Source organism: Canis aureus, chromosome 25 (assembly GCF_053574225.1).
Source record: "Canis aureus isolate CA01 chromosome 25, VMU_Caureus_v.1.0, whole genome shotgun sequence".
NCBI lineage: Eukaryota > Metazoa > Chordata > Mammalia > Carnivora > Canidae > Canis > Canis aureus.
In genome coordinates this window covers 24,538,706-24,782,498 of record NC_135635.1, presented here as the reverse complement: position 1 = coordinate 24,782,498, position 243,793 = coordinate 24,538,706, and the positions used below count along the sequence as shown (strand labels likewise).

Here is a 243,793-nt window from a genome sequence, read left to right as displayed (position 1 = left end):
AGGCACTGTGCTTTACCTGCATTAATTCATTGAATTCTCATATCAACCCTGTGAAGTATCATTTTTATTCCCATTTTACAGATGAGGAAATTAAGCAACTTACCCAGCATTACTCAGTGAGTGATGAGCTGGGATTTGGACTTTGGTATGTTGGCTCCAGAACACACTCTTAGCTACAACTCTAACTACTTCTCATGTAACAGGTTCCTTGTCACAATTCCAAAAATATAGAAAACTCCAAAGGAAGGCAGTAACATTAACTGACAATCCCACCATACAAAGTATCATTTTTATTTTGATATACACATTTCCAGACCTTTTCCAGAAAAAGTTTTCCAGAAAAATTTGCTGCTTGCTTCCTTCAGAAAATATTAGAACTATCTTCAGATGTATATATACAGATATATATTGATATATATATTGCAGAGTTTTTAGAGACTGCATTACATCTTAGTATTTTTAGTTATCCTCTTTACTGAAACAGTTTGTTTCCCATTATAAACAATGACACAATGTACAATGTGGTGGAGAAACCTTTGTTCACATACTTATTTTTCTTTAGGAAAAATTCCAGAAGTAGAATTACTGGGTCGATGAGAATGAATAGTTTTAAGGCTTCTTATACCTACTGCCAAATTTCCTTCCAGAAATGCTGTTTTATTGGTTTGTACTCCCACCATCAGCATATGAGATGTCAGCTTTCCTGTACCCTGAGCAGCCTGGGGTCTAGCATTCTCTTCTGTTCTTTTTTAGTACTTACCCACTTTGAATCTGGGCCTTTTTTTGTGTAAGTAGATTACCCTTCAGTTATATTTATCTTGCCCACTTTACCTCTCTATGCTTCAGGTTTCTCTCTGTGAAAATGACATAATAACAGGAACTACCTCAGGGTTGTGGTGGGAATAAAAGTTTTTCACATATATACTGCATAGAAAAGGGGAAAAGCTAAGACTGCTTAGTCTATAGAAGGAGAGCTAAGGGGGCACCAGAGTAGTGTCCAAATATCTGGAGCACTGTTCTGTAGATGGAACAATAAGCTTCTGTAGGACAGAAGTGTGTTCAGCGAGGGCTCCAGGAAATACTGTTTTGCCTGAACCTATTCTTGTAGGTTTGAAAATAAGCCAACTCTGATGTTTGTGAATTCCTTATCATTGGTGTGTTCAAACAGAGGCTTGACAAATGGTTAATGGAAATACAGCAGAGGGCATTCATGTGGGAGAAAAATGGACTATATGGTTGAAAGGATTTGTTTGGTCTCAAGATTTGTACTTTGGGCTCGGGACACAGGTATGCTGGTCCTCACTTGCTAGCCTAGAGTTATTGGAGAGAATAAGAAAGTCAAAACTGAGACTAGAACCTGGGCACTAGGACAAAACTAAAGGACGAAAACAGGTCCTAAAATCTTAATGTCTTGGTTTTAGTCTCAGGCTCGAGGCAACCCACATCACTCTAGAAGCAATATGGGCCTCAGCCTTTGTGACTAGGTCTCCAGATCCCAAATTTTATCAGAGTTTGAGTTTAAAGACTTTTCAAAACTTTATTAAGTTTCTTAAAATTTTAATTCCAGTGTTAACATACAGTGTTCTATTAGTTTCAGGTGTATAACACAGTGAGTCAACAATTCTATACATCACTTAGTGCTCATCATGGTAAATGTGCTCTTAATCTCCTTCACCTATTTCACCCATCCTCCCACCCCCGCTCCCCTCTGGTGATCATCGGTTTGTTCTCTAGAGTTAAGAGTCTCTTTCTTGATTTACCTCTCTCTCTCCCTTTCCTCTCTGTTCATTTGTTTTGTTTCTTAAATTCCCCATAGGAGTTAAATTGTACAGTGTTTGTCTTTCTCTGACTGACTTATTTCACTTAGCATTATATTCTCTAGCTCCATCCATGATGTTGCAAATGTCAAGATTTCATTCCTTTTTATGGCTGAATAATATTCCTATATATATGCAAATATATATCACATCTTTTTTATCCATTCATTTATCCATGGACACTTGAGTAATGGTTTGTGACAGATTTTGTGCCCTTTTGCCCCACTGGTAACTCCTCTGGACCCCATCCAGTTTGGTAATGGATTTTTGATGTATGCCTTGAAGCATAATAGGATTCCCAGAGATGATGGGACCAAGAGCAGAGAAGATGTAGCCAACTGCTTCCATTGTTCTAGGTTTCATAGTTCTGCTAATGTCTAAGAGCATGTTAGGATTTTTCTTCAGCTACATTGCACTGTTGATTTAAAATGAGCTTTTAGGGCAGCCTGGTGGCTCAGCGGTTTAGCACCACCTTCGGCCCAGGGCATGATCCTGGAGACCCAGGGTCAAGTCCCACGTCGGGCTCCCTGCTTGGAGCCTGCTTCTCCCGCTGCCTGTGTCTCTACCTCTCTCTCTGTTTCTCATGAATAAATAAATAAAATCTTAAAAGAACAAACAATATTTGTAAAAAAAAAAAGAGCTTTTAACTAAAATCTGAAGGTTTTTTTGTTTTCCCATATACACAGCTATTAACTTTCTCCTCCCTCAATCTAGATCCATTTTACACTTGTACCTTTTCCCTGTACCATTTGTTAGGAATTTGTATTTATTAGTCAACTTCATCATGTTAGAATCAGCTTATGGTTGCATCAATTGAAATTGTTTGGATTTTGATTCTGTAAGGTGACATGTTGGTTATCTCTTCCTATTCAGTAGCATCCATAGTTTTGACCAGTGCCACCCATATTTCAAACAAATCAATAATGATGATGTTTAGGACAGCACTGAGGACACAGCCTTGTATCATTCCACTGGAGACATCTCTTCTAATCAGTGCTTTGTTCATGGGTATGACTGATCTGATAATAATCAGGATACTTTCTAAATGTGAATTTTATTTAATATATATTTCTTGTCTCTATAAAGCAGTTCCCAAATTTTGCTTCAAGAAGATGCTAACAGAGGTACCTAAACAAGATTGAATGCCATATTTTAAAAAGTTTGGGAGACACTGCACACTACATTCTCTTCTTGGAGAGCCACAGTGCACATTATCATATACATTACTCTTCAAAATTTATATTTTGCTTAACTCATGTTTTCCAAATGCACTTGTATATGAACCCTGCTCCCTGCATACCTATGAATATCCTGTGTAAGTCTGTTCTTTGCAGACACCAATTTGAAAAGCATTCCCTACAAAGGTAAAATGAGAGAGCCTGTCAGATGCCCTGCTGAAGTCCAGACACATATGTCCACAGTATTTCCCTTGTCTCTCGGTCTAGTAATTTTATCAAAAGAGAAAATGGGCTGGGTCTGGCTTGCATTGTTCATCATAAATCTGTGTTGGCTCCATACTGAGCCTGTTTGATTTTCTCAATTTCTGCCTTGCCTAGAATCAACACAGAATTTAAGAGTTCAATTAATGAAACTCACTTCCCCCCACTCCTCCTCTTTAAGTATACTAAGTCAATATTAGCTCATCTCTATCTGCTGGTGCCTTTTCCTTTCTCCAAGTTTCCTCAGTGCAAATTCCAATGAGGTTCAGCCACTTTATTTGGTGTGATTTCTTTTCAGAATCCTGAGATGGAGTTCACCTGCTCAGAAGCACTTAGCTCATCTCATAAAACCGCCTGGCATTTTGAACATGGTTTTGCCCAGTCTTGGTCTTTTAATTCCACTGTCTGAGGTTCCTTCTTGGCTATCTGGGCTTACTATGGCCTTGGAGAGAAGACACACATAGGACAGGAACTGATTTCCTGGACTTTCTGTCATTTCCTCACTTTCAGTGGCCTTACACACCTTCTCTCTTTTAGTTTCTTCATCTGCTTTGAAGGGGAAAAAAAAACCCCTCTTTTTGTTGATTGTTAGCATTTTTGAAAGGCTTTTCCCATTCTTAGCTTTTAGCCTGCCTCACACTGTTCTTTGAGGTCTGTGACACTTGTCTGTGGCTCACCTACTTTTGATTGCCATGTCTTCTCTGTTCTCCTTCCCAGAGGGATTATGCGATGCTCTCTTGTCAGAATTTTATGTTTGTGAATCTTCCTTCCCTCTGGAGCCATTTCTCTTCTCAGTTTCTGTCTAAGAAACCCTACCCAATACTCGTCCTGCATGTGTTTTCTTAGAGCTCTGGTCTTCCCGTCACTGGCTGTAACATACCCTTTGATGAAATGATTGCATTCTTCCAGGGTTCCTCCATTCTCCATCCGGCGTCACTAAGACACAGTTAAGTCTGTGTGTCTCCTTCACTATGTCTTCCTTCTGAGAGCAGAAATGATTGGCTCAGCAAGTCAAGAAGCCATTTTACAACCAGAAAAAGGCTGCCAGTGTTTATTTTGGTAGAGGATATTCCTTAGTAATTGTCCAGCAAGAATTTGTTCTTGGCAGATAGACATATTTTGTCTTACCCTAAAGTGTTAACAAGGTATGAGTCCTGTAAGGGAAATGCAATTAAGAGAGCCACATAAATAAATAAAATTAATTAAAACAGGTTTGTTGTGATAATTAGTTTGTTTTACAATAGGGTCTTTGGTTGTTAACAGGCTTTAGAATGCTTCAGGGCAATATCTTTTATTTCTAAGTATAGCTCTTGAGGTATTCTGTGAATGGATTACAGTGAATGAGTTTTACTAATTGATTTTTTGTTATAAATTATGCAGTTCTGGAAAACACACAAATGCATTCAATTTATACAACACATTCATTCTTTTGGCTCTTTTTTCTTTTTCTTTTCTTTTATTTTTTTTCTTCTTTTTTCTTTTTAAAGATTTTATTTATTTATTCATGAGAGACACAAAGAGAGGCAGAGACACAGGCAGAGGGAGAAGCAGGCTCCCTGCAGGGAGCCTGATGCGGGACTCGATCCCAGGACTCTGGGATCATGATCTGAGCAGAAGGCAGACGCTCAACCGCTGAGCCACCCAGGTGTCCCTAATTCTTTCTGATCATCCATTGAGCAGTGGTGGTTGACTTAGCCACCAAGAGGCACAGAAGGTGTCTGATGCCACTAAAAACAGAAAAAGGGGCTCAGCCACGATATCACAGGCTGAACCTCCCCTCAGCAATGAGTGATGTAGGCACTTGGGAGGACTGCTGAGAAAGTGTTATGGTTTAATAAAATTTTCACTACTGGGTAAGTAAGATAGGCTAATGTCTTCCAGAATTTGTACCATCCTCCCGCAATAATAGGCTTTAGTTTTTCACTCACAGATTTATTTTGAAACCTTGTCTTTGATGTTGTTGTTGAAATTACTTGTTTTCCCATTACTTTTAGTGATATGTACATATAGTGAGAACCACTCCAAAGTTCTGACCAGCATGAGGTAACTGACAATGGCTCACTTAGTTGATACATTTCTCACCAGAAATAAATTTGATGTTTTATTAAGCTTTTCAGCCTTTTCTTAAGTAAACTCATCATAAAACTATCAAGATTTATACATTTTTAGAACTAAGCCATGGGCTCTCAAGGACCCTAATCTAGAAGGAATATAATTTTTGTTGGTCATTGGGCACTTAGATTCTTGTCATGAAGCAGAGTATGTCCATAACCAGAGATTTTTAATGGTTTTAGCCAAGACAAGACAATGTAAGAAGAATTTGGAAAACTGAAAGTAGATAATAAAGGAACCTTAACTTAGCAAATAGTTTCAACCTCTTTCCAAGGAGTTTTGACTATTTAGTATTTTCCTCATGTATGTTTTGCAGATACTCATCTCCATGATGGAAGTACTAAAAAGGGAACACACAAAGCATATATGGCAAGAGGAAGAGCAAAAGGAAGGCAGAGGAAGCAAGGGGCTAAGGAAGCCAGTGTCACCAGAGGCATGCAGAGTGAGGGACTGTTCATCTGTCTTTGAAGACAGGCTCAAGATGACTGTGAGTCTTTCAGCAGTGATCAAGCCAAGTTAATAACTGTATATTTTTAAGTATATATGGCAGGAAAACCTATTTTTCTGAAAAACAAAACTATTTTATTCCACGCTTTCATTATTAAGCCAGATTTTTAGTATATTTTATTGGTGTGTAATTACCCAAGTTGTTAATAATTTAATTTCCGGAAGTAATTGAGCTAAGAATAATGCAGTAATATCTACCATTTATAAAGTATCCATTATGTGCAAGGCATGTCACAGACATTTTTCTGGTCACAGTGCAAGGCAGTTTTGTGTGCACCTAAACATCAGAAAACTAATTTCAGAAGTTTCAGCAATTTGCCTAAATGTCAGATAGCTTGAAATTGAGAGTTTAAAATCAACTTCAGTTCTATTTGCTTCAAAGCCCATCTTCTCTGCCCTTTAGTATTTTCTTTCTGACATGGACAGCTGTGTAGCTCTGGCTCTTGTTAAGGCTTTCAATTACACACGGGTGTGGCTTTTTTTTTGGATATAGTCCTTTCACATCCCCGGGAATGGTTTGCATTCTTAGGGTTTTGAAGACCCCAGGTCTAGGTATCTCTAGCACTATGAATTTTGATCATAGAATTAAAATGCTTTTGGGTATGCAGCAGAGAGGAACCTCACAGGACTTAACTTTGACTTGAAAAAGACAAACTAGTAGTAAAAAGAGCTTTGAAAAAGATTCTTACAGGAGAGCATCACAGTATCAGGGGATTCCTGATACAACTCTGGAGGTTGTTTGGAAGGGGTAAGCTAGTCTTTTTCTCAATCATGCCTGATATTTTTACTGGACAGATTGTGAGCCTTTGAAGGATGGAGACATGTCTTCATCTCCGAATACTCAGGGCCTGGCATAGTGACTCAAACAAGTTTGAATGAATGCATTAAACATGTAATAGATGCTTCTCAAGTGATCAGTTCAAAGGTCAGTTGTCTTTTTTGTTTTTGTTTTTGTTTTTAGGTCAGTTGTCTTTAAAATTAGGGGCCACAAAACTTTAAGATTACTCTTTGCATGAAGTGAAACAGGCTTTGGTTGCTAGAACCTGTGGCCATGCAAGTTATGGGCTAGTCCCTCAGTTTATTTAAAGTGATAGAAAATTTCAGATTTGGGATGTGTAATTTATGGGTATAATACCTAACCCAATTCTTCAATCACAAACACCTCGATAACACGTCCCTCCCTCCTCCACATACACAGATACACCTGAGCTTCTGTTGAACCTTCATGAGTTGGTCGGTTCCTTTTTTCTCTACCACACTCCTCTGCTCAGCAAAGTGGCATAAAACTCTAAGGAAGATCTCTTGGCCACATATTTGATCATGATCAGAGAGGCGGAATAAAACACATTTCCTAAACAGGAGTGCTGTGCATTTCAGATAACTTTTCTAACATTTTGTCTTGTTTGATTTTTATTTTAATTAATTAATTAGTTAGTTGATAATTAAGTCAGCCAGAAGTTAGGCAGAACTAAGACCATGTAAATGAATTGGCCAAAGGCCAAGGTGAGGGGAAGAGCTGTGGCTGCTTAATGAATACACTGGAGAAGCTGGCTATTTGCTTAGCCCAGTTCTTTTTTTTTTTTTTACATGTATTATGCACCATATTCTTACAATAATACCTAAAGTTTTACAAATTTTTTCAGTATTTCTAGGCTACACAGTTTGTCAGTTTTTTTCAAAGTGCCACAAATCTCCAAAAATTTTCTCATATATGTGTGTGTCTGTGTGTATGTATATGTGTATATATATATATATATATATATATATATATATATATATATTTAAAAATTCACTTAACCAACTTATAGTACTATAAGCCCAGTTCTTCAACAGCTCAGAGCTGAGATATGCCTGCTCACCGGCTGAGACCAGTGCTCACAATAGCATGTCTGTGGGAAGTCTGCAGTGGCCAAGTACCAAATTGAAGACTGAAGAGCAAATTAATTGGAGAATAAGACAAAAGAACTCTTAATAGTTTTTTCTTTTTAAAAAGATTTTTATTTATTTATTTAAGAGAGAGAGAGAGATAAAGAGTGCTTGCATGTCCCGGTCAGGTGGGGGTCGCAGGGTGGGTGGCAGTTGGCAGCTAGGGTCAGAAGGGGAGAGAAAGGGACAGGTGGACATGGTGCTGAGTGCAGAGCCCCCTGAAAGGTTGGATCCCATGATCCTGAGATCTTGACCTGAGCCTAAATCAAGGTTTGGATACTAAACTGACTCATCCCAGTTCTTTCTCTTTTTTCTTCTCCTCTTCTCTCTCCTCTCCTCTCCTCTCCTCTCCTCTCCTCTCCTCTCTCTCTCTCTCTCTCTCTCTCTCTCTCTCTCTCTCTCCTCTCTCTCCTCTTTCTCTCCTTTCCCCCAATGTGGGACTCGATCCCGGGTCTCCAGGATCAGGCCCTGAGCTGAAAGCAGGCGCTCAACTGCTGAGCCACCCGGGGATCCCCCATCATGACTCTTTTTGCATCTCCTGTCGCTTTCTGGTGAGGTACCCTTCACAGTCTAGCTTTTTTCTGCCTGTCTCCCTCACCTGTCTTCTGTGCCTCAAAGAATCCTGCACCTTTTCCCTTAAAGAAGGGTGAGGTGGGGCAGCCCCAGTGGCTCAGCGGTTTAGCACCGCCTTCAGCCCCGGGTGTGGTCCTGGAGACCAGGGATTGAGTCCCGAGTTGGGCTCCCTGCATGGAGCCTGCTTCTCCCTCTGCCTGTGTCTCTGCCTCTCTCTTTCTCTTGTGTCTCTCATGAATAAATAAATAAAATCTTAAAAAAAAAAAAAAAGAAGGATGAGGTGGGGAGTAGCATTCAGATCTATCATCACATTTATTTCTTGCACTTGTATTCCATATTGACCAAAGATGAATTAATAACTTTCTTTTGTTTTGAAACTATATCAAATATGGTATTAATGCAATGTCTTAAAATACAATTCTCCTGATTTCAGATATAAATTAATTTATGTATGTCATTCAGAAAATATTCAGTGGATTCATTATTAGTTAATATAATTTGTCATAACTAGGTAAATTTCAAAAAGCTAGATAGGCAAATATCCAAAAGGGAAGAGGCAGAGGTGTGTTTTTTCCAAAGTAACTGCTCATAGCTTCTTTCTGTAAGCCTCTTGAAACCCAAACAATACAACCTTATCCAATCAATGAGTATTAAATGCCATATAATACATGATAGATAATTGAGAATTTGAAGTTAAAAGAAAATATTAGGTAGACATAAGGCTTACTCTCAGGTAGCCAGGAGAACCTATTAAAGTAATGCCAAGAAGAATACCATCTAGGATATATGTTTAGGAACCATAAATATTGTCATTAAATGTTTTAAATATTCTTTGATATGTAATAGATAATTATCCATCATGATATAAGGTTTTAGATTTATTCTTCTTTGAACTGTTCTGTCCTCTTGGGGCTTCTTTAGCTGACATGTATTCAGAATACAGTCCAGAATCTGATTATGTGCATTTGCCACCTTCCCTGGAAAAACCTCAGTGGATGCCAAATGGAAGGGGAAAGAATGAAGGAATCATGAGCTAAATCAGGAGATACAAAGGGCTGGGTCTCTCCTTTGTGAAAAATTGGAAATATCTATTGTGTCTTAATCTCTGTGCTTATAGTTTTAGAGAGCCATAGCAGAGAGGAAAAAGAAATTCACCTTTCTTGGGGAAACTTGATTCAAAAAGATTTTGTATGTCCCATATTCAAGTGACATTTCAAATCCTACTAAAGACAAGTAGGTTAATTGTTGTAGTAAATAGTTGTTTATATATTTTTGCCTGCTTAACATCTTTTTTTCAACATCTGGGAATTTCCCCTTTATGAAGCAGATACTTCTTCTCACTATAAAGTTGGGCATGTCATATAGTCACCTTCCTGATGTTTCTTGCAGGTTGGGGATGGGCACATGACCTCAAAGTTTCACCAATATATATCTCTTCCCAGATTTGTGTGGGAGGCTGGTGAAGAGAATAATTTCAGAATCCATCTGGTGAAAAGATGACAGGGATGACAATTGCATCCAGTTCCTGAAGGCAGTCGGGGGCAATAATTAATGTGGTATCCTGGTCTAGAGCCTTATGTTGGTGTTACCTGACAGAGGTGCTATCTACAGGGTCCAAGCCATTGGGGGTGGCAGGGATGACTTCATGATTTTGGGAACTGTTTCTGACTACTAGGCCCTCAGGCTTGAATCTCCAGTTTTCTTACTCTGTGAATGCCCAACATTCTTCTGAAAATCTCTTTTCTGCTTAAGTGAGTCAGGGTTAGTTTTTGATGCATGGAAATAGGAGGCTTGACCAATACTAGGCAACTCTCCTTGGAATAATGATCAGAACTCACATCTCTGGTTTTACTAGGTAATCCTCAGAAAATAGTTTCTCAAATTTAAAATCTTGGAGAAAATTTTTAGTAGTAAATTTATACTTTGTTGACCAACATAATCTTTCCAAAATACAAATGTTTCCATTTATACTATAAGACTGGCATAAAAATGATTTCCTATTCTAATTAACACACAGGAAATAGAGCAAGAGCTAGACTAGGCAACCTGCACAGTTGCCTGCTGGCTCCTTTAGAGACTCAGAGAGAAGATGTTTTAGACTGAGAGTTAGGCTTTCAGGCTGGAAATTTCAGTCCTAGAGTTTTAATGGGCTCATCATTCTTAATTTACTTAGTTGCAGAGAGCCTGAGAGAACACTGCCTTCTGGAGTCCATGCATAAGTGACACTATAGGATTTGGTGGTCCTGAACATGCTCCTGGTGAGCACTGTATGTAACACAGGAGAGATGTGTCATAAAAGCATCTGTATGAGGGGTCAAAACATCAGATGGGTAGCTCTTTGAGTGCCTGGCTTCATAAGGATAAAATCTGGAATGTTTTGAGAAGTAAGTAGATGGATCATCCTTTGGGGATGCCAATGAAAATATCATCATTAAAAAATAAGTTATGATAAAGAGTTTGAGGTAACTTTCTGAGAAATACCTTGGAATCAGTTGTTCTTTTCTGATGATCATTAAGTAACTAGAGGGAGGCAGGTTTGACATATTCTGGGTAAAGAAAGAAACCTGACCAAGTCCCATGCCTGACAAGATGGCCATATCATCTCAGGAAGAAGAGGTCATGGAGGATATGGAATCAGGGCCAATGAAGGGGCAGTGCCATCCAGACCACAGCTTTATTCCCTGGAGGGTGAGTTGTTAGGGCATTAGCTTCCTTGGTTGTCTTCATAGAGAATGGTGGTTGGCTCTTATTACCTGTGCTAATGATAAAGGAGATGAAGAGAGTGGTAAATCCAAAATAACAGATGTCCCCAAACAGTTTAGGCTTAGTTTTGAATATCTTTCTAAGAAATAAAACAATAGAAATCTCAAAGGCCTTACCTCCTTTCTTTATATTTGGACAAAAAGCATCTTATTTAGGAACTGAATATAGTAATAATTTCTCCCACTTGTTGAGTTTCTACGGTACTCCAGGAAGTGGGCTGGGTGCTTTTTGTATGTTATCTCATTTAGTTCTCATGAAAAATCCATGAGGAAGGTATCATTATTATTCTCACATATAATTTTGTAGATTTAGTGTGAAGACCTTGACCAAGAACCTATCATGCAGTGTTCCTAGTCATACCAATGAATCAAATAGGAAAAACAAAGATGTCACAAAAATTAAAATAAAACTTACTTCCAATTACTTACTAATCAATAAACAAGTTTATCTGTCACCATTAACACTGCTAATAATCAGCTCGTAGATAGTTTTAGATTCTTCTTACTGAATATTTTCATAGGAAATTTCATGATAACCAAAGAGGAGAAAAAAAATCAAAGCAAACATTTCAAGGAGTATTACCTTTGTTGCATTCAGCTGTGCAGAAACAAAATCATAACCCGATATACTTGCGCATTCATTTTTTGTTTCTTAACCACATCAGGCCTCAGCTGGGAGTGTTTGCTGCCTTATCTTTTATGTTCTGTAGTGTGTCTGGGTATCACCTTGATGTGTTAATCCCAAGTTTTAAGCCAGTGGTGATCAAACTTTTACATGCATAAAAATCAGTCAGAGTGCTTGTTAGAAAGGTACATGTGTTGGCTTCACCCCAGAGTTTGTGATTCATCAGCTCTGGGGTGGGGTGCAGCAATTTCCATTTTTAACAGGCAGCACAGCTGTTTCTGATGCAAGTAGTTCTGGACACTTTTTGAGAAACTCTACCCATGTGAGAAATGACAGTGGTGATGACCAGGGCAGCATCCATGGGCCAGGTAATGGTGGGATATTCATAAGGCACCTTGTTTACTTGAAACCTTTTCCCTGCCTACTTGTTCCTCCCACATTTCTTGTTCTCCTTGTCTTCAATCCAAGTCCCAATGGATTCCTCTCCTGCCACCATCAGATCTGTTTAGAATAAATACCAAGAAGCAATGTCTTGCTGATTGATTGTCTAGGCTTAGCCTATCAGTGAGGTGGGAACCTGTGTTCTGGTATTTCACTTACAACTTGGTCCCAAAAACTGGAAATCTTACTCTAAATGAAGAAATTCATTTAGAGGTAATAAACTACCGTCAAGTCTTTCAACAAGTGTGGGTTCTATTCTGTGGGCAAAGCCTTGCTGTGAAGAGCATGAAACCCTGAATTGGGGCTTGGTCACTTATAAATTGCACAGTTCTGAGCCTGTAGTCATTTATACTCTTAGAAAAATAGCTGTGTCATATGCAAAAAAGAAAATGATAATCCCAACATTGACTAGTTGCTCAGATGACTCAATGTTGTCATTCATTAATTTAACAAATATTTGTTGTGCATTATGAGCCAGGTGCTAGTGGAGTCAAGTAATAGTCATTAATTTTGAACTCACCCAATCCTTGTTTCCTGTTCACATTTTTCTCTTTTGTGTATGTTCAGCATCCTTATCTTTTAATTATCTAATTTCCTGCCAAACATAGACCATATGAAATTAACATTTGTAAAACTTTTGAGTAATATGTATATTCCTTATTTACAGCTAAAAGAAACACATGCATTATTTTATTTAATTATCTAATATTTATCAATTACCTAGTAATCATTAATTACCTAATATTTACCAATTACCTTTATTAGTTACCTAATATTTTAAAATTATCTATTATTTATTAAGTACCTATGATGATAGGTGACAGCCAACCAGGGAAGATGAATATTCAACAACTAATTTCACAATTATTGGAACACAGTAAATTCTGCAAAAATTTAAAAGTGATCTATAAACTAGAACAGGAATATTTGGCCTAGTTGGTGGGATGGTGTGGGCAAAAAATACTTCCTTGAGGAAACAAAATGTAAGCAAAGTTTTAAAAGGAGAATGTGAATTAACCAGGCTCAAGTAAAGGAGAGTGGGCTGGCCAGGGGAAGGTTTCAGGGAGAAGGTTCGTGTATTTCTTCCCAAGCAAGAAGGAGCATGACACTTCTAAGGAACTTGAGAAAACATGTCCTTAGAAAGGTTAGTCTCCTTGCTGGTGGGGAATGGACTGGAAGAGGCAAGTCAAGGAAAACTGGGAGCTTGGACCAGAGAGGTCGTAGAAAATGTGGACTAACGTGGCCGGGTAGAGAGATTATGTAGGAGCTGAAACAGAAAAGTCTTATCACTTGATGGGAGATGGCATGCAGAGGGCAGAGAGGTGTGGAGCAGCCCATGTTCTTGGCTCCCCAAGTACAGTTGGAGACAGAGACCATTCATCACAATGTAGCTGATATTTCTAATGTTGTCCTGTTGCTATGAGGCAGTAGGAGTAATAACTCCTGTCACTATGTTGTGCTTAGCATAGTGTCACTAGAAGAGCAGTGGTTGGAAGTCAAAGAAATCCATGTTGTGATGCCAATTCTGTCACTAGTTTGGGGAAATCTCTTAACCACTTGCTGTAGATTGGGTTTTATCATTTGTAAAATTTTGGATTCTAAACTGTCTAAAATTTCAGTTCTGACTTTTTATAGTGCTTTATGTTGAGCTAATGATGTTAAGTCAATTAAAATGTAGTTCAACAGTGTTTTTCTTTTTTTTTTCTTTTTTTTAGCATTTTACGAAGTCCTTGTAACCTCATTCAACTAGAAGTCTAAGCATTATCCTTGAATCCTTTCCCACAAATGCCACATCTAACCTAGCATCAAGTCTTGTCAGTTCTACCCATAAAACAGATCTTGAACCTGCCTATGTCTTCATTACTGCTATTACCTCCCTAGTCCAAGTCACTATTCATTCCTTCCTGGATACTGTGATGGTATCCTAACTAGTTTCCTTCTTTCTACTCCTGCCTTCCCACAACCCACTCTCCATGCAGTATCCATTTCATTTAAAAAATGTAAATCAGATCATGTGACTAATGACCAAAACTTTTTGCTGATTTCCTATCATACTTAGAATAAAATATGAGCTCCTTCCTTTTTCTCATGAAGTCCTTCTTCATTTGTACCCTCACTGCCTCCTCTTCCTCTTTGTTTGGCACTCCTCAGTCTCAGGCTCTTAGCTGCAGTATGGTTTTTTTTTTTTTTTTTTTTTAACAGGCCAACCTCCTTTGTGCCTTAGCAAACCATTCCTTTTGACTAGAAGATACTTTCTTGGCTCTTTGCATGCCTGGTTTCTCTTCCTCATTCAGTTCCCATCCTAGATGTTTCCTCTTTAGACAGATCTCTCTTTAACTACCCAATCTGGTAGCCTCCTGGTCACTCTCAAGCACTTTGCGTTATTTCAGTTCTCTGAAGAGAATTTATCATCATCTGAGATGTGAATTGCATGTTGATTAGTTGTCTTCTCCCAGAATATAAGCTCTATGAGAGAAGGAATTTTATCTTTCTCATTGTTATCATGTTTCCAGTGCAAAATAGTCTTTCATGTATTAGTTACATGGGAAATATTTGATAAATAAATGAGTGAACGGGGACATATCAAGGAGCAAGACAGTTCTTATGGATTTTATAATCTTACAAAGTGCATAATTTGTTATACTTGCAGGGTTTATGGGCAGTCAAGTAGTTAACATTTCTTAAATTCAATCTCAAAGTTCTTTACCACGGTCTTTGCAGCCTCTGTTTAGTTGCTGCCACATCAAGCACACGTCCCATTTTTTTTTTCTGAGAAGGTTAGATCATCCTATAAAAAAGAAATAGCTCTTAAACTAAAACATTGATGAAAATATGACTAGACTCTATTTTATCCAGACGAATAATTTGTGTTCCCAAACTGTTAGTATTGCTGTTATTATATTTTTTTAGTGCATGACAATTTTGGTAGGATGTCAAATATATTTTCCAGTGTTAATGAAATATTAAAGCAAAAGGAGCTAAAAGATCCTGTAAGGGATTCTGACCTGTTTTGCCTCTAAGCTATTCTATGACCTCTGAACAACTTTGTCCCTTATTTTCCTGACCTGTAAAGACTAAATAATGTAATAGAAATCTTTCATTTTCAGGTTACATAGAAGGAAAAAGTCAGATTCTTCCAGTCTCACAGCCACTCCCTAGAGATCATTGAGTATCCTTGAAAAAAAAAAAAAAAGAATCTATTGGCTCAGCTAGTGAGAGTCATTTACTGCCCCCCTCCCCCACTGTTTTGAGGGTTGACTGCCAGCCTGGGATCATGCAAGGGCATTGTAAGGTCTTACTTTTCTTAATGTTATTTTTTCATCTGTCTTCCAGAGTGTCTGAAATGTCTACCACAAGAATAGCTCCTTCTGGTTAAGAGGTTATCTCCAGGGAGACATGTTTAAAATGAGCTCCTTGTGTAGATAACACATGAGCACCATTTAGCACATCTGTACTGATTGGATTATTAGAATAGAAGTTGCCTTCCAGAAGAAAACTTGAGCTAAGGGAATGGAATATGTCATTTTCTGTTCCTTCTTTCTTTGCATCCATCCCTCTTTAGAAGTAATACTTCTAAGGTCAAAACTACTGTGAGGCCATAGGTAGAATTAAAAAAAAAAAAAAAGGAACAGCCTCTCTCAAGGAACTTTCAGTGTAGTGGAGCTGATAATAATATAAAATTTAACTAGAGTATACAGGCAAAATGAAATAAACATTATTAAATTATAAGGACAGGAGTAGTTCATGTTAGCATGGAATATTGGGACCAGCTTTGTGGAGGAGATAGAATTTCATCTGAGCTTGAATTGGGCTTTGAAGAGCAAGGAGGATTTCAATAAACAGAGGTGGAATGATAAGGGGTAAAAATAGGAAAGGAGAGCACTTTCTCTCTGAGAGAACAGCATAAACAAAGGCAAAGTAAATTTTGAGGAAAATTAGAATTTGCAAATATCTGGGAAGTGAATTGTTTTCATTTGCTTTATTGAGGCATAATTCACCTACAATAAACTATACACATTAAAGTGTGTAATTTGATAAACATGTATACACCTGTGAAATAATCACCATAGCCCATATGGTGAACATTATCCACCCCCCACAAAGTTTCCTCATGCCCCTTGACAATTCCTCCCTCTGGCCCCTTTAGACAGCCAAATGACCTGCTTTTTGTCATTATATAAATGGAATTGTACAGTTAATTCTTTTTTTTTCTTGTTAGGGTTTCTTTCACTTAGCATAAATATTTTGAGGTTCGTTTATGCTATTGTCTATCAATAGTTCATTCCTTTGTATTGCTGAATTGTATTTTATTGTATAAGTATACCACAATTTGTTTATCTATTCACTTGTTAATGGAATTTGGGATCATTTCCAGTTTGTGGTTATTACAAATAAAGCTGTGTGAACATTCTTGCCAAGATCTTTACATGAACGTATGCTATCATTCCTCTCGGGAAAATATCTAGAGGTGGAATAGCTGGATTGTATGGTAGGTGTATGCTGAACCCTTTAAGAAACTGCCAAACTCTTCCAAAGTGGATTGCCATTTTACATTCACCGTAGCAATGTGAGTTTCAGTTTTTCCATACCTTTGTCAACACTTGGTACAGTCAGACTTTGAATTTTAGCCTTTGTAATCAAAGTGTGGTGGTACCTAATTGTGGATTTAGTTTTCATTTTTTCTAAAGACTAATGATATTGAGCATTTTTTTCATGTACTTATTTGCCATTAGGATATTTGCTTTGGTGAAGTGTGTTTAAATCTTTTGTTTATTGATTAATTTTTTAAAATTGAGTTTTGAGAGTGCTTTGGATATAAGTCCTTTGCTGGCTATGAGACTTAAAAATATTTTCTTTCTGTTCATAGCTTGTCTTTTCATCCTCTTAACAGTGCTTTTGAGGAGCAGACATTCTTGATTTTGGTAAATTCCAATTCATTAACTTTTCTTTTTTTTTTTTTTTTAATTTTTATTTATTTATGATAGGCACACAGTGAGAGAGAGAGAGAGGCAGAGACACAGGCAGAGGGAGAAGCAGGCTCCATGCACCGGGAGCCTGACGTGGGATTCGATCCTGGGTCTCCAGGATCACGCCCTGGGCCAAAGGCAGGCGCTAAACCGCTGCGCCACCCAGGGATCCCCATTAACTTTTCTTTTTATGGATAGTCATGTTCACATTTTTTTCATAATTTCTAAGAAATCTTTGCCTATCTCAAGGTCACAAAGAGTTACAATTTGTTTTAGAATTTTATAATTTTTGATTTTAAATTCAGATCTATGATCTATTTTGAGTTTATTTTTATATATGGTATGAGATATGGCCTGAAGTTAATTTCTTTTAATGATTCATTTGTTGAAAATGTTATACCATTTATTGAAAAGATTATCCTTTCTACATTGACTTGCCTTTGCATCTTTCTAAAAAATTTGTTCTCCATATATGGCTAGGAATATTTATATTATCTTGTTCTGTTCCACTGTTCTATTTGAGCATCTTTAGTAAATAAAGATAATTCTGAATTTTTATACTAAATCTTGAAATCAGATAGAGTTAATTTGTCAATTTGTTCTTCCTTTTCAAGTTATTTTGGTCATTCTAGGCTGTTTGCATTTCCAGAATCAGTTTTCTAATTTTTACAGAAAATCCTGCTGAGATTTTGACTGGGATTGAATTGAATCTGCAGATTAGTTTGGGTGGAGTTGGAGTTAGCCTAACAATGTTGAGATTTCTGATCAATTAAAAGGTATATGTTCCTATTTATTTAGGTCTTTTAAATTTTTCCTCTGCAGTTTTTTTGTTTGTTTTCATTGTACAGATTTTCCACATATGTTTTTTGAGATTTATCCATATTTCATGTTTTTTGATGCTATTTTAAATGGAATTTTTAAAAGATTTAAAAATTTATGTATTTGAGGGGCGACCACAAGCAGAGGGAGAGGCAGACAGAGAGGGAGAAGTAGACTCCCCACTAAGCACAGGGGTTCAACCCCCGGATCCCAAGATTATGACCTGAGCCAAAGGTCATAATCTTAACCCAATGCTTAACCCAATGAGCCACCCAGGTGCCCTGTAAATGGTATTTTTTAAGTTTCATTTTTTGATTGTTTATTGGCAGTACATAGAAATTCATCTGGATTTTATATCTTGACCCTATAACTTAAAATTTAGCTATTTTATTGGTTCTAATAGCTATTTTATAGATATTGTATTTTCTATATCAATGACTATGTTATCTGTGAGCAAAGACAGTTTTATTTCTTCCCTTTTTACCTGGATACCTTTTATTTCTTTTCCTTGGCTTACTGAAATGACTAGGATCTCCAGTACAATATCGAATAGAGTTGGGAGAGTAGACATCCTTGCCTTGTCTTGATCTTAGGGGAGCATTGTTATCTGGCTGAATTGTATTCTCCCAAAATTCATGTATTAAAGTCCTAACCTGTGTTACTTCAGACTGTAGCTGTATTTGGAGACAGGGCCTTTAAAGAGGCAATTAAGTTAAAATGAGTTTATGTGGGTGGACCTTAATCCAATGTGATTATTGTCTCTGGAAGAAGAGGACATTGATACCCACAAGTAGTAGTGAGGAAAGATCATGTGAAGACAGAAAGATTCCTATCTAGGAGTCAATGGGGAAGGCCTCTGAATGAAACAAATCTTGCCAATACCTTGACCTTCTAGCATCTAGCCTAACTTCCAGACCTGTGAGAAAATAAATTTCTGTTGTTGAAGCTACCCAGTTGGCAGTGTTTTGTTTTGGCAGGATTACCAGGCCAATACAACCATTAGGTATGGTGTTAGCTGTAGGTTTTTTGTAGATACCTTCTACCAGGTTTTGGAAATTCTATTATAAGTTTGTAGAGAGTTTTAATCAGGAATGTAAGATTTGTCAAAGCTTTTCTGAATCTATTGAGAAGATCTGATATTTTTATTTTTTAGCTTGTTAATAGGGTGACTCAAATGAATTGCAGTAGTGATTTAATATGCCATAGAAATTCCTATGAGTGGGAAATAATGATATTTTTCAGGTCTTTCTGTGCTATCAATGAAACAAAAATGTACTTAGCAAAAAATCAGCCTATACTGGTTGGTAAAATTCTCTGTGGGATTTCATAACTAGAAAAGAAGCAGTGATAGTGGATAATAAATAGTAATACCTAAAACTGATTGTAATCTGAATCTTGAACTAACTGAAAAACTTCTATGGTTGACTTTATAATAGAGAGAGGTATTAGGAAAATGGAGAATGTAGCAACTGACAAAACCCAAATATTTAAAATATAGTCTGGGATTTGGTCTCCTTTTGGTTAGATTTTGTCCATACATCTTTGTTCACAATGGAGGTATGAAAAATGGGTAGTTTGTGTAGGTGATATTTAAAGACTTTGAGGAAGGTGTCCTCCTCCTCTGCAAAAGCAGCTGCTCTGTTTTATTAGCAGTTCATTTCTTTGGGTGAGCATGGACTCTTGTAAAATTAGATTTCATTTGGAGAACCAGTACTTTGGGCTGTTTACTGTCGATAACCAGTTTCAGGTGGTTTGCTTTCCTACAGGCCATTTTGCTAAGATCAGAGCACTAAGAAGCTAAGAATCTTATTAAATGAGTTTAGGATTAAAAAAAATGAGTTAAGGATAATTGTGAAGTATGAAATCATCACATTACAGGACACTGCCTGGTTAGAAGTTTGGTGGTGGGCAACATGAAGGCATAAGAGCTCAAGGCAGGTCTGGGGCTGGCAGGGAAAAGAAAGTGACACATTCCAGGAGGCAAAGTGGGGTGCACAAAGGGGAAGTAGGAGATTATTGAGTGTTATCTAATAAAACAAATACATATGAGGACTTTCATGTGCTGGAGTCCAGTCTGGACATAAGGATGAACAAGTTAGTACTTTTATTTTATTATTTTTAAAAAGATTTTATTTACTTATTTATGAGAGACACAGAGAGAGGCAGAGGGGGAAGCAAGCTCCCCGCCAGAAGCCTGATGCAGGACTTGATCCCAGGACTCCAGGATCATGTCCTGAGCCAAAGGCAGATGCTCAATCACTGAGCCACCCAGGCATCCCAAGTTAGTACCTTTAAATGAGAGTAGGGATGGGAGTGAGGTGAGAAATGGCTTGAGGGAGGAGCAGGGAGATGGATGGGAAACAAGGGGGTAATTTGATATGCCAACAGCTGTCACAAAAGTGCTCACAATTGGGCTGGAGCAAGGCAGAGGCAATCTTGAGAGAGTAGCTAGAGAAGGGAGTCGGTTAGTAAAGCCCTAGACAGGAGAAGACCAATAAAGAGTTCTATTATGGTTTTGATGATACCTGCATATTCCCATAGGATATTTAGTTTTAAAGGAAGATTGCATTGTTTTCCATATTCTGTGTTTGCTAGGGCAAGATGCTAAGAAAAAGAAAAATAGCTTATAAGAAGAATAGAAGAGTCACGTAACACTTGGGGAACCAAAAAGTCTGTTGGCTCTCATCTCTGAGCATTTGGTTAATTAAAAATTTCTTGATATGGGATAAACTTTAACCCATTAATGATGTTTACTGCTAAACATGTGTACAACGAGATAGCATAATAAAGTAGGTAAGAGCAAGGGCACTGAGCCGTGTCACCCAGGTTCCAATTCTGGTCCCACTCTTTATTGCTTATATTATTTTTGAGCAAATTAACCTTTCTTTACTTCAGTTTCCCCATCTGGAAAGTGGAATTAATAGAAGATTTTTTAATGAGGCCAGTCGAGCTAAATGTGCAAGTTGCTTAACAATGCCTAGCACATATGAGATAGAGAATGAATATTATTTTAATTATAGAATATGAGTTTGGAAGAAGGGGAGATCTGAATTTCAATCCTGGCTCTGCTATGTACCTACTGGCCTCAGTTTTTTAAATCATACAATGGATGTAGTAAGTTTTGTATGGTCACTATATGAATTAAATGACATAAAATACATAATGCCTAATCAATTATCTGATTATTCATTGACACTTCATAGCTATTGTCTATTATTATTACATAATTTTTAATGGTCATCTCTGACCATAGTTTTTTCAGAGTGACCTTTAACAAGCTATTGCCTAGGAGGATTAAAAAAAGTATTCCTATGAATTTAGTGATTTCCTTTATACATCATAGACTGGGTGAAAATCAAGTCTTTTTTAGAATTAAGCTGTTCATTTCTAGCTCTGTTTCAAGGAAGAGAGAACTGAAAATATGATATGTGGCAATATGGTTAGAGTACTTAGCTAAAAGCTAGCAATGTATTGACTAAATCTTACAAATATATTTATGTATTTTTTAAAAAATTTATGTGGCATCTCTAATCAGTGGGGAGAAGATGAGATAAATTTCATTAAATGATATTGGTATTGTGATAATTAAATAGTCTATTGGGAAAAATAAAGTTAATCCGTAGCTTAACTATATTCCATAAAGCCCAAAGATATTACATATAAAATATGAAATCATAAAAATCATAAAAGAAAAAACTGCAGATGCATTATTTTTTTACCTTTGGAATGGAGAAGGGTTTTTGTCGCTAAGAATTCAGAAGTCTTAAGAGGCAGATACGTTTGACCACAATAGACAAATATATATTTACACAGCAAAACTATCATAACCAAATCAAAAGATGAATTGGGGAAAATGATCTGTAATTCTTATGCATAAATGAGTAATGTTCTTAATATATACAGAACTTCTAGAGGTTGGTAAGAAAAAGACTAGATGTATCTTTTAAAGTGGACGAATAATATAAATAGACACTTCACAGGAAAGGAAATACAGCCGGACCTTTAAAAATGTGAAATATGTTCAAAGTCATTCATAATAAGATAGATAAATGCTAATTAAACCTATACCAAAAAAGTATTTTTTCACCTATCATTTTGCAATGGTACCTTCCCTATAAAGTGCAATTTGGCATTATCTATCAAAATTATAAATGCATTTTCCTTGGACCTAGAAATTTTACTTCTGGAATTCATCCTTCAGATAAAATTGCACACAAAAGAATGGCTTATATACAAGCTTATTTGTTCTAACCTGGTTTTTAATAGCAAACATTGCAAGTAACCTATGTGTCCACCAATAGGGGACTAATTTAAAAAATTTTTGGTCCATTCCCTAGAACGCAATACAAAGCAGCTCTAAAAAAGAAAAATAAGTTTTCTATGTTCTGAAATAGAAAATTCCTCCAGATGTATTGATTTGCAAAAACAAAAAGATCTAGAACAATGTATATAATATTCTATATTTTGTATAAAACAGTGGGAAGAAAATGAATATAAATTTGCATGCGATTATAATTGCATAAAGCAACTCTGGAGAGATACATAAGAAGCTACTAAAATTGATTACCTTTGGGGTGGCAGGGGGCAAACAGGGCAGAGAGAAACAGGAATGGGAGTGAGATCTTTAACTACATTGTTTTTTAATATCGTTTTAATTTATAACTCGGTACATTTATTACCTGCTCAAAAATGAAATAAGTTAAAATAAAATTCTTCTGTCTCTTGAATCAACAGTTACAATCTTCCCAGGATCTTGGGAATCTACAGATAATGTTATTTTTCTTGAAATAATTTTGTCTTTTCATTTTCCATTTTATCTTATTAGTCTCCCATAAAGCCTCACAGAACATAATGAACCTAGAGCCCAATAGGAGATGATGTAGTGCTGTGGTCAGCCACCAGCAAAGTTGGACCAATTAAGATATTTTCCTCCTGATATCTTAATAATTTCCATTTCTTTTGTTAATCTGTTTCCCTAAAAAACAAATAACTCAGATGGTGCTAAGTTAGCATCAGTTGTAGATATGCACACTGGACGGGCAGTTGTGTTAGAACAAGTTCTATTATAAGCCATCTTATGACAAGCTAGATAATTTCTTACATGATTATTCATTTATGATTGGAAATAGTGCTCCATGTCATATATGAAGTTCAAGAACTGGCAAAGGCAAAAAAGATTTTCACTATAAGATATTTTACTGGAAAAGGCCAAGTGTTTGATATTTTTGGCCTATGAAGCTGATTAGCTCTGAAGAGCCAAACAACAGATTTAATTTTATCAAATTAACCAATGTTAAATGTACAGAGTTAAAAATGATTTTTTTCTGTTTATTAATGCCTTCAATGTTACCCCTTGTGCTTTAAAATAAAATGCAAGGTTCAACCTTATGATTGAAAGATTAGACGAGGCTTGAACCAGTAAAAATAGATTTTTTTAAAGGAAAAGTTATTTTGAGTGGAGTGCTAGCTGTACTAGACAAATTCAGTCGGGCCTCCTCTTCAGTCTTGTCAAAGCTTAGCACAGTCCAGAAGGCACTAGTGTGTATGCCAAAAAATCAGAGCAGCAGCAGTTAAAAAAAATAAGTGCACTAAGAAATATTAAATGGAAAGCCAATGCCTATAAATAAAAAGGCAAGTGAGCACTAATCAATCATAAGTAACTCTGAACAGAAAATAGGAGTTGGAAGGGTGAGAGAGATTTCACATACAACATATGAGACTAGATACAAATGATTTAATTAAACTGCATTCCTTCTACATAAGACTCAAAATCTCTAAATGTTAAGAAAAACTGGAGTATAGAAATGCAACGTCTTGCTTTGCAATCTATAGCGGATGAGTAGCAAGGCATATGCCAACAGCAGAAATAGAAGCAGTTGATGAATCCTGGGTGAGTGGAAGTGTTTCATTATCTGTATCTGTTTCTTGCTATTCATCTCAGCTTTACGGCTCTTACTAAAGGACCAAATTCTTTCCACTCTGAACAATAGCAACCTCTACAACCTTGGAATTTGGGTAAAAATCACTAAACAGAATACAAAACTAATTCCAATGAATATTGAATACATTTGATTAAAAGTTAAAATAGTAATCCAATAAATTAAGTAAATGTTAGAGGGACCAGAGAGAAGGTAAGGAAAGAGAGAGGCAGAAGGTTGGTAATTTATAAGAGTGAGAAAGGGGAAATGTATACATGACTGCCTGCTGGCCAGCCACAAAAAAAGAGGAAGTTAACTCTGGACATTGTCTAGTTGACCTTGGAGACCAATATTGTCTTAGGGAATTATTTATACTGCTCAGTGGAATTGGACCATATGTCTTTCTTTTTAGAAAAGAACTTGAATCTTTTTAAATAAGTGGTCTACTTAAACATTTGGATTTTAAGAAATAGGTTTAGATTGATAAAAACACTCTACAGGCTTCTGGATATCCATGATTTTATGTTTTGAATGAATTGTAGATAAGTCAGAAAAAAATATTTCTTCTTATATACATTTAAGTTTTAAAATGAAGAGTATTTGGAATTTGGGAATTATAATTTGAGAGATTTTCCAAACTCTGCCTGCCTATCTATCTATCTATCTATCTATCTATCTATCATCTATCTTTATGTTTATACAAAAAAAAATCTCAATACTATTGTTTGTTCTCAATTCTATGAAACTTGAAAATGTAATGATAGACCAGAGACCATAATGAGTTTGTCTCTTATCATAAACATTAGAAGGCATAAATCTAAATCCATATATCAAAAGCAAAAATAATTTTTCCAACCTAATAAATGACAGCCAGGATTCTGAAGGAAAAAAAGTTATTTTTAAAATCAAAGATAATTTCGATGGTAGCTCTGGTAGTGGGTAGCAAAAATGGCTCATGGGAAAGGCACACATACTGCTAATAGATTGCCTGAAAAGAAAAACATTATTATTGGTGTTTTTTTTTTCCCCCTACCAGATCCAGTGATATCACTACTGCAATCTGTTATTTATGTAGAAAGGCAGTAAACAGTGGAAAGGAGAGTATCTGTTCGGGAACATCTTCTCTGAGAAGTTGCTTGAAAATTAAGCATGTGATGAACATGTGAGAAGCATTTACACAGTTGGCAGCATATAAATTCTCAGAACAGTAGGGAATAAAAATGGGTTAGATAAAGAAAACCAAGGATTAGATCCACATAAACAGTTGGATGTTTGTAACATATTTATTTGACAAAAAATGGGAATATAAGTATTCACCTTAAGTGAAATTTAATCTGAAATGAAAATGAAAAGAAAAGATTTAGACAAAGTTTTAAGACTCTAAAATTTTACATTAGCTCATGCTACAATCTACAACTCACAGGAGGATATGACTCTATTTTGTCTCTATGCTTTAAGATAATTGAACGCACCCTGTCTGTGAAGACCAGTTTATATCAGGTTTTTTTCAACCTCGGCACTACTGACATTTCGTAGCCGATAATGCTTTGCTGTGAAAGGCTGACCCGTTCATTGCTGGATGTTTGGCAGCATCTTGGCCTCTACCCACTAGATGCCAATAGTATCAGACAACTGACACTGTCTCCAGCTATTGCCAAATGTCCCCTAAGTAGCAAAGTCGCCTTAGTGGAGAATCATTCATCTACACCTCTTACTAGAAAATCACGCAAATACTTGACGGGATGAGCACTGGGTGTTATTCTGTATGTTGGCAAATTGAACACCAATAAACAATAAATTTATTATAAAGAAAAAGAAAATCACGCAAATCTAAAAGTTCTAAAATGGCCTCTCAGATGGCATATGCACTTAATTAAAAAGAAAAGTCACTAATTTAGGTCTATGATGAATTTGTAAGAACTGTGCCATGATAAAACAAATTCAAATATGGTTGAGAAAAATTTTCTTTAGCAAAAAAAACAACCACAACACAACAAAACCCAAACCGAGAAAACTCAGATGGAATCTTCCATGCTAAATGCAGTCACTCAGAACCTATCTTCATTTTCAGTTGTTCCCTTTCCCTATTGATTTATACAGGCTAAATTCTCTCTTCCTGATCTCCAGGCAGAGCAAAGTGACTTCCAAGTGAGAAAGTCTTTGAGTGCTTATTATTTTTCCCCACGGGAAGCTAGATTTTCACCTTCCCCTCTCACTTCCCTCTCAGGCTGATTGATGTATGTTGACAGTCCTGGGGGCAGGGGGATGTCATCAGAAAACCTACCCTATTCCTTTTCCTTATTGCCTGGCCAACCTCCTCTTTTCGAAGAGTCTGAGACTTTCTTTCTGGTCACTCTGGTCACAATAATGGTTGCTCTGATTACTGTATTTTCAGTTTAGTAATTAAGTTGCTCAGCCCAGTGAAATAATCAGAATGTACCATTTCATTGAAAGTTTCTGCTCTACCCCAGCTTGTGTCTGAGCGCTGACTGCCTGTAGTTAGAAGAGCATGGCCAGCTTCTTTTCCATTTCCTGCCTAGACTTTTTATTTGTCCACTACCTATCCCCCATGAGGCTAATTTCTTGGAGCCTTTTGGAATTGCAGCAGGAAAAGGAGGAACCAAAGGGAGAAGAAAAGTTTTACCTGACTGGTACTGTGGTTGTGTCGTGTGAGGCCTCTCTGGGCTTCTTTCTCTTAGGGCGCTTTTTACGAGTCTTTGGAGATCCACTCCCCATCCCCCAAACCCTTGACTCTGGCTGGTTCATCGTTAACTCTTTTCTTGGCTCCTAGATATATGGTGGGGGGCCTGGGGCTCTCTTCAACTGGATCAAGGCAATTCCAGCCTAGCTCCTTCTTGCATAGCCCACATCTGAAAAGCAGAAAATACTTCAGCCTTCTTTGCCCTGACAAACCCTGGATGGGTAGGGCATCCCAGTGCTGCCAGTCTCTTCACTCCAATGTGAGTCAAACGTCAGCTCACTGTATCCCTTGTGCTGCAGAAGACACACATCAAGCACTCTCATGGTCCCTAATGAAGCCCATTCCCTAGGCTTGAGGGGAGGAGCAGGCTTATGTTCCTTTATCCAGGGAAGTGTGTGGTGTACTCATAAGCTAACTTTCTTCAAAGGCATGTTCTCCAGGTTCCCATTCTACTCTTTCATATCCGTCAAAGTGAACTTTTCAAAAAATTAAGCATAATGCTCATACAAATACGCCATGAGCACATGCCAAAGATTTATATGACTCATGAATGAGTGCTGAAGATGAAGGATGGGTCAGTTGAAGACAGGAGATTCTGAAGTATGTGAGTATAATACGGTGGTGAAAGAAAGAAGGCTGAAATAAGATACAAAAGTTAGATGCAAAACTGGCTAAAATTGGTCCTGTAGACCAGTGAAACATTACCCTTTGGGTTTATTATTATTATGATTATTATTATGATTATTATTATTATTTACCAGGACACTATTTCATCTCTTTGGGCAAAAATAATTTGTAGCTTATCACTCTTCTACAAATTAATGTCTCATTTCACAGTTCTGGGTCCCAAGCTATGGTAATGAGGAAAAGTTACCTTTCCCTAGAGCAGAGGCAGGCCAACTGTAGCCTGCAGGTCCATGAAGCCACACCTGTTTTTGTACATAAAGTTTTATTGGGCACTTGACGGGATGAGCACTGGGTGTTATTCTGTATGTTGACAAATTGAACACCAATAAAAAATAAACTTATTTATTTATTTATTTTTAATTTTTATTTATTTATGATAGTCACACAGAGAGAGAGAGAGAGAGAAAGAAAGAGACACAGGCAGAGGGAGAAGCAGGCTCCATGCACCGGGAGCCCGACGTGGGATTCAATCCCGGGTCTCCAGGATCGTGCCCTGGGCCAAAGGCAGCCGCCAAACCGCTGAGCCACCCAGGGATCCCCAAAAATAAATTTATTAAAAAAAATAAAGTTTTATTGGAATATAGCCACTTCCATTCTCTTAAGTATTGCCTATGGTTGTGTTCACCCTGCAATAGCAGAACTGAGTAGATGAGATGGAGACCACATATGGCTCACAAAACCCCAGATATATGCTGCATGGCCTTTTACAGAAAAAAAAAAAATGCCGACTTCTACTGTAGGGTGTCAGATAACCTCTGGACAGGCTTGGTAGACCATGCCTTTCTATGACTTTGAAAAGGCACACAGTCATCTTTTTACTCTAATTCCAAATTTTGGATAATTTTTCTTAATATAAACTTGATATGGGTGTAGGACTAAGTGTTTTTGGCCATCTTTATTTTGTGCTGTTCTTATCCCTTATTTTGGAATTTAGGAATAGTTGAGGTTCTCAGCTGAAACTGATACTGAAATAGTTCCATAAAGACATTGTGTTAAAATATTGTTCTAAATGACTTACCTGGTTTTGGAGATCATACTTTTGTGCTTTGTTCAGGTGAAAATTCTCATAACTTAAAAAAAAATCCTCCTTTTTTCTTGGCTTGGCCATTGGTGGAGATTACAGGTGGCAGTAAGAGTGTCCAATTCAAAATAATTATTGAAAAGAATTTAGCTTTAAAAAATAATTTGGCTTTGGGACTTCTGGGTGGCTCAGCGGTTGAGGGTCTGTGTTTGACTCTGGGCATGATCCCGGGGTCTGGGATCGAGTCCCACATCCAGTTCTTTGTGGGGAGCCTGCTTCTTCCTCTGCCGATGTCTCTGCCTCTCTCTCTCTCTCTGTGTCTCTCATGAATAAATAAATAAAATCTTTTAAAAAATTTAGCTTTAATTTTTGTGTCATTTTAGTCTTATCTTTCACTGGGAAAACTTATGATTTGGCATTAATTACATTTAATTTGACTGAATCTTTTAGACAGTTTTGTCAGGTGCCTGTGATGTTCATCGGCGAGTAGCTGAACACCATTTTGAAGTGAGTATTTTTCTGGAGATATGATACATTTCTTCTTAAGTCATGATGTAATCTCTAATGATTCATTTAAATTGTGTTCCTCTTCTTAGGAAGTAGTGTGATGGTGAGGGAATTTGGTGATGGAAGGTCTTAGCGACAATTGTGTTTCCCTGGTCAGCTCTTTTAACTGATCTACTCTCTTTTCATAAGTATTCAATAAGGATAAGAGTAAGAGATGTGGTTTCACTGAACTTACAAGGCATTTGAGAGAATGATGGATGAGGCAGTGCTTTGTGAATTATAAGGTTCTGAGCCAGTGTTATTTATGTCATTATTGGTGACAGCAAAAATCCGAGAACTGTTGCAACTACATTTCACAAAATTTAGACTTATCCATGTTTCCCAGGCTCTGTAGAGCTCAGTTATTTTCTCTGATGCACCTTCTCACATCTCTGAGGATGAGGTTCAGAGTTGGGATCTGTGCTGACCTTTACCTTACCTTGGGTCCCTTTTTGGGTTCTCTAATAGATTGTCAACTCCTTAAGGATAAAGTTTTACCTTTTATCAATATATGGAATTTATGTATACTATTGATCCATGGGATAATAATTTGTATTAGAAAGAAATATAGAGAGGCAGGCCACGCGGATTAGGGAAAAAGATGTCCAAATGCAAAGCAAAGACACTTGGACTTAAAAGAACTACTCCCCCACACAAACCAAAACGGACCAGAAACTGTTCTGTTTGTATCTAAACTGTTATTGTTGGACAAACACATAAAAGTCACCATGGCAGAAAAATGCTGTTAAAGTACTTACCAGAATTAAATGGAATTGAGGGTGGAGGTGATGGGGTGGGGTGTGGGCAAAGAGGAAGTAGACATAGCATGAAATAACATACAAGGCTCTTGTTTACTGCCTTAATAGTCATGCCAAGACTTCTGTTTCTCTTGGTATCCTTTCATCTAATACTATTATGAACAAGTTTATGCTACAAGGAGACTATGAGTAGAGGCTTTTATCATGGGGCCTAGCACATACCATAGTTCTAGTTGTCGCTTAGGAAGCTGGGAGATTACAATTTAAATCAAGAACTGTGTTCCTTCTGGAGTCTCTAGGGGAGAATTTGTTCCTTGTCATTTCCAGCTTCTTGAGGCTGCTTGCTTTCCTTGGCTCATGGCTTCCTCACTTGGATGTTTGCTTCCATCATCGTATCTCTTTTTCTGACTCTCCCCCTTGTGCCTCCCTCTTAAAAGGATCCTGGTGATTACACTGGGCCTACTCAGACAAGATAATTTCATCTCAAGATACTCAACTTAATCACATCTGCAAAATCTCTTTTGCCATGTAAAGTAAGATATTCTAAAGTTTCCGGGAGTGTGTGTTTCTTTTGGGTGTGTGAGGTGGGGGAGGGCATTATTCTATCCATCAGAAATATTTAGAGTGTACACATTTCTGTAATTTTACTGCTCCCAGAAAAACACTGTTAGAATATTGGGCATACCTTTTCAGGATTTTAAAAATATCTATTTATATATTACATATGCCTTTTAAAAATGAGATTATATTTTAGTACAGTTTTAAGTTTTACTTAATACCATGTTATAAATTTTTTCTCATGTTACATACCTCATATAGCATCATTTTAAGGGCAAATTTCGAGTATTCCCCTGTATACATTGAAGATAATTTAATTAATTTGCTATTGATAGATATTTACTATGTTCCTAGATATTCATTATCCAAAACCCCTCTAATTATATTGAATACTATGTTTTAGTGACTTTAAGAGGCCTTAGCAACCTGGAGAAGGTGTCCAAATACAACTAGAGTCTGGAGCCAATATATAGTTGCTGAATGAATGGATGGATGAGCATACATCAGGTGTTGCTGGCAACCCAAGAGGACCAAAGAACTAATTTTCATAGTTATGTGGGCTAGTTCTTGTCACTAGGCTCCATTTCCCGTCTCCTCTGAAAACCAGTATAGACAGGTGGCTTTCAGAATCAGCAGCCAAAGCCTACTCTTCTTTTCCCTTCTTTCCCATTACACTGTGCTCTGCACACACTTTTACCTTTCCCACCTCTACTATTGGCCTTGGGAACCAAAACCCCTTAGGTATGCTGATAGGTGACACAGCTTCACAACTCCTTGCTGTTTATGGGGAGTTGCTTCCAATTGCCTGCAAATTCCCTGCAAATATGTTAAAATGAATAGAATCAAAACCTGCACGAAATCTTTCTAAATTCTACAATTCCTGGCTTAGAAATATAGCTGACTGGGTTCACGGAGAGTTATAGGAGGCAAAACTCTTTGTTATTTTTCTATAGAATATTGTTATTATATTATGATCTTACTTTTACAGCTAAAACAGGACAGAACGTATCCTTTAGATTTTATTACAGACTTTCAAAATTTTGAGATATACATAATAATGGAAATCCCTGATGTTCCTCTTCATTGTGGTTAGTAAGAACAAAAATGAAATGTTCTTCCATTTCCTGATGTGGTCAAGTACTGAGGGGCAGAGAGACCACAGATAGAGAACATCTGGGAATTTCCAAAACCAACTTTTGATCAATGTTTTACTTTGTGGTGGTGGTTGTCATTTTCTCTACCAAACTTTTCCTATGAACTACCAATTACTACCCAAATTGTTTGGTTGGAAGTTTATGTCTATTTCCATGTCTCTTTTGCCCTTTAATATAAAACTCAGAGTGATTGTCATGACTAATAAGGAGGAGAAGCCAAGGGTCTAGGTAAATGGACTAAACTACCTTTGAATGATCAAGAGTTGGCTTATTTTTTATATATCAGTTTTTTTTCAATTTAATTTTTTTTTTTGTTTCAGCATAGTTGACATACAACGTTATGTTAGTTTCAGGTGTACAAGATAGTGATTCAAACCAAGAGTTAGTTTAAGACATTATGTTGATGGATGGATGGAGAATGATCTGTGAAATTTAAAGAATCATGGTACTTTTCTTTAATAACCACAAAATCTGCATTGCAATGTATAAATACTGAGTTTCATATGGTCTACCTTTAAATGGTATTCGAAACAGCATGGCCTTGTTACTTAAACTGAATCAACACAGCTGTCTTCTTGTTGCTTCCTTTGCATTTTTAGGAAAAGATACTTTTCTGAGTCAGAAGTTTCAGTCCTTGAAGGTTGTCTGACCAGACTTTAGGTATTTACTGTGAAAATTTCATCATTCTATCTAATTGAACTTCTCAGACATTTGCAGAAGTTGGTAACTAGTTTCTTAGTGTTACATAATGAATCAGGATCGGCCTAATTAGTTAGTCCAGGTTTGTTGCAGGACCTTTCATTTTGCACTCAAGTCATCATCTATTTATACAAAGCACACTAAGCATGTAGCACTTGGCTACCTATTGCAAGGATAAAAAGAAGGATAATACGCCTGGCAGACGAATGCTGGATCCTGGTCACTGGAGGGGTTTCCATATCCAAAATGTACTCTTCAACCTTGTAGGAGGGACTGGGAGGCAATGTATTAAAGGAGCAAAGTGGACTTATTTGTCAGAAGGATCTAGGTTCATATCCTGACTTTGTCATTTATAAAGTATAGGTAATACCTACATTATGGTGGGGCTATTAGAATGATATAAAATATTGAAAGCAAATTTTGCAAAGCAAAACTGTTATGGAGGTAGTAAAAAAAAATCAGGGATTTCTGGGGCTTGGGAGGCAGGGGAATAGCTGGAACAGAGAGGATATTTAGGACAATGAAAATACCCCATATGATACCATAAGGATGCATATATGTCATTATATATTTGTCCAAACCGATGGAGTGTATGCCAAGAATGAACTGCAGTGTAAACTGTGGATTTTGGGTGATCATAATGTGTTGGTTCCTCAGTTGTAACAAATGTACTACTCTGCTGCAGGATGTTGATAATGGAGGAGGTGAGCTTCTGTTTGGGAAATCTCTGAACCTTCCCCTCAATCTGGCTGTGAACCTAAAACTGCTCTAAAAACATAAAGTCTTAATATAAAGAAACACCTCTCCTGGTTTAGTGTCTGGCAATGAATCAAATCTTAAAGGTGAAAGTTAAAATTATCAGGCTAGGAAGACCTCAGTTGTTTCCAGAATATCCCTGGGAAGCATGGACCATACTTAGAAAAAAGTTTGGGTAAGACAGCTTTTTTTTCTGAATTATTTTACTTACCTAGTTCTGACTCTGGGCACCACCTTCTTTTCATTATTTATTTTATAACAATCTTTGTGCCGGAATTAGGGGAAGCTGGATAATTGGGAGAATTTTGAAGATAATAAAAATGATTTCTTGAGAATGACTAAAAATGAATTCTGTAAAGCTTATTAGAAATGGTATTTAGCAAATTACCTGTTATAGTGGGTTTTTATTATCAATCTCTTATTCCCTTTTACTGAATAAATTTTGAAAACCCTCAGTCTCATATTCCTAAGACTCAGGTCTCCATTCAGGATGGAGCTAAGTCCCTCTCATCTTATACTGTCCAAGTTCTACTAATTTTTTTCGCCAAGCACTTTGTTTTACTCTCATTCTGAGCTGATCTACCCTGAAATGTCAATTACTTCTTTTTTTAGTCTCTAGTGAGCTGAATGGAGTCCTTCCCAAAAAGGTGGAAGGCTCCTCTATCAGGAACCTCACAGTATGACCTTATTTGGAATAAGGGCTTTTGCAATGTAATTGAAGCAAAGATCTTGAGAGGAGATCATCCTGTTTAGGGTGGGTTTTTATAAGAGACAGACAAGAAGACACAGAAGGACACAGGGAAGAAAGGTATGTGAAGATGGAGCCAGAGACTGGGGGATGTGGCTGCGGGGTAAGGAACATAGAAATCACCAGAGATTTAGGAGAGGGGCTTAGAATGGAATCTCCCTTAGGGTCTCCAAAAGGATCCAGACCCGTCAACAACATCTTGAGTTTGGACTTCTGGCCTCCCAAACTTTTTTGAGAACAACTTATCTGTTGTCAAGCCCCACAGTTTGTGCTAATTTGTTATGGTAGCCCAAGTGAAGTAATCTGGGGTCCTGAAGTTCATTTAGAATTTTAGAAAACATTGACTTTTGAGTGGGTTTTTCTCCCTCCCAGGTAGTCTCCTAATACTATTTGCATATTGTCCTGATTGAGCAGTCTGCTCCTTATTTTTATTATTATTTAAAAGACTTATTGACTTATTTGACAGAGAATGAGAGAGAGAGAGCACAAGAAGGCAGAGCAGCAGGCAGAGGGAGAGGGAAAAGCAGACTCCCCACTGAGCAGGGCGTGCTTGTGGGCCTCCATCCCAGGACCCTGGAATCATGACCTGAGCTGAAGGCAGATGCTTAACTGACTGAGCCACCCAGGTGTCCCTTCTGCTCCCTATTAAATCACGAGCTTGCCCCCACTCCCTTCAGTGCCTGCTGACCTGCTTGTGTGTTCTTTTATGCTTCAATTGCAGCAGCTGGCCAAATTCCATTTTTGGGGGATGGAGATGGGGGAGAGAATATAGCTTCCTATTGGGAGATTGAGCAGAAAAGAATCAGCACAGAGGGGAGATATACAGATTCCCAGAGAATGCTCACATAACACGGTTAAATAACCATCTTGGATCTCACAGCTAAGGATCTCAATTTCAAATGGCTTTTTTTCTTGCCCACCTTCTTTTGAGCTATGCTTGCTCTATGTTCATTCAATTCTGGTTAAATATGGCTATTCTGCAGAGGGAACCATTTGACTAGTCAAGGGCCATGTAATCCCAAGGGGTTAGCTAAGGTGCTTCCCCAGAGCCAGAGCATCAGTGATGACCTAGGTGGGGGAGCCAGTGAATGGAAGGAGAACAGAGGAAGGTGAATAAATTTAGGTGGTGATAGGAGAATAAACGGAGGTTAGTGACAGACAAAGATCTGAGACATATGTACCTATAATTAACACATAAATATTTTCAGGAACAGTCAGGCAAAGGGTGCCTGGTTCAGCTGGTTAAGCATCTGCCTTCAGCTCAGGTCATGTATGGTTGCAGGGTCCTGGAATCAAGCCCCGTGCTGGCTCCCTGCTCAGTGGGGAATCTGCTTCTGCCATTCCCCTCCTGCTCGTGCTCTCTCTCTCTCTCTCTCATAAATAAATAAATAAATAAATAAATAAATAAATAAATAAAATCTTTAAAAAAAAGAACAATAAAGCAAAAGACCTTCCCACTCAGATTCAAAGGCTGTCTTTTTTACTTAATTTTTCCTTTGAGGCAGGAATATTTATTTAACAAAACATATAGTACTGACTAGCACAATTCTGAGTGTGCCATAGAAGTTCACTCATTTAATTGTCAAACAGACCTGTAAGTTAGATCCTATTATCCTCTTCATTGTACTAATAAGGAGACACAGAGGCATTAAATAGCTCACCCAAATTCACATAGCTAACATGTGACTGAGATGGAAAAGGTAGGATTGCCAGATTAAATACAGGACACCCAATTAAATTTGAGTTCAGATTTGGCTGGATGTCCTATATTATTATTGCTAAATCTGGCAACCCTACGCCCAGGGATGGTTTGCTGTTAACCACTACCCTAGGTTGTATCCTAATCAGAAAAAAAAAAAAATCTTGGGGAAGGAGGAAGAAATATTATCCAGCATGATTCGCCTTAGTTCTGAGGTTCCAATGAATGTTCCTGGTTACAAAATTCGGGATAGTTTGTACAGTATACAATATGCATGTTTACCTCTTGGCTCAAACAAGACTATTATTGTATATTATCATGCAAGTGGGCTTGTGCTGATTTCAAATAATCTTCTTCCCCTCAATTTATTCATAAGAGATCAAATATACAATTACATATGCAACCGCACTTCTTTAGAGCTTGCCACAGAAGCACTCTGGGTTTCTATATCTAGCCTTTAATGTCAGTTTGACTTTAGGTAATACTAAATAATCACTCCTTATTCTTTCTTAAAGCCCAAATTAATTAAAATGTATGTTTCTACAATGAGTATTGTTTCTAGATTGTTTTTTTCAAATTCCCAATATAAATAGCTTTTTATGTAGATAATTAAAACCATCTGCTTCCTGGTAGCTCAGTTATGTTTACAGCAGCCCCTTTTTATTTGGGGAATTAAACTGCCATAAGTTTTTACTTTAGTGGATGAAATATCATAAAAAATGCTCATGGCAATATTACTCAAAAGAAATGGAGACTATTAAATATTATTGGAAAAAATTGCTTTGAGTTAACTCAGAAGGCCTTAGAGTTCTGCATTTTTTAAGGCAAATATATTTGAGTTTGTTCCATCAGAAAATCTAAATGCATAAATAAAGGTTTTAATAAAATTTAGCATTCAGATAATGAAAGCTCTCAAATCACTTTATAACTATTACTCTAGTAAAATTTCTCGGAGTCAGTTAAGGTAAAGTATCTCTAGTAACACAGAAATTTGGTGATTTCACAAGATATTATACCATTACCAAATGAATTGAATAAATTGGTCAAAGTTACACACAAAAAAGCCAAAAGTGAGGTAATGATGAAAGTTAAATGTTCTCAATCTATGATTCTGATCAATCCCTTATCTCCCTCTTTTGTGGCTTAGAAAGTATATCTTTACTCAGTAATATTTTTAGAATATTTAAGTTCTTTGGGAGTTCCATATTTTCAAATTGAAAAACTGCCTGAAAAACCCCAGTCACATAATTTGCCATCACAACGGTGTCTCTAAATGCTGATAACATTTGTTAGAAAAAAAGAGAACTCCTATCAAAACGGGTGCTGAAGTTTGGTAATTCAGTTTTTCCACTCAACTGTTATTTTTGTTCTTTTGTTCATTTCAGTAAATTCTGTATCACAATGGTTAAGCTACTTGATCCTCTTATTAGTTGGACACTTTAAAGAAATTTTTTTTGAATAGAGAAATGATACTTGTTTCATAGCAAAGTCTGTAATATGCCTTCTTGAAAATTGATCAAGAAAGCAGGGTGAAATTATGTCCCAGGGATCGCTAGCAAAATTTGTTATCTGCATCATTACCAAATTTTGACTGACTTTTGGGCCTTTATAGTCTGGGTGTGGGATGGGAAATGTTTTTTTTTTTTTTTTGAATTAAGCTTTTTTTTTTTTAAGTTTTATTTATTTACTCATGAGAGACACAGAGAGAGAGGCAGAGACACAGGCAGAGGGAGAAGCAGGGAGCCCGATGCGGGACCCCATCCCAAGATGCCAGAATCATGACCTGAGCCAAAGGCAGATGCTCAACCACTGAGTCTCCCAGGTGTTCTATTTGAATTAAATCTTGAGGAATATACTGTATCTATGAAATTAAATTCTAGATCTCTTGCTCTAGTCTGTGTAGGGATTGGATAAGCTTAGTGGGGCCTTACCTGTTAGCTATTTTAGGGCCTGATCCTATTTAAGTATCTTTTTTCTTTTCTTCTTGACTCATTCTGCCAAGAGCTGCTAGAACTTGCGGTTAGATCTGTACAACTCTTATGTCCCACCTGTTAACCAGTCTCCAGGTCCTCAAACAGGCCTGCTTACACCCTATGCTGTCTGCCTTTTCACATTTCAGTCTTTGCCTTCCCCTCTGCTTCTACTTCATGGCCACTTAACCACTTGCCAAGCAACCCTTGTATTTGAATAGGGGCCTTCAGTCTCTTATGTTAAAATGGGCAAGGGTACTAACATGGATTGAGTGTCTCTGTGGTGAGGGGCATTGTGTTGTAAATGTTCAGCTCTGTTTGTTTACTTATTTATTTAATTTTCAAAAGTAATCTCTACACACAGTGTGGGGGCTCAGACTTAGGACCCCAAGATCAAGAGTCCCTACCAACTGAGCTTTACCACCTAAACCAGCTGTGGTTTAAATCTCACCATGACTTGGTAAAGTACAGGTTACTAATCTTACTGTACGAATGAGGAACTAGAGGCCACCAAGTTTACATAAATTATCAATGGATCAGCAAATAATTCTGAATATTATTTCATAAATAAGTCCATAATTTCTTGGGTACACCATGAATCTAAGGCATTGGTAAAAGACCAAGAGGTGAATTTATTTCGGCACACTTCACACTATGTAGAGGGTTTTCTGCATTGTGAAGGAGTCTTGTCTGCTTCATCTTATTATGATATTGTCAAATATAGATAGCTGTTCAGGAAATTTTCAAGAAGATGTTAGTTTTTAGCAGACATTTTAAAAAAGTAGTCTCTACACTCAATGTGGATAGAATCCAATGTGGGGCTTGAACTCAGGACCCAGAGATCAAGACCTGAGCTGATATCAAGAGTCCGATGCTTAACTGACTGAGCCATCCAGGTGCTCCTTTACCAAACATTTTATTGATTAGATACACAAATCTATGGCTGGGGCAGCCCATCCTTGACCTGCAGGTCCTTGATATGCCAGAAGTGACTGGATTGTTCAGACAGAACATTCTTCTTCAGAAAAAAGATAGTCCTCAGTGTGTCCAGTAAAAAATAGATCTTGATATTAATTTGAATTTCATTTTTAAGGACAATTTTTAATGAAATGGGGAAAAAATTTTAAAGTTAGCTCTACCTACCACACAGATGTATGTTAACTTGGCAACTAAAAGACATTGGTTGGAAATTTTAGAATTGGAATTGTATTTTTCTTTTTATTCATGGAGAAGAATTTGTTATCATAGAAAGAGTCATAATCTAGGCACAGGTGATTTATTAACCTGCTCCTTTTTTCAAGACTGATCACTATCAATTAACAATATTGTCAGTGATATTAATGACATTTCCTTTGGGACACCTGTGTGGCTCAGTCCTCTTAGTGTCAGACTCTTGATTTTGGCTCAGGTCAGGATCTCAGGGTTGTGAGATTAAGCTCCATGGGGGCTCTGTACTGGGCATAGAGCCTGCTTGGAATTCTCTCTTCTCTCTCTTTCTCCCTCTCTACTCCTCTCCTCTCCAACCTCTCTCCCTCCCTCTATAAAAAATATAAAGAAGAAAAATAATGTTGCTGTTATTGAAATTAGAACACTTAATGGGGACGCCTGCGTGGCTCAGTCAGTTGAGCGTCTGCCTTTGGCTCAGATCATGATTCTGGGGTCCTGGGATGGAGTCCCATGTCAGGTTCCCTGCTCAGTGGGGAGTCTTCTTGTCCCTGTCCCTCTGCCCCCTACAACTTGTGTGCTCTCTCTTTCTCAAATAAATAAAAAACGAAATCTTAAAAAAAAAAAAAAACACTGAATGAAAAGATTTGACTATGGGATTTTGGATAAGATTTGATTATTTATTATGTGCCTCAGAACCCCATTTCTTTATTTGATGGGATTTCCCACATTAAGAATCTTGGTGAAAGGAGTATCCCACCTCCTACTATGGAGTAAAAATTGCCACTTGCTGCTTTCTCAGTTTCCTTTGCTGCTAAGGTATAAGAGAATTGACATTTGGATGCACTTACTTTGAACATTGAATTGGTAGAAGCTGATGAAGTGAAGCAGGGGTCACAGATAATTCATTTTGATGGTGGTGGCTGAAGATGCAGTGATGCCAAGGTCCAGGGGCACGGTGGCAAAGCCTCAGTGGCAGCATCAGTGTCAAGTCTGGGGGTGGTGGCAGGACAAGCTGTGGTGACTTGTGTGGAGTTGTGCGTCTATGTCTTCACCAGGCTGGTTTTGTGATATCACTCTGGCTATATTCCTGGAAATCTCATTTCTTTCCCTCTTCCAGAATTTCTCCTTCATGGCAATTGTGTGAGCTACTCAGGATCTTTAAAAAAAAATCCCTCATCGAGAATGTGCTTGTAACTGAGATCACAATACACTTTGTTTACACGATATGAGAATTTCAGTAACAACAGTAAGAGTGTCATAATTATCAATGTCATTAAAAAGTACTTATATAGTTTGATGATTGTACTAAGAAGGTAGAAAAGACTGATCATTAAATCAGACACACGTTCAAACTGTCATGTGTTATTTGGCCCCTCAGAAAAAATATACACAATGAAATAACCATTAATTGTATCTTGAAAACACAGTCCTATACTATGTCTTTGGCAACATCCTGGGTAACCCTGTCACAATTACATGAATATCGTTTGGAAAACAGCAATGCAACAATTGCTATTAGTCTAGGTTTGAGTTTTCAAAGTTTTATAATACAAAGAGAGAGTAAAGTTATTTCCTAGGTGCTTGGAAATGAATTAGTTTTGAAGCAGTGGGTAAAATATTATGCCTTTTGGTTATGTTTTTTCATATCTATGGCACAAATGAGTTGGACTGAAAAATATGAAGAGTCAGTTCAACCCTAAAAATAATCTTCAGGGGCACCTGGGTGGCTCAGTGGTTGAGCGTCTGCCTTTGGCTCAGGTCATGATCCTGGGGTCCTGGGATTGAGTCCTGCATCGGGCTCCTTGGGAGGAGCCTGCTTCTCCCTCTGCCTGTGTCTCTGCCTCTCTCTGTGTCTCTCATGAATAAATAGATAAAATCTTAAAAAAATTAAAAACTCTATGATTCTGACATATATGCATGTGTGTGTTTACAATCATTTATTCAAAATGGATTTTGAAGATGAAAGAGAATTGATACTCTGAAAAGGACGCAGGAAAAGAGATTTCTCACTTTTGAAAGGACAATAGAGAAGCAGTATGAGGAAATAAGCCAGATTTTTAAGAGCTGTTTAGTGGAGAGCCGACCTATCAGGGTCCCTATGTAGTTTAGTTTAGTTGGTTTAGTTGGCTCAGGTGGTTAAATGGGTGAAGTTGTGAGTGATCACAATGTATTGCAAATAGTTTTACTTATTTTCTAAGGATACTTATAACTTTTACTAGTTGAATCTACAAAAAAGAATATTAATTTTTAATCTAGTTTTACAAGAAGCTTTGTTTTCCTCAAGGAGAATGAAACTCAGACAATTAGATTTCCCTTTTCTGGCCACCCAGATTTCAGAGACAAATCTGAGCCTCCATTATAGACACTGTAGAATTCAATATCTATAAATTATCCTAACCAATACACACCAGCTCAACACATATTGACACTTTGTTATATTTGTTTTTGTTGATCCTGTATTTTTATTTATGAATTATTATTTTATATTATATATTAAAAAATAAACTATCATATACTTTATGACATTAGGGAAGACCTTGAGGAGTGCAGGCTTAATTTTCTTTAGCAATGAAATTGGCAAATTATTAGTTTAAGTTCTTTATCAGCTTTTCAAAATGGGGATAATACAGATAATTCAGTAGGTAATGAAGGCAATGACCTATTCTTAGAACTATATCTATCTGAGTGAAGTCATGCACCATAGAAGAAAAAGCACTGGAATGGGATCAGGATACGATTTTCTCTTGATTCTTCCACTGGCTTACTCTGGAAACTGATGGCCCTTTGTTTTTCTACATTTATAAAGTAAAGGGGTTAGGCTTAATATCTTTCACAATTCATGCTGGCTGGAAATCACCCACTGTGCAGTGGAACTGAGTTGCTTCCTTGGCCTCTGCACCTCACCTGAGTGAGACGGGGTTGGGGGGGGGAATCTTGGCAAGTCCATCCTGATGGTTGAGGGAATCTGTAGTTTCAGTTGATTTGGAAGTCATTTTTTTTTAAAGTGCTAAGAGGGTATTTTGTGAACCCCAAATTTATTTCCTTTTTCCTCTCTCTTTAACAAAAGTAATTTAAGTTCACAAGAATGAAGATGGTGACAGCAGCCTGGGCTTTAACTTTTGAACACTTTCCAGTTTTATGTCTTATTAAGCAATATTGTAAGTAATATGCACATATTTCAATAAAATACATGAAAAACTTTGCACATTGTTAAGACATTTTTCACAGTGTGTTTTGTCAATTCTGAAAGTCTGTGAGAATCTGGCAAACTTCCAGGAAGTGGGGGTAATATAGGAGGACACTAAAAATGAAGAATATCTGATTAGGTGATGGTAGTGATAGGAAGGTTTAGGGAGCATGTTAAAATAAAATTTCAAGAACACCAGCCTCCATTTCATTTAAAACATATGTCTTGGGATCCTTGAGACTGCTTTTTTTATTTTAAAGAAACAGGGATGTATATGAAACATATTGATATTCATTGCAAATGACATCTTATTGCAGAATACTGAGATTAAAAATGTTCTTTAAACACAACATTGAGGTATAGTTTAAAGATGTGTCAAAAATTCCTATTATAAGATATAAAATTACTTACAACTTGTTCTATGACATATTATAAAAATCTCACTGTCATATACACAGTGAAATATATCTTTTATGATGAAAATTGTCATATAACTTTCACTGAAGCAAACTGTCTTCTTCAATGTTAAGGTGATTGGAGAGTCTTACAAAAAATATGTATGGGTCAGTATTATGGGAGAAATGTTCCTGGTGTTTATGGGAGAGAGACACGGTTCACAGTTATGCGCATCCTTCCAGGTCATGCAAATTCGATGTTATATTTAATTGAGGGATATTTAAGAAAAGTGTGTCTTAGGCATCCTATCTAAGCTTTGCTTTCCAAAACTGTAAAATGGAGTAAAATGGAGTGGTCACTCATTATATGAGTATTATATACTCATAATAGCATAGAAACAATAGGTAAGTTAAAAATAAAATGCACTTATTATAGGACTTTGGCTCAAAGAAAACTCCGATGGATGCTAGCCACTTGTATTCTCATTAAAGTAGAAAATAGATGAATACAAATTTTGGTTTAGTCAGAATACAGTTGTTTTAAGGTTTGACTGTATCAATTTCATACTTGTAAATCAATGCTGTCATTCTTCAAAGGAAAGGATTTCTGCTGACATTCAAAGGATGGATCAAAGTGTTAGTATTTAGAAATAATAATGACGCTGAAGCCACACCATGATGATTGTCTGTCCATGTTGCCAGCTGTGTGTTTGCAAGCTAATGATCATCTTTTCTACAAAGCCTGTACATTAAGCAACAGCTTTGATGGCTAGATGATCAGAGGAGCCAAAGATGGATAATGCCTGTTTATTTGTCTATATTTAATTATTTCTGAAGAAATTCCATGAATATACTTTGACCTCAAAGAATGCAAATGTGCAGATTTATGTAAAGACTGATCATCCATAGTTAGGTTTTGGAACAATAGCATTTTTTTGGCATTACCTGATTCTTCCCTGGATATAAACTTCCATACAGATTTATAAATTTAGTACTTCCTCTTCACATAATTGTTAAACTATTAAAAAAACAATAAAACAATATCATCATATTAATAGAAAAAGCTGGAAGGAAATACATTTCTTATCTCTTGATGGAGAAGTTTCCAAATTAAAAGAAATGGCAGTAATTAAAAGAGAACACCTGATGGTTTTGTTTCTTGAAAAATTTTAAACTTCTAAGAGTTCTAGGTGTAAGGTAGCTTATATATATATGTATATATATATGTATACATGTATATATATAATTGATGAAACTAAAGGAATATTAGATATCATAAATCATTCAACTGAATAATATGTATTCAGTAATCATATGTATGTATATAGTAATTATAATATATACATAATTATATGTATGTAGTAATCATATCTATATATATAATATAATTTATACATAAATAGAAATCTTCCTAGATTTCGACTGTAATGTCTAAAAGAAAAGACAAATATCAAAACATGGTTTTAATGCTGGAAATACTGGAAAGGTGAAAACCACATTCCATGAATTTGAGCAAAGTTTGTAAGAGAAGGATGGAACTGGGGCAAAGAAAGAAGGAGGGTGAGTTGTGACCCACTGCATGTAAAGGAATGAGTGGCAAAAATGTTGCTGAATCCCATCAGAATTCCTAACCCTATGGGGTGGGTGAGATAAGGAAGGATAAGGGCACTTGTTCAGGTGGGTGGGTGGGTAAACTGAGCACTGGCTTGTCTCTATGTTTTTCTGTGTAACTAGTTTATAAGCCATGGTATATACTTGGCTTATATTATATAAAATTTCTCTGGCCATCTCCTCCATTTCTCTATGGAAACAGCTTTCATTAAGTCATTAAGGGCTTTCCTTCAATGTACCCAAAGATACATTTTCAGTACTCATCTTCCTTGTCTTTTGATCATCTTCTTGAAATATTCTTTTTTCTTGTATTATGAGACCACACTTTCAAATTTTCTGCCTCTGTGACCAGATTCTTTCTTGGGGTCCTTTCTGTCTCTGTATCATCCTTGATATTAAATATTAGACATTTAATTAAAATTCCATAAAAGGGAAACCAAGGCCACTGGAAAAGTGAACAGAGACTTAGGAACATCTCATACATGTAGGACAATGAAGGGCTCAGATCCCTTAGGGATGATGATTGCCTCACCTCATCAGGCAAAACACCCAGCCTGCTGAGATGCTGGCTAAGAGCTATGGAAACATGGAATGAGTAATAGATGAAAGTTTGGGTAACATGTATTCTTTACCGCTTCCTCCCTCATACTCTTTGTTCCTAGATTTTGAATTCAGATATGTGACTTGCTTTTGCCAATAAAATGAGGTAAAGGTGGTGATGTGTCACTTCTAAGACTGAATCTTGAGATATTTTATAAGTTACCACTTGTGCTCTTGCACCTTAGTCATAGACATGAAGAGAACATGTTTGGGTCTCTTGCTAGCCACAGGAGTCCTTGCACACGGAGCATTGCCACCCCCACATTTTGGCATTTTGCCACAAATGTGTGAATGATTTCAATTGAGAGCAGAAGAACTACCCAGTTGAGATCAGCCTAGACCAGCGGACCTTAGTGACCAGCAGACTCATGAAACAAATACATGCTGCTGAAATTTTGTGATTGCTTTTATACATGATTACTGTAAACATAGTCAACTGATACAGATTTTATAAATACCGACATAGACTTGTAAAGAGAAATTAGAAGTAGTGTCTGCCCATATTTTCTTTGCTGTCTCACATACATATTTTGACTAATTTTTTCATTGCTGATTCCCATGTATTTATATAGTATATTTAGGTGGCAGGAAATTATTGTAGCAATTCAGCCCATAATTTATGAAACATCAAGTTAGAGTTGAGATAAAACTAAAGGAATATTAGATATCATTCAAAGTACCTGAATTTGTTGGTAGGTGCAGAAACTGATAATTCGTTCAGTTGGCCCTATTTTGGGACAAAAAGTGAAAAAATTTTCTTACATGAGGATAGTTGTTTAACATTAGTTGATAGCATTTTACTGTTGTAGTAGGTGCTGTTAAATTTAAGCATGGAAGAAGGATATAATTGTTGAGAATTCAAAGAATAGGTGGTGGTAGAAATTTATCAGGACCTTCTGACTGGCAAGCCACTTTCAGAAAACCCTTCTGATATTTGGGGAATATTTTTTTCTTACAACTTTTGTTTTTCCAAGTTTTAAGCTTTCTTTCTAAGTCTCCTTTGTAATTGGGGCATTGTCATATGACCACATAATATAGGCCATATTAGTTAATGCCTCCTGAGCTAGCCATCATGAAACTGGATATTTATGACCCACCAACCCATAAGGTGCACAGTAGATCTCCATTACCAAATGGAAGTGGTATGTACAGTTGTACTTGAAGGAGGCATTGAAGGCACTAGTAAGTGCTCAAATCCTATTTTCTTCTTTTTTGTTACATTTTTGAGGTTCCATATCTGTGGCTTCATGAAGAATTTTCTATAACCGAGTGACTGAGGAAGAAAAAACTCAGGCCTGTTTTATAATGGTTCTGTATAACATGCAGGCATCATCTGAAAGTGGACAGATGCAGCACTACCACCCCACTCTGGTGGGGTGTCCTGCAGGACAGTGGTAAAGGAAAATCCTCCCAGTGGGCAGAATTTTGAGCAATGTACTTTGTTGCTCATTTTACTTGGAAGGAGAAATGGCCAAGATGTGTGATTGTATACCAGTTCATGAACTGTAGCCTATTGCTTGGATGGTCAGGGACTTTGAAGGAATATGATTAGAAAACTGATGACAAGGAGGTCTGGGATGAGATATATAGATAGATCTCTCTGGATGGACACAGAGTGTGAAGGTATTTATGTCCCTTATAAATGCTTATTAATGGGTAACCTTACCAGAGAAACATTTTAATAATAACATACATATAGGATGGTTAGTTCTGTGGATCCCTGTTAGCCTTTTTCCCTAGCCATTTTTGTCCATTTCCTCAATAGACTCATGAACAAAGTGGCCATGGTGGCAAGAAGGGGGCTATGTGTGTTTTCAATGATATAAATTGTCATTCACTAAGGTTGACCTGGAATAGCCACTGCTAAGTACCCAATCTGCCAGTGCAGAAATTGACACTTTGCCCATATCAAGGGCAATGGCACCATTCTGTGAGATGATTAGCCAGTTACTTGGTGGCATATTGATTAAATTGGACCATTTCTATCATGAAAAGAGCAGTGCTTTGCTCTTACCAGAATAAAGATTTATTCTGGATGTTGATTTTTCTTCTCTGACCATAATGCTTCTACTACCCTACCATTCATGGATTCCCAGAATGTCTTATCCACTGTCATGGTATTGTTTCTGACATCACTTCTGATCAAAACCTCATTTTCATAGTAAACAGTGTGATAGTGGATTTATGTTCATAAAACTCACTAGTCTTAGTATATTCACCATCATTCTGAAGCAGCTGACTTGATATAATAGTGGAATGGACTTTTCCAGACTCAGTTGTAGAGCTAGCTGGGTGACAATACTTTGCAGTGCTGGACTATGTTCTCCAGAATGTGGCATTTGCACTAAATCATTGTCCAATATACGATGCTGTTTCTTTCCATAGTCAGGATTCACATGTCCAGGGATTAAGGAGTGGAAATGGGAGCAGCTCTTCTTTTTGCTCTTACCCATGGTGATCTACTGTAACATTTTGCTTTTTGTCCCCATGACCATATTCCACTTAGAAGTCTTAGTTTCAAAGGGAAGAATGCTTCCAACTGGGGTGCAATGATGATTTCTCTGAGCTGGAATTTAAAACTACCACCGGGCCACTTTGATCTCCTCATGCCTCTAAAACAACAGGCAAAGAAGGGGATCACTGTGTTGGTTGAGGTGACTGGTCCTGACTGCCAGGTAGACATTAGGTTGCTATTACACATTAGGATGAGGAGGGCTGTGTATGAAACTTGGGGGATTCCCCTAGATTTCTTTTTGTACTCCAGTGTCTTTGATTAGGTTAATGGAATACTACACAACCCAATTCAGACAGGACTGTTAGTGGCCCAGACTTACCAGGCAGGCTGAGATGCCTGCTGAAGGCAGAAGGAATATGGAATGGGTGGAGGAAGACTGTAGTCATAAACACCAGCTATAAATAACTATGTAACATTGCAGAAAGGGAGACTGTAGTATTTATGATAATTTCTTCCTTTTTTTATTATTATGTTTATACCAAATTTTTTCTTTCTTATTTCCTTATAATATAACATAAAATGGGTAAATAATAATTTCAAAACTATCTACGGGATGGCTGGGTGGCTCAATGATTGAGCATCTGCCTTTGCTTGGATTGTGAACCCAGATTCCTAGGATTAAGTACTGCATCAGGCTCCCTGCAGGAAGCCTGCTTCTCTCTCTGCCTATGTGTCTGCCTCTCTCTGGTCTCTCATGAATAAATAAATAAATAAATAAATAAATAAATAAATAAATAAAATCTTTACGAAACAAAGCAAAACAGCATCTATTATGCTACTGTGGGATGTAACATTCTATAAATGTCAGTCATGTCAGTCTGATCGGCAGAAGGTTGTTCAAATGATCTACACGGTTTGCTAACTTTCTGTCACTTATTGATTGAGATTTATTGAAATTTTTAACTGCAACTAGATTTGCCTCTTTCTCCTTAAAGGTTCTATCAGCTTTTGATTTATGTATTTTATAGCCCTATGTCATATACATAAATATTTTAGGATTGTTATGTCTTCTTAATGAACTAACCTTTTTTTTTCTGAACTAACCTTTTAATCATTATAAAATGACCTTGTTTATCCTTTATAATATTATTTTTCCAAAATATACTTTATCTGATATTAATACCCAGTTATTTTACAGTTAATTTATCTTTCTCTATTATTTTTAATCTGTTTGGGTCTTTTATATTTTAAGTACAATTCTTATAGGTAGGATATAGTTACATCTTGCTTTTTCATTTTTTAAAGATTCATTCATTTATTTTAAGAGAGAGAACAGCGGGGAGGGCAGAGGGAGAGAGAGACTCTCAAGCAGACCCTACATGTTGAGTGTGGAGCCCAGTGGGATGCTCAATCCCATGACCCTAAGATCACAACCAGAGCTGAAATCAAGAGTCTTTGCCACCCAGGTGCTCCCATCTTGGTTTTTTAAATCCAGTCCAACAAACTCTGCCTTTAATTGGGGTGTGTAGACCATTTACATTTAATGGGATTAATGCTAATGTTGGGTTTAAATCTACTGACTTGCTATTTTTTTTCCTACTTATCCTATCTGTTCTTTGCTCATTTCCCCCCTTAATTTTTCTGCCTTTTTTATTTTTAAAATTTCCTTTGTTGACTTACTAGTTATAATACTTTGTTGTGTTATTTTAGTGATTGTTTAGGTTTTGTAGTACATCTGTAACTTATCATTGACTTATTGTTATCTACTTTTAAGTAATAATATACTACTTCAATGTAAAGTGTAAGAAAAGCATACAGAGCTCTTCCATTTTTTCACCTCTTGCCTTTTGTCCTATTGTTATCACACAATTTACTTCTACATATGTCATAAATACTGTACCGTGCTGTTTTATTTTGTTTTACATAGTCAATGATTTTTAGAAGAGCATTGAGTAGAAAATTATTTTCTGCTTATCCAGATATTTGCTATTTCTGATGCCCTTAGTTCCTATGTTTAGATTCAGATTTCCATGTGGTATCATTTTCTGTCTGAAGAAATTCTTTTTTTTTTTTTTTTTTCTGCCTCAGGTTTATTTACAAATTACACAGGAGAACATCAGTCTCATGCAGACGCTAGCCCAGGGGTCACACCTTTCTTTGCTCCTCCTATTGGCAGACAGAGGCCTCTTCTCTGGAAGCTACATGGGACCTAAGCATCTTTGGGAACTTGAGCTGGAGCTGGAACCCTAGCTTTGTCTTTGGTTTGCAACTTGATTTTGGCCTTTGGCTGGCAGAACCTGAGATCCTTGGTGATGTGGGCATGAGCATGCTATTGAAGCTTGGAGTGAGTAATGTAGAAAAGTCAGTTGCACTTGCAGTTCTTTGGGATCTTGAGCTTGACCTCTGTGGGCTTTCTCAGGGCCTTGATAGCCTCTGCATATGTGCTAATGGCCTTGGCATTGTTGGGCAACATCTTCTTTAGGCCCTTGTGATTCTTGGCAAAGCATATGCTCCTCAGGAACTTGGGATCCACTCCCTTAAGAGATTTATATCTTTGTGCTCAGAATTTCTTGATGCCATTTCTATGCCATTTTCTGGACTATGTGAAGTGTGGTTCTTGGAACTGGCCACATCTGCACTGGAGCCTGCAGCTCCCGAAGCAGCTAGGACCAGAAGAAGAAAGGCAAGAAATTCTTTTAAAATTTATTTTAGTGCAAGTCTGCTGCTGATGAATTCTTTTATCTTTTGTTTGTCTAAAAAAAATCTTTGTTTTGCCTTCTTTTTGAAAGATACTTTACTGGGTCAAGCTTTCCAGTATGACAGTTTTTTTCTTTCTTTCTTCTGTCCTTTAAAGATGTTGCTCCCCTCTCTTCTGGCTTGCATTATTTTCAGCAAGTAAACTGCTGTCATTATTATTCTGTACATAATGTGACTTTTTTGCATTGGCTTCTTTTTATATTTTCTTTTTACCACTTTGTAAGTAACCTGATTATACTGTGTCTTCAAGCATATTCCTTCATTTTCCTTGTCCTTGGAGTTCGTTTAACACTTTGGATCTGTGTTTTAGATTTTTCATAAAATTTGGAAAACAGTCAGCCATTATTCCTTCAAATGGTTTTTTATTATTCCCTTTGAAGACTCCAATTACATATATATTAGGCTGCTTGAAGTTGTTCCACAGCTGATGAATGATTTGTTCATTTAAAAAAGTATTTCTCTCTGAGTTTCATTTTAGATAGTTTTTATTCCTATGCCTTCAAGTTCACTACCTTTTTTTCTGCAATGCCTAAATAGCATCTCACCCCAAACAGTGTCTTTTTCATTTCATATTTTATAGCTTTCATTCTCTTTTAAAAAAATTTTAATTTAAATTCATGGTTTTAAATAAAAAAAGCTTGTTTGTGTGTGTGTGTGTGTGTGTGTGTGTGTGTGTGTGTGTGGCTTGGTGGTTGAGCATCTGCCTTTGGCTCAGGTCATGATCCCAGGGTCCTGGGATTGAATCTGCATTCGGCTTCCTGCAGGGAGCCTGCTTCTCCCTCTGCCTATGTCTCTGCCTCTCTCTGTGTGTTTCTCATGAATAAATAAATAAAATCTTAGAAAACTTTGTTTTAATTTAAATTCTATTAATTAACATATTGTAGTTTTCATTTAATAAGCTTGATTTGGTCTTTCTTTCTTTCATTCTTTTCTTTCTGTCTTTTTTTGTATGTCTTCTACGTCTTTGCTTAACATTTTCAGTCTTTCTCCTAGCTTCCTAAACATGTGGATACTGGTATCTTAAATATTTTAATAGCTTTACTTACAATTTTCTTATTGTGTCATTCTAGGTTTGTTTTAATTCATTGATTTTAACCTTATTGAGAGATATATAGATGCACGTGTGTGCATGTGCACACACACACACTGTACATATCTATATTTGCTTCTTTACATGTCTGGTAATTTCTATTTGGCTGTTAGACATTGAAAATTTTATTTTCATAATTTTGGTATTATTTTTGTATTTCTACAACATTCTTGTGTTTTGTTCTGGGATGCCCTTAAGTTATTGAAAACAGTTTGATCTTTTTTTTGGTATTGCTGTTGAGTTTTTCTAGGTGGGAATGAAGATGCATTTAATCTAGAGCTAATTTCAACCCATTACTGCAGCAAAATATTTCTGAGACCTCTATCTAATACCTTTGAATTATAAGATTCTTCACTCTGGCCAGTAGGGACTAATTTCAGTTCTCAGTTCCTAAGATTGTCCCCTTCAGTTCTTTCTGGGAGTTCTTTTCTCAGACCCAGGTTGTTACCCTGTGCACATTTTGATTGTCATTCAGCTGGTCATAAGGAGAATTCTCCGCAAACATGCTAAATCCTCTTCTTTCCAGCACTCTGACCAGAGAATGCTAGCTGTCTTGGCCTCTCAACTCTCAGCAATGTCTCCTCAACTTGGTCAAATACCAAGCTTTCCTTGAATTCTTTTTCTCTGTGTCATGTCCTGGAAACTCTCTTAAGAAAATATACTGACAGGTGCCTGGGTGGCTCCACTGGTTAAGTGTCTGACTCAATTTCAACTCAGGTCATGATCTCAGGGTTGTGAGAATAAGCCCTGCATTAGTTCTGTGCTCACTGGGGAGTCTACTTGAGATTCTCTTTCTCCTTCTCCCACTGTCCCTTTCCACCCTCATATGCTCTCTCTCTCTTTCCAAATAGATAAATAAAATTTAAAACAATAAATAAAAAAAAGAAACTATACTGAAAGAACTCTAAGTTTCACTTCATTTGTTTCTCATCTTTTAGGGTTCTCTGTCCTTTGTTAATAACATCCAATTTTATTAAAACCATTGCTGCATATATTTTGACCATTTTTAAAGTAGTATCTATCAAGAAGGTAAAACTAATTTCTGTTCCTCCATCTTGGACTGAAATAGAAAGTTCTCTCACTTGTTTTTGAAAAGAAAAAAAAAAAAACTATTCCTGGGGTACCTGGGTGGCTCAGTTGTTTAAGAATCTGCCTTCAGCCCAGGTCATGATCTTAGGGTCCTGAGAGAGAGCCCTGCATCAGGTACCCCCCTGCTCAGCGGGCAGTCTGCTTCCCTCTCTCCCACTGCTGCACACTTGCGTGTGCTCTCTCTCTCTCTCTCACGCTTTCTCTGTTAAATAAATAAATAAAAATCATTAAAAAAAAAAAAACTATTCCTTTTAAACATTTTCCCCCTCTCTCTTCAATTACATTAAATACATTCTGGGCTACTAGGAGAGTGGTATGATCATTTTGTGGTGGGCATAAATGTACTGCTTTCAGCAATATATTTTTAAAATTCCTTTTCCCTATGTAATACTAAGATTAAAGATGAAGTAGGGACTAATGGTTTGGTTTGAGGGACTAGATTTTATCCAGGTACCTAAGTACCTAACTTTAGAGGGTTTTAGGATAAGAATTGGACAGTCTTTTTTCCCTTTGAGGTACAATCTTCTATTATATTTGTATGGATGGGGTTTTCTCTTTCTGAGATTTCGAGGATTAACATTTCTTTATTTTAAATCAATATTTTAAAACAGATTAGTCCCTTTGGTAGTTGCTTTGTGGTTTGGAGACATCATAGGAGACTTTTCTACTTAATTTTATGGAATTTTAAAAACTCATTTTGAATATACACTTCAAAATGTTTTCTTCCTTTTTTTAAAAATCAAAGTATGTTCTCCCTTGTTGGAGGGCATACCACTATAGTTTGAATTCTCAATCAGTAATTAAGGTCAGAAATAATGGAAATAATTATTGTTGTTATGGTTATTATACTGATATTCTAATATTTATTAGCACTCTACATTAAATTTTTTTTACATTTAAAAATTAAAAAAAAATACATCATTTAAAAAAAATTTCTACACCAATCCTGGTGGTGTGCATTGCTATTCATGTCAATGAACCAGGAAGCCAAAAATGAGAGATTAGGTGACTGGCCTAAGGTTAAACAACTATTATATTGGGGAATCCAGAAGAAGGGCAGAGCCCAGTTATTTTGATTTAAAATTTATCACTCTTTTTTCTTGCTAGTGTCTAGTAATTTTAACTTGAAAATGGAAGTCATGTTGAAAATCAAGATAGATATATCAAATCAGTCATATTTGGAGGCCAGTCCTTTTCAAGAGGCTCATTTAAACAGATCCAGGGGCAGCCTGGGTGGCTCAGTGGTTTAGTGCCGCCTTCAGCCCAGGGTGTGATCCTGGAGACCCAGGATCGAGTCCCACATCAGGCTCCCTGCATGGAGCCTGCTTCTCCCTCTGCCTGCGTCTCTGCCTCTCTCTCTCTCTCTCTCTCCTCTATGTCTCTCATGAATAAATAAAAAAAACAAAAAACAAAAAACAGATCCAGTGTTTCATTAATTCAATTTTAAATGAATATCAGTTAAAAGACTGAAAAATTGCTTACTATGGATAGGTTAAAGTAAATACTTATCTCTGTTCTCCCAGTACACATTGATTCACAGAATAGTTAAAGTGATCACCTCTGGAAACCCATTAAAGTTCTGCATACCAAATATTACTTCACTGAAATTCTTCTGTTTTATTAGTCTTTGGGCTTGTTGGTAATTAATGAATATTGTACTACTAACTGGTATGGGAAGAGATATCAGAATCACAATATATTCACCTTGGAATTAATAAATTCAGCCAATCAGTAAATGATCAGGGGTATTTCCTTTAAGTCCTTTTCAGAGAGTCTGTGCATAAATAACTGGCTTGAATTCCTCCTTCACATTTAGTGCTAAATATATGTGTTTGTTTATTTGTGGAGCACCTATTGTGTAAGGTGCTAGGAATATGGTAGTAAATAAAACACAGTTTTTGTCCTTGTTAAACTTATATGCTAGTTAAGGAGACAGATGATGAAAACAAGAAATTAGATACTGAGTTTTGTGGCTGATAATGATAAGTGCTATGAAAGGAAATAATGTAGGGTAAGGGATGTAGAATAAGGGAAGGGGGCACTTAAGAAAAAACAAAGTTATGGAATCAGGATGTGAAATTTAGAGAAGGATCCCAGGTAGGGGAAATTTGCAAGCCTAAAGGCTCTGGTGTAGGCATTTGAGGAGGATGTTTGGTATGTGGGACTAATAACCAAGACTGGTATGGCCGAACAAAGTGAGGTGAAATATTAGGAGATGAGTATTAGGTTTATAAACACTATACACTTAAATATATTTGAATAAATTATGACTTCATTGTTGAAACATGTTAAAATCTTAAAACATGTAAAATACCAGTCCTGCTAGAAAATGAACCTTTTTTAAATTATTTTTTTTTATTTGAGTGTAGTTAACACACAATGTCACATTAGTTTCAGGTATGCTACATAGTGATTTGACAAATATATGCATTATGCCATACTTAACCACAAATTTAGCTACCATCTGTCACCATATAATACTAATAGTTAAAATATTATTAAGTATTTTCCTTTTGCTGTGCCTTTTATTCCTATGACTTATTCATTTCTCTCTCTTTTTTTTTAAGATTTTATTTATTTATTCATGAGAAACACAAATCGGAGAGAGAGAGAGAGAGAGAGAGAGAGAGAGAGGCAGAGACACAGGCAGAGGGAGAAGCAGGCTCCATGCAGGGAGCCCACATGGGACACAATCCCGGGTCTCCAGGCTCACACCCTGGGCTGAAGGCAGCACTAAACCACTGAGCCACTCGGGCTGCCCTGACTTTTCATTTTTTAACTGGAAAGCCTTTATTTGCCAACTCCTCATCCTCACTCTTTTCCCCTCTGACAGCCATCAGTTCATTCTCTGTATTTACAGGTCTGATTTTGCTTTTTGTTTCTTGGTTTGTTCTTTCTCTCTCTCTCTCCCTCTCCTTTTTTTCTTTTTCTTTTTAGATTCTTCATGAGTGAAAAAATATGGGATTTGTCTTTTTCAGTCTAAATTATTTTACTTTGCATAATACCCTCTAGGTCCATCCATATTGTTACAAATGGCATGATCTCATCCTTTTATTATGGCTTCATGATATTCCTCTGTGTGTGTGTATGTGTGTGTGTGTGTGCATACATACATCACATTTCTTTATCCATTCATTTATTGATGGATACTTAGCTGGCTTCTGTATCTTGGCTATTGTAAATAATGCTGCAATAAACATACAGATGCATGTATCTTTCGAATTAGTGTTTTCATTTTATTTGGGAAGATACCCAGTAGTGAATTCTTGGATCATATAATATTTCTATTTTTAATTTTTTGAGAAGCTTCCATACTGTTTTCCATAGTGGCTGTACCAAGTTACATTCCCATCGACAGTGTATAAGGATTCCTTTCCACATCCTCCCCAACACTAGTTATCTCTTGTCCCTTTGATTTTAGCCATTCTGTCTGGTGTCAGGTGATATCTCATTGTGGTATTGATTTGCATTTTCCTGATGACTAGTGATGTTGAGCATCTTTTTATGTGTCTGTTGGTCTGTTGGCCTTTTTATGTGTCTGTAGGTCTTTGGAAAAATATGTATTCAAATTCTCTGCTCATTTTTAAATCAGATTGTTTGCTTTTTTGGTGTTGAGTTATTTAAGTTCTTTATATATCTTGGATATTAATCCCTTATTGGATGTATCATTTGCAAACATCTTCTCCCTTTTGGTAGGTTGTCAATGCCTTTTTGTTTAGTTGATGGTTTTCTTTGCTGTGCAAAACCTTTTTATTTTGATATAGTCATAATAGTTTATTTTTGCTTCTCTTTCCCTTGCCTTAGGAGACATATCTAGAAAAATATTGTTATGGGAAATGAGAAATTACTGCCTGTCTTCTTTTCTAGGATTTGTATGGTTTCAGATCTCACTTTTAAGTCTTTAATCTGAAAATAGGCTCTTTGAAAGTTGATAACTGTTTTACCACCTATTATTATTCAAGAAATGAAAATAAACATGTAATTTTTGCCTATATAAATATTAAAGTTTAAAATAAAGAAGATATGAGAAAAGGGCTCATTCACTGATAATAAACACAATGTTTTTGGAGTAGTTGGACAATAGTTGGCAAAATTTTAATTTTTTTTTTACTTATTCTCTGACTCTGTAAATCTGCTTCTAGAGACGTATTTTAGGGAAATAATTTTTTGGCTGAAAAAGTTTGGCTATAAGGATGGCAATAGCAGTCTTGTTTTAGTAGTAAAAAAAAACTGGAATCTGCCAAGATGTTCCCCAACTAGGAAATTAGCTAAAAAACATTTCTACGATGGCATACTATGCAACCATTAAAAATGATTTTATAAAGATTGTATAACAACATTGAAGGATGTAAATGGTATATTGCCAAAAGAAGAGACTAGGTTATAAAATGTGCTTACTGTTTCTATATTTAATAATCAACAGCATTCTTATGAATGTATATGTTCACAGAAAGTATAGGAAGGACAAACACCAAAAATGTTAACAATGACTACCTCAAAGAGTTGATATTATGGGTAATTGTATTTTATTCTTTTTACTTATCAATATTTCTAAATTTTCTTCAATGAATATATAGAATTTGCAATAAGAAAAAAGTATTATGTGTTATTAAAATTTAAAACTAAACATATGTTAAATACTTCCTTACAACATATTATTATTAAGCAACATATTATTATTATTTTTTTCTTCTATGGAACGTAAGTACCTCTTAAGGACCTGACAGTTTGATTTAAACACACTAAAATGATAATAATTCAGTGCTTTTGGGGACAGGTGTTTTATAAATATAAAATGTTATAATTAAAACCTCTTGTCAGTTATCCAAAATGGATTTGTCCAAATTATAGACTTAATCTGTCCTCTCTTCTCAAATTTTCTGGAGTCTTTCTCCTTAAATCTAGAAATAAGAAAGAGAAAAATAGAAATAAGTATATATTAACTGATGTGATGCATTCCCCTCCTCCATCACACCCTCCCAGTAGCAACACTGACCCCACCATTCCTTTACCAGGGGGGCCTTTTTGTATATTATTTTCCTGATAACCTCTACTGGCTCTTTCCTTGAACAGTCAATGTATTTCAAATCCTTGATGTCTTTAGACTTTTCTCGTTTCTCTGTGGATGCATGCATTATGTGAATGACCATTAACCTGCCATAACTTATTGTGAGAGTTCATGTATTCATCTCTCCTACTAAACTGTGGGTTCTTCATTTAGGCCACCAACATGTGCCACAGTGTCCAATTTGGTAGGGCTCAGTAAATGTTACATAATTTAGGATCTGAAGTAGATGACTTCATTTACAGTTTTTACAACCAGTGGATTGTTCATTTTCATTTAGTCCTGTGATAGCCAGTTTTATGTGTTAACTTGACTAGGCTATAGTACCCAGTCTATTCAATCAAATATGAATCTAAGTATTTTGTAGGTGTGATTAAACTGTGAAGGAGATTATGCTAGATAATCTGGGTGGGCTTGATTCAATCACATAAATGGCCTTAAGAACAGAACTGAGGTTTCCCTAAGGAAGAAGAAATTCTGCTGTGGACCATCTGAGAATTTGAGCCTGCTCTTCCTGCCTTACAGATGTCAGACTTGCCTCTCATAATCATATGAGCCAACTCCTTGCAATCAATTTCTTTGTATATATGTACACAAACCTCTCTCTCTCTCTCTCTTTCTCTCTCATCTACCTCTCATCTCTGTCTTTAGCTCTAGCTCTATCATCTCTATCTTTCAGTCAGGGTACACCAAAGAAACAGAACCAGTAGGAGATGTATATGTAATGTTACTATTTTAGGGAAAAGAAGATAGATATTCCTGTACTCTGGAAATTTTTAATCTAGTAGGGAAGATATAATATAGACAGTTTTTCATATAGGGCAGATTGTGGTAAATGCATAATTTATTAGCGATAAATATAAATAAGATACAGCAAGGAAATAGGGCAAACACAGTATCTTAATTCTGATATGTCCTAAGGCTTAGACCTTGGTCTTTCATTCTTTATCACTTCCTTGGTGGTCGCCTCCAGTCCCATACCTCTAAATATCACCATAAGCTAAATACTGACATATTTATATTTATGTTCCCTCCCCTGAAATCTATCTACTATAACCAATGGCTCACTTAACATTTCAACTTGGATGCTTAATAGATGTCTCAAACTTGATATGTCCAAAATTGAACTCCTCACCCTCTCTCACATCCCTAACACTACAGACCTGTAGCACCTATCTCTGGAAGTGGCACCTCAGTAATTTGAACTACTCAATCCAAAAATCTTGGAGTCATTCTTGAGTACTCTTATTTTTATCACATTTTACATCAAATCACTCAGTTCTATTGGGTCTCACTTTAAGTCAAATTGGACCTCTTTTCACCACTGCTACTGCCTTTGTCCAAGCCCTATTAACACCATCATCTCTTGCCTGGATCATTTCAATAGCCTCCTAGCTTGTCTACCTATTTCTTCTCTTACTCCTTGACACTGTATAGCATAGCAACCAGAATAGTCCTTTGAAAACTATACATTAAATCATGTCATTCTTTTGCTCAAAATCTTGTAATAGCCCCCAATTTTAATCAGAATGAAAGCCAATGTCCTTAAAGTGCCTATATGATCTTCTCATCTCCTCCTACTCTTCTAGTGGTTTGTGCTGCTCAAGTTTTTTCAGGTCCTTGAAGAAGGAAAATATACTCTGACTTTAGAGTCTCTCCACTGGCTATTCTTTCTACTTGGACTTCTCATTCTCCAAATATCTTCATTTATCCCTTCCTCATCTCCATGATGTCTTTGTTCCAACACCATTTTCTCAAAGAACCTTTCCCTGAACTCCCTATCTAAAGTATAACTGTTCTGCTTTCCCCACTATTAATCTCCCTTGTTCCCGTCTAATCTTTACATCATATGTATCATCCTCAATGTATAATATAATTTACTTGATTATTGTGCTGGCTGTTTTTCATCTATCTCCTCCACCTTACATGTTACCCCCAACTGGAATGTAAACTGTCTGAGGTCATAGGTTCTTATGAATATATTTATTTTTCTCTTATTATCCCAGATGCCAAAATCAGTGCCAGCCATTAAGGAAAGAAGGCATGAAGAGAAAATCTCCCTGACTGTAATGATCTGGAAAGGCCACATGGAGAAATAAAAAGTTCACTACCATTATCCTTGAAGATCATGGTGGTAAAAGCTCATAGGGGTCAAATTTGGGATATGTGGTATATTATCAGCTAGGCCTGCCATAACAAATTACTATAGACTAAGTGACTTGAAAAACAGTATTTTTTTACTCACAATTTTGAAGGTTAGAAGTCTGAGATCAAGGTGTTAGTAGAGTTGGTTCTAAGGCATCTCTCCTTGACTTATAGATGGCCTTCTTCTCTCTGTGTATTGCATAGACTTCCCTCTATGTATCGGTGTCATAGTCTCCTCTTCTTATAAGGACATCAGTCATATTGGGTTAAGGCCCATCTCTTGGCCCCTTTCAACTTAATTATCTCTTTGAAGACACTCTTTCCAAATATAGTCACATTATGAAGTATCATACGTATTAATGTATGAATTTTAGGGGTGAGTACACAGTTCAGCCTGAATCAGCTACTCTTCTTACTTAGGGATTTTTTTTCTTAATGCGAACACTTCGATATAATGAGTTGACTTTCCCTAAGAAACACAACAAAACAAAAACTATGAAACTTTGAACTTTTAACATGTTATCAAGCAACAACCCAAACGTCCATCAACAGATGAATGGATGAACAAAATGTAGTATATAAACACAAAGCAGGGGATCCCTGGGTGGCTCAGCAGTTTGGCGCCTGCTTTTAGCTTAGGGCGTGATCCTGAGTCCTCGGATCGAGTCCCACATCAGGCTTCCTGCATGGAGCCTGCTTCTCCTCTGTCTGTGTCTCTGCCTCTCTCTCTCTGTCTCTCTCTCTCGGTCTCTCTCATGAATAAGTAAATAACATCTTTAAAAAATTAATTAACCACAAACAATAAAAAAATAAAAAAGAAATAAACACAAAGCAATATTATTCAGTCATAAAAAGGGATGAAATTCTGATAATGCTATACCATGGAAGAACCTTGAAAACATTATGCTAAGCACAATAAATAAGATACAAAAGGACAAATATTATATAGTTTCATTTGTATGAGGAATAGGTAAATTCAGAGACATAGACACGGTAAATTTATAAAGGCAGAAAGTAGAATGGTGGTTGCTAGGAGCTGGGGGAGGGGGTTTAGGGAATTATTATTTAATGGGTATAGAGTGTCTTTAAAATAAAAAAAATTTAAATGTCTTTATAGCTTTTTTTGAGATATAATTGATGAATAGAAATTGTATATATTTAATTCTACATCACATGTACAACATGGTGATTTATGTACATATACATTGTGAGGCGGCCTGGTTTCCGTAGGGTAGTGGTTATCACGTTTGCCTCACATATACATTGTGAAATGATTATCACAATTGAGTTAATTAACATACAGTCATCACCTCATATAATTACCTTTTTGTGTGTGTGTGTGTGTGATGATCACATGTACGATCTCCTGTCTTCACAGATATAAAGTCCACAATATAGTACTATTACTATAGTAAACATACTGTACATTAGACCCCCAGAACTTACTCTTCTTATAACTGAAAGTTTGCACTTTTTGACTGAATCTCCCTGTTTCTTTCACCCCCAATTTCTAACCATTGCTCTGTTCTGTTTCTGTGAGTTCAACTTTTTAAAATTTCAAATATAATATGGTATTTGCCTTTTCTGCATGGTTTATTACACTTAGCATAATGTCTTCCAGGTTTACCCACATTGTTGCAAATGACAGGATTTCCTTCTTTTTTATGGCTGAGTAGTATTCCATTGTATACTTATACAACATCTTCTCCATCCATTCATTCATTGATGGACAGTTGAATTCTTTCAAGATCTTCACTATTGTGAATAATGCTGCAAGTGTAGAGATTTTCTGTTTGAAATGATGAAAAATTCTGGAAATAGATGACGGCAGTAGTCACATAATATTCTGAATGTACTTAATGTCACTGAATTATACCCTTATAAAAATGGTTAAAATTGTTAAAAAGTTGTCAAATAACATGTAAAGAGATACCTTCATTTCAAGTCTTTCTATGAAGTGTAAAGTAGGGGTAGAGTGAAGATGAGTCTCAGGAGCAAGGAATGTGGTAAGGAGCAGGCCATGGCTTCAGCATCATAAGGCATTCAAAGTACACATAACGTATGAACATTTCAGGAAGGGTCAACAGTCCCTATAAAGCCAGTGGTTGACAGTTTCAGAGGATTCACTTGTGTCTTAAGTGGTCTGTCTTTCAAATTCTCAGACAAATCCTCTGAGGATATGTGTTGTATTGCGTTGCTGTGTCTACAGCAGTATTGTGTGTCTACAACAGTACTGCAACAGTCTGCTGTATCTAGAGCAGTGTTGCAACAGTATTGTGTTGCTGTATCTACAGCAGATGCTGAAGATAGAATCTTTGAGCCATAGTGTGATCACTTTTCCTCAGTTTCTGACTATACAGGAAAGTCTTTTTTTAAGTTTCCAACACTTTTTTTTAAGAACTCCTGGTAATATATATGTTATTTTAATATAATAAAAGTCTTTTATAAGGATGATTATGAATATGAGGATTGCTATTCTGAGAGGCTAATCTAGTATAAAAAACTTCAAAAACCTTTACTTAAATAAAATCGTTATGAATAGAATATGTTAGTCCTCTTATCTGATGTAACTGAGATAGGTAGTGGTTGATGAATTGAAAAAGGTGATGTAAACCACATTAATTTACCAACACTTTGGTACAGAGGCATGGCTCTTCGTTGAGTGTGGATTTGCTGATTAGATTCTGCTTGATATTTCTTGTTTTTAAAATGATTTTATTTATTTATTCATGAGAGACAGTTGAGAGCGGCAGAGACCTAGGCAGAGGGAGAGGCAGGCTCCTTGTGGGGAGCCTGATGAGGGACTGGATCCCTAGATCCCAGGATTACTACCTGAGCTGAAAGCAGATACTCAATCACTGAGCCATCCAGGCATCTCCTGCTTGATATTTCTTCTCCAAAGCACACCCATAATTCCAAAATGCAGTTTTGATTTATTTAAAATTGAGGGAAATTAAAGGTTTTCATGAGGCAATATGGAAACCTTCTAAATTGCTATGAACCATCCGTCACCATCCCACCAGCTTTTGCAGTTGTCTCTTCTCACCTAATTTTACTTTCTTTTTGCTATTTGCTTCTACAGTCTTTCTACAAAGTCTTTGAATGTTTATTCAGCTTAGTTTTCATAGAGATAACTCTCTTTTCACACTCATATTGAAGATAGTTTATTTTTATTAATTTACATAATTAGAATAAATACCAACTGACATAGTTTGGGGAACACATGCAGCCTAGTGAGCACACATCAAGCCACAGGCCTGAGCATTCAGTGTGCTGTGGGCATCAGGGAGGAAGGTTGAGAGTGAGAATGGAGAAGGTCCACTCTTTTGGCCAGTTTGTTGAGTAGAATTTGGTTACAAGAGTTTGTCACATAAGTCCTCCAAAAATCCACACAATTCCTGAAATGAACAAAGTTCATTGGACAGAGTTAAAGACAGAGTAAAGGATTCATATCATTTAGTAATAAGAACTACACTTGAGGACTTTTTCCTTTAAAGATTTATTTATTTGAGAAAGAGAGAGAGAGAGAGAGAATGAGTGGGGGGAGGGGCAAAGGGAGAGGGTGAGAGAGAATCTTAAGGAGACTTCCTGCTGAGCACAGAGTCTGATAGGGAGCTCCATCCCATTACCCCAAGATCATGACTTGAAATGAAATCAAGTCAATGCTTAACTGACTGAGCCACCCAGGCACCCCTACACTTGAGGACTTTTTGATGGTTTGCTTCAAAATGGCTTGTGGAAGATACCTATCCACAAACATCCCCTGAGTCAAAATGCTACATTAAATTTTCCTGATTTACAAGAGAGTCCCCAAGCAAAGTCTGGTGTGGGCGCCCTGTGAACAGATAAAATGAAACACTTAGGCAAAACTGAGGTTCTTAAGAGGAGAAGTGTGGATAAAGAGCAGATTTAGATGTTTTCTTTCTTTTTTTCCCTTTGGGATGCAAAAGAACTTATCGAGCATGGAAAGCACGTGCCTTTGACAACATAAATGCTCTAATTCTGTGTGTTCCTCTAGAGACTTTCAAGGCTCCTCGGTAGAATTTGGGTTATGCAATTAAGCTTGTGCCTCAGAGATACAACCTGGACCTCCAACCTCTTGATTGTTTTTCCTCCTTGGCTACCTGCCATTTAGCCTTGGCAAGAATTTTTACTCAAGAATTTGATTGTCTGCATTAACTTAGTCAAGATGATGAAGGAGTAATTTTTAGCACCAGCTAGAGAAACGACCTTCTTCCCCCGACTCTGCCTGGTTTCAGAAGCTTGCAGAGAGCCATATGGGATCAAAGTTCTGAGCCTCCAGTGGAGACAGATGCCTCTGTGCTGTGCCTCCTAGGGGCTTGGCAGCTCTGTGGGGTTTCCCTAAGTGCTTTGTGAGGGTATTTATAGAACTGAGGACTTGACAGAGTCATCCCTTTCAAAATTTGGTCTGAGGGTAGGATGGGATTTAAATATCATGATTACTGGTGGTTCCAGGATAAGAATCCACACAGTGAAATAATTTCTGCCCTCTTCTGGGTGAGCCCCCATTTAAAGACCTTAGCAGAGTGGGACTTTCTAAATTCTCAGTAAAAGACTAAGAAAATGATTCCTCATAAACCTTCCTTGCCCTCTTGTCCCTGCAGCTTCATATTCTTCCCATGTTATGACTCTTCAAATGCATATAGAGTTCTTATAAAGTAAATGTGGTTTTACGTTGTTCTCTGTAAGATCATAGAAGCTTTATACCAACATGTAAGAAACATGTTTCACTCTCATCCAATATTTTGTACAATTGAAATAGTTCTAAAGAAACACATGAATAAGTATGCTCACAGTTTTACAAATCAGGAAGAAAATACATCACCTATCACCGACTGTTATATATGGACATCTGGTTATCAGGCAAGCAATGTTATCAGAGCTAAAGCATTTGCTCAGTCAAGGACTTGGTATACCACACCTTCTCCAGTTTATTTATTTATTTTTTTTTTTATTTTTTTTTCCTTCTCCAGTTTAAAATGAATTCTGTCTTGACGTACACTAATATTGCATGTTATTTGCATCTTAATTGATACTAAGTAGATAAACACCTCGAAACTCCAACTAGAAAGATTATCTCAGCATGGATGGATTTACTAGACTCTTAGGACAACTGGGGACTTTCCCCAGCTAGTTCCAAGTCCAAGCTTTAGGATTGGCCAAATCCAGACAATTGCTTTTCTGTACTTGCCAGGAGGTCACAGGGAAGATGGCACACAAAGATGCAGATTACAAGTCATCTTGGGAAAGCCATTTGGGCCTAAGACTTGCCAACTATATAAGGGCTGACAGAAGAAGCAACATTAACTGCTTAAGGCTAAGGTCCAAAATTTTCTGGTTCTTTAATTTAGCACTTCTCTCTTCCACATATTTGAAATGCAGATATTCAAGAAGGTTGGCTATGCCTCAGGTAATCAAAAATTTGGGAATGTTGAATATTTTGAAGAGAGTAACATTTTTAAGTCTGATTGTGGTTAGAATAAAAACATAGTGGGTATTTTAAAAAAGTTTTTATTTAAATTCCAGTTAACACATAGTGTAACACTAGTTTCAGGGGTACAATATAGTGATTCAACACTTCCATACCATACCTGGTGCTCATCACAAGTGTACTTCTTCATCCCCCTCACCTATTTGCCCCATCCCTCCCATCCACCTCCCCTCTGGTAACCATTGACTTGTTGTCTTTAGTTAAGAGTCTGTTTCTTGGTTTGTCTCTCTCTCTTTGCCCCCCTTTGCTCATTTGTTTTGTTTCTTAAATTCCACATATGGTGGAATCATATGGTATTTGTCTTTCTCTGACTGACTTATTTCACTTAGCATTGCCAGTGTTCTATCCACATTGTTGCAAATGGCAAGATTTCATTATTTTTTATGGCTGTGTAATATTCCATTGTGTGTATGTGTGTGTGTATATAAATATATATACACACACACATATATAATATAGTAGGTATTGTAGAAGATAATATTTATAGAGAAGCTTTCTGAAACCAAATGAAATTTTAAACTTTCAACTAAATCTTAAGTTGGAGTAAAAAATTCAAACACATTTGAGGCCGGGTGGGTATTATAAAAGAGTGAGATCAAGTCAAAGTCAAGTATTAGGTAGTGGTGGGCACCATGGAAAACTAGGCATGGCCGCTCTGTGGGGAGATGAGGGACTGCAACCCAGTGACAGCTGATTGCTGCCAGGAGAGAATGCAGGCCCAGTGCTGTTCAGTCTTATGATTTTTAAAATGAAATGGACGTTCTAGAGAGAAATCTGGATTTTCATGTGAAATTGCCTGGTTTATAAATATTGGCAACCAAATAAAAATATTGGCAACCCAAAAAAAGAACATTGTAAGACAAACAAAACACATCTGTGGGCTAAGTTTAGTCTGATCCCCTACAGCTTGTGGCCTCTGATCTGGGTTTTACCAAGTTGTGGGATAACATTCATGATCATTAATCCAGTGATATATGATTTTAATCTTTTTCATCATCAGTATTAAAAATTAATACAAAGCTTTTGGGGAGCCGGCTGGCTCAGTTAGTAGAACATGTGACTCTTGATCTCGGGGTTGTGAGCTTAAGCCCCATGTCAGGTATGTAGCTTACTTAAAAAAAGTTAATACAAAGCTTTTATTTGCACACTCATCCCACATCCAGTCTTTATAAATGTGTTCATGCTGTTGCCAGAATTATAACAAAGATCTTAACTGTGGTCACCTCTTTAGTTCTAAAACCAACAAAAACTTCTCAGAGCCTGCAAGGTATTTTTCAAACATACAACTTTTTCAGTCTGGTCCTATCTTACCTTTCTGAATTTATCTCTAGTCATTTCCATCCTCCATCCTCCATTCTAGTCCTACCAGATTCCTCATCATTCCCCCAAACCAGTATGCCCTCCTTATATACATGACTATGCTAAAGCTGTTGTCTTTTTCTGGAACACTTCTCTATTCCTGTTCAATGTCCAACTCAGGTGTCTTCTGCTGTTTTTATACTTCTTTGATTCATCCATTCCTGGAAGTTCAGTATTCTGTGTTACTATAGTGAAATATATATGTTTATTATGGAATTTATGACTTGGTAGTATACGAATTCATTTTTGTGTCTGTATTTTCAGAGTGTAACAAGTACATTGAAGACAGCAATAAATTCTCAGTCTTACAATTGTAGGTGCAATCTGTTTATTTTTATTTTTTTTAATTTATTTTTTATTGGTGTTCAATTTACTAACATACAGAATAACCCCCAGTGCCCGTCACCCATTCACTCCCACCCCCCACCCTCCTCCCCTTCTACCACCCCTAGTTCGTTTCCCAGAGTTAGCAGTCTTTATGTTCTGTCTCCCTTTCTGATATTTCCCACACATTTCTTCTCCCTTCCCTTATATTCCCTTTCACTATTATTTATATTCCCCAAATGAATGAGAACATATAATGTTTGTCCTTCTCCGACTGACTTACTTCACTCAGCATAATACCCTCCAGTTCCATCCACATTGAAGCAAATGGTGGGTATTTGTCATTTCTAATGGCTGAGGAATATTCTATTGTATACATAAACCACATCTTCTTTATCCATTCATCTTTTGTTGGACACCGAGGCTCCTTCCACAGTTTGGCTATCGTGGCCATTGCTGCTAGAAACATCGGGGTGCAGGTGTCCCGGCGTTTCATTGCATCTGTATCTTTGGGGTAAATCCCCAACAGTGCAATTGCTGGGTCGTAGGGCAGGTCTATTTTTAACTGTTTGAGGAACCTCCACACAGTTTTCCAGAGTGGCTGCACCAGTTCACATTCCCACCAACAGTGTAAGAGGGTTCCCTTTTCTCCGCATCCTCTCCAACATTTGTTGTTTCCTGCCTTGTTAATTTTCCCCATTCTCACTGGTGTGAGGTGGTATCTCATTGTGGTTTTGATTTGTATTTCCCTGATGGCAAGTGATGCAGAGCATTTTCTCATGTGCATGTTGGCCATGTCTATGTCTTCCTCTGTGAGATTTCTCTTCATGTCTTTTGCCCATTTCATGATTGGATTGTTTGTTTCTTCGGTGTTAATAATAATTTCTTTATAGATCTTGGAAACTAGCCCTTTATCTGATAGGTCATTTGCAAATATCTTCTCCCATTCTGTAGGTTGTCTTTGAGTTTTGTTGACTGTATCCTTTGCTGTGCAAAAGCTTCTTATCTTGATGAAGTCCCAATAGTTCATTTTTGCTTTTGTTTCTTTTGCCTTCGTGGATGTATCTTGCAAGAAGTTACTGTGGGTGAGTTCAAAAAGGGTGTTGCCTGTGTTCTCCTCTAGGATTTTGATGGAATCTTGTCTCGCATTTAGATCTTTCATCCATTTTGAGTTTATCTTTGTGTATGGTGAAAAAGAGTGGTCTAGTTTCATTCTTCTGCATGTGGATGTCCAATTTTCCCAGCACCATTTATTGAAGAGACTGTCTTTCTTCTAATGGATAGTCTTTCCTCCTTTATCGAATATTAGTTGACCTGCAATCTGTTTATTAATTCAAGCTTAACACACTGCTATATAAAGAGGAATAAAGGTATTACACATTTAGTCTAATTGATGTGTTTAAAAATGCTAAGCTTATAATTAAACTACATTTTTTATTCTGGAAAAAAAGCATAATTTTGCATAAAAAAAAAAAGCCTTTGAAATGCCCAGAGCTGGGGCATAGGCATAATGATACCAGTACCTATCTACACATTGTGATTTGAGGGAATAATACACTTTTTCAGTAGTTTGGGTCTGTCTAACATAGTGCCTGATGGTGTTTATTACTCCTTAAGGCTGTATTTTCCAACAGAATAGCCATTAGCTACATATGACTATTTAAGTTCAAATCATACAAATTAAATAACATTTAAAATTCTGTTCCTCAGTTGCCTAGCCATATTTCAAGTGCCCATTAGCCCCATGTGGCTAGTGATGATCATATTTGGGAGCAGAGATATAGAACATTTCCATTATGGCAGTAGGTTCTATTTGAGAATGCTATCTTAAAGATTTCTTTAAGAGATGAGAATTATAATGGGAAGAAAAGGCAATTTATCCTCTAAGAAAGATGGTAAATTAGCTCCTACACTCCCAGGTAATAGTCTATAACAGGGTTGGCAAACTGCAGTCTGTGAGCCAAATCTGGCCCTTAACCCGTTTTTGTAAATAAAGTTTTGTTGAAACACATCCCCAGGTTATTCATTTTCTTATAGTTTACAGGTTTTTTTTGTTTTGTTTTGTTTTGTTTTTGTTTTGTTTTTTTGGTGCTATGATGGCAGAATCAAGTAGTTGAGATGGAGATTGTATGGTCTGCAAACCTAAAATATCTACCCCTTTGCAGAACAAGTTTGCTGCCCTTGGTCTATGTGATAAATTTCACACTCATTTTGCCACTGGGAAAAAAGAAGAAATGGAATAGGGACTCTGATGAGTTTAGGAGAAAGAATATAGAGAGGATCTTTAAGGAGTGCTATTGGGGAATGAAAGACAATGTTTCTAACATTTTGCTTTGATTTGATTGGCATGGAAATGCCAATAATCACTTCTCAACATTGGAAGAGTTGAAACAATATGGATGATAATTCAGGAAACTTTGAACTCTCTTTATTAAAAATTTTTCCAGTTTCACTGAGGAATAGCTGAAAAATAAAATTGTATATATTTAAAGTATACAACATGATGCTTCATTATCTATAGATAGATTTCTCTGATGTATATATAATGAAATAATTTTCAAGATCAGTTTAATTAATTCATCCATTACATCATATAGTTAACACTTTGTGTGTGTGGTGAGAACATTTTAGATCTAGTCTAGTAAATTTCAAGTATACATCATATAGCTAACTATAGTCACCATGCTATATATTAGATCCTTTGAATTTATTTTATAACTGAAAGTCTGTACCCTTTGATATATTTCCCCCTTCCATCAGCCCTAGCAACCACCATTCTACTCTTTATGAGATCAGTTTTTATTTTACTTTTTTAGATTCTACATATAAATAGTACCATACAGTATTTTAAACTCTCTTTAACTCTCCGTGCAACACTGAACACATATTTCATTTCTCTGAGCTAGTCATTTAAAGTCTTTGGGAAATTCTGGAATTAATTAATTGATTAATGTGTCAGATGAATGAATAAATGATTCTATAAAATGAAGAATTTAGACAAAATGATCTCAGTGATATCTTCTGGTGCAAAGATTTATCTTTGTTGGCATTTTCACATGTTGGATTTTTTAAAAAGCCAGACATGTCTGTATAGAAATTCAGTTTCTGCTCCCTGAGACGACCCTGGACAAAGCTGATGTAGACAGCTATCTATAGGTCATATATATAGTAAATCACAAAAACTCATCCATATACTGAGTAGTATTTATATAACACACTGCTGCAGCATGGGTACACTTCAGAGGTGGGAAGTAAGGGTAGCTTGGATTCCCACATTTAGATTTCATAGAATAGGGATGAAACTTCCAATTCTTTCTTCAGCAACCTGAGAGAATTGATTACAACCTGCCCTGCTACTTGTCAGAGAACCTGCAGTAGTTTCTGGGTGCAGACTGAAGCAAATGACATCTCTGTCCTCGAAGCTGAAGGGGTCTTAGCAGATTCTTTGGCTTGATGCAACATGTAACAGCCATACATGGGTCTCAAACCCCTGTTTTCCTGGTCATTTTCCTTTATTTCACAATCAGTGAGAATATGAGTGAGCTAGCTATGCCACTGCTATGGTATGCCACAGGAGAGGTCCCAAAAACCTGCCAAGTGGTAGGCCTTTTGTTGTGCTTCAGAAATTCTCTTGATTGGCATTGTAGTCTCTGAAGGAGATCAAGTCAGAATTGAAAATAAATACAGGTATTTAAGTGCTGCATCACTAAATTCTGATCCTGAAACCAATATTGCATTGTATGGTAACTAACTAGTTAAAAAAAATTAAAGGGGCACCTGCGTGACTCATTTGGTTGACTCTTTTTTTTTTTTTTTTTAAAGATTTTATTTATTTATTCATGAGAGACACAGAGAGAGCGAGAGAGGCAGAGACACAGGTGGAGGGAGAAGCAGGCTCCATGCAGGGAGCCCGATGTGGGACTTGATCCAGGGTCCCCAGGATCACACCCTGGGCCAAAGGCAGGCGTTAAACTGCTGAGCCACCCAGGGATCCCCAAATTTTTGAGTTGACTCTTAATTTGGGCTCAGGTCATGATCTCTGGGTCAAGAGATTGAACCCCAAGTCCATCTCCATGCTAGGTGTGGAGCCTATTTATAATTCTCTCTCTCCCTCTTCCTCTACCCCTCCTACCCCACCTCTTTGCCCACTTGTGTATGTTCTCTTAAATAAATAATTAAATAAGTAAATAAATAAATGAATAAAAATCGAAAAAAAAAAAAAAGGGAAAAGAAACACAGGAGTTCAGGGAAATTTGACCCACTCTTTCTCTGGCAGTCTGATTTTGAGGCAAAATAAAGCTCTTTATTCTCAAGGATCACTATTTTGACAAAAATCATTATCATAACAAAATAATGAAATTTAAGACAGGAATGGGGGTCTTGGAATCATAATGCCAAGGGCATTATTATGTATTGAGCTTTGTATTCCTGTGAGCCAGCCAGCCTGCCTGCTGGCCGGCCTTCCTTCCTTCCTTCCTTCCTTCCTTCCTTCCTTCCTTCCTTTCCTTCCTTCCTTTTTTTCTCCATCTGCTTCTCTTACTCTTTTCCTGGAAATATTCCAATAAATTGCATAAGCCACCTTCTAAAAAAACAGGAAGATATTAAATTGAACCATGAGAGGTAGAAGGCACAAAGCAATTCTCCAATATATCCAAAGGAAGGAAGAAATAAACAGAGTCAAATTCTTGTTTACACGTTGGCCAGCAACTCACTCTCTCCCCTCTGTGATGTTCTTTTTTACCATCCTGGAGGTCCTCTTACTGTTGATATTTAGTTATTTCATCAGTCACAGTCATTGATATCTCTGCTTGGGACTATCACATAACATCAACATGTGGTTCTCATGTAGCTATTAAAACCTTACTGATAAAATATCAAAAGGAATACATAGAAAGCTGTTGGAGTTTTCAATTGGCTCCCCATGTTCACCCATTTCTCCAAATAATTGTTTAGCTTTTTTATTCTAAAATTCAAAGATAAAAGTCTTAGTAATAGAGTGAAGGATGGACTTAAGTAAAGCAAATTAACTATAAATCATTGATTAAATATATTAATTCATAAACCACCCAGTTCCTTACTTCTAGTATTCATTGACCTGAATTCAGTTAAAAATTCCTAAAGATGTAATTTTATCATTTATGTTAACCAATTTAATTACATTTTACGCAGTTTTTAAGATAAATAGTAGAAAGATGGTTTCTGGTACATTTAGGTAAGATTCAAAATCTTTAGATTCAAAATTCTCAGCTGGAAAACAGACTGATGTGAATTCACTGCATGTCTTTTTCATGAGCCCCTGGTTGGACACAGAATACAAAGCAGATTCAAAAGAAGCATAAACATTTATTAAGTAAATATGTACCCTGGCTCTTTAGGAAATGACATTTTTAAAGTAGACATTTTTATAAACAAAGTTGAAAAATAAATAGAAGATGTGAATTTACCCAGGAAAATAATTTTAAAATGCATTGGGGAATCCGTGGTAGAAAGACTATTGACAAACAGTAAAATGATTGAAAGTTGAAGAGAGAGGAAATAAGGGGATGAAATAAACATGCAACGTCTCCTGATTACCAAGTTGTGGTCTCTGTATGGGAGTACAAATACCTTGTGTGCATGTGTAAGTCACATATCTTGTTGATTCATGGCTTCAGGTATCCATAGAACGTCCAGGTAACACAGGCTCTGTAGGGGTCTGCCCTCTTGACACTCCGGTTACCTAATGCTCACATTTTTGTATCCAGATGCTCCAAGAACTAGCTCTCATCTACCAAGTCAGGTAGGCCGGAACTGAATCCTGTCTTCAGAGAACCATATAGAATCTCTGAGCCAAGTTAGAGTTACCTTAGTTTCTGAGTGGAGTTGGGGGGCTGAAGTCTCAGTGTTGATTATGAGCCTGACTCTCTTTCTCCTTTTATGGATCTCGGGGGTTCTTATTCATCTACATGGCTCTGCTTTCCTTTCTTCTACTGCTCATCTTGGTTTCTCACTTGCCTACTTGAGTTTTGATACAAAGTCTGGGTCTCGTCTTGGGCACCTGGATGTGTTCTTGCCCTGGCTGCAACCTTTACTTGGAGATTTCAACTCTGCTTGGCCAGGCATTTCTGAGACAAGTGCTTACTCCCAGCCTTCCCTTGTCCCCCTGGCCTTGAATCTTTCCTGACCCTGATGGCTTCCTGCAGTCTCAGGCATGATGACCTCCTATCCCATTTCACGATGGCACTGTTACTGTATCATTGACTTCTGATACCCCTAACCTCTCTGAGGCTCTTTTCTTTGTCTGAGGCCGAGCAGTTAGACTAATTGTTCTTTGAGGCCCCTTCCAGACCTAAGGTGTAATGATTCTGTCCACTTCAGTCACAACCTAAAATAATCAGGGTAGGAGGAAGGCCTTAATAAAAATTATTGTAACTGTACCAACTGTACCCTAGGTCAATCAGGAGGAAGTTGTCCTTCTGGGTCTTTGGCTTTCCTGGTGCACTTCTGGGCTCTGACTTGCCTGACACTGGGAAGTATGTGAAGGGAAGTGACTTCTAGGATTAAAGCTTTGAGTCTCTTCCACATGATTTTTCTTTCCAGAACTATGGGTCTCATTTGCTGGTTGTCCTTTCCACATTAAGAGGATTTTCTTATTTTACTCAACTTATTTTCTTCTTACAGTTAAAACACCCACCGTAGACCTGCATTTGCTACACTGTCAAGCTTTTGAATGTCCTATCTATTGGCTCCCAGGCCTTGCCTCCTGTGATCTGCTTTTCCCGCTGTTTTCAGATCTGAATGTGACAATTATACATCAACAGTTGTGGATTTCTCACCAATGGGGATCTTGGAAATGTATCTATATAGAGGGAGTTAGTATAGGCCCATGGCTTAGATGAGAATATGGGATTTGGAATGATTAGAGTGTTAAAAATTATTTTAAAAATAAGTGAATGTTGATTAAAGATTCATGTGAGTGTGATAAGGGTTCTTTCATGAAAAGACTTGAAGTTAGTTATGCATAACAGCAGAAGGCGGTCTATTTTTCTTTTTCTTTTTTTTTTTTAATTTTTATTTATTTATGATAGTCACAGAGAGAGAGAGAGAGAGGCAGAGACACAGGCAGAGGGAGAAGCAGGCTCCATGCACCAGGAGCCTGACGTGGGATTCGATCCCGGGTCTCCAGGATCGCGCCCTGGGCCAAAGGCAGGCGCTAAACCACTGCGCCACCCAGGGATCCCTATTTTTCTTTTAGTAACACAAAAATGCTGCCCATTGAGAGGGCATGTTAGTTGAAAAAATGCTACTCAGTTGTCTTTATTCATACAATGTCTTTAATTTAATGACTTGCTCAAAGCTTGTTGAGAAAGATGTTCAAACAATTTGAAAGTTGAGATTGGATCGTAGAGTTTCCTAAACAAGAAAACCATGAAAATCCCAAAATAGCTCCTTTTACATTACTCTATAAAAAATTGTGGACTTATGCTTTAAGGAGGTTTACCCCCCACTTTCACATAAAGAACTCCTGAGGTTGATTTCTCTTTATTGTGAGAGGATATTGTGTTCTGTTCTATTTATTCGCCTACATAATAATCACATGGGCCTTCCCAAATAATTGTAATGCACCGCTTTCAAAGTAACCTAAAATAGATTTTATAAACTTCACACGATTTATAAGGTGGTTTCACATACCATTCTCACCATTTTTATGGTTCAGTAAAGTGGAATGGGGAAATATTATGATTTTGGTTGAGTTTTACCAGTTGTCTCCCAGTAACAATCAAGTTAGAAAGAGGTATTTTTCCTTCTCTCCTAGAAATCTCAGCTTGCTGCTGGTCTTAGAGCACATGCCATTCTTTAAGGGGTATTAAACTGGACCGATAATTTTTATTCCTGACCTCATACTCTATTAATTTCTTTTTTTTCTCTATTAATTTCTTATGTGAAGTGCCTAACATAGTGCCAGATGCAAAACCAAGTACATAGTGAGCACTAGTTTTATTTCTCTTTTCTTTGCTTTCAGGTACTCAGGTACTCCATATTCCAAAGGCTCTGAGGAGAATGAGCTTCTTAACCTCCTTAATCCTCTGGAAAGTCACATCCAGCATGGGTCCAGATCAGGTAACCTGGAACATACGAGAAGCCTCCGGTTGGTCTCTCACCTGGGACATTAAAATCCTAACCGTGCTTCAGGGCATGCCTTTTCTGAGACTGTGTACCTGAGAGGGTGCCAGTGTAGGAGGATATTTTTCAGGTTTTAAATATGTTAATGACTATGGAATGTTATTGTGTAGACCAACTTGAAGATACTGTTTAAAAAAGAAGCAAAATCCACAAACAGTGCATATTAGTAGGCTTTCTCTCAATCTCTCTTTTTCCTCTTTTCTTTTTGCAACCTATTGGCCATTCATAAATCACATTAAACTGGAGAGAAAAATTCATAATAATTATGTTAAACCTTAACTTTTAATCATAGAAAAGCCACGTAAATGTTTAGTTTAGAACTATATTTAGAACTATAGTTCTATTTCTTTATGAGAGCATTTGAGTTGGAAGTTGATGCTTTAATATAGCACAGTTAATTTGATAGTAGAGAATAAGGAGTAATTAAGTCCCAAGTATAAAAGAATACCAAAAAGTTTAAGATGTATTATAGAAACAGATTTTTTAAAAAAGGATTGAGTATATTTTAAATTAAGTACATACTGCCACTATTTATCGATAAAGTTCAAACTTGTGACAGTTAGTCAGCTCAAACACAAATGCACAAAACTTGAACTCGTGTACAATTTCTTGCATGCTAAAAATCTTCTGACCCCTGCGGCGGCAACAAACATCTTTTGTGAAAAAGGGAAAATACCACTGGGGAGAAAATAGGGGAATATTTTTCATTGTCCACTAGATGTCAGTACTGAACCAGCAAAACATCTGTTCCGCAGCGCTCTTAGACAACATGCTATTAATTTATAATAAAAGGTATCTGACAGCTTTATTCTGATGAATTATGGGAATCCAAAGCATAATTCCCAGCCTTTGGTTTATAAATTGTCATTGATTTTAATGTTCTTTGTAAAGTTGTGGCATGCAACAAATTTTCCTGCCAAGAGCTGTTAAATAAATAGTCATCCTTTGCTCTGAGTAGTACATTGAACTTGTTAGACTGATGAGCAGAACCAATTGATGGTTATCCATAAACCACTTATGACAGAATGCACAGCAGCAATTCAAACAATTATTGAATGCATTCATTACATATTTAGAAAAAAAATCTCAAGTGAACCAAACGGAATATTACAGGTAATAGACAGTAGCAATGCCACACAATTCTTTTTGAGATACTTCCTGAGTGACAGATGACTAGAATTGTTGTAGGATTTGCTGAGGGCTCATCAAACCTCCCTGGAATTATTTGGTTTCCTCTATTGTGTGATTTGGCATCCCAAAAGTATATCGCTTGCCTTTTCTAAAGAAAGATGGTTATTGTAAAGACAGAAGCTTTTGTTCATGTGAAGATCTCTTACAAACTGGCATCAGAACAAAAGAAAGCTTATGCCTTGAGATATAATTTCAGTGCATTTGGAGATGAGGCTTATGTATATGGGACCATGAAATTTGGAGGTCTGGGAGGACCACTAAGGACTTAATCACTTTTAAGAGGGGGTTTCATCTCCTAGGAAAATTCTCCACAGGCCTTAATGCTGTTGTGTTTGATTTCACTCTCTGAAAACACTTAACATCCTTGGCGGTTTTCAGAAGGACCATCGCTTGCTTTTGTTCTTTGTTTGAAATTGTCCTGCATGTTCTGTTGCTATGTCAGGGACCACCTCTACTCCCCAGAAGTGGCTGTCTTTCTGGGATGTAGCCTCAAGTCTGTTGTTTGTTCAATGTTTTAAGACTTCTTTGGGATCAAAGGAAAGTGACCTAGGCATGTAAAATTCTGTTAATGGTGCTATTTGTGAAAGTACACGGCAAACTACCTCTAGGCACTGCTAAGTAGTGAATCAGTACATTAAAGAATGAAGAACTGACTCTAATGTTCTATCCTTGGATTTCTTTTTCTTAAATCTTTCTGTTGCCCTAAATGTTGTGATATGACAGTAGCGCACTGGCTGGAAATGTTCCCCTAGTTTCTTTTGAAAGAGAAAAATCTGCGGGCCGAGGAGGTCAGATTTTAGTTTGATTCTTCAAAAAATCTGAAACGTAGTTCTTGTTCGGTGCTGTTTGCTTCAGATTTAAAAATTTAAAAAAAGATTTTTAAAGAAAAAAAACATTAGGAAGACGGAGAGCTTGATACACATATGGCTGCCTTTTACAAGTCATTATGATCTGTCACATAAATACTGTATTTACTGACATTTCAAAATGTGGACTCTAATCTCCACACGCATTTATTTTTTTTAATAGTTACTTTTCATCGCAAGTTCAGTCCAACAAATAACATTAGAAAACATGCAACATGGTCCACAGGTTCAACTATCAATGTCATTACTCTTTAAAAAGCTCAAAGACAGCCGAGTTCAGAGTATGAACATTTAAGCCTAAATTGAGTTAAATTAAATTGAGTTGGGTGGAAAGTTAGTGAGAAGAGTCATTTTAAGCACTAATACAGTTTTTCTGTGTAAGGGATGAATGGTGGCTGTGTACTGCAGTATATTTTTCCAAAGCTATTTTCATACTGGTTCCTTTACCTAACTCTCAGACTTTTGCCATCTCTCGTATTTATCAAGTGTGAGAACCCTTGAGCTGCATTAATTAGCCGTGGTAGCATTTCAAACAGGCAGTATTACTCTGTGCAGTTACCACGGTGTTTAAAAATTTACATTCTCTGTCTCACATTGTGACCACCTGTGACCAATCAGTTTGATATATAGACTCAGCAGCTCTCTCTGTGCCCAGGGTCACTCAAAGAGACCGTTTCTCAGGCTAATGTTCCTGGGGACCATGGGCTCAGGGGAAAACGGGTATGGGGGGGACAGCAACGGATAGCGGCAGAGTGCAGGGAGAGCTTGCTGAATTTTATTGGGAGTGTGAAATGAAAACTGGTGTAACTTGTCCTTTGGATAATTTTTACTTCAGTAGATTATCTATATAATTCCCTTGGAGTAAGTACTGCAAACATGTTGCATCTTAGGGTGATGAAGGCTGAGAAGAATAGTCAATTCTAGAGAAGGAAAAAAAAATCAGTTTTTTTTCTTTTGGAAAGCCTAAGATGTTCACTTTTCAATCAGTGTATTCATGTGGTTGCTGAATACAACAGGCCAGATGCTATTTCTGTTAGTACAAATGTCATGGCGGTTAGAAAAACAATTTCTTCCCTCATGGAGCTTGCATTCTGGTAGAGGGAGGCAAGCAATGAACAAATACGTAAAAAATCATCGGGATGATAAGTGCCAAGACAAAGAAGACAAGACAAGACAGGGTAAGGAAATTGGAGAGTAAGGCAGATGAGAACTGTGTGCTCTTTCAGGGAGGGAGCCAGGGGGAAGCCCTTTTGGGAGACCTCTGAGCAGACAGCTGAGCAAGGGGAAGGAGGAAGTCCTGTAAGTAATCAGGGCAAAGTATTCCAGGCAGAGGAAATAGCACATGCAAAGGCACTGGGGCAGGAACAGGCTTGGTATGTGAAAGGAAGAAGAAGGAGCCTGGCCAGAGCATAGGAGTGAGCGGAAAACTGTAGGTGGAGGAGGTAAAAGTATGGGCGGGGGTTGTGGTTAGGTCATGTGGAACCTTAGCGGTGCTGTCAGACTTCCGGCTTTTTATTCTGAGTGCTAGGAAAGGTTGAGAGGGCGAAGAGAACTGACTTGTATTTTATTTTATTTTTAAAAAGATTTTATTTATTTGAGAGAAAGAGAATGAGAAAAAGAGAGTGAGAGAGAGCGAGAGACAGAGAGAGAGAGAGAGAGAGCAAGCACAAGTGAGGGGGAGGGGCTAAGGGAGAGGGAGAAACAGATTTCCTGCGGAGCAGAGAGTGGGGGAGCTCTATTCTGGGACACTGGGATCATGACCCAAGCTGAAGGCAGACACTTAACTGACTGAGCCACCTAGGCAACCCCTGAGTTGTATTTTAAAGGATCCTTCTGTTTGCTGCTTGTGAAGGTAATTGGGGTAGGGTCAAGGGGACAAGCTGGAAGATCAGCTGGCAAATAACAGCAGTAATCCAGGCTAGAAATGATGGTGGCTTGGTCAGGGCAGGTAGTGAGAAGCGGCCCTATTCTGGATATATGTTGAAAGAAGAGCCAAGAGTATGTGTTGACAGATTATGGTGGGAGGTGAGAAGGATCGAGTTGAGGATAAGAGATTCGGCTTAACAGTTTTGCAAGGGTTGGTGCCTTTTGCTGAGTTGGAGAGACCTGGAGAGAACCAGGTTTTAGGTGGAAAGCAAATCAGGAGATGCTGAATAGCAAGTAGATACCCGGTCATGAATTTAGGGGGCAAAATCAGGTTTTATCAGCGTATAGGTATGATATGCAGCCTCAAGACTGAATGAGATACCTCTGCAGGGAGGGTAGAAGAGGTGTTAGGACGCCTGGGTGGCTCAGTGGTTGAGCGTTTGCCTTTGGCTCAGGGCGTGATCCGGGGTCCTGGGATTGAGTCCTGCACTGGGCTCCCCACAGGGAGCCTGCTTCTCCCTCTGCCTCTGTCTCTGTGTCTCTCATGAATAAATAAAGAACATCTTAAAAAAAAAAAAAAAAGAAGAGGTGTTAGACAAGCCACAGAACAGGCCAAGTTAGAAATCATGGAGAAGAGGGAAATCCAGCAAAGGAGACTGAGAAAGATTCTTAAGAAAGTGAATGGGTGACAGGCACTGGGGGTTATTCTGTATGTTAGTAAATTGAACACCAATAAAAAATAAATTAAAAAAAAAAAAAAAGAAAGAAAGAGGTATCCGCCACAACAGTGCTGTTCCGAGTGTGCTTGGTGGACCTGCAACATCCGTGTCACTTGGGAGCTTTTTAGAAATGTAAATTCTCAGACTCCACCCCAGACCTATTGAATAAGAATCTCTGGAGAGAAGCTTCAGGAATCTTTCCAGAAGCTCTCCACGTGATTCTTTTTACACCGGGAAGCCAAACAAAGGAGGTGTTTCAGGTGTATCAAAAGAACCTTATGTGACAGACTCTCTTTTCATATTAAAATTATTGAACTTTTCAAAATAGAGTGTTTTTGTTAGAAAACAGTGTACTATGTTTAGTAGTAGAGTTTTGGACTGTGTATCCCAAAATGAGTTCCGTGATCTGAAGGGAGCAGCTCAGAAAATACCGTGTTGCTGAAAGCATCGATAGTATTAATCAAGATGCATGTAATCATTGATTAAAGAACTATTCAGTCTGCATCAGGTCTGATAGAGTCTTAATTTCCCACAATAAAGAAATATCAAAAAAGTGACTAACCTCAAGCAAAAGCCCTCTGGTTTTAGCCTCTTCTACACTGTGAATGCACTGACTTTACTTTTCTATCATATATCATGGAGTAATTGTTAACCTGCGGCATGGATTGAATTGAATTTTTTGTACACGAGTACAGGTTGTGGCCTGACTAGACTTCTAGTATATAGGTTGCCCTTCATCACTCAGCAGTGAAGAATGAAAATCAACAGAGCTTTCCCCAGCCTGCTGCTTAAGCAGCTGCTAACAGGCTGAGACTGCCCAGCCTCATTAACCCATTAGATACTGCCTTTGCCCTGGAGTAATCCTTAATGAGGCTGCTGCGTTGTAGGGAAGCCAGACATGCATGAAAATGTTGGGGTATTAAAGGACCTTGACTGTGGGGCCTATGATGGAGTTGTTATTATATCAGAAGCAGATACATCAGAGAGCACTCTTAAGGCGGGTAAAGCAAATGATGCTATTACCATCTGTGAATCTATGGTGCTTTAAAAATATTGGAAATTTTGAATTCAGGAGGAACTTGGAAGCTTTCCATTTTCCCAAACATCTTGTCCCCCTAATTAGCAACTCTGTTCTCTAGAGCAGGCAACAGTGTACAGTATGAACCCGTAGATTTAATGCAACAGTTGAAAACGGTCTTGATCCCTCTAAACTTCATGGTTCATAATTTTCTCTGGGCAGAAAGATAATGATTGCACGCAAACACCCCTATCTATTTATGGCCCAGAGGCAGTAAAGATTCTGTTTGTGTCAACAAAGAATTTTTAGAGCTATGACAGTGAGACCTTCAAAGCAAACTTTGTCGTGTCACTGCATCACAGGCACTCTAGCTACGGAGTGGATTTGTAAGGCTGAGATTACTGTATGCTTGTGGGTGAGCTTTTAATAAAGCTGCTAAGGTCCATTTTTATAATTTCTCCCCCCCCCCCCCCCAAATTTTAGCAATTACTCTTTAGTCCAACACTCCTTTTACTGGAGAAAATGATGCTACTCTAACTCTCCTCTCTCTGCTTTCATTTACCTTCTCCTGTGTTTCTGTTTCGATTAGGTCTCTACAAATATCTGAATTTTAAAAAAATTCAAAAAGCTCTGCCATTCTTTATTGTCACATTATATTAAAGGAAGAAAGTCATGCTTTTACATTTTCCCTGTTCAAGAAGATGCTGAATAAGATTTGCCATCCATTCCCAGAAGCAGAAACGCTATTAAAATTTTAGATTGTAATCTAATAAAATTTCATCTTATCCTATTGCTTTTCTTAACCACCCCCCCAGCAATCAAGCACATAGTCTTAGTATCTAAGGCTAAGGAAAAAGGAGTTCATATATTGCATAAGTGTTTTCCAATAAATTTTTTAAAACTTGGAGAAGATTGGGGTGGGGGTGCTTCATGTAATTTTATAGGACCTCTGAGGCCCAGAGTTTTTAAGTAATCTTTTTTGATGTTTTTAGACAGACCATTAAGCTGAGGATAAAAGTCCCTGTGTTCAATATCTGGATACATTAAGCAGTAGGTTTAAAATTTACAGCTTTCATTTTGACAAGGAAAATGACACGTTTGGTCTCAAGTGCTACCTTGAACTGTTTTTCAACACTGAGACAGGTTGTCAGGCTGAGGGTGGAGGTCTGAGCATTTAGCCCCTGCAGAGCCTCCATGATGTAAACTGTTCCAGCTCGTCAGGAGAAGCCAGCCGGACCCAGGGCTATGGGCTGATGTCTGGTCAGGGGAACAGTAGGATGCCATCTGGTTGCTTATACCCCCATGTGTTGAGGTCTAATTGAATGCCTTCCAATGAGAATGTAATTCATGCAAGGGAGGAAAAGTTATCCCAATGAGAATGCCTGCATAAGTGAGTGGACCTCAAACACTTCCATTTTGATTCTGCCCATAAGAGATTTCTCAGTGGAGCCTTCTGACATGTCACATGGCATGTGAGGACTGAGTCTTTAGGAGTTGCCTAAGCAAAGTGAAGGGCAGGGGTAGGAGTGGCAGGAAAGAGAGGAGAGTCATAGGAGCAATGAATGGAGTAGGGTTACAGAAATGTAAGGAGGGTATGGTGTCGTCCAGTTGGTACAGCTAGGGTCAGGACTACTACATAGTCCCTGCTCCCTCCCACCCCAATGCAAGGAATGAGGCTGGAGATGTAGGAATGGAAAAGACTGGAAAGAGTTTTATAAGCTAGAATAAGGAGTATGGATTTTTTTCTTGAAGGCAATGGATGGAGATGATGAGTTCAGTGTTGATTTTTGGAATCACTTCTAGGTGAAGAAAGGACTAGGGGTGGCAGGGGTGTCCTAGAGCTGACAGCCTGGTTGGGAGCTGACTGCAGTAATCCAGGGCTGAGGTGGTGAGCTGCTGACAGTACTGCCTGCCCTGTGCTAGAGAGAACTGGAGCTGTGGCCACAAAGGTGGTGTGGAGGGGCAGCAGGAGTAGCACTCCCCAGTGGACTTCATGGGATTTGGTGCTCGATGTGAAGGGTAAGGGAAAGGAGGGCCATCTGGTTTCCTTCCTTTTGTCAATTTCCAGAAGACTGAGGGAAAGTCAGGAAGGACTCTCACCCTCACATTCAGGAGACTCCCTATTTTTTTTCTCTTTTCCTTTTCACATCCTCTCCCCCACACTAGCCTCTCCCCTCCCTCTTTCTCAACCCTCTGGCTAAGTCTCTGAGGTAATAGAACCCTTGCATCTATTGGACTTCTGTCTAGCTTTGCTTGTACTTCCATCCATTGGACTTCTGTCTAACTCTGCCTGTTTCTGCTTTTTGTTTTGTTTCTTTTTATTTCGGCTGCCACGGCACTACTTACATTCATAATGATTTTATCCTATATAAAGGACTGTACTATATACACTCAACAGTTCCTTCTCCTTCCACTTTCTCTTCTCTCTCTTTGTCTCCCCCTGTTCACTCCTCTTAATTTAGATAAACTTAATGAATGGGAGACTCCCATCCTGTGAATTCTATGTGAAGAGCATGTGTCAGTGGCAAATAGTGTGGTTATGCAAAACATACACATTTAATTCAACATTTATTCCTGGCATTGTGGTTTTAAACAAATGTGGCATAAAGAAAATAATCAACTGACAGCACAATAAGTCTTCATTGATTTTGACCCCATGTGGTCTCCGATCTGTAGTGTCCAGAATGGGGAGACTATACAACTGATCTAACTATAATAAAGTCGAGGACTTAAAGGAAACTTATTATGTTAGCTTGTGTCTATGTGTGTGAAGAGGGGCTTACCAAGACATATATTCATTTAAAATTTAAATTGCAAGCCTTTGTTTCAGCATTAGATTTTTGTGTTTATAAAGGATGCTTCATTGGAGGGGCTTACCTTCACTTTTGCATATTTGCAGAAATATTGGAAAAATTCAGTTCTTTCCAAATCAGAGTACATCCTGCCATACCTTACACCCTTCTGCAAGAGGACAATGAACACAGTGGCAAAGTGCTGGAAACAAAAATGACTATGAATTAAGAAATTCACTGTGGCATTTTTCCCACACTTATTAATATTAATACAAAAATAACATAAATAGCCTGAGGCCAAGTAATTTTTCTAGTTAATGAGATAGAGAAACATTGTCCAAATCAGAACATTATAAAAATGTTAGAAACACCTACACCCTCCATTCTGTCTAGCATTAACAAGGCCATGACACAAGATCAATTTGCTAAAAAAAGAAAAAAAAGAAAAAAAAAAGTCCACCACAGGACTGGACAAGTATTCTGAAGCCCTTATTTCTGCTTTTATTTCCTTTCAATATCTCATGAAAAGGATATGTTGAGTTAAAACACCAGGGTAGTACCCTCGTATTTTTAAAAATCTGTAGAACATTCAATATCTGTTCTGCATAAGCACACTGGGCTGTTGTCTCTGAGCCTTTACACAGAAATACAGGAGCTTGCCTAGCATTACAAATGCTGTTCAAATATTTTCCAGAGACATAAAAGAGAAAATATCATCACAAGTAATGAAAATGAATAAGAAAAAAAACCACAGGAGGATGGCATTTGGACAGACCGAGTGAGAACAGGGAGGGGGAGGGAGTGGGAGAGAGGCAAGGAGGGGAAAGAGATCTTAAACACAGTCCTGGGCAAATGATCACGTAGCCTCTTCCGAACTTAGTTTTCATACTATGATTTGAGTCTGTTTTGTCATTTGGCTCTAGCTACATCAGGGCCTCTGTTCCCATTTTTACCTTATAGATGCTTAGAAATAATTTTTCAGTGCTCCTGGGGGGATCAGTCAGTTAAGCATCTGACTCTTGGGTTCAGCTCAGGTCATGATCTCAGGGTTGTGAGATGGACCCCCACCTACTTTGGTAGGTGGGCTCTGTGCTTGGCACCAGTCTGCTGAAGATTCTTTCCCTCTTCCCCGACCCCCCCCCCCCGACTTTTCCCCTGTTTGTACTCTCTCTCTAAATAAAGAAATAAAATCTTTTACTTTTATTTATTTTTAAAGGTTATTTATTTATTTATTCATGAGAGACACACAGAGAGAGGCAGAGACACAGGCAGAGGAAGAAGCAGGCTCCCTGTGGAGAGCCCAATGTGGGACTCCATCCTAGGACCCCAGGATCATGACCTGAGCCAAAGGCAGACACTCAACCACTAGCCTCCCAGGTGCCCCATAAATAAAATCTTTTAGAAGAAAAGAAATGACTTATAGAAGAATTAAAAGTATTATTAAAATTTGGAAAATTTGATTTCATAAAATACCTTGGGAACCTGAGAAGTAGAAAGGTCTACTCAATTAAAATCCATTTTGGGAGGGCTTAACTCAAAAAAGGTGAGTGATACACTTGATGTTGGGAATAACCTCTAACCCAATTTACAGAAATCATACATGGTGCAGGTATAGTTGGCAAAACACACGCACCGGATACAAAACATATACATGCGTGCACACTCAGACACACACACACACTGGGTTATAAATATCCAGAATAATAGATCTATCTTATTTAAGTCAATGAAAGGAAATATTGTGATTTACTAAATGCTATGTAAGTATGTACACTGCAGGGATCCCTGGGTGGCTCAGCGGTTTAGCGCCTGCCTTCCACCCAGGGCGTGATCCTGGAGTCCCGGGATCGAGTCCCACATCAGGCTCCCTGCATGGAGCCTGCTTCCTCCTCTGCCTGTCTCTGTCTCTCGTCTCTCATGAATAAATAAATAAAATCTTTTGAAAAAAGTATGTATGTTGTAAGTTCAGGATAATTTCTACCTTCCATCTCACAAAGAAGTAGTTTTTCAAATCAGAAAACAATCAGAAAAGAAGACTTAGCCAAGATGCTACCTCAACTCACTATTTGAAAGAAAACTCCCAGGTACTTATCCACCTATATGATGCTAAATCCTGAATTTAGAACAGTATCGGTGGTAGACACTTTTTGAGGTGGCAGTCCAACCCATGACCCTCCTTTGAGAAATGACCTCCTTCCTGACTGCACTCATACAGACGGCCCCTGGCAACCATGCTTGTATTTTGATACCACATCTCAAGCTGTAGATGACCAGAGTAATTATTTAGCCTAAGCCATCCTAGAAATTCACGTACACAGGCACACCCACACTGCGATAACTCTTTAGTAGGTATCATTATGGTTTCTCCTTGGAATCCTTATGTCCTTAGAATTAAAAAGAAATTAAGCTATTTACAGTGGCTTTGTAACCAAAAAGCCTGATCTAGAAAGGCAAGAGAGAGAGGAAGAGAGAGCTACTGGTGAGCTCTCATGTGGTGACCACACGCCACATCCATTTGTGTCAAAGAGATGGGGAAATTTTATATTTATGACCCTCCAGGACTTCTATGGTGAGGAGTCCCAGAAGCGTATCCCTCCCTATTCATCCCTCTTTCCTCAACACTCAAGACTTACCTTAACTATCTGCTTTGAATGCAGACAAAATTTCATTATATCCTCTATCCATGACTATGTCAGCTACCACAGAATGCACAGACTTCCAAGTTCACCCTTCTACTCTATTAAGCCCCTGTGTATCTGCTTTTATTTCAATGAGTCTCAAATTTTATTGCATATCAGAGTCACCTGGAAGGTTTGCTAATCACACACTGCTGGGCCTGAATTAGTTTCTCATTCAGTAGGCATGGGGTTAGGCCTGAGAATGGGAATTTCTAACAGGTTCCAGGTGATGTGGATGCTTGTGGTCCAATGGAAAACCACTGCTTTATTCATTTCTCTCCCCAAGTCCTGAAACTCACTCATTGTGTTCTCTGAATTCAGGGTCTGTTGATAGCAAATCCATTATATTTTCAGCCTTTCTTCTCTGTCTTGCTTTAAGGCAAACTTGACTCTTCTCTAACGTCCCCCTTTTTTTTTTTCTTGTAGTCTGTCAAGTGGTGGCTGTTCTTTCTCCCAAAGCCCTAGGACCACTGATATGGTGGTGGGGGTAGGTGTCCTCCTGGTTTCTCATTGCTACTTTCAGATGTTTCTCCCTATGTCTTCCCTAAAAACAACCAATCATGAATCTTATGCCATCAGATGATATCAACCCTTATAGGATTCCTGTGTTTATTCTCCTGATTACTTGGAGATATAAGCACCTGTTTTACTCTCTTTAGTGAAATTATCTCAATTGTAGTAGGTTTCTTTCTCTCTTTTTTTAAAGATTTTTTTATTTATTCATGAGGGACACACAGAGAGAGAGGCAGAGGGAGAAGCAGGCTTCCTGTGGGGAGCCCAATGTGGGACTTGATCTCAGGATCCCGGGATCACTCCCTGAGCCGAAGGTGGATGCTCAACCACTGAGCCACCCAGGTGTCCCCATAGTAGATTTCATAAGTATATAGATAATTTTAACACCTTGGTCTATCAGTTCTTTAATCACTTCTCTTCAATGGCTTTGTCCTCTACCTTATGTTAGCTACTCTCATATGGCCATACCTGGACTTCTTCATGATCTCAATTTCAAACGTTCTACTCTCTGATGGCCATATCCTATCTTTCCAGCCCAAACTGTATACTGTTAGAGCCCAGCCGTTCTTTGATCCTAATGAGACCTATGATCTTTTGATCCTACCTTCTTTAATTGACATTTTCCCAGATTAAATTTTATAATCCTTTTTAATCATGATAAATCCTCTATAAACAACTTCCACTCCCCTGCTCCTCTCTCATGGTCTTACTCAGTAAGAGCAGATCCATAACCTGGTTAAATCCAACTCTCTGCTTACTCCATGACTACAGTTCTAAAGCTAATACTGCCTGGAGAAAAAACCAAGTCACACTGAAATTAAATAGAAGTAGACTCTTAATTTTGCAAGGCAATCATATTAGATGTTTTAAAAAAAAACTCATTCTCCCACTCTTGATGAGGATTGAAAATATTTTTCTTACTTTCCAAAACTGAATACCTTCTTCCCCACTGAGAAAATTGGAGCATTCACAAGAGAACTTACAGAGCTTATCACCCCCACTTCAAATCCATCTGCCACCATCTGCCCTTGCGCTGTTATCTGACATCATGCCTGTTACCATAGGTGAAATATCCGGGCTCCTATTTCAAGTCACTCCTTTCCCTGCGTCCTAGAACTCATCTCCTTTCACTGCATTGCTTGAGAAATTCCCTCTGTATTATATCATCCATCTTCCACACTGTGTCGTCATACAAAAGTGGTGTTACTTCTCCTCAGTTAAAACCTTTCTCTTGATCCCTATTTCCCACCTGTGTATTGCCCCATTTTGTTGCTCCTATTTCCAGCAAAACCAATTGAAAAAGTGACCCAGAGTCATCTCTTCAATTTATGTCTTCCCGTTCTCTCTCACTCACTTCAAGCAGGCTTTCATCTTCACCATTTCACCAAAACTGCTCCCCTGCAGCTCACCCAGGTGCCATGTTCCACAGTCATATCTCTGCTTTAATGTTAGCCTATGAATAGCATTTGAATCACACATCATTCTTGATATATATTCTTCACTTACATTCCAGGGCACAACACTTTCTTGGATTTCCTCCTAGCTTACTGAAAGCTTTCTCAGTTTCCTTTTCGGTTTCTCTTCTCCTTCATCTTTTAATACTAGAAAGCCCCAGGTTTCAGTCCTTGGGCCTCGTTTCTTTTCTTGTCCATGGTTACTCTCTTGGTGATCTTAATCATCCCATGGTTTTAAATATCATATCTATGTGTTTACCCTGCTGCAGAAAAATTTTTGTCCTCTCGTTTTTGAGACTGATAGCCAAACGAATATAATTTTCCTTTGTGGCATCACCCAAAGAAACATGTGATGGTATTAAGTTCATCAAACATCATTTATATAGTTACTTATTTGCTGTTTCTTCTTTTTCATTTTATTGAAGTGTATAATTGACAAATAAAATTGCAATATATATAAGATATACAGTGTGATCTATGTGCTCAGTATGAAAGGATTCCTATCATGAAGTTAATTAACACATGCATCCCTTGCATATTTACATTTTTTTTGGTGAGAATATACTTAGGTTCTACTCTCAGCAAATGTCAATTATACAATACAGTACTATATGAACTATAGTCATCATATTATACATTAGATCCTCAAATCTTATTCATCTTGTAATTGAAAGTTTGTACCCTTTTATCAACTCTTCCTATTTTCCCTAAGCCCTTGCCCCTGGCAACCTCCATTCTCCTTTATGTTTCAATGAGTGTGGTTTTTTTTTTTATTTTTTTATTTTTTATTCTATGTATTAGTGATACCATGCAGTATTTGTCTTTCTCTGTCTGGCTTATCTCACTTAACATAAAGCCTTCCAGCTTCATCCATGTTGTTGCAAATGACAGAATTTCCCTCTTATTAAGGGCTGAATAATACACATAGATACACACATACCACATCTTTTTTATCCATTCATCTTTTGATGGATATTTAGGTTGTTTCATACCCCAGCTATTGTGAATAGTACTGCAATGAACAAGGTAGTACAGATACCTCTTTGAGATAATGGTTTTGTTTCCTTTAGATATATGTACTGGATTGGGATTACTGGATCATACGGTATTTTTATTTTTAACTTCTTGGGGAACCTCCATACTGGTTTCCATAGTGACTGAATCAGTTCACTTTCCCACCAACCCCGTTAAAGGGTTTCCTTTTCTCCACCTCCTCACTAGCACTTTTATCTTTTGTCCCTTTGCTGTGCAAAATCATTTTAGTTTGATATATTCCCACTTGTTTATTTTTGCTTTTGTTTTTGCTTTTGGTGTCAAATAAAAAAAAAATCATTTCCAAGACAAATGTCAAAGATCTTACCATCTATGTTTTCTCTTAGGAATTTTATGGTTTCAGATCTTATATTCATCTTTAACCCATTTTGAATTGATTTTGGTGAATGATGTTAAGATAGTGGTCCATTGTTTTCTGTTGCATGTTAGCTGTCCAATTTTCTCAACATCATTTATTGAGACACTGTCTTTTTTCCCATTGTATAGTCTTGGTTCCTTTGTTGTAAATTAATTGACTATATGTGGATAGATTTATTTTTGGACTTTGTACTCTATTGCCTTGATCTACGTTTCTGTTTTTGTGCCAATACCATACTATTTTGATTACTATAGCTTTATATTATAGTTTGAAATCAGGAAGTGTGATGTTTCTAGCTTTGTTCTCCTTTGCAAGACTGCTTTGGCTATTCAGGGTCTTTTGTGATTTCATAACAATTTTAGGACTTTTTTTCTATTTCTATAAAAGATGGAATTTTGATTTCATTGAATTTTGATAGGAATTGTGTTGAATCTCTAGATAGCTTTGTGTAGTACAGCTATTTTAACAATATTAATTATTACATTCTATGAATATGGAATAGTTTCCCACTTATTTGTGTCTTTTTCGATTTCTTTCATTAATGTTTTATCATTTTTAGTGTACAGATCTTTTACCTCCATGGTTAAATTTATTCCTAAGTATTTTGTTCTTTTAGACACTATTGTAAATGGGATTATTTTTCTTAATTTCTCCTTCTGATAGACCATTGTTAATGTATAGAAACACAACTGATTTTTGTATATTGGTTTTGTATCCTGCAACTTTAGTGATTTTGATGATTATTTCTAATAGTGTCTTGGTGGAGTCTTCCCAGGATTTCCTATATTATATTATTATGTCATCTACAAACAGAGACGATTTTCCTTCTTCCTTTCTGAAATGAATGCTTCTTATTTCTTTTTCTTGCCTAATTGTTATGGCTGGAACTTTCAGTACCATTCTGAGTAAAAGTAGTGTCTTATTCCTCATCTTGGGGGAATAAACTTTCAGCTTTTCACTGTTAAGTATATTGTCACTCTATTATGCTGAGCTACATTCCTTCTATACACAATTTGTTGAGAGTTATTTTTTTTTTTTTAATCATGGACAGAGGTTGAAATCATCAAATGCTTTGGTGCCACCATTAGAATGATCATATAATTATCCTTTATTTTGTTAATGTGGTATATCATATTGGTTTATTTATATATGTTGAACCATCCTTGTATCCTAGGAATAAATCTCATTTGATCATTATGTATATTCCTCTTAATATATATTTGATTTGGTTTGCTAATATTTTATTGAGGATTTTTTCATCTATGTTCATCAGGGATATTGACCTGTGATTTTCTTATAGTGTCCTTGCCTGGCTTTGGCATCAGGGTAATGCTAATCTCATAAAGTGAGTTTGGAACTATTCCCTCTTCTTCTATTTTTTTTTTTTTTTTGGAAAACTTTGAGATAGATTTATATTAATTTTTCTTTAAATATTTAGTAGAATTCATTAGTGAAGCCATCTGGTCCTGGCTTTTTTGGGGGGAGGGGGAGGCTTTTTTATTATTGTTTCAATCTCCTTACTAGTACTTAGTCTGTTTAGATTTTGTATTTCTTATTGATTCAGTCTTGGTAGGTTTTATGTTCCTATGAATGTATCCATTGTTTCAAGGTTATATTTGTTGGCATATAATTGTTCACGATAGTTTCTTACAACTGTAGCATTTTTGTGTTATCTGTTGTAATGTCTCCTCTTTCATTTCTTCTTTTTAAAGATTTTATTTATTTATTTATTTATTTATTTATTTATTTATTTATTTATGAGGGTGGGTAGGGGCAGAGGGAGGGAGAAAGAGAATTTCAAGCTGACACCATGCCTAGCACATAGCCTGACATGGGGCTTGATCCCATGACCCTGAGATCATGACCTGAACCAAAACTAAGAGTTGGGTGCTCAACTGACTGAACCACCTAGGTGCCCTTTTCATTTCTGATATTATTTACTTGAATCTTTTTTCTTTCTTGGTGAGTCTAGCTAAAAGCTTATAAATTTTCTTTATTTTTTTTTTTTAAACCAGCTCTGGGACTTTGATTGATTTTTTTTCTGTTGTCTTTCTAGTCTCTATTTCATTTATTTCCATTTTTATCTTTGTTATTTTCTTTCTTCTACTAACTTTGGGCTGAATTAACTGTTTTTAAAAATTTTCTGAAGGTAAAAAGTTAGGTTGTTTGAGATTGTTCTTTTTTCTTCATGTAGGCATGTAGCACTATAAACTTCTCTCTTAGAATTACTTTTGCTGCATTCCATACATTTTGGTATTTTGTGTTTCCACTTTTATTTATCTCAATATATTTTTTGATTTCCCTTGATTTCTTCTTTGGGCCATTGGTTGTTTAGGATTTTGTAGTTTATCTCCACATATTTGTGAATTTTCTAGTTTTTCTCTTGTGATTGATTTCTAGTTTCATACTATTGTGGTAGGAAAGGAGGCTTGATACAATTTCAATCTTCTTAAATTCATTAAGACTTGTTTTGTGGTCTTGCATGTGATCTATCCTTGAGAGTGTCCCATGTGTGCTTGAGAAGAATGTGTATTTCTCTTCCTGTTTGTTGTAACATTCTGTATATGTCTAGGTTCATCTGGTCTAACATGAAGTTATAAATCCAGTATTTCCTTATTGATTTTCTGTCAAGATGGTCTATTTATTATTGAAAGTGGGGTTTTAAGTCTGCTACTATTCTTGTATTGCTGTCTATCTCTCCTTTCAGATAAAAAATTTAAATATATTTTTTAGGTACTCCTATGGTGGGTGCATAAATATTTATACATGTTATATCCTTTGTTGGATTGACTCCTTTATCATTATATAATGACCTTCTTTGTCTCTTTTTGCAGCTTTTGGTTTAAAAGTCTATTTTTTTCTGATATAAGTATAGCTATCCCTGCCTTACCTTGGTTCAATTTGCATGGAATATCTTTTTCCATCTCTTCATTCTCAGCTTATGTGTATCCTTAAAGATGAAGTGAGTCTCTAGTAGGCAGCATTCAGTTGGGTCTTGTTTTTTAATCCACTCAGCCACTCCATATCTTTTTTTTTTTTTAATTTTTATTTATTTATGGTAGTCACACACACACACAGAGGCAGAGACATAGGCAGAGGGAGAAGCAGGCTCCATGCACCGGGAGCCCGACGTGGGATTCAATCCCGGGTCTCCAGGATCGTGCCCTGGGCCAAAGGCAGGCGCTAAACCGCTGCGCCACCCAGGGATCCCCAGCCACTCCATATCTTAAAAAAATTTTTTTAGTATAGTTGGAACACAATATTACATGAGTTTCAGGTGTACAACATAGTGATTCAACTTCTCTATGTGTTAGACGAGGCCTATCCCAATGTAGCTACCACCTGTCACTATACAACACTGGTATCATTGACTATATTCCCTATGCTGTGCCTTTCATTCCTGTAACTTATTCATTCCATAAATAGAAGCCTGTATCTCCCACTCTCCTTCACCCATTTCTCCCAAAGCCCCCCACTCCTCTTTGCTATGGTAACCATCAGCTTTTCTCTGTATTTACAAGTCTGATTCTTCTTTTCATTTATTTGTTTATTAATGTGTTTTGTTTTTTAGATTCTACATATAAGTGATACCATATGGTATTTGTCTTTCTCTGTCTGATTTATTTCGATTAGCATAATACCCTCTAGGTCCAATTATGATCTCAAATGGCATGATCTCATCCTTTTTAATGGCTGTATAATATACCATGATTATATATAGAGCTACTTTTATAAGTAGACAGATATACACATACACAGAGCACATCTTTCTTATCCATTCATCTGTCAATAGACATGTTACTTCCATATCTTGGATATTGTAAATAATGCTGTAATAAATATAGGGGTAAATATGTCTTTTTGAATTAGTGTCTTCATTTTCTTTGGGTAAATATCCACTAATGGAATTAATTATTGGATTATATGGTATTTCTACTTTTAATTTTTTGAGGAAACTCCATGTCCTTACCAACATTGTTATTTCTTGTCTTTAGATGGGTGTCAGGTGAAATCTCATGGTTTTGATTTGCATTTCCCTGATGATTAGTGATATCAAGTATCTTTTCATGTGTCTGTTGACCATCTGTATGTGTCCTTCGGAAAAATGTCTATTCACATCCTCTGCCCATTTTTAAATCAGAATTTTAGTTGGTTTTTTTTTTTTTTTGGGTGTTGAGTTGTGTAAATTTTTAATATATTTTGGATATTAACTCCTTATGAGATATATTTTCCCATTTAAGTAGGTTGCCCTCTCATTTTGTTGGTGGCTTTATTTCTATACAAAATGTTATTTGGATGTAGTCTCAATCATTTATTTTTGCTTTTGTTTCCTTTGCCTTAGGAAACACATCTAGAAAAATGTTGCTACAGCCAGTGTTGGAGAAATTACTGCCTGTGTTCTCTTCTAGGATAATCATGATTTCAGGTCTCACATTTAGGTACTTGATCCATTTTGAGTATATATTTTTTGTTATGGTTTTAGAAAGTAGCACAGTTTCATTTTTTCATGTAGCTATCCAGTTTTCCCAGCACCATTTTTTTGAGAGACTGTCTTTTCTCTATTGTATATTCTTGACTTCTTTCTCATAGATTAATTCACTGTATAAGCATGGATTTATTTCTGGGCTATCTATCCTGTTTGATTGATTTATGTATCCATTTTTTGTACCAATAACATATTGTTTTGATTTTTACAGTTTTGTAATATATCTTGAAATCTAAAATTATGATTCTTCCAGCTTTGTTTTTCTTTCTCGAGGTTGTTTTGGCTATTTGGGGTCTTTTGTGGTTCCATGCAAATTTTAGTGTTATTTTGTCTAGTTCTGTGAAAAGTTCTGTTGGTATTTTGAAAGCAATTCCACTGAATCTGTAGTTGTCTTTGAGTAGTGTGGACATTTTAACAATATTAGTTTTTGTAATCCAGGAGCATTTAACATCTGGAAAGATTTGTTTGTCTATAGTTTCTTTCATCAATGTTTTATAGTTTTCAGAGTACAGGTCTTTTCCTTCCTTGGTTAAGTTTATTCCTAGGTATTTTATTCTTTTTGGTACAATTGTAAATGGAATTGTTTTCTTAATTTCTCTTTCTGCTATTTGTTATTGGTATATAGAAATGCAACAGATTTGTATATATTAATTTTATATCCTGCAACTTTACTGAATTCATTTATCAGCTCTAGTATTTTTTTTTGGAGCAATTTTTAGGGTTTTCTATACATAGTATCATGAGTATCATGTCCTCTGCAAATAATGACAGTTTAACTTCTTTACCAATATAGATACCCTTTATTTATTTTTCTTGTCTGATTGCTGTGACTAGTATTTACAATACTATGTTGAAAAAAAGTGGTAAGAGTGGGTATCCTGTCTTATGCCTGATCTCAGAGGAAAATCAGGTTTCGTGATTGAATATGGTGTTTGCTGTGGATTTTTCATTTATGGCCTTTATTATGTTGAGTTGTGTTATCTCTAAACTCATCTTGTTGAAAGTTTTTATCATGAACAGATGTTGAAATTTCACACTCTATCTTTTGATTGGAGAACTTAGTCTATTACATTTAAAGTAAATTATTGCTGGGTGTGGACATACTCCTGCTATTTTGTTGTTTTTTAGGTGTTTTGTAGTTCCTTTGTCCCTGTTTTGCTCTTCTCTTTCATGATTTGAAGATTTTCTGTAATAACATACTCTAATTTCTCTGACTCTTTTGTATATCTACAAATGTTTTTGCTTTGTGGCTACCATGAAGCTTACACAAAGCATATTATAGTTATGGCAGTCTAAACTGATAACCTCAAATGAATATAAATCCTATACATTTTTACACTCTCCTATATTTTGTATTTCTGATATTATACTTTACATCTTTTGATATTGTGTATCCATTACCAAATTACTATAGTTACAATTATTTTTTAATACTTTGTCTCTTAACCTTTAATTAGTTCATTTTTTGTAGTTGTTTCTCTGGTAGAGTTTGGATAGTTTAATGGCTAAAAACATGGGTTTTAGAATAAGAAAGGTACAGTTCAGTTTATACTACTAATTGAATGGACCACTTTACTGATCTCTCCTAGATTTTCCTTATCTGTAAATGGGAAAAATAACAACCACCCCACTAGGTTGTTGTGATGATTAAATAAACTATGTGTTTTGGTTTAGGTTTCTCTCAAAGCATTTTGAGACCAGATGGTTTATTTGGGAGGTGCTTGTAGGAAGCAAGAGTAACAGAATGGTTAGAGTGAGCCAGAGGAGGAATAACAAATATAAAAGGTACATTGTCATGGTTACTTCTATAGGCATTTGTGGCTTAATCCTGCTGGGACTTCAGAGAAGCAAACAATGGCTCCTAGAATTGTTGAAAAGATGGAGGCTGAGGCTCCCATTTCCCATTACTGATGCTTTCCCATGGAGCTGTTATCTTCTTTGAACTTCTAGAAGTCCCCCAAAATGAGCTCAGCAGACTCTTAAGGTTTTGGGGAAGGCTCTGAAGGAATCTGTGTCTTTATACTAGGAAATGGCTGTAGAGTCCCGGTCACCTCATGTTCTACTTGGAGATAAGCTCTGAAGGGGTGCTGAAATGGAAGGACCTAAGAAACAGTCTGGTCTTGATGCAGGAAATTTTGGACAATGATCTCCTTATTATTTTTTCTCATCCATTAAGTAGCTCATCCATTAAGTTGGATATTTTATTTTACCAGGTACTTAGAAACTCCTGTTTCAGGGCATTATCTCCCCCACTCCCACCCATTCCTTCTATACACCTTTCCCCTTGTGGAGTTATAGCCCAAACTTAAGTGAGGTTGGATAGGAATACTAATGAAAATGCCTTTCAAGGGATCCCTGGGTGGTGCAGCAATTTAGCGCCTCCCTTTGGCCCCGGGCGGGATCCTGGAGACCCGGGATCAAATCCCACATCGGGCTCCAGGTGCATGGAGCCTGCTTCTCCCTCTGCCTGTGTCTCTGCCTCTCTCTCTCTCTCTCTCTCTCTCTCTGTGTGACTATCAAAATAAAATAAAATTTAAAAAATATTAAAAAAAAAAAAGGAAATGCCTTTCAAGAGTTTATGCACATTCTGCTCTGTGATTTAGATAGTGAAAAAGCTGTCCAGAAGGCTACTTTGTAGAACTACCCAAAGTCAGGTTTACCTCCTAGTGCCAGGATTCATCTGTAGCTTCTTTGACAACAAAAAGCCAAGGGTTATTTTCAAGTCTGCCTTGTTTATTGACAACAGCTGACCAAAGTAGCAGATTATTAAGAAGTAGATTGCTCTTAAATCCTTCATATTAGAAAAGGACAAAGTTGTTAGGTAATCCTATCCAACTCCTTGGTTCAATGCACTGCTTATATCATCCCTTGGTTTGGCTGCAGTTAGCTATTTCAGTTTGAGTTGCTGATATTTATTTATTGGAGTCTTTCACTTGCCTTTTTTTTTTTTTACTACAATAATTCTTACTGCTAAAACATAAAGCCACAATAGGCATCAAGTCACTTTCCTCTCACTAAAAACTTCCTACTATTACAAAGGCTTTTTTTATGCCAAGATAGAAAGTTTATTTTTTGATTATTAAGTTTTTCAAGCTGTCACACTATCATCTCTTAGACCATACACTCAGTTCATATTTGCTGATTTTTGCCTCTATACAGTGGTTCTCACCATAAAAACTTGCTGTTGGTGAAAATAGGATAAACTGTAATTTAAAAGGAAATCCTCTTGTGTAGCAGAATCATACATTTCTGATATAGATTTGAGAGAATTCATGTTGCTTAATCATGGTATCTTAGTCAAACATAGAAATAGCTAATATTTTCTTATTAGCATATCAATTTCGGTCCCTAAAAGTAGTTCCTTATAAGTGCATTTTTTTCAAGTGTTTAAACCATTTGCTGCTTTTTGGATTTTTTTTTAACTTTTGTCTATCTTAGTGTGTGTCAAGGGTCTATGAATGAGCAGACCACCACAATTCATCACAACGAAACAGAGTTTCTTTGTTCCATACTTCTAAATGGCCCTTTGTGTACCTATACATTGCTGAGTCACATTTCTCAAACTCATTTTTCCTGGGCCAGAGGGTAAGACCCTGAGATGTGATATAATGAGAACTTAAAACATTATGATTACAACAATAGAGCATTTTTGAAGACAAGAGTAGTTACTTATGGTCCCTTAGACTGCAAAGTTTTTCAAACTGCAATGGTACAAACCAATAAAGTGTGAAATATATTTTTTAGAGATTTTATTTATTCATGAGAGACACAGAAAGAGAGGCAGAGCCATAGGCGGAAGGAGAAACAGGCTCCCTGTGGGGAGCCTGATGTGAAGCTCATCCCAGGACCCCAGAATCGCGACCTAAGTTGAAGGCAGATGTTCAACCACTGAGCCACCCAGGTGCCCCTCTATCAAATTAAAAAAAATTATTTATCGAATATTTTTGAGTAAGATCTACCAGAAGAAATATATTTTACTTCATGTGAGAAACATACAACTACATACATGCAGAACTGAAATAAAATGTTCATGAAATAGTACTTAATCTATATTCCCAATGACATACTGTCAATTTCTTTTTTCTATCTTCTGAAATGTTGATTAAACTCTCCAAATCAAATCTATGACCCTTTGCAGAGTTATCAATCAGACTTAAAAATACTTCATTAATTGACAGAGAAAAGGACTTTTAAAAGTGTGTATATATATATATATATATATATATATATATACACACACATATATATATACAACCTCCACACATATATATACACACACAAATATAATACTTAAAATATAAGTGTTTCTGCAAATGTATTTGTATGCATATTCAGAATATGTTTCTCATCATAAGCTGCTATGAAAAAAGTTTGCAAGATAACTGCTTTAAAGAATAAGAGAATTGAAACTTGCATTCAGAAGCAACTGGGAGAATGCAGTGGGGGAGCCTTGAGAGAGGGGTCAGAGTGTAATGTAAGCATAATTTATTTTTATTCATTTAGTTTTTTTTTTTAGTTTTTATTTCTTAATTATTAGGTAAACCTATAAGATTGCCTTGTTTCCTTCCTCACTATTTTTTTTTCTCAAGAGTCATATATCAAATTACACAAAGATACAAAGCTATGTTGCATATTGATCTATTGGTGGAGTCAGTTTCTTGATCTTAAACGTAATGGATGACATTCTTACATAATTTGTGTACTTAATCTTTAAAGAATTTTGGAATTTTAAAATAATTCTTTGGGTGTTCCTTTTTTTTTTAAGCTCTTATGAGCAGGCTTAATACATATTCATGATATAAAATGGATCCTCTATAATTGTTCCTGCATTACAGATCCCCAAGGCTATATTCATGACAGTTAAAGAGATAAATTTAAAAAGCTTTCATGAGGATTGGCATATTGTTCATATAATGTTAAATATAATTCTAATGACTGGATAGTTCAGTGATTCAGAAATCTGTGCCCATTGTGGTCAGAAGTAAAGATTACATGCTGGATCCTATCCCTACCTCATAGCACATGATATGGTGCTGGACTTGCATAGTGGCAGGCAGACACTCAGCCTGCTGGGGGTTTGTACTCTGATATATCAAGTCTAAAATAATATTTTTCAACCTAGGTGAAAAGAAAAAGTGGGAGATTTTGTCTTAGTGTCATTTTCATTTGATAGTCATCTTTCCTTATATAAAAATTCTCCCATCTCCTCTTCCCTCTCATCTCTCTGACCTTTAATTCATCTGCTTTAGCTCCCTTCTCCTCCTACATCCTCCCCACAAGCTCTCTCACGCTGCTTTCATTGTGGACTGTGGTTGACAGAAACCTCTTCTATCCTACCACTCTTATCTCACCTTTACCTAACTGTACCAGAAAGGCATCATTATCAAGACCATGGGCTTTAAGTTAGACTGACAGGGTTCCAAGTCCAGCACTTTTACTGGCCAGCTGTACAAACTTGGATACCTTATTGTAAGAAATGTAAAAACTGTTATGATGTCTGACATCTACTTTAAGTAGTTCAACCAAAAAAGGGTATATGTATATATGATATATGGTATACATATATATATAGTATAATATATATGCACACATATCTATACTATAAAATTTATATACTTTATAAAGTTTATACTTCATATTATATAGTATATATTCTATACCACATATATTCTGTAGAGAATAGACAAAGAATATAGTACATATTCTATACTGTAGTTTATTAGTGTGTATGTGTAGCTATATTTATATTTGTATTACATATATATTTATATTTATATTTAAAACTCTGGATTTAACTATGGCACTTACTCACTTTGAACACATTTTACTTTTTAGAAATTTTAAAAGACCAGAAACAGAATTTAATACAATTCATTTCAACAAGAATTCCTGAAAACATTCTGTATGCCCCTCATTGTGATAGACACTGGGAATAATTAATTTTGTACAAAATCAATAACAAATTTTGTGTCTATCTATATAAATGTATATATTGTAACTATCATCACCCATCTATCTATGAGCAAAATATAACAGAATGTTAACAACAGGCCAGTGCAAGCAGTTTATACATTTACATTGTGCTATATTTTCAAATGTTCTGGAGGCATGAAGAATTTCTTTCTTTTTTTTTTTTTTTTTAAAGATTATTTATTTGAAAGACAGAGCACATGAGGGTGTTCTTGGGGTATGCAGCTGGTCACTTAATTATTCATAGATACAGCCAGTTCTAATTTTAAGAGTTGAAAGTTTACTCACACTGTACTAATTCTTTATTTCCTATAAGCAAGATAATATCCCTCCTGGCGCTCTATCGCCAGCATAGTAAAAAGAACACACATACATCCCCATAACTGATCAATCAACTAAACCTTAGCTTGCTAAATAATAGACAATTAATTTCTTTCAGTTTAAACAGTTTCTTTCAATGAAGTCTTTTAAAAATTGAACATTCAAAAAAATAAAATAAAAATTGAACTTTAAAAAAAAAATTGAACATTCAATTCCCTAGAGAATTATCCTTATTCCCAGAGTGGTGTCTGGTTGTAAGGGAAAGCTCAGGAATTCTCCTGACAATGAGAGTAAAGTGGGTGGCTCATGTGCCATCTTTCTCTTTGAGGTAGGATGACTTGTCTGATCTCTCTCTGGACTAACATCCCCTGATATGATTTACTTAGGCACCTCTGAAGTACCTAAAAGTTTTTATGATTGCTCTGAGAGAAATTCTTATTTCCTGTAGCCACAGGACTGCTATTTCTGAAAACCCAACCCAATGTTTGAAGAACAGACTCTAAGATATCCCCCAATTATTTCTACTTCCTAGTATTCATGATGTTTAGTCATCCCCTCCTCTTGAATGTGATTGTGGCTTGCTGCTAACCAATAAAATATGACAAAGGTAATAGGATACCATTTCCGCAGATATATGAGATTATAACATCCATATTACCAGCAGATTTTCCATATTGACTTTCTACCTTGCTGGCTTTGATAAAGCCACTGCATGGAGAGGACCACATGGCAAGAAACTGAGGTCAGTGTCTGGCCAACAGCTTGCAAGGAGCTAAGGAACTGGATTGTACAAACAGGTATATTTGTTTGGAAGGGGATTCTTCTCCCTAGCCAACCTGAGAGGAGATGCCAGCTCTGGCTGACCCCTCACTGCAGTCTTGAGTGAAACCCTGAAGTGGGATATTCAGCTATGCTGTGACTGAATTCCTGACCCACAGAAACTGTGGGATAATGGATATGTGTTTATTTGTGCTTCTAAATTTGTAGTGATTTGTTATGTAGCAATATACGCCTAATACATAACTTTTCTCACAAATTGGCAACTAAGGAAGCTGATAGATTATGAGTTCCCAAACTGCTGCACTTGATCAATGACACTTATTTATTCTGAACACATTCCTTTTTGAGAACTTTTAAAAGGCCAGAAATGGAATTTATCAATTCAGTTCAAGCAAAGTCTACTAAATATAATTTAATAAGTGCTCCTAAAAATGTTCTTTCACTGTCATAGGCACTGGGAATAAAAAAGTAAATATAATGTAGTCCTCAATTCAAGGGGTATAGCTCTGTGGAAGAAGACAGATTTATAGGATTCTACCAAAGGGCATGGAATTTAGACTGAATTTTTATATATATTTAAAGCACCATGTGATGGTTAATTTTAGTGTGTTGGTTGTGCCACATGCCAAATATTTGGGTCAAACATTATTCTGGATGTTTCTGTTAATTTTTTTTTCTTGATAAGATTAATATTTAAATCAGTGAACTTTAAAAAAAAAGATTTTATTTATTTATTTTAGAGAAAGAGCACATGCGTAAGGATGAGTAGGGGAAAGAGCAGCACATGTAAGAGGGAAGGGGAAAGAACCTGAAGCAGATTCTATGCTGAGTGCAGAGTTCATATGGAGCTTGATCTCCGCCCTGACATCATGACCTGAGCCCAAAATGAGAGTCAGTTGCTTAATGGACTGAGCCACCTAGGAGCCACTAATTCAGTGAACTTTGAAAAAAGCAGATTGCCCTCTGTAATGTGGGTGGGCCTCATCCAATCAGTTAAAGGCTTAAAACAAAGACTAAACTCTCCCAAGCAAAAAAGGAATTCTGCTAGTACGTGACCTTTGGACTTGAATTGCAACATTGGCTTTTCCTTGGGATCTTGTTGTCACATGAACTAATTCCTTAAAAAAATTCCCTCTCTGTATGTGTACACAGATATGTCTATATCTACATATACATGTGGCTCTGTTTCTCTAGAGAGCCCTAATTAATACATACCCTATACCATCACACTGTTTTAAATTTTAAACTTTAAGATGATTAATTTCATATTCAACCATGAATCATCACTTACAACATACTTCACATCTGTTATTTGGTTTCTTCTTTGATGGCCTCACTGGATTGTAAGTTGTTTGAGGACACGTGGGTGTTTTTTCATTTGTGTACTCTTAAACTGTCTAGCATTGAGTTGAACTACTTATTAGCCATGTAACTTTGAGCAAATCACTTCATGTCATTAACCTTCAATTTTCTCATTTGTAAAATGTGAATAGTAAACTACCACTTTGTAAAATTTCTGTTAGGGTTGATTGAGATAAGACTACAGAAAATTTAGTATAATGCTAGATACTTTAATAAGCACTCAATAAATCTTTTTTTTGTATTATTGTTATTATCTTTACTAACAGAATAGTTGGTACTCAAGGAATATTCATTAAACACAGATTTACTTATCTATTTATATTTTTTTATTAAACACAAATTTAAAATGACAGCACAGATAGAAGTTATACCCAAGATGAAAATTAATAACACTGTATAGAAGTTTTAACTCAATGCATTTGAGAGACATGGGTACTTACAGAAACCACCTTCACTATTACAAAACACGATTTTCAGGCACATTTCATATGCAAGATGAACTGTAGAATAAATAATTTTCCCAGGTGTTACCAGTTATGTACCCCACATTTAATTTTGCATAAGTTCTAAAGAGTTTTGGTGCTGGTTTGGTTTGTTCTTATCAATTACAAAGAATTTTCCTAAACTCTGCATTTAGGAATAGATTCAGGTATTCTGAACTGGAAATTATGCAGAAGAAAATGGGAGTGTGGTAGGATTAGGAGGTTATAGTTAAATCCAAACAGGCTAGGACTCGTTTTTCATAATTTTTCCCTTTGTATTTTTATTAATGAGGGACAAATGTTTTTGAGTTAAATTATGTAGTTCATCACTGGAAGAAACAATGCAAAATTAGTCTTTAGATAATTGTCTTTTGTATTTAAAGGAAAAAAAGTAAGAAAGCAGTTGGTTACATTTTTATTCAACTTTCTTATTAGTGTGAAAATTTCAGCTTGTCAGACAATGTTATATAAAGCAGCAAAGCCTGTATAATTTTCTATTTTTTAAAAATTTGCAAACTCAAAAATGATCATGGGGAAAACAGTGGCCTAACCTCTCAATGCGGATTTAATAATAGTGTACTCTACTCAGGTCTCTTATTGGTAAGATTCCATTGCTTAAAAACAACAGTGTGGTTCAGGACACCTACTGGAATACTAAAGATTTGATTAGTTACAATTAAATAATACTGGTTCAAGCATTTTCTTTCTTTTAGTTTTTGGATTTTTTTCATTATGTTTAACATCAACATCAGTGAATCTGCCATGGTACAAGCAATCTATTAAAAAACAGGGAACAAGCTATCTGTATGGGATTACAAGGGAATTCACATGGTATATCAAACTCTCTATCAAGTTCATAATTCTATTTTGCCAAAAATTTATGTTAAATATGTGTCAAACTTTAGGGAAAATTATCAATCCTTTATTTTGGTTACATGTAAACCATCCCAAACTTAATTTTTAACTGATTATCTTATTTCAAAAATTGTCTTCTAACTATAAATGATTGTATGTCTCTAGTCATCTAAAAAGATTATTGAGTCCTTGTCATGTGCAAGATAGTCCTGAGCCTTTACGTGGCTCACATTTCTAGTGAAGGAGGTCAGGTGAAGTAAAATAGCAGCAATCCAACATAGTTAACCTTTTGAGAGTTCATAGTACGAATAGCTCACCTTTAGATAGTTGGGCAAAGAGCTGTTTTATAAAGGAGGTGAGAGGTACAGAACAATAAATTGTTAGAAATAGAAGGGCATATATTTATCAATTTTTATTTCACAGATGAGGAGATTGAGGCCAGGAAGAATAAAGTCTTGTCTGAAGTCATATTATAAAAGAATGACAGCACTGAGATTAGAATTCAGTGTCCATAACTCCTTGTCTAATAGGCTTTTTAAAAATAGGAGCTTTATGGAGGCATTCACATACATAGATTTACACTCTTAAAGTGTACAGTTTTTTAAAAAAATTATAACAAATAGAATTATGCAACTGTTATCTAATTTAAAACACTTTTCTTGCTCCAGAAAGACTATAAGCCCTCACTTTCCATTTTTCCCACCTTGCAGACTTCTGGCAGTGACTAATTTTTTTTCTTTCTCTGTGCATTTGCCTATTCTGTACATTTCATATAAATAGAGCCATAAATATATGGCCTTTTGCTTACTTATCATAATGTTTTATGTTTTTAAAGGTTTTATTTATTTATTCTTTATATATATATATATATATATATATATATATATATATAGAGAGAGAGAGAGAGAGAGAGAGAGAGAGAGAGAGGCAGAGACACAGGCAGAGGGAGAAGCAGGCTTCATGCCAGGAGTCTGACGCGGGACTCAATCCCGGGACCCGAAGATTGCGCCCTGGGTCAAAGGCAGGCGCCAAACTGCTGAGCCACCCAGGGATCCCCTTATCATTATGTTTTAGAGTCTCATCCATGTTGTGTCATGAATTGGTAATTTAATTTTTTATTGTTGAATAATATTCCAGTATATAGAAGCACCACATTTTGTTTATCCATTCATTAGTTGATGGACGTTTAAGCTGTTTCTGTGTTTTGTATACTGTGAATAATGCTGCTATAGATATTTATGTACAAGTTTGTATAGACATATATTTTCAATTCTCTTGGGTATATACTTGAAGTGGAATTGCTAGGTTACATGATAACTCTAAGTTGTCTGTTCAAGGACTGACAGACTGTTTTCCAAATCAGCCGCACCACTCTGTGTTCCTACCAGCAATGTGTAAGGGTGTCAGTTTCTCCTCATATTCATCAACATGTTTTAATTTTAGCCATCCTAGTGGGTGTGAAGTGCTATCTTATTGTGGCTTTGTTTTTTATTTCCTTAATGAATAATGAGGTTGAGCATCTTTTTATGTGCTTTATACCCACTTCTATATCTTATTTGGAGAAATGATTATTCAATCTCCCCTCCATTTTTAAATTGTTTTTATTTTTTATTATAGTTTTTAGTTAAGAATTGAGTTTAGGGGTCTTTATATATTGTGGATACAAGTCCTTTTCACAGAAATATGACTTGCAAACATTTTATCCCATTCTGTGTATTGTCTTTTCACTTTCTTGTTGGTGTTCTTTGAAGAAGATAGGTTTTTAATTTTGACCAAGTCCAACTAATTTATTTTTTCTTTACTTTGGTGTTAATATCTAAGAAACTGTTGCCTAATTCAGGTCAGAATTTTTTTTTTTACAATCTTTTAAATTAAAAGGTCGGAAAGATTTATTATGCTTTCTTCAAGAATTTTATAGTTCTAAGTGTTACTTTTAGGTCTGTAATCTATTTGTACTTAATTTTTGCATGTGGTGTGAGATAGGGACCAACTTCATTGTTTTGGATGTAGATTCCACTTGTCTCAGTACCATTTGTTGAAAAGAATGTTGTTTCCCCATTGAATTGTCTTGGCACCCTTGTCAAAAATCAATTGACCATAAATATGAAGGTTGATTTCTAGATTCTCAATTCTCTACTATTGAGCTATATATCTATCCTTGTTGTCAGTATCACACCATTTTGATTACTGTGGCTTTATATTGAGTTTTGCAAAGTGCAGAGTCTTCCATTTTCATTGTTCTCTGTTAAGATGTTTTTGACTATTTGAAGAGTATTGCTATTTTAATCAGTACTAAGTCTTCAAACCCACAAACATGGTATATTTATTAGGTCAAATAGTTGTGTGAGTTTTCTTTAGGATTATTTATATACAAGATCATGTCATCTGCAAATAGAGGTAATTTTACTTCTTTTCCAATCTGGATACATTGTATTTCTTTATATTGTCTAATTTCCCTTTCTAGAACTACAATATAATGCTAAGTAGAAATATCAAGAGGTCACAGCCTCTACCTATTTCTGATATTAAGGGGAAAACCATCATTCACCATTAAATCTGATATTGATTATGGGTTTTTCATAGATGGTCTTTGTCAGACAGAACTTTCTCCTATTCCTATTTTGTTGAGTGTTTTTATCATGAAAGGTTGTTGGATTTTGTCATGCTTTTTCCGTATCTTTTGGCATGATCTTATGTTTTCCCTCCTTTATTCTCTTAAGAAGATAAATTACATACTTTATTATTTTATGTTAATTGAACCTTGAATTCTTTGGATAAGTCTCAGTTGGTCATGGTGTATAATCCTTTTTAAATGTTTCTGGGTTTTGTTTGATAGCATTTTGCAGAGGATTTTTGTATGTGTATTCATTCATAACGGATATTGGTCTATAGTTTTTTTGTGACATGCATTTGTGGTTTTAGTATCAGGGTAACACTGCCTTCATAGAATAAATTGGAGAGTATTCTCACATTTATATATTTCAGAAGAGTTTCTGAAGAATTGGTATTAATTTTTCTTTAAACATTTGATAATATTTGCCAGTGAAGCCATCTGTGTGCTCTACTTTGAAGGAAGTTTTTGGTTATGTGTTTATTATCTTAACTTCTTATAGGTCTATCCAGATTTTCTGTTTCTATTTGAGTCAGTTTCAGCAGTTTGTCTCTTCATAGAAATTTGGCCATTTCATCTAGGGTATCTAATTTATTTACACTCAATTGTTCATAGTATTCTCTTATAATCATTTTAATTTCTGTCAGGATTAGTGATGCATCTCCCCTCCCCCCCCCCACCAATTTTAGTAATTTAAATCTTCTCTCTTTTTATCTTGGCCAGTTTTTTTTTTTTTCAAAATAGTTTTTATTATTATAAAAATGTAAAAATCCAGCAAAACCAGAAATACCGGATATATTTTCCTGGACTTTCACATTTGTTGATTTTTATTCGCAATCTCTTTTTCAGCACAATTTACAACCTCAACCCCATTTGCAGTCTGATTATACAAGTGCTAAGTGGCAGAAAGGTCTAGAATAAATAGATCAAAAAAGAGGCCAACGCTGTGAAACTAAGTTGCATGAAACAGGTCTATGAGGGTGGGGGAAAGTGTCTGAGAAATAAAACAGAGTAAGACAAAGCAACTGGAAGGTTTTAGCTAAAGTTCTTTCAATCATCTTTGTCTTTTGCTCCATGTATAAGGATGCACGTGAACTCAATGTAATTGAAATTCCCCTTCTTGTCGATAGGTGCTTCCCTGTACAGCTCATTCACCTCCTCATCCGTAAACCGGTCTCCCATGGTTGTCAACAGCTCTCTCGGGTAATCTTCCTGGATGGTGCCAGTTGCTTCTTCATCAAAGCAAGCAAAAGCATTTCTGATGACATCTTCCAGATCTGTGCCATTTAATTTCTCACCAAACATCGTGAGGAACATGGTGAAATTAATGGGCTCTGGAGCCTCATTCATCATGGCCTCAAGGTATGCATCGGTTGGATTCTTCCCTAGAGAAGCAAGCATATCATGCAAATCTTCCTTGTCAATGAAATCATCTCTGTTCTGATCAATCATCTTGAAGGCCTCTTTGAACTCCCGAATCTGTGACTGGTCAAACATAGCAAATACATTGGATGTTGCACGCTGGGGGGCGCTTCTTGGTGGTCTTGGTCTTTGCCTTTTTGCTCGACATGGTGGCTGTTAACTTGATGCGCGACACCAGAGCCCCGCTGCCCACGCGGGACGATGAGGGGCCTATCTTGGACAGTTTAATTAAAGGTTTGTGAATGCATTTATTTCCTCAAAGAACCAACACTTGGTTTTGTTGTTTTTTTCCTATTACTTTTGTATTTTCTATTTCCACTAGACTATATTATTTCCTTTCTTCTACTTGCTTTGGATTTAGTTTGTCATTTTGTTTTGTTTTAGATTTTTAAGGTGGATGGTTAAAGCATTTATTTGTATTCTCTTTTATTTTTTAAAAGATTTTATTTATTTATTTGAGAAAGAGAGTGAGAAAGCATGGCAGGGAGGGGCAGAGGTGCAAGCAGACTCCCCACAGAGCATGGAACCTGATGCAGAGCTCAATCTCAGGACCCTGAGGTCATGACCTGAGCCAAAGTCAGATGCTTAAACAATTGACCACCCAGGTGCCCCAGTATCCTCTTTTATTTTTTAATATAGGGGCTTATAGCTATAAATTTCCCTTTAGGTACTGTTTTAGCTGCATCCCCTAAGTGTTTATATGTTGTCTTTTTGGTACATGTACCTACCTTATTGTATTTTCTAATTTTCCTTGTGATTTCTTTTTTCATCCATAGTTTTATTTTTAAATGTATTAATTTTACATATTTATGAATTCCTAAAATTTCCTTCTGTTACTGATTTCTAATTTAATTCCATGTGGTTTTAGTATATATTTTGTATTCTTCCACTCTTTTAAGTTTGCTGAGATTTCTTTTATGGAGTATGGTGGTCAATTTTGGAAACTGTTCCAAAGGCACTTGAGAAATGTGTGTAACTTACTAACAACAAATGAAGTGTTTATGGATGTTTCTTTAGGTCCAGTTGGTTGATAGCGTTTACAAGTTATTTATTTCCTTGTTGATCATCTGACTGATATTCCATGATGGGTATTGAATTCTCTTTTATTGTCAAATTGTCCATTTCTTACTTTGGTTTTGTCAGTTTTGCTTCATGTGGTTTTGGGGCGCTGTTGTTAGGTACATTTATGCCTATGAGTACTTTATCTTCTTGAATTACAGACGACTTTATTATTAAAAATGTCCTTCTTTGTTTCTAGTACAACTTTTGCCTTAAAATTGATTTTTTTATATTAGTATAGCCACTCCAGCTATCTTTGGTTATTACTCTTATGATACAACTTTTTGTACCTTTTGCTTTGCATGTCTCTTGCAGAGAGTTGTAGTTGGACTTTTTAAAATTCATTCTGCCCCACTCTGGAAAAGCAGTATAGAGGTTACTTAAATGGTTAAAAATAAAACTACCTTATAATTCAGCAATTGCACTACTAGATAGTTACCCAAAGGATAAAAAATACTGATTCAAAGGGAAACATGCACCCTGATGTTTATAGCAGCATTACCAACAATAGCCAAATTATGGAAAGAAGCCAAATGTCCGTCAACTGATTAATGGATTTAAAAAGAAGTGATATATACACACACAATGGAATATTACTCAGCCAAAAAAAGAATGAAATCTTGCCATTTAAAATGACATGGATGGAACTAGAGTGTATTATGCTAACCAAAATAAGTGAATCAGAAAAAGACAAATCCCACATGATTTCACCCATATGTGGAATTTAAGAAATAAAACAGATGAACGTAGGGGGAAGCAAAGAGAGAGACAAACCATGAAACAGACTTTTACCTATAGGGAACAAACTGAAAATTACTGGAGGGAAGGTGGGCAGGGAGATGGGTATTAAGTGGGTGATGTAAAACTTATCAGGAGTGCACTTGTGATGAGCAGTGGGTGTTCTATATAAGTGATGAATCACGAGGTCCTATACCTGAAACTAATATTACACTGTGTCTTAACTAACTGGAATTTAAGTAAAAACTTGGAAAAAAAATAAATACAGTGACACAGCCACAAATGAATACAAGTAAAACTAGGGAAATCTGAAGACCAATGGATCACACCAATATCAAATTCCTGATTGCAATGTGCTCTATAATTTTGTAAGATATTACCATTAAGGGAAACTGGATAAAGTGCATTCAGGATCTTGCTGTGTAATTTCTTAAAGATGCATGTGAATTTACAGTTATATCAACAATTAAAATTAAAATAATAATATAAATAGGCTCCTGGGTGGCTCAGTTGATTAAGCATCTGGCTTCAGCTCATCATGATCTCTGTGTCCTGGGATTGAGTCCCACATTGGATCTCTGCACTTAGCAAGGAGTCTGCTTCTCCCTCTGCCTCTCTCCCCTGCTCATGCGTGTTCTGTCTCTCTCACTCTTTGAAATAAATGCAGTCTTTAAAAAATAATAAAAAAATTTAAACTTATGATGTTCCCACAAGTATACCTAAGATCATTATCTTTTATTACAAATTCAAAGAATAAATAAATTCATAAAGATCAAGATTTGCAACAACTGTCAACCACAAGATATTGCTTTGCTTTTCAAGTTAATGGTTTCTAATATTGAGTAGCACCTTTGTCCCATGGAGATAGTGTATGTGTGAGCCTTGCCTATAGAAAAAAAAAAAGAAAAGAAAAATGCTTAGGAAAGTCATCCAAATAAAGTTATCTGCCTTCTGAGAATTTCAGAGATAAACGAGAACCTTAATTCACTAAATGAGAAAGTACAGTCTGTATATATGAATAAACAAGCCATAATTGTCAATACCATTAATAAAGTATACACTGACTCTGCACCAATTTTAATGCAAAAGTTGATAACCAGGGCAGCCTGGGTGGCTTAGCGGTTTAGTGCTGCCTTCAGCCCAGGTCCTGATCCTGGAAACCCTGGATTGAGTCCCATATTGGGCTCCCTGCATGGAGCCTATTTCTTCCTCTGCCTGTGTCTCTGCCTCTCTGTCTCTGTGTCTCTCATGAATAAATAAATAGAATCTTTTCTTTAAAAAAAAAGCTGATAACCAAACAGAGTATTTCAAACCTCGATATTTGCCAACTCATAATAATCTTTTGGAGCCTGTGAAAAATACAGAATTCTAGTCAAGACTCAAAATTTCTGAATTGGAATTTCTCAGGATGAGGCTAGTAAACTACATTTATATAAAATTTCTATGTACTATTGCCATATAACAGAAACTTCAGAACCACTCATGTAAATATTTGGAATTGTCTCTGTTAACTATCACAATTTATAAAATTAATCCAACTCATATATATTTCACATTTAAAATTGTAAAATCCATTTATTATTTTTTAAAGTTTTATTTATTTATTCATGAGAGACACAGAGAGAGGCAGAGATATAGGGGGAGAATGAGCTGGATGCAACCCTGGGATCATGCCTTGAGCCTGAGGCAGACACTCAACTGCTGAGCCATCCAGCCATCCCTCCATTCCCCTTTAATCTGATAGGTTGCTTTGTGTCTAACTGGGCTTAGATAAGTACCTGTGTAGCTAAGGGATGCCATTAAAACTATTGTGATGTTTAGACCCTAGGTGAGCTTAAAAAAATTCAAGGGGCAATAGAGTTTGAAAAAAAAAAAAATTCATTGATTGCTTTTCATCTTTCTGAAAAAACTTTTGTTTCATTTATATTAGTACAAAATAACTTATGCATGTAAAAAAATTGTTATGTATGAGATAGAGGACTCATCATTTCGTTCTTAGCAATGTCTGGCTCAAGATAAATATCTGTCATCTATCTATATCTATCTATCTATCTATCTATCTATCTATCTATCTATCTATCATCTATCATCTATTTATCTAACAAGTAAAACTCTTTCTGCCAATCTTGAACACTTTTTGTTGGAGTGTTTAGCCCATTTACAGTTAAAGTAATTATTAATAAGGTAAGATCCCTTGTATACTCTAGGGAGTACTAATGTACTAACCTTTTCCCAGGTTTTGACTTTGCAAATATTTGCAGTCTGTCATTTGCTAACTTTGTTTCATTGAACAGAAGTCCTTAATGTTGGTGTAGTCAAATCCATTTAGTTTTAACCTTATGATTTGTACATTTTAAAGTTTTTTTCCTTGCCTAATTTATAAAAATATTCTCCTAGGTCATTATGACAGGTAAAATAATAGTCCTCCAAAGATGTCCATGTCCTAATCCCTGGATCATGTTAATGTTACCTTGTGTGATGGAAAGGACTTTGCATATATAATTAAGATTTAGGTCCTTGAAATGGGGGAGATTATTCTGATTTATCCAAAAGAGCCTAATGTAATCATATGAATCTTTTATTTTATTTTATTTTATTTTAATTAAATTTTATTTTATTTTGTATATGTTTTTATTGGAGTTCGATTTGCCAACATATAGTATACCACCCAGTGCTCATTCCGTCAAATGCCCCCCCTCAGTGCCCATCACCCAGTCACCCCAACCCCCCACCCACCTCCCTTTTCACTACCCCTTGTTCATTTCCCAGAGTTAGGAGTCTCTCATGTTCCATCACCCTCACTGATATTTCCCACTTATTTTCTCTCCCTTCCCCTTTATTCCCTTTTACTGCTTTTTATATTCCCCAAATAAATGAGACCATATAATGTTTGTCCTCCAATTGACTTACTTCACTCAGCATAATACCCTCTAGTTCTATCTATGTTGAAGCAAATGGTAGATATTTGTTATTTCTAATGGCTGAGTAATATTCCATTGTATACATATACCACATCTTCTTTATCTATTCATCTTTCAGTGGACACCGAGGCTCCTTCCACAGATTGACTATTGTGGACATTGCTGCTATTAACATTGGGGTGCATGTGTCCTGCCATTTCATGTGAATCCTTTATAGTAGAGAGCTGTTCTTGGCTGTAGTTTGTTAGGGAGAAAGAGATGTGAAAACAGAGGCAGGGTAAGGGAAATGTTACATTGCTGGCTTTGAAAAGATAGTTGAAGATGGGTTGCCTCTAGAAGCTGGGAAAGACAACATAAATGATTTTTCCCTAGAGCTGCTAGAAATGGATGCAACCTTGCCGAAACCTTAACATAAGAGCTATCATGGACTTCTGATCCATAGTGCCATAAGAAAATAAATATGTATCGTTTAAATTATTAAGTTTGTAGTTATTTGTTACAGCAGCAATAGGAAAAAGTAATACAGGGGATCCCTGGGTGGCGCAGTGGTTTGGCGCCTGCCTTTGGCCCAAGGCGCAATCCTGGAGACCTGGAGACCCGGGATCGAATCCCACGTCGGGCTCCCTGCATGGAGCCTGCTTTTCCCTCTGCCTGTGTCTCTGCCTCTCTCTCTGCCTCTCTCTCTCTCTCTCTGTGTGACTATCATAAATAAATAAAGAAAAAAAAAGTAATACATCATAGAGAGATTTTCCTATACTTTATTCTGTTGGCTTCTTACTTTTACCTGCTCACTTAGATATTTAATTCACTTGGAATTCTGTTTTCATGTGATGAAATGTAGTTTAATTTTATTTTTCTCTAAATGGCAAACCTGTTTTTCCAATATCATTTACAACCTAGCTTTTCTTATCACTGGTATTATCACCTTAATCACATTTCAAATTCCCATATATTCCTGTGTCTATTTCTATGTTTTGTGTTCATTTTTACTGTTGTATTTTTGCTGTAAATTACCATATTATTTTTGTTATGGATTTGTGGTCATATCTGTTTTAATATCTTGTGGGGAAATTTTTAACATCTTATTTGATTTTTTTAAAAGTTGAATCAGCTAATCATAAAATTTTAATCCATATTAAAATATAGAATTTGTTGAATTCTTAAGCAAGAGAATTTCTATAAAAAACATTCTATAGGTATGATTTTAGGTAGATTTATTTGAGGGGAATTGAAAATTTTACTCTGTTAAGTCATTTAATTCATGAACATGGTATATCTCTTCATTTATTTAAATCATTTGTGAAATTTAATAACTCTGTGGAGAAGTATTTGTCAAATTTTTCTCTTTATGCCAGTTTTCTTGTGTGCTGTGGTATCTTAGATCTCTCATCCTAATTTGTCTTATTATATTTTAATTTGAACATAGCAGGAGATACCACAGGACCATCTTTTATCTCACTCCCTTCCCTTTTAAGAAAAAACTCAGTTATTTGTTGTCACATATAAAAAAATCAATTCCCAGTTACAAAAGTATTGACTAATAGTTTCAGATTCACATGTTTCATAGATGAGCTGAGACAAAGATCTACATTAAGGAATTTATTAACATTGCTTGGTAGACACTTCTGTTCAGCTTAATTTTCTTTTCTGCCCTTGACTGATTGATCTCAGGAGAAACCTTCAATATAATCTCTCTATATATACAAATTCTTGCTTCTTACAGCAATGCTATTGTCTTTGCTTCTCCTACAATAAGTTTTCTATACATGTCACTGAACTTTATCTTCACATTGAGAATGATCATTTTATGAAGAATGACTTAGATTTGAGCAAACCATAAACCCTCTTAAGGACCCAATTTCGTTAGAAGGGTGAGAGTCCTATAAATAATAAATGTTCAGAATTTTTATCTTTCCCATTTGTGATTTATGCTGTCAACTGTTGAATGAGATGTTCTTTTTTTTCCAAAATCTCCTTTACATTTCCTTCTGTCTAAGCCTAACCATACTTACTTTTTGTGCTATATAATTTAATAAGAAATGATATATATATATACTATAGTGTAAAATAATAAATCATGTTTGAGGCCTGACTCTGCCAGTTGCTAGTTATGAGCCATAAGACTGTGTTCATATCCTTGCATCCTCTCAGTTTTCTATTTATAAAGTAGGGTTGGTAAAAGAATATGCTTTATAGAGTTCTTTCAATAATTAAATAATGCTTATAAAGCTCTCAATATATTTGTGGCATTTGATAAATACTCAATAATTGTTATTGATTACATTACTATTATTTATCATCTTTAGGTATATTATTCTGACCTCTTCTTCTGTTCTAGGTACAGAGTTTCATCTAACAACTAGAGTTTCTTATAACTCTAGGTAAAGAGGCTGTGAAAAATGTACACAGAATTCCCCTTTTCTAATATTGGAGCATCTAGGAATGGTAGGAGAGTAGGGACTCTATTAAAATTTTAGGGAAACCTATCTATTCACCCCTCCTCAATCTGGTGAGAAATTCAAAACTTCAAGACTCCTTTGGGGGTAGCAGCAAAATTGCTGTAGTGGAGTTTCCCAACCAATAATCATATCCAATAACTTGAGGAAATCCTGAGAAGCTATGCCCAATAGATGGTCCAATTATTAGTGAGAGAGGAAGAGACACATGTAAGTCTAAAGCCAGAAGAGATATTCTATTAGTAACAAATAAGTTGTCACTTGTCCAAATTTGCACATAGCATCTAGTCCTCTGACTTCTAATCTGGCTCTATTCCACTCAATCATGCTTTTTCTCCCCATCCTCCACCCCACCCCCCATCTGTGATAATGAATCTCACAGGAAAAATCCTCATTTATCTCTCTCACTACTTAAATATTTCTGGAAGATGAGATTTGGGACCAAAGAATGAAATTATGAGGTTGGCTCCAATTAGTTAGCGATGACAATGGGGGTTCAGTATTGGGGGCCAGCATCTTCACCTGGATAAATAGGACAGTGTTGAATCTCAGTAAACTCACATATGCAAAAAAATATCACCTCTTAATCTAACACAATTTAATTGAGGAATTTGATACTCTATCCTATAGGGCAGATAGGACATTTTGTCTTAGTTATTACTTGAGTCTTCTACTTTTCCTTAGCTCTCCTCTCTTTTATTCTATCATCTATCTATCTATCTATCTATCTATCTATCTATCTATCTATCTATCATCTATCTATCATCTATCTATCATCTATCATTTATCTATCATTTATTTATGAGAGAGAGAGAGAGAGGGAGAGAACAAGCATAAATGAGGGGAAGGGGCAGAAACAGGTTCCCTATGGGACTTGATCCCAGGATCGTGGGATCATGACCTGAGCTGAAGGCAACCACTTAACTGACTGAGCCACCCATCCAGGTGCTCCCTTTCCTCTCCTCATATATCTTTTCCCCTTCTTTCTTCTAGAGTTGCATCAGAATTCAGAAGGTTTATGTAATAGCTAGAACCCAGAAGGATCTTTGATTTCCAGTGTGAGTAGCTGCAGAATTCTCATTGTTCAAATGGGTAGTGTCTTTTACAGTTGGGAAGCTGTCTGCTTCTGCACCTTTGTTCAGGTGAGTGAAATTTTTCCAAAGCTGGAAACCTTAGTTTAGGTAGCTTAGGTAAACTACGCTATTACCTACTCTAAGGTGGCTGCTTGCAAGGGGCACTGTGATACTTAATTCCCTTCTAGCAGAGGCATTTCTTTTCCCTACCTCTTTTACCTAATCTTTCACGATCAATTGTTAATTTTCATTAAACATATGTCCAAATCATTAGCAACCAAAAATCACCTCTTTTCAAGGGCAGGGAAGTGAGAAGAAATATTTTATCTATCCTTCTAGTGTAGCTAAGAAAGTGAAAACAAGCAAAATCATTAAATTTATACATTAAAATAGTCTGAACATGCATTCCTTGCTTTAAAAATGAAGTGGGTTAGTGCAACTTTCAAATATAAACCACATACCAGAAAGTTCTTTTATGTTGGTCAGTGAGAAGTGCTAATTAGCACTGATTTTTTAGATCATTACAACGATTAAATTTATTTGCAGTAGTAATAAACTCATCTGTTACAGGAAGACCTTTTTATGTGAAAGATTTAGAGCAATTAGTTTTCATGTCTGCTAAGGGTGACAGAAAAGCTCATGGTCTTAATGGGGACCAGCAAGGGTTTTGCTTTTATTTAATTAAGTGGTCCCAAAGACAAGTCTGGGGATGTCATCATGACGAAAAGGAGGAGGAACACCCTGTAGTGGTCATCCAGAGGAATCTCTAAATTTTCTTAGGGTGTGACTCAAGCTTGGCACAGTTCCATAGCCTACTGATGTCAGCCTGGTGTTAAGAAAAATTATTCAAAACCAGGAAATAAGGCAAAAGGATGATTGTGTGTCCTTTCAATGTCATACTGAAGCATTGCCTCATAAGCTCAGGCAAGGGATGTACTTTTGTTTTACTTACTAATTACTATTGATTAGGACACAGACACTGTGAAGTTACTGGTTAACTTGCAAATTTTGGTTCTATTAGAAGCAAATGATTTCTGCCAGGGAAAGGATACACCAAAGGTTTTTTTTTTTTTTTTTTTTCTTAGCAAGATACTTGCCTTTTAACTCAGCAAATTCATTTTAACATCCCTTTCCTAATGATTGTTTAGAACTTTATTTTTAAAATTCTATTTTAATTTTTAAATTTTTATATTTTAAACATTTTATCTACTTAGAGAATGAGTGGGGGAAGGGGTAGAGGGAGAGGGAGACAGAGAATCTCAAGCAGACTCCCTGCTGAGTGGGGAGCCTGATGTGGGGCTCCATCTCACAACCCTGAAATCATGACCTGAGCTGAAACCAAGATTCAGATGCTCAACAAAGTGAGCCACCATGTTGCCCCTTTAATTCTATTTTTAAAGCAGCTTTACCATCTTGCTGATTCTCTCATTAATGAATTAGACAAATCTTTGATATGTTCTAACTTTGTATGAAGTCCTGTTTTTAATTTTTTGAAAATAATATACTTAACACTGGGGTATCAAGATCAGTGATTTTCTGGTAAATTGAGTGTGTGTGTGTTTTTCTGCGATGGAAGGAGAGAGAAAAGGATGCTTGCCATTTTGTGTATGTATGTTTATATTGTATGATTATAAGAAGTAGAAATCCACAAAACAGATTTGTGTGTGTGTGTTTGTATGTATGTGTTGAAATTGATGCCCTCAGGGAAGAGAGGGAGAGCAGGTAGGAAGCAAACAGCAACAAAAACAATTAAAAAAGGAAACAGAAGAGCAACAAAAAAGCAAAATTTGAAAACTTGCCAACACATATGATTTTTACCCTTTAATATAAAATTATATATTTATGTATATGAATAAATTTTAAAAATGTATGGTTATGTAAACACATACTTGTAGTGCTGCCTATGTAGGCCGTCAAATGAAATGAATAGTGGAGAAAGAGTACAAAGTGTATGAATTATGAATCAATATTGGGCAAAAACAGAGAAGATACAAACAAATCTTTTGTATATGTATATTTCTGTGTATGTGTAATATGTATATACTTGAGGAGGCCATACAAGTTTAGTGACATTGGATACCTGAAGGAGGTGGGATGGAGAGTAGAATAAGGTGGAGAAGAGAGATAGTCTTTACTTTAGACACCTTTGTGTTGTTAATCCTGTTAGAAATCCATCAAAAAAAGTTTAAACTTTATATATATATATACATACAAAATTTTCTAAAAAAAAAAAAAATCAAACAACTCAACTGCAATTATCACATGGATTCATTATGGTTTGTAACAAGCTAGTAGAGTGGTGCCCTCTCTGATTCTTCAATAATGAAATGATGGAGAGGGACTATTTAAAAATGAAAGAACTAAGGAGTGCCAAGTTGGCTCAGATGGTAGAGCATGTGAATCTTGATCTTGAGTTGTGAGTTCAAGCCCCACATTGGGCATGGAGATTACTGAAAAATAAGTAAATAAATAAATAAATGTGAAAAAAATTAACTAAAATTAAATTAACTAAATTAACTAAAATTCTATACTTGGTTGAAAACTGTTCCTTGAAATAGAAATAGCCTGTAAAATTAACTTTAAAAATGTCAAAACATAGAGGAAAAAAAGTAGTGAAATTAAGAAAGAAGAAAAGAGGAGGGAGGGAGGGATGAAGAAAGAAAGGAAGAATTACTCTGAAAATCTTGATCTGATGTTTCTGTTGTTTTGCCAGTTTGTACCCAGTAGCTGGAGCATCTTCTAATTTGTCTTTGTCCAGTTGTCTGTATGGTGCAAGACCTATTTGCCACGAAGTTTCTTTTTTTCTTGCAGAAGATTTACTAGGATTCATTAAGATACAGATCAACTGGTTGTTTGGGCATCCACGGACAAGATTTCTTTTTTCTGTTAAGGGAAATCAACATTTTCCACTAATGGTAACTGAAATTTCATAACTGAGACGTACCTTGAGTATTCTCTCACAATTGTTTTATAAACTTCTCCCCATTTTTGCTTTAGGTGGTTTGTCTGGTTTAATTATGCTAAATATTTTCAGGATTTAAAAAATTTAGGTAGTCTAATTTCTGCACAGGCTGTTGGGCGTTTGCTGACTCAAATCTCCAAGTTACTTAGCTTTTCCTAGTTGTTAATTACTTGAGTAAAAACAGAAATAGAAAACTTAGGTTTTATATTTGATACTTCCATAAATCATCATAATAAATTTTATTGAAGTGAAAGCATTTATTAATCATATTTTAATTAGTGATTAGGAATAGAACTGAGAACTAAAATTAGACAATTACTATAGCATTATTTTACACTTGCATGTTAAATGTAGCATGCCATATTTTCATCTACTATTCTACCCAGATATCTGTAATATGATATAGTTTTCCTCTGATTTAAGGGGTAAGACTAAGGATGAACAGATGCTACTGGAAATTTCAACACCCAAAGTTCCAGATGTCTCCTCTCATCTGTAAGACAAAATTAAATTCAGATTTTCAAATCACACAAGTTATTCTTTTAACTTACTAGCGTTTCTAGTTCTCACTGATCACTTCTCCCATATTTAATCTACTTTAACTAATCATCCACTTATATAGTGGCACTTTCTCTTGACCCAGTGATTGAACCCTCAATAGTTAATCCAAGATTTAAACACCTAGAGCTAGAGGGGGTTTTTGTTGTTGTCGTTGTTGTTTTTTTTTTATGTTTTACCAATTCTTAGAGAAGTCTTCCAATTCATTTCCCATTTTCCTGGTGGGAAAAGAGAATCCAATTCTCTGCCAAAAGCATTCCACATTGGATACTAAATGAAGTCAGGTAGCAGCTGTCCAATCTAAACTTTGGTGGATAATTAACAGATCCAATATCCAAAAGAAACAGGTAATTGTTGTGATTCATGAATCTGTTGCCAGGGCAGATATTTTACAACTTGCTTATCTTTCCCTAAAGAGTGAAACTACCTAGAGTTTTAAATAGTAAAATGCTGTTTTCTCCCTATTTCAAGAGAATGACTATTTACTTTGGGGATGTTTTTTGGCATTCAACTATTTATTTTCTTCCTCTTTTTTTCTTCATTTTTTTCTTGATGATGTTCAGAACAACTGTGAAGTATGAAAATTTCACTCAGGCAGGAACATAGAGAAATTTCTGCCAGAGCAGAAATGCAGCAATGCCTGTTTTGTGCTAAATCCTAGCAGGTGATGTATATGTATGATAATCTAGTATTTATAACATTTTAAAGCTTGCAAACCACTTTTATACCATTCTCCTGTTTGTGCATCACAATAAATCTTGATGTATATAATCTGCAATCTCATTGAGTAATCTGAGGTTCAGTGAATGCTCTGGTAGCTCCCAGTGGGAACATGGCAAATGTGAGACAGGAATGCAGTTCTATTGTGTTCTTTCCATTGAACTGTGAGTGATTTCCAGGGAAGAAAGAGGTCTCCATGACTCCAACTTCCAGCCCACCAATTTGACAGGAATTCCAATTGTTTGTCCTTGCCTTGAATTACCAGAGTCTGGGAAAACAGTCTGGATGTACAATTGTGTGATGTGCAAGGAGTACGCACAAACACGCTGGGACATCATAGTGTGAAAAAACATTTGCCTCTGTGCGGTCTCTTGTAAAGGATTGTTTTCATCATGGTTTTGGACGTTTACCCCATTGCACCCCCTTCTCTCCCTAACCCTTGGTTTCTCATACAGGCCAATTCTCTTGACACGTTCTTCCTTCTCTTCTTATGCTCTCTCCTCCCTTTCCTACCCCTCCCAAACTACAGTGTTAGTTTCCTTTAAGTCCCTCTTCTGCCTTTTCTACTCTGATAAATTAATATGTGTGCACATACCATTAGAAAGAAATACCCCTTTGGCAATTCTAGTCTAGCGCATCCTGGTGGACCCAAATTGATTATGAGAAGATTTTTTTTTTAAGAAGATTTTTATACAATGTGTAGACCGCCTGGAAAAGAAAGTTGAGGTCCAAGATTGAAGTTATTTCTTTTGTCCCAAAATGGAATCCCGTCTTTCTTTAGTCATTGCTTTTGGACCTCTAGATAGTTTCCTCTAGAGTTCCATTTCCTTCTCTCTTTAAAGAGTCCTAATTTTTAAAAAGACTTTATTTATTTGAGAGAGAGAGAGAGAGAGCAAGCACAAAAGTGGTGGGGGTGGGGTGGGCAAAGCAGAGGAAGAGGGAGAAGCAGACTCTGTGCTGAGCAGGGAGCCTGACGCAGGGCTCCATCCCAGGACCTTGGGATCATGACCTGAGCTGAAGGCAGATTTTTAACAGACTGAGCCACCCAGGCACCTCTAGAGAGTCCTAATGTTGTTTGAAGTTTAAATCAAGTGAGGAAAAGTTTCTGCTCTGTTTTCCCTTTGCCTTCTCATACTGACATAATTTTTAATGTCTTGGTAAATGAAAGTAAAATAAAGTATATGAAGGAGAATGGGGAATGGAGAAGGAGCAGGTTGGGTGAGATGAATGATTTGAAACTAGTAAAAGAAAGAAAGACATTTTAAACAATTTGGTCTTTGTCTCCAATGAACAGATATTTTAAAAAATCTAGTCTTACATTATGGTATTAGACTTCAAAGGGCAAATCAATTTCAAAATTATCTGCCAAAATGCAAAACTTAAAGTACTAAGTAGCAGTTAATCAAACGATATTCTAAGTCGAATTGAAAACTTCATTGTGTGATTACCAGAACTGTACTGTATTTGCTTTTCTTCATGTTTGAAGAAACTCCTGGTGGAAAATTTGATGCTTTTAAATAAGAGCAACAACAGTGCAGCATCTGACATTTATTAAGTGCTTACTATGTGCAAGACATTAATATTTTCCTAATACTTTATTTAGAAAAAAATTAGATCTACTAAGAAGTTGAAAGAAAAGATGTTAGACAACTTCCAAGTATGCTAAAGTAAAAAAAGTATTAGCAACTAGCACCAGCATTTCTCTTAAAGGGAATTATTTTTTTTAGCCTGTGTTTGTTGGGAGGAAGGTACAGAAGGTAATTTCCTGAAGGTGTGGTCAGTAGGAGAAAAAGCCAAACAGAAGGGTAGGAAGGAGAGAGGAAAAGGAGAAGGAGAGAGAATAGATTATATGAAACAGTCAAGAGGGACATGACAGTAAAGCAAGAGCCAAGGGAGACGAGGGGGCACAGAGAGAAAATAGAAGATGACGAAATCACAGTTGTATTTGTGTTGGTATTAGAGCAGAGACAGGCCAGAGAGCAGCACATTTCCTCAATCCAGTGAAGATTGAAATTGAGGTCTCATTCTGCGCTCTGATCCTTGCTCACTTTCATATCCATCCTTCCTCATCTTCCATTTCTTCATGTATACAAATGGAATCACCTCTAACAGTAATTTTAGGAAGTGATATAAAGTGATAGCTGCCATGTGGTATGTGTCCAGAGAATGTTACTTCTCTTTTTATCCTATTGTGTGGGTTCTCTATGGCTCAAGTGCACAGGGGCTCAGTGAAGAGTTTATACTTCAGGTACAGAGTTAAGTAAAGTCTTAGAGAAGTCCATGAATTAAGTTCTTTAAGAGATTTGGTCCTTTATTATTATTATTATTTTAATTGAAATGCAGTTGACACACAGTGTTACATTAGTTTCAGGTGTACCACATAGTGATTCAGTTTACTCATTCCCTAACTGGAAACCTCTACCTCCCACTCCCCTTCACCCATTTTGCTCATTCACTCCCACACTCCCCTCTGGCAACCATCAGTTTGTTCTCTGTATTTATGGGTCTGTTTCTGCTTTTTGCTTGTTTGTTCATTTGTTTTTTTAGATTCCACATATAAGTGAAGTCATATAGTATTTTTTTCTCTCTCTCTCTGATTTATTTCACTTAGTTTAATACCTTCTAAGTCCATCTATGTTGTTGCAAATAGCAAGATCTCATTCTTTTTTTATGGCTGAGTAATATTCCATTGTGTACCATATCTTCTTTATCCATTCATCTATGGATGGACACTTGGGTTGCTTCCATACCTTGGCTATTGCAAATAATGTTGCAATATGTATGTATGCATATATGCAACATATATGTATGCATATAACTTTTCAGGGCTTTGGAGTTTTAAAAGTGTAAAAAACAAAAGTCATCAAAATTTGGTGCCAGAATCAGTTTTGTAAGTTATCAATTTCACTAATCAGTAATATTATTAATATAAATAACATTATATATTATCATATTATTATTTGTCTTTTTATTTTGAAAAACCTTTAATCTACACTCTGTAATCTACACTCTGTAGGTTGAAAGAAAAGTGTCTTTTTTAAAAAAGATTTTATTTATTTATTTTTGAGTGAGAGAGAGAACATGAGCAGGGGGAGGGGGCTCTCCACTTAACCGGGAGCCTGACATGGGGCTTGATCTCAGGACTCTGGGACTCTGGGAGCATGACCTGAGCCAAAGGCAGATGCTTAACCTGATGAGCCACCCAGGCACCCTGAAAGAAAAGTTTCTTTATTTGCATAAAATGTATTTCTCTAGATTAGTGGTTCTCAAATGGGAGAGATTTTGCCCTCAAGTGATATTTGACAATGTCTTGAAACATTTTTGGTTTCACAGTTGAGAGTGTTACTGACATGCGGTACAAAGAAGCCAGATATGCTGCTAAACATCCTACAATTCATAGGTTAGCCTTCTATAATAAAGAATTAACACAATGCCAAAAGTCCCAATGTTAAGAAACCTTGAATTAGATTCAGTCATATGCTCTCCATCTATTAGGTTGAACCACATACAATTGTTGATATTCAGCCATTTTAGATCTACAACAATGTCAATGTCAAATAAAACCTTTTGCACATTTGCCATACTTTGTGTGTGTGTGTGTGTGTGTGTGTGATTTAATTTTTTTGGAACTAAAAAGTAAGTTATACACATCATGACACTTTACTCTTAAATACTTTAGCATTTATCTCCTAAGAAAAAAGATATTTTCCCACATGAGTACAACATAATGATCTCATCCAGAAATTTAAGATTGGTTACAATAAAATTATCTAGTAGAAGTCTATATTAAAAATGTTACCAACTGTCCCCCAAAGTAATTTTATAGTTTTCTCCTCTATCCAGGCTCCAATCAGTTTGTCTCATTACTGGTAGGGCAGTTGTTAGTGAAAATCTTTCCTGGAATTCCAAAGTCATGTAGTCTTTATGTTTACAAAAATTGTAAAATTGGAAGAGTCAAGCAGATGGAAATAGGTGAAAGAGAGCTTATAGGGCTGTTCAAGTGGATCTACAAGAGACAGATGAATTTTAATGCAGACAGGGGTAAGATAATGCTCTTAGAGATTATTTTGCATTTTGCTTTTAAAAACTCCAAGGTTCTTATTTTTTTTTCTTTTTAACTGAGAGTTTTGTACCAAGATTTCTTAGTGAACAAGGACAAAAGGAGTCTTTAAAAGATCTTACAAAAAAAAAAAAAAATCTTACCACTTCTGTTTGCTCAGAGAATTAACATCAGAAAAGGAAGTTGTGAAAGGGTGGGAACTCACGACTGTTTTAGCTGATTTGTGGCTTGAAGGATTCAGATTTTGATAACTAATACTAGATATTACAAATCTGTACAGTTTTCCTGGGTTCAGTGGTAAGTGAATGGATTAGTAGTGAATGGATCAGAAGCACCAATGGAGCATTATTAGTGAGTCAGATCCATTTGGGTTGACATACTTAAGGTTTGTATCCCCTCAACTGAGTGTAGTTTGACTTAGGAAAGGATAGATCTTGGTCTATCAGCTCTGGTTCTCAAACTCTCACCAAAGATGGGAGTCTTGTCTTCCCTCATTTTTTTATGGGTCTTCCATTTTTTCTGCAATCTGGTCTTATTTTGACAAAATAATTTTCTTTTAGTATGCCAGACAATTTCTCAGTAGCTTTTCTATTCACCCAATCACAGGAAAAAAAAAACCCAAAATATTTCTAGCCAATATTCTGCTATCATTGTCTTCATTTACATAGTATGTATCTGGGTATGTATTTCCTTTATTAAAACATTCAGTATATACACACACATATGTATTCCTTAAAATTTTTCTATTTTTATAGTTGGCCTATACAATAAGCTATGTGCATAAACATTTCTTATTGACTTTTAACTTTATCATTACATAATATCATAGAAAAGGCCAATACAATTCAATGGGGGAAAGAAAAGTCTTCCTAACAAATGGTTCTGGGGAAAGTGGCTATCTATATGGAGAATAATGAATTTGGAACCCTACCTCACAGAATACTGAAATATTAACTCAAAATGGGTCATAGACCTAAATGTAAGAGCTGAAATGATAAAACTCTTAGATAAAACACAGCAGTAAATCTTCATAATCTTAAGTGAGATAGCAATTTATTACATAATGACACCAAAAGCACAAGTGATAGAAGATTGCTAATTTGGGCTTAATAAAATTTGAAAAGCCTTGCTCTTCAAAGAATGTCAACAAGAAAATGAGAAGGCATTAAAAAATCCACATAATGGAAGATAATATTTGCAAATCAAATATCTGATAGGACTTTTATCCAGAATATATAAAGAACTCTTATAACTTAATAATAAAGCAAGTTAAAACTAAGCAAATGTTTCGAATAGACATTTCTCCAAAGATGTGCAAGTGGCTAATAAGCTCAGAAAATAAATGATGCTTGATATTATTAATCATTAGGGAAATGCAGGTTTCAAAATCACTTCACATCCACCAGAATGTTCATTAAAAGTCAGACAATAACAAGTGTTGGCAAGTATGTAGAGAAATTGAACCCTTGTATATTGCTGTTGGCTATGTAAAATGATACATTCTGATAAACAACTGGAAATACTTCTAAATATTAAATATAGAATTACCATGTGACCCAACAATTCTGCTAGATATCTATCCAAAGGAAATGAAAACATACATCTACACAAAAACTTGTGTATGAATGTTCATAGCATTATTATTATTTTTTTAAGATTTTATTTATTTATTCATGAGAGAGAGAGAGAGAGAGAGACAGTCAGAGGGAGAAGCAGGCTCCATGCAGGGAGCCCGACATAGGACTCGATTCCGGGTCTCCAGGATCATGCCCTGGGCTGAAGGCAGCGCTAAACCGCTGAGCCACTGAGGCTGCCCAGCAGCATTATTTATAATATCTAAAAAGCAGAAAATTCAAATGTTTATCAACTGATGAAAGTATAAACAATATATTTCATACAATGAAATATTGTTTAGTCAGAAAAAGGAATGAAATACTAACACATGCTAGGACATAGATGAACATTGAAACATTATGCTAAGTGAAAGAATCCAGTCACAAAAGGCCACATGTTATATGATCCCACTTATATGAAATGTTCAGATAGGCAAATCCATAGAGACAGAACTTAGATTTCTGGTTGTCTAGGATGGGAGAGAGAGAGAGAGAGTGGGGAGTGAATGTTAATGGGTAGAAGACTTCTTTCAGAAATGATAAAACTGGGGACACCTGGATAGCTCAGTGGTTGAGTGTCAGCCTTTGGCTTAGGTCCTGATCCTGGAATCTGGGATGGAGTCCCGCATGGGCTCCTTACAGGGAACCTGCTTCTCCCTCTGCCTGTGTCTCTGCCTCTCTCTCTTTCTGTGTCTCTCATGAATAAATAAATAAAATCTAAAAAATAAAAGAAATGGTAAAATTGTTCTGGAATTAGTGGTGTTGGCTGCACAATTCTACAGATACTTCAAACTGGTTAAGGTATATAAATGTTGTATAGGTAGAAAAAGCGGTTCTCTGATGAGGTAGGTATTTCCCTTGAAGCTTTTTATCATAGAAAAAATCATAGTAAAATGCATATAAAATTGAAGGATAGACGTCCCTCAACTAGGGGGGAATAAATCTATCGTCATATATATATATATATATATATATATATATATATATATATATATACACACACACATACAATCAGAGTGATGTTCAAACTCTTAGGACTTTGGCACTAACCAATCAGATTAGAAGCTGACCCAATCAGAATGACATGGACTGAAGATGCCTACAATGGGAAGACATGTTCTTGAATATTAGCCTGCATAGGGTAGAATATCACATAACAATGTCAATGAATGAGCTACAGCCGTAGGGAGCAACATATATACAAATTTAATAAGAAAAGCAAGACATAAAATCATATCATATAGTTCCATGCACGCAAGTTTCAAAAATAGATTTCAAAATTGTGTTGTTTAGGGATGCATTCAATGTTGACAAAACAATAAAGAAATAAAATTTTTAATACAGGAATGAAGGCAATGCTTACTCTGGAGAGAAAAGATGTGAGTGATCATTGGAGGGGCACATGATGGCACTATTCTAGTTTTTGATCTTTGATCTGGCTAGCAGTGTCATGACATTTTTCTAGAGTTATTTATCAAGTTGTTCGTGTTTCAGTTTCCTTTATGTGATAAAGAAAAGAGAAGTGAAGAAACCAGAAGACCTAATTTAACATCATGACTATACATCTTCTAGCCATGTAGTTTTGGTCAATATACTTTGCCTATTAGACACTGGGGGTTATTCTGTATGTTAGTAAATTGAACACCAATAAAAAATAAATTAAAAAAAAAAAAGAACTTCAGTTTCCTTGACTGTGAAATTAGGATGGTAAAATATGCCTGGCTGTAATGTTTCTGGATTAACAGAAATACTGTGTATGAAGGTGCCTAGGACAGGGCGGCAGGGTGTGTGTGTGAAGTATTCAGGAGGGACAGTAGATTGCTTATAGGACATGAGGACTAGTGCAGTGTGAGGGAGTTATCAACTGTAAAATAAGAACTGTGTCAAAGGATACAGCTAATAAGATGGAGGTCATGATGTTAAACCGTATATTTAATTTCTGAGTACCATAACTAGAAAAGTTTTATAAAAGGGCAATTCAATGAAAAGATAGATGCTATGTGTAGAGAAATTAAAAACACTTTTTGTTTTTTTAAATCCTAGAGAGTTGAAGGTTTGAAAGGGACATGGTTTAAATTGATAAATTCTGGAAAGGAATCTATAAGGTAAAAAAATGACTTGTTTTTCTCAAAACATTAAAAAAAGTAAACATAAGAATCAGAATTACTACTTGGATAAGAAAACAATCTTTTAAATGTGTGAATCACCAAGAGATGGTAGTGGACTCCAATAGGGGGTGTGTACTTTTCCCAGTGGTTCTTTGGAGAAGCTGGGACCAGTCTGCCCTTTGGGGGTGACCTCAAATAGCACATGCAAGGTCTTTTAGGCATGTCCTTGAGGGTCATTATCAAACTCCCAGTCATGGACTGCATGAACCATGAGTGCAATCCTTTGGGGCTATTCTTCTGAACCAAAGATATGAAAGCAGGGCCCTATTATAGAAGCAGTTTTTTTTTCTTTTTCTTGCAGATACTGATTTGTCTTCTAAAATAATCTTGAATCTCTTAAAAATAAAATAGATATATTTGTCAGGAACTGCCTCATGCATAGCAGTTGGAAGTGTTTTTAGTCTAATCAAAGGTGAATTGCTGAAACAGATTCTTTAAAGTCACTTTTTGTGACATTCCTCTCACCTTCTTGTCTGTAGCCTGATTTCTCTTTTCCCGACAGAAATCTGCTCAAACTTGCTCTCCGTGGGCTTTCTTAGTTTTGCTAACACCACTTAAAACAATGTAGATGAAGGAACAACGCAGACTTCGTCTGTCACTCAAGCCTTTGAATTCTGGGCGTCCTTCGATGTCTTAGCTCTCCGCCTAGGGCCAGAGCATCCTCCTGTGGGGCTGCGGGAGCCTCACCTGCTAACCGGGTGGAGAACCCCACTGGCCAATGTTTGGAAGGAGTGCGGGGTCCTCAGTAGGGACCATAGTGAACATTTCAAAATTACTTTTCACCGCTGGCTATAATGAAGGGCTTCGGGATTTGAGCTCCTCTTGAAGAAAGATCAGTGTTTGCACAGAAGAGATAACCTGGTGGACCGGTGAAGGTAAGGGAGAGGCCAGGTCTTTTTAAACGGAGCTTCAAAGCCTGTCCAGGCTCATTCGCTTTGTGTTTTCCAAAATGAATTCCACTCGCAGCTGGAATGTTTGGTATCAGCAGGCCCAATAGATTTTATCCACTACCTCTAGCCCTGGTGTCCACATTCCCATTAAACACATCTAATTCAAAAGCCGAGGGAGGCACGTACATCTCAAGCCTAACTCTCTGCTTAATTCCCTCTGTCTTTTTAAAAGCTGCTCTTCCAGAATGAATTATAAATCAACCACAGCTAATTTTCACATTGAACTGTTTATGTGTTTTTAAAGAGATGCTTCTGGGAAGAAGCAGAAAGAAGATTTAATAAACGGAGAAGCTGCGAAGCTTCCAAAACACATAAGTAAAATTAAGAGACAGCATGTGACTCCAGATATCAGGAGAACAGATGCAGGGCAATGGTGGGTAACTTCTTGTGATGAGCAGAGCCTTCATTTCAGCCTCCTGACAGGTATTGATGGTGGTGTCCTCATTTCTGCAGGGCCTTGGGCAGTGCTACTCTGCTCTGAGTCAGGGGGGCTCCGACTGTGGCTTTCTGATGGGAACTAGATACAGCTGCCACCCAGCACTCTCAGTGGCCATTGTTTGCCTCCTGCCCCTGTCCTTGCCATTGTGGGCACTCTTCTCTTTGCTCACCTATGATTTATGCTTCGTGCCTGCTCTTCTTAGCTCCTCACGGAAACTTGACTATTTTTGGGTCACTTGACTAGATTTTGTGTATCATTGTGCTTAACAAATTCCTGCCTGCCTTCAACTTCTGTGCCACCACCTTCCCCAACTTTAAAGCTGTATTTCTGTTGCCAGCACCCAGCCTTTTATTAGGAACCGGGACCCACAATTTCTGCCTTTGAACAGCGTATCCTTGGAAGCTGACATCTGCCAAGTGGAAGGATGCCTTGCATGTGTAACCCTCTGTGACCAGTCTCTGTGGAGTGAGCCAGTGCCATTCAAAGTGGTCCATAGACCAGTGCCCACCTTTGAACTCTTGTGTTCCTGGTCTGAGATGAGATCAGCGGAGAAACCAAGAGTAAGCAATTCACACTCTGGAATTGTCACAGCATCCAAGCACATACTTTTTTTTTCTTCTAATAATTCATTGTAAATTTATTTTACTAGAGTATTAGTCTGTGATGGGTTGCAAATTAAAAAAAAAAAAAAAGCAGTTTTCCCTGCTGTACCAATACTCCTAGCTTAGCTCTTCCAGTTCAGCTTGTGGGGACACACTGGATTGCAGTACTCCAGGCTTATTTCCACACTTTGGTCATGCACAGTGGAGTTATTATTTTTGTACTCTTCCCCCATAAATACATTTTATCTCCAAATTTTAGGTCTCAGTGGAACATGGACAATCTTCGGGATTTTAGCTGACCTCACAATGGGGCCCCCAGTTCCTTAGTGTGACTCTTCTCTCTTCCCTTTTCTTCATTGTCCTAATATTCATAGTCAACCCTATGCCTTTCAAAGCTGTAATAGTCTTGCCCTCTCCATCAGGCCTCCACACCCTGTTGGTTTTCATCTGTGGTTATGGGGAAGGGAACCCCTGAGCTTGCCTCTATACTGCCTCTCTTTCTATTCCCAGGGGATCATAGTGTCTCTAAACAGGTGTGAAAGGGTTGGATGACACCCCTTCAGTTGCTAGACTAATTCCAGGGATGTCACATTTTCCCCAGGCTGTAGTTCTCTATGACTTTCAGTAAAAAGTTAAAATCCACTCATTTGAAAGTAACTCTATTTTGCAAATGCAGAGTGACTTGATGGAAAAAATTAAAGCACCATTCAGAGCCTCTCTACCCCAACTATTTAGTGAAAACTGTCACAAGAGAGATGAGTGACATATTTGAACAAGTTCTTGGGGCTTTCTCTGCACGGGGCAAACCCAGAATTCAGCAGGAGGCAAACCAGCTGCAGCTTGTCATATATTAGTCAATTATCCTAATGATTTTTTCCCCACTAAAAAGCATGAATCCAGGTTGCTCTTATATTTTATGAAGATTTTACTTTGTCTACTCACAAATATTAATTGGATTCTCTCCATGTTGATTCCAGCCTCTGGGGTTTGGGGGTCACTGCAGGTGCATGAGGGCCGGTGGAGGGGGAGTGGAGACTGGCAGGAAGTGCCTTCCTTCCCCGCATCTCTGTCTCTTGCTCTTGTGAGGACAGCATTTGATTAGTCCTTTACAACCTGTTTCTCCTCAGATACAAGGAAAATACCGGAAACCACTGTGCCAATTCTGGCTGTCGCTCCTTTGAACACTGTGGGATCTGCTAGAGGAATGTGAAATAAATCCAAAAAAGGCTGCTTTATGGATCTTTGAATGCGGAGTCACAGAAGGAAACTGTCTTAGAAATCATAGCTAAAATTGGATAGTTTGTTAATTCTGTGGAATTCTTTTTTGTATTAGAATTAATCTTTAACCTAGTAGTCTTTTCTAGCCAATGCCCTCCACTCAGTATAAAATGACAGTGTTACTGAGATATAATTGAAATCTAAGACCTACATCCTGACCTTTCTCAGTGGCCTGTCTTCTTTCTATGGCCCATGCAGCCATCAGTGGTCAGGTAGTAATTGCCTCAGTGTTCTGAACAAATGTTGTTGTGAATGACTGTTGTTTTTTTTTTCTTTTAATTTTCCCCAAACTTAAATACATATTAATTAATTTTTATTCCCTTTCTAACTCATCTTTGCTCAGAAATTTGCTTAATGCCACACTGGTGATTGGTCACATCTATTAAACCATTATGTTAAATGGGTAATACTGTCAGGTTACACCTTAAACTGTGCCCCTAAACTATTCCATGCCATTGCCTCTGATAAGGTGGAAAAGAATAGTAAGTCAAGGCAAATTTGACACCACTAATAAAAATGTAAGTTAACGCACTTGTCCCTATAAAATGTTTCTTGAACATTATTTTCACATGTTAAGGATGACTCATCTATAGGCTTTAGTGTTTTATTATTGAATCAAGAGGATTTCAGAAAGAGCATAAACTTTTGTCACTGTTTGCTTTTAAAAAAATCACAGTTTCATTTTCTTTGTCCTTATGCATCACTACTTAAAGACAGAGTAATAATGGCAGTACAGTAGTTCTAAGTGGGGAGCAGAGTGGATAGTCATGGCATGATTCAGTGAGCAGAAAGTAATGGAATAGGTAGGATTCTGCAGGGCTCACTTCTGGTTTGACCTCTCCTGTTGAGAAATAGGACCATGCATGAGCCACTTCACTACTCTGTCCCATGTTCTCAGTTTTCAAAAGGGTAATGATCATTGCTTTATATTGTTTACAGGGCTTGAGGTCAAAATCAAATAAAGAAGTACACATGAAAGCTGTAGTTTGGGCTCCCTGAAAAAGGAGAAACTAAATTGGCCAGTTTAAGAATGGTCTCCTTACAAGGATGAAATTTTAGTGATCTACACCATACACGTGAAGTAAGATATATCTGTGGGCTGAATTTGTCTGTGAATAGCTAGTTCGTGGCTTCTGCTGGATCTTCCTTCCTAGAGCAGCATGGTGTCTATTTGTTTTTGCATGGTAGGCCCCTATTCCTCATATGCCTGAGCAGGAACAAGTGGCTTGAGGATGGGGGCCAAGTTGGATTATATCAAATGTGCTGCTCGTGGCTCAGTATTTGTTGGTTGGTTTGTTCTGCCATTAAACAGTTGTTTTACTGCCTTGAATGTCCTTTCCCAGGTTAATAGCCAGAGAAACAACTGTTATACCTATATAAATAAAGACATTCACTCTGTGTATTATTTTTTAATGGATCTGGTGCTGTAATCTCTAAGGAGACCAACTAGACCAGTTCATTAGAGAACAAGATTTCAAGAATAAAATAGTGTTAACTCTTTTCCTCCCAATATTTTTCAGACATGCTGTAATAAGTATTTCTTCCAGCCCATGTTTTCCTTCACTAATTGAAAAAGTGATAAAATAATGTATTATTTAAAAATTATACTATTTCAACCATATTATGGTTGGACATTTTAGCCACATGATTTAGATGAAGCTGACTTCCTCCCTATTCTAGAAGTGACCCTTGATTAAGCTAAGCCTGTTAACAGTGAATTCTCTCTCCTGCCTCTATGGTTCTGGGAAAGCTACTAGATTTGTCCAGATGCACTGAGATATAGGTAACCAAAACCTTAATTCAAATAAGCTTATTTTATTTTTTTTAAAAAGACTGTTAATTTATTCATGAGAATCACATAGAGAGAAGCAGAGACATAGGCAGAGGGAGAAGCAGGCTCCCTGTGGGGGACCTGATGCAGGACTTGATCCCAGGACCCCAGTATCACAACTCGAGCCAAAGGTAGATGCTCAACCACTGGGCCACCCAAGTGCTCTTCCAATAAGTTTAAAATAAGGAAAAATTTAAGTTTCTGTAGTTGAAAGTCCAGACAGGAAGAATGGGCTGAAGGTATGGTCTGATCAGGTCTCCAGGTCTATTTCTGTATCATTCTCTGTGTGTCTATTGCTTATCTCTGGTTGGTTACTTTGAGTCACAAAGTGACTATAAGTAGAAGTAGAAGCACATGTTTCCTTGTTCACGTCTAGGAATAGAGAGAGAGAGATAGGGAGATAGAGATGTTCTTTTGATGACAAGTTCACCCCAGGCCAAGTTCCCCCTCAAATGCTATGAGCTCATAAACTTATTGGCTTAGGTTTGGGCTCTTAAATAAATTACTGGCATAGCAGGGGCTTATCAGCAGCCCCACTTTTTCCTCCACATCATGGCACACAGTTGATATGAAAATATTTGATAATATCCAAGGGCAAGAATGGGGCTAGAAGGCTTGGAGCTAGAAGTGGCTGATTCTGAGGACTATGATGGACTCAGGCAACCTAGCCACTGTGACTGCTGAGGAGGTCAGTGACTCAGCACTCCAAGTGTTCACTTCTGCAGCACATTAATGAAAATCTTCAGCTGGGACAGATTTTGGTCTATCCCAGGCCTGGAGATGGGGAAAAGTTGCCTTTTCCCTGAGGCAACTTGTGGGCTCCCTTAAAGAGGGACAGGTGGTTGAGATAAGTTTGGGTTTGTTCAGGAAAGGTGAAAATGCTGTAGGACACAGTGTCTACTCTAGGTTCACAGCTCAGGCCTGTGCCCTTTTGTGCATGGCATCCATTTGACCCAGGGAAGGTTTCTGACTAGAATGGCCCGGTCTGAATGATGCTCAGCATTTTAGCTGATGAATGTGAGAAATGGGCCTCTCTCTTCTTCTGGATGACAGTAGACTACCAAATCTTATTGGTTCTAGGAAACTATTAATTTTTATTTCCACCCTCAAATTGTAAGCCCAAAAGAGCATGTCTCACCATACACATACTGTCATCTTTGTCTGAGCCATTAGCATCTTTTGCTTGAAGCTGTGATAGCTCCTGTATTAGTTTCCAAGGGCTGCTCTAACAAATTACCACACATTGTGAGCTTAAAACAGTAAAAAAAAATTTAAAAAAGATTTTATTTATTTATTCATGAGAGACACACAGAGAGAGGCAGAGACATAGGCAGAGGGAGAAACAGGCTTCTTTCAGGGAGCCCGATGTGGGACCTGATATCGGACTCCAGGATCATACCCTGAGCCAAAGGCAGACACTCAACTACTGAGCAACACAGGTGTCCCCAGCAAATTTTTTTTCTCTCAGTTCTGGAGGCAAGAGTCTGGAATCAAGGTGTTGGTAGGGCCACATTTCCTCCAAACTCTCTAGAGGGGGCTCCTTCCTTACCTTTTCCAACTTTAGGTTGTCCCAAGTAATCCTTGGCTGTGGCAGCAGAACTCATTTTCTGCCTCAGACTCCATATAGCTTTCTTCTCTCTGTTTCTGTGTGTCTAATCCCCCTCTGTCTTTCTTTTAGAAGGTACTTGCCACTGGATTCAGGGCCCACTCTAAGTCCAAGGTGATCTCATGATGTGATCCTTAACTAATTATATCTACAAAGACCCTTTTTCCAAATAAAGTCCTATTCACAGGTTCCAGGGGAAAGGATTTTATCTTTGGGGGCCACTATCTAACCCACTACACCCCCTACTTATACTTCCTGCTTTTGTTCTTTCATCCTTACCGACTATTCTGCTCATGGTGCAGTGATCTTTTTAAAACATGTCAGATACTTCCCTGCTTAAACTCTGTAGTGGTTTCCTGTCACCTTTGAATTAATATCTTCCCTCTGACTACCAAGTCTCTCCCATCATTTCTTGGCTTCTTATCTCTCCCCATTTCACGCCGCTCTTCTTCTTGCCCAGAATACCCCAACTACACTGGTCCCCTTGTTATTCCTTCAGCATGCCACACAAACCCCTCTTCTTGGGGCTTTATGGTGGATGTTCCTGCTGCCCGACACCCTTTGTCCATGTCTTACCATGGCCACTGTCTCTCCTTAATTAGGACCCAGATGAAAGGTTTCTTCCTCAGAAATGACTTCCTTGCTCACTGTAGTTCAAGTAGCATCCCAACATGCTCTTTTGCTCTATTTTATTTTTTTTTCAGAGCACTTACAAAACAAACACCATATTTTATGTCTCGTCTTTGTGTGTTATTACACACCTCTCCTAGCAGAGTGTATGCTTTATCTTACTTGTCTACTTTTGTGTCTCCGAAACATAAACAATCCCTGGCACATTAGAAATACTTAATAAGGGGCACCTGGGTGGCTCAGTGGTTGAGCGTCTGCCTTCAGCCAGGGTCATGATCCTGGGGTTCGGTTTTGAGTCTCGCATTGGGCTCCCCACGGGGAGCCTGCTTCTCCCTCTGCCTGTGTCTCTGCCTCTCTCTCTGAGTCTCTCATGAATAAATAAATGAAATCTTTTAAAAAAAGGAAATACTTAATAAGTATTTGTTGAATGAAAGAACACAGCCCCGGCGGCATGTGGGGGATAAGTGTGGCCCAAGGAGGTGGGCAGAAGTAAGAAACGCTCAGAGAAACCCAGCCTCAACTATGTTGATGTCATGGTTGCAGCAGAAAGCCTGCATTGTCTCTGCCATTTCAGTCACATGAAAAATAAATTTTCATAGGTTTCAAGCTGGTTTGAGATGGAGTTCTCTCAGTTAGACCTTCACGAGTCCCAACCAAGGCACTCTGTCTTGAGTTTGTACATCTTGGTGAACTTAGACCAAGTTCTAAGTCTTCTTATTTCTGTTCCATTGATAATAAAGTAGGTGGAAGTTTAGTGTAATTCCTTCACCTCTCGAGTTTGAAAAGCAGCAATCTCATTTTGGGTATTGACAGCAGAATGAACGCTAGCAAGTACACATTTTAGAACGTGAACAGTCTGCAAGTGATATGGCTTGGAATGCAAAGAATTTTGTGCCTAATCCTTATCAGCGTTTAGTCGTTGACTTAAATTCAATGTTCTGTGGCATGCCTGCCACTCTTCTTGGCCATCATTGTCTGTTAAAGGCTTATTTGAGCATCGTGGTATTTTAGACATGGGACATAGTTCTCTAGGAAGAGGTGGTAATAATGTTGTGGAATAACATTTTTGAGAGGGGGGTTTGCATTTATTTTCCTGGAAGCCACCTTTTGCCCTCTCCCCCTTTCCCTGGCTGACACTCTCCCTGCTTCCTTCAGGAAAGATGCTCTGGGTTTATTTCCTCAGGGGAAGTTTGTGACAGGTTGGAAAGAAGAGCAAAAATGCTCTTCCTGGCTTCCCCTTCTCAGGATGGTGGAGATGACTTTGGGTTTTGGGCATGGATGGAATGTTGACAAAAAGCACCTTGAGGGAGAGGAGGCTTCCTTGACCCTCAAATAGAAGACATTCTCTGAGACTGATGAGGAGAGGTAGATAGAGGAGGGAAGGAGAAGTGTGCAGAGCAGAGTTACGCAGTGTCCCACAGATGGTGGGCCTGTTTTCTGAATTAGGGTTCTGGAGAAGAAAGCAAGTCTTTGGATTAGATGATGTCCGAGTCAGTGGCACTGGGCTTCAGCAGAATGATTCTGTGCCTTCCAGAATGGCATGGAAGCAGCAGTGTGCACCGCTGGATCTGAAGGAGCTATGTGGACCAGTATAACAGATTCCTCAGTATAACCAGCAGGCACTGATAAACCAGTGCATCCCATCAATCTGCTGGGACTTTGGAGTCTCAGAAGATGCATGTGAGGACAAGTAACATTGAGGGTCACATACCATCTCTTAATGCCTAACTTTTATCTCAGACCCCCAGAACTCAGACACAACCCCAAGCTGACTCTGGAGAACTGGAGCCCAAACTAGAAATTAAATTATTATGGAATAATAAAGAAAGTTGGATCTTGCACACCTGTACTTATGGTCTGCATTTCATACCTTGCATAAAATACTTGTTTTCTTTTCTTTATGACTGAATTCCCTTGGAGTTACAAGAGGACATTACTTTTAGGTGGATAAAGACTCTTTGTAGTTATAATGGTAGCCCACAAAATATTCATTGTTGGATAAGCAAACTTCAGCCTTTCCTGGTCATTAAGTAAATGCTACAAAGCTGGGCCAAGGCCAGGTTTTCTGAACTGAGATGTGGAGAGGCTAGTTTGCTTTTATGAAAGAAGCTTGACTGGAAAAACAAACTACTCTATCAGTGTTAGACCTGCTAATATTCATTATTTCTCTATCCAGTAGAAAAGTATGCAGATAGTACAATGTGTTAGTGAACTTTCTGGTCAGAAGAAAATCCTATCCTATGCCATGCAAATGAATTTGATTTGTGTGTTTTACTTAATAAATAATTTTCATGCCTCTTGTTGCTGCCACAGAGGGGAGGGAATTAGAATTTTAAGATTATATGTGTTATACTTTTGTTTTACGTATTTGTTTTTTCTTTTAAAGATTTTATTTATGCATGAGAGAGAGAGAGAGAGAGAGAGGCAGAGACACAGGCAGAGAGAGAAGCAGGCTCCATGCAGGGAGCCCGATGTGGGACTTGATCCGGGGACTCCAGGATCATACTCTGGGCCGAAGGCAGAGGCTCAATCGCTGAGCCACCCAGGCAGCCCTCTGTATTACATATTTGGAACTAGTGGAGATCGTCACACAATTGCTTTATGGACCAGGGTTTCATTAATACATTTGCTTGATAAAAATAATATCAGACTACTTTTATTTGGTGATTAGGAAGTTGGCAAATCCTTCACTCCCTCCACCACCGATACTGATCTGGCTGGTTCTGTGATTCCCTCTGACACCACTTCTCCAACTCTCTGACACCAACTGGATGTCCAACAATTCGATTCAGTTTTGATGCTATTTACTTGGAGTTAGTGTCAGAGCCCTCAGTCCGGCAAGGCTGCTCCCACTTTAGATGCCAGCAACAAGTCCTGGGCCACCAATACTTCTGACCAGTCAGGTATAAACTGGAGCTTTATTTGATAATTTGCTAGAACAGCTTATAGGAACTCATGAAAATAATGTTTACTGGTTTAGTATAAAGGTTGCAACTTAGGAACAACCAAATGGAAGAGATGCATAGAGCAGAGTAAGGTAGGGTGGCCTTTCCATGCTTGCTTCAGGTGAGCCACCTTCCCAGAACATTGGTGTGTTCAACAACCGGGGAGCTCTCCAAACCTCATCCTTTAGGGGTTTTTAATGGAGATTTCATTATGTAGATACAATTGACCATTGGTGATTGAACTCAATCTCCAACTCCTTCTTTCTCTGCAGCGGTTGGTGGAGGGACAGGTGGGCTTAACGTTCCAAGACTCTGATGGTTATGGTTTGGTGTTTTTGGTGACCATCCGCCACCCTGAAGCTAACTAAAGGCTCAGTCAGGAGTTATTTTATTGGCATACAAAGACACTTTAATCACTCAAGAGACACCAAGGCTTTTAGAAGCTCTTTTCCGGGAGCCAGGGACAAAGACCACAGATTTATTTACTATTATTATATCATGCTGGTTTTATTATCTAGCTTACAATGGCCAGTATTTATTCCTCAGCCTTAAGGGAGGTCCCAATTGATTCATGCATTGCTGCTCATCGTGCTATGATTTGTAAACTGCTCTTAGTATCTGGTCAGAGTCTTCTTATGTTACCTAATTGGAAACCCTTGGATCATCTCCAGAATGAGATTGTCTTGATCAGGAAAACTGATTGCCTTTTATCACATTGCCATTTCTCTCTACATTCTTGCATGTCCCCCACTTTATTGCTCCTCGCCTCCATCTTCGCTTTCCACTAAAGGCTCCCAGTGTACTGTGTTTGATATATAAGTGCATAAATGCCATATGCATTTAGCTATGTATGTAACCTGAAAACTAAATAGTATTTATTTTTGTGAATATGTGTTGTAAAATGTACTTAAATGCTCTTGTACCATAGAGACGGTTTTATTTCTTGCATATTTCTTTCAACAGTATATTTTTGTTAACCGTTCATGTTACTGTGTGCATTTGTCACTCTATGGTGTTCATCCACCACGTGTTACTTATACATATTGCTAGAAATGGACACAACAGTGATATCCAACAATCCACTTCCACAAGGAGGCTGCCTTGAGGGTTCTTGTACACGTACTTCTTGTATGTGTAGAACTATGCCTGGGTTTCTTTGAGGGTATATGTATTCAGCAGTGGGATTGCTGGCTGTTAGTTTATATATGTTTAATTTCAGAAGGCATTACCAAATTCCTTTCCAGAATAGTGATGGAGAGAAAAAAAAATGTTCTTTGTACTTCAAGGTTCTTTTGGTTGGTCTACGAATTAAATTGACATGAGACAGATTAACAGGAGAAAATCTATTTTAGCTACACATGTATAGGGGCTCCAAAAGAATTTGAGAATCATAGGCAATCAGGTAATTGAGGCTCATATGCTTTCCAGACCTAAGGAGATAGGAGCATGGCCTGGCGCTTCAAAGGGAAGGAAGACAATTCACGAAAGATGAAAAGGAGTAAATGTTTGATAAACAAATGTTTGCCAGACCATACAAAAACAATGAGACAGAGGAATTTTTACAGACTCTGCTAAATGTCTCCGTCTTTATCACTGCTGATTCATATTATACTGCTGTTATCTATGATGATAGATAGCTCTCTCCCTAGAGCAGCACCTCTATCTTACTTCGTTTAGGCAGTTCGGGGGGTGATTGAAATTTCTTCCTTAGCCTTCTTTCTGTTTCTTAAAAATACTCAGCTTAAAATAATTCACATGCCAAAGAGATACATTGTGGGGTTGCAAATTTTGTTCCCTGCAATAACTTCACCAATCTACCACCCTCCCAACTTCCAACCCCGAAGCAGCACACAAGGGTTCCCATTTCCCCACATGTGTGTCTACATTTGCCAATTATGACTTTCTCTTTTGTTTTTCTTTTAACAGTCTGAAGAGTGTAAAGCATTAGGAGGGTGAAAAATTGTTTTCATTTGTGTTTTTCTTATTCCCCATAAGGTCAAGCATTATGAGCCATTTGATTTTTCTTCTGTGAGTTACCAACAATTCATTTCCTCTGCCCATTTTTCTACTGGATTTCTTGTCTTTTTCTTGCTGTTTTGTTCTAGTTCCTGGTGTGTTCTAAATAGCATTTCCACATTGATTTTGACATTGCAAATGTCTTAATCTGTCACAGTCTTTGCTTAGTGTTGTGTAAAGTAAGCTTCTTTGAACTTAAAATCAAGGTTTCTATAGTTCTAGTGCCATTTTGGCATTTTATAATTTCTCAGCAATTACCTCTTTCATTTGGGTTTCTCAATTCATTATCGTATTAATTCTAAGGTTGAATTTTTCAAAATAATTTATTGTGCCTGAGTTATTTCCCCCATTCATTCGGCATTTTGCTTATTTTCTTCTTTTTGTTCTAGTTTTATCAGAACTTTATTGATTTTATTAATCTTTTAAAAAAATCAGCCTTTGATTTTATTAAACTTCACTATTTTTTTTCACTATTTGTCTTTAAATGGCCTGTTTTATTGATTTTGTCCCTAACTTTGTTATTTCTTTTCTACATGACTCTTTGTGTTTACTTACTGCTCTTTTTCTGATTTTATTTTGAGTTGAATGCTTTGCTCATTTGCTTTCATGCTTTTTGGTTTCCAACAAATTATTTAAGGCTACAACTTTCCTTTTAAGCATTCCTTTAGTTGCATACCAAATTTTTGATGTTTTATTGTTTAGTTCAAATATTTTATAATTCTCCTTATAATTTCCTCCTAAATAAAATTATTGTTTTGTAAGTATGCTATTTTGTTTTTAGACTTAGGAGATTTAAAGATCTATCCTTTGGGATTGATTTTATTATTTTATTTTATTTTATTTTATTTTTTTATTTTTTTTAAAGATTTTATTTATTTATTCATGACAGACCCAGAGAGAGAGAGAGAGAGAGAGAGAGGCAGAGACATAGGCAGAGGGAGAAGCAGTCTCCGTGCAGGGAGCCCGACATGGGACTCGATCCTGGGTCTCCAGGATCACACCCTGGGCTGAAGGCAGTGCCAAACCTCTGGGCCACTGGGGCTGCCCTGGGATTGATTTTATATTTTATTATATCATGATGAGAGAACAGTCTGCATGATGTTGACCTTGTGGAATTTATTGAAACTTCCTTTGTGACTAAGTACATAGTTAATTTTGTAAATATCCACATGTGTTTTAGACGGATGTGTATTATTTTGGTGATACAAATTTTTATGTGTCAATAAATTCAGGACGAACAATGTGTTATTTAGCTCTTCCATGCAGTTGGTTATTTTGGAGTCTGATCTATGAGTTTCTGAGAGAAGCATCTTAAATCATAAAGTACGAAGATTGAGATTTGCTTCTCCTCAGACTTCTGATTGGTTTATTGTATTTTGTGGACATGTTGCTAGATTGATATATGTTCATGATGATTATTTCTTTTCGATCTATTTTTTCTCAACGGTATGTTACTTTGTGTCTGCTCTGCTATTAAACCGACTTTATCTTAATCGTTATATTTTGTATATCTAGTACGTCCAGTTGGTTCTTTTTGTCTTCTTGTTTCAGCTTCTGTTTTGCAATATCCTTTCTTATCTTCCTAAGACTCTTTATTGAGGTCATTTAAAATTATTCTTTCATCTTGTCTATTCACTGTGCTTTCTCTGGCATGAGTTGTCTACTTTGTTGTTTTTATCTCATAGCTGTTACTCTTCTAAGATAGATCCATAATTTTATTTGGAGCTTCTCTTCCTTACAAGTATTGACCTCTTATGGTGATGAGAGTATTGGGACAAGGGCTGAAGACTTACTTTAGTTTGTGTACATATGCCTGTGGATTGGGGCAGAATCACCTCAAAATCAAGAGCCTGTGCCCTGGTAGTTCTCCTTCTTAAATAGCTTGGTCAGCTATAATCACCTGGTCTTCTGGTTGAGAGGAGTCGGGTGTGCAGGAGAAAGCCTCTATCTAGGCCTGGTAAATTTATTGGTCATTGTTCTTACCTGGTTGGTTGAATGGTCAATGCTACTTCAGAGTCCCTGCCTGCTGCTTGCAGGTCTGGCTGCTATTTTAATCCTTTCCGTAGTGACTGGGCAGACAGTGACCCACTTATGTTCTTGCAAGGAAAACAATGGGCAACTCCTAAAAGCTTCCCCCCACCGCCCTCCAATCTGCTGATTAGCGGTACTAAACTCTCTTCCTTCTTGTTGAGGAAGAGAATTTGTTATCTCCTCCCTAATCTCAGCCTGGCCACTTTGTTATTACATTAATTTACCAAAGACATTGCCCTTTCTCTTACTTCTGTGCCATCTCCAGGGTGGGATAGGGCAAGGGGTAGATAGGAAGACAGCTGGCTAGTTACTTGGGCTGCTTGTGTTTTCACTGAAGGGAAGCAGAATATGCCACCTAAAGTATAAGCTGCAGCAGTTTAGGACATGCCACTTTAAAATATACCCCTTTGATATATTGATAATTTGGGACAGTAGGCAATTGAAAAGCAGCAAATGGAGGGAGAGAATTTCTCTGAGCTCCTCTTATCTGCCACAAAAGACAGGTCCTCCAAAAGCACCCCAATTGTAAATCCTTTCCTGGAGTTTTGTAAACCAGGGAGGATGGACTTCTATCCCAACGAAGAAGACTAGAAGTTGATACTACAGCCAAACCAACTGTCACAACCTAACATATGTTCCATTTATTCTTCTCTGAGCCCCATTCGTCTTTCTAATAATCATTTACTCTCTTCTAAGAGGACTACCATACCCTTCCATTTTTTTCTATAAAGTTGGTATTTAATTAACCCAGAATGCTACCACCTCAAGGAGTTACTCATTTTTCCCGGGGTATCTCCAATATATACATGAAGTATACATGTTAATCAACTGCTCTTTGTTTTTCTCTTGTTCACTTATCTTTAATTCCTGGAGTCTCAGCTAAGAACCCAGAATAGTAGAGAGGAAATAATTTTCCTCTCTTATATCACCATGATGAAAAACATTTTCAAGCTCTAATAACTTTGTACCATTTCTTTTATGATACTTCTTTTAATGAAACAACCACCTGTAGTATTTCCCTTTACATAGTTTTGCTACAAATATGTATTTAGCCTAACAGAGTTCCTGGCACAAGAGTACGTATGAAATACAATTAATCTGTTATGGCGTTGATGTTTCTATTTATTTAAAGCTACTCTACGGTAGTAACTTATAGATACTTATAGATAGTAACTGCAACATTTGCAATTGATTATATGATTGAGGAGATAAAAAAAAGAATAAATACATATATAAAATTTTGCTGAATGTTTAAGTATGTTTTTTATATAAAAATAATTCAGCAGGACATGGAGTTTTAATATTTTTGTAATAGTAATATTGACATATTGATTCCACATATATTGAAATGCAACCTGTATTATATCAGTGATGACTATGTAAGATCATGAACTTCAATCTAGTAACAGAATCAGTTGAAGATTCTTGGCTTAGATATGGAATGAGGTCCTAACTTGGTTCTCAATATCGTTGTAGGGTGATTTAAGACTTTTTAAATGTTGTAGTTTTTGTATGGTTTTAGTATTTAAATCTTTTTCTTCTTCAAATGGGAAGAAGAATAGAGCATTAATATTTCATGAACACTTACCTGGTGCCTAGTACTCTTCCTGGCTTTTTCCATATATGCTCTTACTTAATTGTCACAACAAATATATATGCCGGTTATTATCTTTTCCATTTTTTGAATGAGGAAATTGGAATTTCAGAAGGTTACATAATTTGCTCATTCACAAAACTAAGTGCCAGAGCTATGATTTCAATGTAGATCTGTGTGTCTTTTGTGTTCATGCTCTATACCAGTTCTCCTCAAATTTTATGTGTATATGAATCACCTCCTAGGGATCTTGTTAAAATGCAAATTCTAATTTTATAGTTTGAAGGGGGCCTGAGAGTCTACATTTCTAACATGCTCCCAGGTAATGCTGATACTACTGGTCTGTGGGGGCACACTTAAATTTATTTTTTTATACTGATTCCATACTAGCCATTTGGATTGTTGAATGGGGCTGCAATACCAGTGTTGAGGGTAACCAAAGAGTCCAATTGCACTCACTAGCTACAGATAAAGTTGTACCACAAACTTTGGCAAGTGGTTTTATCTTTTTATTACTCTTTCTAGTTCTAAATAGTTAATGCTCAAGAGGCATTTTCTAATAGGCTTTCTGTACTGGCCTCTTGTCTACTCAGTAGCCCCTAGTGTTTTGTTTGAAGAATAATTAGTCCATGTATGGGGCCAAAACATGATTATGTGCAGGTTTGGTTCTATTTTATGTATTCATACATTAGTAGAAGCTGAAGTTTCTTTGATTGTCTTATATACTATACTGTTCCATGGAACCTAGCTAGTGGTGTGAGTTAGTGGCCACTATCTCACAGTTTTATTTTACCAGGTTCATGTCTAGTGGGAAACTTCTTATGTTTCATGTATATTATAATCACATATCAAAAAAGGGTTATTTGCTTGTTGATTGAGTAGCCATTTAGTTCCTATCTATTCACATTTTCTGGGATTGTAGGAAATGTCACTTCATAAAGAACAGAGTGAATGTCTTGGAGATATGCTGCTTATGACTTGGTACAGCTGCTCTGCTCTTCAATTAACATTTGAAAACATTTAAAGAATCAGAAAGCTTTCTAGGGCCACGTTCACAAATGAAAGCGAAAATGTAGAATTTTCGATGACGTATTTTCTAAGGAGGAGACTGATCAGAGCATGGCCAGGGATGACCAAATTTCAGAACACTATGCTATGCAAAGAAAAGCTGCAATCAGGAGCATTGAAACCTCTAGACACGTCTCAAGTTTGGATTCAAACGTCACTATCTCTCTAAGGAGCTGTTGAGCTGGATTGTATATTGCTCTAGGAAAAAAAAAAAAAACAATGACAAAAACAAAACACCCTTGATTAAATGGAGAATAAGGGAAACTGATTGTTAAGGAAAAAGGAGATGCAGCCATAATGGCTTTTTGGAACACTCGGAAGCAAAATAGTTGTTTTCCGTTAATAGTCAAAAAATATTTGGTTAAGAATGATGTCAGAAAATGTATCTTTTTAAACTTTATTGGAGTTGTTAAAATTAATTAGTATACACATTTATAACAATTCAGAGATAATATAAAGAAAATATGTGTGTCCAACTCTTGGTCTATTCTGATGCTCATCTATTGTAGAAAATAATAATTTACTTTTATTTTGTTTTTAGAAAAAAGTTTCAATAGAAGATATAGTCATATGGTAAAAAAAATTCAGAAGTACAAGAAGGGATTAAATGAGTCTCCTTTTCCTCTCTGTTCCTCAATTACCCACTTCCCTTCCCGAAGGGCAGTGAATGTTAGTACTTGTGTATCTTTAAGTACATGTATAATTTTTTTATATTTCTTTCTAAGGTTTTAGACACATAATAATATGTCCTGCACCTTGCACATTTCACTTTACAATAGATCTCAGAATCTGTTCTGTCTCTCTATATAAAGAGCTTGTCATTCCTTCTGTGGTGTGTGGTGCTCTTCTGCATGGCTGAACCATGATTTAGGAACAGTCTTCTACTGATGGTCCCCTGTTGATTCATGTCTTCTGCTATTAAAAGCAATACTGCAATAAATCATTTTATAAATAGGTCATTTTGTACTTGTGTAAGTAAATCTGTAGGATAAATTCTTAGGAGTGGATTGCACGGTCAAATGGTAAATGGATTGTAAATTTGGTATTGAAAAATTACTGTCCCTAAGAGACATACAAATTTATGCTCCCATGAGAATGATTTTCCCCTAAAACTTTGCCAAAACTTATGGTTAAAATTGACTTTGTTGTGTGTTTTTAATTTATCTTTCTCTATGAGTAAGGAGGAACATGTGTTCAGATATTTAGAAGCCACGTTTATCTCCTTTTTGGTAAATTGTTCATGCATAAAAGATGTAAAAACTAATAGATTAGCAGTCTTTGGGATTATGGAACTGTGTTTTTATTAGGATGACTTCTATAATTTTCCAGGGAGAGAAAGCTATTCTGGGCTTTTCTATATGTATCATTTATATTTGGTTACACCTTTTTGTTGTTGTTGTTGTTATCAAAAGTGGTTTTGAGTTAAATCAAGAGCCTGTGGCAAAGCAATGAATACCTTTATTCTAAGAGTGCTCCTGAATTCACAATTGTCTGCTGTTGTCACTTAGGATGGTAAGAGTTGTTGAGAAAGATAGTTATGACATTCACAGGGAAAATGGTTAAATGGAATTCATGCTTCTTGTCTCAGTACCTTTGGGCCTTGGTTGCAGGTAGCTTATCACAGTCAGTAGAAGTTAGTTATGAATAGTAAGTCAAATGGATAGCACCCACTAAAATTATTTTTAGCCAGGTGTGTTAACTTTTCTGCAGTTATGTCCATGCTCATGATGAGCTCCATAATAAAACTGATTGGGGTTGAATCCTGGCTCTGTCACTAACTTGTTATGTGACCTTGAACAATTTGTGTCTTCAAGATAATTTTTTTTTTCTTCAAGCTAATTTTACCTTGCCTACAAAACGAAGAGACTATGCTGCACTTGGCAGGGTTTTTGTGAGAAGGAAGGGAGATGATGTACTAAGCACTTAGTGTAGCCCGGACCAGATGGCTGCTCTGATGATTATGTGCTAAGGTACACGGACTCAAAGTTAGGCGGACCTGGGTTCATACCCAGATCCCATCCCTTATGAGCTGCACGTCCATGGGGAACTTCCTCAACCTCACCATGCCTCAGTTTGCTCCTCATAAAATGGGGATAATAACTATCCTCCATCAGGTTGATATGTAAAGTGTGTAGCACAGTGCCAGACACATAAGTACTCAATAAGTGGTAGCTATTTGTTTTTATTATTGTCATTATCATTCTCTTTGGCAATTTTCTTAAGCTTCCTTATCCTGAACCCTTCTGTTGAAAATTGGCCGGCATGCTCCCACTATTATTCTTTCTCTATAGTCATGCTGTGACATTTGAGTCACTGTATGATTGAATCTGCCAGGCACTACTCTCAGATCTGCACATGGAGATGCGGGGAATCCTGCTGACATAAGCCCCCAGGGACACTTCTTGGGCCTGGGCCAGTGCCCCCTTTCTCTTCTTAAGATTTGCAAGGGTTGGTCCTCCCACTCTCTTCTGACTGCCACCACCTGTTCTCCCCTTTACATTTCTCTTCTGTTAGGTTCTGGACTGGGACAAAATAAATATCTAGTGGGTGTGGGGAGGAAGGAGAAAGAATGCCGATCATGAAATTAGGAGACCTGGGTTTTAGACCTGGCTCTTGTCATGTACTTATCTGTGTTTCAGAATTTACTTGTGCAAAATGAAAGATTTCTATTTACTTTTGAGACTTCTGCTAGCTCTAGGATTCTCTGACACTCTCCTATGTAGAGTTTGGGAGACAGCACAGGACTGCATATGCTATAGTACTTGCTCTACACTTCTAAAAAGCAGCGTAGCCGAGTGGAAACAGCACTGGCTGGGGATAAGTGTACTGATGGTGTGGCCCCGGGCAAGTTATTTAATCTTCTGAGCTCTAGTTTCATAATCTGTGAAATGGGCATTAGACTTAACAGAGGTTTCAGAGTCAGATGGTCATAAGTTAAAATCTTGGCTCTACCACTCTTAGGCTGCATGACTTTGGCAAGTTACATAACCTCATGGAGCTTCAGTTTTTCCATCAAAGGCAACTAGGGCATAATAGGACTTCAGTGGGTAGCTACTAGCAGCTGTGAGGAGGAGGAGAATGAAAGTGATGATGTTGCTGCTGCTGATTGTAACTTTGCAACTTCCCTCTTTCTCTTATAGTCCCCTTTCCTTTTAGTCAGCAGCAGTTAATCCTTCAGAAAGTCTGAAAACAGCCATGAAGTTACAGAACAGAATCTGAAACCTAGGGCTGCTTGGTTTCAAAGCCCATGTTCTTTTTTAAAAAAATATTTTATTTATTTATCTTGGAAAGAGGGAGAGACGGAGAACATGAGCAAGTGACCCAGGGGGAGGGGTAGAGGGAGTACAGAGAAAGGGGAGAGGCAGAGAATCTCAGGCAGACTGCGTGCTGAGCATGGAGCCTAAGGCAGGGCTCACTCTCACAACCCTGAGATCACCACCTGAACTGAAGCCGAGTTGGACACTTAAGCAACTGAGCCACCCAGGTGCCCCTCAAAGCCCATGTTCTTAACCACTCTGATATACACACTGTTAGACAATTCTTAGATTTCATGGGGTTAATATTTTATAAAAATATGTGTGAATTCTACATGTAAGATTTCCTCCTAATCAACTCTTCATGCCTGGGGTGAGAGTGGGTTCAGAATGAGTGGGAGCAAATACTTCTATATAAGTTACAGGAGCAAAAGGAAAAAGAGTTGAAATTCAGTTTGAATTAAGAAATTAAAAATAGGATTTTGCATTAGTATAATGCACCTGAAATGGGTTCTGTTGTGGTGGTGGTGGGGGAGGATTTCCTTTGATTTTAAGTAAATGTATACAAATCTATGTCAAGTGGGCCAAATTTCAGCATTTTTACCGGAATTTAAGGAAGATAACCCTTTCCCCTTTAATGTTGAAGACGCAAACTCTGCTGTTGTCTGACAGAAATAGGATATGATATAGGAATTTGAAAAGAAAAGGCAATTGCTTCTGGTTTTAGAGGATCATGAGAACAGAAAGACAGAAGTGGAAAGTAAAGGTAAATTTGAGTATTTCCTCCTAGACTTTGATTGAGAGGGAAAAATTAGGTGAATGGGAGGATGTTTCAAGGACAGAAGCCATTTAACTCATTCAATATTTGGGACTTTTTAGAAGATAACTTCAATATGGGGTAGAAAGCATAGTTTAGATGTTGGAATAGAATGATGACACAGTAGCATTATGAAGCATGACGAAAGTCTAACTGAGCTTCCTTGGGTTCTCTGATGATGTGGACATTAAGTTGAGGTTCACTGGACCTGCTGTGGGGTTGAATGGACAACTTGCCAGAGACTCAGCAGGTAATATAGCCAGTGGGAGCTGAGAGGGGCCACTCAATTCTGATGAAGCCAATTAAGAATGACTTGCAATTCATTGGCCACAGTTGCCAGCAGAACCCCTACTTATAGGACTTGGTCAATAGGACCCAGAATCTGGGCTATATCATACCAGCCTTCTGCAAGTGGGGCCAGGAAGGGATGCCTCTTAGATCTGAAGACTCTTTAACTTAGCTCTCAGCAGATCATGTAAGCTCTTTCCTTTCCACATACCCAAATGCCACCAAGGAAAAAAAGAATGGATGGAAATAGAGAAACTTTGCAATTATCTAAAAATATTGATCCTACCTAGAGGAATAGTTTATATTATTGGATCAAACTAGTTAAAAATAACCAGAGCTAAAAGTTTTTTTTTTCTCACTCTCCATCAGTTAGGGAGCCATAAGAAAGACCATGTCAGTTAAATATAAAATGAGGAAGCTATGTTTCCTGTGTTTGTCTGAATCACAGTGTCAGTAAATTTCTGACCCTTCTCAAGTGAAATCTAAACTTGATCTTTCTTAGTTATCACTCTTGGTCCCTTCTCTTAGTTCTAGAATTCTAATCCAGTTACATACTCTTATTTTCTTAAGAGTTGTTGTTCCTACCCTTTAAAAAATTTCTCCCATTTATTTCCTTGATACTTTGTGGAGAAGCACCTTTCAAACTTCCTATCAGGAGACCCTGGTAGCAGAGGAGTGTAAACCAATGTCCTTGTAGATGTGAGCTGATAGCCCAAAGCAGCACTCAGAAGACCCCAGATCTCCTAAGAGTCCTTTATATTTACATAGATTCTTAAGGTATCACCAAAAGCACTATTTCCTTTTCCTCTCTTACTTCCTCTATCCTCCCTGGGGTCAAAGGGAATTTGATTTAGTAACACAGCACACCCAGTGTCTATGTATATACAGTCATCTTCAATGACATTATGTATCTACAAATTTTACATATAAATGAGTGCACTTTGTCTTAATATTAAAACATAACATATAAATATAGAAAAAAAATTTACTGAAGATCAATGATTTTTTTTGTGTACGCTGGTAACTACCCAAATTAAGATACATATTTCCATCTCTGTATAATATCACCTCGTACTTTTTTCCAGTCTGTACCTTATTTCCCCAGAGGTAACTCATCAAAATGGATTTGTTTTTTCTAAGAATTCATATACAGTATTTCTTTTGTATCTAAGATATTTTACAGAATCTATTTATGAGTTTCATCCATATCGATACATATAGCATTAGTTTATTTTTGTTTATTGCTGTATCATATTCCATTATATGAATATGTTATAATTTATTTATCCATTCTACTGTTAATGGATATTTGAGTTGTTCCTAGCTTTGGGATATTTAGAAGAGTTGATTAAAAATTTTTGTGCATGTCTTTTTGTAGATATAAGCACTCATTTCTTCTAGGAATAAACATAGGAGTAGAATTGCTGGGTAATACAGTAGATTTATATTTGCCTTAGTGAAAACTGCCAGATAGTTTTTCATAGTGATTGTACCATTTTACTTTCCCACCAGCAATGAATGGGAATATCATTTGTTCTATTTCCTCTCTAATATTTAAGATTTCAGTCTTTATTGTTTTAGCCATTCTGATGTACATAGGCACTTTGGAGAAAAGTTTTCTTTCATTTTCTGCAAAATGGCATGTTTAGTCACAAGTATAACTAGCCAAAGTATCATAGAAATAAAATGATTTTTTGTCAACATCAATATACTCCTTTGAAATCTGTTAGGGAACACAAACAGGTAATACCTAGAAGACAAGTTGAAACAGACTTTGCTGCTCTAGGAGAAAGGAGATATTAAGAAGATTATTAGGGGCCGTATTTTGGAGTTGTGCGAACCATTTATATCTTTAGAACTGTATGTGTAGTACAGAGATATATGAAAGGATACTCTTTAATATGGGAAATCCTCACAGAGGCATAAATAGTTTTGTTTGAACTATATTGTTGACTTAGAGATATCAAATAAACCTTATGTATGTAATATGGGATTATAGCTTTAAGACTTATAAAATCAACTTCTACAACTGTATTTACACATGATGGACCCAATTACCTATTGACTTTTTAGAGAACCACACCAAAATCATAATGTAAAATTATATTTAACCCACACTAATTTGAGATTTGGATAAAATAAAACTTAGCTTAATGGCATTATTTTTTTTCTTTTCATACTGAGCACTGGGCTTGCCTCCTCAGTTGATTTTGCAAATAGGTGGTATATATTTTATAAAGATCAATAGCTATGCAATTTGCTAAAACCTGCTAAACACTTCTATGCATGTGTAACATGCAGCATAATTAGCCTTAATGGCTTGTTTTGTGTAGCTCTGTGTTGAGGGTCTATACTGAACTAAAGCTACTCTCTTCTGTAAACTGGAGTGATGCTTGTTTGTTTGTTGCCTGTTTGTTTAAACATTGCTTCCCCTAAGGAATAAAAGTTAGTTTTACTTTGAGTCAATGTTTGGAGACTCAGTGTGGATAACCCTTCTTCCAAAGTAAAACATTAGAAAAGTGTATATTGTTTTTATAGTGCTTTTAATATAGTATACACGTTGTCAACTAATGGAAACAATGACCTCAGGGATGTATTTATCTTGGTTTTAGCCCACTTAAAATACATTTAGCCTTTAGCTTTTCCTTAAGCCCAAACCACATCAAATGGGCCACACACAGACTCCTGAGGTCATTATCACTTTATGGTGATTCTGAAGAAGAAAAGGAAAGCAAACTGTCTCTTTACATTGCTTTTTAGGCCTGGAATTCCCCCAGGAAGAGTGAATATATTTGTTCATTTCTTTCTCTTTCCATGGTAGGTTACCTGCCAGTCCCATTTTTCCTAAAGGGGATTTTTAAGCCTAAATAATGAATCTTTAAAGTCAATTTTACGTGTACTTCACTATGAGTAAGAAAAGCTTATCCTATAAGTTTTTATGGGATAAGAATCCCATATTATCTCACCAGAAAACCACACACTCACAAAATGCAGACAATTCTATTGGCTGTCATTCTTTTAACGTTAAGGTCTCAAGTTAGCTCGTAAACTTATTTATTTTTGAGAACTTTTATAAGTCACAGTGTTCTGTAATCATTGCACACTGTGACATGCAAATACTGTGTCTTTGCATCACTTCACATTTCCAACCCGAAACACTAAATATTGCAGTAGCACTTGTGATAATATACAGAGGACCAAAAGTAGGAAATGAATTATATAGTGCTTGAACTGAGCAGTGATGAATGAGACAGTAGGATAATTTCCATTTGGACAGCTTAGGTGATCAAGGGTTGTTTTCTTTTACCAAGAGAGTGCATGTGTGTTTGCAAACACCATATGCTGAAACACTCAGTTCTTATTTAGGAAAAGGTGCACTCCCATTCTTCAAAGGCACCCAACAGCAACTCCTGGACCAATCTGCTTATTCTCTTGGATATTTCCCATTCAAAATGAATCTTTTGCCTACCTCTTTTCCAATTTAGTGAATTCACAGCCTGAGATGATGAGCTGCAGGCCAAAATCATTTAAATACTGCCAATCCTACATCAGACATCACAATGGAATCTTAAAAATACTTAAAACAGTTTCAATGTATGCATGCCATGGAGGCTGCCTCACTGACAAATATGGTTTAGAACTTGAAAATTAATGAAATAATATAAATTACATTAGAAAGGGCTTTAAAATCATTAATAATTCTGCTAACTATATGTTTTCAGGTTTTAGAATAAAATGCTTTTAGAATTAAATTTAAAATTTCTTTTTTTTCTTTTGATTTTCCCATTGGCCTTTATCTTAGAGTCAAATGATTTTTTTCCCTGGGAATATTTTGGTTTTATTCTGATGACATTTTAGCCTTCCTCCACCCTACCTCCTTACGCTGTTGTCTAGCCTAAGGAAAATAGTGACATATCTAAACCAAAATTTATCTGAAGAGAAGAAAGAGGCTACTCATGGAATTCTGCTAATAATTTTCTCCTACCTGTATTTCAAAGAGAAGCTTAAATGTTCATTGCATAAAGGTACAGAACATCAAAGGAAGATAATGAGGAAGAGAATGAATTTCTTACTATCAAAACCTCATCACTGATAAAAGTCTTTTCTATAGCTTAGAATAGGGAAAGTCATAGTTTGATACACCCTCAACAAAAACATAAACGGTGTTAGAAAGGGATATAATTAGAGCAATTATTAGCTCAAGGGTTTGGATAGAGGGAGGTAGGAGAGCATTGCAGTTGGTATTATCAGCAGACGTGTGTATACCATGTTTAATTAATTAATTTATTTATTTATGATAGTCACAGAGAGAGAGAGAGAGAGAGGCAGAGACACAGGCAGAGGGAGAAGCAGGCCCCATGCACCGGGAGCCCGACGTGGGATTCGATCCCGGGTCTCCAGGATTGCGCCCTGGGCCAAAGGCAGGCGCCAAACCTCTGTGCCACCCAGGGATCCCGTATACCATGTTTAGAGACGGCATTTTGAGAAGCAGTAAGAATGAAATCACATAGGTAGTATAAAGCAGTGTTTTGAGTCCCAGCTGTCCCTACCATCCTGTACTTACTAGCTTTATACATTTGTGCAAATTACTTAACTCTTGTACCTCAGTTACCAGATTTATAAAGTGGAATTAATAATTCAACATTTGAAAAAAAATAATTCAACATTTGTTGTGTTGTTAGAAAGATCAAATGAGTTTAAATAACCAACAGAAAAAAAAATAACCAACAGAGACTGGCCCATAGTATATGTGCAATACATATTACTTATTATTGTAGTTATATGGGGGAGGATGAAGCAGAGGAAGAATTAAAAGAAAAGGGTAATACACACCTTAGAGGGCAGGAAAAGGGACTTACTGCAGTAGTTAGTAAGAAAAAATGGAAGATTTTTGGTGGAGATGAGAGAAGGTGGCTTCCATGACTTACCCAAGTAATTAGCACTAGGCCTGGTACTTAGTAGGCATTCAACTAATATTTGGTAACTGAATGAATACAATAATTTCAAAAGAAAGAAAAAGAATAATTTATAGTTGTTTATCAAACAAAATTGTACTTTAAGCACTGTTCTGGTTTTACGATGTTTTGAAATGCCAATAGGATTTGGTCCCTTGCCCTCAAATAACTCAAACCTAGTAGGTACAATAGATATTTTTCAAATAACTCTATTACTGTGCAAAATGTATAAAGTGCTGAGATAGAGATAAAAACAAAGTACCATGGTAATAGGTGTGGTAAGGTAGAGAACAGATGAATTGATTTCAACTTAGATCATAGAAAAGATTTGATAGGTTAATGTTGGCAAGGATGTGGAGAAAGGGGAACCCTCTTGCACTATTGGTGGGAATGTAAGCTGGTACAGCCACTCTGAAAACCATAGAGTTACCCTATGACCCAGCAATTGCACTACTTGGTATTTACCCCAAAGAAACAGATATAGTGAAACAACAGGACACCTGCACCCCCAATGTTTATAGCAGCAATGTCCAAAATAGCCAAACTGTGGAAGAAGCCATGATGACCTTTGACAGATGAATGGATAAAGAATATGTGGTTATATGTGTGTATATATATACTATATTCTATTCTACTGTGTATGTGTGTATAGTGTATTGTAATACATACACAATAGAATATATATATATATATATATATATATATATATATATATATACACACACACAATAGAATATTACTCAGCCATCACAAAAGATGAATACCTACCATTTGCTTCAAAGTGGATGGATCTCGAGGGTATTATGTGAGTGAAATAAGTCAATCAGAGAAAGACAATCATCATATGGTTTCACTCATGTGTGGAATATAAGAAATAGTGAAAGGGACTATAGGGTAAGAAGGCAAAATGAACAGGGAAAAAATTGCCTTGCCTTTCGTGTGGGAATACTCAGAGGCATGTATTTTATACCATGGAGGTTCTCAGTGGAATTAAGCTATAATTGCCCAAGGTTATAGTTGTTGATAGTACACACTTTACTGGCTTCCTTTTTTCCTTCCTTTTTTCCTTAGAGTCAGACTTACATCTGACTCTACTGGTATTTCCTACACTTCACAAATAAATTACTTGCACTGAATCCTTCTATCAGTGTCTGTTTCTGGGGGAACATCAATCAAGATAGTTTATACTGGGAGTGGGTTTCTAGAATTGGATAACTGTTGACCAGATGGGAACAATGACTCATATTTCTGTGATGCTGTAGCATCACAGTTACTAAGACTCTCACCTGTGGTTAATTGTCTTGGGAATAGTTGGAAGGTGATACACTACTTATAGGATTGTTCTAATCATTAAGAGATATGAAGGCAATAATAATTATAAAAATTATGAATCTGGTTGCTTGTTGTTAAGCACCAAAGAAAGAAAATAACTCGTTCATGTCAGTCACTATCAAGTGAATGTACAGTGTGAAAGCCAGAAGGCCAGCAGGGTAGCATTCAAAGAGAAACTTACATTCTGAAATAGGAGGGCAGATAGTGCTTAAAAACTAGGCTGAGAACCCAATTGTGAGGTTAATGGAGCTAGAAAGAAGGTTATATTTATAGCCCCAACAAAGTCTCCTCGTGACCCTTGGGGAAGGGGTGAAGCTAGAGAAGTAAGCTAGAAATATTTGGGTAGATATTCTTGGAAAGCTTCTACCCCCCAGATACCCTGTTTGCTAACATAATTGATCTGCTCAACTACTCCCTAGTTCTAGAAGATGGACACTTCTCTTGCCTGAATACAATGCAGAGTCCTCATCTGAAGCAATAGTCTGATGACATAATACTTGTCCTCTTTGGATCTGACCTTACATCTCATTATTTTAAACTAATTACTAAGGTAAATCTTAGCATGGCCCAACTGGAAACTACTGTCTTTGTTATGGTGAGAAAGAGCTTAGTCAAACCCAAATGCACAGGATCTGGTTAATATGTACCGAAAGAAAGCAAGGTAAAGTGTCTTAGAATGGACTTCAAATTGCTGTAGCTGAGGGACAGAATATAAAACTGGATAAGTGAGAATATATTGATATGGTACATCTTTCCATGACTTCAGATTTAATGTTCTCATGAGTAGACCTGGAACTAATCCTCATGCACTGCTGGGTGCACTTCTTGAAGCTTGGGGAAAAACCATACTACACTATATGAAATTGAGGAGCTGGAACTATCTTGGCTGAGAACTGAGAAAGAGATAAAAAGGGTAATAGAATTGTGTATACTGGTATGGGTTAATTATATAAAACTAGAAAACCTATCAGTTCACTGTTTCCCAGGAGGGCCTCAAGGATACCCTCTTTACTAAAGTGAAAAGGAACTAGTGATAGTGTGATACTGGCTTTCATCTGTCTTGCAGTACTGTTGCTGTGTGCCACTTTGGGAGTAAAGAAATATATATATATTTTAAGACAAAATATATCATGAACTTGTATTGACTTTCAACTCAAATATAAGACAGCTTTCACCTGTATCTACTGTCTATCTTGTTAAGAATCCCTGTTCTCAACAACACCAACGTAATTCTATTTTAACCCATGACACACACGAATCAGTCTCAGAGTAACAATACCAACACTGCCAGCAAGAATATGATCACTGGCAACAGCTTAATATGTTTTTGCAGTTCTAATACCTTTGAAGAATTTCCCACTAGCTTTTAATTCTCGAGTTTTAAAATCACATTAAATAGTTACTCTCTGTGTGGTTATGCCATAAAATCAATATGCATTTAAGTCCATTTGCTATATTTAGCTTACTATTTTTGGAGATCGCTTTCAAAAATTGTTTTATAATTATGTAAAACATGTATAAAGTCAAAGCCAAAAAACCAAAGTATGTATAGAAGAGTCTAACTTTTATCTCAGACCCCTCTACTTTGTTATTTTCCTGTGTCTATAGGTAAATATTAGAAATAATTTGACAATTTCTCCTTCCTCTTTTAAATATAAGATGTACAAATATTCATATGTATGCTTCCTTTTACTAATATGCTGTATATACTTTTTCTTCTAATAACACATACTGAAGATCATTTCATAGGAGGATGTAGAGCTATTCCTCACAACTGTTTACAGCTACATATGACTCCTTTGGGTAGATGTACTATTTATCAATCCCCAGGGCACTGCAGCAATCTCTTAGGGGCACTGTGGGTTATTCTAAATTCTTGAGAGAAGCACAGTATTATTTGATATTTGTCAGACTACACAAACAACTAGATTGAAGTAGATCATTGTTTCAACATTAGATTGTGCTATATTCTCTTTGCTTATACCGTATGTTTGTAAAGCTGGGTTTCTGGTGGCTGCTGTTATAGAAAGCAAATGACCCATTAAAATCAATATGGAATCAAAATTGAGGAAGGTGTTTAATATTATTTCAAGGTTTGAGAAGTTGTGCAGTGTACAGTAGGTGCACACATCCCCTTGCCAAGCAACTGTGGATATTTGAGAAAAAATTACCTTTTATTTCAATTGGTGTCTTTTATTCTTTTTTAAATGGCTGCTAATAAATTAGATCATAAATATTTAAGTTGTCTGGACCTAACTACTTAATATACAGAACTGTTAGGTATTTCTTTTGGTTTAGGCATTCCATTAAGATAAGATTTCTGACTCATTAAGTTGCAATCAAGAAAGTTTGGGTTTCTGGTTCCATATGTAAGGAGCTTGGAAGTTGATGGTCCATCTAACAAGGAAAAAGCTGAACAGACAGAAAGATCAACAACTCTTGGATCTGTTAGAGAGATGAGGACACAGAGTAGGCCACTGCCCCCAACACTGGAGAGACAGGTAAATATAGAGTCATGGCTTACTAAAGCAGAGACTACCTTAGGAACTAGTACCAGTTTAAGAAAGCTTGAATTGTAATTGATGAATTGCTAGAATCTCAGTGTGGACAAACATGAGAAATAAAAACTCCAGGCGAACACATTCATCAGTAGCAGCCCCTCACTTCCACCCCTCCCCACACTTGTGTGTTTTTTCTTCAGGATCTCAACCAGGGTTTCATGGTAAATATTAAGGGAAAGATCCCCTTATGCTTCTGGTAGGGAGAGGGGAAAATGATCATTTTGAAATATGCCTGAGCACTCTGTTTTTCTTAACTATCCCTATCCTCAGAAGGAACTAGTTAGCCAGAATCCAGCCTGCTGGAGAATTATCAGAGCCTAACTGACCTGAGGAAAGGGAAATATCCATTCTCTCCAGCTATAGCCATTCTAGCTCATCTAAGGAGATGAGACTGGAAAACACTTGTAAAGTTCATAGTCCAGAGACATAGGCTTACTATATGACTGAGACCTAATTATAGGACTATAGAAAGCTTCCCCTATCCTCACATCATCCCCTCCACACATTTTATCATTGCATTATTAAAGGCCTATTTATGGTAATTTCTTTTACCTGGTACCTCATATTTGACTACCAAGAAAAAATTACAAGGCTACTAAAAGGCAAAAAACACAATTGAAAAGATTGAGCAAGCATCAGAACCAGACATGGTAGGAATGTTGAAATGATCAGACTTGGAATTTAAAACATCTATGATTAATATGTGGATTAGGAGATACAGGAGTTCATTAATAGACTGGATATGGCTGAAAAAAAGAATCTTTGAGCTTGAGGACATATCAATAGAAAATTCCAAAAGTGAAAAGAAAAGAAAAAAGAACAAAGACTAAAAAACTGAATAGGGTATCCAGGGACTGTGGGACAACTAAAAAAGATGTAACATACACATAATGGGAATGACAGAATGAAAAGAAAAAGAAAAAAAGAAGAAATATTTGAAACAACAATGAACTGGAAATTTTCCCAAATTATTTTCAGACACTAAACCATCAAATCTAGAACTCAGAGAATATCAAACAGGATAAGTGCTTAAAAAGCCACATATAGGCATATCAATTTCAAACTAAAGAAAAATCATTGACAAGGAAAAACCCTGAAAGAAGCCACAGGAAAAAAACCCCTTAATCTATAGAAGAAAAAAAGATGAGAATTACATCCAACTTCTTCTCTTTTCAGAAACTGTGCAAACAAGAAGTGAGTAGAATCAAATAAAATGTTGAAAGAAAAAAAATCACCAATCTAGATTTCTCTACCCTGTGAAATTAGTCTTCAAGAGTGAAAGGGAGATGAAGACTTTTTCAGATAAACAAAAATTGAGGGAATCTGTTGCTAGCATACCTGCCTTGGAAGATATATTAAAATTTTTTAGAGGGAAGAATATATGTTAGAAACTCAGATCTACATAAAGGATGAGCCCTGAAGAAAGAATAAGTGAAAGTAAAGAAAAATTTTTTCTTATTTTTAATTGATCTAACAGACAGTGGTTAGTTCAAAATAATAACAGCAACAGTATATTTGATTATGTATTATTATGTATATACCATATACTTGCTTATGTATGCTTATGTATATAGCAGGCAGAAAATCACTAAGGACATAACTGAACTCAAAACAACACCAAACAACTGGATACCAATTGGTATCCATAGACAGCTTTACCAAAATAGAAGAATATATACTCTTCTCAAACTCACATGGAACACTCACCAAGATGGAACACATTCTGGGCCATAAAATACACCTTGACAAATTTAAAAGAGTAGGAATTATATGTCTACTTTCAGGCTACACAATGGAATTAAACTAAAAAGTCAAGAACAGAAAGATAACTGAAATAGTCCAAATATGTGGAGATTAAACAATACATATAATATAGGTTAAAGAAGAAATCTCAAGAGAATTTGAAAATATTTTGAAAACCAAATGAAATGAAAACACAATTTATCGAAATGTGTGAGATGCAATGGATGGAATGCTTAGAGGGAAATTTATAGTGTTGAATGAGTATTTTAGAAAAGAAGAAAGATCTGAACTTAATCATTTAAGTTTATACCTTAGGAAATTAGAAAAAGAAAAGCAAATTAAATGAAAATTAAATAGAAGAAAAGAAATAAGAATTAGAGTAGAAATTAATGAAATTGAAAACAGAAATCAACAGAAAAGTAATGAAACCAAAAGTTGATTCTTGTAGAGATCAATAAAATTGATGATCCTTTGGTCAGGCTAACTATGAAAAAAAGAAAGAGGACACAAAAGAAATGAAAGAATGGATATCATTATAGATCTCATGGACATTAAAAGGATAATAAAAAATACTATGAAGCATCCTATGTCCACAATTTTGATAAATGAAATGGACTAAGTTCTTGGAAGACATAATTTGCCAAAACTCAGACATGAAGTAATTTAAATGGCTGATATCTAGTAAACAAATTGATAATTAATAATCTTCCAAAGCAGAAAGCATTGCCCCAGATGGGTTCATTGGTGAATTCTACTAAATATATAAGGGAGAAATTATACCAATTCTCTACAGTCTCCTTCAGAAGATAGAAACAGAGAGGATACTTCCTAATTCATTCTGTGAGGCCATTATTGCCCTAATATCAAAACCAGACAAAGTCATTACAAGAAAGTAAAATTATAGGCTAGTGTATTTCATGAACATAGATACCAAAATCACAAATAAATTATTAGCAAGTCAAGTTCTACAATGTATAAAAGGAATTATATACCGTGACCAAGAGGGTTATCTCAAGCATGTAAGACTAGCTCCACATTCTTATATCAATTAATGTACCATCACATCAACAGGCTAAAAAAGAAAAATCACATGATTATATCAATAGATACCAAAAAATTGATGAAATACAATACTCATTCATGATAAAAACACTCAGTAAGTTAGGAAAAGAGGGGAACTTCTACAACTTGATAAAGAATATATACAAATAACCATCAGCTAACATCATACTTACTTATAAGAAGCTTGAAGCTTTCCCACTAAGATCAATAACAAGGCAAGGATGTCTCCACTCACCACTTCTTTTCAACATCATACTGGAAGTCCTGGCTAATTTAATAAGATGAGAAAAGGAAATAAAAGGTATATACATTGTGAAGAAAGAAATAAAATTTTGTTGGAAGATGATAAAATAGTCTATCTGAAAATTGAATGAATTGACAAAAAAAAAAAAAAACTACTGAAACAAATGAGCATTTATAGCAAGGTTGCAGGATACAAGGTTAATATATAAAAGTCAATTGTGTTCCTATATACCAGTAATGAATAAATGGAATTTAAATTAAAAACACAATATTATTTATATTAGCATCTCACCAAGATGAAATACTTAGGTATAAATATAAATATGTATGAGAGCTACCTGAGGAAACCTACAGACCTCTGATGAACAGTTTTAAAAAAACTAAATAAATGGAGAAATAATCCATGTTCATGAGTAGGAAGACTCAATATTATCAGAGCGTCTGTTAATCCCAACTCAGTCTAGATTCAATGCAATTCTGATAAAATTCCCAGCAAGTTATTTTATGAATATTGACAAGCTGATTCTAAAGTTTATATAAAGAGGCAAAAAGACCCAGAATAGTGAACTCAGTGTTGAAGGAGAATTACCAAATTGGAGGACTGGTAGTACCTGACTTCAAGACTTATTACAAATCTTACTATGAATCTATAGTATTGATTAAAGAATAGACAAATAGGTTAATGGAAAAAAATAGAGAGCCCAGAAATAGATCCACATAAATCTAGTCAACCAAACTTTGACAGAGGAGCAAAGGCAATATAAGAGAGCATAAATAGTCTTTTCAAAAATGGTGTTAGAACTGATTATCCACATGCAAAAAATGAACCTAGACACAGGTCTTATACCCTTCACAAAAATTGACTCAAAATGGATCACAGACCTAAATATAAAATGGAAAACTACAAAACTTCTATAGAAGATAACATAGGATAAAACCTACATGACCTTGGGTATGGTGATGACTTTTTTGATATAGCATTAAAGTCATAATCCATAAACAAATCATTGATAAACTGAACTTCATTGAAATTAAAAGCTTCTGCAAAAGACAGTGTCAAGAGAATGAGAAGACAAACCACAAACTGGAAAAAAAAATTTGCAAAAGACACATCTGATAAATGACTATTATCCAAAATATGCAAAAAACTCTTAAAACTCAACAGTAAGAAAATAAACAACCTGATTAAGGAATGGTTTAAAGACCTTAAAAGACACCTCATAAAAGAAGATAGACAGATGGCAAGTAAGCAATTGAAAAGATGCTTCACATCAAATTATCATTAAAGAAATGAAAATTAAAACAACAATGAAGTATCACTACACACAGATTTGAATGGGCAAAATCTGGAACATTAATACTAAATGCTGTTGAGGGTGTGGAACAACAGTAAACTTTCATATATTGTAGGTAGAAATGCAAATGGTACCGCCACTTTGGAAGACAGTTTGTTGGTTTCTTACAAAACCAAACATGCTTTTACCATAAAATCCAGCAGTCATGTTCCTTGATATTTACCCAAAGAACTTGAAAATTTATGTTCACACAGAAGTCTACACATGGATGTGTTTGTAGCAGCTTTATTCATAATGGCCAAAGCTTGGAAGCAACCAAGATGTCTTTCAATAGGTGAATGGATAAATAGACCATGGTACATACAGAGAATAGAATATTATTTTGGTGCTAAAAAAATGAGCTATCAAGTCATTGAAAGACTAGAAGAACCTTAAGTGCATATTATCAAGTGAAAGAAGCCAATCTGAAAAGTCTACATACTATATGATTCCAGATATATGACAATCTGGGAAAGGCAAAACTATGGAGCAGAAAAAAGATCAGGGATTGGGGGCATTGAATAAGTGGAGCACAGAGGATTTTTAGGCAGTGAAAATATTCTGTATAATACTATAATGATAGATAAATGTCTCTACATTTGTCCAAACCCATTGTACATTTGTATAATACCAAGAGTGAACCCTAATGTAAACTATGGACTTTGGGTGATTATGTTGTGTCAATGTTGGCTCATCAGTTGCAACAAGTGTACACTCTGGCATAAGATATTGACAATGGGGGAGGCAATATATGTGTGGGGTAGAAGGTTGTATGAGGAATCTCTGTACCTTCCTTTCAATGTTGCTGTGAACCTTTAACTTCTCTAAAACACTAAAGTCTTTTCAAAAAAGTCTGGGCACCTCTGAGTCTATTTCATTTCCCTATTGTTTTTATCTTCTTTCTAGTCTTAGGCTCTTATAAATAGTGCTGACATGAACCATCTTGAACATATGTCGTTTTTGTAATTTTGCAGTCTATCTATAAGATAGATACCTAAAAGTAAAATTGCTGGGTTAAAAGGTAGAGGCATATGTAATTTTGCAGGATATTTTAAAATTCTCCTCCTAGGGGTTGTATCATGTTTACATCCCTACCAACATTGTGTGGACTACCAATTTCCTTGCAAACTCAATAGCACTAATATAGTGTTAAAATGTTAGATCTTTGTCAATCTAATAGGATAGAAGTATCATAGTATAATTAAAGTTTTTTGTGATAAAAATATATATGACACAAAACATTTAACAATTTTAAGTGTATATTCAATGGGATTAATTATATTTATAGCGTTGAGCGACCATCCTCACTGTTTCCAAATCTTTTCCATCATTCCAAACAGAAACTCTGTTAATCAGTAACTCTCCCTCTCTCCACACCTCTCCCTCTAATCTGCCTTCTGTCAATATATTTGCCTATTCTAGATATTTCATATAAGTGGAATCATATGATATTTGTTCTTTTGTGCCAGGCTTATTTTTAGCATAATGTTTTCAAGGTTCATCCATGTAGTAGCACGTATCAAACCTTTAGTCCCTTTATGGATGAATAATATCCCATTGTATATATAGATCACATTTGCTATCCACTCACCTGTTGATGGACGCTTGGGTTGTTTCCACTTTTGGCTATGCAGTATTAATTGAGATGTCTAGCCCTGGAGATTAAGTGGTGATGTCAGCAGAAATAAAATAAGATAAGATAACATGAAAACTCTAATATGATGTGTATTCTGTAATTGGAGATCAGTCTTAACCTGAAAATATTCCTAAGAGGATTGTTAAATGAATATGTTTACACCAAGATATAAATTATTTCTAACAGCACTCTGCTTGAGAGCAGGTTTGTATTTGAGAAGGAGGAGACTGGTGCATAGATGACCAGAGGAGGGCAGTTGACTTGGACCTGGGAGGAGGCCCAGAGTGAAAAGCATGAAGGGACACAGGTCAAGTTCACAGTTTTACTTTAAGTAATTTTCTGTGAAGATAGCATAGAATGAAAGGCCATGCTTACTTCTTTGCCATCTGTAACATTAGCCAGAACCATTTTGTTTGCAAGTGACAGAAACCCAGAGCATGTAAAATTGGAACTCAAAGTCCACATCTAGCTCAAGGACAGCTAGATCGTGTGGTGAAATTATATCACCGGGGCACTGCTCTTTCCAGGCCTGACTTTGCTTTTTTCCAAGTTGGTTTCCTTCTCAGGTAGGCTCTCTACATGCATTGGTAAAGAGAGTACCCCTCAGCTTTAGGATTGTTTGGTCTTTAGTATCTTTTGTCTCAGAAAAAAAAGAGAATGCCCTGTGCTTAGTTCTAGCAAAAATCCCTCTGATGAGCCTTACTCAGTCATGTGTCCAACTTTGAACCAATCAGGCAACAGAGCAGTGCACTGTAATCACTCCTCACATAGGTGGAGCCCCCCTTCCAGGGAAGCCCTTGGACGAGGAAAGACAGTGCTTGAAGGTTTCCACTTGATATGACAGTTTATACAGGGAGAATTTAGTAACTTAAAGTGAAATGCATTGTTAATTTTTCCCATTCTCACTGGTGTGAGGTGGTATCTCATTGTGGTTTTGATTTGTATTTCCCTGATGGCAAGTGATGCAGAGCATTTTCTCATGTGCATGTTGGCCATGTCTATGTCTTCTTCTGTGAGATTTCTGTTCATGTCTTTTGCCCATTTCATGATTGGATTGTTTGTTTCTTTGGTGTTGAGTTTAATAAGTTCTTTATAGATCTTGGAAACTAGCCCTTTATCTGATATGTCATTTGCAAATATCTTCTCCCATTCTGTAGGTTGTCTTTGAGTTTTGTTGACTGTATCCTTTGCTGTGCAAAAGCTTCTTATCTTGATGAAGTCCCAATAGTTCATTTTTGCTTTTGTTTCTTTTGCCTTCGTGGATGTATCTTGCAAGAAGTTACTATGGCCGAGTTCAAAAAGGGTGTTGCCTGTGTTCTTCTCTAGGATACCTGCACCCCGATGTTTCTAGCAGCAATGGCCACGATAGCCAAACTGTGGAAGGAGCCTCGGTGTCCAACGAAAGATGAATGGATCAAGAAGATGTGGTTTATGTATACAATGGAATATTACTCAGCGATTAGAAATGACAAATACCCACCATTTGCTTCAACGTGGATGGAACTGGAGGGTATTATGCTGAGTGAAGTAAGTCAATCGGAGAAGGACAAACATTATATGTTCTCATTCATTTGGGGAATATAAATAATAGTGAAAGGGAAAATAAGGGAAGGGAGAAGAAATGTGTGGGAAATATCAGAAAGGGAGACAGAACGTAAAGACTGCTAACTCTGGGAAACGAACTAGGGGTGGTAGAAGGGGAGGAGGGCGGGGGGTGGGAGTGAATGGGTGACGGGCACTGGGTGTTATTCTGTATGTTAGTAAATTGAACACCAATAAAAAAAATAATAATAAAAAAAAAAAAAAAAAAGGAAAGAGGTTGAAAAAAAAAAAAAATAAAGTGAAATGCAGAGTATTCATTAGTTGCAAAAGTCTAGCTTGTATGTGTAAATAGTAATATAGATATTCATGTCCCTTTCCTAACCTTAGAAAAAGACTCTGGAGACTGGCATACTCATGTATCTTAAATTTAAAACCTTTCAGATTTTTAAAAGGACATTTGAGTTCACTGGTAGCGTAAGCTAGCTGAACTCTAATTATACGAAAGAAATGAAATCTGTTTGTTTATTTCAGGCAAGACATGTTGCCAACAGCTGTGGAGAGATGTGATGTGATCTTCTCAATGAACAATCTAAGAGCCACTGAGTAAGCTAAAATAATAGAATCTGCTTGTCTGTAGTTAGTGTGTTGACAAGGAAACAAAAGGGAACTGTAGGGTAAACACAGGGCAAGATTACACAAAGAGAGTAGTTAAAAATGATAAAAACACAGTGCAAGAACTCCTACAATATAGCAGACAATGTTAAGTGCTTTTCTAATTAAACTTCGTTTTTCCATATGGACTCACTAAACCTGATTTTCATTGTTTAAAATAAATTCTAAAGGACTGTCCTTAAATCACCTTGAAAGTGTTCCCTGAAGTTGTTAATTCAAAAAAAATTTTTAATGTAGTTCCAAAGTTCTGATGCACCCACTGTCTTCCAATGAACGTTCTTAAAATATTCCTTGAAACAATGGTGTCGTGGGTATTATTGCATTTCCAGAGTATTTTATCCCTTACAGTGGGATAACTGTATACTTGATATAAAGTTATATATTTATAAGTGGTCCAACCTTATATTTGATAGATCTTATAGAAAAGCTGCTTTGCTAAGACTGGCAACGTGGAAAGCTTTTGTTATGTGAGTTTTCCAACAACATTACATGATGGTGTAAGAAAAACACATGTACTTCTCTTTGTTGTTGGTTGGTTGGTTGTTTTATCTAGAACCAGTGCTTGTTAACTTTCTATTGTTATTCAGCTTAAATAGAATTTTATTTTGTTATCACCATCAATTTTATAGGATCTGGAAGGTGTATATAAGAACAGTGGGTGGTCTATGTTCTTAGAGGTAATGATTTGTCTCTAAAAACAGGCTTTTGTCTTCTCATCTTTAATGCTTCTGTAATTGGAACGTGGTAGTAAGATATCCTGAGGGAATATTTCTCATGATGCCAAGGAGAATGAAGGCATGATTTTTTTAAATGGCAAGAATTTCCAAAACCTTTTATGTTTCATGTTTTATTGTTGAAAACCAGACTTCTATTAATTTGATGTTAGTACAAAAACATCAGTTTTGAGTCTGAATGCTAGTCCAATAAATGAGGTAGGGAGTAAAGATAAGTACTTACTGTTTTACATGATTTTATAATAAGCTATCCTACTTTGTATGCATGCACGCACACACACATATATAAATATTAATTCGTTGTCCATAGGACGTTAGCATTTACTTTGTCTCTCAAATGCCTTTCTCCACTCCTTTGATTTCCAAAGAGGATCCTTTTTCCTTTCTCTTACCCCAGCTATTTCCTTTATTCTTAGTTTCCCAAATGTGTAGTAGAATTCAGTTCTTGTCTCACATTTTGGTTTTTGGTGATAGAAACACAATTAAGAATAGGAGGAAGGATTTGGAGAAAGGAGAACGAGTTAGTAGTTATAGGTGTGATGCTAATTGACTTGGTGTCTTTGGTCAAGTCATTTAATGTATTTCAACCTTAGTTTTCTAAACTATAAAATATGGTCAATGCATTTCTCTCTTAAGTTACTGGTCTGGGGATGTTGCATAGAAACAGAGAAGGAGTCAGCATTTAGAATACTATGAAGTATTTTAAAAATGTAGGGTGGCTGTATTATTATGATGATGATTATAAACTATCCCATAGCTAGTAAAAACAAAAACTAAAAAACTATTGAGATGACTGACTTCAATTTGGAAAGCCATAGAGGAGAAAGAAGACTAAGGTCTTAAGTCATTCTATGGCAGTATTTTTCAAACTTTAAATAGGTAACTTCTAGGGCTATAAAATCTAATTAGTTGCTACCAACATTTAAAAAGTAGGATAGAGGGGATCCCTGGGTGGCTCAGCAGTTTAGCACCTGCCTTTGGCCCAGGGCTCGATCCTGGGTTCCCGGGATCGAGTCCCACGTCAGACTCCCGGCATGAAGCCTGCTTCTCCCTCTGCCTGTGTCTCTGCCTCTCTCTCTCTCTCTCTCTCTCTGTCTATCATGAATAAATAAATAAAATCTTTTAAAAAAATAAAAAAATAAAAAGTAGGATAGAATAAAAATAAAAGAATATGACAGGAAATATCAGAGTTTATGTCTCATAAGTAAAGGCAAATACTCATAAGTAAGGAAGGGTATGTATTGCTTCATGAAACTTTTGTGTCAGTGTGTGTGTAAATGGTGGGGGTGTAGGGAGGGTATATGTGTGTGTATGAATGTTGGGTTGTGGTATAATATTTACGCTATAGACTTTCTTCTCCCACCCTCACCCAATGCCTATATTGACGCCCTAATCACTAGTGTGATGGCATTTGGAAGTGAGGCTTTTGGGAGGTAATATTAGGTCATAAGGGTGAAGCCCTCATGAATGGAATTAGTGCCCTCAGATAAAAAGAGAAACAAGAAAAACGATCTCTCCTGGACATGTGCTGATACAATGAGGAGGCAGCTGTGTACAAGCCAGGAAGTGGGGTTTTTACATACACCAAATCTGCTGGTACCTTGATCTTGGACTTCTCTGCCTCCAGAATTGTGAGAGATAAATGTTTGTTGTTCAAGCCACCCAGTCTGTGGTATTTCTTATAATGGTCTGAGCTGATTAAGACAATGCACATCTTATCAGTGGATCACAGTCAAAAATTTTTGAAACCATTGCTCTAGGATATGGCCTATTGAATCATTTGTTGAGTCATCCTCCCCTTGCCCCCTTCTCCAACTTCCCAATCTATCCAAGTCTTTCACATGCTTCCTTTTCTTTATCCCAACTGAGGAAGAACACGGGGATGGCATAGAAAGTCAGGCTGGTTCTTTTAGGATGACTCACTACCTCCACATCAGCCTCATGTTATCCTAGGGTAGCATGGGACAGTGGAAAAGGAATTGGTCTAGAAGTAAAAAAAAAAAAAGAAAAACTAAGTTCTAAACTGGCTTTGTTTATTTCTGCTTCTTGGACCTTAGAAAAGTTCTGTAACCATTGTGACTTTCATCTTCTAGTCCTTAAATCAAGCATTAATCAATATATTGCACACAATTATTAAGCATGTTCTGTGGGTGAGGTACTTTGCTAAGAGCCAGGATTGTGGCAGTGATCATGATAAACATGGCCACTACCCCCAGAGAATTTAAGCCTGTAACTTATTAAGCTTGTTTTGAAAATTAAATTAGATAAGATATACATAGTGGCTTAAAACTTCATTGTTAGATGCCAGATATGACATCCTTGCTTCTTAAAATATAGTGACAATAAACTAGAATTTCTATTTTCATGACCTCAGGAAGTTTAAGCTTCCCAGCATTTCTGAAATGGATCAGTGGGCTTACATTTTCAGATCATATTTGATCCAACTGCCTTTATTTACACTGTTGATCACCTTTTCTGAGCTTCACACTCCTCTTACTGAGTTTAGATTCCATTGTCCATTCTTGGGATTCCTTCTGTCTTTTTCTTGGTGATTTGTTCTTCCTTTTTCCTCCGTTGGCAAAATCCCAACCTTTGGGTATATCTAGATCACTGCACATTTAGCAATGCTCCAGAACGATTTATCATGGCTAAAGAAAGAAATACACTGCCTGGCTGTTGGACTCCCTTTAAATTTATGAGTAAAAATTTCAAAAGGGACTTAGAATTGCCTGATGACAACCTCACTGTATTTCCCTAATCCTTATCCTACTCACCAAAACAAGTTCACACTTGTTGTTTTTTCCCCTCAAACTCCAGCATCCTCTTCCCATTCCTCACTATAAATTGATTACCTTGCTCCTTATCTTACTGAGAAAATATAAGCAATCTGATGTGTTTATTTCCATAATTCCTTATCTACCTGCATATGTTCCTACAGCCCCTGCCTTTCCTCCCATTGCGATGTATGGACAGTAAGGGAAACCTCTCCACTGTGTAGTGGAACCATCTCACTCTCCTAAGGACTCTGCCTTTTCAATTATATGCCCCCTGCCCCAAACAACAGCATAATTTCCCCCATATCCTAAGGATCCTCCCCATTATTATACAAACACACCACTGTATCCTTCATCTTAAAACAAAACCTGAAACTCTGTGAACTCCACATTCTTATCCAACAACCGTACATTTCTCTGCTCTGATTGATGGCAAAACTTGCACCTCTGATTCTCTTATTTCCATTATTATTTCTTCTTTGGCCAGTAAGTAGCTTAGAAGGGCATTTTTAATTAGTTCTTAGCTGCTAGGATTTTGATATTAACTTTTTAATTTCATTGTATTGAGGTAAATGGAATTGGTTGAGGCTTGCTATAATTATGGTCTGACACATGGCCAGTCTTTGTAAGCATACCTTTGTGTCTGAAAAGAATGTGCAATTCCAATTTTGGGGTTGAATAATAGTACATATATAATGTCCATTAGATCAAGCTTATTAATTTTACTGCTCAAATCTTACATAACATTACTGATTATTTTTTTATTTGATCTATCAATTTCTAAGAAAGATTTGTTGAAATGTCATACTATGAAGGTAGATTTGAACATTTTTATGTGTAGTTCTGTCAATTTTTGCTTAATTTTGGGGCTATGTTTTTGAATCATCCTGGTATATTAAACATTTTATTGTTATATAACATAAATTTATCCTTAAGAATTATTTAAACTAATATTAATGTACCTACACTACTTTCTTTAATTACTATTTTCCTGTTATATCTTTTTATATCACTTGTCTGTAAACCTTTCTTTGTCCTTACATTTTAAAAAAATTCTAACACTATTTTATTGAAGTGGAATTACATGCAGTAAAATGAGATATGAACTGCATAAGTTTGATGAATTTTAATTTACATACATACCCATATAATTCTACCAAGATCAAGATATAGAACATCTGTACTTCTACCTCTCTGCTTAAGATAACTACTCTTTTCTGACTTTTATCACCACAGTTTTAAGGTAGTCAATTGTCATTTAAGAAAATTTCAAGAAGAAAATAAATAACAAAAATCTCTTAATTATACACTTAATTACCATTCTTGGTGCTCTTTATTTCTTTTTTTTAAGATTTATTTATTTGTTTATTCATGATAGACACACACACACACACACACACAGAGAGAGAGAGAAAGGGAGGCAGAGACACAGAAGGAGGGAGAAGCAGGCATGATGTGGGACTCAATCCCGGGACTCCAGGATCACACCCTGGGCGGAAAGCCAGGTGTCAAATCACTGAGCCACCCAGGGATCCCCATGAGCTCTGCTTTTAACTGTGTTGTAACAACTCCCTATTTCCCTATTGGATATTGGACTGGATACAAGATCGCACAGGTGATTATTATAATGGTCTCACATTTAGCAGTCAAGACCAAGTCCTGTTTATTTTTTTAAAAGACTTTTTTTTTTTTTGAGAGAGAAGTTTTAAGTTTTATGTGAAAACTGGTGAAAGGTACAGAGATTCTCCATATACACTTGCCCCCACATATACATAGTCCCATAAACAACATTAGTCACCAGAGTGGTATATTTTTTTCCCTTTTAAATCAAGGATGAACTTACATTGACACATCATCATCAACCAAATTCCATATTTACCTAGGGGTTCAATCTTGGTGTTGTACATTCAGTGGGTTTGAACAAATGTTTAAGACAGATGTCTATCATTATGGTATCATATGGAACATTTTAACTGCTCTAAAAATCCTCTGTGCTCTGCCTAATTCATCTCTCTAAACCCATTAACAACCACTGATATTTTTATTTTATTGTTTTCAAGTTTTGCCTTTTCCAGAAAGTCATATAATTGGAATCGTATAGTATTTAAATTTCTCAGATTAGTCACCCTTATTTTGAAGCATATTTTTGTGATCAAGAATTGTGAAATGATAATTATTTAGCACTTTAGAGATGTTTTATTGTCTTCTGACTTCTTTTTCAGATGAGAAGTCAGTAGAGATGCTTATCATTGTTCTATGATATGTAATGTCATTTTCATTTTTCTCTAGTTGCTTTTAAAATATTCTGTTTTTCTTTCTTAATATTGCCCTGCATTATTCCGTATTTTGATTTATTGTTATCTTCCTTACCTACTAGAACCTAAACTCCACAAGGAAAGGGAATTTGTGTTTTTGCCTACTGTTCCATCTTCCTTGCCTAGAATAGAGTAGTACATAGTGGGTATTCAATTAATATTTCCTGATTAAAAGAAGGAATGAGAGATAGCCTCTGGGTCTCTATTTCCTTTATTCTACACTTGAAAAACTGAGATGAGAAACAGCTCTTATTGATTTTGACCAAAGACTCTTCTATACAGAACATTCATAGAGATAACAGATTTTAACTACCACCTAATCCGCACAAACACATATATTGGGATGGGGAGAGAAGGAAGAACTTTAAGTCACAGAAGTAAGTAATTTAAAAGATAACATCAGAGAATTCTGTTCTTAAGGTCTTAAGAAATTTTTTAAACTCCATAAATGGTTACCACTTTCCCTAGGAAGTTCCTGTCTTATCTACTGATTTCCCTCTTTCCCTCTCCTATCTCTCCATCCATATTCATGTTTTCTTCCCTCCAGTTGCATATCAACAGGAATTTCACCACTGAAGAAAGTAACATAGTCTTCACCTCCTAACAAATGAAAGTTATTAATGTTTCCTTGTGAGACACACTGGATCCCCTCAACTGCAGGTTAGTACTCATTATAATGCGTTTGCTTATTTAAGTCATAAAAAATTATCTCATTAATTTTGTTTTTCATGAAAATGTCATTTTGTCCCACTCTGCCAAGAATTTTTTTGGGTACAAATAATTTTTCCATTTACTATGGGAATGTGAGTGAGAATGAGAATGAGAAATATCTGTTGTTAATTAATGGAAATGGACTAGGTAATCCTAATCTGGGGGAATAAATTCCTTTGGTTACACTCAGCATTGACTGTTTTCTTATTAGGATAAAAAGAATATTAATCTCTGAATGGATTTCCTCCACACCAAGAGCAGTCATTTTCCTTTGCCAGTTTTAAAACACAACCATCTGTTCTATTTTTTAAAGATTTTATTTATTTATTTATTTATTTATTTATTTATTTATTTATTTTTATTTATTTATTTATTTATGAAACAGAGCATTCATGAGTGGGGGGAGGGGCTAAAGGAGAGGGAGAGAATCTCAAGCAGACTCCCCACTGAGCTCAGAGCCCTTCTCAGTGCTTGACCTTGTGATCCTGAGATCATGACCTGAGCCAAAATCAAGAGTTGGACACTTAACCAACTGAGCCACCCAGGTGCCTCAAAACACAGCCATCTATCCTATAGAATGCAAGTCCCTTGACTGCTTAGTTTATAATGTTAATTTTTATTGTTTTTATTCAATAATTCAAAAGTAAAACTCCTTTTTTCTCCACACTTCTTAAAATATAAATGTGGATGATTATTGTGTATTTGTATTTGGGTATTGGGGTACAAAGCTTCTGAGTGGGGACAGTGGGATCTAAGTGGGCTCCAGATTCTGAAGTAATGACACTTGAGGGTATGTTGCTGTGTTTTTCTTTTATTCCTTCTCCTTTTTGTTCTCGTCCTTTGTCTCTTTCTCCCTTTGTATATTTGGAAACTAAGGGTGAGCACAAAATGTATATTTTAGCTGTGGTTTGTGTCAGGGTAGGTCTTTCTATACAACTGAAAGTCCAAACATTGCCAGATTACTAGGATTTTATTTCTTTTTTTTCCTTAGAATTCTCAGAAACCATCCACATATATATATATATATATATATTTTTTTTTTCACCATGTTTTTCTTGTTCATTCAAATTCTCATTTTCTTCCCAGAGTAGATCTTAACATACGGGTGACCATAACAGGCTTTGCTTTTCCTTCCTTCCTCTTTACATTTTTTTTTTTTTATATATCCAATAGGCCCCCAAAAGAAGGTACACTAAATTTCTGTGTTAATTGCCTTCTGAATAGTGGGATCCTTTGGCACTGACATGGAAATGAGATGATCTGGTTTGAATTCTCCATTCTGCCTCTAATAAGCAGAGTGACCTTGAACAAGTGGCTTAAACTCGTTAAGAATGCTCATACTTATCCCTGTTATCTAATAAGGGTCAATAATATAATGGATGTGAATAAATTTTATAAAATGATTTGGATTGGAAAATCATAACTGATCATGGCAAAGTCACATCAAACCTGCATATACATGTTTTGGGATGTGATCTGACTCTACTTTGTTTAATGCTTACAAAAAAATCTGTTAACATATATTAAGGTTATAGAGGCTAAATATTAACAGAGAATAGAGTGGACCATGCAAGCAAATGGGAGATTTACAATACTGTATCTTTTCCTACAGGATATTTTGAATGCCCAGAGAGCTGTGTAGATTTCACAGACTTTGCTTTTATTCCTTCCATTAATCCAGCATTGAAGTTCCCATGATTTAGCATGAATAAAAATTACTGTATAATGTCATATATACAAAAATATGTATACTCTACTTTATGGATAATTTAAGGGATTTTCAAGGGTAATTTTGACTATGTAATTTTCGCCTTACATACTGAATTTAGAATTTAACTCTACATAAGATTGGACTCCCCATCATCCCTGTGCTCTGAAGGTGGCAAAAAAGAGAACTTTTATATTGCACAGGAAAATTCCTTGAAGAGAGCAAATACATTTTTTAAAACCTAGGCTAGCAGTGGTTTTGTAAGGCTGATACATTCAAGGAATGTAACACATTATTATCACTTACGTTTTTGTTTTCTGAGAATAGAGGTGTAGTTTTAGGACCCCAGAGAGAATCACTTTTGCATAAGTAGTGAATTTCATTATCTAAGACCTGTATTTTAACCACACCTACTAACTATGCTTTCCAGGTTGGCTCTCAGAGTGTAGGTCACAAAAGCTGAAACCATGCCTTCAAAGGCCAAACCAAGTGTTCTCCTATTAGAAACAAAAAGCTCCGTTTTTAATTCTTTCATTTTTTAACAGCCCAGCGGGCTTTCTTTGTTTTGTAAGAGTGGGTAGTTCGCTTTTCTCATGCTTGGAAATTATGCCACCCATTTATGTGTTCTCAAAGCAGGTTTTGAAATGGGTAAGAAAAGACAAGCCATGGCTATTTTGGTAGAAAATTGAGTGTAGTCCGGAGAAGGGGAAGAAAGGATCAAAGCTGTTAAGTAGTTGGATGTGTCCCTTCCTTTGTTGAGCCTTGCTTCTTGGTGACCCCATTTCACTTGAACAAGGAGAAGTCTCACACTAGCCTAATTCATAGGTGACAAGACAAAGCCTCTGCTATCTACTGTTGGGATTCTCACTTTTTACATGTGTGACCTAAAGTGGTGAATTTAGAAAAGTATTTGTTAGTTAATCTTCAGAGAGAGAGGGAGAGAAACAGAGACAGAGACAGAGAAGTAAAGCATATATCTCATAAATGGTACTTTTTTTTATGCCATTGTACCTCTTTACAAGAAAGGTATATGAATCTGTTTCTTGCTTCACTCAATATCATTGAAAATAGTTATTTTTGTTCACAGAGAAAGCAATCTATCAACCATCAGAAAGTTCATTTGAGGGAAAACTGCCCTACATAGAAAAATCATACGCTCCCTGAAGCAGCCCAGAGGGTGGGGTCCGTTTGTTGCCAGTGAGAGTTCCATATTCGGGGGACTTTGAATCCTGCACTCTGGGCTCCTATGGACAGAGATGATCAACCCTGAGGAAGAAAGGTAGCAGCTGTGCTGCCTTGTGACCAATTTTGAGAGCCACAGTTGAACAGTTTGCAAAATTTGGGAAGAAAATGCCCAGAATGAGATCTGAGTATTATAAATGGAAAGGGTTAAGAACAGATAATTTCTAGGTTCCTGCTGTGATCTTTGTCATAGCAAGTCTGAACACATTGGAGTTTTAATTCTCTGCTAGTGAGATAAAAATAAACTGTTTAACCTTTTAAATGCTGGTAATTTGGAGGGGTTTGCCATTTTTAGTTCTTTCAACACATAAGCTTCTGAAAAGCTAGGAGGATAGAAATGGCTAACTAACTAAATTTGGAACCTTAAAAAGGTCAGAGTAAATCTGGTGCTATCCTATCTTTTTTTTCCTTCTACAGAATGCATGTTGCATTCCTTAAAATTGTGAAAAAGATTGTAAAAAGGACAAGTAAAGACAAAACTTGAACTGTGAAATATTGTTGTAGGAGGAGATAAAAAAAGAATAAAATGTCTCAGGCTGATGATTTTTAGTGGATCTTGAAATTGGACTTTCATAATCCATTGTTTCTAGTTTGAGATGGTTGCTGGAATAGACAGTAGGAGTTTCTTAGAATGTTAATATTTTCCCCATTTTTAATAATCAGGGAATCATTTATGTTATAATCTTCCAGGCCTCCTTCTATTTAGAAAAATATTGGGTTTCTCCCCCTGCCCCCACCTTGCCTAGCTAGTGATAATTCCAGAAGATGTCGACTTCTCTACTGGAGTCTTCAGTTGTGAAGAAAATTGCCTATAACAGCATGGGCATTGAAGTGTACCCAGTGCAACATAGAATCACCAAGAAGTGGGAACTGCTTTTTGTGTATACTTGCTTTTATTTGAAGTGTGCAAAAAACATAGATGACATGGTTTCTTTCCTTAAGGATTTATAATCTAATTAAGCAGATTAAAAAAAAAAACGCAATGAACTGACTGCAAAATCTTCTCTTGGCAGCATGGATAAGAAGACATTTGTTACAAGAATGCAGGGTAAAGGAAGACTTGCAGTCGGTGATCTGTGCGGGTAGACAGAGGGCATGGATCAGCCCCCCAGCCTTGTGTCTGAGTGCATCCCATCATCCACTCGGTGCACAGATCACTTTCATTTCTTTGAATAGACTCCCTAGTCTCTCCTGCTTTGCTTGTGCTCCTGTTGTCACAGTTGCTTCGAATGCTTTCCCTCACATTCTGCCTGTTGAAACTACTCCTCAGTCATCTCACTCTGCATGTCTACGCTAGAACTGATCTTAATCCAACTTGTGTTGCTGTCACTTGCATATGTGTCTTTCCTTCACACCACACTCTGAGTCTCTTGAAGGTAGGATTGTTCTTTTACTTAGCTTTCTATCTCATCTGCTTATTAGGGGCCCATACATATTTACTGAAATAAATGGAATTGGGTGATCTATGAAGAAAGGGAGTAACATCTCCAAAATGGTTTGAGGGTCGAAGTGAAAAAATCTAGGGGTCTCTTTGTGTCACAATGGGAAAACTGAAGAGGAGATTCTGGATTCAGTGTAAATTCCAGTGCTGAGGGGTACTTAGTGACACCATCCCAAGGGACTGTGCCCGTGGGCCTCAATAAAGAGTCATATTGAGGCTGAGACACACTAGACTTACTAATGATCAGGGCATGTAATTGAACTTTTCTGTGGAAGCTTCCAAGGTTTTAACTTTAAGAAAAATACTTTTCTTGGATTTGTGACTCTGTGATTTGAGAGATAAACGGGATATCATTATCCTGTTTTCCTTATGTCAGCATATTTTTCCTAGTCTATTTTAATGGGATTTTAAATAAAATTACCGGGAGAGACAACAGTCAGCTTCTCTCTTGTGAAACTTGGACTCTGTCCTCTGGAAGCAGTAAACATGGAGGAACAAGGAAAGGACCTAGTTCACAGTGAGTGTTAGATTTAAGTATTAGGTCTTCTTGTTTCCCCAATGAATTCCTTTCCTGTTTTCTCTGCTTTATTCCTTTTCATGTTCAACATGGCTTTTTCATTTGGCATTCATACCCAATGAGGGAATTGAAGGAGCTGCTAAAATATGGTCATTTCTTTTGTAGCTTCTTCCTTGATATCTCTTCATTTTTATTACAAGATGAATGAAATTAAATAACTGAAAACTTGCTTTCTCTGGAAATGGCGATTTCTAATAGTGTAATTCCCTGAGTTTCTTTTCCTTCTATTAAGAAAACCTCTAGCCGTGGGATGTGTGGGTGGCTCAGTCGGTTAAGCATCCAACTCTTGGTTTTGGCTCAGGTCATGATCTCAGGGTCCTGGGATCAAGGCCTCCACTGAGTGTGGAGGCTGCTTGTCCCTCTCCCTCTGTTTCTCCTCCTGTGCTTTCTCTCTCTTTCCCTCTCTCAAATAAATAAATAAATAAATAAATAGATTTTTAAAGAAAGAAAACCTCTAGGCCCTGCTATCACTTGCATCTTCTTCTCTGAGTCTAGGAATTACTCTTTAAAAAACTCTTAGTTGAATAAAAATAAGAGTAGACAAACAGGCTTTTCCTCTGGTAGAGATATTCTCCATGGGATGAGGGACATGTACCTGGCCAGTCTTTCTGTATTGGTTGGTCCACTCTCTTAGCCTGAGCTTCAAGGAAGCTGAGATAATTTTGACTGCCTTTATGTATTTTACCTAATGAGCTGGCAAACTGGTTTCATCTTAGTGGGTTTTCCTTGGACTAACTAAAAAAGGATGATTTAATTACCTTTATTCTTTTTCAAATGAGAGATACACATGCTGATTCTTCCACATGAGTGCTTTTTAATTTTCAACACAGGTCATTCACATTGCTCAGTTTCTTATGCCTTTGGTAAAAATCCACTCGGATTTATCTTTTTTTTTTTAAATATACAATCTTTGGCAGTACTGAGTTTTTTCCACATTTGAAATCAAAGTAAGAAAATGCCTTTGGGATTCCTGGCTTCAGAGAAGAACTAGGGCACATTCATACAAGAGCCAACATTTCAGTAATGCTAATGAATTTCTCTTACTAGAAATTATTTTCATGGCAGTAAATATAACTCTCTTACCTTGTTCCAAGGCTGATACCTATTATCAGCTTTGAAGGATTATTATCAAAGAAAAAGATTTATTTTGCAACAAAATTGAGTAGAGATGCAGTTGGGGTGATCAAATGACTCCTGGATTATACTAAGCCATTATCTAACTGTCTCCTATAATTCTCCACAGCATACACCATTGGAAACATTGTTTAACAGAACATTAACTACAATCTTGCTACTGCCAAGTGTTCTAGATGCATCCAGGTAGTCTATAATTAATGCACCTGCAGAGCTACACAAAGGACTTCGTACGCTGTCCATTTCAGTGTAAAGCAGCTGGAATAGCACCTGCACAATTGGTGCAGCTCAGGACAAACACCAAAAGGCCAAGTTCTAACTAGAAAGCTTAATCCTTTTCAGCATGGACTGACTAGCTTGAGATTTCTTTCAAAAGAGTAGTATTTATTCTATGAAAGTAAAAAGTAGGATGTGGTGAGGGTTAAAAGAGGATAGGGAATCTGGTGCCTGAGTATTGGTTGTATTAGTTAGAGAATTAGTAAAGAGGTGAAAGGGGAACTGAGTCAAGGAGATTAGGAAACAGGTAAAGGATACTAGGCCCAAGATGCTGGAGGAGTTTCCAGAAATGATAGTGACTTATTCCAAGCTACATTCAGATGGCTGCACAGAGGAGTTTTCAGTGACTACCAGGGAAATGTAAAACTAAACCAAACCAAACCCAAACCCTTAAAGATCATATTCATTTTACTTTTTATCCCTAGTTCTCAAATTACTAGGTTACATACTTTTTGTGGAAACTTTAAGAGCATTTCATTGGGAAACTCAAGGTAATTTTGTAACTCTGTAGTGTTCTCCATTTATATGATATTGACTATGTGGAGGACCCACATACATTTATCTTGTTTCATCCTCATACCAACCCTGAAAAGTAGGCTCAGAAAGTGTAAATTACTTGCACATTTAAATGCATGGGAGGAGAGTTGCCAACTAAGATGATCCTATCTGACTTCAAAGCCAGTGCTCTCCAACTTCCAACTGTACCATTTTGCCCCTGTTTATTGGGTCCTGATCATATAACCTCTCCTTTCCTCAGTGTGTTGCCACACTCAACCTGCCTCAGGCCTTTGTATCTGCCATTCTTCCTGCATTGAGTGCTTTCCACAGCCCTTCATATGCCTGAGTTTTTGTTCATTCAGATTTCAGCTTAAATGTCTCCTTTCTATACACTGCCTTTCCTAAAACCTGCATTATCGCCTCCCAAAGCTTCCTGTTTTATGGCCTTCATAGCACTTACCACAGTCTGAGATTTTCCTCTTTATATGTATGCTGTCTAACTTTGCAAGAATGTAAGTTCTCAGAAGACAGAGATTTTCCTTTTCTTGGTCACTACTGCCTAACCCAGGTAGGGCAGAGCTTGCTATGGAGTAAGCACTAAATAATTATACATGGGATTAATAAAGAATAAGCCTAATTCTTGGGAAGTACCTTGACATTCAGAGGAGTGATAACCTATTAATAAAAGAGCTAATTTGCCATCAGAGGTAGGATAACAATTCAAGTTCTAACTTTGGTAATAAATATACAATGGGATGACAGAGAGGGAAGGATGGATGAAAGAGAACAAGATTTACAGTGAGCAAAAATAAATAATAAAAGTAAGTAATATATTTAACAAATGTTTATTGAGTACACACAAGGATAGGATGACTATATGTCTTTTTTAAGGATATTGGTTTCTACATAATTATTTAAAATGTCCCCTTTCAATCTTGAAAGTGTTCTTGCTTAGGTGATAAAGCATATTGTCTTAACTGTGGCTCAGCACTGTACTAGGCAGTGAGGATGCTGCAGTGTACTAGACAGTCCTTGATGTCATGGAGCTTATAAGCCAGTAGAGGAGATATATACATCAAACCAATAATCCACCAAAAGTAAGATCCAAGAGTGAGAAGTGCTCTGCTTTTTAGTTTTCAAAGCACCTTCATGTGCATAATCTCATTTTATCCTCCCATCAATTCCATGACGTAGAATACTTATAATCACTTTTTAAAGGAAGAGGAAACTGTTGCTCAGATGTTAAGTGACTTGGTCAAGGCTAATTAGCAGCAGAGCTAGGACATGAACTCAATCAGGAAAATGCCTGTATTCGAGGGAGACTTTAGACTTTGTTCCAAAGAGTAAAGGAATAAGAAAAATGCTAATTTTTATCTTACTTAATGAGACTTAGAGTCTTTCCAGACATTTTTGGAATTCCTCTCACTGATATCATCTTGAGGCAACTCAGTGCCACCTCTGCAGATTTCTCTAGTAGAAAAAGACAATTATTTTGGAAAGGATTTCCTGTGTACTTATTTTCAGTAGTATTGTTTTTCCTTGTTCAATCTGGTCTGGAATCTCCATCTCTGCAGTTTACTGTATAAACAGCAAATAATTGTAGCTAGGAGCTAAAGTGCTGGTCTCCAAAGATAGGCTTCCAGTGAATCATGCTTCTCACCATTTACTCTCTCCTGTTATCCCCTTCCCTCAAATCTGGGTGGGCTCTGTGACTGGCTTTTGACCAATAGAATGTAGTAGAGGTGATCCTGCAAGCCTAGGTAGAAAGAAACTTTCCAGCTTCTCCTTGGGCCTCTTGGATTGTTCACACAGGAAGAAACCAGCTGCTGCTATGTACAAAAAAAAAAAAAAAAAAAAAAAAAAATCTGATGATCTTAAGACTATGATGCTGTGAGGAAGCCCAAGCTATCCACATTGAGAGACTGTGGATACAGAGAAAGAAAGAAGCACATACAGCCCTTAGCAATTCTAGCCATCCCTGCTGAGGTGCTAAATTTGTGAGTGAAAAGCCATTTTAGATGTCCAGCCTAGTTCTGTGTTCATTTGACTCCAGCCCCAGCTGCCATCTGATTATAACTGCTTGAGAGACCTCAAGTGAGAGCACTCATTGAGTCCAGGACCTGAGAAGAATTAAAATAAATTTTTGATTTTAGCCACTAAATTTTGAAGGCAGCAATAGATACCAGAACAACAGTACAGACTCAAGAGCCAATTGGTTTGGTCCCAATCCTGCCTCAGAGACATGCTGGCTTTGTGATCTTGGGCAGGGCACCTAACACTTTGTGCCTTAGTTTCCTCATTGGTGAAGGCGTGTCGTGATAGCACCTACCCTATGGTTTGTTGCAGGGATCGGTTTAATTTATGATACAAAAAAGCAGAGCTTGACAATAGGAAGCATTCAATAAATGTTAGTTATTATTACTATTAACTGAATGTCTGGATAAGTCTTACTAATCTATTCAGATCTGTTTTTCTTACATGCTTCATTGTTGTTGAGGGCAACAACCACATTCGCATGCTTCTGAGTCACTTGGGAACAAAAGCAAGGACTGGATTCTAATATCAAAAACCAATATTAGGAAGAAAATTCCTCTCTGAGGAACTCCTCCTAGGAGATCCCTCATCTTGAAAATATGGAAAATAATCATCCTTACCACACAAGGTTGCTGTGCGTTTAGATGAATTAGTGAATGTAAGAACCTGAAAACAGTACCGGCCTCTGAGTAAGTACTCTGTATATTTTGTCCATTAGTACTATCACTACCTTTTCTCTCATACCTCTCTCCCCAGGAACTGCCTTAGGATTTTCCCACCATTCATTAGAGACCAAATGGCCTTCATAAATGCTCTGGCTACTGATTCTGAGTTTTATATGGACTGCAAAGCGGCTCCTCATGCTGTTTTTAAGTTCCTTGACCTCCGTAAGCTCTTTTTAGTGATGCTCAGAAGCTGGAACAGTTGAGTTTCAGATATAGATTGGAGAGCTTCCTTACGAACTCCAATAAAATAGCTCAGAGTTTGGCTCTCACTTTTAAATACTATGCAGATGGCGCTGAACCCCAGCCAAACTGGCGGCAACTTGATTTCCTCTGGTGAGTGCTGGTGGGGTGTCTACAGGATGGCATTCATTCTCATCTCTTGTCCCCTTTCTCTCTTTCTCTGTCTTTCCCCTCCCCCCACATCTCTACTCCTTACACACACACACACACACACACACACACACCCCGTATTTTTCCTTTAAGCCTGAGTATTTTTTATAATGACATGGCCAGCAATAATTAATAAAGTCATTGGTTTCCTGCCTGAACTTGTACTTATGTTAGCTATTTCAACGTGTGGAAATTTTCACTTCAGCGCCAGATCAATAGCGTCCCCTTTGTGATTCCCCACTGCCAGGAGAGAAAATGTTCGCAAAAGGAGATCTAAGGAGCTTCCTACCAATTTAGAAGAGACAGAAGAAAGGACACTCTGTGCCAGCTGTGAAAGAAGCTCTTATATGCTGATAGGAATGTTATGAAATATCTGTAAATTTGGAGCTTGTTTTCTTGAGCTGTAAAACCTAACTGCATGGAGTGGATTTTTGAACACTCTTAAAATAAACATAAACTAAGCTTTGATAAAGGGACCCTTTTTGGGGGTTTGATTTACTGTTATAACAGTATAATATTTGTATATGTAAAAATGTCAAAAAGTCCAAGAAAACAGTAATTGAATAAACTAGATATAAATGTGATCTTTTAGTCTTATTCTGTTTGTGAAATTACAGAATATCAAATCTGAAATATAGTTTGAGGGATGATCTAATGTTTTCTCTCATTTTGTTTGAAAATATTATACATTTTTTAAAATATGGCTTTGGAGTAGCTTCGGTTCTACCACTCCACCTCTTTGTTGCTTAAAATCCCTGAAGCTCAGTTTCCACATCTGTGAAATGAGCATTATAATTTTTACCTTGTTGTGACCTTTAGAAACAAGGAACATAGAGTGCTTAGCATCCCATTTTGCACAATGCAAGTGCTCAGGAAATAGCTCTGTTCATTTTCTCTGGCAAATGGACCAGCCCAGAATTATATTGTGTTGACAGTTTTCTGTGTCTAAGCAAAAATGTTATGATTTAAAATTATTTCTTTAATTTTGAAAAAATAAGTTTTATCAAAGTAACATGAACATTGTAACAAATAGTATAGAGGTGCATACCATTCAAAGCAATAATCACAGCATTTCCAGGCTCATTCTGAAGAGGCAAAGTCAACCATTTTCATTTTAAGATTTCTATTATCATCTTTTATTATCTTTTCTATTTATCATCATCTCTGGATAATATTTCTTTACATTTCTTTATTTCTTATCGACTATATGTCACATCCCCCTGAACACCTTCTGCTAAAGTCACATATTTATATCATTGCATATTGATTTGTCTTCTCCTGTTTCTATTCTCAATATTTTAATAATGCATTACTATATATATATTCTGTTAGCTATATTTATAACTTCAAAAATATAGTAAAACTCCTATGTCTTGTTTCACTAACTTTTTTCTTTAAAGATTTATTTATTTTTGAGAGAGAGAGAGAGAGCAGAATGGGAGAAGCAGCAGTAGAGGGAGAGAAAGAATCCCAAGCAGATCCCTGCCGAGCACAGAGCCTGCCACAGCCTTGATCTCCCAGCCCTGAGATCATGACCTGAGCTGAAATCAAAAGTCAGATGTTTAACTAACTGAGCCACCCAGGTGCCCCTTGTTTCAGTAATTTTTGACAATATTTCCTCATTCTCCAAATGGAAAGATGGGGGTTATTTTGCCTCTAGCTGAGACATCATGCATTCTGTCAACTATACTTTTACTTCTCCATTGTCAGGGTTGTTAACATTTATATTTTATTTGTAAACATAGCCAAGAATTCTGGGCTTTGTCTGTAGTTGATTTAAAATTTGAAAACCAAAAATTTTATGTATGTATATACACACATCAATAATAATTAAATAATAATTATATGTATAATTATAATCATATATACTTAGTTATATAATTATAATGAATTATATATTTATATATAAATAAACATATAAAATATTATATATATATATTATTGTGACTCTGTACATATTGTACATATTGTTTCCTCCTCGGCCAGTTTGCTAAGGTGACATTTGCAGGTCCAATGTCCCAAACCAGGAGAATGTTGCAAGCATCAAGATAAAGTGGATTTTCTTTTCTTATAGCCCATCAATAACCATATTTTGGTTTAATATTTAAGAGAGATTCTCATAAGACTTTTTGACATTCAACGAAGTTTTGATTTTATCTTTTTTGGAGATTTTACTTTTATTGATTTTTAAGATAATCCATGCTCTTATTTATTCTTTTTTTTTTTTTTCAGATTTTATCTATTTATTCATGAGAAACAAAGAGAGAGGCAGAGACATAGGCAGAGGGAGAAGTAGGCTCCCTTCAAGGAGGCCAATGTGGGGATCCGGACCGGGGATCACTCTCTGAGCCGAAGGCAGATGCTCAACCACGAAGCCACTCAAGTGCCCTACTCTTCATATTTTATGAAGACTACCCTCCTTCTTCTTCTCTGCCAGGTTCTTCTTCAGTCTAGCTACATTACCATTTTTCAGGATTGCTGTACTCTTCTAGCTAGATCTACAATCTACTTTTTTAATTTGCTGAACAGTATCTTCAGTTATCTTTCTAAAAAAATTTTAAGGGCGCTATATTTTCTGAACCTGTGCATATATGCAAATGTATTTACCCTCCACTCCCTTTCCTCAATTGATAATTTAGCTGGGTATGGAATCCTAGATTGGGAATAATTTTCCTTTGAAATTTTAAAGAGATTTTCTTTCTTTCACTGGTGTGTTCAGTTTTTCAGGCATGTGTTTAGGTGTGGGCTTTTGATCATTTAATATGCTGGACACTTAGTATATAAGTTTAAACTGCAGTCTTGTGACTGTATTTAGTCAGGCTTATGACTATATTTAGACAATTTTACCAATCATCCCTTTTGTTTTTCTGTGCTATATTCTCTAATAATTCCTTGACTTCATTACTTAGTTTCCTTATTGAATTTTTAAATTTCTCCAATTAATTTTCATTTAGAGAGCTCTTTCTTGGTCTCTGAGCTTTTTTTCACTGCTAACACCATTCTTTTTTTCATGGATACAATGTCTGTCCAAATATCTGAATATTTATTTGATTTTATAGAATTTCTTCTGTTTTCTGAATTATCTCTATGGAGGCTGTTCACCTTAGTCTTTTCCTTTCATGCTACTGTTACTTATTCTCCTCATATGCTTTGTTTTGCCCACCATATTTTAAGAACTATCTGTAAAATGGTGTGGGTTTCCTTTACTCTCTTATATGTAAGACAGTTTTCCCATTAAGTGTATGCCATAACTGGCAATTCTATGTGAAGTGGGATAGAGGTGGGTTAGATACGTCCTTTAGAAAACTTCATTTTAGAATAAGTGGACAAAGAGCCTTATTGGCAAGTTGAAGGCTTTCCAAATTCCAGAAGAAGTGCTATTTCTTTGGGGGGACTAATATCCTCATTTGAATCCTTAGCTTTCTTCAGATATCTTCTGCTGCTTATTTACAGAGCTCTCTCTTTGGCCTAAAAGTAAATGTCTGTTGCATAAAGAAACCACTATTTAATTCTCTGTTTGGGGATCCCTGGGTGGCGCAGTGGTTTAGTGCCTGACTTTGGCCCAGGGTACGATCCTGGAGACCCAGGATCGAATCCCACGTCAGGCTCCCGGTGCATGGAGCCTGCTTCTCCCTCTGCCTATGTCTCTGCCTCTCTCTCTCTCTCACTGTGTGTCTATCATAAATAAATAAAATAAAAAAAGACTATTTAATTCTCTGTTTTTAGCCTCATTCATGCTTTTTTTCCTCCAGAGAATCTTTCAGTCCTGAATTGAAAATCTGCCTAGTGTTCCAATGCGTAGATCAACATCCACCTTCTCTAAAGCCCTGAAGATTCTCTTGGCTCTAGTTTTTCTCCATTGTTTCAGTTAAAAAAAAAAAATCTGTTATATCACATGTTTTCTCAGGGAATATGTTTGGCCATAGTATGTGCCCACTTTATCTCCTTAAATTGGTATGAGGCATAGGGGATTAATGTTTTAACACTTAATCCAGTATTTTGAAAGGATGTATTGACAGTTACCTAAATAATATTTTCACAAGGTTAAATAACTAATTCCTTTGACTTTTATTCACAAGGCATATGATCTAAACTTAATTTTTTCTCTTTATTTTCTCCAGCTTTTTGAGTTATTATATTTAAAGTACAATGTATCAATATGGAGCTATAAAACAAGTTGAAATTTTTATAGAGAAAATGATTAATTTCTAAACCTTATAGATCAATAATTGAAGATATATGTGCACTTATCTGAATCTATATATAAAAAGTTTATTTTCATAAGAATGCTGACATAAGAATTGTAATGTCTGACAAAATTGCCACCAGCTAGTAAAGACATAATGGTGGGTTGTACTGAATTTGAAATTTCATAAATACTAAGAGAAAAAAGAAAGAACTCCATTGGCCAAATCCATGTATAAAGCAGATGAAATACCTATTAAATAGAAGTATGAATAGACTAATACAAAACCCAATATAAATTTGTCATCTCCCTTTTATTGCTTCTATTACTGATAAAAGCAGATTTTAAAATTGATATATGACATGGTTAGGAGATTTAAGTATTCTTTGAAAACTCAGTACTTCGTGAGGGAAACTTTTTATGACAGCTGAGTTAACATTTTCTAGCGATAGGAGTTCTGAGAAATATCTAGTTAAACTTCTTCATGATGATGGGATATAAAAAGGAAAATAACATAAGTGTTATCAGTAGTTTTAAATTAACATGATACTATTTTCTCTTATTCTCTGGATTTTAATCCCTTAGGTAATCAGTTAAAATTCTCCAAGCCTGAGCTGTTTGGTGACTCTATTTTTCATAGCAAAGCTTCCAAGGATTGAGTTTTCAGAAAACGACACCTAAGATTACCTGGATCTAGTTCATGCTTCTCATTTTACAGATAGCCAAGGGAGAGATTCAGTGGAAGTTATGGCCCCTCTGTTACACAATAATTCAGCAAGACTGGAAATCTGTTATTTAGGAAATAATTTTAGCTTGCCGCTGAGGTTACAGAGCAATAAATGGCTCCTTTCTGGAACCTTAAAGTTTACCCAGCACATTTATGTGGTCATTTTTTTGCCCTGTGTACTTATGTATAAGTTAAATCATCATGACTGTATCACATTTACATTAAACCTCTTTCTTATTTCCCTATTTTTTAAAAGTACTTATTCTTTCTCTCCTTTATGATCTCTGTTTCTGTTTTCATTTCTCTTGTCTCTCCTCTCTCCCCTTAGCTGCCGCCTGTGCTGAAGACATTTGAAATATTTCTGTGAAGTTTTTTCAGGGCAAGAGGAAAAAAAAAATCTAGGGTTAAATATTTGCCTTTATTTTAAATGAAAAGAACAGACTTCTTTTCAAATTGGTACTTTGTTAGTGATAACGTACCATGAAAAATTCACATATTTTTATTTGTTACATAAGGTTTAAATGACAGAGTCAAGTTTGAGTTTCACATATTTCACATATTTTAGCTATTGGAATTGCTAGTCTATTCAAGTTCCAAAAAAAAAAAAATTATAGAATACTAAAATGAAAAGACCTTATCCTATCATGGTTTATATTTCAGATTTGACAAAGTCACGAATGTCTTTCTCTTATAAAGTTACCCACGCTTGAGCATTCCAAATATAACTTATAGAAAGGTGGAGAAACAGATTGTAGTTAATACAAATAGATAGTACAAACAAACCAACAAGCAAACCATCGAACAAATGAAAACAGATCCGAGCAAAGGAAAATATATCCTACACCACCCATAGGTAAACATTGCCTGAGTCTGTTACCGGAGACAGTTCTGTCACTGTGTTGGGGGCAAGCACCAGAGAGCAGGGGGAAAAGGTTGGTGTAGAGGAAAGAGCAGGGATCTAGCCTGGACTTTGGCCCTTGGCCACTGCTTCCTCCATGTGGTCATGGTTAAATCACTGAAATGGACCAAACTTCAGTTTCCATCTTTGAAAAATGCCTAGGACGTATTATGGTTCTGTGTGTATCCAATGAGAAACTACTTCAGAAATTGGATACCTAAAAGGACAAACTGTATACAAAGTATTATTAGAAAAACTTATGCTTTAGTAATGGAGCTAGAGAAGAAGATGAAGGGAAGGACTGGAAATAAAACATGAAATTAGAGAAGGTAAAATATTTTTAAATTAAGTTTCCAAGTAATGTTTTAAAAGATTTTATTTAAAAATAAATAAATAAATAAATAAATAAATAAATAAATAAATTTATTTATTTATTTATTCATGAGAGACACAAAGAGAGAGAAGCAGAGACATAGGCAGAGGGACAAGCAGGCTCTGTGCAGGGAGCCTGATGAGGGACTGGATCCCAGGACCCTGGGATCATGACCTGAGCCAAAGGCAGATGCTCAACCACTGAGCCACCCAGGTGCCCATCAAGTAATTTTGGTTTGTAGGTAAATATAGGTGTTATCAGTTTTGCTGTCTTGGAATCAGCATAGTAGTGTAGCTCATTACAAGTTTTGATTCATGAAATTTTCTAGAGTAAAATCACTTCTTGTTTTTTCTTGCACAAAAAAAGGAGAGGGGCTATCTGGGAATATTTTCATACTTTCCTATATAAAAGGTTTAAGCCATTCTACAAAAGGTTTAATATGGTAAATGAGATACTATATTTTGAATTGTAACTTTGTGTTTCATTTCACTGAAGAATTTCTAAACTAAATGTCCCTCATTTGCTGAGCTGAGTCAATCTAATCATGCCCTGTACTGGATATTGGCTACTGTGGCTAAACTTGCCTGGACACGTGGAAGTACAACAAAATTTGGTGGCATGAAAAAACATTATTGTCCCATCTGCAAAATAACAGTGGGCCACTTTATTCCAAGTTACTTTGCTGTGGGCCAAGACCCAGTGTACGTTTTGTTCAATCTAAAAGGAACATCTTTCTCCATGATTAGTAAGTAGACATGGCTAATTTAGCAAAGAAAAAGGCATAATATACAAGAGAAAGGAAACAGAGCTGAGAAAACAGAATTGCCACACTACAGGGTTGTGGAATCTGCCTAGAATTTTGTAAGATAGAGGTGCTGAGTCAATAGTGGGAATCAGTTTGGGGCAATGTCTACATTTCTCCTCTCCTTGCTGCATGGCCTATTTCTACTGCATAGTTCTGTGCCATGTGGACCACATTTGGCTGGCCAGACGCCTGCTGTTGAAGCATGTCCAGCCATGTGGCTCATCCTCACTCATCACTTTATTTTTGTTGCACTTTCAACCAGATTTTATGGTTAAAAACGATATAAACACTATGGCAGGGGCAATGCCAGTGGACTACTGTGCTTTTCCCTGTGAGGATTTCAAGAAAAATGAATGTATCTTACCTAGTTTCAATCTAAGTGGAAGCTTCATGATATTTAGAAAAGGCCTAGAATAGGAAAGAGGTATAAGAGAAGTACAAGAATATAATAGTAATAAAATAGCAGTAAAGAATAAAATACAGAACTACAAAAGATATCAGGAAGGAGATGACTGGAGCTATAAAGCAAAGGCATGAAATTTGTTGATTGATTCCAATAGACATTTTGTAAATGCTTGATATTCCTTCTGCCTATCCTTTCCTCTGCCCTACCACCCTTAGTTATGCATTTATGAACTCACTATGCATTCTGTTCTCCAACATTTACTTTCACATGGGTATACCATGGAGCTCCCTTTATGGACTGTAACTCCCTCTTAAAAATCAGTTAATTTTTTTGTATAACTTAACTCTGTTGTACTTATATGCTTTAACATATGTTCACATAAAGAGCCTAGACCAGAATCAAAGTCCATTCTGTGAGCTGGCAACTGATAGCATCTTTAGTAAGTTAATAGATAGCCAAACAAGGAATAAGTGCTCAATAAATATTTGTTGAATTGAATTGAATTGATAACATCTCAGAGACTAAGGACAGGTACAGTAAAGGATGCAAAGTATAGTCTGGGAAGCTGAAGACCCTGGCAGCACTGGAAATCTGAACAAAGATAGACCTTCAGAGAAGACAAGAGGCCGTGACAATTTGCTGCATATCAGTTATCTCTTCCTATATCACACATCACACCAAAATGTAGTAGCTTAGACAATAGCCATTTTCTGTGCTCCCAATTCTATGGGAAAATAATGTTGAATTCAGGTAGGTAGTTCTTCTTCAATGTTCGCTGGGGTCACTCATGTGACTACAATCATCTGGCAGCTCAACTGGAATCTGATGATCTAAGATGGCATCACTGCTCTCTGCCTAGCAGTTGTTGCTGCCTGATAGCTAAACCATGCATCTTTAGTAGGCTAATTTAGGCATTCTCATGTGGCAGCTGCATTCCAAGAAAATAAGGTATAAAGCATAAGCACTTCTCAAGTCTTTGGGTATGTCATTTGCCGATGTTTTATTGACCAAAGCAAGTCATACGGCCCAGCTCAGAATCAATGTGGAAAGGAATGATAAAAGGATCTCAGTGAAGGAGGCATGACCCATCAGGGTGGATAACTATACCAATATTCCACAGCTTCTATATTGCGTGGTCACAGGAGTGTTGCTCCTACCTCCCATAAAGAGAGCTGTTAGAATTAATATAGCTAAAATTCTAGTCCAACAAATTACCCTTTACTTAGTAACTCCTCTTAGTCCTCTCAGTAGTGCTTCTGAGAATTCAAATTTAATAGCCATAAATTTGCTTGTGAACCTGGAACAATAGTGGCAGCTCCCTTCTATGATATATATTAAATCGAGTTTGCTACATTATAGTGCATTCTAGATAGGGAAAATACAGTGGTGGCACTGTTTGAAAGATTTAAATTGGCTGCCCACACTTGTTGGTGTACATTGTTCCAAGCATATACTAGGATGATAACTATAAACAAAAATTTGGGTCCTGGCCTTTTAAATTTTCAATTTGGTCTTTTAATTGTTAATTACATAATTATGGTACTTTATCACCTAATCTGTCCAAATACCTACTACACTTTTTGGCATTGTTTATATTTTTGCTTAGCAACCAATCAAGCACGGGTTGAAATCCAAGAGAGAACTATTGAACAATGGGTCCATAAGCCCAACTGAAGGGAGTAAACACTCTTATAGAAACAAGTTCAATTGCTTTTCATTACATGTCTCTGGGTGGCCAAATGCTTGGGCAGAAAATTAAGCTTGCTTAGGCTAGCCACATTTAGGCTTCTCAGATTGAAGCCCAGTCTTTCAACTTGTGTTAAGCTACTATTGTAAAATAATTTTATTATTTGCCAAGTCTTTAAGTGACATGAAAGGACAGATCTGCAAAGATAATTTATAGTTTAGTTCTTTGACTACCCTCAATAGGTTATCTGGGAGCCTGTTGATTCTAGTATGGATTGGGAATATAAAATATTATAAATATATTATACATAAATTATCCATCATCCAAATCATACATTTTTAAAACAGGACTATGGTTCTTCTGGCCTTGGTTTGTGTTCGTTTCTCTCCCCCTGTTTTTTTTTTTCCTTGGCAAATATTATTCACTGACAGCTCAATCTCAGGGGCTATGAATAGTCAGCTCCATATGCATGCATGGTTCTTCCTAAACCAACTTATTTGTTGTGCCAGATGTTATTATGCTTCTTGAAATGTAAGCTTAAAAAGTGATCTTGGTGCAAGTTAATAGATAATTCAGTGAGCAGGTGTTTCCTTGATGTGAGGGAGTGAGTGTATTTAACACATGGGAAGAATATGAATAATATTGTGGCCAGAGGGCAGACTGTGATAGATTTCGAAAATGGCTCCAGTTCTTCACCTTACCCTGTGTCTATACTTTTTGTGATGTAACTTTGCAGTTCCTTCTCTCAAAAGTTAGAGCCTCTTTCTCCACCCTTTAAATCTAGACTGGCCTTGTGGCTTGCTTTTGCAACAGAATGCAGTGCATATGCCTGTGTGTGAGTATAAGCCTAAGTCTCAAGGGAACTTGCACACATCCTCTTTCTGGTGGATGCCCCTTCTACATGAGAACAAGTGTGGGATAACCTGCTGAGTGATGATGGACCACACAGACAGAATCGAGCCTTCCTCACTAAGGCTAGCCTACACTAGTCAGTCCTTAGCTAACCTATCAACTCAGACTCAAAAGCAAACCCTGAAAAGATCATTCTGGCCTAGTTTGGATGCTGATCTGAAGTTAACCCACAGATTTATGAGAAATAATGAATGGTATAAAGTTGTTTTAAATGAGTTGGGTTTGAGATATTAAACAGTGATAGATAACTGACACCCCCCCCCCCCCAATTACTCTAGCTAGTCTGAAAAGCACTTTTTTTTTTAGGGCCTCTTATAAAAGCTCAACAGAGGAATGCAGGATGCTTTCTGGCAGCCCTTGATAGTTTCATTAAATCTCACCATTTTTGTTACCTATTTATTATATTTATAAATATGGAACAATAATAATTTAGAACAAATATAGTATTTTTACCCATTTCTATGTTGAGACTCGGCTTCCCAGGAAAATTAAGAATAAATTATAGTGGCTCTGGTGTTCTGGGTGGGGGGTCTGTAATGATGGTTGCCAATTATGAGTTCCCCTCTACTGACACACAACAATCCTTCAGAATTTAACTCTCTAACTTCATCTCTTGCTAACACCTTCCATTGTTGCCATAACTCCTATACTGTATGCATAAAGGAAATATTTACTAGATACCTATGTGCCAGAGATATAGGATAGAACAGTGAACAATAAAGCACTTGTCCTCAAAGAGCTTATATGAAAATGCAAGGGGCAATCAATAAACAAAACATTAATCTCTACTATGTTGGATGATGGTAAGTGCTCTTTGTGAAAATGAAGCGGTAATAGGAAATCACTGATTTTCTATTTTATGTAAGAAGCCTTCTCTAATGAGGAGAAATTTGAGCAGAGAGCTGGATGCAGTGAGGAAACAAGCCATGCAGATATAATGGAGGTGAAATGCTCCAAGCAGAGAGAAGAGACCATACGCATGAACTGAGAAGGAGAATATTTAGGGGGCCAATGTGCCTGGTGTAGAGTCAGCAAGGGGAGAGTGGTAGAAGATGAAGTTAAAGAAAGATGAAACAGGGGCCAGATCATGAAGATCTTTAAAGTAAAAATAACGAGCTTTATATATAGTGAGATAGAGGATCATTTGGAGTTCTAGCAATCTTAACTGCTTGTAGTTTTCCTAACTATGTTGGTTCATGCTTAGAGTATGTGTGTGTATGTGTGTGTACGTTTTCTCTGGTGTGATTGGCTACTACCTTCTCCACCTACTGTGTCCACACCTACTTAGAAATTGAAACCTAACTTAAATATCACCTGCCTTAGGAATCTTCAGGGCAAATTTCACCAGGAATTTACTCTTCTTTATTCTTTCTAGAAGGACATATATTTTTTCATGTAAGTTGTTATGCATTTGAGAGAGGAGGCTCTCTCGATAATTACATCAAGGCAACAGATTTAAACTGGGATATCTTGGGCAAATAGGGAGGCATGGTTACCTTAGTTTGATGTTGGTCACATGACACTTCAATTGTGGTTGATATGCCTGCTTTTCCTAATAGAATGTAACTTCCACAGAACCAGTATTCTTTTGACTCTGAAAGTCCCAGACCTATGTAGAGTCTAACATATGACATGATTTTAGCAAATGGTTTTCAACCAAAAAATTGTGTTGACTTTTAAACATGCCTTTTGCTGCAGTTGTCATGGTCTCTTACATCTCTTGTATTCTTTTCTTTGCTTTGCTTTGCTTTTTTCTTTTTTCTTTGCTTTGCTTTGCTTTTTTTCTTTTCTTTTTTCTTTCTTTCTTTCTTTCTTTCTTTCTTTCTTTCTTCTTTCTTCTTTCTTCTCTTTCTTTCTCTTTCTTTCTTCTTTCTTTCTTTCTTTCTTTCTTTCTTTCTTTCTTTCTTTCTCTCTCTCTCTCTCTCTCTCTTTCTTCTTTCTTTCTTCCTTCCTTCCTTCCTTCCTTCCTTCCTTCCTTCCTTCCTTCCTTCCTTCCTTCCTTCCTTCCTTCCTTTCTTTCTTTCTTTCTTTCTTTCTTTCTTTCTTTCTTTCTTTCTTTCTTTCTTTCTTTCTTTCTTTCTTTCTTTCTTTCTTTCTTTCCTGTCTCTTCCTGGCAAAGTCTTATGTTTTCCCAACCCACCCCATTGACATCAGCATCAGGACTGGCTATGTGACTCACAGTGTCCCTCTTGGTGGGATGGATATATGACTTCACCCTCTTGTACTCAAAATGGGCAGAGGAGTTGCTTTGGCCAATGAAATATGAGTGGAAATGAGTCCAGTGTCCAGTTGTTCCAATTTACTGGGAGTGAGGGAATTCCCAGGATATGCAGGTTGCCATCCTCGTGTACCTGAGACTAAAGGATTCCTGGGATGTGGGAATTTCAGTGCTAAAATACAGCAAGTATTGGACAAAGCACAAACTAGTCACCCTAGTAGTAACATGTGACACAAATAGAAGCTTTAAGACTTATTGTTTGGTTCCTCCATTTTCTTTTTCCTTTGTCACAAGATCAGCAACATTCCAAAGCGATGATGCTCCATCAGGTTGCGTCTTAGGCTGAAGAAACGTGCAGCAGGATCATGGCTGATATTATTGGACGGTTAATAAGGGCAAAGAAATAAATCTGTTTTTGTAAGTCACTAAAATTTTGGAGTCATTTGTTAATGTAGCATAGCTAAGACTAAACTGCTTATAGTTATCTTTCCTTGGGTATACATTTAAATGTTGGCTTGCCCCACATAAATTTTGAATATTTAGGACAAGACACTTAATATTTTTCTTGCATTCCCATATAAAAATTAGCAGAATACCTCTAATATACTGGGTTTTGATAAATATTTGTTGATTAATTATTAATTATATCACAACCGTCTCAACATCTGTACATTTAGGAACATTATTATTTAACTCAGAGTAATAGAGTATCTGTATGTCTTGTGGGCAAATTCTGCTGATTTCAGACAGGTCTGGCAAGACGGACTGTAGTCTCTCTGTGCCAGTTTCCCAGAGAAAATGTATGAGAATGAGTTTGCTAAAACATTTTTCTCCTCTTCCTCCAGACTTGTCCCAGTTAGGACCTTCTGGATTATTTGGCCAAACCAAAGTCAGGCAGTTTCCTTCTGGTCAAACAGAAGTGCCATCAGTAATTTGCTGGGAAAATGAAGAGTCAACCTCTGGGTGGGTGCTGGTTCTTGTAGCATTTATGTGTCATAGTCAATCACAGTGAAGTCATTGCCTCCTACACACTGCCAGCCTCCTCTGGTAACTGATGAGGCACTTTTGGTAATAGCATTCTCGTTTCCAGACATTGCCTATTTTATCATTTGCAATTGTAGGATATTTTTGACATCCTTGTTTCTTTATGTAAGTTCACAGTGACTTTATGTCAGTAAATTTGTCAGTGCACATTGGTCAGCTGTGACAGGAGAAGCACTAAATGGATGTGATTCAATTTTAAATATAATTAATAAATTACTGAGAAATATTTCTATTATGAATACACTTATGTTTTGTCAAATACTCTATTTAATCCATGTGCTCAAAAAAGAGCTAGTGTCAAATGATTTTTTTTTGTAAGAAGGGAGGATAGTTATTAGGACTATTATGAAGCTGATTTAATGACATGCATTTATGTTAAATAATGTTGCCCTCTATCTAAATTATGAATATCAAATATACAAACACACACATTAGGTCTGTTTAATTAACTGCTGTACTTCATTATTATAGCAAAGCAGAAAGTTATAGGGAATTTGCTGTTTGCTTAGATACAGTAGCCTTAAAGGTAAGTTTTTAAACAGTATCTAGTTTTCAGGGAAGAACTTAAATCAGAGAAATTAAGTAATTTTCTCAAAATCATCTATAATATACAGGATTTGAATTGTATATGTATAACATCAAGGCTTAACCTTCTGCCTAATTCCAGAAGCCTGGGATGTTGCTTTCTGCACCTGCTTGCAATTCCTTAGCCACACCTGCCCACTTTGAATTTTTCAGATGCTTACTACTGGAAATTTCCAAGTTTAATCTCCTTTCTCCTGTATATTTTTTGCCCTTCAAGGCTTCCTTGGTTTGTCCAATTCTGCTCTCAACTAGATTTCAGAGAATGTGGGATGTAAGGATGGATTTTTCTGGGTTACTACTGGCTTTAAAAGAACCACCTCAAATATACCCTAGTCCTTTTGTGCTAAAGTGAAGGTACCAAATCAAGGGATTCAGAAATAGGATTTTTTCCTGCCTGAGGAAATATACTTATATATATATATACGTGTATGTGTGTATGTGTCTATAATCTCAATTTCTCATTCATAGAGTGCCATATTATGGAAGTCATTCTTTTCTAGCCCCTGATTGGATTAGGATGAACCCTCAGAGTAGCAAAATCAGAAGTGTTTTTGTGATTTTCTTTGAACTCCTCCCAGCACTGCTATGAACAGTTGTGCAAATTGTGCATTTCACACCTGTAGAGGATACCATTCACATTTGTAATATCATATATTTGTGTATTGATTAATAGCAATTTTAAGACAGATGACAATAAAACATCTTGAGGAAGCTGTAGTTGTCCTCATATCTCACAAGGGCACCATTTGGACCAGCATTTCCTGCTTATTTCTAGAATGAAGAATCATGGAAATAAAGGAAAGCCTTTAGACTGGCTTTTCATGCCTCCTTCTAATAATCAGATGATTTTGATGAGTATTTTTTTATGAGTATTTTTATAGTATTTTTTTTAAAGTATTGTCCAGTAAGACTTTGAAAAGTAAAATATTTTGGGTGAATTAATGCACCCATATATTATGGAGGCCTGGTAAGCAGAGCCATGGCGATATAAATGATCTGAGTCTATGTAGAAGATAGATAAAGAGACCTATGTTTGGACAACTCTTGTGGTCTCCAGATTTTTCTATAGAAGAAGAAATGTATGTGCTAATTAAAAGAAACATATAAGAGCAAAGTTTTCTGGAAAATACCTGTTATTGTAGTAATGGTTACAGCTCCTAGCTCCTTTGTATGTGTGTGTGTGTGTGTGTGTGTGTCTCCAATTACTACTGATGTAAAAGATTTAACTTTAGATAAGACCATTGAAGATGAGAGGATCCTGTTCTAACTTTTTCCACTTTATTCACAGAACCGAGATAAAATTAGTGTTGTGATCCAAAGCTTTATTTTAGGGATAGCTTCTTTGCATTCCATGTTAAATAGATTAAACAAAATGATCAGAAAACTTTAAACAGTTTTTTTTCTTTCTTTGAGGTCAATACTAGGTTTGCCCAGTGGTCAGCTTTGCAAGCTATTTCACTCCTATTTTAATGGGCACATAAAGATCATTATATTAAAATTAATTCCCATCAGGGTTTCCAAGTATTCTACCCCCAGTTGAGATTTTAGGAAAGCTGTGCCATTCAGAGGTTGAGAAGAAACCCAAAGAAATCATTATATCAGGTTAGAGTTAAGAGATTTTCACACAGGAAAAGTAATTGAAAAGTATATATTTTGCATAATGAAACAGATGACAAACTGGGCAAGCTGGTCTATTAATGAGCCTCCTGTAAAGCCAAGAAGCCACTGAAGCAGGGAGTGAATGCGTGAAGAGGAATCTCTGATCTTAACTTTTAACAACCAATTTTAATCAAACCATTTGAGGCACTGAGTTCTTAGGGTCCTATGATGGTGAGGGCAATTTGAAAGGAGAATAAAGCAGACACTTTAGATGAATCGAATTGCAAAGTAGCATCATCAACTTGGAGTTATGATCAGGAAAACTTAATTTGGCATTCAACAGCATCGCACATTTGTTTAAGGCCATGAATGTACTCTCTAGGGAAGGTCTCATGACCTCCCCCCCCCTTTTTTTTAATGACCTTCCTTAACGATAGTTTTTAGAGGTAAGATAGTATGACCTTAAGCTTCCAAATGGTATTTCAGGTAAAAGCCTGAAGGGGGCAGTTCTTTCTGGAAAGGTCTTTTATACAGCATTAACTGAAGTGAAAAGATATCAATTATGAAGGAATTGCAAGAGTCTACTACATATATAGATATTTAAGGAATTTTATGTGGGTGGGGGGGATGGGTGAAATAGATGATGGGGATTAAAGAGTACATTTATCATGATGAGAACTAAGTAATGCATAGAAGTGTCAAATCACTATATTGTGCACCTGAAACTAATATTACAACACTGTATATTAACTGTACTGGATTATAAATAAATAAATAAATAAATAAATAAATAAATAAAATTATACTAGTCTTGGTCATCAATAATATTTCTTTGAGGATGTCTTCTGGCGAAACAAGTGGTTACATAAATGGCTTCTTCAGATGTTTAAGGACTAAAAGTCTGTATTTTCTATTTTTTAAAGTGTTAGCAAATAAATTAATGTTGGTAAGTATGTGATGTGCTTTTATTCTGATTTACCCTGATTGGCTATACAATTATCTCAAACTCCTGGAGAGGTGCCAGTTCTCCACTTCAGTTTGTAGTGCATAGGTTGCCTATTAGGATCAAACAGTTTACTAACGTAAAATGAAGTATACCTTCAAAGAAATGAGTGTATCCAAACCTAAAAGTCCGAAGACTGATTATATAGAACTATGGGATTATTTAAGTAGTAGGTATGGGTCTTGGTCTTGGTTTCTACCTCTTTGAAACTAAGAATTTATAGTATATGTGGTATAGTGTGTGTGTGTGTGTGTATACACACATATATACTATAGTGTATATATATACTATATATATATCTATATACTCCATATATATATATGGAAACCCTGATGGGAATTAATTTATAAATATATTATAAATATATAGTATACTATATACTATAGTATATAGTAGTTCTCAATTATGGTCATGCACTTTAGAATCACTTGGGGAACTTTAAAATAAAACACCCATTCTCAGAGGTGCAGAGGGTGGAGCCTCTTGCCTGTTTGTGCTTCAGAACTCAGGTGATCCTAATGATTAACCAGTTATGAACTGTTGTTTTAAACTATTTTAGTTTTATGGATGTGGTACAGAGATCACACAGGACAGGGAACAGAACCAGGACTGACAAAGAATAGCACTCCTTAAACAAATTAAAGTTTCCTGAAGCCATTAGATCTCATATCCGTGACCTTGCACTGTAAATATTAATGATTGTGTCTAACTTCCTTTCATGTGAAAGTGAGAAAAACACTTGGCGTACAGCAGGCACTCAATAAATATTTGTTGAAGTAAAGAAATGAATTAATGCTATGTAGTTAACCCATTACATTATGGTTTTTGAATGAGTAATGTGAAAAAATTAACTGGTTTTCCTTCCTCTCCATACGTCATCACAATAATTAGGCCTTTTGAAACAACCACTACAAGTAAAGCTAATTCTGGTTTAGGAAACAAGCCAACATCTCTTTTTGTCTATCATCCCTTTTGCTATTTTTTGTCTCTTTCTGTCCACCCCTTTTTTCCTTCCTCTTTTTCCCCCTTTACTTCTGTTCTATCTTCTTTTTCTTAATCTCCAAAACCAAAAATAGATATTGTCCCTTTTCTTAAATATGCTTCCGTCCAGCTTCCCTGGGTGATAGCTGCATCCAGGCTGGAATTTCCACATCAGGCCGTCTTCAGCTTGCCCGCTGCCCACACAGCCAACCAGTTGACAAGATTTCTAAATTCCGTCCGTACTATTGTATTCTCTGACTTCACTGCCAGTCTTTTTTTCTAGCTATTTACCCCTAGTATTCTCTGTTCTTCCAAACTCTTGCCTCTCCAATCCAATGTTACGCTCATGAGTTTTCTTTTGAAAATACTGATTTGTTTATGTGACTCCTTTCCAAAACTTTGTATTACTTCTACCCCTTAGAAAACTCTCAGTTCCTTATCATGGCAACCAGCACCTGCCCCCTCTTACTATTTGAACGCTCTGTGTCATTTACTGTGGCATCTATTCACTTAAGTTATGTTCTTGCCATAGCAAATGACTTGCTGTTACTGATGTTCCAGGTTTTTGTGCTCATTATGGAAGTCCTTTCTCTGTCTGTTAAAGTTCTACTCATGACTGAAAGCCCAGTTCCCATTTTGTCTCTCTGTGAAACCAATCCTTCTTGAATTTTTTTTTTTCTAATTCATCATTTGCCTTGTTCTTCTCTCTTGAATAATGTTTATTCTGCTCTGTAGAATGAATAGCAGTTTATATGTTTATCTCTACCCCTAGATTGTACAGTTCTTGAAGATGAGAATGGACCATATAATTTATTACCTACTCTTCTAGCTTCTAGAACACATTGGCTACCTAAGAAATCTTTTATTGAATAAATTAATGATTATAGTGTTGGTGGCTTTTGTCATTGTGGGGAAATTATGGCAGAGATTTTTTTTAATCAAGGGTTCAAGAATGACCCCACGTGGGCATTAATACCAAGTAATAAATGACTCATCACCTTGTGTGATGAGCAGGTATGTACCTGCTATGATAGCCTGTGATTGATGTTGTAACTCTTTGAAGTTGTGCATGACCAAATTACTTACGCAAAGGGACACAAAATTACACAAAAAAATACACAAAAAAGTTACACAAAAAATAGTAATTACACAAAAATTACTAGCACAAAGGGACAAAATGAAATAGGTTTAGAATCACATCGGTGCCTGTTTAAATAGAGACCTACCTAAATGAAGGAAAAAGGAAGATAGACATGAAGCTTTGTATTGAGAGCATCTACAGTAAGTGTTCCCTTTTTAAATAAAAAGTTTTAAATCTTTATTTATATGTATAATTGTTATTGAGAGCTTCTCAAGAACATTAGGTGCTATTCATGGTCTCTATTTCAGCTGTAACTTGACCGAAGTTGTGTGCCACAATTTTAGGTGTCATAGATTCCAAGATCCATGCCAAGTATAATAAATCCTGCAGGTTTCTTTGTGTTTAACACAGGACTCATCATGATTAGAGTCTATGTGCTTTAAGGGTGTTTTTCTCCTCTTAGTAGTGAACTCATAAAAAGAATAAAAAACATATATCTATTTATGGTGAGATGTGGGAATAAATATTGTAGCGCTGATTCAGCCACACTCTTCTGACATTCTCATCTGCTGAAGGTTCACATTTTGAGTCAGCTGGGCTAGGCCATCTTCTGAGACATTGTAGCTAATGAAGCTGAGTGACCATGAAAATTTTAAACTTTCTCTCTTTCTTTCTCTCTCTCTCTCTCTTTTTTAGTACCTTGTCTACATGAATCCAAATAGCAGACCTTTATATTTATTCTATATGTGCTTTTTTTTTATGTGCTTTTAATATGGCAAAAAGATAGAAAGAATTCTAATATGCTTAAATAAGAACATTCCACTTTTTTTACTTTTTTTTTCTTGATTTATGTCAAGCTTTCTGTATGATAAATTAGTTAAAGATAGACACTTTAGAATCTCTTCTGGATTTTATTCTGTCATTATATAAGTGAATTTATCACCTGCCTTCATAAATCTATATGTTCAAGCAGATCCTGTTTGATTTGACATTTTCTGCATTTAATGCCATCAAATTACTATTAACTCTAGACAAAGGGCACCGATTTTCCGTGGTGTAGAGCATAAATAAGTCTCATGAATAGAGTTTTTTTTAACCCCAAAAGACAGCAAACTTTTCCATGGCATTACACCACCTGAGGCAGTTTGGATGCCAACTGGGTGTCACTTTTAGGGACACATGTTAGCCTGCATTCATACATGCAAACATGGACTCATAGAACATATAGGAATGTGAGTAAAGAGGGATAGGAATGTGAGTAAAGAGGGAGATGTTGAAAGGAGAGGTGAGATATTTGCTTGTCACAATATTCAAATTTAGTTTCATTGAATTATCATTTTAATTAATATTTATTTCATGCCCAGAGGGTTCTTACATAAAATTTTCAGAGGCTGAGCTGACTACAGAGAGAGAATAGAGAAGTCAGAACTCAATCTCTTATGGGTTCACAAAAAGAATTAAAAACATATATCCATTGATAGTAAGATATGGACATAGATATGCAGTAGGAATTATTTCTTCAACAGGGAGGAATGTATCTCCTTCGCTAGCAGGGAAAAATCCATTAGTGCAGAAGACGACCAACTTTGGTTGAATTTGAAGACAGAAAGGCCAAGCCAGTTTTTAGACTGGGTTGCCTCTCCAGCTGGCCAGGGCACCAATAGTTAAGAGGCAGTAAAAATCAGTGTACTAAACCAGACAACACAGCACCCTTCAACTTGAGTTCCCACATCTGTTACCTAATTGGGGGAAAAAAAGTAAATTAGGACTGTTTCTGCCACATACTCATGTAGAAATTAATAAGAACTCTTTCTACCTGTGACATAATTTTGTTGAATATCTTTTTTAAGACACGCGTGCACATTGCATAGACCTCACTACTAACTCTGAACCCACAGCACCCATTATCTGAAGTCAGGGGAAAACCAGGACCCTGGGTGGCTCAGTGGTTGAGTGTCTGCCTTCCGCCCAGGGAGTGTTCCCAGAGTCCTGGGATCGAGTCCCACATCGGGCTCCCTGCATGGAGCCTGCTTCTCCTTCTGCCTGTGTCTCTGCCTCTCTCTCTCTCTCTCTCTGTGTGTCTCTCATGAAGAAATAAAAAAATAAAATAAAATAAAATAAAATAAAAATAATGAAGTCAGTGGAAAACCTGAACTAGACGAATAATATACGGCATGATGATGCTTTTCCATAGGAATGACTTATTACTTACATTCTAAGTGCTTGCATCCGTCTCCCATGTGTATAAATATTGGACTGTTTAAGTTTGCAAATAAAGTACACTTTCCCCAGTTCTGTCAAATACACGAAGCACAGATATTTAAAGAACACCCTTTTGTGGAAGTGGGAGTATCCCACCTCAGGGGAAAGGAGGAGGGGAGAAGGCACCCATACATCAGCATCAGCATCCAGCCCTATTTGTGGAGGGCTAAACAGTTCTAGCCATCAGTTGAAAGCAGTTGAATAAATTGTTTCTGCAGAGTTAATGGATCCCCTCTATGCCACCAACTGAGGGAGCCTGTACTCCATAGATGGTCTCTCCTGGACCGTAGTGCTTGGCGAAACGTTAACGTGCTGCACGAAATCATATGGTCACCTCTGAGCTTGTTCAACGGGCACACTTAAAAAGGGTCACCAGATCTTTTCAGGGACCTGTAATTTGTTGAAGCCAGAAAGAGCTGAATTTGAAAAGTAGGGCTTCCCTGCTGTAGAGATCAAATCCATTGTCTGAGCTGTGTTTTGTTAACTTTGTACATAGGATCTTCTTTAGCAACTCGAGAGACACAGCTGCTCTTTACATCTAGAAGTGAAAGAAACGAGTCTGAATGGAATATGTGGGCTCTGCTGAAAATGAAACATTTGCTTCACTGAGGAACTTGGGGCCTCAGCCCTGCATGTGAAACTTCCGCCCGAGCTCAAAGTGGAGGGAAAAAAGGGAGAGAGCTGTGTAATTTGTTTGAAGTGGTCCAGCACACAAAAACTGGCCAATAGATGTGAGACACAAGAAAAAAAAAAATTTTTTTTTTAATTTCTCTCTCTGGATTATTAGTGAGTGGACTCAAACAAAAGAATATGAAAGAGGGGGTTGTCAGTGTTTTCTGAATCACTCATATTTCCCCGTTTGGATAATGTAGTTACTTCACTGCTACCCGTTGAGGAAAGATGAGAAAAATCCGGATGTTTGATCTGCATGGGCTTCTTTTTTGTCCATAGGGAATCTACTGTTCTAATAGATTTAGAACCTATATTTGATATTTCCAAATCCTTTGGGGAAGCATAAACAAAAGGGCAGGAATCACAAAGCACTGCCTAAGGAAAGGATTCTCTTTGTGTTCCATGTAGTGCCTCTTAATTCCATCTACACACGAGTCGGTGAATTCTCTGAACGTACTGGTTTGGCTCTGAGAGCGGCTCAAGATAAGAGAGCCCTGAATACAAGGGGGCGGTTTTATAACAAAATAATCGGCCAAACAAATCCATTTGACTAATTGATTTTTTTGTTTCCTTCTTTGCCTCCCGTTTTCACTTTATTCCTACTTTGCAATGTTTCCCTCAGTAACCGAGTACATGTTAAATGCTGGCTGTTATTACCACGAAAGTATGGTTTGGGACATATTTTTGCATCAACTCTCTGATATGTTAAGATCAAAGGTAAATTGTGGTAAAATTCCCCCAGAATAATCATAAGACTACTTAACTGAGGTGGTTTCACAGACGTTACTTTAAATCCTGTCTGTACGTAGGCTGATTTCAGGAGGGGCATCACGTGAGTAACTGGAAAACTTTGCAGAAAACCTAGCTTCAGGAGTGTCTCCTTTTTCATTTATTGGTTAGCTGAAACCAATGTTTGGAAATATTTAGAAGTAATTCCTATTTTACACAAAAAAGTATGTATCTCCCTTGAGCCATCACTCGCATTAACATTCTCCCAGCCATCATGCTTCTCCTCTCCCAATGTTGTTTTGTCTCGTTTTCACTTTCCTGCCTCCTTTGTCATCACTAAAACCAAAACAAAACAAAACAAAATTTGTTTTATTTCAGGAGAAAATGTTTCTTTTGCTTTGTTAGTTATTTACAATGAAATCAGGATTATGTAATAATACGCAGGACACATAAATAGAGTATTTTAGGGGGAGGCTGTTTCTGGGTTTCCCTCCAATTAAATGCAAAGCCATCAGCACCACTCATTGCAAATCTGAAATCTAATCACTTAGCACATTATAAAAGCAAAAATAAGTTTCTCCATATTTCACGAATTGACTCACACTCTTCATATTTTATCTTTAATAGTGTATGCATTTTCCAGCTGGCTAAGCTGCAGTCTTTCTGCATTTTGGACATTTGTCACTCTATTCAGCCAGGCAGGAGAAGCCCCTGTGTAGCAAGCTCCTTGCACTGCAGGCATAGCATCTGTGAAGGAGTCACTGACATCTGATGATTCAAATTGCAGAAATGATCCAGGACAAATTATGAACGTCTGGGTAGTGCCCAAAGATTTTGAGCTGAAATGACTTTGCCCTTGGAGCCTTGCAGATTTTGGTGAACTCTTGGGGCCACACGCTTTCCTGTGCTCCGCCTCCATAGGACATTGCCCCCCAGGTTCTGCTCTCGGTGTCAGTTATCATTCTGGCCAGCCGAGTGCCAATTTAGCTTTCCTGGGCCCGAAATGAAAAGGAAGTGGTTCAAGTTTTAGCTTACAAACCCTCAAGGCAATTGGAGCTTTCTTTGAAATGTAAAACAGTCTTCTATCAAGCACTGCTTAAGGCATCATCCAACTATCAAAGTCAGAGATGATTTGATAGAACCTTACAAATCCCCATAATCTATGGTAAGTAGTAGTAGCTAGGCTTTGGCTTGGTGTTTGCACGTAGGGCAGAAGCAGGAGGATAATTTATCCAACTTTAGGGTAATGAAGTGTTAACAAAAACCACATGAAGCTATTATTACAACCACAGGCCACAGACTGCTAAGAGGGTAAACTCTCTGGAGACGTACCTATTTTCAAGGAATCGTTCGCATCTCATCTTACCTGAAGGCATTTGCTAAACACAAGGTGATGCAGCTGAAAGACCATGATTCATTAGCCCTAATGAACAATGCTGAGCATATTGTCTCTAAAATATAACCTGCTGACATTGATATATATGTACTTTAACTCATTCGTCCCAACTTTATTAGGTACATATGTCTGCAGCAGACACAAATGAAACATTCTACAACTAGGCTTCAAGCCAAAAACTAATTTATTCTTTAATGTGCTAGTGATTACTTGGTGGTTCCTTGAGCAGAGATGACAGGTCTGAGCTAATGGAGTTGTACTGTAAGTTAATATAAATCATGACAGAGCAATTAATTACAGAAACCACTGCAAATCCCTTTGTTAGTTTTCCCCATCACCAGAAGGATTTAATAATATTCATTTTGCTAAGTTCCAGTGACATTTACAAGTCTTAAACCATTTTTAATCAAATCAATATCACTGGCTGCTAAATTTAGTTGTGCTTTGCTTGCAAGTCCTGGAATACATCGATACTAATGTTTCCTACCTTCTGTTCAAATGAATCACATTGAATACCCATATTTCCTCTTCATTTGTTTACATTGAGTAATTGGGATCTGAAAAAAAAGTTAAGACCTAGAGAACCCTGACTATCAGCAGGAATGAATTAGCAGGTAGAGGAGGAAATCCATAAATCAGTGATTATGCGTGCATCGTTGTATCTAATGTCCTTCATCAGTTTCCCCTAATTGGCCTTAAAAAGTACTTTCACGATCATGGAACTAGATTCACATTTCTGTAGACTTTTTCCAGTGTGGCAGGTTAAAAAAAAAAGAGATGGGATTGAGGCACGGGAGCCATCCTTTCATAACAAAAGAGCGTAACACCCGTTCAAACACCACCTCAGCTGTCGCTGTGCGTTCTTTGTTCTTTAGACATCTATAGTTGACATCTCTTTTTAAAACTAAATAAGTGGAAATCAGTTGTCTCATATGGATGCAGAAATGTTAAATCATCTCTATAAAGAATAATAAACAATTCTTAATCAGGAATTGATTGCATTATAGATTTTTGGAGCAAAATAACCTGCTGTTCCTGGATGGCAGTATTACTAGATCAATATCAAGCTTTTTTGTTGTTGTTGTTTCTTTTTTTCTTCCCCTGTAAAAGCTCTAGCTCTGGAAAGAGTACTGCTCCCATAGCAATGTGCCTTGCACATATTCAGTAGATTTTCTGTGTGTGTCCTAGCTTTTTTGCATAATTGCAGATTTTTATTGACTTTTTTATTGACCTGCTTTCAACTTGATCTGTGGTGTCCCTCAATCTGCGCTTTAAAATGTTAGGAAAGCACTCTCCCCAGAAAAGTCACCGTGGACCTGCTTTTATATTTGTCATGCTCCGGAGGTATTTGGCACTCTGTGCTTTCTGCTGTGATCATTTCTGTTCCTCTTTACTTCCTTATCAGATTATAAACTCCTGTAGGACAGGGACCTTACTTTATCCATTTTTTCTCTACATTGTTGATACCTAGCAAGGATATTTTTACATGATATTGCTCAATAAATGTGCAGTAGCCGGATGAACATATGCTCCCCAGATGGAAGAGTGAGGAGCGTGTAAAACTCAAATTAGTTCATAAAATAACTTGTAAGAGCTGTAGAAGAATAGGTTGGATGCAGGAAAATGTTGTTAACCTGGGAGGGATGTTTTAGGCCTGAACTTTAGAGGGAAAATCAACTTGAGGAAGGCTAGCAAGGAGACGAGCTCCTGGGGGGGGTGGGGGGGGGAGCTCCACAGCTAGGATTTGGAAGCTGATGGTATCTTTGTACTTTGGTAGAGGTGCAGCCCTGTGTCATGCTTCCAGCCCTGGAAATGGGTGTCGTGGAAAAAGGCCTGAATTGGGAGTTTGAACCTCATACCACTTTTGAGCTTTGTGTCCTTAAATGAACCCAGGTATAGCTTCTGACTTTGGAGAAGGCATGTAAGCCTGTCTGAAACCCAATTCCCTCAATTTCACAGGGAGGAGATGCATTGCCTATGTTCTAGAATTGTGAGGGTTAAAAGAGATAGTGTATATAAAGTTGGCCAGCACCGAAGAGTCTCTGAGCCCTACACCCAGAGGGCCTGTGGATAGTAATCCAGGCAAGAAGGAGATAACTGAAACCTTTTGAAACTGTGGGACACACATGGGAAGAGATGGGCGAGTAACAGCTTTCCCTTCATGTTGTAGGATTTGGTCGCTATGAACTTCTTATCCCCTATGGGTCCTGATAGCGGGGCCAATTCCCTCTCTCTTTTCTGGGGAAAAAATAGTATAAAGTGTGTTGCTTTTCACATGTGTCAAGATCAAGAATTCTGAACATCATACCATTCAAGAAGACAGGTTGGAAAAGTTATTCTTGTAACTAAGCCACGGGGCCCCTCAGATCTCTTTTCAACAGGGAATTTTAAAAAGACCCTTTTCCTTGTTTACTTGAAACTGTATTCTTTCACAGTGGTTAAGGAGTTTACCTGTGCCTGAAATTTTGGACTGAAATGAACTGGTTTTAAAAATTATAATGTATCTCTAGGGAGCTTAAGTGGTATGTAATACTCCCATGTGTAAGGGGACAGTAGCAAGTTTGTAATTTTTTTTTTTAAGGAAAATACAAGACATGTGACAAAATGATTTCTACTATTTCTACTATTGTTACTATTTCTACCATGATTGCTAGGACTACTAGTACAGCTACTTCTGCTACCTGCATCTGAGTGCTTACTAGGACTATTATAAAATTTTCTCATATATTAACTCCTTTATCCTCACAACCACCCTCTGAGGTAGGAACTATTGCTAGGGAAACTGGGGCACGTATAGTAAGTAACAGGGCTGTGTTTTGATACACTCAAAAGCAGTTTGACTCCAGACTCTGTACTCTTAATGGAAAAAGGTCCAAAGCCCTGAGTTTGGAGATCCAGGTTCGAATCTAAGACCTTTGTCTAAATAGCTGCATAACTCTGCAAATCCTTCCATTTCTCTGGGCTTCAAGGATTTCAATTGAAAAGTGAGAATAGGAACCATCAACTTGGAAACCTTTGGTCCTCACATAGCACAGTGAAATAACAAAAGGAGTTAGAAGGTGACTCCTATTGTTAGTTGCATCTCTTGAATAATGTTAAGGGGGAATCGAAGTCCTAAACCTGAGTGGGTTCCAGAGCATATCTCTCCCAGCTTCTGACTTTCCATCTGTCTCCCAGGTCCTCCTATATCTCTGGGTGAGGCACTCGTCTTTGCTCCAATCCCTTCTGCCCTTTCCTTGACCACTCTCTGCCTCCAGTGACTTTCTACACATTCTCCCAATTCTTTTCACAAAAAACCTAGACCTCTTCTTTTGAGTGGGATGGGGCAGGAAGCTAAGTACACTAAGAGGAAACTTCTTGAACAGATGAGAGTGGACATTGGCTGGAGGGCTGATGTTTCAGGAGGAGGATTAAGAAAGGGATTGATGAAGAAAGAGCAGTAAATCTTAAAAATAAGGGTCAGGATTTATCATGAGCCCCTGATAAAGCATGATTTCTTTCTTGCTTTGTGACACACTATATAGAGTGACAAGAGTGTAGTAGGCAGTTATACCCAGACTGGATTCTCATCCTGTTGAGGGTAGAGATTTCTTCTTTCTCACTGCTGTATCTACAGGGCCAAGCACAGTGTTGGCAGATAGCAGGCACTCTATAATATCTGAAAGAATAAATGAAGGAAGACAAACTCAGAGTGGGCCTGCCGAATTTGAATTTTCATCCTAACAACTGACCTTTCCATTCCACGAAACGAGCTATTTAGCAACATTCTCTAGCATATGGATTATCTCTGTCTATGGCATCCATTCTTCCCCCATCTGTTGAGGAATTTCATCCTCTTTCAAAGTCACATGAGGAGGCCTTGGTATATACTCTACACATGGTATAAATGGTATTTTATTAAAAAAAGATGTAACAATATCACCTCGATTTGGCAAACTCCATAAAAAAATTTTGGAGATTGATTCTTATTTTTTACCCCCATTTTATAAAATAGGTGTTATAGATGATATTAATTTGGTTCCCTGACACGCACAAAACCTAGCAGTATTCAGTATCAGGCTTGTTTGCTTTTATTCTTAAAGAATCTGAAGGGAGTTGACATTTTGTTTCATTCATTCACAGTCTCTTTTTTCATATCTAATGAACACACTCCACAACAATGGTCTTCAGATCTCCGCCATCTGCAGGGGACAGCACACAGGTCATAGGCTAAGAACAACACCACATCAGTATTGAATAAAAAAGTGGAACTTCAAAGGCAGAGCTGGCTATGAGGTCTATGCTTTCAAGACCTTGTAGCTAGTTCCTCCTGTTTATTATTTTTTGTTTGATTGGATGATAATGTAGTATGTCATTCCATGGTCCATGACCTGTGGTCAATTCCCTATAGAGGAGGCAGATTGAGGAATATTTTTGTGAGCATATTTGTCCTAGTAGGGAAATAATAAAAACAAGAAGGGTGGACACAAGTGATGTCTGCAGAGAGGGAACAAAGTCCTTTATTATCGAGGAAGATGATCTTGGGGGCTTGGCCAATAATCTTTTTATTGGTGGTAATGATAACGATTCTGTCTGTAAATAATGTGGGCAAGAAGGAGATTTTTTTTGTTGTTGTTGTTAGTTTATTTCACTCTCCCTAGGGCATTGCCCTGTTTTGTCTTATCATTGTGGTAGGCAGGTCAGACTCCTCCCCACGCTGCCATGATTAGAGTACGTTTCTACCTCTGAATTACCAGGGCATCAACTTTTTAAAGTGTTGAGCTAGTGAATTAAGTCTTAATGGAAAAATTTTCTCCTAATATAGGACCTCTCTGGGCTATGAATAATTAATGTCAATTTATAGCTCAAGGGATGTCTCAGAGGAATCAATATGGTAAATTAACATCTCCCCTCGGCTCCCCCACCCCTAACAACAAAATCTTTTTTTAGGTATAATTAAGCCTCAGGAAGACCTATACCCTGTTTTTAAAAAATCTTACATATAATTAACGTTGGTTTTACTTTTATCGTATTTTACATTTTATTAAATATTCTTAAAAGCTAGAAGCTGCACAGAAGTGGTCCATGTTCTAATGGACCTATAAATTGAATGATTAGGAAGATACAGCTCTTACTATCATGGATGAGTCTCTGGTAAGGCAGAGAGAATAAAATAAAAAAAATGACAGCATAAATATATTCTGAAATAATTTTCCTCTTGCCCTTTCCTCAGCTTGTTCTTAAGGAGTTGGAGAAGGTTGTTCTCTGAGGGCACATTTACATGTCAAAAGAATGCCCAGGCTCTGATGATGGTGATGACAATATTGTGACACCAACTTTTACATTCAGGAGGGTCTGATCTTGATATTTCAAATTTTAAGTCATGCCCCAACAGAGCTCTGGCCTGCTTTGCAGTCTATTAGACAGGACTAGGGATTCCACTGACAGTTTCTCTTCTGACATCTCTAAATTTCCAATTTGCCCCTGCCTCTCTGCATCAGCCTGAGCATTGCCCGCTCTGGCCAGCCTCTCCTTTTCTAGCAATCTCATCCATCATGGGAACTGTCAATTGGGTGCCTTTGAGGCCTCCGGCTTGCTGAAGATGTTCTGAGGACAATGTCTATATGTCACATGTCATTACCAGTTTTCTTGAACCCTGTGGTGAGGGAGGAGCAATTCTGGCCTCTGGGAAGATACAGAGAATCAGAAAAGAGCCTAGGATATCTAGAAAGTCTGATTTCTTTGGTTGAAGTTTGTACCACGCCCTGTTGTAATCTTTTCATTCTAAAGAAAATATTGTTTCCTGTGCTGGGCTAGGGTTCCTGCCCTTCAAAACCTTCCTGGCTAGTGTGGACAGACAGACTTGAGAACAAATGAATGCACTCTTTTGTGAGAGGAAATCCAGAGAAGCACGGGTGGGGGTATAGTGGGCACAAGTGAGAGCTCTGGGGAAGGCCTTCTAAAGGAGGTGTTCTGTGGTGTCTTCCAGAATGAGTTGATACCTGCTGGGTGACCAGGGGGTTGGGGGTATTTCCATCAGAAAGCAGGGGCAGTGAGAGCAACCCTTGGGGAGTGGAGCCAGAGCTCAGTCCTGGGTCTCAGTAGAGGTTAACTGCTTGCTTCTTCTTGAGCCTGAAGTCGGACTTGAAGCTGGAAGAACTTACATGGTCAGAGGCAGATTTCTTTGTAGGCGCCAAAGGAATCTGTAGCCATCCAGACCTTCAAATCTTTCCAGGAGGTGGTGACTCCTCTAGTTAAAGAGACCCCTTTCAGGACAGGAGCTTTGGATGAGTCCTCTCCTGGCTTCAGTTCAGACATGCTCGGGTAGCTGCTGTCAACTGCCAGCTGTGCTTAAACATTTTCCCCAGCGACAGTGTCAGCCAGCACTCCTTCTTGCTGCTCAACAACCCAAAATTATTACACTTGCATGTCTGTTTTCTGGAACATTGATGACTAAGAGAATTGAACCTTCCTCTACAAACATCTTTAAAAATTGCGACATGGTTTCCTACAATGTAATCCCCATTAGATGGTACTCTGGTTAAGACCTTCTGCTGAAATTGATGCCTGGCAAAGTTTTTCTGGTGTCTGGATGTCTGTGCTTGACAGCCCCCATCTATATAATACTGGAGGCCCCCTTCTTTCTCCAAAGTCCCCCCTGCTTATCCTGGGAGTTTCCAAAGTTTCCATGTACTTACAAAGGCCTACTAGCTTTAGTGCCACATGCCTCTACTCCCTTCCTCATCCTATCCCCTTTCCCTGGGAGCATGGATTTTAGAAGCAGAGTACATACCAGCCCTGTGGCCTAGGCAAGTTACTTAAATTTCTCATGCTTCTACCTCCTAGTCTATGAAACCAGGACAATGTGTTTATTTTGAAGGTACAGAGAAATATTTGCGAGATACCTAACGTGACACCTAATACACAGTAGAGCTTAATAAATGTTACCATAGGGGTGCCTGGGTGGCTCAGTCAGCTGAGTGTCTGACTCTTGATATCAGCTCAGGTGTTGATCTCAGGGTTGTGAGCTTGAGCCCTGTGTGTTGGGCTCCATGTTGGGCATGGAGCCTACTTAAAAAAATGTTAGCTTAAACAAACAAACATATACATGTTAGCTGCTTTTTCCAAACACTGTTAGCACCATTGCTGTCACAGCCTACATCTATCACCTGCAAAGTTGCTTGGTCAAATCCTTTGCCATGTAGACTAATGTCCATACTCAGGAAACAGCCTCTGAAAGTTTCCTAAGTGGCTCACCCTTGGGGTGCCACAATATTTATTTTCATGCCTCTGTGCCATGTAATTGTGCCCTGGATCTGAAGAAGTCTGACTTAGACTCAGACTTCCACAAAGTCCCTCTTGAAGAGCTTCTGGCCTTTACTCTTCTAACCAAAGGTGCTTAGCTTTTACCTTTCACTTTTCTTGTTAATTTTCCTGGCCCTTCTCCATACCATCATCTCCTTTTTCATCCTTCAGTTAGAAAACCAGAGTTCCCATGCACTGTGTGTGTATGTGTGTGTGTGTGTGTGTGTGTCTGTGTGTGTGTGACAGAGAGAGAGAACTGGGGTTTGAGTGTGGGAGGGGGATGTGGAAGGAGAAGAGTGTGATTTATGCTAGCAGCTGCCAGCCAAAATGCAGTAATATTGATGGTTCTATTATGAGAACATCCAGTTGGCACCATACGGGTTTTTTCTCTCTTTAAACTAGATTCTTAGAACAGAGATTTCTAATCTTTTGGAATTGAGATGGCAATTATTTTGAACAATACTCTGTGCTTGCAGTCTGAATTTGTTTTGAGACTTATTTGAGAATTCCTCCCTTTCCCAGTTACGTGAGTAGCATTTTGGGCAGTTTGCATTTGCCCCCTCAGAAGTAAAGGATGGGTGTGACATTGAGAATCAGAATATAGAATGATGTCCCAAGGCTTCATGGACATGCTCGATGCACTTGGCACTATTTCATGACTATTTAGTCTGAGAGGGTGACAGTGACCTATGGGGATGGGCTGGAACACTATGATGGGATGAGAGTTGATATGTAGTTCATTTAGCACATGCTGGACTATTTGATCTAGAATCTTCTATCAAATCTTGAAACAGACAAAAGTTAAACAAATAAATGCCTTACCCAATAGTTGTTATAAAACTTGCTTTTATCATTTGATTTGTTTAATTTTGTAGATTCTCATTTTATAAAGTTCATTTACTCAGAGGAATAAAACAATTAGGTTAAATTTCCAAGAGAGGTCAGCACTTAGGGCCCATCGACCTAGTCAGCAATCTTAGATCCAGATAGAGACAAGAACCAAGGCTGTTTCATACTCTTATAAAATAATTGAAAACACAAGTCTTTGACCATTAAATGTGTAAATGGCACAACCATTTTGGAAAAAAAAAAAAAAAACGTTTAATAGTTTCTTAAAAAAATGAAGCCTATGCCTTTCCTATGACCTAACCATTTTGTTTATTCAACAGAAAGGAGTCTAGTTTCCTACAAAAGCTTGTAAATGAATGTTCACTGCTGCTTTCTTTGTAATAGTTTCAAACTGTGGAAGTGACTCAAATGCCTGTAAGCAGAGGAATGGGTAAACAAATTATGCTATATAGTGGAATACTACTCAGTAATTAAAAAGAACTATTGACACAAACAACAATATAGATTAATTTCAAGATAATTATACTGAGTCAAAGATGCCCAAGCCCCACCCACAAAGACTGTGTGATTCCATTCATATAGATTCCATAAAAATGTAAATTACCCTAAATAGTGACAGAAAACAGATCCATGACTGTCGGAGGATAATGGAAGCAGGGGCAGGAGGAGTAGGGGGGATGATTAGCAAGGGGCAGGAGGAAACTTTTGGGGGTGATGAATATGTTCATTATCTTGAATGTGGTGATGGCTCTATGGGTCTATGCATATGTCAGAGCTTAGCACATTGAATACTTTAAATATGCAGTTTACTGTGTGCCATTTGTGCCTCAATAAAGCTGTAAAAACAATTCTAAATAAAAACCAACTTTTAATATTTTTCCATTTCAGAGCTACCTGTCAGCAAATGTTATTCTGCTGGCTCTTTTAATTTTTATTCAGAGGATCCTAAAAGCTTAGCTTCTATTAGTATGACCCATGCTAGTCACACTAAAAGCGATCTGCTTCACTATAATAATAATGACAGCTGTGTTTGTTGAAACAGAGATCTGCCAATGCTTCACTTATATGATCACATTCGATGCCCAGAAAAACTTCTCAGCGTAAGTGCTATTAGTTCCATTTGACAGTAGAGGAAATCAAGGCAGGAAGGTTATGCACATGGTTCCATACAAGAATACAAGTGTGGAGCATCCCAATTCAAAACCACAAACAGTCCTACTTGTGGGCTCTTTCTCCTTCATCAGTAGGTCATAGCTACACATTTATGTGACAGAGGCAAAGGATTAATGCAGCAACAGGGCTTGTTTCTGTAACCCTGGAGCTGTTTCCCATGCTCTTTGTTTGGCTTCCTGGCCCTCTGTGACACTAATTCTTTGTTTGAGCTTTTAATTCCCCACAGCACAGTCTCCCTGCCTGCTTTCTAGATTTCCCCTTGCCCCGTTCATCATCCTAGATTCTGAGCTTGTTGGCTTTATGATCTTCAGTACCTGCCCTATGCAGGGGGTTTTGTCTGATGACTTACTCTGCTTTGAATAATTACACCTGCTGGATTCTTCAGGTAGAAGAAATCTGTGGACCAGGAAGGGATGGATCCTGTTCAAGATCAAGACATGTGTCAAATCTCTGCAAGGGATACAGAGTAAAAGGACAAGGTAGACAGGCAAAATAAAAGGGGTCAGAACAGGAGATTGGCAGGAGTTCAGGTAAAATGCATGAGGCAGCAGAGTGGTGATACTACCTTTTGCTGGAAAATCCACAGAGCAGGGGGGCATCAGTGGGCCCTGCTGAGCACTGGGCAGGTAGAACTGGCAGGAAGACGGAGCAGGGTTGACAGAGTAGCCTCTGAGGAACCCCTGAAACAAGTCCTTCAAGAGGCAAGCTGTCCACCAGTGCATCTAGGAACGGATGGCCCCAGGCCCCGGGCCAGCTTTGCCTGGGTTGACAAGGATCTCCAGAAGGCCCTAAAAATATGGCTTCACAGTCTTTTCACAGTTCTGCCAGTCTCTCAGATTATTTTGGACTCTCTCTCTTTTTATTTTTAATCAGTAGGAGAAAAAAGAAAGATGACAATAAAAACCATATGGAGGCCTCTTCTCTGACTGAAACCCTTTGATCTTTTCTCTAAATAGAAGAAAGTAACCTTCCCACTCTGAAGGCATTCCAAATGTTTCCCAGCCTCTGGATAAACAAATATCTCAGGTAAATTTAATACCGTGCTTCACTCCTTCATTGGTTTGTTCAAACACTAACCGAGCACTCACCAAGTGCCAGTATCTATGCCAGGAACTGAAGGTACCAAGAAAAATTCCCAGTTGTTGCCTACACTGAGTCCACAGTCCATTAAGGGACTTAAAATGAAGAGACCGTGATAGCGAACACGAGGATCCAGGAATCCTCAAGAAGGGCCACTGAAGGCAGGAGTGGGAGTAGGGACGGTAGGTAGAGGTTCAAAGGAGCTTCCTGAAGGATGTGACACAGGAGTGGAGAAGAAAGGCATTCCTAGTTTTCTTAGCAACTCAGAAGATTTTGTTTATTGAGCTGAGAAACTCTAATGCCTCAAATTCTGCCAGGATTGTTTCTGGAATCTCTTATGTGTGTATCTATTTTTTTTTTTTTTTAAACGGCAGAACAATAGAACTGAAGCAAAAAGAAAACTCAACAGGTTTTTAAACATACACTTCAAGTGATTTCCTAAGAATAGTCAACATAGAGAACTTGTGATCCAGAGACCTGGAATATCTTCAAGAATCAACATACTAGAGGGTAAGTGAGTAAATTAACAGCTTTGGGAAAACAGGGGTGTTCACTCATTCATTCATTTTCTCGTTCACTTAATAAATAAATAAATATACTCCTTGCTAGGTGTGATACTAGACACCAGGGATTCAGAAATGAATGAATGGTTTACTGGGGGACAGTCAACATTTATTGACCTATAATTTACCTTTATGGAAGATATTTATCCCCTGCCACAATGGTCACTTGTTACTATCGTCAGATCCAGGCTACTGTTCTAGGTTGTTCTAACCCAGTATGATTTTCCTCCTTGGTTATTACTAACACAAGGCATACTGACAGAAGGACCTTGGCATGTGGATACCTATTTTCCAAGTGTTGGTGAAGAAGCAGTAGAAATAAATGAGACCTAATGGATGAAGGGCAAATCTGTATTTTTGTGTATATAAGATAATAATCACTTTTGCTTAAGGTAATAATCACTTTTAAAAAATTAGTTTAACTAAGTCCTCTCAATCGATACTGTTTCTGAAAATCTATTTTACCTTCCAGTTTTAAAGGGTATATCCATTCCATTGTTTAACTTAGGAGGCTGTGCTGCCAGTTTTGTGATTGTGAGTCTAGTCTTAATGCTCTATGCTAATCTACTATATACATCAGGCTGGAAGCTTATCTTGACAGGAAAACTTGGAGCAGGCCTTGTGGAATGATTTTGGCATCACACACTGAAGTGGAAAATATTCACAGGCTGCAACAAAGTCTGGCTTGCGCTGCTGTAGGAAAGGCAGCAACTGGCTGGGAGACAATTAGTGTAGGAAAGTCCTGGGCGCCTCTGTGAGAGGCCGGCAGGATGGTACTATACGCTGAGAGGGGGCAGGATCATGGAATCATGTGTGTTTTCACGAGAATTGAAAGGAATAGCAGCTATGCCAAGTTAGAAAAAGAACACAACCACTGAGCACTTCCATCATGGTCTTTCTCATCCAAAACTCTTCATGTGCAAAAATAAGATGCCAAGTGAAGAAAGAATACTTCAAGGGCTTTAAGAGATGAAGCCCAGAAAAACCCTTAGGTACAGGTATAACTGCTTATGTGAGTGTATTAAACCAAAACAGGGCAGAAAATGCCCCTCCATTTGTCTTGGAAAGGTTTTGAATCTATTCTGTAACAATTCTAGTCCAAGAGTAAGTGCTTATTTTTCTGTGTATGGGCCTGCTTCGTGAGAAATGTGCTTTTTTTGTGTGTGGTAGGGTGCTTGGTTTTGCTTTTAATATACTTGTAAGCTCTGAGGTTTGTCACTGAAAAATTTTTAGCAACGCTGATTTCTAGGATGCAAGACAATGGTGGTATGTATATTTTGACTCAGTGTTGAACAAAATGCAAGGGACCTGGTGACGATCTCTGGAGTTGCTGTGACTGGTGGTTGTGTGGCTCTCTTGGGAAAATGGAGAACTCCTGACTATTGCTTCACTGGACCCAGCAGTCTAGGGTAAAATGAAATCTCATTAAGACAATATGGAAAATACGTTTTCACACTTCCTTCTTCCCCCAAAGAAATAGAGAGATGTTTATAATAGAAGAGTGTTCACAGAAGTTGATCCAATGGGTTGAGTCACAGATTATGCACAGTTGAGGGAGGCTGAAGCAGCTCCCCAGCCACACAACCATAAGGAAGAGTGAATTGTCCATACACAGGAGAGAAGCTGTTGTCACCTTGCCTCTCAGTTATGGGAGGGAAGATGCCTAATCCAGAAAGCGCTGAAATACCATTGAACTGTCAATTCCTTACTAGCAAAGAATATACTTTTGTCTTTGATTTCCTCATGCCTAGCATGGTGTCTGGCACATAGTATGTGGTCATTGTGAAACTAAACTGGGTTAACGTTGTAGACTCAAATATTGAATGAGCTCCACACTTTGAAACTCAGAAGAGGCAGAAACTACATAAAGGAGTAGTATTGACCATTTCAAGGAGAAAAAGGAAAGAGTCTGTCAGAATGACATTTGCTAGAGGACACTTCTGAGTTATTGGTGGTGCTTTGTGGCCCAGGAATAGTGGTTTTCAGGGAGGGCACTTCCAGTGCAGCATAGATGGGAGGAGCTGCAGTTCAGGTGTTGCAGTTCAGGTAGTTCAAAAATCCCCAACAGCCAGTGCTGAAAATACACATCAGTGCATTCATATTAGCAGTTTAGCACTGGTCAAAGTCTACCAATCACAGGCAGCCCTAGCCAGCTCTAAGTCCTGTCCTAAAACCCTCAGGGTTTGCCTCCATCTGATACAACTGAATACCGAGGAAGTTTTCTATAGATACTGTGACAAAATACCACAAGTACAGTGGCTTAAAATAGCACAAATTTATCTTTTTAGATTTATGGAGATCAGGAGTCACAAAATCAAGGCGTCAACAGGACTGCCTCCCTTCTGGGTGGAGGCTGTAGGAGAGAATCCATTTCCTTGAATTTTCTAGCCTCTAGAGGCCGCCTGCATTTGTTGAGTTATGGCACCTTCCTTCCTCTTCAAAGCCAGTAGTGTAGCATATTTAAATCTCTCTCTGATTCTCTCTTTGTCTCTCTCTGACCTCCGCCTCCATCATTACATCTTCTCTGATTCTGACTTTCCTTACAAGGAAGGACCCTTGTGATTACATTGGTCACACCCAGATAATCTTCCTATCTCAAGATCCTTAACTTAATCACATCTGCAAAGTCTCTTTTGCCTTGGAAGGTGACATTTTCACAGGTTTTTGAATTAGGATATGGACCTATTTGGGGGTAGACCATTACAGGACTCTGCTTCATAGTTATTCTCAGTGAACTTCTATTACAGCATTCATTCATGGTATACTGTGGATTCTGGAATTCTGAAGAATTTTATTTAGGATGTGATCAGATTTTAGCCAGTTGGATTCATTTAACATTGCAGTGAGCCCATATACAAAACAATGTTAGATGTCAAATAATTGTAATAGTAAAACCCTCCATGTAGAATGGTATCTTGATTTTTCCTTCCACAGACACTGACAATCTTTTCCTTAACTGCCAAAATTAATGCATTAATCCTAACAGTCTGAAAAATGTTAGTCTGCTAGTTAATTGTTAAGACATTAATATGGTGAGGTCTGAGACTGAAAAACATAAGATGATTTATATATATTAAAATGTTGCAATATGTTAAATACAAATGTCAAGAACTGTGAAGAGTTTAAGAAATTACTGTACTTTCTAGTTAACATGTTAACCTGCCAAAGTTTTATGGATGCTGGTAGAAGACATGTGACTCCTGGATCAGAGACAATGGGTAGTTTATCACTTCCAGCAATGGCAGTAGCCAGAATGTCAGCATTTGTGCACTTCCCTGAACTCTAATTCCCACATGCCCATTCAAAACCAGCCAGAGGACACCTGCACACTTAGTGGGTTGTGTTAACATGGGATGAATATTGAACTTAGGGAACTTGAATTTTTTATAACAGGCAGTAAACATGCCTGTCATTTGCCCTAGAGGGAGACATTCTCTATCTTTCAAAGCTGTTTCTTATACAAACATTCTTAAAACTATAGTCTGGAACAAAGGTGGTAAGTGCCTTGTTCATAATATATACAGAAACATGGGAGAACCATGGAGAATTGTTTCACAATGATAGGTACATCAACCTTTATTTTTAAAAACAAATTAGTCATCTATACCTGAATGTTCTGTATAAACTTTAAATTTATCTTAAGTTAAAATCTTATTTTAACTCCCTTTTTCTTTATTCCTCTTTCTTAATTATTGGAACCACTACCTATTCAGATATTCACATCTGAAACCTGATATTTATTCTAAACTCTCCTCTCCTCCACATATATATATAACTGTCAAGACCTATTTTTATTACATCATCTACATCTCTTTTTTTTTCCTTTTTGTCATTACTGTAACAAAGCTCAGGTTTTCTGTCATCTTTCACCTAGACCATTGATTTCTCAGTGTGGGTCCATAGACCAATGCAGATCCATGACAAACTTTTACCAACTTACAGTAAAACGAAAAAAAGATTGAAAGATGAATTTTGCATGAACCCACAGTTATTCAACTGAAAGACATAGACTTTAAAAAACTGTAGTTATTACTTTTCTATTTTTTTGTATGTATGATACAACAACCTTTATCATACATAAGAGAATTAATCTTTAGAAGTCAGTGAGGAATTGGAGTAGTTACTGAAAGGGAGCACAAGGGGGTTCCTGGACTGTGGGTAATGTTCTTAATCTGAATGCTAGATACACAAATGGGTTTAGTTTGTAAAAATTCATTGACTGTCACCTATGAGTTTTGGCTATGTATATTTTACATAAATAAGTTTTCAAAATATCCTTTATGAGATCATTGAGGTGCTAGAGGGTAGTGTTTTTGTAAAATTCCCTTATGTATTGTAACAAAGTTCTTTTAAAAAGTTTTTAAATAAAATCTAATCCTTTGTCAAACCATAGATTTAAAAAAATTCACTGGCTCAAATCCCAAATTCTGAGACTCTCAGAAATCATTCCTAACTGGGTTCCCTACCTTCAGGTGCCTTCACTTTCAAGACATTTTCTGTAATTTTGCCCATGACTAGTTCTTTTTTTCTTTTTTCTTTTTTTTTAAGATCTTATTTCTATCTTTATTTGACACAGAGAGAGAGAGAGAGCGCACGCACAAGCAGGTGGAGTGGCAGGAAGAAGGAGAGGGAGAAGTAGATAGAAGAAGAGGGAGAAGCAGACTCCCTACAGAGTGAGGACCCAGACGTGGACTCGAACCCAGGAGATTGGGATCATGACTTGAGCTGAAGGCAGACACTTAACCAATTGAACCACCCAGGCACCCCTGTTGATGACTGTTTCTATGATACTCTTTAATAGGCTCTCAGGGACCTTCATCACTTCACTTCTGCATGCTGAAGGGTGCATTTATCTCCTTTCCTGAAGTACATAGGTGAATTTCCCATCTTTCTAACGTGCACTTAGACTTTTGAACTTTTATACACACACCTCTCTGTTCCCAAACCACGTAATTATTACTTTCCCCCAACTCTGTATCTGATAGTGCCTGCAGATAATATATCTTCATACTTTCAGGTGGAAATGCATTGAACTGTTTTTTTCCCCACCAGGTTATAAACGTCTTGATGGCAGGGACTGTTCTATTTGTGAGTGGGCCTCGCATGTAGTAGATGCTCAACAATTGCATATTAGATGTGTCTCTGCTATTCCCTGCACACAGACAAATAATGAATAATATATTATTGTCTTTTACAATAAGGGGTCTTGTTTTATTTGCTTTTGTATCTACAGAACCTCTTGGTGCAAAGATTAGAGCACGGTGTTTAATAAAAGTTTGTTGATTGAGTAAAAGAAGGAAAGAAGGAAAGGAGTTATTTTCAGTACCTGAAGCTTTCAGTTTTTTACTCTAGGTTGGCTTTTAACAGGGAACCTCAGGGACTGGAGCTACTCCTGGGCTGTAGGACATCAAGACTTCTTTTATTTGCTCTAATTTCAGCAATCCCTACTCAAAGCACAAACCTTACCTCTAAGTCTTTTATTTCCTCCATTTCAAAAATGGCAGAAAACCACTGTGAGATGAACTAAAAGGCAAACTTTTAGCCCTTTTAATACCTTGGATAAATTACAACCTCCCTACTGCCAAGATTTTGCATAGACCATAACATGCTCTTATGCTCACATTTTCCCATTCACAGAGAAGGCTGGAGGAAAATGAGCTCATTTTTTTTTTTCAGTCCAATAGTATAACCTGGCTATTGTTATAACCAGAGAAGTCAGATAGTGGGGATCCCTCAGGTCCATGTATTATTCAGGGTTCTCCAGAAAAGCAGAATCAGTAGGAAGGATATATATAAAATTCATTCTCTTTCTCTCTTTCTCACTTTCAACAAGGGTGGTCTAGGAAGGCCTGATGAGAAAACCTCTGCTCAAAAACTTGAAGGAGAAGACTGTTCTTAGAGAGAGATGAGTTAATCCAGTAGGTTTTAATGTGGCTTCCTTTCAAGAAATAATGGCTTCTCAATAAAATAAAATCCAGAGCCTCTAAGGTTTTGCACTGGAAGGAATATTTTATGATCACTGATGGCTCTTTGAAAGCCAGGGGGAGCATCTGGATTGTGGATGATCAGAAGATATTCCTTCGTGTGAAATCTTAGAAGCTACCCATCATCAATATGTATTGGCTCTCTGAGACTAACTTCTAAAAACTACTGGATTTTCCCAAAACACAACTTGAATTTTATAATTCTTATACTCAAAAATATTTAATAGATCTCCATTTTTTATACAGAAAAAAAGGGCCATAATATAGCAGTAGTTAAGAGCTCAGAACTCAGGTGAAACCCTCTGCTGAGTGTTCCAGCCATTAGGAGAGGGTGCCACTGAGGTTCTGGTGCTTTGTCTGAGGCCACCTGGTCATGGCCTCCAAACTGGCAGGGTGAGGAAAGAGCCCCTATGACACTACAGATCCTGGCTGGCTCTCCTCCTGCACCATATTCATAGCCTCCTCGCCACCATCAGTCTTGAGGCCATTGGAACTAAACTAATTCCATCCTTCAACCTAATTATTTCAGTCCCCCAGAAAGCCCAACATGACATGGTAATCTCACATCCCTATACTTTATTGCCCATTTAGCCCTGCATGTCTCCTTTCACAACCCCATGGCTCATCTCTCTCCAATGCCATAATAGTACCGCTCTGTCTCCTGGAACTCAGAGTCAGCCATCAGCAAAAATTCCTTATGCCCTCAATTTCTTCTGTGAACATTTCTTTTACTTCTGCGTCCCCTTCACTACACCTCATTAGCTGAGGAACTGGTTCTCCCCTAAAGATGGATACTGCTTCCTCTTTCAACTGTTACCTATTTTTTCTCCTCATTGTTGCCTGGTGTTAGGTTAGATGCTTTTCTTGCTCCTCATTGGTACTTTCAGGTCTTTTTCATTCTTCCTGATTATAAACCCCAGCTTTGCATCTGAAGTCATCAAACCATCAAACTACCTAGTACCTTTTCCTTGCTGTTGTTGTCTAAGGCACCCTGGGCCACTTTCCCTTAGTCCTTGAGCTTTTCATTTCTTAGCTGTTGTCACTGGATCCAGCATTGTCTGTCATAATTTTAGTGAATTCATTATTCTTGACAGTCCTTCTATTCTCTTACTCCTCTTGGCCTCCTTTGCTTTAATGACCTCATTCTCTACCTTACCTCAGACTTTAGCTCCCTGGCCACAGCCAAACCTTTGTCATAACTAATAATTTCTACCTCTCTACAATCTCAGTTCAAGTTCTCACTCTCTGATCACCCTCTTCTACGTTTCCAGCTCATTCTCCAAAATTCTTCCCACCCCTTAGGTTCTGCCATTTATTAATCTTATCACCTTTTCACTGTGACATCCCCCTCATGTCTTCATATCCCTTCTTTCATAGTTTATACTCTATGGTCTGATCTTGGAGCAGTGTAAGGAAATAGGACCAGGAGGTATTTGCAGATATTTGTTTAACATTAACTTAGAGAAGAGGTCTATCACTATCCAGGAGTAGGGCAGAGGAGAAACACTCAAGTCTATTCCCAACCCATCGTCTATTGTCCAAGAATCCCATTTTAGCTTTAAACTTGTACATCCCACAGAAAAAAAAATCAAAGCTTGCCAAGATGCTGGATCCTTAGGAGATTCCATTTTCCCTGATACTCATATATGCCGCTTGGAGGAGGAATATAATTTACCTCTTTCATCAAATGGCTCAGGTTTCTAACTACAGGTAGTTCTCCTTCTGAGGGAATTCTGCTAACGGCCTTCCACCAGGGATTTAGTAAAATCTCAGGGCGATTGCAGTGTCCCTTATGGATTTAAGTTGCTGGCTGTTGCTCAGTTGTCTACCCTTGAATTTGGCTTTGGGAGTTAGGGAAGGCTTCATGCAAAGAAGGTGACATTTGAACTTGGCTTTGAAGGATTAATAGGATTTTGCCAGAAGTGATGGAAGAATTCTAACTGGCAGGAAAGATAATCACTGGCAACACTTTTTCTGCTTCATAATATTTAGGAAAATTTAGATCTCTGCTCCTATATATTCATACATCATATGTTTATGGCTAAAGTAAATATGATTAACTAGATAAAACCCAACTTTATAAATCTTCTTTTTAATGTGGAAAGTAAATATTTTTAAGAACGAGGCTTGATTTATTTACATTTTTAATTAAATGAAAATTACAGATAAAAGATGCTATACCACTCATCTTCCTAGGAAAAGAAAATATTGCAATGTAATTAAAAGGACGCCTCAAATTATAATTAGATTTGAAATTTAATTATGACTAGAATACTTCATCCTTATGCACACTGACACCTTGTTGATACATAACCTTTAAAGTATTTTTATTATATTTACTCTAAGATCTTAATCTATGGACTAAATAAAATCCTTAGATTTCTGAGAAGTATTAGAATTCAGCACAGAATACAATGTGCTGTTTGTTTGTTTTTCTGGAAAAAGTACTGTTTTAGAATTCCTATTTTGACTATAGCTGAGCCTTAGTACAACTTCCAACTGAAAAACATTCTGGAAGTCTTGAGCAGTTATAGATTAATATAACAACAACTTTCTTAGCAAGAGAACATCCTTGGATTCATACCTGATACAGTTACTATCTTTCAAGTTGAAAGGAGTCCAGGAATTCCAATACATATTCAGGAACCACATTTTCCATAAGGGAAATACCCTCTTATGGAATGGTAAATATATATATATATATATATATATATATACGCACACACATGCATATGCATATATAATACACATATAAACATATAAATATGTGTGTGCGTATATATATATATATACATATATATACACACATATAATTGTATTACAGCTAGTTGATGGAATCTCTTTTGCAGTAAGCTCTGGTTAAATAAATTTGCTATAATTAACTTCCTGTGGCACCATTTGACACTTCTTACAGCTTAGAAAACAATAACTTTCACAGTAAAAATGATTTAGTAACAGCATAATATGCCCTGATAGAAATGTTTTGATATAAAGATCCCCAATATGCAATTATTATTAGCTTGATTTGAAAATGGTATATGATAAAAACTATTTGAAGAATTTCCACTGTAACTTATCTGATGTTGAAGAATGCCCTTAATATAAATTTAAGGTCTTTCTTCATGAGCCAAAGTCTAGCTTTTGTGGAAATGTATATTTTAAAATATTTATTTGTTAATTAAATAATTAAGTAAATAGATATTGAAAACTTATCATGTGCTAAGAATTTCCAGAGTTTTATGTAGCATATGGTGGCTCTAATTTAACTGGTTATTAAGTTGATTGGCCTTCATGGCAGTAAAAATAAAAAGCTTGCTTTTATAAACTCATGAAAAAAGTACAAAACAACAAAGTCTAATCATCTAAAATAGACTCATTTTCATTCTACTGAGTTTGAACTTACATGTCTCACTTAGCCCCTCCTTTCTGAACCAATTTTCACCAGACAACTTCTCCTAGATGAACTGAATTTCTACAAATGGCCTGCCTCTGTGGTCCTCTGTATAGGCAAACCTCTCATTGAAGTCCTTATCTCTTTTGAAGGGACTTCAAAAGTCCATTGAAATCCAAAACTTTCCTTGAAGTTAAGTCAAGTTTTGCCTGTTTTAGGGCTGCAGGATTTCATCCAGAAAAGCCTAGGTGGTTAACAAGGAAAGAGCATGTTAACCTGGTTGGATTTCATCACAAGTGGAATTTGGTCTGACAATTTTGGCTCTGTTAGGGGGTTTAAAGCATATTCAGCTGTGGAAATGATAAAAGGATTCCCCTACCTGGTTTTATAGCACAATAGCTGAAAGACCAGCAGGTATTTCCAAGCATCTTTTAGTGCACATCCCAAACTGCTACACCAGCTGGATCTTCAGTGAATGAAATCACCCTGCTGTTAAAGCATTTGAATCCTAGTCAAAGTCGTTGACAGTAAAAATCCAGGTGGCTATGCAAATTGGTCATTTCCTTAAATAGTAATTTGGGTTTCACTAGGTGAGCCCTGTTAATAATGACAACCAACATCTGTGTAGCATGTTTCAATTCACAGAATAACTTTTATGTGTATTATCTCAATTAGTCTTCTCTACAACCCTGTGAGATAAAGAAATGGAAATTCAGAAAGATGAAGTGATTTGCCCAAGGTTACACAGGTAGTAAGTGGTGAACCAGGATTTGAACCCCAAAATTTGAAGCCCAAACACAATGAGCTTTTCCTTAGAGTAAGAGCGACTGTTACTGTGGATGATTATTGATTTGTAGATCTTAATTTAAAGAAACAAGAGCATGGGACAACTGAGTGGCTCAGTGGTTGAACGTCTTGCCTTTGGCTCGGGTCATAATCCTGAGGTCCTGGGATTGAGTCCTGCATCAGTTTCCCTGAAGGGAGCCTGCTTCTCCCCCTTACCTAATGTCTCTGCCTCTCTCTGTGTCTCTCATGAATAAATACATAAAATCTTAAAAAAAAATAAAGAAACAAGAGTGACTTTGTCTTCATGGGGAGTCCTATCGCTATAGGTCCCTTTGTGAAAATAGGATAAATTATATTTTGGGCTCTGGGCTCCTTTTACTACATCTTGTTATTTTTTTCAAGAAAAGCTGGATATTAAGATTTTCATGGGCTCCGTCCTAATTTTTAAATGTTGACAGCTATGTTACTTTGGTCATTATTCCCAACTCTTCATCCCTTCCTGAGAGTTAAATTACACACCTGCAGCTTTTACCATGTAACTCTTCAGGGGTTCTCAACAGAACAGATAGAGTGTATATATATATATATATATATATATATATATATATATATATATATATATCACTTACTGCATTGGATTGGGATTTGGTTATGTGATTTGGATAGCCCAATGAAATCTTGGGAAAAAGTGAGCTGTGGTTTTAAGAAGCACCTTGTATTTCCTACCCATTTGCACTCTTGCATTTACCTTGAGAAAGGTTTCTTCCTCAGTTCTAGACTGAGAAGACACATGGAGCAGACTGGAACTTTACCCATAATCTGCAACCAAGCTCTGTCAATTCCCTGAAGATGCTTGTGGATTCCTGATGAGCTGAGTGGATCTCCAGCAAGCAGGCAAGCCTGTGGATGAGAAGAAAATGTTTGCAGTTGTAAGCCATTTGGAGTTGTTCCTTGTGCAACAAATCTTGACCAATTCAAACAAACAAACAAAAAACCCATTGGAGCCTAAATTTAAAAAGTCTATAGAGTGGATGTAGCCTGTGGGCCACTGCCTGAAATTCGTGTGTTTGACTTATGGCAGTATCTTTGCCAAACTTAGCATTTGGATCTGAGAAAAAAATATCAAATGTTGGGTGCTTCTAATAGGTAGAGAAAAGAGGCTGTTAATTTAAGCCTGGCACCTAAACAATCTGTGCTCTTTGCCAGAAGAGATATAAAACTAAGACATACAAGTAATTGAAGACGTGGGAGTGAAATGAGATATTTTCCTTGTCATTTACTTGGATTAACAGGATTGGCCTACATTTTCCTCTGTCAGCATTATTCTATACATGAAAGGCCTGTTCCTTGGAGATGAAATTGTTTTCTGTCATCCATGTTTGTTTACCGTCAGAAATTTTTGGATTCCCTGAGAAAAGTTAGAAGATTTGAACCTATATTTAACATTTCATTTTTCTTCACTCTGAAAGAGGAATCTTAATTATGAAGAGAAATATCCCTTGCTTACTAGGTCCTGGGGAAAAGCAGTAATCTATTTTACCCAGCAAACATCACCTGGGGAATTAGATAAAACTTGCTCTCTACAGAATTCAGGAGGCAAACAGCATAGGCAGATACACAGTAGAGAGAATGGCAATAAGCTCCAACTGTAGAGATATGAGCTTGCAGGTACTTCCTTGCCGTTGATAAGACTAAGAGAAGGTCACATCAGATCTTAAACTAGTTGCCTCCCCACTGAGCAAAGCCTTCTATACCTAAGATGAGACTAGTTGTGCACATTGTCTAGTCTGGATATGACCAGGACCTTTCATCTGAGCTATCTCATTTTTATACACGTTTGATATGGGGAAGACTAAGAGCACACTTTTGCATAAACACACTCACTGATCACGCTCAGCTTCCCCAGGCTAACACAGCCTGTACTTTGATAATCTTGGAGCAATAGAAATAGTATGAGAGTCAATTATGCTAACTTCTGTGTGGGTCATGCTAAAGGGTCCTTAGACCAGTTAGCAGGTGTATCCTGCTATAAGTTCTTTCATTTTTCTCATGATAAGTGTCATGAAGGAGAAATATAGGGTGCTGGGAGTGTGTATTATTACACGTCCCTAACTAGACTGAGATATCAAGGAAAGATCATTGAATAAATGACATTTAAATGCACTTGACAGAAGGGTGAGTGGTGTTTAGTCTGAAAAAGGGATGTGGCTGTATGGTTCTGTGGAATGTAAGAGAGAGAAGAGGAGAAGGAGGAAATAAGAGGGAGAGAGAGAGTGGGAGGGAGGAGAGGGAAAAAGAAAATGGGAAGAGAGAGGGAGAGAGAAGATGGGAGAGCATGCACACACACATAAGGAGAGCTGCAGAGAATGAAAATATCTGAGGTTCTGTAATATTTTTTAAGGGGGTTACAGGTTTTGAACAATTACCCCATGAGATGATTCTGATCTCTTTCCTATGCCCAATTTAGAAACAATGTTCTATGCATGAACAGAAAAGAATATTTGAAGGGGTTAAATATTGTTGGATGACGTGTGAAGTAAAATCAATAAGTATTATGGTTAAAAGCCTGGAAATGGATATCAAACAGAACTGGTTTAAATCACAGTTCCCTACTTACTAGTTTGGTAACCTAGAGCAAGTTACGTGTTTAACCTCTCCAACTCTCATTTTTTTTTCATTTGCAGAATATGGAAAATAATGTCTATGTTTGAGTCCAGTATAAGGACTAAGCGGAGCAACAGATGTAAACTGTTTAGCATTGTGACTATCAGACTGCAAGCATTCAGACAATGGTAGTAGACAGATGAGACAGTTCTGTGGATGGTTGGACTTCGGAGCACAGTGAATGGGAGCTTGAGGGAGTGATAATATTATATTTGTAAAGATCTAATCTATGTACATAATCAACTCATTTATTAAGAATTTGAACCCACCATTCATGTTATTTTACTTTCTCTCTGGCAGGTGTATCTGGTTTCTAGGGTTGCTGTAACAAAGTACCACCGACTGTGGGGCTTAGAACAACAGAAATGTATTTTTTCACAGCTCTAAAGAAAGAAGTCCAAAAATCAATGGTTAGCAGGGCAGTCCTGTCTCTGAGACTGAGTAGAATCTTTCCTTGCCTCTTTCTGGCTTCTGGTGGTGGCATCAAAGCTTGGTGTTCCTTGGCTTGTGTATCAATCACTCCAGTCTCTGCCTGTGTCCTACCGGACCTTCTCCCCAGTGTGTCTCTGTTTCTGCTCTTCTTATAAGGACATCTACTCCATTGTCATAATGACCTCATTGTAACTTGGTTGCATTTGCAAAGACCCTATTTCTGAATAATAATTACATTCAGAAGTCCTGGGAATTAGGACTTCAACATGTCTCTTATAGGGGCATAATTCAACCCACAACAGTAGGTGAGTGAGTGGTTAGAGGACAGGCTTGTTCACCACTGACGGAGGGGACCCTTTTTCTGTGCAAGGTGAGGTTTCTAATCATAAATGCCTGAGGCGCCCCATTCTTTTACTTCTTAGAGTTTCTAGACAGGCCTGGATTATTGAAGTAGGTTTCTGAGTCCTTAAAGTCTATTTTTCTCAGCTCTAAAGTCTTCTTGAGGATAATCTCAGGCCTTGTTGACATTTTCTTATCTCTTCTGATAAAGAAAGGGGGTTGAGGAGGTCTATACACTAAGAGAAGTTAATCATTTTTAAAACGAATTATGCCGGAGGGAGGCTAGTATAACAATCTATTATCTGGACTGTAGATTCTTACTGTAGCTCATTTTAATGGGTATTATTGGAAGGCTCATGATCTTTTGGTTGTTTCCAAGATTAAACTTAAGTTCTAACATTGAGCATTCCTGCTTCAGTGGGTACTCCTGCCCTCTTGCCTTCTTTATCCCATCAGTGTAGAGGAGTTCACATGTCGAATTTATAGATGAGGTAGATATACGGTCATAAAGGAATGAAAATCCTTTAAAATTTTTAAATTTAAAATTTTTAAATTTTTTTTTAAATTTTAAAAGTTTTTAAAATTAAGGAATTTTCCCCAGGCTAGATAATATTTAGAATACTTTAATCATATGTAGAATAAAATATTTCAGACCTACAGTGAAAAAGATATACTCTTTTACTCTTGTTTGTATATCACTAATATATAGTAGGGTATATTACTTTTGATATTAGATACCCCACTGATGTGCTTAAGCCCTATTTTCTAATGATGGGAACCTCCCTATCTGGCTGGCCTGGCTCAGCCATAAGTAAGGATGGATGAAGATGGAGTAGTACTTTCAGTTTATTAACACACCCCAGCAGGGAAATTTGGGGCCACCATTCAGGAAGCAAAGAGGGTAACTTGATTTTAGTCCATTCTACTTGGTGCATTAAAAATAAAATGTCTCCTTCATGTCCTTCTCTCAGACAAAGTTTCATTTGACCTCAAACAAAAAGGCCAAGTCCTTTCTCAGTAGATTAGAGAGACTTATATTTAAGCTGGGGATTTTCACATGTTATTTATTCTCCCTCAGTGCAGATATTTTACTGGGATGGACACAGTGACTTCAGTTGAAAAAATGGTTACAATCTGTGTTTCCTTAGAAAGGAAAAATCATTGCATGTCAGGAGCTTGGAGATTTAGTCCCTGGGCAGAGATTTTCCCAAGGATTCCCCTATAAACATAATATGAGAAGACAATACCATTCCAGCTGGTCAGCTGCATTGCCACTGGGGGAATATTTGTTATCCTGGAGACTTAACCTATGGGTCTCCTAGTTTACTTAGCTTGAAAGTTTTAAAGTCAGAGGTTGAACTCTGGAAGGAATGGTAATGATATAAAAATATATGATACAAAATGATATAAAAATAACCACTGTTGGTTTAGTAAAAAAAAAAAGAAGAAATCCAGCCTCTAAACTTAGGACTTGAATTCTCTTTATAGTTGTCCCTTTACCCCAGTCACATACCTCACCATTTTTTTTTTAAGAGCCAGGTGAATGAAAACAATATAAAAATAAAAAGATAATTGCATTTGGGGGAGGGGTTTGGAGATTAAAAGTAAAGTAGGTAAGGCAATATAAAGAAAGAAAAGTAAAAAAAAAAAAAAAAAAAAGTAAAACTAAAACTGGAAGGATTTCAGTTTAAATAAACGTGGAATCCATGAGAAATTAAAGGACCAATATTAATAATGAAATGAATAAGCAGTAGAATGAAGGTGTTAAATTATGAATAAAAATACTATTTTTTGGGGGTATAACTATATTAAACTATTAAGTTAGGGGGGGAAATCAGGTAAAAGGAACAGAGGATATGTAAGAGAAAAATTTAAATGTTGATAGGCCTAGGAGCAACTTTGAATTCTTAAAATGCTAAAATACAATTTAAGTATGTAGACTGTTGTTTTTAATTTTGAAAAAAGTACAAATAAGAAAGCCTAGGGGACATGTGGCTATTCAAATTCCAAACATCAACAGTCATCATATAGGGGCAAAATATAGGGGCAAAAAGACACCATTATGGAGTCTTTAAGGTAAGGTAAATGGCAAATGTCCCACTTAGTTGCTCCCTTGAGGGTGGGAATTCCCAAGGGGTTTCCTGATGGGCTTTGGGTCAGTATTTTTAGGAGAGAACACCTTGGGCATTGAACATTGCTCTTTATATTTACTAGAGAATATTTATCTTCAGTTCCAGGATTTCTTACCTTACTATGTGCAGGCAAGTCTGTTATTATTTTATCATTGGTATTATTGATGATATATGTTATGGTTATTGTTTAGTTTTTTTATTATTGGTAGTAGCAGTCTTGTATTCCTGTTTTATAGATGAGAAAGTGAAGTTGAGAGGGGTTAAGTGACTGATGGCAGATAATACAGCAAATCAGTGGCAAGGCAGTGCCCGTGTACCAGGACCTCCAGACCCCCAGACTAGAAATCAGGTCTCTGATTATTAACCTAGTGCTCTCTTTACAACAGCATCTTCCCCATATCTGATACGACTACTTCTGTAAATGTTGAGATTAAAGATCTCAGAGAGAAGTAATGGAAATTTTATAAGACTTAGGAAATAAGAGTTCGTTTAGGGGGATGGTTGAGGAATTGATAATCTAGGAAGGAAGTTAAGCTCATTCTCAAATATGTGAAGAACCTCCATTACCCAATCCTAATGACATTGCTTCTGAAGACAGATGGGAGTCCCTTTCCTGTATCATTAAAATGGGGGGCAGGCTATGACAAAGCAAACAACTAGGTATCATTTTGCATCATGTCATCCAAGCCCCTTTCTACTCTGTCCTTGAGTCATCAGCTGATTCTACCTTTCACCAGAATGTCGAGAGGATACGAAGGACACCTGATAAAAACTTCCTGCTGGATGTAATCATTCAAGACTATAGACAATTATGGTTGAACATATTATTTCCTGCTTTCATCTCTCCTCTATTCTCTGACATCCTTGGACTGCTATTGGATTGTGGCCTTTATCTTTTTAGTGTGTCCCTGGGTCAACATTCCATTTGGCCCCTGCAGCTGCAGGAGAGAGAGAGTCTTTTTCTTTGCCCCGAAGAACAACATATACTGGCCAGACAGGAGTTCTCTGCTCACCATATCTCTTGGCCAAAGGAGTAGAATGAGAGCAAGTTGCATCCTTTCCCCTAAACTCATACTCTCTCTCTTCCCTCTCCTCCTCTCTTTCTCTCAGCATGATTTACCAGCTCTGGGGAGAAGACTAGCACTCACAGGATTCTGAAGTAATAGAAGAGGTATTTGGAAGCACATGATTTGCTTGGGAAAGTTTTGAGTTTGCTTTTTTTGGATGTAATCTCAGTTCCTGAAAGAAGTAATCATGAACTCCCATATCTCCACAGCTGAACCTATCCAAGAATTCCCCTCAACTGAAGTATAATTAAAAATATAGTCCAGTGGTTTGTAGCCAATGGCAAGGACCAACTAAGATAGTAGCTCTTCCTGGGATGAACAATGGTGAACAATACTTATCACAGAGAAGCTCAAATCTTGATTAGTAGCCAGAGAATAAATTATATGTACCTGAAAGATATTAGGGGATGAGGTGAATTTTGTTATTATATATAAGTTTTGAGCTATGGTTTGGCTGGTCCAAAATCCTCAGACTCTAAAGCAAGGTTGCTAGATTTAACAAAAACACAAGATGCTCAGTTAAATTTGAATTTCAGATAAACAACAGATTTTTTCTTTTCTTATTTTGTAACTAGAAGTTTGTACCTTTTGACCACATTTGCCCATTTTGCCCACCTCCTTGCAAACAACTGTCAAGCTGTTCTCTGTATCTATGAGTATGATTTTTGCCATATATAAATTAGATTATATAATATTTATCTTTCTTTTTTATTTTATTTAGCATAATGCCCTAACGGTCAATCTATGTCATTGCAAATGGCAAGATGTCCTTCTTCTTCTTCTTCTTTTTTTTTTAAGATTTTATTTATTTATTTGACAGAGAGAGAGACAGATTGAGAGAGAGCACATGCACACAAGCAGGGAGTATAGGAGAGGGAGAAGCATGTTCCCTGCCTACCGGGGAGCCCAACATGAGGCTCAATCCCAGGACTGTGAGATCATGACCTGAGCTGAAGGCAGATGCTTAACCGACTGAGCCACCCAGATGCCCCAAGATTTCCTTCTTTTTAAATAGATGAACAATAATTCAATTGTATATCTATCACATTTTCTTTATCCATTCATCTGTTAATGGACTCTTAGGTAGTTTCCATATCTTGGTTATTATAAGTAATGCTGCAATAAACATGGGGGTGTGGGTATCTTTTCGGGTTAGTGTCTTTGTTTCCTTAGGATAAATACCCAGAAGTAGAATTGCCGGATCATTATAGTTCTATTTTTAATTTCTTAGAAATATTTGAGGAAACTCCATACTGTTTTCCATAGTGGCTGCACCAATTTATATTCCCACCAACAATGCATAGGGGTTCCCTTTTCTTCATATCCTTATATTTAAAAATATAACTCTGTTACATATGTTTCATAGTATAAACTTACACTAAATAAATACTTGCTGTTTATCGGAAATTCAAATTTAACTGATGTCCTGTAATTTATCTGGCAATCCTAGTTGGAGAGAACTCTAGATTTATCTGGAATAACTCCCAGATCAGAAAGCAAGTGACTTCACTGAAGTCAGTAGGAAACCTGCTAGCAGAGGGCACACTACTGGAGAATGTCCTGTTTGGAAAATCACCTTCATCCATCCAGAGAAGATCAAGAAATCTTTCTTTGATATAATGTAGGACTCTAAAATGTTCTTTTCTCTTCCTTCTTTTTAATGATTGAGTACTATCTAATAGTTATTATTAATATTATTTTTAGTTTTAGGGTGTAGTCTTAGTCACAGGGACTTTGTACTTCTTGAACTTCCAGCTTTTACATTGGTTTGCTGGATGGCGACAGATCTCCTGACACTATAGCCTTTGCCCTTTCAATCATATAACAGCCCGAAAAATCCAAGGACTTTGGATTTTCTGTTTTCTCAAAAAGTGGTACCTTTGGAAGGAAGCCAGTTTAGACGTGTTTCTTATTTTTCAACATACCACTTTTCTCCTGGGTGCTAAAATCTTTTTTCTTTTTCTTTTTTTTTTTAAAGGAAATTATTTTATTCATGGTTTTGTAATAAGGGGAATGTGAATGTTTGTTCATTAGTAGAGAACATCTAGAAGAAAAGTAAAGGGATCTGGAACTTAGTAGAGACAGACAGACAAGGGAGCCATCTCAGAGCCTTGTGGGAATCATGAGAAGGATAGAGATGGATGTTATCTAAGTCATCAAAGAAAGATGGAGGTGGATACTATCTTGGAATGTGAAACAGCAGGTGGTCCATTGCGGTTAGCCATTTTGTGGAACACAAAAGAGAATTTCTTTCTGGAAGCACAAAGCTCAGACAAAGTACAATGTGGGCAAATGGAACCTAAAAATATGTTCTTCTATTTCTGGTTGTATGCACAGCACTGATCTTTCAGTTAACTAATGTTTTCTGTACTGGCTGATAAAATGTATCAAAATTAGCAGAACCTCAAAAAAAAAGAGAAGGAAAGAAAAAGGAAGAAAAGGGAAAGTAGGAAATGAGGGAGTGAGGGAGAAAGACAAGGGAAGAGAGAAAAAAAAGATAAAAACTTACCTTGCCAAGGGTTTTATTCCCTATCATTCATTATCAGGTAGCACTCTTTGTGTTCATGGGGACTAGTATACTGTCTTGGCCTTAGCTCCTAGAAAACATCCTAGAGAGCATCCTAGAGAATGTTCTTCATTCAGCTAGTTAGAAAAAATATCAGGCTATACAAAATTAAAAATATATTGATCTCAAATAAATATTTTATTTGCATAGCACTTTTTAACTACAGAATCACAACGGTTCAGAAAGTACATGTAATCAACTCTCCCCTCCTTCATATTATTTAATTTGATCTTTTCCAAAATAATTAATTCAGCCATAGAATCTCCAGGTACATATTTCAGAATCCTTATAGGAAACACCTTCTTTAGATTGACATGACCCCTAAAAATGAATCTCTCAGCTCTGCTCACATGCGGAGAACTCTAACCTCAAAAATTAACTGAAATATCACCATTCTTTGAAAAACTTTACTAAGGATATAAATGCAACGCTATCCATAAATAATAAAAACAGCAAAAAAGAGGGAAAGAATAGAATCGAGCCCCCAAATTTTAATGTGTAAAAAAATTATCAGAATCTGATTCCAGATAAGTGGTACATTTGCCTTGATTGCTAGCTCCCTTTCTCTAACACAATCCTGAAGTGGCCTCAGGATGCTAAGGAGTTTGATGGATTTTGGAAGTTCACTTAGCAAACTCATACAGAACCACAAGAAACATATAAGAAGGAGGATGGTTTAGTTCTAGTGTGGAGAGAAGGGAATCCCAGAAGGATGAGAGTGGAGGTGAGTTTAATTATGTCGTCATACTAACAGCTTTTTGGAAAGTGTTAGGTTCAGATCTAGCCTTGCCTAATGTCTAATTTTGAATTGAAGGCTGCCTTAACTCTACACTCCTCTTGTGGTCATACTATTGGCCAGTGATTTTAAGTTTCAGAGTATATACTCTCAAAGTGGCATTTTCAAAGTACATGTACCTCATCCTCCCTCTCTGGAATTCTGAAACCTTTCTCCAGGAGTGTTTAGTTAAGAATTACTGTATGCAAAGAGAGTTTGTAGTGATAGAAATATGTGGGGCATGAGAATAATTTGAAGACCCAAGAAAAAATGGTTGTGATTTCCTGATTAGCAATGAGAAATGCAGTTTGTATAGATGAACCAGAGAGTATTTGTATTTTAAAGAGTGAAAGCTAAACATGGAATACTAGGTATGTATTTCATAACTGGTATAAGAGAGTGACTTCTCTAATGTAGGCCTGGGCCTGCATGGGGCATGGGACCAGAACCACAACATAAAAGCCAGAGAATTAAGGTAATCAGGACAGTAAAATAAGAAAAGGATCACGTCCAGTAGCAGAGTGGATGTCACCATCTACTTTTGTCTTCATCAGTGTCATAGTGCAATGGGAGCAACTCTTAAGGAATGTGAAAATCAGTTGAAACCATCTTATTTAAAAGGACATATTGAGTTCCTACTATGTTCCTATAAGTCACTGAGTTAGGCACTGGGGCTGCAGAGAATAAAGTGACTTCAGCCCGGTTGTGTAGGTTGGACAGACAAGCAGATTTATAATATAAGAATTATTCATGAGTTGTTATAAGGGTGTATAAGAAGAGGGAGAGAGATGCAGAAGGCACTCTGGAGCATGTGTCATTTGAGCTGTGTCTTTTAAGGATGACTAGAAATCATTCAGGTAGCAAAAGGGGGAAAAGGGCATTGGGGAAAAAAACATGCAATGGCTTAGTGGTTCAGCAGAGGAGAGGTAATAATGTGTGTCATGCACATGGCTTCTGTATATGGTACATGGAGTGGCATGGCTATGACACAGCTTTTAGGGCTCTACAGAGAGTTAGTTAACTCTATTTCATGAGCCACAGGAGCCCCTGGAGGACTGCAACAGAAGAACCATGCTGTGATTTGCTTAAGGAAAGAACATTCCGGAGCAGTGTAGATGGGGGAACAAAGAACAGCTCTAGGCCCCTCCAGCTTCTCAGTGAGTCAGGGGAATATTAATGTCTTGGTACCCACTTTCTGGCTTTCCTTGTACTTCTCTTTCCTTCTGACTTTTGCTGCTTTCTCTCTAGTTCCTTCTTTATTGTTTCCTTTCCAATCATCATTTTTTTCTTCCATCTCTTTTGGCCTTTCTTTTTCCCTCTCCTTTCACATTTCCACTTTATTTTCCAGTTTTCCACAACCCCTTTATCTATTATTAGACTGATGTACTCTTAAAATTTCTTATAAAATATTTTGCTTCGTTGCCCATTTACTGCTTCTGGAGAAAAAGGATATCACTTAGAACTACGAGGACATTAATGGACCTTGATTAGTTTCCTGAATTAATTTTCTTTGGACTGTTTTATCTTGAAAGATATTTTGCCAACAGGAGAAAGGATTTCCTAAACTCTGAAAGAACTCTTTAAATATTGAGAAACAAAGCATGAAGACTGATCCAGAATAAATCACAGAGTAGGTGAGAGCTCAGATTCTACTCAACAGGAACACTCTTCCATTCAAACACCCTTTCTACTAGGGGAAGGGTAAAGACAGGGAAACAGAAGAGTTGGACAGGAGATGAGACATGGCAGGTAGCTAAAATACCTTTGATTGTCACATTTAAGGACCCTATCATTTTCACTTTACCCCACCATTCGTGGGAGTAGGGATTCCAGAGCAAGAAGTGGTAAATTAAATGTTAAATTAAATGTTATGATCCTCCCATTCCATATCTACATTTATTTTCAATCACATCACTTTTAAGAGATAGTAAATGTGATTCTGAAGTATGTATTGTGCTACAGATTATTTTATTAAATTGCCTGGTATTTAATTTTCAGTTAAAACCAGGAACTATACAAGAGTTCTTATTTCTTTTTTCAAAAATAGTAATCAACATTATTTAGATCTTATTTTGATTTCTTTTTTGTTTATGTGACTCCTAATTTGTTTTAGCTTTGCATAGCAGTGGCTCTTAAGACATCTGCTAATATATAGGCTCATTTCCTGATATACTACAATATTTTGTTTATGAAATTAGGTGAAGCACTGCCACTTTTATTCACTCTTTTGAGGAGCAGGTATTGAGAAGAGAGAATAGGTGTTTTGCTTTTTGTTTATTTTGGCTTCCTCATGGCCCTAGATAATTCATGTACACCTGACTGCTGACTCATTTTTATTCCAGATACTTGTTTTAGTATCAGGTCAGGATGAAGGACTTAGAGAGAGAGAGAGAGAGAGAGAGAGAGAGAGAGAGAAAGAAAGACAAAGAAAGAGAATGAGAAAGGAAAATACAATAAAATTTTAGATCTGGATGAAGTTTCGAAATAATTTATTGTTCTATTGTCTAATAATTTATTAACTCTTCTTCCTTACTTGAGGTCTTAGCCAGTCATATAGCATAATTTCCACCCATTGTAACTTAGCATACTTGCTCCCTTGCCCCCTTGTACTTTGTTCACGTGAGAAGCTTGCCCTCATCATAATGAGTTTATCTTTCTGTAAGATTTTTATTTAAATGGATGACCCATATTTTAAATATAGAATACATGATCTTTATACTGATCCTTAATTTTCCACATATTTTTAAAAAGATTTTATTTATTTATTCGTGAGAGAGAGAGAGAGAGAGGCAGAGACATAGACAGAGGGTTCCATGCAGAGAGACCGTTATGGGACTAGATGCCAGGACTCCAGGATCATGCCCTGAGCTGAAGGCAGACCCTCAACTGCTGAACCACCCAGGTGTCCCCCACATATTTGTTTTAAACATATTTAATGAACAATGAAAGTATATTGTGTACCTTTGGAACAGACTATGGAGACCAGAAAGCTGCCTCAGACCAAGTTTTTGTGTTCAAGGTGAGACAAAAACATGTGCACAAGTCCATCATCAAGTGAGTAAGCTCAGATGAGGTCGGGATGGTGAAGACTGAGGGTTCAGAGATTCTAGGTTGACAGCAAGTGGTTTATGGAATATACCCGTACTTCCTAGAATCATGGACTCTCATACACTACTCTAAAGGATAGATTTTCTGTCCCTACAACTTCTGTGTATAATCCTGAAAAATGATCCAATGGGAAGACCCAGAAGAAGCTGAAAAAATGAAAAAAGTTTAGGGATTGATTTTCTGGGAATTCTATATGAACTACCCTGAATTTACTTAAGCATATTTTTATCTTGTTGAGGGGAAATCACACAGGGTAGATAAAGAAACTTGGAGGGTAAATCTGTTTCTAAACAATAACCTCTTCTGTGCTGGAACTATTTGTAGAAGGGGCATTCTATACATATACCACTTATTCTGTAGCTGGGAGTACAGCTCCTGGCATCATGGACCAAGAAGGCTGGGGTGCAAACCTGAGCATCTGTGCATAAGCTTAGGAGGATCTTTATATATGATAGGCTGCGGGTAGGGTATTTGCAACCCTCAATCTTTTTTCCGATCTGTTTGGGATGACCAGAACTTAGACCAGTATTATAGCCAGGTCAACATTGTAGAAAGTGACATGAGCACCAGAAACCCAGAAATTTGAAATATATTAAGTGGAGTTGCCTTTGCCTGCTGAAATTTCAATATAGACAAAATACTGGAGAATTAGATAAAATGGAGATTGGTGACATTTATTAGATAAAGAAGCTTATAGAATAGAATTTATTTTTTGATAAAGTTGTGATGAAAGTCTTCTAGAATGAGCAATTTTAAACAAGTCCTAGTAGGAAAACTTTGCAGAATGTTAAGCAATGAAAACAATGTAATGGGTAGAGAAGATGGTATGGAAGAATGTGTTAGACGGCAGGAACAGTGGGAGAAATGGAGAGGGCAGATCTAAACAAATTAGTTTGGCCTTAAGGCTTTTAATTTTAACTAAAAAGTAGAGGAAGGAGGACAGCTGGGTGGCTCATTGGTTAAGTGTCTAACTATTGATTTCAGCTCAGGTCATGATCTCAGGGTCCTGAGATCCAGTCCCAAACTGGGCTTTGTGCTCAGCAGGGAGTCTACTTGAGATTTTCTCTTCCTCCTTCTCCCTCTGCTTCTTCCTCTGCTTGTGCACATGCTCTCTGTCTCTCTCTCAAAAAAAAAAAAAAAAAAAAAAGATAGAGGAAGGAGAGAATATATTCCAATACAATACAAAACTCACTCATATTTGATTCTTGAAGTAGGTCACTTTAATATAGTGAATGGGGATTTAGGGGATAAGATTAGAGCAGCAGTGGATTAAGAGTAAGGCCTTCAGGAAGAATAAGAAGTTTTACTTACAGATAGACATTAAAGTGGAATTATTAAATTGCCATTTATTTTCTGTTTTCTTTTTTTCACTGTGTTCTTATGTCTTCTGCCCATCTTCCATTACCACAAAACCTAACAATTTTTCTGGTTTTGGTTATTGGCTCTATTTTTCAAGTAAGAAAAATGGTCAGGGAAAAAATGCAGAGGAGGGTGGCTGGAATATATTTATAACAGTTAAATCAGGTTTCATGTGTTTGCTTGAGGCATGGATGCAGTTTATGAAGAACCATTTTAATCTCAATGAAACAATGAAAATAATCCAGTCTTGAAAAGTTAAATTTTATAATTATCAATAAAAATTAGAATTTTAGTGAGATTCACTACAAGACTGAAACTGTTGCTAGTTTACATACGTATTAATTACTCACATCTCCAACTGATCTGACTATAAAATTGGAAAATCATAAGGTAACTGACTAGATGATTTTAATCGGCTGATTGAATATCAGCTACTGAAGTGGTACCTGACTGTGTTAATGACTGAGCAATAATTTGCAGGGGTTTTTTTTCCTTCCTTTTTCAAATTCAAAACAGAAAAATATCTATGCAAATTATAAGTGGGCCTTCAGATACCTTTTGATTATTATTTTGATATCTGAAATTTCTTTAATTTAAATTTAATTAACCAACATATAGTACATAATTAGTCTTAAATGTAGTATTCAACAGTTTATCAGTTGTGTATAACACCCAGTTCTCATCACATCAAGTACCCTCCTTAATGCCCACCACCCAGGTACTCTATCCCTTCTCCCCACGCCCCTCCCAGTTTGTTTCCTAGAGTTAAGAGTCTCTCATGGTTTTTCTTCCTCTCTGATGAGTGATAATGGCAGAACTCTGTTGTGTAAAAAGTTTTTTTTTTTTTTTTTTTTGAGACAGAGAGAAAGAGCACAAGTGGGGAGGAGCGTTGGAGGGAGAAGGAGAGGCAGACTCCCCACTGAGCAGGGAGCCAGATGCAGGGCTCCATCCCAGACCCTGAGATCATGATCTGAGCGGAAGGTAGATGCTTAATTGACTAAGCTACTCGGGTGCCCCACGTAAAAAGTTTTTAAAATAACTCTCTGTGGCATTCATAATAAAATCTAAATTCCTAAGCTTAGCACCTAACAACTTGTCATAATCTGGTTCTTCCTTCCTTTCTGGCCTCATCTCTGTCAAATTTCCACTTATAATCTTTGCTCCAACCATACTACTCCTCATCCAAATATCTGATGTTATCATGATGGTGCACATGAATTGCCTCCAGAGAAGGCCACGCTTCCTTCCTGATTTGTCTAGGTAACCACTTTTCTTCTCTTTCTCTCTGGGAGAAACATTCACTGAAGGACTTCCATGGCCCACCTCGTGGTTTCTATGGCATACATACTTCTACATACTTCCATCATAATCTTACCACAATCTGTTTTAAATGCCTCACAAAATCACAGCAACTTGAGTGAAAGCATTATGACCCCTTTGTATTTGTATAGCCATAGAAATAATAATAGTGATAACAATAACATTATCATTTATTAAGAGCTTACAGTGAGTAGGCACTGTTCTAATTGTTTTATTGGTATTAACTCGTTCCTAAACACTGTACCTGGCACAGAAACTCTAAGTAAGTAATTATCAGTCGATTGTTTGGGATAATCCATGCATACATGGGTGAGTGCAGGAATGCTGGCCTCAAATATTCCCAATCCAGAGATTTGAGTAGATTCTACTGCTGGTTATCTAATATTCAGACAGATAGAAGTGGATATGAAAGGTTCTTTGCCCTTTTGCAGATGTTTGAATCTGAAGTTAGAACAGAATGCACTCAAAACCTTACTGATATGGCTGTAACTATTATAACCTGGCTTAGAAAAGCCAGGTATGCAGAAAGAAAATCTATCTTGTAGTGACATCATGGTTCATTATAGGAGTTTTCTAGATAAGTTGAAACCATTCATGCTGGAACAGACTAATATAGATGGGTAGCAATTTTACACTCCAAAACTTATGCCAATTTCTTTGTCTCTGCAGGACCTTGTATATTCAGTGAAATTACCAAAATTCTACTTCCTTTCTGTCCTTGATTCTTCATATTTGAGAGAGATTATGCATTTACATTGCTAGGGAATGTATATAAAGAACGATTGGTAGAATGATGCTGATGTATCATTATACATAGATTCTTGGCTAAAACATGTTATCTTTTTTTCTTTCTTTCTACATATTGACAAATAAAGTAGAATGAAGAAAATTCTATGGGGGGTGGGGGACCAGCACACGTTTACAATGTCATTTAAATGCTATGGCAACTAATTTTCAATTGAAAAAAAACGTTTTCAAATTTTACTGACATAGCTTGGAGCAGGCAACAGTGCAGGGGCTTCAGCCAGGTAGTCCATGATCCCCTGCAATTGTGTGCAAAAATTTATATTTGCATGCTTATGTTTAGGAGAGCAATCTAAGGCTTTTATCAGGTAGTCAAAG

The 243,793-nt window shown here is 36.9% G+C and overlaps 1 long non-coding RNA gene and 1 pseudogene across 3 annotated transcripts; one reads left to right on the top strand and one right to left on the bottom strand.

The window, feature by feature from the left end:
- The first annotated feature begins 7,964 nt into the window (after nt 1–7,964).
- On the top strand, nt 7,965–182,819 carry LOC144297094 (uncharacterized). 3 transcript variants are annotated; one of them, XR_013364158.1, is made up of 9 exons: nt 7,965–8,071; nt 73,962–74,059; nt 115,087–115,235; nt 117,880–118,081; nt 165,536–165,607; nt 172,047–172,159; nt 176,174–176,536; nt 181,550–181,809; nt 182,483–182,819. It is a non-coding gene; the product is annotated as an uncharacterized LOC144297094 (long non-coding RNA). The 3 variants fall into 3 exon arrangements; XR_013364157.1 differs by lacking the exon at nt 7,965–8,071 and adding an exon at nt 10,709–10,758; XR_013364159.1 differs by lacking the exon at nt 7,965–8,071 and adding an exon at nt 10,768–11,062.
- Nucleotides 106,294–107,122, bottom strand: LOC144297093 (myosin regulatory light chain 12B pseudogene; annotated as a pseudogene).
- Nucleotides 182,820–243,793: the final 60,974 nt, after the last annotated feature.